This window comes from Spea bombifrons, chromosome 5 (genome assembly GCF_027358695.1).
Source record: "Spea bombifrons isolate aSpeBom1 chromosome 5, aSpeBom1.2.pri, whole genome shotgun sequence".
Taxonomy (NCBI): Eukaryota; Metazoa; Chordata; class Amphibia; order Anura; family Pelobatidae; genus Spea; species Spea bombifrons.
In genome coordinates this window covers 102,446,102-102,734,459 of record NC_071091.1, presented here as the reverse complement: position 1 = coordinate 102,734,459, position 288,358 = coordinate 102,446,102, and the positions used below count along the sequence as shown (strand labels likewise).

At 41.9% G+C, this 288,358-nt stretch overlaps 4 protein-coding genes across 4 annotated transcripts; 1 reads left to right on the top strand and 3 right to left on the bottom strand.

Moving 5' to 3' along the window:
* Positions 1-135,864: 135,864 nt before the first annotated feature.
* Positions 135,865-140,487, bottom strand: TRIB1 (tribbles pseudokinase 1). Its single transcript, XM_053466444.1, has 3 exons — positions 140,034-140,487; positions 138,558-138,850; positions 135,865-136,416 (listed from the first exon to the last, which is right to left on the bottom strand). Exons 1-3 carry the CDS (start codon positions 140,334-140,336, stop codon positions 135,948-135,950), a joined length of 1,065 nt encoding a protein of 354 aa, XP_053322419.1. The 5' UTR covers positions 140,337-140,487; the 3' UTR covers positions 135,865-135,947.
* Positions 140,488-163,548: 23,061 nt separating this feature from the next.
* NSMCE2 (NSE2 (MMS21) homolog, SMC5-SMC6 complex SUMO ligase) lies at positions 163,549-254,788 on the bottom strand. The gene is made up of 7 exons (XM_053466450.1): positions 254,674-254,788; positions 252,868-253,020; positions 233,673-233,779; positions 214,137-214,290; positions 165,075-165,178; positions 164,797-164,903; positions 163,549-163,909 (listed from the first exon to the last, which is right to left on the bottom strand). Exons 2-7 carry the CDS (start codon positions 253,004-253,006, stop codon positions 163,798-163,800), a joined length of 723 nt encoding a protein of 240 aa, XP_053322425.1. The 5' UTR covers positions 253,007-253,020; positions 254,674-254,788; the 3' UTR covers positions 163,549-163,797.
* Positions 254,789-254,805: 17 nt separating this feature from the next.
* WASHC5 (WASH complex subunit 5) lies at positions 254,806-277,629 on the top strand. The gene is made up of 29 exons (XM_053466436.1): positions 254,806-254,950; positions 256,990-257,238; positions 258,711-258,856; positions 259,580-259,664; positions 260,127-260,227; positions 260,659-260,851; positions 261,257-261,409; positions 261,845-261,958; positions 262,100-262,271; positions 262,839-262,966; positions 263,283-263,412; positions 263,740-263,852; positions 264,212-264,378; positions 264,938-265,013; positions 265,418-265,528; positions 265,974-266,114; positions 266,425-266,505; positions 266,732-266,833; positions 267,259-267,438; positions 267,854-267,978; positions 271,337-271,499; positions 272,071-272,173; positions 272,448-272,527; positions 273,072-273,175; positions 274,192-274,321; positions 274,987-275,083; positions 275,320-275,473; positions 276,102-276,189; positions 277,361-277,629. The coding sequence occupies exons 2-29, from the start codon at positions 257,053-257,055 to the stop codon at positions 277,415-277,417; spliced, it is 3,480 nt and encodes a 1,159-aa protein (XP_053322411.1). The 5' UTR covers positions 254,806-254,950; positions 256,990-257,052; the 3' UTR covers positions 277,418-277,629.
* Positions 277,630-279,562: 1,933 nt separating this feature from the next.
* SQLE (squalene epoxidase) lies at positions 279,563-286,753 on the bottom strand. The gene is made up of 11 exons (XM_053466443.1): positions 286,452-286,753; positions 284,894-285,146; positions 284,252-284,432; positions 283,922-284,018; positions 283,158-283,271; positions 282,693-282,864; positions 282,474-282,569; positions 282,239-282,381; positions 281,200-281,296; positions 280,931-281,018; positions 279,563-280,340 (listed from the first exon to the last, which is right to left on the bottom strand). The coding sequence occupies exons 1-11, from the start codon at positions 286,704-286,706 to the stop codon at positions 280,148-280,150; spliced, it is 1,689 nt and encodes a 562-aa protein (XP_053322418.1). The 5' UTR covers positions 286,707-286,753; the 3' UTR covers positions 279,563-280,147.
* Positions 286,754-288,358: the final 1,605 nt, after the last annotated feature.

Below are 288,358 nucleotides of genomic sequence, written 5' to 3'. Positions count from 1 at the left end.
ACACGTGTCCTGAATTGGGCGCCTCAAATGTTGGGGGTCGTGATATAAATTCTTCTGGCATCCATGGAGCGAAACGTCGTTCTCTTCTCCCATTTTTACTGGGGGATTTGGCAGGAGGAGAATGGAGATCCGTCCTTCAAATGATATTATTGGAGAGGCTACCAGAGGTGATGAGCTTAGTACTTAACAATTATAATAAAAGAGAGGTACAATAATGTAATTCATATAAGAACAGTACGGCGGTCATACATGTATCATGCTTATACTCCGCCATTTATCTGAGCGACCCCTGTCATCCCCACCCAACCCGAAGAAGAGAAGGGTGTCTTTGGGATATATGATTCTTTGACGTACAGATCAGATTCTTAAGAGTGTCCAGGTAAAACAACTAAGACCTTATTTTAGAGTAGCCCCCATTAACATAAGCATATAAGAAAACCCCCGACTGAAGCTGAGAACCATCGCGCATGGTGAACCTATCCTAAGCTTCCAATAATGGGGTTAGAGTTTCTTTCTCAACAGCAAAGTGCACAAGGAAAGCCGCTCATTAAACTGATAACCACCGTCTGGGGATGAAGCCGTCAGATACATTTTTTGGACGTTTGCTGTGTGTTTTCTGTAATTTTTCATCGCCATAACTATAGCCAGAAATATATTTCTGCTGCTTCATACCTCGTTAACTTCATTATAAATATTCATCCAGAGCCAGTAAAGTGCGTTATTAAATCTTATATTATTAAATATGAACCAGGCTCATTCTGAAATGGATTGGTTTTGTCTGTCGCTCATTTATAATGAATGTAGCTTAGCATACGGTGGCTTTAATTCCGAACGTTTTTCGTCACCTTGCCTTAGGCTGTTTGGGTTGGCTGCAGCCTCGCTGTGTCTGGCCCGGTACGTACAGCAAAAAGAGAAAAAAAAATAAAAATTATACCGAGTGACCAAGGGGCGGTGAATCTCATGATATAAACATCATATAAATGGCAAGTCGGTATTTAAAACTATGAGCACACTACAGATCACAAGGGCTCATCCCGAGTTGGCTGAGCATGGGGGTTATTAAAAAAGCAGGCTGAGATAATGCAGCTCAGTACAAACTTAAATGCAGGACTCCGCTTCCTTGTCCCAGCCCATGGTCCTCCTGCCACCTTTCCCCACTGCCGCTCCATGATCAAAATGGGGCCAACAGGCCCTAAAACTTGGAAGAGTCTGGACATGGCTATCGGGCTGTGAGGTCCTACTAGCGGGCAATTATTGCAAGATCTGCCTCAAATTTCTTCCCCATAAAGCATAATAATATAATTATATAATAATAATATAATTATATGATAATAATAATGATGATAATTACATTAATAGATATTTAATATTAAAGTATTATTTTATGGCAAATTATTTGTATTTTTTAAAACAAGATTTTTATATGTAACCAAAAAGTGATTTCACATTTTTTGACTGTAGTTTTCATAAAATTGTATAACTTTAATGTATTCATAAAAAAAAAAAAAACGGAACATGCAATAAAAACAAAATTACCGCACAATATGTAATATTAAACGAGTTGGATTTCTCTATTACATGGGACATCCCGTGAAATGTTTGTACGCCTCTACTGTAAACGACCTTTAAATGACCACAAGGATGAGCAGTTGACGCGTTATTCATGCCACCAGGTGAACAGACGTAATAGCCACTAATACTGTGCTATTGATATAACGCTTGTCTCGTCTGAGCTTTGACTTACTCATTAACCTAATTTTGTAGCTTTGTCATCACCTCAGTGTTCACGACTATACGATACGTCTTTAGCTATAATCCTCTTTACCTTTTTGGTTCCATTAGTGTTATGTCTTAAGTCATTAACCTAATTTTCCGGCTTCGCAGTGAATTAGCAGTGTGTGACCGGTAGACTCTTGCTCTCTGCTTAATCCTCGGTATCCTTGCTGTAATACCTTAAATATATTTTCCAATCATCTTGGAGTAAGAAAACTACAGATCAGATTCCTTGATCCATAGGACTTCTTGGTGCGTTGGTCAGGTTTGTATTCCAAAGCACCGAGAAGTCCTATGGATCAAGGAATCTGATCTGTAGTTTTCTTGCTCCAAGATTATTGGGAAAAGGTTTTACTATACGTAGTAGTTAAAAGGGGTAGTCTTAGCATGAAGGCATCTCAGCGTACCTTCAAACTTTCCAAGGTATAAACTGGGAAAGTGGCTTCTAAGGGGTACTTGGCCATATTGGTGAGGCTAGCCACAAACTGGAAGTGTCTTCCAAGCTGGTGGCAATGCTTTAGTAGAGGTAGATCTTCTTATTGGGACCCAAATCCCTATGTTCCTGTTTCCTCTACTAGTATGTGTCCACTCTCCCAACTCTCAACAACTCAGGAGAGAGATAAAATAAGGCAGGGACAATCATGCAGATCCCAAGAAAAGGAACTTAAGAAGGCTTCGCCGAAGGTGTACGTATAAGAACCATTCTACAGAAGGACACTGCATGATAGGCAAGTGATTTAAGCAGAATCAGCCATAATGACCCTCACCAAAAAGTCCTTTAGAATGGTTACTTATCTTCAGAGGGAATGTCATTGTTCAAGGTTTTAGTATTACTTAGTTTACCAAAGGGACACGCCGGCCATCATATGCGCTTCAACACATATGCAGTCCCATTAGACTTTTGTGATGTCCCCAATATTTGGCTCAGCAAACACCATGGGGAGAATTCATACTAAAGTACTGCCAGATAACCTGAATACGCATTCTTCTTTAGTAGGGCTGTCAGGGACAATAACATTTATAATAATTAATTAATGTGTGAATGTTTGTTCTTTAGTCATTGTTTTGGATATTTTTAGTTTAAAATGAAAAGTGCAATTGTTATTACTAATCGCTGTTGCTATTACTATGGAAAATATTATGTTTGCATTGACAAAACCTATTTTTATCTCATTTTGTTTTAACCCTTTCGCTGCTAAGGATGTAGTGGTTACGTCCTCACAAGTGGGGTTCAGGTGCTAAGGATGTAACCACTACGTCCTCAGCAGTGACTTCCACAGACCTCCACCGCCTTCTGCCCCAATGATTGCCTGTATCCTCACAGGCATCGCTGGGGCTTCGTCCTCCAGCGATGCAGTCATCGCGCAATGTCGCCATGACGTCATCTAACAACTTTATTAACAATTGTCAGTTAAAGAGGTATGGGGGCATGCTGCTTGTATCTCAGGCATCTAAGCAGCTACAGACCCCCAACATATACCATTGGAAAGGTAATCGCCTCACCTTTCCAACAGTATAAGGCTTGTAAAAGTTAAAAAATGTAACTAAAAAATAGTTACAAAATGCAAAAAATGATTTGGTTTCTAAAGGCAGATAAATAAAGATCAAAATTAAAAATAACTAGTTTAACTTTTAAAAGTTTAAGTATTCTAGCGAAATGATCACTGTGGTAGCCAATGTTACCACAGTGATAGTATAGCTATGAAAAGTCAGATTCCCTTTTTAAAAATGGCCGATACAAAATTTTAACCCCCATGATCCCTTTGATCATGGGGTTAAATTTAGCCAATGGTAGAGGGAGGCAATTTTTGAAACACAGCTTTTGATATTTGATATTAGAGTTTAGAAAAATAAAATTACAAACTAGTTTTTATTGAATCAGAAGTGAAAAAATACACCTTTTTCCCATTTTTGGCTTTATTTTGCAAACCTAATGCGACATACACATACACATAAAAATGGTATATTTGGAATCTGCTGGGTGTGCTTAAAAAAACTATATATGGTTTGTATAGTTTATTCCCAAGAAATTTACTTCTAAACGTGTTTAAACGTGAGCTGCAGCAAAATGCTCAAAATTGCCTTAGCACCAGGGTGGGAAATGGCTTAGCAGCGAAGGGGTTAATAAAGATGGGGCAGAGGGAGGGGAGGCAGTGAGATGGGGCAGAGGTGGTAGATAGTGAGAAAGAGGAGTTTTGTGTCAAGATTTTTTTCCTTTCCTTTTTTGGGATGGGGGGGCGCCACAGGAGTAGTCCGCACAGGGTGCCGGAACACTTAGGGCCAGCTCTGTATATATACCGGTAAATATTCCCATCCTCTTCAAATAGCTGAAAGGGGCTGAAAAAATGTCAAATCAATGCCTCCTTTCAAATTAAATCAATACTGGACACGATGCACCGTTGCTGTAATAATTGTAAAAGCTATGTTGAGTCAGTTTAGTGATTGAGATTTCTTTCAGTGGAATTGATACTATATTTACCTTTTCATAATGAATGTGAAAATGTGAATGAATGAGTGTGAAATCATCAAACCAAAAGCCCCAATATGTGAGCAGGAGTTTTACAAAGCACCGTGGAACTTGTAATTCTAGCAACAAATACGATTCCAGGCTAAGTAAACCGTGGAATTATCTCCCGCATCTCACACCGTGAATATTAATCTTTGTTTGAGAAGCTCCGTATTACCTAGATTTAGGAACTACAACAAGCATTGTTGATTGTACAATCATTACGGAAAATAATATTATAATTTGAATTTGTCTCCCGTCAGACGGTGAATATCAATTTCTAGTTTAATTCTAGAAAACACAATATTGATGTCATAGATGACCCAGATAACTTAAGTTAAAAGTACTATGGATCCAGAAACACCTGAAAATCCTGAATTAAAAAGTTGTATGTGTACTACTTCTCGAGAACATATCGTAAACTGAATAAACGCATCCAATATATGTGCTAGAAGCCCACCTTATATGGATATTATTTTATTATTATTATTAAAATGTAATTATTGCAAATTGTAAATTTAAATTTAGTGAAAAAAGCTAATTCTTACAGGACACTCAAAAAGGACGCTTTTTGATACATATGATAGGTGAGGGGTCCCTTTTTGTGGTGTCCCCTTTCCCTTCCCAGTGAATGCTGAGGGTTCTAACTGATCCCTGTCTACATGCGTAGAAAGCGATCTCCTTTATGTCGATGGGATCCCTTTCGTACGGGACGCAGAGAAGGTATTCTGCTGCAGCTTTTTTTTTGCCCTAGGTTTTAGGTATAATGCCACTGATTGGCTGCTTCAAGCAGCCAATCAGTGGCATGAAACGGCAGGTACACAAAGAATGCGTGTCTGCTGCAGCTCTGAAGCTACAGCTTCTATTCTTTTCACTAGGGTCGAAGAATGCTTATTAAAAGTAGTGTCAGGAACCAATTTTTCGCTGCCTGAACCATGGCTTTTTTATACCTGTGGCATTTAAATGTGCTACCACTAGTGGCCACCCTCTGCCCTCTGGAGCACTCAGAACTCATTACTAGGATCAGGTGTGCCTTGTTACCTGGGTTGAGCCCTAGTCCATACATCCAGCTGGGCCTTGTTACCTGGATTGCCCTGCCTTTATGAAGCTGCCCTGCCCTTCAGTCAGGGCCTTTGTATTGAAGTCTATGGACCTTCCTGCTGTGGCTCTGCACCTGTACTGTTCCTGGTTCCCTGCTTTTGTGTCCTTCCAAGTGGACTCCCTGCTTTTGTGTCCTTCCAAGTGGACTCCCTGCTTTTGTGTCCTTCCAAGTGGACTCCCTGCTTTTGTGTCCTTTCAAGTGGACTCCCTGCTTTTGTGTCCTTTCAAGTGGACTCCCTGCTATTGTGTCCTTCCAAGTGGACTCCCTGCTTTTGTGTCCTTCCAAGTGGACTCCCTGCTTTTGTGTCCTTTCAAGTGGACTCCCTGCTTTTGTGCCTTTTGTACCTTTCCAAGCGGGCTCTCTGTCTGTCGCGCCCTTCCAAGCGGGCTCCCTGCCAAAAGACTTATTTCTGGTATTTATTTTGCCATACGTCCGGTTACTTGCTTAGACTATATTACCCTTATTTGCTGGTCCTGTTATATACATAAAATACACTGCATTACCTGGATTTCTGTTTGTGGTGTCTTTGTTTGCATAATCATGCACCGTGGGTTACAGACTGAACCCCAAGTATCCCCTGCGCATGGGCTCCTACCCGACCTGATCACCCGAGTCCTGACAAGCAGTTACAAAGTATCATCATATGCATTCTTTGTTGAATATCCTGCCAGGGACACACGAGTCTGAGCATCTTACTTCAGGCATAAAAATTGTCAGACTCCATGAGCCAAACAATTCTTATCTCACCTCAAATGCTATGTTTCCCTCCGCCACGCAGATGACCTGGTGAGACCCCGCTGAAAGTCATCACTGCGGTCTCTGCTGGTACCTATAACTCAATCACAAACAAGAAACTGCTTTGGACAGAGATATGTTTACCCGACACGCTCTGCCATCTCACAGCTGCTTCACCTGCTCAGATACGGCATTCATTAATCACCGGTCACTGAGTTATGCCTTCCCCGCCGACTATTTCAAATCACATTTTTGTGTCATTCCCAGACGGTAACAAAATATCAGATGCGATTAAAATCCCCGCACAGTAAACAATCTATTCGGAATATTACATTTCATAAACAAACTATTGACAGTCAACTAAAAAAAAAAGTGCAAATAATATCGCAAAAAAAAGTAATATTTGCTTTTTTGTTTGTTTGTTTCAAAATAGGAATTGCAGGCATAAAATTGAATTATTATATGCACCAAAGGAAATATGTTTTAAAGAAAATGTAAAACAGTATTTTTTTTTGTTATGCCTAATAAAAATGCTCCACTATGGCCATTTGAGCCAAAAAGAGTCTATTTGTTAAGCTCATTTAATTATTTAAAGTTTTTGTTCAGCAAGTCCCAAAACATTTTACCGTTCCTTTACTGATTTTTCATTCCGCCAAGTAATTTCTGATTACCGAAATCCTCCGTAGCGAAAACTTGGCCCTGTGACATAAGTGCCTGCAAAATATATAAAATATATAAGATAAAATATATAAAATAAATAAATAAAATAAAATATATAAAATAAATATATAAAATGTATAAAATATATAAAATAAATATATAAAATAAATAAAATGTATAAAATAAATATATAAAATGTATAAAATATATAAAATAAATATATAAAATAAATAAAATGTATAAAATAAATATATGAAATATATAAAATATATAAAATAACTATATAAAATATATAAAATCAAAGATATAATATATATATAATAAAATATATAAAATAACGTAATTTTATAATTAATATGTATTATAATTATAATTTTATTTTCATATATAGCATTTGATATACCATTTAACCCTTCCAATTCACAACTCCCTGGCACGCTTTAGGTTAACTTTATTAGATCGTATTATTATTAAGATCGTATAACCAATTTCATCTATTCATGGAGTTCTTTGCTGCCAAGTTGTTGGCAAACGTGCGCTGTCGCTGTTTGGTAATGGGGTATGATTATGACACACAGGACAATGCCAGATGCTAGTGATTCGGAGATTAACCATATCACTGCTGCATTACGATGCATCCCAACATAAAGCACGCCATTTCGTCTTCTCGCAGTAGACTTGGAGTTAAATGCCGTTTGGACGGTGCTTCAAAAACCTCCCATAAGCATTGGATTTTTTATTTGTTTTCATGGGCACGACAGGCATTTCTTTGCTAATTGCTTCTTAGGCGTATCAGAATGTCTTGTTGGCGGCGTTTAGCTTGACTGCCCCTTTCTCGCTGGGCTCATCCAAACCTAAGGACGTCTAGGGGCAAGAAGCAGGTGCAAAACGGAAAATTAAGGGCAAATGGCCCTAGCGATAATTTTTCATTATTTTTACAGGTTTATCAGCCAAGACATCATGGAGTATAGGGAATTGCCATTATTCTTTTACAGTAGCTCTTTTTTGTTTCCTGCCTTGGTATTTCATAAGTTAACATCACTTATTTTTGTAATTTTTAACATTTTGATGAATATTGTAACCTTAATTGTCAATTATGTTATGACGAACAGTTGGTGCCTCAGACTAAAGGGAGTAGGCGTTATAAAGAATCGCACTGATTTTGATAGAATGTGCCATCGGTAAAAAGAAAAGAGAGAGAAAAAAGGAAATCTTGAACGCAAACAGCGAAGAAATAGGGAAGGGAATGGAAAGAAGTCCTCATGTTGGTCAAACTGCGTACCCCTCTGGGCTGCTGGCATCAATAAGCCTCCACTTGCTGCCGCGTGGTTGATACTTGGTTATGTGAGGACATTCAGTTAGTTGTTATACTTTCATGCAGCTTTCTGGGAACAAAAACTTGATTTGCACGATGGCCCTCCTAGGGCCATCTGTGGTCCTCTTCCTTACCCCTAAAGACGAATCCTGGGGATGCAACGGGCTGGAGCGTCCAGGACAGTAGAAAAAAAATTGTAGAGAGGAAATTCTGCTTTTATATACTGGGCATGAAGTGGCAACACTATCTAAATGACTTAAATGCAACTACTGGCTGTATATGTGCCGCCCCACGTCACGTTTTTATGCTCACGCAGCGTATTCAGCCAGCAGACTCACACTGGACGACACATTCTGCCGCTCTTCTCTCTAGCGGCCGCTTGCGTGAGTATGGAGCGGCGTAGGCAGGTTTCCTAATTCGCAGGCAATTTAGTGTGTGTGTGTGTGTATGTATCGGTATGTATATACATATAAGTATGCAACAACTTAAAAACAGGGAAGGGATAGCTTAACGAAAAGTAATTAGCATGTAAGCATGCAGATCCCGAGAACAGTACCTTTCCCCATGCATACAGATTAGGTAAATTTTTATAATAGATATAAATTGCTCATTTTTATCACCATTGCATAGGTTTATTTATATCCGCAATATTCAATTGCATACACGTACTCAAAAATGTATATCATTTACAATAAAAATGGGTAATTTTGTAGCCTGCAAACTAATTGATCCATCAACAGCATGATGACAGCGATCTGATCAGAGTTTTGATTTTCTGGGCATAACAGTTGGGAAATGGGAAATATTTATTAACAAGCATATTTTGAAAAAGAGTACAGAAAGTGTTCTTAGGAAACATGATTAACAACATAAAACGTGAAAGAAAAAAAAGATGTTTTACTGAATTACTGCAAATTACACTGCACTTTTATTCCACTCCGTGATAAATGCAGATCCAAAGTTCACAGGAACATATTTATCATCGTGGTTATTCAGGTATTTTTAAACAATGTAAAAAAAAAATAAAAAAAATCAGAAGCAATCATTCAAATATCATAGTTCTTACGAATAATTTCCTTCCGCCGGATCGAAATGTTAATGTATTTCCTTTTAATACGTACCTGGTTGAGAAATGTTGAAAAGGCGAATTTAACATTCAGAGCGGATACAGCTTGGAGACCCGTAATACACAGGAAAGGAATTTTTTTTTACAACTCTTTTGATGAAGGTTGGAAACTGACGTATTGAGGTCACGTTTTTGAGACTTTGTCCTAAAAGCTGTTGAATGTTTTTAGTTTGTTGGTTAATACATATTCCTATCGGTATTTATGAAAATTCCATAAATGTATAATGAATATGAGTTGGGTACCCTAGTAGTAGGATCCTTGTCTTACATCCTACTCATCACCTCACTTCTGATGAGCATGGATATGTTGACTACGTTCAAGGAATAACTTGAGTTACACTCCACTTTGCCTACCTGATGACGATCAAGCAAATCCAACGCAAGGACCAGACAAGACCAAGGACTGGTTAAGGATTCAATAGATTAGATGGACCGAATGGGTCTTATTTGCCATGAAGTTCTATGTTACAGTAATCAAAAACTGTGTTTTTTGTTAATTTTTGTTTTAAATTAGGAGCCCCTCTAAAAACTACCCTAGGACCCTCTGGAAGCAGGAACTCAACGTATCTTCAAATGTCCCCTTATTATCTTTTTAACTTTATTAGACTGATTATTGATATAAAACATAATAGGTATTTTTTGTTCTGTTTTTTCTTTTATTTTAATAAAGGTTTGCGTTCCGTCTCTGCTATCTGGTTTACGCTATCCTGCAGCTCCTTTTCTTTATATCCTTTTTCTAAAAATCCCTCTTTTAATTTATTAGCCTGTGTAGGTATTACTTGTGTGTAATAAATTTGTTTACTACGTTTACATTGACCTATACCTTATTACCCTTCACATCCCCTGGAGGACCATAATTGGGGTAGATTACCCTATTGGCTTTAAAAAGCGCAATTATCGGCAGTTATATAGTATGTGAGTGCGTTATATAAAATGCACCCAATTTCTGATACAACCGTACATTTTTCCACTATGTATTGTTTTCTTTATTCTTTTCATGTTTACTTCGGCATAATATAATTTTTCTTATTTTTGGGGGAATGAACCACTGTTTTTATTATTAGGGGAAACAAATGAACACTGTGCAGATGGTGAAGGGTTAAACTCCTGGAATTGTTTTATTCACTTACATTACATTTATTTATTTGGTGCCAGCAGATTCCGTAGCGCTGTTCTATGATGATAATACCTTATCTGTTATGTATAGGTTGAGGATCAGACTGGGTGGTGGTGATGTGATTGATGCCCACGGGGGCCAGCATGGCCAGAGTAGCCCCTAACTGGGTTCCCGAGTAGGGCAAGGGTTTGGCGCCAGTTTTGGTAGGTTGGGGTTTAGGGGGTAGTTATTTAAGGGGTTGTGACACAAGGCTTAGGGACATTTTGTAGTCAACTTACCCTGTGTTGTTTGACCTCCCTCCCTGTTTATTGTGTTATGTTGGGGTATTTGTGTTATGTTGGGGTACTTCTGCTGTCACAGCCGGGTGGGTAGGCATCTAGGGGGTGTGAATGCTCTGGGGGGAGAGCATTTGATGGAAGGTTCCCGGTAAGTGGTGCTGGGAACCTCAAGTTTGGGCATCTTGGTATGTCCGTCCCTGTGTGGTGGTTCCCAGTTTGTCTGGTAGGCTTTATGGGTTTGTTAATTATTTATGTTTATGGATGTTAGTTATTATATTTATGTGTTCAGTTTGGTAGTCTTTGCCCCGTTAACGCAACGGGGTGTTGGGCCTAAGGTTGCGTGGCAATGACTTAGTAATAAATAAAATTGGCTGTGGCCTTTTCAACCCAAGTTTCTGGTGTCTGTCATTATTGGTTAAGGTAAATTGTCTGGGGGGCCTGGCCCGGAAATCAAGGGGACTTCAGTCCAAAAAAATTCCAAAAAAGTTCAGTATGGTACTATTTCTTAGACAAAATGGAATAATACAGAAAATACACCGACGTACAGCTGGACAGGAGAAGAATATGAAATAACATATTTACATTATGTAGAATCTCGGTTGACGGAGGATGAAGTAGAGAATTGTAGACATAAACTGCATCATTATTATTAAAGACACTCTCAATCTGTGAGTCAGGGCTGGACTGGCGATGATGAGGTGACCCTGGCACTTTAAGACCAGTGGCCACCTGATGACGCTGCCACATCCTACAATGTTATGCTCCCGTAGCGTGCAGCTGAACGTATCAAGCCATTGGCTGCACACTACAGCGCCAGATCGGTGAGCGTCTGGTGCTGTCGGCCAGTGGCCCATTGGGCATTTGCCTGCTGTCAATCACACTCCTTCAAAATAATGAATTAACAATGTGATGTGTATGTTATGTATGTGTAATGTAATCTGACTGCTTGGTTGGAAGGTTTCTGTAGGATAACAGCCTTTGATCTTTTCTCCTTTATCTTTCTATCCTTGTCTCCTTGCTCCTGAGCCTATGATGTCTTTAGCTAAAGTTCCAATCAGCGAGTGTTTATATAGTTTTTAGAGTTAAATTTGATGATTAGTGGTACTTGTGCCAATTTTCTTTTTGTTTTCTCCCAGCTTTCAATCGTTAACCCAGGAAACTGGAGTTATTCATTAAGTTGTATTGTAAAGCCCAGGCCATCGTTTAAAGTGGATCCATTGAATTGAAGTCAAGAACTCGATTTTACTTTCATGTAAAAGTTTGGTGTTCTTCAATTGCTCAGATGATAAAACATCGGATAATACGGAGCTTGTAACTTATTACTTCGGTTCAGCATTAAGGTTAAGTAGAAAAAACAGGCAACGGGTATTTAATAAATGTCCAAAGCAATTGAACGGAGTTAATGGATACATTAGAAGACAAATTACTAAAAGTGTAGTTGTAGCGGGAGTGTGTATGAGTTTGCCAGGGGTCACATCCTCAACGAGAGGAAGACATATTAAATTAGCATTTAAAGCAAAAATAGATCACACCTATCAAAAGGTTCGGTGCGGAGCGGATAAGGAGCAACGCGTTACAGAAGGCATTTATACAAAAAAACCTATTGCTTCTTCTGCTGGGTTGCAATTTATTTAGAAAACAATCTGTGATAACATAATAGCTTAAAGGTACTGTTCCTCAAATTCTGCTTCATTTAATATTTTTATAATTAAGACATTCCTAGTACCGTTGAACGCCCCGACCCCTTCCCAAAAATATCTCTCTAAAGAAACATACCAGCCATCATATGCGCGTTAAAGTTTTGTGGTCTTCAAATTTTCATGTTAGTTCTACAGGATCCCCCCCCCAAATGCATTTGCCCTTTCCGCGCTCTCCTATTTATTGGGAGCGCTCTCCTATTGCTGATTGATTGGCCGCTTCAGCCCGCCAATCACAGGCAAGCAATGTTGAACCACAGAGAAGGAGAGCCGCTTTAGCAGCCAGACTGTAAAATTTTGGGTCGGGTAAGTGCTGTATTTTTATTTGGTTATTGTTTTTTAACCATTCACAGTAAAGTACTCGCAGTGGGTCACTTACAGAGTATTTTAATAACAAATTTTGTGTAAGGAGAACAGAAGTTAGGCGAATTCCTTTCATCCAGTCTCATTGGATTGTCTCTTGTTGTTTTGCTGCCCTGCAGGTAACCTGTTCATTGTCCCTGTATGTATTTGTGTAATTTCAGGGTTTTTTTTCTCAAGTTTTTAGCCTTTCTTCATAACTAAGGTGTTCCTTTCCCTCCAGGCCGGATTAAGGAGCTTTGGGTCCTGGAGTGGAGGATGCTGTAAGAACCGTCTGTGTGTTTGTGGGCAGAATAGATGTTAGAAAGAGGATTAAAAAATGTCATGTAATATAAGACAGATAAGCAAGATTAACAGGGAAAGAACATGCGAGGAAAAGATGTCAGCAAGTGGGGTGGAAAAAAATAGATATTGCAAAAGAAAGAACAGAAAGAAAGGAGGAAAGGATAGAACAAAAAGGATTGCAAGAGGCAGAAAGCAGAGAAAACACACATACACAGACAGTAACATACTAACATAATCACACACGCATGATATCGTAGTGCTCAGACTCAGCATGCAGGGACTGGCGGAGCGTGGCTCTTCACCCCAACGGTATGCACAGCCCAGGGGCACCTGAAATGCAGGGGCTGTGGGGACCTCTGTTATGCCAGTAAGTATGTTACAGTGTGTTAGTGTGTGTAAATATGTTAATGTGTGTGTAGAAGGAGCTTGGGGGTCCCTGCTGTAACTCCAGGGGGTCCTGGCATTTTTTCTACGCCACTGTCTGGATTTCTTCCCTTTAGCAACCTGTTTTTTTTTCACCTTTTTTCCTTTGCTTTCTTTTTTCCTATTTCATATTCTTTCTTTTGCTCTGTCTCTTTATTTCACCTCACTTGCTGACATATTTTCCTCAGTTTCTTTTATCTTCTCTCCCTTTTTCTTGCTTGTCTGCCTTTTACATTTTTCATGCTCTTTCTAACTTTTCTGCACCCTCACATACATATGACACACATGTATTCATACAAACACACATAAATACACACACACAAATGATAGACTTGTGCAAATGAACCAAAAATTATTTTGACAGATTTTTTGTTTAATTGCTGGTCCATTCCTTCTCAGACAACAAATGTATTTTCTTGTCCTTTTGTATCAGACGAAAAACAGTGGGCATTTTACATTTGGGAAAAAAAATTGTTATCGCTCACACACACAAGCTCATTCACACACACGCTTTCTCTGAATGTCTCCTTGCAGTGCAGCTTCTTCCCTTCGATCTTCTTGTGTTTTGATCTTCTGTCTTCTTTCTTTGCCTGCTGCTCCTTCTGTCTTCTTTCTTTGTCGGCTGCTCCTTGTGTCTTCTTTCTTCGTCCTCTTCTCTGTGGACCTGGCCTCTCGAAAATCTGCAAAAGGGTGGATAACCATAAGTGGTTGGAAAGCAGAAACCTTGACATGTGCAATATACCAGGTCATGTTCCAAAAATGTTGTGTGTTATTATATTCATTACCATCTTTGGCGTATTGTATCTCATAGTTCCATTGAAAATGGATGCTGGTAACATTTATGCAGTTAGCTGCGGGGAGAATGGGAATCATAGTATCACAGAGCATTGGAGGTGGACACATCACCTTTTTAAATGTCTCTTCTCTGAGACATCATCTTAAGCTGCTTTGCAAGATTGCCTCATTTTTCTGAAATAGATATTGAGGACGGAGAAGAATAATCAGGTAGGGCACGCAAGGAAAGGCTTAAAGGCGCCATTCCATTTAGACAAAACATTAATTGTGCTCTCCAGTCTGTTAAACAAAGAAACCTTGTCATTTGATTTTTGGTAAAATCTACATAATTACATAATTATATCTAGGGTTCTAGAGTTTGGCCGTTAACCCACAATTACCAGAACACATTTGGCACAGCAAGTCCAACAATACCTTTATAAAAGAAATTGTGATTCTGGAATTGTCGCCTACTGAAGAATAATATTTTCCTCCATTTATGCGGAAGAATCGCTGCTCCGTTTTTAATAACATTGTTAGAGTTGATCTTTGTGCTGCGTGTCACATTCTCCGACCTGTAGGGATCCAATCATTCTGTTCAAACATGTATTGCATTAAGGTTTTATTTGCTTGGTCCGTTACTTTCAACAAGATAAGCATCCTGGGTTTTAGAAAACATTTTTCTTTCTGTTACTGTCTCTTTCTTGAAAAAACACATGAATCAGTTAACAGATATATATATATATATATATATATATATATATATATATATATATATATTATTCCGTGTTGTTCCGTGTATTCTCAGTAGGTATTAAATGTATGTTTTAAAAGGGACACCCCGACCGTCATCTGTCCTTTAATCCCCTGTGGCCTCGTGTTCTCCTGCCGCGTACTCTCACAGCAGGACAGGACACGGAAGTTTTAAAATAAAGTCTGTTTTATTTTACTCTACAGCCCAATAAACACCGTCTCTTAACTTCAGAGACTCACAGTTTGTTAAAAAACAGCAAATTAATTAAGAAAAAAAAACCCTGATGCCTTGTCGGGGGGGAAGGGTTTATTATACACTCCATCACATCCCCCCAATATGCCCTGCCCCCAGCTATTTAGTTTTATTCACTGCCTGGATCAGTGAGGGTCCCAAGATGTCTAATGATGCCTCCCTTGTGCAGGCGCATGAAGCATTCCCAATGGTTTAAATGGGAGTGCTTTCTTGCCACTCATTGGTTACTTCAAGCAGCCAATCAGAAGTGAGAAAATATAATCATGGATGGGGCATTGCACTCCAGCTTCAGGGTCAATTTCATTTTAATTTTTTTACAGCCTGGAGAATGCATATTAAAACAAGTGTACTTTAACCCCTTAACGACCAGTGACGTGGCTGGCGCTTTCTTCACTTAAACAGTGTTGCTGTAATGCCTCGATGTCGCGATTAACGATCGCAAGATGGCGGCGTCCATTAAAAAAAATAAACAAGTTTCCAAGAGGGTCTCTCCAGACACTCCTGAGAACTCTGGCTCCCCTTGCAGGTGGAATACCGGTACTGCATTCAACCATGCAAGTCAATGGAGCCCAGCTTTGTAGTCACACTGAGGCATAGACAATTGTGTGCCCAATGTGTATTTCCCGCTTCTTCTTTAGCGGCTGCCAAACCACATCCAAAAATTTTTATTAGGAGCTGTTCAGTGCTTTGTATGCTACCAATTATGTGGAGTTTTCAGCAGTGATTCTCCAAATGTTCACAATACTTTGCCATCCCCTACACCCGGTATCCTTGAAAGAGCATCTAGCCAATACTTGTGCTACCTTATAAATTAGAATGATGTCAGAGTCAATGTGTCACATAATAAAAAATTATAGCCTCCATTTCCAACTGGACCGATCTTAAAGGGAACATAAGGATTTCTATACGTGAAAGCGCACAGTATAAGTAATTTGGTCTATAGAAGTTAAACTTGGGGACCCTCAACTCATAATTCAAGTTAATATGGGCAGATTTCTTGAAAGCTGCTAACTTAACTATACATTACACAGGGTTAGCTTAGTCCTTCCTGCAAGTGAAGCTCACTAGGCTTGGCCATTAATAACACACAGCGAAGCCAGCGAGGTTCAATGAATGGCCATCAAAACAACATAATAGATAAAGCTTAAAAAAACCCTTATTTTTTCTGTCCTGATTAATTACTCACTCGAGTACCGCAGTACAAACAAGTACTTCTCTGCGTGTCTTATCTGAAAAGCCCATTAGAAACCTCTTTAATCAAACCGTTGTTCTTCTGATCAGTCAATGGATGTGCGCACATTTAAAATAAATTCTCAGCATGTGTATCAAAAGCATAAAAAGGATGTAGATACTGTCAAATTGTGCAGATAATACAAATTTTATCAATTTCCCCCCCATATTAGAAGATGACCGTATTTAACCCCTTAATGACAAAGCCCGTACATGTACGGGCTCAAAATGCATTATTTTCAATGGGTTTAGGGACCGCCCATTGTCCTTAAGGGGTTAAATTTTTCCTGCGGTTCTCGTTCTGAATGAAGAGTGCATATTATACATGGATTGGCTATTATACACAAGATTTTACGGTGTAAGAAAACGCAGTCAATTTATATTAGCTGATTAAATTAGTTTCAGTGTAATTCCATCAGTCGATGGCACTCATTTGCATTCCAGAAGATGTATGTATTACTTAAATTGATTTTATTTATATGAATGTATGCATACGGAACGTCTCTAATCAATTAAATTTGTAGAAATGTTGATCTGAGCTAAATTATATATATTTTTTTTTATAATGAAGATTTCCGCTGGCTACGGCATTAATGCAGATCTGCGGGGTTTTTAATCACTGTAAGAAGAGCCAGGTTTCAGGTCATGCATCTGTTTAGAATATGAAAATACCAAACCCTTGCTTTCTTTATTAAATGTGATTCTCCATCTAAGAAATTGGTTAAAAATGTCGAAGTTTCATAAAACTATATGGGAAAGGCTTGTTCTTTTTGGAGGAAAACTGATCATTTTAAGCAGGCACTGACCAATTAAGGGCATTTGTTAATTTGTAAGCTAAACTAAATCACTAGGGTCATAGAAACATCTTCACCAGCTCATCATACATTGTCCGTGTAGCGTGTAAAGTAATTCTGCACGCCATATATATTCACAAAAATACATAGGGGCTGTATGGCTGAAGCCTACAATAAATAGAAGTCAAGAGCGCCGCCACCATGAGTCTGGCACACTTGGGCATGGATGGATAGAAATAAACTTAGATGTCATTGTTGATTATGGTTATGTTACTGTGATGATGAAATGTGTCTCTTTATTTGTTATTTTTTAACATCCTTTCTTACATTGTTTCAATAATAAGTAGTTTTCACAAAACCTATAGCTTATGTTATATGTATACGACCCCAGATGATATTCTATATGGATGAAAAAGAGTAGTACATTTCGGAGTTGCCCAATGGATTCTTTTTTTGCGTCTATGCAACATTGTTTTATCTTGGAGTAAACCCAACTAGAGACCAACGAGCCAACTTGACTGACTGATGAGCTGAGACAAGACTGAGCAAGACCCCTTGCCCATGGCATGCCAAGTCCGACTCCCTGGAAATGGAGGGTCCATGTGTGTATCTTTCTGGATGCCAATCGGACCCCAAGAATGGACAGAATGTCCAACATCTAAATAGTTGCTTATCTCGAAAAAATCCCCAGGGAAAAAATATATTTTAGTTTTACTTTTTTTTCCATCCATTTGGGATGGGAAGAGATACAGAAGAAACGACAGGTCACCCGGTGCTCTAAATATCTTGCAGTATACAATATCCATTGTATATACCCAAACATAAGAGACGTGACATTGTAGAGTGCTCCGGGGTATGGAAACGTAGGATTTGATGGCAGATAAAAGCCAATCAGTCCATCTTGGGGGACCTCCCTATTTTTTCTGCCCCCAAAATAACCTTTTTATGTCAAAATTCTACTCTGACATGTAAAACAATATATTTTAATATATATTTTCCATTTTATATAGCAATTCTTTCATGTGTTTGTAAATTGGTTAATTGATTAATTTATTAAAAATGAATTTATCTTTTTATCTAATGTGAAAAAGCAGGAAAACTTACTGTAACAAACAAAACAAGATAAAAGAGTGCCTTACTTTGTGTTTTCTTCCTTGCGGTAAGTTTTCCTGCCTTTTCATGTTAGAAATCACGCTTGTGGGAGGTATGTGCAGGGCTGGAATAATGAGAGAGCACATGGAGCAATTGCTTCGGGGGCCGGGGTGTTATGAGGAGCCCATACCTCATCGGATCACGTGAGGCAGTGATCTGATCGGGTCCCACAAAGAGGGTGTCCTTTAATGCAGCGCTCCTCCGTGATGTCATGAGTAGTGATGTCATCGCAGCACAGCGTGAGAGCTACCTGTCATGAGTAACATGCGACGGATGTGGAAGTAGTAGTGGGGGGTGGAAAGAGGGGCTATCTAAGTGCCATAACCTGGCCTTGAGTATGGTGAATACACTAAAAAAAGATATAAACTGAGCTTCTGAGCGGTTAGAAATGCATGCTGGGGGATATTTTGTTCAAAGTGTTTTATTGACAATTTCTCTGCTGAGGCATTTAACAAACTACTAACATAACACATAATTCACGTGGCAACGGGTAGGCCGCAAAGCCTACCGTGTGCTTAATATGTGTGTTTGAGCAATACACTGTGCAGCGCATGGTGTCTCCGCATAGCCTTCAGACAAAAAAGACTTCATAACAGGAGAGTGTGATGGTCCAATTAATTATTTAGATATATTAGTTAATTGTTGAGCTTCACCATGGGGGATGTAGAATTAATATTGCTGGGGGGATTTAAATATTTAAACTCGGCCTTCTAGTTCAGTGGAACCAGCGCAGAGTGAAACACGTCCTCTCTAGATAAATTCTTTACTTTTTTCTGACATTAAAAGAAAATGTGGGCTTTTAAAAGCTGATGCTTTATGGCGATATTCATGAAGTCCATTCCTCTGCAGACTTTAATTGGTAAAAGTGTCTGGCTAGGTGGTGAAGACCAAGCCATTCTATCATTTACAACAGGTAGTATGATAAGGAGTCAAAGTGTTTGTCTAGTGGATTGTCCTGAGATAACAGAACTCATACAAATGGCTGATCCGAAGCTGCACGAAAACATTATATTCTTCAAAATTAGAACTGTTTAAAAAAAAGCAGCATACTATTTTTGAAAATGTATTTTTAATCAGATGCTAGTAATTAAATGGTGTGAGTTCCCCTTAAATTTTTTCCCCTTTTTATTTTCCTCTTCTACCTCTGATTTCAAATATTTATAAAATCTAACACTCTAATAAAATTTGACCTACAGAAAAAAAAAAGGCATTAAACACAAACTGCGCGGCCATTATAGTTTACGGATCTCTTTTCCCCACATATTTCTCAAAAGCAGCAGCTTTAAATCATATGCACAACACCTCTGTGGCTAACAAAGAAATTAATTGGAAATTCGCCATTTAGGGTATATAAAGAGAGGAAACGTGGATCCTGGTTTATTACTTATTCATTACGCCTGGAAATATCTCCAGAGACCTTCTGTCAAGATGACAGAATTCAATGTTTGATCTTTTTTTTTTTTCCGGAGTCAAGATGGGAATAAGGCTACGCTGGTTAGCACATAATAAGGTGTCTTTTGTTAGCTTGAAGTGAAATTTTAATTCTCATTGAATATCTTGAAAAATGAACACATCTACGTTTTTTTTTTCAATCATTGGTGTTCTTGTGGTAAATGGATAAAATAATTTCCCAGCAATTAGCATAGTATTAGTTTTTATTTTATTTTTGTATTTATTTAGCCAAGATATTGGCACTGGATACAATGACATTACTCGACATTCAGCATTCTACTGGATTTTATATAAATATATAGGATAAGTGCTACAGGATGGATAAATAATGACACCGATATTTTGAACATGGCTGGCAGATGACACAGAAAGAGAGAAGGAGAAACAAACAAGAAGACATAGAAATAGAGATAATAGAAAAAAAGAATTTGACGGCAGATAAGAGAGAACCAACCAGTTGAAGGGGATATTAGGGGAGCCAAGGGTGGCATGGGTGAATCCCCAATCTAAGGTAGATGCAGGGCCCTGCAGGCAACCCAGTTAAAGGCTGCTACATTATGTACGGAACTTGAACAACTTGCATTGTGTCAATAGTAGGTGGCCTTGAGACCCAACCAGGCAAATGCCCATTGGGCCGCTTGCGGACAGAGCCACACACTCACCCAATCTGCCACCTCAGGGTGCTGTAGTGTGCACTTGGATATGGCTGGCCGCACGCCATGTAAGCATAAAAGCATAGCTTGCGGCTATTTATATTGAGTTGTCGGCCACACTTACATCATTGAGCAGCCACTGGCCTTAAAGTGCCAGGGCTGCCCGTCATTGCCAGTCCAGTCCTGGTAAATATTAGGGAACTAAGTTGGGTGAAAATGGGAGAAAACCCAATTTCAGCCTAGACTAACATTATTTTTACGACTTAACATTTTAGGAAGTAAGTAGAGACATTGTGCACAGGCGCAGAAGGTTTCACGAAAAGCCATAAACGTATCCAGGAATGCCTCTGCAGTAGAACAAAAAAAACTTTTTGCCCAGCTCTATTTTACATTATTTTTTTAAATTCTCACAGATTCCCTGTAGGGGCTATTAACAAAAGTGCAAGGAAAAAATGATTGCGACTTGAGTCGAGCCTTGTCTTCACTAATACGGTAGCTCAACCTCTTAGTGAATAAATCCCTGAATTTTTTACATTCTGTGTACGTTTTCCTTACTTTCGTTTCTTAATTTGTATAGATTTGGAAATAAAAAGAATTGACATACATACAGTAAGTTTGGTAATGATTTAGTTGGATGCAGTGGTATATTTGGTGGAAATGCCACCCTTGGCTTTACCGATAAGCATGCGTTCCCCAACACCGCCTTGTCTACTCACATCCTGCCCTCTGACAGACTCTTTTGTACCCACGCATTTTGTAGCCACGCATAATAAACAAAGGAAACATTTTATTAAGTCAATACAAAATAGATATTTTCCATTGTTATTGAAAATTATCTTCCTACACCTTTTGCTTTATTAAGAAGGCCATTGAGAAGGACCTGATGCAGATGGAAGACCTTTATGTCCAACACATCTACATTTCATAAAATGTTTGCAAAATCTAACGGAGACACATTTTATTGAATTTTTGTAGATTCCAGTGCTGGAGGATTAAGCGTCTTTCTTCTTCAAAGTAGTTAATAGGGATGATGGCCAAAGTCAAAGGGAATGCCTCCTCCAACTGTGCAAGATTTCCCATTGAAAATGGTTTCCATTATTAATTAGTAATATTTCATAATAGGTTATTGCTGGGATGCACAAAAGCATATGACCTCAAGCTGAGAATCCTTACAGAATGATCAATAATGGAATATTAAGCATTTTAACAGTGAGAGCTTCCTCACAAGCAGCGTCTTATTGGACTCCAGATGATCTCCATTAGTATTTACTGTGAAGAGTTCATAGCCGGGAGATATTCAATTATTTACAAATGGCATGTTTGATTCCCACTTTATAAGTTAGACTTAAATAGGCATCTGTTACCCATCTCGCCACCTTCTGTACAGTGACGTATAATCAATAACGATCCTAATAAATGTGTGACCTTCCACGGAAGTCAAAGTTAACCCTTCAGGCGTAGAAATACAAAAGCACAGTTATTTAGGGCACAGTGTTGCCCTTGCATGGAAACATAGAACCATAGAACCATTCTAGTGCCATTCTCAGTTCTTGGTCTTGTCTTAGATTCAGGAGCCATATGCATATTCTATATGTGTGTATATTCTTTCACTGTATTAACCTCTACCACTTTTGCTGGGAGGCCACTTATCTACCGCCATCTTGAAAAACTAAAACAACCTTACAGTACATCTAAGCAACTAATATACAGTATATTGTTTCACCAATGGTTTTTTTTAATAGTTTAAAAATAATTGAAACCTAAACAAAACAATACATAAATAGCTAGGGTTGGTGCATGAGAGCAAAATAAAATACCCAATGATACACCACAGTTATGATTCCAGTATACAGTTTGGGATGTGGGAAAGTCAGAGAATTTATTAACATATTATCTGTTTTATCAGCCTGGTATAATATATAACTTTACATTTTTCAACTGGAAGGGACCTCCAAATAATATGGCCCTGGTGAGTTTCATTCCTGCAGCATCCCTAGCGGCTGGTGATGCCTGGGTACTCGCTGGGTTCTGACACCAATCTCTAGGTGAATGGGCAGGTTCTTACTTTCATATTCTGCTTTGATTTAATAATATCTCAGCATTCTGTTTGGTGCATTAATCACAGTTACACAATGGTTGAAATCCCTGCTTGAAAATAGGAGACAATTCAGAACAAGTAAATAGCCACTTGGTTCCCACTATTACTTAGGCTTAGGCTTAGAGGAGGGGTGTAACTAGAAACCACAGGGCCCTTGTGCAAAAATTGCCCCGTGGACCCCCAACTTCACCAAGCAATATGTCCCACAGTGCCACCTTTGCCCCAAACAGCTTGTGAGTACCACCTTTGCCCCCAAGCAGCTTATCAGTGCAATCCTAACCCCCAAATACTTTGCCTGTGCCATTTTTGTCCACTAACAGCTGGTCTGAATCATCATTGCCCTCAAATAGCCTGTCTGTGCCATCATTGCCCTAATGTGTCTGTGCCTTCTTTTCCCCTTGCACCATACACTCTGGCACACTCTAAACACGCTTACACAAATTTACACATGCTAACACACATACACTTACTCATACTCACTAACACACATGTACATACTCATTTTAACACACACGCTCCCTCTCTTACCACTTATATATACACTTTCATGCTAACACACAAACACAACACATAAACACCCATTCATTTGCTATCCCAAACACTTACACGCTCATGCTAACACACACTCCATCTCACACCACTTCCAAATACATTATTATACACAGTTACACATACACATCTATGCTAACACACAAACACACACTTATACATACACATTCATGCTTACGTACACTTATACATTGTAATAATTGCATATTGTATAAATAAGCACTCCTGCATGACTTGGGATGTAGAAAGAATTCTAATCAAATGCTGCCTGGACCTCTTATCCTTCATTTTGGCACAACCGTATAATAAACAAAATAAGAAAAAAAAAGAATTTAATTAAGTCATGATTTATACTAGCTAAACTGCAAGGTTTAAGAATTTTCCAAATTGAAAATCTGGTTAAAGAATTATTGGAGGTGAACAAACATAGAAGTTTTACAGATCACAGCCGGAACATATTTTATTAAAGGTTGTCCTCGGTTTGGTATGTTAAGCCTCCTCCATTGGTTGGTCGGTGAAGGCTCAGCTCTTTCTTGAAGTAAAGCTGATTTTGATAGGATTATGCTAATGCTTGTGTTTATTGTGATGGCCCCGTTTCAGGGGAGCTTTGAAGATTTTTCAGTAGCGTTTTTGTTAAAAGTCTACCATGTGAGGGGTATATTTATTACAGGGCAAGTTTATCAAAAGGATTAATGGAATTGCATTGAGCCAAAAGTGATTCGCCCTAAAGCACAACAGAGTTATATGTGCATTATATTTATCACTTTATTATTAGCGTAAGTATTAGTTTATTAATAATGAAGAAGCCATTCTTTACACAGTCATATAACTTACAAGAATAGTGGTCATTGCAGAAAAGTCATGTTATAATACTAGCGTATGATTTTCCTGGCTGGCCCTCTAGTGTCCTGCTTTAAAATGAAGATTGTATCACATTGTTCAATTTATATACAGTTACATAAAAAATATATGCAAAAGTACATTGTATTCATCAGGTTTTACCCCAGTGGTAACAGGTGGTGTTGGTGACTGGGGCAGTTTCTTAAGCTTTGAGTGATATTCATTCTAGGTTGGCCCTGGAGTCTCCAGGTGATACACTGCTTCCTTGGGTCTAAGGGTCAGCTTCCTCTTTCTCCAAGTTGGGGAATGGCGGAAGAGGGAGTGTTTTTGGGATGGCCTACCCTAGAAAGCACGATGATATTTTATTTAGTTCCACCTCTGACCCTGTTTCACTCCTTTTGCAGCCAGGTATGGCTCCCATGCATTTGACGTCACATGACCTGACAAACCCAGGTCCATGTGGCCTTTCTGTACTTTTAAGAAAACTACGCTCTTCTTGTTCTCTTGTTTATGTGCAACAACATATAATTCTTTAACATTTCACCAGATTTTATGAAGCTCGATATTGGAACTGGAGCTACTTAGCAATTATTTTTTGGTACAAGTGGAGATGAATCTTAATGATTCCAAGAGGACTGAGGCCTTGCAATGTTAGAAAATTCATAATATGGGGGCCACAGGCACTACACCAGGGAGGACCCTACCATATAGACAAACCAGGCTGTAATTAGGGTTGACAAGCTGGTTGGGGGCATCACCATAAAGTTCTCTCTTGCATGCAGGAGGAACGTGCTAGAGATGTATGTTATCTATCGCCCAGAGACACTGATCCAACACTTTATATGGACCTTGTTACATTAACCTAGACATAATCTGTCTTCAAATATAGTCCCTTTCCCAAGACATAAACAGATTTGTATTGGTTAACGTCTAATACCTTCGTATCTCTTAAAACGGTTCAAGATATAACTATGTTTTGATGTCGAAATTGATGGTTGGGCTCTGAAACGATGAACATTAAACATTACGTCCTATTTAATAGTAGGGCAAGTTATTTACCGCTGACAGTCTAATTATCTGTTTCATGGGTTCACTTAATCTTTCCTTCCCGTGTAATTCTGCAAAATATGGATATTGTTGAAAGATGAACAGCTTGACGACTGAACCAAAATCCTATTACAACAGGATACAAATTGCTTGGGATGTCCAGAATTTTAATTGTTTTTAAAATATGTAAATGATGTAACTTACTAAATCTATTCACATCAGTTAATTCACGTAAAAAACGCAAATTATGTTTGTCGTGTATTAATCAGCCGGCTCAATCCTCCTTCTTTGTGTCTCTCGCCTTATGCAGCCTCGTGGTTCCCTTGGGCTTCTTCTGCCCCCCTCCCTGTGCTTTGAATTCTTTCTATTTGATTTTTTTTTTATCATCATCTTGACAATTATATTTTTCAGCTATTGTGTTATACCTGTCTGGGAGAGACATGCTTGGGGAAAACACATTAAGTATGTTACAGATTGAAAAGGGAAAGTAGAATCAGAATGAATTCTATCCATCAAAATAGATCATCTTTAGTTCCCGGCATTCAAATGTAATCATTTCTCGGGTTTCATTTCATAATCCACTTTAAAATATGAAAGTGTTTCTGAAAGGTATGGTTCTTTTGGCAGTACAAACAAAAATTGAACTATTTCTGTACTTTATGTTTAACTATTTCTTTTCCTCTCTTGTTATTTCTAATCTCTTCGTACATTTTGGTATAAGAAGAACAAAGATGGGGTTCGCTTCTGTCATTAATCATTTCAAGATCAGAATGAAATTTTAGATACTTTAGATAATTAATGAATTAGGTTGTGATGTCATATACAACACTCATTCACGTTGACCAGACAGCAATATGAAGGAGGAACTTGGAGAAGAACAGACCACCGCCGGACCATCATTGATGAGGAGCCTCTCGGTGAGGTTGGCAGATGGGAGAAAAGCGTAAGGATCTGCTGCTGGTGGAACCAGGGAACTTTGGTGGTCTTCTTTGACCCCAGGTTGTTAGACTTTGCTAGACGTACAAGATTTTCTTAAAAATGGGCTAGTCTCAACGTCTCTTACAGAGACTTACAGAGATATTATTTAAAGTGGAAATTTAGCTCTTCCACTGCAATAATCCCAAAGACAGGTTGTTTAGTGAGGAGCATGGTCCAGTCCATTAACTCTGTTAGTAACAATACCTGAAACACACCAGCAAAAATGAATCTGATTTGCTCTATTCATTAGTGACATAACTTGTCTGCAAAAGGAATATATAGAATATATAAGATGTGGATCACTCCTCTGACTCTTGGCTTCAAGCAGAAGTCCTTTCTCCTTCCCTTTCACCAGAATTCCATCTGCCGTATACTTTCTTAATTCCCTGGGATCACACCAGCTCCTAGTGCTTGAACTCTCTGCTGATCATCAAGTTGAAAACCTCATTTCGTTTAAAGATAATCAGTGATTTCTCCCCCCCAAATCACTTAGTAATTAAGATGGGTACAGCCATGATTTGCGTCTTATTGCATCTAAAACACAAATGCTATTTGCATCATCACCATACCTTCTTCCAGTAGGAGTGTTCACCACACAACACAAAATCCGATATTTATTGCTGTTTAAGGACCATTCTTTCAACTGGCATTTAAATAAAATCATAATGAACCTGGTGGAAGATGGAAATGAGTTAAATAAATAGCTGTGAGTTTCCAATCTACATAAAATAGAAGAAGATGATGGCAGATCGCATCTTCATAACCTTCCTTGTGATCTTACTTTATGGTGTCTGTTCATGAATGAATAAAATGAGTAAGATATTTGATACAGATTAAGGATAAGATGATGAAGTGTGGGAAGTACATGATTGTAGGAAATTTGTAAAACATTAAAAATAGCTCGATATGGTGCAAAAGAGAAAACATCACCTTTGCCATACGTTCCCTACACATACAATTATATACATACCTGGGAACTCTCCGGTTGAAGCATCGCTTCTCCGGGTCAACACCCGTATCTTCCGGGTCGCGGGAGCGGGGTCTTGACACTCTCAGCCCATTTCGCCTTTAAATGGGGGTGTTTCCCGTGATGTCAGCAGGATCGCCCACTGACTTCAGTGGGATCGCCAACCGGGTCCGGCAAGCGAAGAAAGACTCCGGGTAGCTGGAGCGAAGAAGTTCCCAGGTATGTATATATAGTTATCCAGCTATGGAAGATGCCCAAGAAAAACATGGCGTCAGAGATTAGATGTAATGTAAGAAAGTCCTAGAGGATGGTGGGTAAGTAGGACAGTCACCCAGCAGAAGGGAATTTAAGCATGCACATGCATCCTGAATATGACATGGTGCGCCCCCTAGATCTACTGATTGGCTATTAGTTGGGGTTCATCTGTCTCGTGTTTGCTCTAAGTCTTGCTCTAAGTGTTCTACCTTACAGAATCCACTCATTCACTTTACAATTTTATTTAAAGAAATATTTTGTATATTACCATTACTCTAAATGGTTCAGTAACTACTCTGCACTCAGTGCAGACATCGTTATTACCCTCAGTAAGCAGATAACATAATTTGGCATTCTTTCTCTAGCAGACCGAAGAGTGCAGCTAGCGAGGAAAGATACCGACCAAGATGCAAACATTCTAAAAAGTTAATTTACAAACCTCTGACGTCGGATAAATTCTTTGTATTTATTACAGCATTACTTGTACTAAGACTGAACATTGTTATCCAAGTATCTGTCATTTACCAAAAGGAAACTTACAGTAATATCCATTGATAAGCTGGCCCTAGAGGCAAGGGGGCAATTGACCTGCCCCGGACTGGTCCAAATTCTGACCCGACTTTGACCGCGCCATTGCCTGGATCTAGCCGTGCTTTACCTTCTACACCCAGAACCAATATGTCTATGTTAAACATAATTATTCTTACTTTTGTCTCCTTGTTATAATGATCTTTGCCTTAGGGCCCAAACAGGGAGATATACCGGGACGTTAGAGACAAACAAACAACGTATGACCCATACATGCAAAACAGTGTGTGTGTGTGTGGACTACGTGTTAGCAAGTTTTTGTGACCATAACAAAAAATGCTTGAATCTACCAAGTTACTAGCAGAAAAAAGTCTAAACTTTCCTTGCAATGTCCCAGATAGGACCTGAAATGTGCCGCGTGATAACAATACTGTAACTACTAGCATGGGAATTGGATAGACTATAACAATGACACGTTTGAAGAATACATCTGTAGTCGTCTATTTCTCGGCTTTCCTTTTTAAATTCCTTTTTTAAAAGCTATAAGAAACTTTATTGCTAAATTGGGATCAAACTGACTGCCACCAGAGAAAAAGCATTCTCTGAGACACATAGTAGTTGTGCCAAAATAAATACAGCTACAGAACTCTTTAATCTTCACAAGCTTCACCTCATTAAAAGCAAGTACCGTCTAAAGGGACTTTTTTGTAAAGGGGACATGTCTTAAGGGAATAGAGAACGAGCCAACCTCCTCTCTTACTGCAACTTAACAACCATAAATTAACCCATATACTCTTAAGGTTTTCTCCATGGTAATAAAAAGAATACCGAGTACAGATTTGGAACACGAACGTTGCATGTTAACTCATGATTCTTGACTCGGAGGTTCACAAGGAAGCCACCGCTACAATCTGGGCCACCTCTCCTGCTATAAATGTACACAGGCTGCTCCCTTATAGAGCTCCGTAGTGGCATCTGATGTCATATTCCACCTTTATACCTTAGTAAGCTAGATAGAGAGAGACGTATAGAAGGTTGCCATCTGGCCCAACTTAGTGCATCATTAAGGTGTTTTGCCCCCAGGTAGACCTAAAATGGTGCCAAAGTTGGCCCAACGTGCAATTGTTCAGAGAGCAAAGGGTTGCAGGCTGGGCCTGCTCCAAAGTCGGGAAAATTTGGGACTAAGATAAAGAGGATTAGAGAAATTAGATGGCTACTTAAGTTGGCCCCCTTGGCCACGTCGGTTGTTACTTACTTTTCTGCTTTGTGTCCCACCCATCCCATAGTGAGTGATGCGGGAGCACTGGAGGGCGACCAGAGAAAAACACCAGAGATGTTACACCTTCACACATCTCGACTGCCATGTTGACTGCACTCAACTTTTGCTGAACAGTGCCCTGATGTTTTTAGTATTTAGGTGAAAATGTTGGTTGGACGGATACCAATACCCGATAATGTCAGTCAGAAGCAACAAAGGCTAGAAAGATAACACCCAAAATGATGAATTGGCTCATGTGAACAATATATAATGTACATTTTCAAATTATATTTCTAAATTAAAAAAAAAAATACAAAACAAGGAAGGATAATAATTATCAACCAAATTTCATTTTAACAGAAAAGTAGAGTTTTTTTCCAAATATATCCAAGTTCAGATGACAATACACTGGGAGCATGATAATCACAAGTATTTTACAGAACTTACAAGTTCATCCATTGAGACTTAAGAGAAAAGGGTTTCGCATTCAACCAAATAATTAGAGTTCTCTACAGTAAGCACAGTAAAGCTGGGGAATTCACTACAGATAGGCTAAAAAAAAATAATTAGAATCCTATGAGAAAAGGTGGGATAAAAACAAAGATGAGTTAATATAGTTAGGAAGAGATAAGAAAACAAAGGAGGTTTTTGTAATCTAAAACTAGAAAAAGCTTAAACTTTTTAATCATCATAACATCATGATTTATAACAGTTTTATTTCTTGTATCTTTTTTTATAGTAAAACATTACTACATAGCATAAAAATATTACTAATCCAGCTGTTTGTCACAGAGGCTCTAAAAGAAATTGGCAGAATTAAGATTTCCATGAGCAGAAAGCCACCATGCAACATGGGAAAGTGTTATTCTCCCATCTTCATTTGAAGTGCTGCTAATCTACAGGCTCTGTAACTCGTAGGTATGTATTTCTCATTGTGCCTTAAGAGCCTCTCAACTGAATGACTTCTACTGAGGGGAAGAAGATCTGTACTTTGCCGACTATGTCGAGTGGTTTTCTAATAATACTAGAAACAGTAGTAATCTTCATACCCACAGGCAACCGGTAATATTTCTTATTTCATTAAATGGAGAGAATACGCTTCTAATGCTAGATGTTTTGTAATTGTTGGAGAGTGTGGAATAGTGTAGCGATGGCAACCATGCCCAAAATGTCTTGGAATATCCCCTTCAGCATACCAAGATATTTTGGGCAATGCTCTGCTTCCAACTTTGTGGGAACAGTTTGGGGAAGAGCCTTTTCTATTCCAACATGGCTTTGCTCCAGTGCACAAAGCAAGCTCCATAAAGACACGGCTGGATATGTCTGGTTTGGAAGAACTTGACCGGCCGCACAGAGCCCTGACCTCAACCCCATCGAACACTGTTGGAACTGGAATGGTGATTGTAAGCCAGACCAATGGTCTCCCCAGGCCGAGTTTCGGCACCAGGATTTTAAAAGTCTGGACCAGCGACTCTATTGGTCACCAGCAGGGGGCTCGTCTGCCATCAACCAATGAAGTGCAGGTGCATTTCGTTGGTTGATGGCTGAGGAGGCCCCTGCTGGCGACCAATAGAGTTGCTCGTACGGACCTTTAAAATCCTGGCGCCAGCGCTGATGCGTAGTGCGTACCGTGTTACCCCCGTGTTACCCCCGTATTAACCCCTTCTTTAAAAAAAGAACGGCAAAAAACAAAGAAAAAAAACCAACATGAAGAATGTACATGAATATTCGCCCCAAACCAAACACACGAACGGGCAAATATTCGTGGAATATGAAGATTTCTCCCCCCACAAAGGCAAACACAAAGATGAACACGAAGAGTTGGCCAGCGCCCAAGTCTAATATTAATGTCAATGTAGTTAGAATGTGATGCCATCAAAGTCCCTGTTGGTGTAATGGTCAGGCGTCCCAATACTTTTGTCTATATAAGGTATCTAACACTTGATGATTTACTTAATGATGCTAAAATCTGTCCTTTCAATCCTACCTTAAATGGAGTGAACTCGTTCTAAAAGCCAGTTATCATACAAATATGACCTGAATGTGTTTTCTGCGCCAGAATACATTTTTTTCCCCAAAGTGTCCTGCTTTAGCTAAGGTGTCCCCGAAGCAACAGTTGCACACATTCTGATTTATAGCTCATTTAAATTTTTTTCATTGCTGCTTACTATCAAATTCCAACATTGAATTTTCCTACAAGAAATCAATGTTCTCAAACAGGTTAATTTTTTTTTTGTATATAACATTTTTGTTTGATACAAACTTCAAAACTCAGCATTTTGCCTCAATACAATCGATTGCCCTACTGTGCGTAGGTTTGTAGGTTCTTGTTAAAAAAAGACATGTGACCTCTGGCCTACCAAAACGCCCCATAGCATGTGCGTTACCTGCTTTGTCTCAATGGAGATTTTGATGGAGCACAACTGTTCATTGTCAAGCCTACACTTGTTTGTCTTGTTTATATTCATATTGGTACACCAGAGTTTTCCAAACACATGTCAACAAATAATAAAATGAAGCTGCAAAAATATTTTCATTGTTTCTATGCAAGACTATAAAGAATCATGTTCATTGGTTGGCATCGTAGACTTTTTGTTTTAGTATCAAGAAGAATTTCAGAAAATGCAGGTTATATGCAGATCACATGTAAATGGGGCCGTATTGCATTTAAAACAATGAATTAATGACCCCTGCTGACATTTCGAATAAGTAAAAATGTTAAAAATTCAGCTTCAGCTGCAGAGGCAAAAAAAAATAATTTAGAGGAGCGCCAGGAGAGCTCGACTCATCCAAACTGTTTTTCTTACATAAAGAAGTTAGTAGAACAGCCACATATTGTCAGCTGTGAGAAGAAGAGTATTCTTTTAACGAAGCTTTGTGCTTTTTTAACCAGGGCTAGGACGAGTTCACACAGAAGAAAGACCAAAGAATATGGTAAGCATATAGTAAACAAAATAAATCAGTTCTAAGCAGTCAATAAGACTCTTCCCACGATGAGTAAATGAATGTGATGAAAATAGCAATACTCTTGACAAATATAAGAGAGAATTTTTAAAGACCTCTGAACATTCTGTAAAGCCACTCCCACGAGGAGCAGCTCAGAAACTGCATTTAACAGGAAAATAACATGGGCACACATAAGATGAGATTCTAAATGATCCCTCTTGTTACCAGTAGCACCAATAATGTAATGGAAGTAGTTAGATGGGAGTTCAGAGCATATTAAGGCGATTTTTAGTAATATTTGTTTTATGATAGTATTGAGGTATTAATTGCAATGCCCTGTTCTTCCAATCTAAACTTTAAATACTTATGTTTGCGGGTGTATCCAATCCTGTTCTTGAAGATAGTGATACAAAACAGGACTTCTGTTTAGGAGCGCTTGTAACCGTCGATCTCAATAACTCAGAGAAAAAAAAACAAAATAAAACAAATACCAAATAAGAGTGTAATAAGGTCAAACTCCTTTGTGGACTTCAGGATAAACTTCAAATATTGCACTCACAATGTATATGAGTCATTCAGGCCTCTGAAAGCAAACTCCTTGGTGTATGTGGATTCGTCAACCCCACGGACATAGAAGAAAAGAAATATATCTTCCATAGAGTGATAGCTTTCAAAACTAATACATGCGCACAGGGCCGGACTGGCCCACCAGGATACCGGGAAATTTCCCGGTGGGCCGGCAGGTCCGTGGGCTGGGACCAGGGGCGGGCTGGGACCTGAGCGGTCGCTGGGTGCTGATGCGGCCGGCCGGCCGGCGCTACTGTAATACTTTTTTCTTAATTTAATATGGCAAGCTGGTCCGGTTTGCCATATTAAATTTTAAAAATGTATTACAGTATCGCCGGCAGGCCGGCATCGGCACCCAGCAGCCGTGTGCGATGGCCGCTTAGCGATGGGAGCAGCGTGAGGGGTGAAAGCTCCGCCCCCTCGCACTGACCTTTCACCCCTCACGCTGCTCCCATCACCATGCGGCCGTCAGATTGCTGGGAATGTAATCTGAACGGCCAATGCGTGCTGATGCCGCCGGCCGGCTCTGCTTTAATACTTTGTTTTTTACTTTATATAGCGAGCCGATCCTGCTTACCATATAAATAAAAAAAAAAGTGTTAAAGTAGCTCCGGCCGGCGGCATCAGCACGCACCGCCCGTTTAGATTACATTCCCAGCAGCCTGATGGCTGCATAGTGATGGGAGCAGCGTGAGGTGGAAGCTCCGCCCCTCGCACTTAGACTGCTGCAGCACCGGATGTCAGGTCAGTGACATCCTGTCAGGAGAGAGAGAGAAGAGAACAGTGTGACGGAAGTCAAGAGAAGTAGAAGGTGAGTAAAGTAATGTATTTTTTTTGTACAAAATGTATAATATTTTTTTGAATGAAATCGGCATGTGTGTGTATGTAAGTGTGTCCCCCTAAATGCTACTCTGCCTCCAGAAATGCCTTTTACCCCCCTATATGCCACTCTGTCCCATGACATGCCTTTTAACCCCCTATATGCCAGAGTGGCATATATGGGTATAAGGCATTTCTGGATGCAGAGTGACATATAGGGGATTAAAAGGCATATGATGGGACAGAGTGGCATATAGGGGAACATAAGGCTTTTTTGGAGGCAGAGTGCCCCATGATATGCCTTTTAACCCCCTTTATGCCACTCTGCCTCCAGAAATGCCTTATACCCATATATGCCACTCTGTCCCATGATATGCCTTCTAACCCCCTATATGCCACTCTGCCATATAGGGGGTTAAAAGGCATATCATGGGACAGAGTGGCATATAGGGGTATAAGGCATTTCTGGATACAGAGTGACATATAGGAGGTCAAAAGGCATATCTGGAGGTATAGTGGCAAAAAGGGGGTTAAAGGCATATCACGGGGAAGAGGGGCATATAGGAGGGTTGAGGCATATCAGGGAGGCAGAGTGGCATATGGGGGTTAAAAGGCATATCATGGGACAGAGTGGCATATAGGGGGGCATAAGGCTTTTCTGGAGGCAGAGTGCCCCATGATATGCCTTTTAACCCCCTTTATGCCACTCTGCCTCCAGAAATGCCTTATACCCCCCTATATGCCACTCTGTCCCATGATATGCCTTTTAACCCCCTATATGGCAGAGTGGCATATAGGAGGTTAGAAGGCATATCATGAGACAGAGTGGCATATAGGGGGTATAAGGCATTTCTGGATGCAGAGTGACATAGAGGAGGTCAAAAGGCATATCTGGAGGTATAGTGGCAAAAGGGGGGTTAAAAGGCATATCACGGGGCAGAGTGGCATATAGGAGGGTATAAAGCATATCGGGGAGGCAGAGTGGCATATAGGAGGGCATAAGGCTTTTCTGGAGGCAGAGTGCCCCATGATATGCCTTTTAACCCCCTTTATGCCACTCTGCCTCCAGGAATGCCTTATACCCCCTATATGCCGCTCTGTCCCATGATATGCCTTTTAACCCCCTATATGGCAGAGTGGCATACAGGGGGTTAAAAGGCATATCATGGGACAGAGTGGCATATAGGGGGTATAAGGCATTTCTGGAGGCAGAGTGGCATATAGGGGGTTAGAAGGCATATCAGGGGAGCAGAGTGGCAAGCCTGGGGGCAGATGTGCATAACTCGGGGGTAGGTTGGCAAATAAAAGGAAAAAAAAAACGTCTCAATCATAGCTTATATTAAATATGAAAAAAATATTCTACATGAATTAATAAAGAAACAAAAGTTTCTTACCAGAATATCGTGAAGAATAATGTGATCACTGTTTTGTTCCACTGAACTTTTTCATCTTAAATGTTCGCAGTAGTAAATGTTTTGATCCCATTATGTGTAATGTATTTAATTTATTAGGGCCTTTTAACACTTTTGCTTTCTGGCATTTTAATACAAATAATGAGATAAAAAGAATGGCGAATAGTGTGAGTCGGGTATGTATAAGGGGTGCGTGTGGTTAAAGAGCGCGACCGTGAGATAAACTACCGTATTTGCTCGATTATAAGACGACCCTGATTATAAGACGACCCCCCAAAATCTGAATATTAACTTAGGAAAAAAAGAAAAAGCCTGAATATAAGACGACCCTAAAGGAAAAAAGTTTTACCAGTAAATGTTAATTCATGTAAACTATTTTTTTTAATAAAAGCTATGATTGAGAAAAATATTTTTTTTTTGTTTTTATTTCTTTTATATTTTCTATTGTATTTTCCAACCTGTCCCCCAGTTACGCACATCTGCCCCCAGGCTTGCCACACCAATATGGCACTGTGGCCCATGATATGCCTTTTAACCCTCTATATGCCACTGTGCCCCATGGTATGCCTTTTGACCCCCTATGTGCCACTCTGCCTCCAGAAATGCCTTATACCCCTATATCCCATTCTGGCATTTAGGGGGTTAAAATGCATATTATGGGGCAGAGTGGCATATAGGGAGGTATAAGGCATTCCAGGAGGCAGAGTGGCATTAAGGGAGTTAAAAGGCATTATATAGAGCACTCTGCCTCCAGAAATGCCTTATACCCCTATATGCCACTCTGGCATTTAGGGGGTTAAAAGGCATATTATGGGGCAGAGTGGCATATAGGGAGGTATAAGACATTTCAGGAGGCAGAGTGCACTATTAAATGCCCCCTTAACGCCACTCTGCCTCCTGAAATGCCTTATACCTCCCTATATGCCACTCTGCCCCATAATATGCCTTTTAACCCCCTAAGTGCCAGAGTGGCATATAGGGGTGTAAGGCATTCCAGAAATGCCCTACACACACACACACACACACACACACACACACACACACACACACACACTTACTTACTTACCGGTGCTTCCAATTTCCTGGTGTATTGCCGGGGCAGCGGGTTGACGTCTCATTCCGCGGCAGCCGGAAGGAGGTGGAGTTGGCAGCGGGGGTTTGTATGCGTCCGTCGCAAATACCTTCCCCGGCTCTCAGAGATCAGGAACTCTGGAACAATGATCTCTGACAGTCGGGGAAGGTATTTGCGACGGACGCATACAAACCCCCGCTGCCAACTTCACCTCCGGAAGCACCGGTAAGTGTGTGTATGATGGGGGGGGGTCGGGTGAGACAGGAGGATCCAGGTCCCCTGCAGCGGTGCGGGGGATCTGGATCTTAGTCTCCTAATCAGACCTCTATTTGAGGTCTGATTAGAAGACGACCCCGATTAGAAGATGAGGGGTATTTTTCAGAGCATTTGCTCTGAAAAAAACCTCGTCTTATAATCGAGCAAATACGGTATATGGGGCTGGTCTCCAAATTTTTCCAGGGCTGCTTTTCAGTCCCAGTCCGGCCCTGCATGCGCAGTAATGGGTTGCACTCACATTTAGATGGATATATCAAGCATATCTGATGTTTTTCCTGGAGGTACCTGAGGAAGCCACACAGTGGCGAAACGCGTCGAGGATCCTTCTTTTGGAACTTTATTTTATTCGATCTGCTTTTTAATTTCCAACACGGACATTTTTTAACCACATATTTTATCGGAGCACACTTGTTTATATTTACAAAGTGTTTTTCCGCTCTTTTGTGAGGGCTTAGTCCCGGAATAAATTATTTATATATTTATTACAAACAAATCATGGGACATATATCATTTCTTTTATAAATTATTGCACACACCATTTACCTCATCTTTACATTAACACATACATCACAATCAATTGTTATTTGATTCACATAAGCACTGGCACTTTATTAAAAAATGGATATTTGGAACACAGAAGAACCTTCCATCCAAAGCAAAGAGGCACCCAGGATCCATTGGATTCACATCAGGAAACACATCAGAGACCACTGCAACTCCAGGAAATACATCAGATATGCTTGATATATCCATCTAAATGTGAGTGCAACCCATTACTGCGCATGTATTAGTTTTGAAAGCTATCACTCTATGGAAGATATATTTCTTTTCTTCCATGTCCGTGGGGTTGACGAATCCACATACACCAAGGAGTTTGCTTTCAGAGGCCTGAATGACTCATATACATTGTGAGTGCAATATTTGAAGTTAATCCTGAAGTCCACAAAGGAGTTTGACCTTATTACACTCTTATTTTGTATTTGTTATTTTTTGTTTTTTTCTCTGAGTTATTGAGATCGACGGTTACAAGCGCCTCTAAACAGAAGTCCTGTTTTGTATCATTTTTCAACATTTCGTGGAGAGTGTTTTTAGGGCTGCAGCTGTAAACTTGGTCAAAAAGAAAAGGAAAGTATTCTTTTTAGTTTGCTCACATTTATTTTTTGACACGGGGTTTCATCCTTTCACTTTCTTGAAGATAGTGAAACAGGATGCTTCTTGCTTTATTTAGTTAGATCTAAAAAAACGTTATGGCCCTTGAGGCCAGGGTTGTATCCTTCTGGTTTAGAAAACACTACAGTAAAGGCATATTAATTTTTCTTCTTTTGCTATGATGTCTTGGGGTAGAGAAGAACACAGATGCACAAACTGTATCTGACAAGAGTGCTTTGTGCGTTTCGCTGACAGATCACCCCAATATGTTTCCTTATGCTCTGAATTCCCATTTAGATTAACTACATCTAAGATACATCCCTTACAATCCCATCTTATGTGTGCCCAATTTATTTTCCTTTTAAACATAGTTTCTGTGAGGCTCTTCATCGGAGTGACCTTACAGAATGTATTCTAGGAAGGCTTTCCATAAGATTGTGGAGTGCATCTAGGAATTTGTGTCCAATCAGCCCCACAAAGAGCATGTGTGAGGTAGAAAACTGATGTTGGATGAGAAGGTCCGTCTCACATTCAGTGTTCTAATCAGTAGGTAGCGTTCTCTTGGCATCCGCCAAACACAGATCCGTCCATCAGACTTCCAGATAGCGAAACGCGATTCATCACTCCAGAGAACACGTTTCTACCGCTCCAGACACTGAACTCTTCAGTACGACCCATTATCCTGCCAACGTTTGTCTGTACCTGGTGCCATGTAGATAATAACCGCTCATATTATAGTGAAAGGATGAGTGGCTAATCTACCATGATTGGAAATGTGACATTAGAAGATGAATGGATAACAAGCTACTGATTATTAAAAGTACATCTGCAGTACCTATACGTCTGTCGATTAGATTGAATCATTTCATGCAGAAGAATCTATTTAGGAAACCTGTATGAAGAGTATAGAAGAGTAGTAGTATTATAATAATATTATCCTGATTATGGTGGTGAAAGTGATATACATATTACTTGTAGTGTTATCCCCTACCTCCCATTCTCAATCACTTGGTTTGTAGCTTCCAGAGTATCCAGGAAGTGTAGGTCACCCACTCCAACTACTACTTTTATTCACAAAGGCTTAAGTTGGATCGATTTGTGAGCCTAGTTGAGAAAAATCATCTCAGTTCCTCAGAAAAAAAAAGCAAGTTGACCCAGAACTCAATAGGACAACGGCCAACTGGATCACCAATCCAATCACCGACTTAACATGATGGAAGACTTCCAATGTCCAACTAAACACCACCCAATGTGACTTTTTGGGAATAAACCGGATGACATTCAAGTCAGTAAACCTTAGTAAACAGACTTGCATGTTCCAAACGCAGCATAACTGACTTCTGATGGGTTAAAAGAATGGGGGTAATGTATATTTCTTAAATATGTTTTTATTTACCAAATATCCATAGCTTCAACCCCTCCTTTTGATTGAGCTAAAAGTCTCCAACAATTATAAACGCCAATCTCCTTTCCATCCTTTTTCAGCGCTACTTACTACCAAAGAGCTATCATAGAGACTACAGGTCAGTCCACACTGGAACTTTACATATTAAAGAAAACAGCCATAAAGGCTTGTTGAATTTGTATTCCTTGTGCCATGTTAAGTTCCCGTGTGGGAGTAGAACTGAGTTCTCTAACTACTTTAAATTAACTTCTTTGAAATGAGTGTGGCCCATACTGTGCTTTTTATATTTGATTTTAAAGATTAAATTCCCCAAAATTACTACCATGCTTCCTCATGGGCTCTTGAAACTCTAAAAAATAATAATAACCAGCTGTATGTATCAACAAACAGAGTATCCTGACCACTGCGCATGACCACTTAAAATTGAATAAAATATCAAATTATACATTCAGTTCTTCGCATGTTATACTAAAACTTAAAAAAAGGCTTTGTGTTCTGCAATTATATGAAGCAATTAACTTTTCTCAACAGAAACATTTTTGTGAGTCAGATACTTACGGAATTCACCAAAGTGCAAAGAGGAAGTGTTTTGGTCTGCAGAGATTTTATTTTATCAGATTATGGATGCCACCGCAAAAACCCTCTTCAAGATATCTGACAAGAAGATGTGCGACATGGAAGCGGAGCTTTGAGACACGGAACCAGAAGTGGTTGGCAGGGAAGGTTGACATTCAGATAGAATGAGAGAGAGAGGGTGAATGAATATGTGTGTGTGTGAGAGTGAGAGCCTGGGAGAAAACAGAATTCCTTGTCCAGAAACAATGGGCCAAAACCTAACCGAAATATTTCTTCAAATCATTTTTGGCCCATTTGCACGTGTCTATTCTCCAACATGCTCTACTTTATTCCAGGGGGAATGCACATCCTTTGGACAACAATTTTTCTTTCTACTCACTAAGTCCATCATCGTTATTATAGAATGTATTTAATCCTCTGGATAAGGCAATTTTACGGAAAATAGAGACGGTGGGTATCGGTATTATATCCTGGCCAGACCATGCTCTGTATTACTACAGAGGAATCCTTCCCAATGACACAACAAGGTGATGGCGACTCAACGAAAGCCTTCTTCAAAACATACCCATCTGTACAGATATTGCGGCGTTGATGGCTACATATGTTTGGATAAACAACAGACCTCAACAATGAACTAACTTTAAGTGCACCAATAAAGCCTTCTAGTCCGAAGATACACACAGACAAATGTAATCAGTAAAAATTGAGATCCATAAACATACCTCGCAATTTTTGGGCTCCGGCTACCCGGAGCCTGCCCCTGCGGGACGCAATCAGGACTGCCCACCGATGAGGGTACCGCTGACATCTGGGGCTGACCCACTGGGTCAGTGGGCGTGCCCGCTGACATTGGGGTGGGCCTGCTGATGTCTGCAGCCCTTACCGCTTACATTGCGGGAACCACCCCAACTTAAAGGGGAAATGGGTGGGGAGTGGGTCCTGTCAAGCGGTGCTTCTCCCGGAGTTCTCTGGGTCAAACCTGGAGAGTTCCCAGGTACGTCCATAAATACAGATCTAGCACGCAGAATGTATGTTACGAAATCATCTGAAGAACCTCTGCATTTTATGACTCGCTCGGTGGTTCTGCACGGAGTGGCTGAGGCTTATGTACTCACCATAGAAAGTCTCCATCAGAATGTGCAAATTACCAACCTATCTCACAATTGAATTCCAATATTAAATGATATGCTAAATTATCGGCTGAATATCGTGCTTCCTCTTCTGATCAACAATGACCAGGTGGGCTGTATGTTAGGTTACCCTCTGATAACCCTCTGATAAAACAAGGACAATCATCATCACACATGTGGCAAATGCCTCCCGCTCTCCATGCTTTCTCTTGTCTCTAGACGCCATTTGATCGCCTCCATTGGGGATACTTGCTACAGACACTTATCCATCCTATACAGTAACCCGGGCCAGAGTGTACTCTTTGGATTCTTCTCCAAAAAGTTCAACATATATAATAGCATTAGGGATGTCCTCTCTGTCTGCCGTTTTGCACCATAGCAATGAAACCAATGGCGACATCTACCCGCCAAGACCCAAACACTCAGAGCTTTAAATGCTTGTCTTCTGAATTTAAAATATGTCATTTTATGATATTATAAACCAGTTATGATATACTGTACATATTATATTAACACAATGCTCTACTACTTTATAATATTACGCATTCCTAACATTCGCGTGTCCCAATAATAGAACACAGACACAGTTTATATTCCAGTTGTTTGTCCTGCCACGGTTACGTCTTTAGATATTATTTTTCAGATTGCGTTTTTATATATTGTGTCATCAGTTAAAGAAGGAACTTCTGAACTTTCTTTCTATCCTTTTGTGATTCTGCCCGTAAGTGATCCAAATCCATTTTACCCAAAATTAATGCAGATGCAGGCTGACAACCTTCTTTGGAGTTATTTTTCGGAGCTCTAGGGTAGGTGACTGAAAATCGCAGCCAGTCACAGAGGTTCAAGTGTTTTTAAAACATCAGCAAATTTAGCAGGCAGCTCTGACTCGAGGGAAACAAAGTCAGTATGTGCTCTGTGAGTTCAAACTTTCATTAGCTTTCCAGCCAGATGAGAACTTGATACCACCACATGTGACAACCTTAGATTTGGGGGGGGGGGATTATAAAGAAAGCAATATTAATTACTGTTTTTCATGTTTCGCTCTCTATCTCTACTAGACTTGTGCATTCGGATTTGTACAAATTTAAATGAACACAATTAGCCAATTTTGTCAATCCGTGTGAAAAACAAGAATGGCCACCAACATAACAAAAGGAAATAAAACAGACGGCTCAGAATTATTTTTGCATTTCGTTGTTTTTTTCACTCCCATACTATCCCACACCCTTAACTTGGCTGAATACTCAGCTTCATAATAAATAGACTTCAAGAAGTTGTTTTGGCAAATTCAGTAGCCTTTTAGAACGTTATGCACTAACTGTAAAACAGGCCTGGACTGGCCATTTGGCATGCCACGCAAATGCCCCGTGGACATACCGAGGAACTCTCTGGGTTTTGCCCAGAGACCCCGGGAGAAGCGTCGACACCTGAATTCTCTGGCTGCATATGACAGACTGGATGTTACAATTTTTACGCTGCACCTGTAGAAGCAGATTAGGTCAGTATGGGGTGTTGTTGGCCAATGGTCCACCGGCATACCATTGACGTCAGCGGCCAGGACTACCCGCTGACGTCAATGGGCTTTCCTGGTGACATCACGGGACCCTACTTAAGGGGAAAATGGGCGGGGAGTGGGGCGTCCTCACCACATCCCGCAAGGGTGTGCCGGTGGACCATTGGCCAACAACACCGCATACTCACCAAATCTGCCTCTCCAGGTGCAGGTACAGCGTAAATTTGTAACATCCAGCCATTGGCCGCACTTAAGTCTTCTGACGGCTGACGGCCCTAAATTGCCAGGGGTGTCGCGTTTTCCCCAGTCTCTCCCTGGTGTAAGTGCTATAAAAAATACAGGGTTCATGTTAAATATAACAATATGTAATATGTATGTTATTATTATGTGAATTCAAATTTTTGTATTGTATTCTGCAAGGGAATTGATACTTTAAGAGGATCACTCGGTTTACTTTCTCTCACAGCTGATTGGTGAAGCCATTGTGAAGGATACAGAAAAAACACAGTATTTCTCAGAAGACACTTTTTTTCAAACTTCTTCTGTCATATTAAAAATGCCTGATAGTTGTTTTTATATTTTGTAGAGAAGGAAGGTAATTTTTAAATATTAATTACATTTTAAAAGAGCACAGACCTTTAGGCTAGATTTTAATACTATAAATAAATGTTTTTCTGTTAAAGTAATACTTGTTCTCTTGTATATTGCAGAAGGAAAATTGATAAAAAAAGGTGATAAATGTTATCCCAGGGTATAGATTGGCATCTTTAAATGTTAAATGTTTTGTAACAAATTAGCTTCTGTTTTCTGGGTTAAAAGTTATGACTGCTGTAGTATATTGGGTATGAGTTTGAAAGGTTTTTTAATTAGAGTTCCTGGACATTTTTGGACACAAATACTATTAATTAAGCATCAAAAAATTACTTGTTAGATACAAAAAAAGCATTTGCTTGCAAATTCGCAGTACTATTGAAATATATATACCTTCTAGAGCATGCCCCTAACTCTCCATCTCATAATAATTGGCTAGTCATATCTGATCAAAGGGATTACAGTTGCATAATCCAAAAATATTTCAAAAATAAAAATTGAATTGCTATTTGGTGATTATACCACTAGGTGTCACTATAGTACTACAATTGACATCTTAGTATTTTATGTACTAATTTCTTTTCATGTCTATGGTAATTTAAAGTATTTGCTGGTATAAAAAGTGGATAAAGTGAAGCATACCACCAATGAAATAGTCCACTCGCCAGGAACATGCGAACGACTGCTATGATTGCAAAGCCACTTTTCTAAACTAAACTAATGTGAATCAGTTTCATGTAGAGGTTTAAAAGGAGGCGTCTATTTTCTGTAGTTTTCCTTGTAATAACCATCCTGGTTGCTTCCTGTTCAGTATTCCGGGATCTCTAAGTGTAAGCTAAATACACAAAGTATCAATGTGTACACCTGTGCACAATGAAATCAATGAGTACATTAATTTGTCCTACGACAAAGACAGCCACTCCTTGACTGCACTATACAATATGAAAAGCTGTGCGCTTCTGCTGCAGGAAGAGATTGGCTTTATAATGTATAGTTAACCCCTTTGCGCCCAATGATGTACCAGCTACGCCATGAAAAGATGTCCCTTGAGGACCAATGACGTACCTGGTACGTCATTGGTAAAAGAAAGCTACAACGCTGTAGCTGACCATATCATACATGTAGAAGCATCTGATCCATGCTACTGCCAATGCCATGCACAAATACAGTTAGGCAATGCTGTTCTCTGTCTTGTCCCAAGACCTAAGTTTACAAAATAAATATATATTTTTTTAATTTTCATTTGACCTAAGGGGTTAATTTTTTATTGTGTAATTTTTTAAAGTATAATGTGCAGTTAGGGTGGTGGGGGTTAGTTAGTGGGGAATTAGAAAGGGATATTTAGCTTTAGGGTTAGGTAGGAGTTAAACTTTTTTTTTTTTTTTTTTTAACTGCAAAAATCAGGGCAAGTTGCTGAATACATTCTTGTGTATTTTTGGGGGAGTCTCTTTTGTTTGCCATGATCTATCATTTCAAAGCCAAGATAAATGGTGTTTGGTAAATTGATCAGGGCTGTGTGAGATACTGCTGACAGTGTATTACCGAGTGACTGATCTAAAAGTCATCTCTCATAAAAAATGAGAGCTACACAAACTTTGGCAAATTTCTTATTACATTACAAAGGATGAGATGTGTCAGGGAAAAACCTGTCGCATACTCTCATTTTTTGAACAGACAGTTGATATTAAGAAGAATAAAAAATGGCTCAATGATTCTACTCAAGGAAAGAAATTAATCAGGTTAAAGCGAAACCTTATTACTCTATCAAAACATTCCTCTGGAATAAAGATATTACACTCAGCGCTAAAATATCTCCAGACAGCTGTCAGTACAGATAGTTCCTTTATATAGTTTCTCCTACAGCATTAATTATTTGCATTTTTCAGTTGCTTTTACATCTATACATATTTATACGTCGTTTCCAAAAAGAAATTATAATAATTAAAAAAATAAAATAAAATTTAAAGACCATTTGGATTTCTTCGATGACTTCTTGACAGCCGTGTATGTAATTGAACGAGGCATTTAGATGAAGAATAATTTTATTTACACAATTAAATTCCCAAAACACTTATCTCATGTCTCTAAACACATTATTGGGGCTGTAAAACCATGTGATAGCCTCATACTCAGCAAACATTCTGAGCTCCTAGAAAAGAGGAAAGAGGGACACATAGAGTTTGGGCCCGATCCTTGCGAGAACTAAAAAAAAAAAATGTAATGTATACCGGGGCTAACCCCACCCTTGTCTGCAGCTAACCCCACCCCTCCCATGACTAACCACACCCCTCATGCTGCTAGCCAGCAGCCCTTCATAAGCCCACACCTTCAGAAGACTAGGGGCTCCAACGTATGACCATCACAATGACCATAGTGCAAATGGTGCAAGGCTACTTCGTAGATTAATAATATATAGCATGGCGTTTGCTCTTTGTTACCTGTTCCTAATGTGTCTTTGACATGCAAATGAACATATGAACATACGAACATATGAGCATATTAAAAAGACAGATTATACATAAAATAGGTGACAACTCACCAACATACCCAAGTGCCCCTCATTAGATAGGACAGTGGCACTTTGGAACCCAAATCCCTGTGTCTCTCTTTCCTCCCCTGATCTTCTTCCTTTCAAGGAGCCCAGACGTTAGCTGGGTATGGGGGTATCACGGGGTTCTACAGCCCTAAAAGTCACAATAAAAAGAGTTTATTAATTAAATAAAATATTAATAAAATACATAAATGTAAATTAACCCAATAAATATTTGGCTTAAACCTTGGCCTTATTTTACTTCATTGTAGGTTAAACAGGCGCAGCCTGCATTGGTAAACATATTGCAAATGACGTCCATAGTGATGTGTACCTGGACATGTTCATCAGAAAGGTTTTTCATTACAACTCATTAAGTTACCTAATTTTTCATTTTAGTCGTTCGGTAAATTAGGCAGGTAGCAGCCATGAGTTCTGCCTCCTTAGAGCAGTGGCGCTTAGTAGATGCCGATATCATTAGCGTTTAATAAATTGACCCCATTTGTATTTGTATTGTTAGTTTCCCTTAAATGATACAGGAATTGGCTTAACAAACAACGCACTTTTCGGGTAAGAAATAACAATAAGCTGACCATTCATTTTAGGGAGCTATAGAACTTGGGCTCCCTCTATTGATCATTTAACATATTGCAATTTTAAATTAAAGGCATTCTATTTTCTGGTGTGTGACCATAATCAAAGGGTTACATACAATTGTCCTGATGGGCTGTCTGTTTAAAATGTATTTTGACTGTTTGACTATTTATTAACTATAAAGCTTATTTAATGAAAGAAATGGTTTTTTCAGCAATAAAAATTCATTTCACTTCACTGCACTCACTTCACTAATTTCATTAATCACTTAATACATTTGAGGCCGGCAGAACCAGCACAGCAGCCCCAAAAGATTACGGATCTTCCATCATATGTAACTGTCGGTGCGGTTAAATTGGAAGCTTAACGTAATCGCCTGAAAACATATCCCTGGTCTGTATTGCCAAAGAGCTCTACTTTGGTTTCTTCTGTCCATAGAACATTTTCCTAGAATGGTTTTGGTTTCACTAGGCAGGTTTTGGCGAAGATTAGTTGTGTCTAATTACCTATAAAGTCTTTGTTTAGTATGCGGCTTATGGTATGGGTTGAAACCATCACTCCAGATTGCTCCAGGTCAGCCTTAAGCTGTGTGGAAGTCTTTACATGGTCTTTGTTTCCATTGCTTTTGCCAACCATCGAAGACTTATCTGATACATTTACCTTTTACCACCATGTCCCAGGGGATTCTTGACAGTTCCACGAGCAGCAAACCTATTAACAGTGTGAACTGATGAAACATGGAACCCAAAGCTCCTTGGAAATGGCCTGGTACTCTTTAGAATTCTTATGTTTGGCGATAATAGCATTTCTGATGTTCTGAGATGGCTCTTCGCCATTGTGAAAAGAAGAGGCATTTTTAAGCTTTAAAGCCATCATTGATTGGTTAATTTAAGCCATGTGAGCACTGGCAGTTTATCACAGGTACGTCTTATTTCACTGCAATTACATTCTAGTTCTTCTTTTCAAACTGCTTTGAATTCTTCAAGTGAGTTCTTCGATCATTCCATGTCAGTGTTTCCATTTTGATACATTTTCGTCCTTTTCTTTTACTGCTATTGTTTATTCTGTATGTAGTGTATATAGACCAAAACTCTTTGACTACACACCTTGTTATGTAGATATTGTACAATTGTGCTAATAATGTTGACCATAGCTGTGTATTCTGTTGCACCTATAAAATACTGCATTTTATTCCGTGCTTTCAGTTATTTTTCCCATGAAGTTTACCTTTCAGGCATTATTCTTCTGCGGAAAACATCTTTCAAGAACTGTTACATTCTTATCTAAGAACCAGCAACCTTTTGGCTGGCCATGTAGCCCCCTGGGCAAATTCGCGGTAAGTAGTGGGCTTTAGCCCCAGATCCTTTTTGGAACATAGAAATTTCCCTTACGAAAAATTACTGCAGTTTTTTGGACTTTTTTTTTATATTGCAAACCTACAGTTGTACTTCAAAGTACTGTAGCTTGATTGCATTTGTACTTCCGTACAAAAATAACTGCAGTTCAACTTCAGTACAGTGAAGTACAAATGCAGTAAAACTGCAGTAAATGTGCAGTAATACTGCAGTAAAAATGTCCAAAAAACTGCAGTATTACCTCAGAAAAACTGCAGTATTTTTTTTGTAAGGGTTATAATGTAAATTACATTACATCTTTACAATGGATACTCAGGTGGGGGCACTGCCATGTACATGTACCCCAACTCCCCCCATAGCGGAGGCTCAGGATCTCACTACAGGAGGTCAGGAGGTAGTCAGGGCAGGGACCGGTACGACTGATAACACCTCCGGTCGGATCACGGCAGCGCATGTGCACACATCCCTGCTCAGGGGCGGGCTGGGCCGGGGGGCAGGGGGGCAATTGCCCCACAGGCCTCCCGAAATCTAATCTAAACGGCCGCTGGGTGCTGATGCCGCCGGCCGGCGCTACTTTAATACTTTTTTTTAAAATGTAATATGGCAAGCCGGATCGGCTATTAAATGGAAAAAAACTAGTATTAAAGCAACGCCGGCCGGCGGCATCAGCACCCAGCGGCCGTGTGCGATGGCCGCCAAGTGATGGGAGCAGCGTGAGGGGTGAAAGCTCCGCCCCTCGCACTCACCTTTCACCCCTCACGCTGCTCCCATCACTACGCGGCCATCAGATTGTTGGAAATCGAATCTAAACGGCCGCTGGGTGCTGATGCTGCCGGCCGGCGCTACTTTAATACTTTATTTATTTATTTTTAATATGGCAAGCCGATCCGGCATATTAAATAAATAAAAAAAAGGATTAAAGTAGCTCCGGCCGGTGGCATCAGCACCCAGCGGCCGTTTAGATCAGTTTTCCAGCAGTCTGATGGCCGCATAGTGATGGGAGCAGCGTGAGGGGTGAAAGGTGACTGCGAGGGGGTGGAGCCACTTCACTTGACTTGCCCCCCAGGCCTTAGGCTGCCAGCCCTCCCATGTCCCTGCTACATGCACATTATTTCTTTGTAGGAATCTGAATTCATAATTAAACCCAGATATGACCCTTTTGTCCACATTAACCTGCTAGATGTGATCAGGGTGACAATTACAATAATAATTCAAATGACATCATGTCAGCCACATGATTCTAAAAATGTATTTAATCTTTGGCCCTGCGTCATAATGCTCTATCATCTGTTTGATTAATTGTCGACACCGACCACATTGTGGTCTAACTGAATAAATAAATGAATTCTGCCTTTGATGAGTTACGCTTCACATTGATTCTAATTTACCAGTCATGGGCTTTTGTCCTGGGAACGGACAATTCGCTGATCTAATATATAAAACACTAGCAGTTGTTATGTTCATTCTCATTTGAATTATTTCAGTGCTAGAGGGATATTATTTATGTAACAACGACGCATCTGAAAACATAAAATTAATAAGGCATTATTTTTACCACGATGCTATCTGTGTTGTTTCATTTTTTTTCCCTTTAATTAGATGAAACAGCAGCCCGTCCCGAGCAGCCCCGGGACATAGTGTACTGATCTCTGGAAATTCCCAGGATTAACATTTCTTTTTAGAACGTTGATGGTCTATATTGAAGGGGCTGTGTCTTATAGTGTGAATACAGAGTGTTGAATGTGTGGTTGTGGCATTGTTGAGTGTCTAAGTCCTGTCCAGTTGGAAAATGGTTGAGTTACCACCTAATTTATTCAACGCACAAGAAGCACTGTCAGCTCATTAACCCACAATCTTCAACACAGACCCCATGGAGACAATAGATTTATATATAAGGCATATAATGTTCCCATTATCATGGTGGCCAGTAGCGTTGGTTGGTATGGTGATAAGACCGCTTTCTATCATGGTTTTAACAGATCCAGGTTTTATCAATAGAAATTCGCATATAGGCTCCTGGACACAGAACCAGGACTGGTTAGGCCAATATCTTCCAAGGACCACCCAACCATGGCCATGCGTTCTGGGCAAGCATCGGACTGAAAATTTGAATAAGACCCTGTTTTATAAACTTTTATGAACTTAGCTAACAACCTATAACCTGCCGGTTGCTTCTTAGTAGAAAAACAAAAACAATGGCGCAAGTCAAGCCACAGACACCCTATCAAAAACAATTCGGGCACATTTTTTTAATTTTGTTTTTGTTCTATTTGTGTTGAAGAACAAATTTATTTTTCTGCTTTTTCGGTTCAGATGAAATTTGGAAGATTTTTTTCCCATTTAGAAACTAGATTTGTTGTCACTCACCCTCACACTCTCTCACGTTCCCATTCACTCTCCCCCACTCCCCCACTTATTCTGTTGTCTCTTCTTGTTCTTCTTTCATCTTTCATCGTCAGCTTCTCCCCGGGCTCCGTTAACCAGGCATCCTGGAGCTGGAGCCTCTGTGTGCAGCCTCACTCTTAGTTGCATGATCAAGGAAGAGGTTGTCTCTTTGGGGTGTGCTGTGGCTCCATCCTTTTTCCAGAAGCACTCCGAGAGGCCAGAATAATGCAGAAGGATTCGCGGAGAAAGAGAGATGCAGAAATGCGGAAGAGCTCCGGGAGGCCTGGTCAAACGAGCTGATACCAGGAAGAAGCGGACGAAGACAGAAGAACAAGAAGTGGCAAGACAACAAGCGGTACTGTGAAAGAGGAGACTGGGACACAGAAGCAGTCGGCAGAGAAGGTAGAGAAACGGAGTGAGAAAGAAGGAGTGTGAGCAAGTGAAAAAGCAATGAAATACAAAAGAAAATTCAGAGTTCTCTGCTTAGTTTTCATTTGTTTCATTGTGGCCCCTTCCTTAACATAAAAAACAAATTAATGAAATTGCCAAATGACGTTAATAATTAAATCTATAATTAATATAGATTTACTGACCTGGATAGAAGTATCAAGAATGCTCACTAGCTAGTCCTTCAGGACCTGTATGAGAAAGGCGCAGAACCAAACCATCCGGCGATTGATTTTTGGTTTTCTCTGTCCATTTTTGTAATTATTGTATTGGTTTAAATCACTTTATTCACGCCATTCCTTGTTAACCTGAAACATATTTCAAAAACCAAGCTCCTTCACCCATTACCGTCTCACATCACTGGACATGTTGACCTTCGAATTTAGTTAACCCCTTGGATGCCACCCAGCAAGTATCTTAACGAAAGGGTGAGCACAGCGAAGGGTTGCTCAGCCTTCTGGCACTCAAATGGTTAATGAGCGTAGTAAGCCGAGATACTACAGTCTCTATGTCGTGCAAGCTGTCACTGGCAAATACACTTCCCTACCAGCTGGAACGTATTTACAGTTTGTCTTTAATAACACAAAGAATATCGTTACAATTACTAGAAAGAACTGATTGAGTCAGAACGCCCTCCTGTTCCTCTGTGCGGTTGTTTGATGGTTCTGTCATCACTTATTTTTCAATGGTTGCAAGCTCTTTAACAAACGCATGGTGGGATTTAACCCCTGCAGTTTGCCTACAGAAGGTATTACTAATCACTTACATGTCCACTCGATAGTCGATGACTTCATGAAAGAAGAATAACTGATCCCAAGTGGCTGTGATTACACTTTGGGCATCTGGCAAACATTTCATATGGACAATTACGCTAACAAGCTTTGATATAATTTCTTTTTATTTTAGTATCGAAAGCTTTCAGATATAGGATGAAAAACGGAATATATTATTCATTCGGGAAACCATGTAAGCCAACTTTCTTTTTTGTGTCTTCAGTTAAAACTAGCAATAAAAGGGTATCTGTCCGTTCGGCATTATATCAAAGTTGGTGTTATTTATAAAGAGAAATTTTGATTAAGAGGGTTGAAAGGGATGGAAGAAATCGGAAGAATATTTCATTAGTTGTCAAGATAATTGCTCTACTTTTACTATCATCGTCACAGTTAACCTACCTGACATGTCCCAATGGTATGTCACAAACTTGTGCATCTGGCATGTACACACACCATTCCTGAGTGTAAGTAGTTTTGGCTCACTTAACAAAGAGTGAGCAGGGGGTTACCTAGAGTATTTGGCACCTGGTATGGCACCCCCCCCACATACACACACAGCACACTTAAAAACAGCATAACACAGTGGGACAGCATAACTACTATCACTATACACTGAGGCAGATATTGACAGTAGTGCAGCATAACTACGATCACTATACACTGAGCCAGATATTGACAGTGGTACAGCATAACTACTATCACTATACACTGAGCCAGACATAGATGGTGGTACAGCATAACTACTATCACTATACAATGAGCCACACATAGACGGTGGTACAGCATAACTACTATCACTATACACTGTGCCAGACATTGACGGTGGTACAGCATAACTACTATCACTATACACTGTGCCAGACATTGACGGTGGTACAGCATAACTACTATCACTATACACTGAGCCAGACATTGACGGTGGTACAGCATAACTGCTATCATTATATATTGAGAGCAGGGTGACCACATCAGCCATATTTTCCAGGACACATATAATTTTTACATATTGCTGAGCAGACTAGATAAAGTGCTGCCCTGTAGTATGGATAATGTATAACCGACTACTTGGTTCTCTTCCATAAGTCTATACATCCCACATCCCAGCATTTTATCTGGGCTGGTCACTCTAGAGAGATTATGCTGAGCCGGTATACATAGCCTACATAGTGTAAAAGGTTGGAGAGATCAGAGGTCTACCCTGTACCAGACCTGTTGAGCATCAGCACACCGATGGGCCTGATCGCACAAGGGGAGCAGTAAATAGTGTAAAATGCACCAGACTCCATCCCAAATGGTCTTAAGCGAGCAATAACATACAGTGTATCTACATATTTAGGAACTGGAATGTGCCTTTAATTTAAAAAGTGACTGGTGTGTGAAGATTGCATCTCAGAGTAGTATTTTTACTACAAAAAATCCTTCTTTCAGCATGCTGTGACATTATCGTTATAATGTAAAACATGTTAAATATTTTATCTTTTTCTTTTCTGTTGTAAAATGATTTTAAATCCAGGGAATGCAATGCCTGAGATGAAGTACTCTGTTTTGAATATAAAAATTCTAATCATGAGATTAGAAAAAGGGTGAATGAGTCATTATATTTTTTGACGGTGCCAAAGGCTTAGTTAGTCTATCTACAATAACATAATGGAAGCATTAATTCTGTCATACACCGGTCATAGTACAGTACATTTCTGTTTGTGTACCAAGTTCCAATTGACAAATGGACTGAATGTTCCATTACTAATGGCTGGGGAAACTTCAGAGACGCATGCATGCTTGGAAAATTAGTCGTTTTTTTTTTTTTGTTTTTTTTAGTCTTCTGTGCTCATATATTTGTGTTTTTTTTTCTGAAAAAGACATCTAACACGATTAGGATACACGTTTGTCCCTCGTCATTTTTGTTACAAGAATTGCATATGAATTTCCTTTTTATTTATTGTTTTAGTAACATAGTACTTTAGGTTGGAAAAAGACAATTAAAAGTCTGCCAAGTTCCACCTTGCTCTTGATGCAGAAGAAGGCAAAAAAAAACACATTGCAATGATTTTCATTTGTGCCTCAAAAAAGAGGAACGTTCCTTCTTGACTACAAATGGCATCTGATTTCTCACTGGCTCAACGAGCTGTAACTAAACCTGTGCTTATGACCCGTTATATTCTTCTTTGTTAAAAAGTCATATAGCCCATATTTAAAGGCATCTATCGAATTTGATAGCACAACCTGCGGGTAGTGAATTCCACATCTTTACTGCTCTTACTGTTTTTGCTGATTTAAGTGAAGATTCCTTTCTTCAGGTCTGAATGGAGGACCTCTTCTTTGCACAGTCCTATTAATGAACATGTCGTCAGAGAGCGGCTTCTCCTTGGATTTATTTGTATAACGCTATCATATCTCCTCTCTTTCCAAAGTGAGCAAATTCAACTTCTCCAGCGTTTCTTCACAACTAAGATGTTCCATTCATCCAATTCACTTTGTAGCCACCTCTCCACTTGTTCAAGCTCCATAATGTCCTATTCAAGAACAGTTGCCTTAACTTCCAAACATATTCAAGGTGGGGGTCTTACCATTGATTTATACATTAATCATATACGTGCATCGATACCTCTTTTTATATATTCCAATACCTCACTAGCCCCTACAGTAAAGCAGCTGTCTGACATTGAATAATGTTGCTAGGTTTATTGTCTACAATTATTTCCAAGTCATCTTCTTGCAATGATTTCCCTAACACAACCCCATTTCATGGATAACTGTTTTTGGATAATTATTTATTTTCCCAAAATGCATAACTTTGCTTTTGTCAACATTAAAACTTGCCAGCCACCTGATCGCACCAGTTTTCCAATCTGAACAAGTCTCCTTGCAGGGAAATGATGTCTAGTTCAGGCAGCTTGATTGCCCAAGAGGGTGATCTGCCCTCTACGGTTTTGTGGCAGAGGGAAAGCCACCTTAGGGCCACGCCGAGTCCGTCTAGACCAGAATACGTTACTGTCACACAAAGAGGTGAGGGATTGATCTCCCCAAAAAATGTACTCTTGTTATCGCCCAAGTCATCTCCCCACAGTATTTAGAAACTGTATTGAGAAAAGATATTCTGGCACAAAAAGGGCCACAAGCATCCACGTCATGCTGTTAAACACACACATGTTACCCTTTAATTGTTCAACACATTTGTTACACATAACACTTTCAGTCAAAAATTGTCAACTGATTTTATTGACATTTGAGTCATTATATCCCAGAATGGCAAACATGTTAAAAAGGGTACATGCAGTAGGACTATGTGCCAGACGGTAGTGCATTAGCCACTGTTTTCTTAACGTAGTAACGTAGTAAACTACCCCTAACATCTATTTTTATGGGTTTTCATTAGCGCCAGAGATATGTTAAAAACCAACCACCTGCCGACAATATAATTCTCTTACACTTTTTTTTATTGTGTCAGACATCTCATTGTGTTGAAAATTGTGGTTTTAAATAAACAAGTACATATTTTTTTTTTTATAATTTCTAAGTACCTTCCCAAAATTCCACATCTCATTCAGCAAGCTTTGAGTCGGAATCATCAGTTCCTCCTTGTGCCTGGTGAATCATTTTGATAGCTAACGCTTTATTATGACAAATTTGATAATATGAGCTACCCACCCACTGCAGACATGAGGTTGGTGATGTGCCTGGCTATGTGATGAAAGAATACGTTTATGAGTTTCCTATATTCTTTCACAGAGAAAGACTTAACCATATGAAACCAAACAAAACAACATTTTTTTGCCAAGCCACAATAAAAAAAATTATATACGTTTATAAACTGAAAATCTAATGAGTTACAGGAAAATGCAAAGTAAAAATCACTTATATAAAATTATATCTATTTTCCATTGAATTATTCAAGGGGATTTATTTTTAAATTCGGTGTGGTCAATAGGGGCAGAAAGCTTCACTCGATTGTCTTTATTTTCGCAGCTAACGTAACCCATTATTCTAATTTCCAAAGCGAATTTGGTCGTAAAAAATAATTACGTTTTACTGCATTCTTTTAGAATTATTGCGCAACATCTACAAACTTGCAAAAGTACAATGCTGGTCATGTTGTCGCACATCTGGGCATGCACACTTCTGGTGCGCGGTGGGTCTTGCTACGTATGGACACGCAGCAATGTTCCGTACACGAGAATAGAAAAAAGTAACACTGATAGAACTCTTCGTCCAGGTGTACACAGACTTTATTCTAAATGTGCGGTACTGATGGGTGAAGCATTTTAAGGCACGTGTTGGAACATTTTATTTATTTTATTGATCATATGGGTTTGCGCAGTTGTTGGGACCTATTGGTGACCGTGTCTACTAAATAGCGCGTGGAGCTTAAGGAGATACAAAAGAGTAGTCTATACTAATCAATAGCTTAAGGCACACCGTTGAGGTTCATGAGCCTGACAATACACGGCTTCATTTGATAACACATCTAAAACCCAAGCTTTTTCTGGAAATGAATGTCGCAAGCTGAAATCATTCTAACAAGCAGGCAATTCAACTCTCAGGGTGCAAATCTAACAAACGTACATATTTAGTGAGCCGGTCTCATAGTCCTGCATGCCCTCATTTCATTCTAAACCACTGTGAATGCTAAGTTAGCATACGGATAGCACTGTGACAGTTTTATGTTATGCAGGGCCGGCCCTATAATGGGGCAGACTGGGGCAATTGCCCCAGGCGGCACTTTAGAAGGGGCGGCACTTTGCCGCCCCAAGCGTTTTTTGTTTTTTTTTGAAGCGGAGGAGAGGGGCACCGAGTGGTTTTCGCTTACCCGCTCGGCGCCCCCCTCTCTCTCTCCTCTGCGGCGAGTCTCCCTGTTCGGTCCCGGTGCCGGCTTGTAATGCAGAGCGCCGGAAGTGACGTCAATTTCCGGCGCTCAGCATTACAAGCCGGCACCGTGGCAGAGCAGGGAGACTCGCCGCAGGACTGTTTAAAGGTAAGTACCGGGGGGCGGGGGGGGCGTCGGCGGGGGGGGCGGCGTTTTAAACTTCACCCCAGGCGGAGTTAAGTCTTCGGCCGGCCCTGATGTTATGGTATATGTGTTAAAAAGGTTCGGTTGTCACCGATCCCTGTCTTCTCATATTCAGAATGTCTAGTATTTATATACTATATTAACCCCTTGACTGCTAACGACGGCATGGTGCCGTCGCTAGCAGTCCCAGTCAGGTGCTAACGACGGCACCATGCCGTCGCTAGCACTCTCCTACCTTGATGGGGGTCTGTGGACCCCCATCACCACCTACCCCGGCGATCTGCCCCTCATTTTGAAGGGCATCACTGGGACCACCCGATCCGGCCGGTGACGTCGCGCGTAATGACGCGATGACGTCACCGCGCAACTTTATTGAAAACTGACAATTGTCAGTTTTCACGGTATGGGGGCATGCTGCTTAGATGCCTGTATCTCAGGCATCTGAGCAGCTACAGACCCCCAACATATACCGTTGGAAAGGTAATCGCCTCACCTTTCCAACGGTATGATGCTTGTAAAAAAAGAATAAAAAATATTATGTTAAAAAAATAAAAATGTACACAAAAAGTAAAAAAAAATATTTGGGGGTCTATAAAGGCAGATAAATAAAGATCAAAATTGCCTAGAGACCCCCAAATTAAATTATCTAAACATAAACTGGTTTAACTTTTTTTTAAAAAAAAAGTTTAAGTATTCTAGCTAAATGATCACTGTGGTAGCCAATGTTACCACAGTGATCATACAGCTATAAAAAGTCACATTGCCTTTTTAAAAATGGCCGATACTAAATTTTAACCCCATGATCCCTTTGATCATGGGGTTAAATTTAGCCAATGGTAGAGGAAGGCAATTTTTGAAATCCAGATGAACTGCAAAAATCAGCCGTATAGCCTGTAGTACGTAAGTTAACCATGTCATCCCTGGAGCCCCTTGCATTTTTACTGCAAAACTTATTTTTTGCTGTAAAAGTGATTTTTTTCTCCCTTTACGATCATCTCTTTGGGATTGTAAGGGGAAAGAATGGTGTGTGTGCTTCTGCGAGTGAATGTATGGAAAGTATGGTGTGTGCTTCTGCGAGTGAATGGAGATATGAAAAGCGTGTGAATGGTCAGTAATTAGGGTTGAAGCCTTGACGTGGCATTACTGCTCACGTAAGAAGTTAAATTATGGCACAAAAAGTACATATTTTCAAAAACTACACCCCTCGGCGCATCAAATGAGGGGCTGCATGTGTTTCTAGGACAAACCTGGAGTGCGCAAGACACAAATGAACATGTCGCTATGGTTAGAAAAAACATATTTTCTAGCCAAAGCGACATATTCCATCATTATCTGTGAACTTAACTTTTGTCATAGAAATACATGTAACCCCTCATTTGAAGCTCCAAGGGGTGTAGTTTCTTGAAATGTGTACTTTATGTACCCTAATTTAACTTCCCAGATGTCTAGACCACCTTAACTTCAGATATGGAAGATTGGAGAATCTTGTTAAAAAATTGTCTTAAAACATTTAGGGGTGATGCCTGCATTTAGACAGCTCTAGACAGCTGGGAAGTTAAATTATGGTACATAAAGTATATATTTTCAGAAACTAAACCCCTTGGCGCATCAAATGAGGGGCTGCATGTGTTTCTAGGACAAACCTGGAGTGCGGAAGACATAAATGAACTTGTCGCTTTTAATTTTATTTATTTTTTATTTTTATTTGTGTGATATTCACTTATTTGTTGTGCAAGTCAGATTTGTGATACAAATACAAATAAGACCTCATTTGCTGCGGCTGGGGGTGTAGTTTCTAAAAATATATAGTTTTGTTGGCATATTTTAACATCCCGGGCAGCTAGAGCTGTTTAATTGACGCAGCCATGCATTAAATTTAAAGATGAATTTTGTGATAGTCTAATAAATTTAACTTTTAGCAATAAAATATTAGAAAAACACAGTCTACTGTTCTCAATGTCTGTTTATTTTAGACCGGTTACCTACTACAAATATTTAGCAACACAGGTTTTGATATTAGAGTTTAGAAAAATAACATTACAAACTAGTTTTTATTGAGTTGGAAGTGAAAAATTACACTTTTTTCCCATTTTTGGTTGTATTTTGCAAACCTAATGAGACATACACATATAAAAATGGTATATTTGGAATCTGCTGGGTGTGCTGAAAAAAAACAATATATGGTTTGTATAGTTTATTCCCAAGAAATTTACTTGAAACACGTTTAAACGTGAGATGCACCAAAATGCCGAAAACTAGCTTAGCACCAGGGTGTGAAATGGCTTAGCAGCCAAGGGGTTAAATATAATATATATTTAATATTAAATATAATATATATAATATTAAATATAATATATATTTAATATTAAATATAATATATTTAATATTAAATATAATATATATATTTAATGTTAAATAAAAAAAATATGCATTTAAGTTGCACAAATACTATATACTAATATATCACCCTCTACGATCAGGACTGTCCAATGCAAAACGGGATACTTGGGAAGTAAGGTATTATTTAGACAGATATTACTGTGAGACCGCAGGTATCTGATCTTTGAACTCTTTGTTTAAAGTAATCCTGTGCTAAATCACCTGGCTGTCATAAGTCATATACAACAGAGATCTGATGACGAAAGCGGGAATTATATATAATATTCCTGCGGATGCCCCTTCTCCCCAGATTGGAAAATGACAAGATAAATATTTTGCATTGGACATTTTGCCTTCCGCTTGATCGGTAATCACAACATCCTGTTTTAACCTTTTTTTAACTGACTCATTGTATTCATAGGAAAGAACTGCCAGACGGTGCCAGACAAATGGTTCTAAGTGTTTACATAAACAAGTATTCCTGTATTTTTGGCCAAAGAAAGCACGTATAGTAATGAATGGTATTAGATCTGTTTGGAATTTTAAATGACTTTGTTCTCTTCTTAAAACCTCTTCAATGTTCTGTGGTAAACACAAACATCTGAAGAATTACCCTTTTTTCTCTATGTGTGCATTTTTGAAATTTAAAAACATTTGCACAACAAAAAAGTCAGAAATGCTCAAATTAAGCATATGCATTTGACCTTTCAACACCAGATAGGAAAAAATATGGATTGCCCTAACCAAAAACCAGCTCTCCCTGTGACTCTTCCAAACAGTGGCATGGGAGGAGGGATGGATTGGTGGCGGCCCAGCCCAGGTGCCACTCATCAGACAGATTCATGGAGAGGGAGAACTTCATTTTTCGGGCCTTTTAGAGTTCTTCTGCAAAAGGGTGGAGCCATGGGGACAGCCCCTGCCCTGTTCCTCCAATCAGGGTAGGGTTTTTTTACAGAGGCTCCGACATCCTGCAGAAGTACTCTCGGGGGTCTTGTTTACAGAGAAACAGAGGAAAAAAGAAGACACGGGGAGAAGCAGAAGAAAGAAGACAAAAGAAGTACTGTAAGAGAAGTGGGGCTGCAGGAAAGGAGATAGAGGCACAGAAGTGGCTGACAGAGAACGTGAGGGTGAATATGAGTGTTGGTGTTTTTACATTTTAATGTTTGGTGAGCAGTGGGTGCCAAATATAGGATCCCCCCTTGTGTGAATGCAAGGCCAAGCCAGGTTGTCTATGTGTAAGGGCAAATGTAAATGTGCATGTGTACATATGTGTATATGGACGGGCATGTGTGTTTATGTGTAGGCGTTTGTAAGACATATGTATGTATTCTGACATTCTATCATGAGTAAAGGGTGCGTGGGAGCCAGACCGAGAGGAGCCTTGACCGAGAGGAGACCTGAGACTGATAGGCGCAATCTCAGAGCCCTGTGGATGCAATCTGGGCAAATCCTGTGTGTGCAGTTTTGGTACTGGGGCAAGTCCTGTGTGGGTGCAATCTGGGTGCTGGGGCGAGTCCTTATGTACGTATTATATAGTTAAAATGGCATGTATAAGTCAAAAAGACAGGCATATTAAACAGAGGTTAATTTATTCTGAAAATATTTGTGTGTGACCGAAGAACGGTTTCAGACATCCGTACGGAGAGCGGTCGCAATCGTCACACCGAGAGACTTAAAAAAAAAAGATTTTTTACATCGTCAAATACGATGTTTCTTTGTAAGGAGAACTGAATAAATAAATAAAACTGCCTGGTCTGATTTGGGATTTTTTTTTTTAGAATAAGGAGAGTACCCTCCATGCCGGACACTTCATGGTACTCCATTATCTTGACAAAAAATGTCTGCTCTGCCTCTTGGTAACTTTAGATCCCGGAGCACCGCAGCAGGCAGAAGCAAAAACGACTCATGTATGTTCAAAGGACGTGGCCGGTTCAAACCAAAATGAACGTGATGAAATAGTGTGAAGTGGTAAATATAACCCTGCCTGAATCATTCGTGTAATCTGGGTTTAGTAACATGCTATTTAGCCTGCTCACACCTACGCCCTAGACGGTGATGTCACGTACCCCACTATAGAACATGAATCTACTAATTGCAAGTCACCGTGTTTTCATGGTGCCAGCACATGGGAAATGGTTGTAATTATAAACTGGGTTATATAAACAGAAATTAGGGCCAGGTTGGACCCAGATGAACTGTCATCACCCAGGACTAAACGCTCATCAGACTCAGTTGGGCGACGGATTCTACGGCAACCTTGCAAATTTTCAATTGCCAAAGAGGGACCTAGGAGGGGGTTGGGTTAGCGACACGGCAATGTACACGGCGTGCAAAGAGTTTTTTATGTGCTTATGAGACAAAAGTTTATTTTATTCACACAATGTAGTTAAGAAACGTGTTATCTGCTCTTAACATGCAAATTATTGTGACTGCGACGAACAACAAGCAAACGTTCTCAGATCCCCAAAAAAGAGACGGAAAGAAGGACTTGTGACTCATAGAGGGACTTGGGAAGTATGCATTAGCTACAAAGCAAGAGTTGTAGATTAATTGAACTGTATCATGCTCATAAAGTACAAAAATAAGCGGTTTTATTGCCACAGTAACTATTTAAATGGTCCATTCTGCAGAAATCTTCTATTGGTTATGGTGATAACATCACTTTTTTGACCCATTTTTACACAGTATATCTCTTTATTGTGTTTGCATACTGCTAAGTTTGCACCAATAATATCTGGGCAGAAAATATGTGGTTAATGGATTTGTTTTTTGGTATTTGCTATAGTCCGTCCCGGGTACCTGAAGCTCTCCCTCTTCTGAACGAGCTAGCCACGCACAAAGGTGGGGCGTGATTAGCCATGCAAAGGGCAGGGCTAACCCTGGATAAGGATGGGGCTAGCCCAAAACAGCATTCAATGGGAGTGGGAGTGGCTAAATACCATTCCCTGTCTTGGAAAAAGATGAGGGTGACCCAAAGACCATGGGAAGCAGGTCTTCACCCAGAGACTCCAGATCAAACCTGGAGAGTTCAGTTAAAACTGATAACATACACTAGAGAGAGTCAGATTTAGAAAGGGTCCTCGAAATTAGAAAGGATTCCAAAACCGGGTTATACAGAGCCCTCCACAAACATTGGCACCCTTGGTAAATATGAGCAAAGAAGGCTGCGAAAAATTGTCTATTTTATTCTTTAAAAAATACACAAAAAAATAATCCACTCTCATGGATATCAAACAATTGCGAACACAACACAGGTTTATAAAAAAAAAATTGTGGAATATATGTTATTGGCACCCTTTTAGTCAGGTTGGAGGTTTAGTAGAGGTTGGAGAATACATGCCAAGGGATCTGGGACCATTCCTCCATAGGTCAACGCTGGTGGACTATCACAACTGCCATACCTAGGAACTTTCCAGGGTCCCCCTCTCCGATTCCTTTGAGAAAACAGAAAGGGGGTGTGACCAGCAGGGTGGGGCTAACCATGCATATGGGCTGGGCCAGAACCAGTTTAATTGTGAATGGTTCTGGCCCAAATGGTTCATGCTTTTTCACTTAACACATGTAGAGTGCTGCCCCCTGCAGCATGTGGGATGTATAACCGGGTGACTTATTCCGTTCTATATGTGAAATGTATGAGTGTCCGGGAAAAAATGGCTGATGGTCAATCTACTCGTTACAATTAAAGACAGTGCTTAAGTTGATAGCAGTACGTAAAAACAAAACAACTCATATGGGTATATATAGGGTGTGTTTTTAATAAGTGTATCTTATATTCAAATGTATTAAGGGCTCCGTTTAATAAAGCTGGAGCTGTCAGGTGAGTTTGTGGTTTGATGCATGATGTATAGCCTACCTTGACAAATTTCTCATGTAACAAGCACTCAGCTGGTCCTGGATAATGTATAGTTCAATCACTAAGAAATCTCATTGATTTTACAATACATGGTACAGGGACAGCCAAGTTGAAGTGTCAATACAGAGCATAGGAACAATATTATTTACTATAAAATAATAAATGTGATTAAAAACTTAAGTTGTTGTTCCTTTAAAATGAATAAAATCCCTATTTGATATTTCTTTATTGGTTTATTGAATTCATCCTATAGGAGAAAAAATGTCTATAAATTAATACCATAAAACCTTCAATTGAAATTAAACATCCCGCAGATGTATACCATAATACTTGGGATGTTTGAACGTATTTACAGGATAACCAGCTTGTTATCAATTAATCTTATAACTAAATGGCATTAGTGTGAGGAACTCATCTCATCAGATAATCAATGGGGATTTAATAATATCTAATATAGGTTATTAAGCAGCCAAAGGTCATAAACTTTCTGGAATGTGGTTTCTGTGTCAGTGTCTCCAAGAAATATATTATAATTCAATTAGGCGAACACATCAGCTTCTGTATATTCATCTAGAGCAAGTAATCAAAGACTATGTATAATTCTTTGGATGAGAAATAAGCCACAGCACAGAAGTCTTAAGAATATAATTTAGCAATAAGCACCAGCCACGGTTTCATAATCAGTTTAGCGTGACATGGACATTAACAAGACTAGAACTTTGGAACATGAAGAATTTCATTCTGGTCAAAGACCTCAAATCTAATCCAAAAACTGGAATCAGAAGATCTCAAAAAAAGCACCCAAATTATTATTAAATGTGTTGTTATAATGACTTTGGTCCAATATAAGGCTATCGAATACAAAATATTGTCCTAAAAATCAGCCTACGGATAGACACGCAGATGACCTCTCATTGAGTCACTAGAAGTTTACTGATGTCCAGAAGAGTGGAACCCAACTGATCAAACGCTTGATTGTCATCAGGATTCCAGTATGATACGTGACAAGGTCTTCTATGATGACCACGCCAGTACAGAAACATTAAAATGTGTGGCCTGCAAGACTGTGTATTGTAAATGTGTGTGATCCCTGGAACTGGATTCTGCGGGACCCTGCACTTTACACTTCCAATTCTTACCCTGTATTTAGAAAGTGATTTTATTCTACTTTGCAACTGGAGAAATAAAGCCTGAGTAGCCATAGAGTGTTCAAGACATTACAACATGGCTCGGAACGCAGACCGTTATCCCCCTACACCATTAAAAACACCTAATATTTGGAAACACACCATACTGCGTCTTACCAATGTCACCAGTAAAACCAATGAGCTGATTGTCTATTCAGTCATCCACCAATGAACAAGTGACGAAAAAGATGGCATCTCGGACAGCTTATATACTTCCGGTAAGCATCGGTGCACTACCCCCCTCGATGAAGCCGGTACCTGTACTGGAGATATGTGCGTCGGGCGCTCTTCGGTTTTAGATTCATTGCTGAACAAATGTTATAATCATTATTATTGTTTTATATAGTGCCATCAAATTCCGCAGCGCTGTACAATGGGTAGACAGGACATAACAAGTAGTAAATAACATAACAAATTGACAGAGACAACAGGTGAGGAGGGACCTGCTCTAAGGAGCTTACAATCTAGAGGGATGTAATTTATCTTTCATATTTTTCATCTCTTTTCTCCTACATATAGCTAGCATTACAAGGATATATTATTCCGGGGATGGGAATTTGTCATTTATTTGTCCAAATATTATTTATTTGTCTACATTTCAATAATATTAATGAAAAGTTACGTTTTAAGAGATCACACACCTCAGTTTTCCCACTATTCACTCTTTAGGGTTAACCCCTGATGTATCTCTTGAACAACAGTTGGCGTTACGAATTATTGGCCCCCGCGTTCTCTCGTGTACTTCTGTGGGCTAGCGCTTGTGGCAAGGTGGTGGCTTTCAGAGATGTTGAGGCGTTACAAGAAAGCTAGAAGGAAAAAGAGAAAGATGGATCAGAGAGAGGGTATTTTAAAGTAAAAAGGGGGAGGAATTATGGTGCCAGAAGGGGTGGGGAGGGGATCAGGTGGGAAAGGATGCACATTTGAAAAGGTGAACACTTGGTCAAAAAGAAAGTCCCCCAAAAAATGCACATTTGGTATATATAAATATACTCAGATGTCGGCCGCACTTACGTCGTCAGATGGCCTCTTGCCTTAAAGTGCCAGGGCTCCCTCTTTATCGCCAGTCTGGCCCTGGACAACAATGCTGTAGAATAATGTTCAACTAATAGCTTTTTTTTATAGAAATTCATCATAAGAATATCATCCTTATTGAAAATGGGATAGGGACTGGCTCCAGTAGATTTTGTACATACCGCAACTTATAAAACACCCCTGTGTAGTACACTGAGAAATAATCATTCATCCAATACACGGATCCATTAGTCGAGACCTCATGAATCTCACGCGTCTTCTGTCCCTCTTGGAACATTGTATCGGAACAGGTGTCCAGACTGACTCACGGACAGCCATGTGAGTCACCCTACCAGATTCTTGTTTGTTAATTTGTTGGAAGAATCTTTCATCTTTAATATTATACAGATGTCCCTCAGGCCTAAAAGTGAAAAACATGTTTGTCTACGTTTTAGGTACACTTTGTCCATATTATTTTATTTACTATTTAAAATAAATAGATATATGATATATATATATATATATATATATATATATATATATATATGTGTGTGTGTTTTAGCTTCATGTTAACCCACACACCCCATACTGCCTATAGAGGCAATAGAAATTCTCAGTCTAAATCACACTGACTAATGCATGTCTGTGGGGGAAAGGACTTCATTACAATAAAGGTGGTGAGCGAGCCGATGTGCTTTATTTGCTAAGTTGGACTTATCTGCAATGGGAAAGTCCTCACAGAGTCTTATGAAGAACAAGTGCCTGAATAAAAGGGGGTGCTGGAGCCAGGGTGGTAGATTAGTGGAACAGCCTCCCATCAGAAGTGATAGAGGTTAACACAGTGAGAGAATTTAAACACGCATGGCATGGGCAAAAGGCTCCTGAACCTAAGGCGAGATCTAGGACTGGTTAGGACCTGTGTCTTACCTCAGGTAAAATCTGCAGACTAGGTACGCCAAATGGTTCTTATCTGCCTTCTATGTTTTAATGAACTTCTTTTTTTATCAACGTAACCGGATATCTGTGTGTTACTTTGGATGGTGCATCTGGGAATCTTCAAAATGATTTTAAAATATTCATATCAGGAAGTATGTTTCTCTGTAATAAACACGGTTAAAGTAAGCACACCATCCTGTTCGTGTCATATTTATGTAAAACATAAATAACCACATCATTTTCAGCTCTTGCGCTTCATATTCTTCAGCATAAAGTAGTTCTGATAAATGTTTTTATATGTTTTATTTTCATTTCACATTCTTTATACTTCATCTATAAATTTATTTTTTATATTTTTCAGTTTAATGAGATTCCGAGTCATAAAGTGTAAGCTGACGGTCAGTAAACATGTTCAGGTTTCAAGATAACTTAATACCAAAACACGCTCCAAAGACAATAAAAGAGAATACAGTTAGCTTTGGGTTACTTCAGCAATGTGGGGGAAGCCAAAGCTCAAGATCGAGAGAACTCGACACAACAGCCAGGCTCGACGATGTAGTCCTACGTTCCATCAGAGCTTCAAATTAATAACTTTTGCATTTGTTTCTACCCTCGGTCTTCTGATGGGGATCCTTTCGATGAGCGTGACACCATGGAGGGCTGGCAACCTTCAGCCTAGTGGACGAGTTCCACCGATGGGTTGCATTACCTCAACTGTTTAACCCCCATTCCCCAAGAAGAACTCATAAAATGAACCAGCAAAGATCCATTCCATGTGCAAATTCTATCTAAAGTCAATTGTTACATTAGACACCTGGGCCTATACGGAGTGCCGGCCCAAGACATAGTGCCGCCTGGGGCGAAGTTTGAAGTGCTGCCTGGGGCGAAGTTTGAAATGCCACCCCCCCACTGCCGACGCCACTGCTCATTATCTACCCTTCCTCTTCCTACCTTCTCATTATCTACCTTTCCTCTCCCTACCTTCTCATTATCTATCCTCCTCCCTCCCTGTTATCTACCCTATCTCCCCCCTTTGTACTTCACTTACCTTCCAGCAGTCCTGCGGCGAGTCTCCCTGCTCTGCCGCGGTGCGCGCTGCTTCACTGCTGAGCGCCGGAAATGACATCATATTCCGGCACTCAGCATTACAAGCCGGCACCGAGACTGACAACTTTATAAGCGAAAACCACTCTGCTCCCTCTCTCTCCTCCGCTTAAAAAAAGGCACTTGGGGCGGCAAAGTGGCGCCTCTTCAAAAGTGCTGCCTGGGGCAATTGCCCCACTCTGCTCCCTGGCTATACGTGGAATTGCAAATAAAACACAAAAAGAGGCTTAGCCCGTTTACAAGGTAGGGCCACACACTCCATACTTACCCCCCCCCCCCCCAGTATTGCTATCCATTTATGGACATAACACAAATTAGAATCGGACATTTTCGAAAAACATCAAGTTGCCACCGACATCGTTTTTGTTCAGCAGTTGGGAAACAAATCACTGAACTTAGAGGTCTGGAGCCAAAGGGGTTAATTTGACGGACATTTTCCTTCCGGTCTTATTAAAAAACCTCAGCTGATTAACCAGAAGGCCGTGAGAAATTTCTCGGTTGTGTACACTTTGGCTTCTGTGCTTCTAGAGCAAAAGGTCCAGAATAGGGCACTTGCTTTAAAAAAAAAAAGGGAAGGGTTTTCCTATGGGAAAAAATATTTTTACAACGTGCAATAAGCGTCACAAAGCAATTCAATGCATTTTGCATTTATTTAACGAGTAAATGGAATGCGTACAATAGGTTGGATTCTGTTCCTGGATATAATGGACGCATTCAGTGAATTTTACGATTGATGGAAATTTTTTTATGTATTTAAATTTCTTCTACTTCTCTTTCCTTCTTCTTTCGCATTTTTTTTGTTCAGTAAGTTTTAAGTCAGGCAACAAACACGAGTTATTGTGTGAAATTCTGAAACCTAAAAACCTACAAAGCATGTATTTTCCGAGATGAAAAATAAACTTCTAAATGAAAAAGGATGTTTTAAACGTGGAAGTCTTCACATTGATTTCAATGGGAGCACTTTCTTCTTCCATGATCTGAAATTTCTTGCCACTGATTGGCTGCTTAAGCTGTCAATCAGTGGCAGTAGAGTACTCCCATTGAAATGAATAGAGGTATTCCTGTCACTGTTTGACATCTTAAGCAGCCAATCAGTGGCAAGTAATGTCGGATCGTGTAGGAATAAAGAAAAATTTGAGCATTGGCTGCAAATTCTGTGTCGTATTTTATTTTTGTGTTTTTCAATTTGGTTTTAAATATGCTTTCTTCTATTGTAGGCCCTCCTCACCTGTTGTCTCTGTGAGTCAAATTGTTATGTTACATACTACTTGTTATGTCCTGTCTACCCATTGTACAGCGCTACGGAATTTGATGGCGCTATATAAAACAATAAATAATAATAATAATTGTAGGGGTATCAGGGGCATTAAACTGTCCCTTTAATCTATAAGCACCATAACAATGAGGGAAGAGGTGCAGCAGTTTGTTATAAACTTATTTGTTTAACGATCAGCAGTTACACGTTGTATTAAAGTTGGTATTTGATAAGGTCACGTTGTTGAAACACTTCAGAAGGGATAGTTCCTCTTTGGGGACTTAAATCTCTCTTCACAGGGAACCACCAAGGCAGAGTTCCCTTCCCAGAAACGGCACAATAAATCAATACAAGAGCCGTCACTGGAGTTTAAAGGCCAAAGGGTTTATGGAACACAATGACATAAGAATGTTAAGGATAAGGTTAGCCCAACACAACCATAAACACATCCAGACCAAAATTAACTTCCCAAAACCTTGGCGCTCTGCTTAGGCCTATTGTTTATAATATATTTGGTGTCCTTCAAGCATAGTAGTGCGCGTGACCAAGGCAGTTCTAGGGAAGCCACCAGTATCGAGACCCCCTTGCACCATGCCCCTTGACCAGGCTGCCCCCCCCGCACAAAAGCAGCCACCCTGGGGACACTGCTTAATCTCCTCAACTGGCCCACGATGCCCACGGCCCACAAAAGTCGGATGGTGGTGCAGCTACCTCGGACAACAGGACAGTGACCGTCCTGCAAAAAACGGGCCTGTTGGGAGGTATGATATGGCCTACACATAAAGTGAGTTTTTAAAACATAATTAGTTTTTTTTAATTTGTAAAATGTATTTTCACAGGTGCATCGAACTTTCGATTTTTGAAAGAGAAATGTGTTTTTGAAAAAGCTCATTAGATTAAATCCACGAAGAGAATGCTTGTTGTGGATGTTATTTGCCTGTCATATTGTGTCTCGCACATTCCCGCTTCAGCCCACACGTTCAGCTATTCTGCTTGGCTTTGTGGCGAGTGTAAGTGCTACCCACACAGGAATCCATTACATCTGACTAGGCCTGTCAAGCAAACCCGCTCCGTATTCTGCCACTTACTTTAGAATAAATAATCACTTTCGCTGCAAAGCGGCCCGGAAAAAGCGGCAGGCGATCTTACGGTATAAATGGACATATAATGAACCCGTTTTTGAATGTACTTGCGATTTAAAGATACCGGTTTGCCCATGTCTGCTGATGTGGCCACCTAGATTAATGTCGAGGTGCGGTGCCACTATGAAGCCATATCCTCAGGTATCAACTGAAAGATACCATATTTTTGGAGTATCCGCTGGCTACGGCATGGTTTCTCCTACTCTCAGACAGGGAGAAGATCCAACTCATGATCTAATTATGTGGCTGGAGAAGACAGTGGATCCTCCAAATCCTAAAGTTGATGGGGGGGGGGCATTCAACAAATTTCCTATTGGTATTCTGTCTGTATAAGAAGTGTTAAGAAGTAAGATCAAAAACTGCTTACCACGGTAGCTTGGTTTTAGTACACCACCTTCTAGATTGTAAGCTCTTTTGAACAGAGCCCTCATTAACTCCTGTAAGTCAAATTGTGATGTCCCATCTACATATTGTACCACATTGGGTTCTATATAAAACAATTACCATAATAATAATAACTTGGGGCAACATTTTGAAGGAAAGTGTCTACGTTGAGTATCAAAAATATGGATTTTTTTAAACAGCACAAAACGCATCCCTTGAATGCTGGGGAAATCTTATTTAACCTTTTAGTGCCACGGTAACTCTCAATACACGGCATACAGGTTTGCCGCACCGCGTCCTGGTTGCGCAAGTTTCCAGCAGAACTTTGATAAGGATAAAACCTTAATTGCAAAAGATTTTCTATTATAAAATCTATTCTCTAAGTCTGAACGTCGTCTGCACACGGATTAGTGTATGATTAAACGGAGTCATTCTGTTTCATGATAAGACGACGGCAACAAAAAAAAGCCTTAAAACTCTTGCTGCGTTGATGAAACAGTTTTAACAAGCGGGTTGGCAAGCACCCTGTAATCTGATAAATACCTGCGTTTGGCAATGCGCTGTTTGTGTGTTAATATTTGATACATTGTGTAACTCGGTACAGGTCTTGCGATACAATGCACCACACAACACATGGACTAAGGACACTTGCAACGATGGCGGCGTTCAGGTCACATGGCTCGGTCTTCAGCTTATCGAAGCACAGATTAATTAATTAGATTTTTAGTGTTATAAAAAAAGGGGGGGGAAAAAAGATAAAAGACAGCTTGAGGCATATCACCAAAGAAAGTAAATGGAACTCCTCCTCTTACAGTGTTCTCTGTTTTCTTGGCATTTAGTAGGCCGCCGGCTTCCTGTATTACTCATGATTTACAGTGTCCTCATATTCCCCGGCGTTACACGTGTACTTCGTTATTGCGAAAGAAAAAGCCTAAGGAAATTTCATCCGCATCTTGAAAACAGTAACGTTCTAATGGGAATTTTTTTCAGGCTTCCAAACATTCTATCGGATTCGTCTTAGCCAAAAGCATTTTAGATGGAGGTTTTTTTTGTTGTTTTTTTTTTTGTGCCTGGCTTTACATTTTTGTTCGGGCCTAATAATTACAAGACGGTTAAACGTTTTACCTCGGTTGTAGATGATTATAGGTCTGGGGCGCTTTTTTACCCGACAGTGATTGCTTGCTCTTGGGTTATACGAAGAGCAGACGTGTTAAGACCCTAAATTATTGTTTTAGAAGCATTGTTTGTGCATGGAACGCTAACGGAATTGTTCCAAGTAATAACGAGTTTGACTTCTTAAAGGAAAACAGCGTCTAAAGGATACAATTGTCAAATACTGGCCATCCCTGTCTCCACCGCCTTCTAAGTAATGGAAATCCATTCTACTTGTACGGAACTCCATCCTACTTGAATTTCAGACTCTTGTGTTAATGATAAATCCTTCCCATTTTTAAAGCTGTGAACCTGCAGAAAAGTTAGGGAATTCATATTATGGAAGTTGTCCATGGACACAAAGTTCTGTGATTCTTATGAGTTGGCTCCTTGTGAAATTACCGTACATCTATTTCTGGGCAGGTCTGGGCATTCTGGATTAAGTAGGCAGCTCCCCGGTATAGTAATTGCCGAGTGCCAGGAAAATCATCAAAAGGAACAGGCAATTTGTTATTTCTGATAAATTCAACATAATATTAAAGACACGCATGAAATATTCATTCTGAACGTTCTGCCAGGTCAGTGAAACAATGACGCTTGTAATGCTGAATTTAGCTACAAAAGCGTCACCAGAGTATGCGGAACAGCATCTTTAAATCACATGTAAGAAAAAAATGAACAAGTTTTAGGATCAAAGAATAATCCCAACAAGGAAGAGATTGTGTGAGAATCCAGAGTTGTGCTCATGATCCTGAAAGGACTTCAAAGTTGTGGGCTACAGCGGATATACGAAATCGTCAAATCTGACCTCAATAAAGTTTGAGGTTAAAACAAAACATTTTACTGCAGTTTCTTAAAAGCAAATGATGGACGAGTCAAGGGGGACAACAAAAATGAAAAAGAGAATCTGACAATAAATTAGATAAAGGTATAAAACGAGTTACAAGACAATGTCTAGGGAGTCAACAGGCGTGATCATGTGACCATGCCCACTTCTGCCTACCCCACGACCGGTTTTCCTTGCCCTCCATCCAGTTTCCTTCCACTAAATGGCATCAGGGGTCGGCCCTGCCTAGGAGAGTTCCGGGTAGCCTACCCTGGAATGTTCCTAGATATGTCTATCATGTTTTGTCCGTATAAGCTACCAACCTAACCTGTTTCATGCTTAATGACCCAGTTCCTCGGGAGGCTATAGAAGTGTCTTCATAATATAAACATTACATAATAGATAAATGAAAATAATAATAAAAAAAAAAACAGGAGAAAACTTAAAACTAAAACAAAAACAAAAACAGTTTATGCTGATATACATTGTATATCCAGCAGAGCCATTCGTTGTGAAAAGAAGGTGATCATTGTCAATCAATAGTAAATAATCATTTATCAACAAATAAAAAGTAGTGCAGAATCACAAAATCCAACGAGTTCATTAATTCATAAATCGATTAACCCCCAGCTATTCATTCACAATAAAAAACATATGTATATTATATATGGACTAATTATAATATTATTAAATAGTTATACAATATTTAAATAAATTGAATAAACAGAATAAATATAGAAATTCGGTAAGTGATTGTGTTAATAGCTATTCATGAAGTAAATAGGATCAGTGAAAAATGTAAATCTATGAATTCATTGAGTTGATTAGAAATGAAGCACAACTGATTGAATAAAAACCTAACGTGAATGAATGTAAATTATATATGACAATTTTAGAGATAAGCCTGAGAGGTCTGCTAGTGTTGAGTTGAAAATCCATTTGATTTCCAAATAGCTGAATATAGAAGAGATATTGAAGCCGGCTCAATATCCTCTACTCTACAAAACCTCAAGTTGCCTTGTGATCAATCCTTTAAGTGTCTGCAGATAGGAGATGATTTCTCTAAGTAATACTTTACAATTATATGCATATGTTCCCTGAGTCTAACTTTTATCATACATGAGTGTCTGGAACCAAAGGATTCAAACCAGCAAGTCGCACGGTAGACCATTCCTCAGCCTGCGTCACCATCAGGAGCTCTGGTCTCATGAGCCATTACCACCAATACAACAAAATTTGGCAGTGGCAGCACTACCCAAAATCGGACAAAATGAGCCACTGCTCAGACTCCGTTAGGGTGAATTAGGGTGAAGGGCCATGTCTTCATTGTTCCTCCAAGGCCTTCACCAATTGTTAACCAGAAGTGTAACATTCAGCGTTCTATTTAGAATGCTTTTCATTATCCTTTCACTGGATCTTTGGCTTGGCACCGAGATAAAGATGCTTCTGGCTATGTTATGGGGCTGCCATAAGTAATTTGCTCCTGAACAAATTCTGGGTATTTTTCCAATCTCTGTTCAAGTTACACATCATAACAGCGTTGTAGATTTTGTAGAGTACTGGCTGATTAGAAGACTTTTGCTTGTAATAAAACAATTATCTGCTATAAGCTTTTCATTAACTGTAAGCCTCGAGGATTGTCCAGGCAGAGGCTATAAAACTAAGCCAACATATTATATTATCTCTGCCATAGTTAATGGTATGAAACTATAGCGCAATCTCCGAATCCGTATTCCTCATTTCCATTAAATTGCATGCACAATTATGCATTGTTTTTTAAACCTATATTATATTAAACCTTATAAGGACACTTTGAAGATGACAAAGCAATTCTGAGAAAGCAGCTTGCATTGTTGAAGTTACACGCTGCTTTCACTATCAGTGATCTGTTTGAAGAGCCAATCATTGGGTTAATAATGAAATTCTTGCTTTATAACAAAAAAGATAAGTGGCAATTTTAACTAGATCCCTTCTGTCAAGGAAACATGGGCAGACTAGGTGGGCCAAATGGTTCTCATGTGCCATCAAAATCTGTGTTTCTATGATGGGATAGACATCAATGATGTCACTATCGGCCAGCTAAAAAGCAGAAGCCACAAAAAAGACGATATCTTCTGTGTGCTTTATAAAAATCCTCGCTGGATTTGAAACATAACCTTGCCCCATTCCAAAGAGGTAAACATTATGTAATGACTCTAAATAAATCTTCCGCAATAATCCGACCAAAGACGTACTATACACCAAATACACTTAATGACATCACTGTTTTTCTAAAATACATCCCCGTGTAACGCAAGAATTTAAAATACTGCCTGCTGTCAAAAAAAGGTAAGTTTTGGTTGCCTGTTTGCTGTCCAAATATTCCTCTAGATATGTGTGAATAAATAACTACCTCTTATGAAATGTTTTAAAGGGCTGACTGATGAAAAAGGGTTTGGGTGTGCCTTCTTTTTCCACGTTGTCTGGTAATCCTTAACTTGATGCTCCAATGAATCATAGAAAATACTTTACGTGGACAGAAAATGCTAAGCGTACTAAACTGGAAAGGGGAAAATGCAGCAGGCTTAACCCTGTGTGTGCCAACCAGCAAAACTGAACCTAAAAAATAAATTAAAAAAAAGCTGTAATTGTGGCAATCGATGATCAATATATAAAAGCGAATCGATAAACCAGAATTTTAGGATTTAAAAAAAAAGCTACAATTTATCAAGAGAACAAAAGGGGAAAACAAGGGATTAATAATAACATGTCGGTTTTATTGATCATCATGGCTTGTGCTCGTGTTTTGTTTTATCGTGAGCAACTTTCCTCCAATAAAAAGATCTTTAATAAATAAATCAATAAATAAAAAAAGCTACAATTAAAGAGTAATATCAATATGTTCAATGTTGATGAGTCAGTCCCAGTATTCGACTTATGTCCTTGCTCTTGGTGCTCCCTATGTTTTTGTGACTTGTTTTTTTGGGCCAAAATATGCCCACTCCCATTGTTTTAGAAACCCCCCATGACCCTCAAGGGTTTAAGAAGGGTGTACACAGGCCGGACTGTGCCACGCACTCATATGATCTTCCGCTGGTTGGATATATCCAGCCACATACTACGAGTCCATACAAACGGAGCATGCAGCCGAGCTTATCCGGCCATCACCCGCACCTATGTCATCAGGCTACCGCTGGCCATGGTTGCCTCATCATCGCTAGTCTGGCCCTAGGTGTTCTCAGGTATGTTGTGGGCCGATGTGTAAAATGACTTTGACCCTATGGAGTTTATTAGAGACACACTCTCCGCTAGCACAATGCAAATTCTTTTTAAATTGCCAATAATTCATAAAAAAAAAACTTTGGCTACTTTTTGAAGATTCCAAAGTAATGTTTCACAGAAGTTTTCTGTGGGTGGTCGGCATTGTCTATTTATAAATCAGATTTCTGTTAAAAGGGAATAAACTAAGCCAATAATTTTTAGAATACCTATTTTGCTTCAATTTCTCTCCCCTTCCCTTTGTTTGACGGCATTAATTCTCACCCAGACTCCTTGTATATGTCAGAAGTTGCATATACTGAAGGCATATAATTTAATAAGAATAATAATAATGACTCCATTGTTGAATTAACAGCAAACAAAAACGTTAATTCTTTCATTGTCTGCGTTGCCTCCGGAATATCAGTAACAAATTTTGACAACGTGCCAGATGCATGGGAACTATACATCCTGTGTGGGTTATTTTATTACGGCGTGTTTCATTACATAATGTGTCACTCATTCCAAATGTAGCGTACATACATGTTTCATTTTTATTCTGAATTATTAACAGGGCTCTGATAATATTCTTTATATTTATTTATTTATATATATATTTATATCCAAGGAAAGTGTGGTTTTAAGAATTTCTGAAAAATAGTCACAAAAACAAATGTTAGCTCTTAAACTATTTTTAAAGTGTTTTAATATTTTTTTCCCCCTCAATTTACCAGCTCCGTAAATTGTGTGTGTGCGTGTTTTTAAATTACACAATGCTTCAAAGGGACTGTTGGCCATAAATGAGAGCCAAGCATGGACTAGAGCACGGAATTCGATCTCATTACTTGCATTTATATAGCGCCAGCATGTTCCGTAGCGCTGTTATAATACAAGGCGAGTGAAAATTAACAATAACGTTAAAAATTGACGAGATGTAATTAACACACATTATGACGTAATGATACAGAAGAAGAAGCGGGTCTTGTTCTCCCAAGCGTACAGTCGAGTAGTTCTGTTACCCAAATGCTTATTCACATACCTGAGAATGCCACTAAGTCTCAGGTTTTTAACCCAATCTCAGGTTCTCATTCAGTTATCAGAGCCCCAATCTACCAGACAAACACCCCGACTCCTTATCATACTGACCGTGGAGAATTATAGAATGTCTCAGTATTAGTCAATCGGCTGGACACTCTGACTAATGAAAGCCTACGGAGGAACGGATTTCCTTACCATTGCCATTAAGAATCAGCTCAATGTGGAGAAAGCCACCCAAAATATCACATGACTGACAACAATGGCCGCCTCCAGGTCTGCGGATAAAGAGAGTTTATTGGAACAGAAAAGAGATAAAAGTAGATTTTTATCAAAGCCAACGGGCATTACTGTGTACAGCTGGGGGGTTCTATTACTGTATACAGCGCTGGGGGTTATTATTGTATACAGTACGGGGGGGTTATTACTGTATACAGCACCGGAGGATATTTCTGTAAACAACACTGGGGGATATTACTGTATACAGCGCTGGGTGATATTATTGTATACAGCACTGGGGGATATTACTGTATACAGCACTGGGGGATATTACTGTATACAGCGCTGGGTGATATTATTGTATACAGCACTGGAGGATATTACTGTATACAGCACTGGGGGATATTACTGTATACAGCACTGGGGCGTTATTACTGTATACAGTGCTAGGGGGATATTGCTGTATACAGCACTGGGGGATATTACTGTATACAGTGCTGGGGGTTATATTACTGTATACAGCACTGGGGAATATTACCGTATACAGCGCTGGGTGATTTAACTGTATACAGCGCTGGGGGATATTACTGTATACAGCACTGGGGGATATTACCGTATACAGCGCTGGGTGATATTACTGTATATAGCACTGGGGGTTACATTACTGTATACAGTGCTGGTGTGTATTACTGTATACAGCGCTGGGGGTTATATTACTGTATACAGCGCTGGGGGATATTACTGTATATGGCGCTGGGGGTTATATTACTATATACAGCGCTGCGGGTTATATTACTGTATACAGCGCTGGGGGATATTACTGTATACAGCGCTGCGGGTTATATTACTGTATACAGCACTGGGGGTTATATTACTGTATACAGCACTGGGTGATATTACTGTATACAGCGCGGCGGGTTATATTACTGTATACAGCACTGGGGGTTATATTACTGTATACAGCGCTGGGGGTTATATTACTGTATACAGCACTGGGTGATATTACTGTATACAGCGCGGCGGGTTATATTACTGTATACAGCGCTGGGGGATATTACTGTATACAGCACTGGGGGATATTACCGTATACAGCGCTGGGTGATATTACTGTATACAGCACTGGGGGTTATATTACTGTATACAGTGCTGGTGTGTATTACTGTATACAGCGCTGGGGGGTTATATTACTGTATACAGCGCTGCGGGTTATATTACTGTATACAGCGCTGGGGGATATTACTGTATACAGCATTGTGGGTTTTGCTCAAAGAGAAAACATATTTTATGTTACTTAAACCATTTTATTGGAGCATGGAAACATATTACTTCTTATTAATAAAGTAAAGACTTATGTTAAAGAGTCAAGTAAAGGGCGACTGGGTGTTTTTGTAGGTCCTCCTTATTTGCAGATGCCTGAATCATGCTCTTCTTGTAACTGCTCCATTTAACTGATTCACATTTTCCCACCGAGAAGCTACATAATTTTGTCTTTGTATGAAGCTTTAAACCGTGTTTTGTTTTTGATTCACATGGGGGAAAATTGTGCCATTTATAGAACATGACGAGTCTTCTCCGTGTGTCTGGCGTGATAATAGGCAAATGGCAAGGATTTTCCATGTAACTTTTTAGGTCTTGTCATGTGTTGCTGAGAACTCCGGAGAGACAAGATTCTTTGAATGCCTTTGGTTAATAACCTCTTCAGACCTAAATGTTCAGACAAAGCTCATTCCCAGAACTTTTGTTTTCAGGCCTCGAGATCAGGGGAAGGCAAAAACCCAAGCGTCCTACTCCATGGGAAAAAAAAATTCTTACGTCTTAGAGATCAGTTGAGTTTTCTTAATTAGTTAAATATTTTTTTTTTCAATGTACCATGTATTTGATATTTTTTTAGGAAAATTGAGACATTCAGAATATAGTAAATAAAAAAGATTTATATGCAAAACATTGCATAATTTATTAAAAGATTTTTAAAACTATATATACTACAAAATAGTAGAATCTCTAAGCTTTCATGTAATTTTAAATTAAGCATCTGTATTATACCAATAGAATTTGATGGCAGATAAGAACCATTTGGCCCAACTGGTCCCCATTTTTTCCGCTGAGGTCATAGTCAGCCCTTATCTAGGATTCAGGATAGCTTTATCCCTAGTATACTGATCATTTTTCAAAATTAAGCCTATGTTTCGGTCTAGAAGGTGGTAGCTCCTTTTAGAATTTTCTTAGGAGAACCGTAATAAGAACATAACCCATATGACCCATTTGCAGGGTTCCATTTTAGCTCCAGACCTGCCCGGGCAGAAGTTGTGTCCCATCACAAACCCAGAAAACAAAGAGTGGGTAGTAATGTTACTGTTGTAATAATTAAAGTTCGGGGTCTGGCTAGAGCTTGTTATTTGGGGACCACTCAACTGACCACCAATCAGAAAGGTCCTAGGTGTCCCTGACCCCCAGGGATTTCCAGTGGACAGGTTGCTTCAGTAGATGCAATATTTCCTTTAGGTTTAACTATCATGTTTTAAAGATTCAAGCTATTGGAACATTAGACGTAACCCCCCCCCCCCTAAAATGCAGATTTGTCGTTACTATGATTGAATCATTTCAATAAGCTCAAGGAATACTTATCTTCACTTCATTTTTCTTACAGTAGAATGTTCACGACGTAAATAGCATCCGTGTGTGAACTGCATTATTCTTTCCGCTTCTCGAATAAGGAAACCTTTCTCCCTTTCCCACAGAATGGCATGGCCCGCGCGACACAGATCTGAAAGATACTTTATACATTTTCCCACCATATATGTCTATTGAATGAGTTCTGTTTCGGTGCTAACAGCTGTGTCATAAGGGTAGGTATACCAAGCAATATTTCTCTTGGCTTTCAACATTATCCCATAAGTGCATTGTATGTAAATAATGGTGACGAATCCACATTCCATTTCTTTAGTTTGTGTGAGCGGCCCTGAATTATCTAACCCAGGAGAAAATAGAGTCTTTGGTTGAGCATGATACCATTTATTGGACCAATTTAGGCTTTCTGGAGCTCAGGGGTCTCTTCTGAGGTCTTCTGAGAAGAAGAGACCTTTGTGGTCCTGAAAGCCTATGTCATTTTAGATACAATATGGCTACTGCGCCATCAGGTATGTGTGCCATGTATTCTAATGTGAAGATAGCCATAGTTAGCTATGTAAAAAACGCTGATTTTTATATCACTGTCTTATATATCACCGTTACCCTGAAAATCTGGTGAACTGGCAACATATATAATAGCTGCCAACTCCAGAAGGCCAAAGAGGGACACTCTTGAATTAGTGTGGCTTGAAGAATGACATGGAGACTGGGCTGGTTATGTGACATTGTGACCTTCTGATGTAACTGAATACAACATTCGCGGTGAGATACACTCTTACCGAGAAAACATTTTGAGCATCTAGATAGGAGGAACATCTCGGGAGGAAATAGGGAGAGAGAGGGAATTGGGTCCAAAAGAGGGACTGCCCCTCCTAAAACAGGGAAACTTGGGAGCTATGGTAGAGTTCTGTCATTTGCAAGTTATTTGCAGCCTTTCTTAGGATCGACGGCAGCTTTCTCTGGAGCGAAATAACGTCCTCCATTCCTTGTATCTAAATGGATACAAGACTAATGAAAGCTGAAGCCTTCCTAAAAAGACTTTTGGGTTCCGTTATCTCTTTATTATCATTTGTTCTTTTTAACTTTCATAAGAAACGACTTTTGAAACACGTATACTCTTTACACACAAAGGGATTCTGTTTGCTTGAAGCGGAAATGTTGGCGTAATCCATATTCCGATGACCGGGGTATCTTTTCCCACACCTTTCATGCAAGAGAATGGCTTGTTTCTTACTAAATCAGACATATAAACCACATAAATCCCACCATGGAAGGGGACGGCATCCTTTTTCAGTGTATTAGATGGCGCAGATGGCGTGTTTTATAAACCGTATTGAATTACATGGCTGTCACTGCTGCAGACACTATTTTGATAATGTCTCAAAGCTGACCTTTTTATAATTTCAAATGTTCGGTATTTTTAGCCTTTTTTGCAAATGTGTGCATGGATTATTTCAAAGCCGCGTGCAGCTGTGAGCAGAATGAGTAATGTTCGAATCCTTAAACTGTTCTACGCAACTAGATGAGAGACAGCAATGAATATTAGATTTCACGTACATCTCGCGTATTGTAATATGTGCTTATATCATGCCGAGCTATGTTCTGGACTTGTTTAAGGTCCTGTTTCATTAGTAACTTTCCATACAGGTTCAAATCCAATGTAGCTGGAACCATCATTGCACATGATGCATAACCCCAACATTTCATGGTGTCCAAATCGAGACACCTACGTCGGGGCATGTGGACAGTGGGGGAGAGGGGCAGAGAAGGTCCGCCTGCCCACCTCACATGGCTCAACATCACAAGGTGGGTAAGTCTGAGGTCTGTGGTGGGACCTATGATCAGGGGGGCAGCTACATAGGACAGCAGGAAAAATCGAGACACCTGCGTTGGGGCATGTGGACAGTGGTGGAGAGGGGCAGAGAAGGGCCGGTTGCCCACCTTACACCTCACATGGCTCAACGTCACAAGGTGTGAGGTCCGTGGTGGGACCTATGATCAGCTACATAGGACAGGAGAAAAAATCGAGACCGTCGTATAAGAACCAGGACATTTGGGAGGAATGCACAATGACATTAATTCATAACAAACTTTAGCTTTGAAGAAAAATCATTGACCGGTTTCAAGGCTCTTATGGAGTGGAAACCAAAAGTGGTTTCAAGGCCAAAAGTGAAAATAAAAACGCTTAAAAAATAAATAACCAAATATAGTGTTTGAAAGCTGACGTATTATCACATGACCTCCATACAACCTTCACACAGAATGAATGAAGAAAGGGCGATAAGTGACTTTATACAACGGGACTGGAAATAACCGTTACTCAGGGTCCTCGCTGGGGCTTTTACGCGGCTATAACCGCTGACACACAGAAAAGACATTTGCACATTGTATGCACATGGAAGCGGCTTCCTTTCATCTGTTGTGGCATATTGCACGGCCCTTTCGATCCCACGAGTAATCTCAGTGCCATGTGGTAGCTGCTAAAATTCTCAGAAATGGTGACTGCCATTCACTTTCAAGAACATTTCCTTTTTTTTTTTTGTTTTGCTGCTCTTGTCACGAATCTGGAAGAATTATTTCCTACTGATTTTAATTGCCGTCACGATTTTCTGTTTCGTAAAGACACGTCCTCACCAAATGGGCTACGATGCTCTTTAAAACTAAAAAAAATAAATCACAGTTCTAACATTTAAGAGGATAATCCTAGATTTCTTGTCAATGGGCTAAGAAAATTGCTCTTTAAAATTAGATTTTTTTTCGTTAATTTCATGATTGAAACGAGGCACCTGTAATGTTGATAGTTTGAATGAACTGCGGAGCGGTCTGTTCTTCACTGTCATTACCTTTAGGATGATTGCTCATCAGTTCTAAAGAATAAAGGGCCATCGCTACTGTCCCTTTTAATATAATATTTAGCAACCCTTACGAAAAATTACTGCAGTTTTTTCTGAAGTAATACTGCAGTTTTTTGGACATGAAAAAACTGCAATACTGCACTTTTACTGCACTTTTTTTTTATATTGCAAACCCACAGTTGTTCTTCAAAGTACTGTAGCTTTATTGCTTTTGTACTTCCATACAAAAATAACTGCAGTAAAACTGCAGTACAGTGAAGTACAAATGCAGTAAAACTGCAGTAAATGTGCAGTAATACTGCAGTAAAAGTGCAGTATTACAGTTTTTTTATGTCCAAAAAACTGCAGTATTACTTCAGAAAAACTGCAGTAATTTTTTCGTAAGGGAATAAACCTTAAAATTATTGTTATCAGTGTTATTTTTTTTTATGTAGAGATCTGTTAAAGGCTCACTTTATTACAAAATATTACAAGGAACATTAAATGAAAAAGTAAGAAATGCCCTGCTGCTGTACCCTTTTTTTTTTTTTTAGTTTTTTTCATACGGTGTAATTGTATTAGAGATATACAGCGATATTTTTCAGATAAATATTTCTGATTGGCCAAACATAAATTTTATGCAGCACTTAAATTAGGATGAAGAGCTGCCAACAGTCATGAATTGTCCAGGACAGTCCCTCAAGTCCAGTCTATAAGCTGTCCTGTATATATATATATATATAACCGAAATGTTCTACTCTGGGAAAAAGGAATGAACCGATGAGTCCAAGTAGTTCTCTGTACCATCAAGTTCTCTGAATCGGTATTAAAAATTAGCAAACATGCGCTGCCTCCCAGATTAATGTATTAATTAAGCCAGTTGGCATGAACACAATAAGCAGTTGTGTAAGGCGGTGATGCCGTAGCAGCTGGTGGGAAAAATAATATCAGCGCTGTACGGATCATTTTTTTGTATGTACAAAAACAGTTCAAAGAAAGCAACTGTGCTTGTGCAACGTCTCCTGATTACATATGATTACGAAACCTCGGTAAACAAATAAAGCACAAAAGAACAAGGCTGTGATATAAATAAATGGTATTTTTTTTTCATAGGTAGATTGGTTTTGGAGCGCGTCCACCGGTACGATGTGTCATGCTTCCAAGAGAGAGAGGAGTGGTTTGTGATATGTTGAGTTATGTTGCGACACCGCACCCCGTGTTTATCTGCCTCTGACTCATTCCCTGGTTTGGCAAAGGTGTCCGCGGTGGAAAAAAAATAATGAGATCCTGTGTGACCTAAACTGCCCTTTTTTTTGTATATGCATTTTCATTAAAACTACATTACTGGTGGAATGCAGTGCGTTATGGCAAGACATTCAAGTCGTGGGATGGTTGCGTCTTGTTCTTGAGCAGTTCCTGGAAAACACTGTTCGGTACTTTGTTGTATCAAGTTTTCGGTTACTCAGTAACAAGGGTGGCCAACAGTTCGCTCGCTACCTGTGGTTGAAAGACAATCCTGACGATTGCCGTCTCGACGTAGAAGCCATAACTGTACATTTCTATTGCAGGCATCATTAACAGAAGTCAGTGGTGGCATGAAAGGGCACTTACCTCCCCGTTTTTTTTGCCCCTTGGTTCTTGCAGATAAGAGCAAAGAAACCTGCAGGGGCTTCGTGAAGAAGAATTAAAGCAATCTCGGTCAAATGTAAAAAAGACAAGTGTAACAAGAAAGTGTTTTGAAATTAAATTAGGCTTGAAGGTTGGTAAAAATAACTATATATGTTAGATGCTTTGTCAGAATAAACAAAGGCACATGAATGGAGGATATTTAAGAAGAACAAGCAAACAAACTTTTATGCAGTGATTTACTTGGTCTTGCCAGGCAGGGTGAAGTTGAAAGTTGACTTGATTACCTGGCCGTGGATTTGAAAAAAAAAATCCACTTTGTTGCAAGAATATTTACTGTAATATTGAAAGTGTACCATACAGTATGCGTCAATGAGGATAAAAGGATGACAGTTTTTTCCTTGGCTGATCTGATGACTTTTTTCTTTACCTGCAATATCTCAAACAGCCACAAGGGGCATGTAGACCACGATACGGCTGGACACCCTTTTCTAATATACAGTATATCACCAGTGACACAATGCACTTGTGCAGCGGGTTTTCGGAATTGTTTTTTATCGGGTCGTGAGCGTGCCAGAGAACATTCTAAATGAGCTGAACCTGTTTAAATGTTAACTCTTTAATAGTCCATCAACAAGATTCTATTGCAGTGGCTCGCAAATGGTTCTTACAAAAAAACATGACCACTCAGGATGTAATGATATTCTGAATTAAGTAAATTGCATTCCGGTAGGAATTTCAGCTGTAATATATATATATATATATATATATATATATATATTTAAAAAAGCAGCAGTGTTGATGCTCAATCATCAACTAATCAGAGTAGAATAAGAATGAATCAACTCCAGCCTGTGTGACCTAAGAATTCTCTCTTAGATAGAGATACAAAAAATAAAATGCTAAGGCTCCTGGGGCTGAAAATTTGCCCTTCTGCCACTGACCATCACTTGGCAGTGTTCTTTTCTGTAAAACTACTCAAGGTGATCATGCCGTTTCCCACCACGGAAATGTTTTGACCCCTTTCTCCCGGTCTCCATGGTCAGATGCTCTCTTTCCATCGCCGACCGTGAAGTCATAAATGGAAAATGACCTAAAAGACTGTAACTGTCCCAAGCTACAAGATTTTAATTTGTAACAAATTTAAAAACGGAAATTATATTTATCTGCAAAATTTACTGAGGAAAATAAAGCACACAATTTATACTCCAGGAGACTGACCTATTGTTACTCTGAAAAAGGAAAGGAAACATTTGACCTTTCCAGTGATTCATATAAACATGAGAAAGATTTACTTTTCTATTTAAAAAAAAAAACGAACAAACTATTTTTTTTTTACATTTACAAAAGAAAAACAAATTTCCCTTGCAGCCGTCAGGATTAAATTAGCAATGAAAGACAGGATAGAAATGATTTATTTAATCCAAACCCCATGTGTGTTCGTTTATGTAAACAATGTTAAAAATGTTGAACAATGTGAAAAATACAATTATGGCAGTTTCTAAAACTGTCTGTGTCAAACTTTTTTAACCTTACTTTTTTTAAACTTTTTTTTTTATATATGAAAAGAAAAAAAGAGAATTTTACCTATATTCCCCAAAACTTAGTTGGTACTTTTGGCAACATGCGCACTTTGAGCTCACTCCCAAGAGGAGGAAAAATGTATTTTGGTCCCTAATAACGCCAGGTCAGCGGTGCACAACCCCAGGTCTCAATGACTACAAACAGCCCCACAGTGAAAGGCCCAAGGGGGCTGCTGCTCCGCTGGCAGATAAATGGGGGCCGATCATCCTATTGGGCACTCTGTGGTCCACCACTTACTTAATGGGCCGACTGGGGAGATCTCCTTTGTAACCAGCCCCTTTACACTATGGAGAACTGTGACTATGGCGCTACCCTGGGCTGGCCTTAATATACATTAATATTGCGCATGTTTCCACTCACAATATAGAATGTTCCTTCTCTCCCCATTTTCTAACATCCAAATGCAGATTTAACAACTTCTGTTATGCACCAGGATGCCAAAATGTGCATCATTATACGAAATCCAATTTCTTTGTTTCCTTTGAGCCTACAGGACCCAAGTTGCATCATTCTGTTACTATCATCTGTCATCAGTTGGTGCTGTAGGTATGTATAAGAAATACATCTTCAAGACATAGAAGCTGTGGGTTTGTCTTATTTTTGGTCACAGAGACATTCCGATATACCTAGAAAATGAATATCTAACAGTGATGTCCTCTGTGGTTCCATCCACAATATGAAGGAGACATCATGATGTCATTTCATACTCTGCCGACATTCTGTTCATTGATTTATGATGTCACATGGCTTTCTGTCATGGGAGGCCCTTTTCTGTATGAAAGGTGCCAGTTTGGGCAAGATGTGTGTAAATGCCGTTGGCAATCCCAAAAAACAGGACATTTGCTGGAACAGCCAGGACATATAGCGGGTTGTCAGGACTGTCAAAGACTGAGACTGTTGGCAGCTATATATATATTGACAACATGACCCATTTGAGTAGATGACGGTAATGCTACATCACTGCATAGGCTTAGAAAGGCTAAACATATATTTACTAAGGTTTCTAAGGATACTTTGCAAACACAAAGTACAGTATATTGGTCACGCTCACCATATGGTGCACCAGCAAAGCTACCAACGCCTCTTCAGAATATTAAACAAGACGAATAACATATGCAAACAAACAACAAGGGAGTATGGCTCTGTAGGAGGCAGAAGACTGACTTCTTTAAATGAATAGCTTAGCAAAATTTCTGTATTATTTTTTTTTTTATATTGAAAGCCCTGCCCGGGGGATGAGTAATGATAAAAGCAAAAAGCCTGCATTTAAAACACCGTGATTAACAAGTATTTATTTAAGCGAGAGGGCTAAACATTTCTAGCCAGAATTACTAATGGATGCAAATCTGGATGAGACAGCTGTGACTTTGAGATATGGTCTGATTAAATTTACCACTTGACACAGTCTGGATACATTATCATTTACACAACTCTATAGGTCTCAATATAATAATAATAATAATAATTATTATTATTATTATTATTATTATTATTAATATTATCTTTTATTTATATAGCACCAACAGTTTATGCAGCGCTTAATACAATACACATATTCAAGGGGTCTGAGAAGACGAGAATTGACAGACTAAGACAAAGCGATACATTAAGTGGAGAGGCTCGGCTCACAAGCTTACAATCTAGAGGGAATGGGGTGACAAACATAAGGCACAGAGAAAGGGCGAGAGGTAATCTCGCTGTTCACCAAGTTTTATTGATCTAAAAAGAACATGCAGTCTAAAATTGGGCGTTCATGAAACGTATCGTCAGGTCTCATGTTTCTTAAATGTATCCAAATTGAAGAGTACAGTTTATAATCGGATGAAGCCTGTGTTTGGGTTGATATGGTATATGAAACTATCTGGTTATTGTACTGGAGCTAGATATCGTACCGGATATCTCACAAACACTAGAGCTTTGGTGAAAGGTTTTTATGCCTACATGAAAAATGTAGTTCCACTCCATGAAATAACTTCGAGAGGGGGAAAAAATGTGCTTCTGGTGTTGATTTTCCACTACCATTTGGGTCATAAGCACTGTGGCATTTGCATCACATTACTGCTTGTGACATCATAACAAATACATCATTTGAGGAAAAACCATGCAAGGTCATGACATCAGCTGGTGGAAACAAATATTTGTTCTCGCAAGAGTCACTACCATAGTGTGCAAGAATCATGAGGATTCCATAATATCTCCAGCAGCAACATATTGCAGCTTTTGCTCCACCAAAAATTTCCCCCTATGTGTACAGTTCTTCTGTAAACTGTCTTTGGCAATTGTCTCATTCTTCAAGCACTAAGATTGACTCTGAAGGACTTCGCCATACTAAGGGTCTGAGGGTCTCCAGCTGCCCCAGTAAGGACACCTTCCGTTTTTTGGGGTTTAAGATTAGTGCAAGTGCCTTCAAAGAGATCATATTGGGCCAAAGGAAATCTTATTTAGCCAGGAGACACAAAATGTTATCAAGCAGAAAAACAGTCAACCGACACATTAGTCGTTGTTGCAAGGAAGATGAATTTCAGAATGTTTTGTTTATATTTCAGCAAAAGCAGAATTTCTTCATTAAAGGTTTCTTCACTCTTTTTCTGACAAACTGTTAATAAATCATTATGGGACTTTCCCTAACTCCATCTTTTTATATTGAAAATACACATGAGTCTAGAGTAAGCAACCTGCGTTCTCCAAAAGTTGGTGAATGAAATCTCTTATAATCCGCTACCAGCTGGAGCTGCGGTCCATCAGGATGGGAGAGGTAGAAAGGTACTGTGAGAACATAATACGTACAAATATTGCTTCATAATAATATGTATAAAGAGGTAAAATCCCAATAAATATTGATACATGTGATGCCCTACTTTTTATGATTCTTTACCTTTTTCATTAACAGATTTAATTCTGGGCTAATGATTCGGGGAAGTACTGTAGCAGATCCATTTATACATGGGTGCGATATGTTTTATGTGTTTTTCCCCTACAACATCTTTATAAATGACTTCCAGTTCCTTTAAGCTCTTTAATAAATATCACAGAGCTACAGGGTTTGTTTGGCATGCCCCAGAGCCTAGAAAGGAAAAGCGGTGAAGCATTTCTCCTATAAAACACTTTACATTTTACAAATTAAATAAGGCAAAAAAAAAAAACTCCTATTCCCAAAAAAGCTACTTTTTAAGGTAACTAAAGTCTGGTAATCTGATAAGGCTTTTGTCTTCTTGGATATATTAGCTAAACTCATAATCTAAACAGCCCGATTATTACCCAGATTTTGCATCATAAAGGTGATGCTGGTACAAAGTTAGAAATGGGGTCTTATCACTATAGCAACCAATGGAATACTCCCTCTGATTGGACCAGCCCATTGGTTTCTATGGTAATAAAATCACTTATCAAACCTGGGAGAGAATGTTTTTTTATTCATGAAATACATGGTATTAGCTAACAGAGTAGAGGGCCAGTAAGGCAAGTAATGGGCAATGCTTGGATTGTGCTTGCAATTCCCTATACAGCCACCAGGGTCTCTAGAGGAGCCAGCATTGGGACCTCGGACTGGATACATTCAGTGAAGCACCTTTTGGACCAATGACTTATTACGGTCTTAGTCTCTCTGATTTGTTGGTATTAATGCTGGACCCTTTTGCTGGGCTTATAATGAAGCGGTAGCTTATTGACGATTATCTCATCAGCATCACCTGTTGTCTCTGTAAGTCATATTGTTATGTTACATACTGCTTGTTATGTCCTGTCTACCCATTGTACAGCTCTACGGAATTTTATGGCGCTATATAAAACAATAAATAATAATAATAATAAAATAAATCCGTTTTAATTTCCGGCAGATACACATCGCATTTTCGGTTGGAAATCTGTCTCAGAAAACGTCCTGTCTGAAGCGGTTTTGTAATCCTGTAACACACATGAAATGCAGCTTCTGTCTCACATGTAATCATTTTCTTTAGAATTTTGCACAAACTGATTACAAACATTTATAAAACGTGTAAAAAAAGAAAAAAAAAACTACATCAAATGACAAATGCCTTACTTTATGCATGTTATATAGATTATGTTAAATCTATTATAATAAACGATGTCTGTTGGGGGCTATGCATTAAAACATCCTAGTACATGAGGACAAGAAGGGCTTCGTATTGTGGACTTACAACCTGTGCTATTACAAAGCTACGCCCCAGCTGCCTCTCAGAAAGCAAAGAGTTAAAACCAATGCACTATAATTATCTTTAATAATAATAATGCTTTTTTTTTTTCTTTTTTACCATCATAGTAAAAATACCCTCCTGCCAGTGCCGTAGATGAGGTGTTGGTTGTCACCATGTTAAAGAAGCACTGTTCAAGGGATCCCTTCGAACAGTTTACTAATTATTCATGTCTGGAATGGAACACTGTGGTTTATTTACCTCACAGCCTGTAATTAGGAATGAGATCCTGCTACGGTATCATTATCTGTCACCTAAATGTAATCTGTCTTGATGACAACATTCAGTGGTGATTTTGAGAAGGTTCATGTCAGGTTGACAACCTGGTTTCTTCTTGGCACAGCCTGGCAAGGGCTGCAGCTGATGGGCATCCGCACATTTTCTAACAGGGATAGAGAGTTATATTGTGCAAACATGGGACCTAAGCCTAAGCAGCCCCAAGTGGCATCCCAAAACTGGGTGACCTAGTATTTTCTTTTCAAAAACCAAACTGAACAACATCGTTAGATGTTCCCTAACACGGTTGCTAATATGGAAATTGATGGAGCAGTAATAGGCAAAGGAATTATATTTTTGTTAATACTGTATCTCCATCTACAGTTTGAGTATCCCTTTTATATGAAAATTCTTTATCCGGAATGATCTAAAATCTGAATTTTGTTTTTTTCTGATTCATATAAATTCATATAAAAGATAATCATGACTGAGGTGGGGACAAGAGAGACGTGTCTGACCTCTACTTCAGTTCCCACCGCCTTTATCGGCTACTCCCTACCGTCCCCTCCGCTGCTCAGGCTTCTTCCCACGGTCCCAGAGTGTTCCTGGTCCATAGTCCAGGCTTCTCCAGAGCACTTCCACTCCCTTTACTGGACCAGAAGTGCTCTGGAAAAGACAGGTCCGTTATCCGAAATCATCCCTTATCTGAAATACTTCTGGTCCCAAGCATTCCGAAAAAGGGATACTCAACCTGTACCTAGAAATCGTATAGATGTTTACCCAGAGATTTTTCCAATTCTTTGGGGGTATTTACCCTACTGCTTCAACTCTTAGCATTTCCTAAACCTTGTGCTTTTATATTATACATCCAGCCAACCCATCTCTTGCCGTTTATCTTGTGTTCTGCACCAGTTATGTTCCAGGTCATTGTATATGAGCTATCAAGGTATGCCATTTGGAACCATATGGATGCTAGTGAATCCTTGAGCTGAGAAATCGTGGGGCATGATGGCATTTGGGGCAAATGTTTGAGCCGGGCCCTCCTCACCTGTTGTTTCTGTAAGTCAAATTGTTATGTCATATACTAATTGTTATGTCCTGTCTACACATTGTACAGCGTTGCAGAATTTGATGGCGCTATATAAAACAATAAATAATAATAATAATAATATTTCCATGAGTCATAAAATGTCACAAGATATAAAATGATCAACCAGTCAAGAAACAGATCCTTAAAATACATACAGTAGAAACGGATAAAAACAAAGCATTTTTATCGTATGTTAACAAGTTTCTTTTCTCACACGGCAAATCATCTTTAATTATATATTGCGAGATGGTATGTACTGCCCTGCACTTTCCATTCTAAGAATTCAGGGATATAATTACTGATCTAGGACGCAATCCCAAAAAAGGTACACAAACAGGTCGGGGTGTAGGTATTACCCCACTGTATTCCAATAGGACGCCCGCACACAACGATTATGTGGACACTATACCCTTTAGCAATCCGCTGTGAACACACATGCCTGTAATCAAACATCGCAAGATAGCGAAACAAGCAGCGTGAGGTAACTCACAGTGGAGAAATTGCTAGGGTTTATGAAATGCAAAGTCAACATTAGTCAAAGCGAGATAATGAGCAAAGTTTTCCACGAAAAATGACAACATCAGAAGTGTAGACACTCTTAGTCATCTATTGTTGGACCACAACTGTGACTCTCCTATAGTTCAAATACAAGAAGTGAAGAGGTCACCCCGTTTCTTAAATAAATAAAAAAGAGCTGCCATCAGCTTGTGCTTGTTGTCAGTTTAAGATGCTACTTTCAAAGTTTAAGGGAGTATTTTTTTTACTTCTGGGACATTATAATCCGTAGCAAGATGTGGCAGGACTAGCAGGAATCAGTCCTTCTCACAAAAACATCGCTGAGGCTGTCTGCACCAATCAACAACAATCAGCAACTTAGCAGTAGTGGAGTGATAACCTAATGGGGAGGCATAACCAAGCAGGGCCACTTAATGTGGAGCTTACTCCATACCCAGGAACTCTCCCCACCACCAGCTACATGTTGGAGGGTTGGGGTAAGCCTTAGTGCCTAGATCCTATTTGGTCGCAACGATTTGGGTTGGGCAAAACATTGTCTAAAGAGACAATACAGAGCTTTCCAGGAAGCCACTGATATCAGGATTATCTGGGGCAAATCCAAGGAGTTCCCACGTATGTCTTTCTCTGTAGTAACCATTAATCTGTCGCTGGTGATTGCTCCATACTTTGGACTTTGCTAGTTCTTAATGAATGCGGCTCAACAGGGTGTAACAGTGGGAGCGACTGTGAATCCGGGCAAAATATAGATGGTCTTATCTTTGGCAAAATAGAACAAAATAGAACAAGAGATAAAAAAAAGTATATCAAACTATTATGAGCAAAGTTATATAGAGTGAATTATTTTCTCAAAGTGAGTCGGGGATAAATCTTGATGAAACTGATCCTTTTTTCAACCTACATTATGATGTCACTTAATTCTGTGAAACGTGACCATGACTATAAATCCATAAATAATAATAATGCTATGTTCCTCCTACCCTGTTTTACAATAATTATTTGAAATTCACTCGGAGGCCCTTAATGCCTTGGCTTTTAGGACTGATGAAATACAAAGCCAGTCGTGGAGAGAGAAATATGAATTGTCACAAGGTGGTGCTTAAATTATGTGATTTGGAATGAAAACCAGAATAAATGAAACCATCAGAATAAAAGGGGAAAATTCCAACACAGAGCTTTGAAACCGAAAAAAAAGTCTACGGAGGCGTTTTCCAGCTTTCACACAGAAACCGAGACGAAAGAGGAAATGCTGTGATTATGGAGCATTTTTTTCATTGATGACGGTTTCCAGCTCCTGACCTTGTGTCTCTTGGCTGCGTGATGTCACTTAAGGGCAATCGTTCTTACCACTTCTGTTAAAAAGAAAGTCTTTTCATGTTTAATCTGAGGCTACCAACTCATCCGGTCTTGTGATTTCTTCATAAAGATCCTGTTTCATTTTCATTATTGTAAGTGCTGGTAAGGGTTCACCTACTATTTCATGCCACTGTATACAGCGATCGGCCATAACATTATGAGCACTGACAGGTGAAGTGAATAACACTGTTAATCTGGGGGGAAATATTAGGCAGGAAGTGAACATTTCAGCCTCAAAGTTGATGTTAGAAGCAGGAGAAATGGGCAGCGTAAGGATCTGAGCGACTCTGACAAGGGCTTAATTGTGATGGCGAGTCAGAGCATCTCCAAAACTGCAGCTCTTGTGGGGTGTTCCTGGTCTGCAGTGGTCAGAACCTATTAAAACTGGTCTAAGGAAGGAAAAGCGGTGATGCACGTGGGGGACGAAGGCTGGCCCGTGTGGTCATATCCAACAGATGGCCTACTATAGCTCAAATAGCTGAAAAAATGAATGCTGGTTCTGATGTCAGGACACATAGAGCATGACAGTTTGTTGGGGCCGCGTAGCCGCAGAGCAGTCAGGGAGCCCATGCTGACCCCTGTCCACTGGCGAAAACACCTACAATGGGCACGTGAGCATAAGAACTGGACCACGGAGCGATGGAAGAAGGTGGCCGGTCTGATCATGTTTTCTTTTACATCACAGGATGGCCGGATGCGTCGCTTACCTGGAGAACACGCGGCACCAGGATGCATCCATGGAGGCCGCACCTCACAACTTACAGGACTTAAAGAATCTGTTACCACAGCACACCTTCAGAGGTCTAGAGTCCATGCCTCAACAGGTCAGGGCTGTTTTGGTGGCAAAAGGGGGACCTACACAATATTAGACCGTGGTCATAATGGCTGATATGTGTAGGATGTAGGGTGCTCTGCTTTCTTAGGTTGCAATATGTTTGGAAATGCAATGGTCCACCCCTAGTCTGTCTTTGAAGAAACTGCAAGAACTGTGCCTTACAATCTGGACTGTACAACCTAAAGCAGGATACTTGGGAGGATTGAAAGTCTCCCGGCCTATTTAATTAATAATTACGCATGTCCAGCCTATCCCTTCTTGCTATAAAAACCTGCCAGTGTTGACCTCTCATAATAAAGTGACACTCCTGCCAACTCTCCCTTTGGAGAATAAACCTAAAATCTTCTGGCACAGAATTTTTTTTGTGTGTGTGTGTACAGTATGTTAGGGTTCAAAATAAGTGTATTTTAATTTCCTATAAAGGAAATGTTTAGCCATATAATTTGCTTAACGTTCTGTGATGAAAGTTTCAGTTCTTCAAGGACCTGGCCACCGGAGTCTGGAGTCTGAAGACACCACGTCTCGCAACATAGGGCTGAAATAAGTGATGGAGATGAAAACCCCAAATTCTCTTTTTTTTAAAAAAAAAAAATGAATGTGAATGTTGTACAAACTGTGTGGAAGAAAAGGCTGATGCCTGCAAATCACCCTTTAACCAGGTCTTCAAAAGATATCCCCACCTGATTCACATATCTATAAATGGGTGAAAAGTCAGAAATTGCTCCAGTAGGAGTTACCTTGGTAAACATCACGGTTTCACATGCTTCCAGGATTTATTTTTTTTTAAAGCCGAGAAGAGAGAGAGGGGCGCCGAGTGGTTTTATCTTACCAAGTTCTCAGTACCTGCTCGGTGCCCCTCTCTATCTCCTCTGCGAGCCCTCTAGCTCGGTCTTGGTGCCGGCTTGTAATGTTGAGCTCCGGAAGATGACGTCATTTCCGGCGCTCAGCATTACAAGCCGGCACCGAGACCGAGCAGGAAGACTCGCCGCAGGACTGCTGAAAGATAAGTACGAGGGGGGAAGAGGAAGGGTAGATATTGGGGGGGCAGCAGGGAGAGGAAGGGTAGATAATGGGGGGCGGCAGGGAGAGGAAGGGTAGATAATGGGGGGGGGGCGGCATTTTAAACTTTGCCCCAGGCGGCATTTTATCTTGGGCCGGCCCTGCAAATGTCCATCAGAAATATGATTTTTTTTTCCTGTGGTTATTTCTGTGGGTTGGTGATTCACCTTTCCACCTCTTGCTACTGCTTTAGTAGAATTCTATCGCATGGTTCTGATGTTAACATGTGCTTTACAGAACATAAACAAATCCTCACATTGGATTCAATTTAATAGAGGAACTAGTCCACTGCCTGTTTTTTTTTTAGGGCTCCAAAATGAGATGTTTTACTTCTACTTGTCTCCGAAATGTTTCTCTTTAGGAGGGACAGTCCCTGTTTGGGAGCGAAACTCTCTGTCTCTCTTTCCTCCCTGATGTCCCTCTTTTCTAGTAGCTCAGAATGTTTGCTGGGCATGAGTGTTCTCTGATCCTAAAACTTACAATAATGTTTCTAGAAACCGCAAAAAGTGAGTTTATAAATTGAAGTATGAAAGTCAAATACTTTCTTCTTCTTAAAATTACTTTGTTAAAGCCCTGCACCCTACCACCCCCCAAATACCAAGCTGACCCTCTTGAAATGTTGGGAGTTATGCTGCTTTGAAGAATAGCATTTGGGAATCTAAGGACTTCCCCCTGTTCTATATAACAATAAGCAGAATAGCTAAAATGGTAAATGAACCAACAAACCATTTCTCTAGGTTTTAAATTATTGTTTTTTTTTAAAATAACATTCTATAAGAAAATGGGTTTATAAGGAGAACTTGCAAATGAACACGGTTGTTCAAACAGAAGACCAAATAAAGGAATATGGCGGCGGATAAACGAAGACGAACACGAAGAAACCGGTGCACTAATACTATCCTTAACCTTACATTAACCCTATAACGCTAAGTCTAAGTTTATTTTGAATTTGTGACCCACTTTCTTCCATCTCCATACCTGCCAACAATCCCGACTTTCCCGTAAGTATGTCATTGTAGGTAAGTTGCAAATGTTAGGCAAGTATGTAAAATTGGTCTCAGATTCCCTATTCAAATTCGTATTATTCCGTTAATTTATTGATTTCATTATTGGTTTTACGGCAGTTCCATGGCAGCCGGCAGAAAACTAAGGAAAAACGAGTACGAACGTATACAAATATCCACCTGAAATGAACACGGGAACAGACGAATATTCATAGAATCCGAAGATTTTTTTCCCCTCTAAGACAAGGAGGAAGACAGGTCAGACAGACGTGAAGACATCACCGGTGCCAAGTGGATATCAAGTCAGTGAAAAGTTATGCCACAGTGGCTGTTGCTATCTACCCCAGATACCCACCTACCCTGCTTCCAATCAGGTGTTTGGCAGAAATTGACTGCTGATGACAGGGTCCTGGGTTTCAGATTAATGCCTCTCTTCTTGTACACATACCCTGATCTCCCTTCAGGTGTGTTCTATTCACAGATGCGTTCAGGTGGTACCGACGGACGGTGTAGGCCCGTTTTATGTTCTGCTGTATGATAAACCAGATCCACCGGATCACTGTGATTTTAATCAGACTCCTTGAACTGGGTCCAACACAGGGCAGACTTGGTGAGACAGGGACCTGGCACCTTCCCATACCCTGACCTCACTAAGAACAACTGCATTTACCCCACTTCGATGGTTATCCAATCCCATAAAATGAATTCTACCCCTCGGGTGTTTGCTTGGGATGGGGGTGTCAGAAGTGGGGGTATTAAAGTATTAGACAGCAGTGAATCTATTAGATCTAGTATTTAGAGGCTAAGGGGTATGTCTGCCGGTGGCTCAACGCACCTAAACTCCCTTATTCCTTTATATCTGTGTTCTCACAGATTTTAAAAATAAAATGTAAGTTTTCACTAATTTTGAAAGAAATAAAATTGTCTCAAAGAGCGAAAATCTGCACAAAATGCAGGGATTTGGAGTTGTTATTAATGTACATTTCTGACAATTAGTGACACAGAAACCTGTAACTTTGTAACTGAGAACCCGTTGCAGATTCGGGTTTAATAAGCGGGAAAATATTGGAAATACTAGACGGGGGAATCTTATTCAATGACGACTCTGAATTGTGTTTTTAATAACGTTTTATTTGCACTATAGGGAAGTTCTTAACAGGGAAGCAGAGGGTTTTGGGGCAGAGGGTGAAGTCTGTTATCCGGGTGACCGCGATCCGATGGAGAGACGGGTCACGTCCGGATCCATCCCAGACAGTTCCTACTCTTTGGGAAAGTGACAGCACAGAAAGAGATCAATAATTGTTTTAAAAGCTGCTCTCAGCCGGGAAGCGAGACGCCGGAGGTTCTTCCCTCCGTCTTTGCGAGGAACTGGTTTAGAATGGACAGTCTCGTGGGTGGGGGTGGTGGGGGTGCGTGGCTTGGCTCTGACCGGCTCCTTAGTGCACTCTCCAGATGGTGCAGAGAGGGGGTCACTAAGGCGAGGTGTAAGAGGGTGACAGATCTCTTGGCCCTGTTCGGTGTCATCGAGGGCGCGGCTGGTTTGGAAGTCGCCGGCACCAGATGCCACGTTGTTATAGGGCAGGGGCTGAGAACATTCTTGGTTTCCCAATGAGATCTGCGGTGGTTCGGAGTTGGTTTTCTCGCTCCCCTTTCTCTCGTGGGTCGAAGCCTTTGATGACTCTTTCACCTTCCGGTATGCTTCCAGAAGGGTCTCCTCAATTCGCTGCAGGTCCAGGTTTTGGGTCAGCTGGCAGCTCTGCGATGGAAAAATCAGAGTAACCAAAGAACATCTGAAAGATGTGCTGCCGTCTGGACCAACTAAACCTTCCTGCTGCGGTCCTGGTGGAGAAGTCACGGGGGCTGCATCTCGCTCTCCAGTTCTTACAGAAAGAGTCTTTCCTGCTGCAACAGCACAGATTACCACAATCACCTGTGGGATCAGAATTACGAGAGCAGCTGCTTGATGGCAGAAGCAGTCATTCTCCATCCCGGGATCTTCCTAAACAGAGGGAGACATAAGGTGGTCAGTATTGTCCGCAAGACTAGTGTAGGGTGGTGAAAAAAGCTATTTGGTCATCACAGAGGCAATGGTCATATATTAAGATCCAAAATCCAAACCTAACCCAAATTTTACCCAAAGCCATCAGTTTCTTCCATCTTACCTCATCATTACACTCGTAGGTGGTTTCTGGTGGGACGCGGCTATCATCTGGAAGATGATCAATCCAGATTACAACATCCTGTAAGAGAAAAGAGGATTTCAGATACAGCGATTTGACCCGGTGCCGTTAACCAAGACGGGGTGAAAACTGCAAAATAACCCCAGAGTTACCCTACAGAACCCGGGGATCCATAGGAGAAAATCACAGCTCACCAAAGGCCAAGCCCTCCCGACCTCCTATATCTCCGAGAATAAAGTCTTTATGTAACAACATCTAATAATATGGGAGATACAATAAGGCACGTGATTTGCCGGGTTCCACAGGCTGTGCCACGATTGGTTACAAAGCCCCCAGTTTAGGTCATTTAACCCCCGGGGGGTGATGCCCAATCTGCAGATGACCCCAATCCCATGTTGTTGTTGTGATGAAGCTTGGCGCGGTAACATTACTCACCTGCAGAACATCTACTCCACAAACAGTGAACAAACTCGCAAGGAAAAGAAGTGAAACGATCCTCATTCTCATCTCTATCGCTGAGAAATGGCTTTTGGTGACGCCGACTCATCAATCTACAGCCTGCCACCAGTGACATCACAATGGCATCAAGATGTCATACGAGACAAAACCGCACTTGGCCGAATTAAAGTGACGGCGTATCGGTATCTGATGTTTGAAATCAGAACTGGGGGTTAAATCTGTGAAACCTGTAAGCGCTGCGGGTCTTTACCTTTTATTAGGCAAACATAGAAAAAGATGCAACCTTACACAAGCTTTGAAGGCCTCAGCGGTCTCTTTTTTCAGATTTGTCTTATTGGAATCGCCTATTATTTAAATTATCATTATTGATTTACCGTATTGGCTCGAATATAGGCCGCACTTTTTTCCCCCACTTTAAGTTTTTAAAGTGGGGGTGCGGCCTATATTCGGGCTCTAGCGCCCGACGCCCGGGACATGCAGTCCCGGGCGCCGGGCAGGCAGCGGGGTTAAGATACAGATCCCCCGCAGCGGTGCAGGGGACCTGCATCCTTCTCCCCGATACGCTCAGACAGCCTCCCCTGCCAGCACTTCCCACGGGGGGGGGGGGTGCCGGCACGGGAGGTTATCTAAGCGTTTTACCTCTGCCCACCCCCGACTTACCGGAGCAGACTCCCGGGTGTCTTGCGGGGCCGGCGGGAGACATTTACGCAATACGCGCATGCAACTTCCGGTACCGGAAGTTGCATACGCGTATTGCGTAGATGTCCCTCGCCGGCCCCGCAAGATACCCGGGAGTCTACTCCGGTAAGTCGAGGAGGGGGGGGCAGAGGAGGACAGCGGCAGCGTATCGCGGGGAGGGAGGACAGCGGCAGCGTATCGCGGGGAGGGAGGACAGCGGCAGCGTATCGCGGGGAGGGAGGACAGCGGCAGCGGATCTCGGGGAGGGAGGACAGCGGCAGCGGATCTCGGGGAGGGAGGACAGCGGCAGCGTATCGCGGGGAGGGAGGACAGCGGCAGCGTATCGCAGGGAGGGAGGACAGTGGCAGCGTATCTCGGGGAGGGAGGACAGCGGCAGCGTATCGCGGGGAGGGAGGACAGCGGCAGCATATCGGGGGGGGGGACAGAGTGGCAGCATGTTTTTTTTTTGGTGCTTTTTTAAAGAAAAAAAACTTTTTCTTTAAAAAAGCACCAAACTTTTAGGGTGCGGCCTATATACGGGGGCGGCCTATATCCGAGCCAATACGGTATATATCGCCATCATATTCTGCAGCGCTGTACAATGTGTGTTATTATTGATTTATATAGCGCCACCATACTCTGCAGCGCTGTATAATGTGTGTTATTATTTTTTATTTATACAGCGCAATCATACTCCGCAGAGCTGTACAGTGTGTGTTATTATTGATTTATATAGCGCCACCATACTCTGCAGCGCTGTACAGTGTGTGTTATTATTATTTTTATAGCACCATCATATTCCGGCAGCGCTGTACAGTTGATGACTTTACTGAGATTTAGGAAAACCCTCTAGGGGGTTTTGTTTATTTTTCTCCTTAAAGTAAGACTTTTGAGGTTTGTCATGGAGCAGAATTAGGCACAGATATGATAATAAGTGCAGCGGCGCCCGTGTGTAGATGTGACACCGTGCATTCTGGCCTCTTGTGATTGGCTGAGCTGTTTATACCTTTAGAACTCTTGGTCACATGACCCATAACTGTTAACTTAAACGAACGATGACACATACATGCATATTATTATATATACTGTGTGCGTTGGAGACGCGGCCGGAGGGTAAATCATTACTGGACCGGGGATCAGGTTGCCTGTTTCTCCTGCTGTAAAGACTCAAACCTTAATCAGTCGTTGGTCTCGTCTTAGATTCAGGAGCCATATGCCTATCCCATGCATGTTTAATCCCCTCACTGTATTACCCTCTACCACTCCTGCTGGGAGGCTGTTCCACTTATCCACTGCCCTCTCTGTAAAGTAAATTTGGAAATGTGCTTAATCTCAAAATGCATTAAATCTTTCTATGTCTGTAAAAATTTCTATTATCCTTTTCCACCCAACTGGCATGATCTGGGGGTGAGCTTCAAGTTAGTGGCCCCTGGGCCCAGTAATTCGTGACATAAAACCCGCATGCAGAGGTTACCTACAGCAAAATAATTTAGCGGCGATTTTATTTGTTAGTGGATGTCGATAAATTGACCTTCGCAGGCCTACGTGCTCAGGCCATGCTTTGTTGTTGCCTAAAGCCCAGGGCCCTATGGAGTTACATTACGTATTATAAAATAGCCTGTAAATTTAATTCAAAATTTAATATTTTGTTCTTTTTTTCCAGTTATTTGCCTTGGAATTCCCAGACTGCACAGATCAAGCTTATCATATATATATATATATATATATATATATATATATATATATATATATATATCTGTAATATTACTTACATTTGCAAAGTGTTGATGGAGACTCTAGGGGTGAATCACACAACATACTTAAAAATAAATCTTGTGTAAGATGGAGAACTAATAGATTTTGTTATTAATGGACCTTCCCCTTAGTCACAACTATTCCATGAATAGGCTAACACGCCTGATAGGAAATATAACACAGAAGCAGAACCCAAGAGGTTATGAAATTCCGCTCGTTATAACACCGTCATGGAGATGAGAAAAGATTGCAGATGTTTTTCGTAATATAGAAGTGAAACGTGCTCCGTAAACAAGGCTGATACAGTTGTGGTCGAAGGGACCCCATGCACGTGGTGGGCTGGAGAACACCGTCGAGAAGGTCATTTCTGGTAGAGAATGATTCTGTAATCGCTGCGTGGGTTAACGACACGACTGATTCGGCAAGACAGAGGCTCTTTTGGGGAAGCATTGGAAAAATCTGACCTAAGCAATATTTTAGAGAAAGACTATTTACCATAAAGTGCAGAGTATTTCCTAAAAGTCCCAAATCTTTGTAGACTCTAAAAACACAAAGAATTTTTTTTTAAAAAAATCTACAACAAGCATTTAGGGGCAATTTTAACATATTATGGGGTCCATGTACTTACAGCATCTGGGTTATTTCTTACAAGTTTACTTTTTTTTACGTTTAAAGTCCACAAATTCACAAAATCTGTCTAGCGCTATTGGCGTTCATGCCCATGGACAGGCCCAGGCAACGTGCGGACTCTCATAACCAGTTTTCGGCCCCACTTAAGTCATCATTATACCGAAAAACTCTGGGTCACGGGAGCGGCGTTGTGACGTGTATCCCCCCCCCCCATTTCTCCCTTAAATGTCAACGGGACCCCCACTGACTTTCTGCCCACATTCCGCAAGGGAGGGCTCCTGGTAGCCGGAGGCATAAAGTTCCCAGGTATAGCCCTTACAAAAAAATTACTGCAGTTTTTCTGAAGTAATACTGCTATTTTTTGGACATGAAAAAACTGCAATACTGCACTTTTACTGCAGTATTACTGCACATTTACTGCAGTTTTACTGCATTTGTACTTCACTGTACAGCAGTTTTACTGCAGTTATTTTTGTACGGAAGTACAAATGCAATAAAGCTACAGTACATTGAAGCACAACTGTAGGTTTGCAATATAAAAAAAAAAGTGCAGTAAATGTGCAGTAAAACTGCAGTACAGTGAAGTACAAATGCAGTAAAAGTGCAGTATTGCAGTTTTTTCATGTCCAAAAAATAGCAGTATTACTTCAGAAAAACTGCAGTAATTTTTCGTAAGGGTCATCAGGTGGCCAATGGCCTTAATGTACCAGGGCCGTCTGTAAACCCCAGTAAGGCCCTGTGCATGGAGAACACGGTAAATACCATGGACTGGGTGGACCCCCAAAAATATAATTATCTGGCAAGTGTCTAGTGCACTGTATGAGGAATAATGGCTTGTTGGACCACTGGAAAAAAAAAAAAACTATTTTAAAACTTTTCCTTTTTTTCCCCCCAGAACATGTGCTGTATTTAGAAATAATTTTCTCATATTTCATGAAATTTAGCATTTTGGCCAGTTATAGTGACAATTCAATGTATGCTTTTTTTCTGATTTAAAGAATTGCATTTCTTGTTACCACTAACAATAGTAAAATCTCACACATGTTTTGGTAATGAAATCACGGCCTTGAGCGGAGCGTGGTGGATTTATAGGAAGAGACAGGATGTTGCAAACAATGCGGGGTTTTAGCTCTCATTTAAGTGAATTACAAGAAGTGCTGTTTTTGGCATTCTGCATGTGTGATTATTGAGCAATTGGTTCTTCATTCCACAGCTCTGTACTACATTAGTCTGTAAATAACCTAGCAGGCTTTATTCTGTGCTATTCCAATCTCTGTAAACTTTAAACCGATTTATATTTTAAATTCACTATTTTTTTTGCAAGTGTCATTTCTTGAAGGATTTTTATTTAAGGTTTTTAGGAAAATTTGGTGGGATAGTGGTGTATTTCGGTTAGGAGTAGTATGACCTAAAGGTGCACCCCAGCCGCCTCTCAGATTTACCTCCGCTGCCGCTACTCTTTCTCTCTAAGCACTGATATGATGTCATATGCCGGCTTTTAGAAGAATCAGGTATTTAGTTCCCATTACTAGTCCCCTATTCATATTAACGAACTTAAACAGTATGCATTCTGTGTTGGTGGGCTGCATAGGGGCAAATGTGTTTTGGGTGGATTTAAGGCCCTTCTTGGAACTGGAGGGCCCTGCAGCAAGGAGTCCGTAGTCACAAAGCAGCTACATTTTTAAGGCTCTTAGTTTTAATGGCCATCTTTACCAGTCCAGTCACTCTAACATATGGCAGAACTTCAATCCCCGATTACCGGTCTAAGGGTCAAGGGGTAGTACCGTTCCACCAGCCTGGATGGCTGGTTAATTAGAAAATGAGGAAAGGGAGAGCTGAAGCTTCAATAGAAGCTAAGATCTTAAAACCTAAATATGTTACAAAAACTTAAGTAACATTTACATCATAATACACCTAAATATATCCTCTTGATACCCTGGTAGTTAGGTACAAAAGTGATTATTTTGCCAAATTTGAAAATGGATGCTATCACCATAGCAACCAATTGGCTAGGGAGCCATTCTTACTGTTTACAACAAGCTGCACCAGACTCACTTTTTATAAATAACCCCCAGTGCTATAAATGGGGTATTACAGTATTATTACGCAATAGCCTCTGGGTCTTGCTTTGAGCCAAAGGGTAATAAGGGCACAGAGCTTTATGATAAGTATAGATTGAACTAAATGCACCCGCAATACTTACTAAAATCAATTGATAAAAACAATTGCTGGCTGGGAGCAAAACACTTTTTGATTGATAAAAAGGGTTTTTTAGCAACATCTTCCGTCTTAATTAGTGAAAAGCAAGTGGAAGCGACAGCTACCGATATGGGAACGTATAAAAGGCATATAAAAGTCACGCCGACCGGCAGAGCAATAAGACTTTCTGAGAAGTTCAACTCAACTAACACAGCCGACTCTCTCGTAGCCCGATCAATATGTCCACGTGTATATTATTTTTTAATTAAAGGATACTTTTTAAAATGTGCAAAAATCTTTTTATTGCTAGACAAAAGTTGTTTTTTTTATTGCACTTTCCCTGCAAGTTTCATCATTCAACACACCTGGTATTTTACCCTAAAAGTAAAATGAAGCATAGTTAAAATAATAGTAATAATAATACAATTGACAAAGAGGGACTCTTTTGTTCAACGAGGTCTAGTGAAAGGTATGGTTTGGGGGCATAGATTCACGCAGACATTTAATATTCTATTTTTACCTATTGATTACGATGAGCATATAAGGCATTTCAAAAATGAATAATAATAATTATCTTTTATTTATATAGCGTCATCAATTTCCACAACTCTTCTTACAGTCCCTACATTCAAAGGGTCTGACAGAACTGGAACTGACAGACTAAGACGAACCGATACATTAGGGAAAGCGAGCCCTGCTCGCAAGAGCTTACACTCTAGAGGGAATGGGGTACAGAGAAGCGTAAGGGGAGAGACAGTGCTATAGATGGCCATAAAATAATGTAATATTTTTTTATTTAATTTTTTATTTTACAGACACATTATTGTGTCTAGACCTCATAAAGAAATATATATATTTTTTCAAGGTCAGCATATACTCCCAGATGTGAATACGGAGCCCACGTCATGCTGGTATAGGATGGATCACAATTTTTTTTAGAAACATTGCTGTATGGAATTTACTCTGCCTTCCTTCCATTATCTGCCACTTCCTATAGCGAATGTTACCCGGTGCTCCAAGAAGAAACAGAACAGCGCGTGCCAGTTTCGTGTTCACAATACAGAATTTAATCTCATTCAAATGATTCACCCGGGCATGTTCCTAAGCGTGCGCGATAACTGCCAGTTCAGTTCAGCCACACCATACCAAGTTCTTCCTAACCTTACGTGAATCAGAGAGTCCTCTCTCAATGAGTCACTGGTGAGAAAGCCTCAAAAATTTCAGACACTTGCTGTGATCTTTATTTTCCCAGTTCTTTTCCTTGAAAAAGACACGAGCGCAGGACCTCACATTTAGAATGTTTGAGGTTCCCTAACCTCTTTACTCATTAGACATGCACACAGCTGGATGTCTGAAGAAATAATGACATGACTAGCTGATATTATAGCGATATTTTTGTGATTTTATTATGAAAGAAACATTGCCATATATGGTAAAATAGGAGAGAGGCTATCGGAACCCTTCACTTGTGGACACTTGGGGATTGGTATAGATATAAATAGTTATAAGTGCCTTAGGGTTGTCTGGGAACTGTCTAGATTTGCCCTGGAGGCATGGGCATTTTGCCCCATGCTTCTGGCCAAAGCCACCCACAAGTGACCTCATGGTAACCGGCTTTTTCCACCTGCTGCGTATAGGTTGGCAACCAAGGGAGCGATGCAGTAAGTGAGTAAGTAATTCTACCTCTGTGGTAAGGAGATAAAGGCCCATGGAAGCCCATGGAAGGGCTATAAAAAGCATTTGCCCTCTGTTTGATTTTTTTATGGACTAAGGTCACCTTCCACAAAACCTAATATTAGATAAAAGAGAACCTGAGAAAAGAAACAATGCAGTATTGTATAATTATGTAATTTTTACTTTTATTAAGGAGTTTATGTAACACATAATTCCCTGTGTGAAGAGGTAATCTCCCTCTAACACTCAAATCCTGATTACTCCACTTTTAGCAACAGTAACCACAATGAAAGACATTCTGCGGTTATTGATCAGTCTCCCAGAGAGCGGTGGCAGAACGTTGGATCAAGGGGCTTTTGGTCCAAATTTTGAATTAGCCATGTTTTTGTTGTTATTCAATCATTCTAATTTAGATTTGCTAATATGTTTCACATCATTGTCTTCATACATGATATTGGTGTGTTGAGCGGGAAGATGAATTCCCTGACATTCTCTTGTAGAATTCTATAATACAAAGATGAATTTGTGGTTCCTTCGATGATGGCAAGTTTTCCAGGCCCTAATGAAGCAAAATATTGCCTAGCTATGTCACTGCCACCACCATACTTGATGGTTGGTATGAGGTTTGTAATGCAAAAAGTGGGGTAACAGGACCCATAAAACAGAACTTTGTTCCAGAACTCTTGATCGTCATTCATGTGCCTTTTGACAAACTCTAAAGAGCCTTTATGTTCTTACTAGAGAGTAATAATCTGCCATGAATCTCATGTTTCTGATGGTGGAGTCATGAATACAGACCCTGGAAATCTCTAGATGTTGTTTTAGAAGTCGTAGTGCTTTCCTGGATGACTTTCTGCCAGGGAATGATTCAGTAGAACCCTAGAGTATTAGAAATTGCAGTGTTCAGGGGCTGGCTGGCCCAGAGGCAATTGTTTTGAGACCTGACCTGGAGAACCAAAGAAGAGTTGCTTCACCTGGAGTCTCAGGGCAAAATGCATAGAGTTCCAAAACAGTCATTAATGTGTATAGAAACTTGACATGCACAAATGGGCCAAAAGCGATTCAGACTAACTTTTCAGTTAGTTTTTGACCCATTCGTTTTCTGGCAACAAACTACGTTCCCTGCTCATTCGGTTCGGACGTAAAGGGGGGGGGGGCATTTTTTATTTGCGACAAAATTTGGTGCCTGGTGCCCACATTCACTCTTATTCACTCTCACACTCTCATTCACTCTCCCTCACACTCTCTACATTTTTCCCTACCTCGTCTGCCAACTGCTTCCACTTCTGCTTCCGCTTCCGCTTCCACTTCTGCTTACACATCTTCATGTTCTTCATCTTCTATTTTGGTTCGCATCTTCGCAGACAAAAATCTGACAGGAACTTCCACCAAAAAGACGGTGCTTTGGGTGAAGTCCTTCGGGTGGGAGGACATCCATAGGGCAAAATGATGGCGTTTTTGGTGACTTCCCCCCCCCCCCGATTCAGTAAATCTGCAATTTGGACGAATCTTAATGTACAAGTGTAATAGAAACCACTGAAAATAGGTTTCTAAATTATATTGTGTAAATAAATAGGTGAATAGCATAAATTCCTCATATCCAAATTCATCTAAAGTCCTGTCCCCTAGCCACACCTCTAACCACAGCTACAGAAAAAAGTGTCATTCTTTGGCCAAACACAAAATGCTGCGAGGTATGCCAAACACAAAACTTGTTTAATTGTGGGAAGCAACTGTAGCTACCACTCCCTACAACCAACCTACCCGCCTTATCCACTTCCGATCCTATTAAATTAACCCTTTGTTACTTGTTTCAAACTTCAGACAGGCAGCTCCTACACCGTTTGCTCATTGTTCCCCTTTAAAATGCATCATAAAGGTACCTTTGTATCACTGGGGCTTTAAATCATATCATAGGTGAACAGAATGTAATAAGAACATCTAAATCACATGGAATGAGCTGTTTTCTAGAATCAATCCTTCATTATTCTGCAACGTGAATCTTATAAACATTTTTGTAAATTAGGGATTGAAGGGAACAATAGTGTTTGTGTTACCAAATGATAGAATGATGAAATGATTTCCTAAGGTGAAACGGGGTGACTGCTGCTTAGCATGCCAACCAAATTAAATGTTGCTTCCTACATGAATCAATACAGCTGGGAGGATAAATGTTTGTTTGCCCAACAAATTAAATGTATTCATTTGCACAGCTCGCTTACGTTCCGGTCACACGTTCTCTGAGCTGTTGAATCAACATTTGTTATTTCAAAGCCGACGTGTACTACCAATTGCTTTGTTTTAAAGGCACAGGGGCCTAAAATGTATTTCGGAACATAGTTAAGAGAACTAAGACAATCATAGAACCTAAGACAAAATGACTTGTTAATTTTTTTCTTATTTTCTTTTTTTTGTTTTGTTTTTGTGCAATTACAATGGCACGTGAAGAAGGTGAAAAATGGGACATTCAAGTGTCTAGCGCAGCCTCGACAACAAATAATGCAGATTAAAGTACTTTAATGCACATTTTTTAAACCTGTTAATAAAAAGCTTACCTTAAGGAGAAGCTGCAGCTCCAGAGCTGCAACGCACTACCTTCCTCGGGGGTCTCACTTTCACACCAATGATTTGCTGCCTAAATTAGCAAATCAGGCTCACGAAAGTGAAATGAATTATTTAAAGGGACCACTCAGCTATCACATACATTACATTGCATATGATGGCTTTAAATGTGTGGTTTCAAGGACTGACCAGGAGGCAGGGCATTACTTTGAATTTTTAATTTGATATTGACCTTACCTATGTAACTAAAACTCTTTAGAAGAATAATACATTTTATTTATAAACTGATTTTTTTGCTGATTTCCTACACATTATCATGAATTTAAGGCTGTATAACCGGGCAGAAATGACCATAGATTGGCTGTGATATTTTTTTATGCTTCATTTCATGTAAACAGTGGGAAATTAGTCACTATGGATGTTATGTCTTATTACATTAGTTATATCAATAAGGAAGGGGCACAGTTCGATTGCTTCTTCCGTTCCCATTTGTTAATCCCTTAATGAGCTATCTCCACCCAACCACGTGGGATTAAATGAATGCTTCGGCGACCTCTCTGCACGTGATTGTGCTGTAGGTCAGTGCAAAACAAATATTTAACAGAGTATTTAATGGTTTCATTACAAGTAATGGGAATTTGCGTCCAGTTTACATGTGCCAATGAAAATGTATTTCTTAAACATGAAGTCGACCAAAAAGAAGAGATACGTGTTTTTAAATCACTCAGACTTCCCACTTAAGAATTTCTGGCTTGTGATAGAGGGCTGCTCTTTTGACTTCAACACATCATAGCTGCCATCTTTTCAGACCAAAGAGGGGTACTTTAATATTCGTGGGTGTGGGTTGAGGTGTGACCAGAGGCAGGGTTTTACCAAGTTTTTTGTAAGGTGTTGACTCAAGAAACATATTTATATTTTTTAGCACGTCCATTTTTTCTCATGCTCTATCAATGTCTCCCTACCTCGTTCCACCGACCACTTCCATGTCTGGGAGTGCACAGAGAGGCCCAAATAAAGCAGATAGACCCTCGGAGAAAAATAGGGGCAAAAACGCTTCTCTTTCTACTTTAATCAGTCTTCATTATTCTGGCCCTCTGCTGCACTTCTGCGAAAGGGGGTGGAGCCACAAGGTCAGAATCTACCAATTCCTCCAATCAGACAAGAGGATGTGCCTAGAGGCTCTGCCCTTTTGTGGAAGTTGACTGGGAGAATGAAGACACGGTGAGAAGCAGACGACGAATAAAGACTCGGTGAGAAGCAAAAAAAAAGAAGCCAAAAAAAGAAGACAGAAGAACAAGAAGATTTAAGAGAAGAAGCGAAGCTGTGGGAAAGGAGACATTGGAAAAGCATGAGAGAGTGTGAGAGAGATCATGAGAGTATGAGAAAGCAGGAAAGAGTGTGAGAGAGAGCATGAGAGAGTATGGGAAAGCAGGAAAGAGTATGAGAGAGAGAGTATGTGTGAAAATAACAACTAAATTCAAACAAGAATTCAGAGCTCTTTGCTTCACTTCGTTTATTGGGGGTCCCTCCTTTTTGTTGGACATTCCTACGAATTTAAATTCGGACGTATCTGAATGCACAAGTATAATATACTGTACTGTGACAAAAAAATAGGCAGGTGTGAAAAAGTGCCATATTGTAAGAATGCTGTAAAAATGGACATGTTAACAAAAAAGTGTGTGCACAAAAGGAAAAACTAAATCAAATACAATATTTGGTGTGACCACCATTTGCCTTCAAAACAGCATCAATTCTTCTAGGTAAACTTGCACAAGGTCACGGATTTTGTAGGCGTATAGTTAGGTGTATGATTAAACAATTATCCCAGACAGGTGCTAATGATCATCAATTTAATATGTAGGTTAATGTAAAATAATGCACTTGGGATGTAATAATCCCAAGGCAGCATATGGCATTGGGGACAATCCTCTGCCAGTGACAATGGAAGAGAGGGACTTGGGAGTAATTATTTCTGATGACATAAGTATAAGCAGGCAATGCAATAAAGCATTGTGAAAAGTAAGCAGGGTGCTGGGTGTATAGAAAGAGACACTGGTAGTAGTTTTGACACTTTACTGATCTCTGGTCAGACCTCACCTAGAGTATTGTGTACAGTTCTGCAGACCCCGTCTCCAGAAGGCTATAGACACATTGGAGAGAATCCAGAAGACAAAAATGAGAAGTGGTTTGCAAGATGGAATTTATCAAGAAAGACTAAGAGATCTTAATATGTAGGGCTTGGATAAAATAAGAGGGAAGTGTAATGCAAAGAACGTATAGGAGGCCAGCTTATTTGAAAGGAGGACCAACATTAAAAAAGGGGTCATAGTCTAAAACTAGAGGGTCAGAGGCTTAGAGGCTAGAGGGTAATAAATTAATTGAACAGTCTCCCAGCAGAAGTGATGGAGGCTAATACAGTGAGTAAATTAAAACAGGCATGGAATAGACATAAAGCTTTCCACACTATAGGACCAGACCAAGGGTTTGAATACGTCGGAAAAAATTGGCAGACTAGATACGCCCAGTGGTTCTTATCTGCCATCAACTTCTATGTTTCTATGTTTGAACTCAATCATTAAGTGAAACAGAAGCAGCTGTGTAGGAGGAATAAACTGGGTGAGGAACAGCCAAACCCGTTAACAAGTGAGGTTGCTGGAGACAGTTTAATGTCAAAAGTCATACACCATGGCAAGACCCAAGGTAGTGATACTTCATCAGCAAGGCCTCTCCCAGGCAGAAATTGCAAGGTAGACAGGAGTTTCCAGATGTTCTGTCCAAGCTCTTTTGAACTAGCACAAAGAAACAGGCAATGCTAGGGATTTTAGATGGAGTGGTCGGCCAAAGAAACTTAGTGCAGCAGATGATAGACATTTGGTGTTTACTTCACATCAGAAAATGTCCAGCAGTGCCATCTGCTCAGCATTGGGAGAAAACAGTGGGACCCTGATACACCCATCTACTGTCCAGAGAAGTCTGGTCAGAAGTGGGTTGCCAAGGACTACTTGCGGCCAATAAGCCATATCTCCGATGTGGAAGGCCAAGTGACTCAACTATTCACGAAAACACAGGAACTGGGGTGCAAAAAAAATGGCAGCAGCTGCTCTAGACTGATGATTCGAAAAAATTGGGTGTAGCAGAAGGCAGTTTGTTTGCCGAAGGGCTAGAGAGTGGTACAAGAATGAGTGTTTGCAGGCAACAGTGAAGTATGGTGGAGGTGCCTTGCAAGTTTGGGGCTGCCTTTCTGCAAATGGAGTTGTGGATTTGGTCAGAATTAATGGTCTCCTCAATGGAGAGAAGTGCAGGCAGATGCTTATCCATCATGCATTATGATCAGAGAAGGATCTGATTGGCCCCAAGTTTATTCTGCAGCATGATAATGACCCCAAACATACAGCCAACGTCATTAAGAACGATGTTCATCGTAAAGAAGAACATGGACTCCTGGAAGTGATGGTATGGCCCTCACAGAGCCCTGATCTCAGCATCATCAAGTCTATCTGGGATTACATGAAGAGAGAGAGAAGCAACTAAGTTTAAATCCACAGGAGAACTGCGGTTAGTTCTCCAAGATGGAACAACCTACCTGCCAAGTTCTTTAAAAAGGTGCGAGTGTACCTAAAGAATTGAAGGCAAAGGGTGGTCACATCAAACATTGATTTGATTTAGATTTTTCTTCTGTTCACTCACTTTGTATTTTGTTAATAATAATAATAACTATTATGTATGTCTATTTTTAAAAGCATTCTTATTATACAGCACTTTTTTCACACCTGCCTATAACTTTGGCACAGTGCTGTGTATAGAACAAGTAATATACTGGACGGGGATTTATAGATGTTTGGGGCTAGTTATTGGTTTTAATGACATTTTTTTAAATCACCTTTTTATCCTATTCCATGTGGAAAGCCAGCCATCATCCCATGCTTCAATGTCCTAATATACCGTCATCAGGATGGGCAGGAAAGGTGAGGCTTCCCATCAGGAAAGTACGAGAATCTTCCGTTTCTGCTTCCTTTAGATTAGGTTAGAAATTCCTGCGTATATTTCAGTGGAAACTCATATTAACTAAATTGCACAAGTTTAAATGAAATCAAAATTACTTCACTTTGGGTGATTTACATGTCAGTTGTAAAAGGGCATAAAATAAGCCAACAGATTTCCTGTTTTATTTTAAAGAGAAGCTGGTCGGACGTTCATTTTGTAACCACTTCCACTGTGTACCTGAAGATCAGTTTTTCATGTTTATATAATATTGGAACCAGAACTGTTCTTTAAATGGACTATTACCCCTAGCTGTTGATTTTGGTTCATTGTAGTAGACCATAAAGCTAGAACTCTGGGGACTATTTTATAGCATAATGGTTCTTATCTCACGTAGCATTATACTCCGCTTTTTGTTTCTGTTATATTGGTCTAACTGACGACATCCCCAGCTGTATCTTTGGCTTATGTTTAAGATTCAATAAAAACTTTTTTGAAGTTAAAATGAAATGGTGCATTTCTAAATAAAACGAACAGAAATAATCAAAATCTCTCACCAGAGCTCTAACAAAGGTCATCCAAGACTGTTACCGGATGACTGGATCCATTGTTGGCACAACAAAATAGACTTATGGAAGGGAACCAATTAGTCAGTTATACATCCCCCATACTGCAGGGCAGCACCTTTTTTGGGGGGGGCTGGTTAGCAATATGTAAAAATGATGTCCTGGAAAACATGGCCGATGTGGTCACCCTAAATTCCATAGAGCCAGACCTTCAGAATGCAGGTTTCCCTCTGCCCTACCAGGACCGGTATGAAGGCCCTGAGTCTTTGTTTATCTGACATATTTATTTCTACTTACATGCTGGGAAATGTAGTTATCTGGGATAAACCTTCCGGGGTGTATAAACTTTGTAAGATTTAGGGTCCAAAGTACGTTCCTTTTACTACGTTCCTCTGAACAGCTACAATGAAAAAAGAGATGAAGTCCTCTTTGATCCTCTCCTAGATAAAGGTGTTATGGGTCATTACTAGTCATGAGTTTTACCCCTGGTTCTGGCAGAACTAACCAAGTAAAAAGCTTTGATTAGCCTCCAACGTTAACTGTTCTATACATTCTGGGGCGTAAATCAAACATAAAAATGCATATCCAGGAGGAAAGGCTGCAGACCAGACAGTTTACGTTTGAGAAGGGCCTCCTGTCGGGAGATATGATTCCTACTTGGAAATATGCAAGGAAACCTTTTAAAGGCCTGTCAGGAATATATTTTACATCTGGAATCTAAGAGATCATCAGGAATCCAGCCCGTGCACTCCTTCGCTATCATACAAATCATTTCATGTTAATGAAAGCTTAAAAGTACAAAGGGTTCTGAACATGCATGCAACTGTAAGCATTTGCACAGGTTACAGGAATTCTGGAATTGGAATGAACGGACATCATGGAAATGATTTGAAGATATTTTTTTTACAGAAATATACATTATTATAAGAGGGGTATATTGTGAAATCATTGCAAATCACCAAATTGCACTGCCAAGTGAACATGGAGGATGGAGACTTCTAGGCAATTACTATTTAAAATGTTCATTAGACTAAGTGAAGAACAAGCCCGTAAGAGACAGCGGGTCAGAATATGGGTCATAAGAACCAAGGATCCATTTTCCTTCAAATCTGCAACCTTGGCAAAAATATGAGGAAGGTTTTTTCAAATGCCTGAACAGTGACATTACTATCCTGGCACTTTGGACGAGGAAACATTTTCACTGACTCAAACGTTTGCTTTGGTCAAACTTCTCTTGAACAGAGTGAACTATTTATTGAGAGGCCATCTGCCATGTTCCAAGAACCAGGGAAGACCAAGAAACAAACCACAGGACCACTTTTACTGCAGCCATCCACATTGACAGTGCCCAGGCATTTAATTATTTAGTTGACCGACATTCCATGACTTTATGTTCCAGACCTGCACCAGTGTGCACCTCTCTAGTGCTTTGGGTGGTTATGTTCACAGCTGGTCTCGCTGGGTTCCAGGTCCAGTGTCTAAGGCTGGTGAAGGTGATTAACAAATTAACTGAGGATGGAAAGCTGAAGCTTCATGTTCTTCATGGTAGGAGGACTCCTAAAAACTTAGTCTCTTAAAACACTCCATCAATATAAAAACACAATAAATATCCTTTTGTTATATGTTAAAGCTTTCATTCAGTAACCATATTTTTATGGAGATATTTGCAATCCCGCAACTATAATCAGTTATGGACAGTTTAAGGGAACATAGTATTATTGTCTGCCTTGGAGAATATGTAATAATAAATGCGTTATAACATCTTTGCCAGTAACAGACAGGTAAGCAGCCTATCCAGGAATAGCAAAAGTTTTCATAGGAGGGGCAGAACCCCTCGATATCATCCCAAATTGTCTTCCACAAAAAAAATTACAAATCTCCCTATGAATACAAAGGGGCACACCATCAACCTTTTCAGTGCCTTGGTGAACAGGTGGACCCTTTGTTGTTGTTACTAAGGACACTAATTCCACAGCCTCCCCCCGATTGGAGGCTTCGGCCTTATGCAGAAGAACAAAGACAGAAAGAAGACAGAAGATGAAGAGTCAAGAGAAGAAGCAAAGCTGCGGGAAAGGAGACAGGGAATCGGTCAGTGGAGAAGGTAGGGAGACTCATTCCGGGACACCACATTGTCCAAGAATGAAGGTGCCCAGGACCAGGGACAGTGCCCATACCTGGGAACTTTTACGCTCCGGCTACCCAGAGCAAACCCTTGCTGGACGTGCCCAGGACTGATCCCTGAGTTTTCCAAGCCAAACCCGTAGAGTTCCCAGGTATGACAGTGCCTTAAAATGCGGTCAACCTACTCATGACGTATTCTAAGACATAACCTCAACATGGCTTGTAGGGTGGGCCGAAGCAATTGGAGATAGCCTGTCATAAATTGAATTTACACCACCAGTGTTTATGTGTGCCTATATTATTTATCTAAATACTTTACATTGCCAACGGTATGAAGATGTTATGCGTTATGTCATCCAAAGCCCAGCGTGCTAACGTTACAAACCCCTTTGAAACCATATTACAAAACTCTCTGTCAAGAAAAAAAAAAGCAGCGCTGCTTCGTTGCATGTGGTGGCAAAGTTACGGCCGGTATTGATGTTCTTTTTGCACGATCCACATAGTTTCGTGTTATGTAACTGGTCATGGCAAAGCCGGTGAGACTTTTCCAGGAATATGCTACTTAATGGTTTCCTGGAAATGCCTCAAAAATGTGCGTGAAGCTTTTCACTAAACGATACCCTCCGATTGCAAAATTTCTAGAGTAGCTGAAAAAAAATTCAGCCTTTAGAGCTGTTTACTACAGCCGCTTTACGGGCAAAAATATACATTAAGGGGTAAAGTCATCTCTGGAGAGGTATAGAACCGTTGGCCAAAATAAAGTGTTTTTGATTGTAAGCTCCATGGGGCAGGGTTCTCTGACATTCCAATTACTGTATTTCTTCTTACGACGTCTGCGTGTCTGATGTGCTTACTATCATTTCTTATATTGTAAAGTAATCGTAACCCAATGTACCCCCTGTTGGGGTAGATACAGTAACAATACAATAACAAAACAGATTATATTCCATCTCATGTGCTTAATATGAAAAGTCAATTTCATATATATATATATATATATATTATAGGGTAAAATAATTCTGTGTTCCCCTCTGGCCTTTACAGAACCCAGGGGATATATATGTACCGGTATATATATATATATATATATATATATATTTTATATATATATGCCCGCAGTTTGAAGCCAGCTATAGTCCTAGTAGCTGAAGTAGAGCTTACCTCTCAGACAAATTGCTATGGTGATAAGACCACTATTTGTAATCCATTTTAACATCCATTTACAAGATTTTTGTCTCTCTTTTCAGTGGAGAGTCTAATATTATTATTTCCACACATTTCTCTGACAGCAAAGAGCTGAACAAGTGTCACAGGCTATTATGGTCTGGCTCATCTTTTGACATAGTGGTTATTATAATAAATACAACTCGAGAATATCCATGATGTACGTTCCTTTTTCAGAAAATGTTTACCCATTTTTTTTTACAATGACCTTAATGTCGATGAATTAGACAAACACGGATCCTGGTTTTACGGGCCTTTTTCTTGTATGTGAAATACAGAGCAGCAACACTTTTGTTCTGCTAAAGTTTAAGTGGTTGCGTCAATTGGGACAGGTCCATTGCACGGGTTGTTTTGGAAATTTTGCAAACCTAATTAAGCAACGAGTCTGTTTTCTAATGAGAGAATGTCGGGTAGATAACCTCCAGCATTCACTTTCTCAAGAGGCCAAATGTTGCATTAGTTATTGGCTCACACGGTGTTTTGAAAAAAAGGCCTTCACAAATCTGCTGCAATTGATCCCATAAACCAGATAGGATGGACTAACACGTTCTGTTTCACTACACCGACCATTCTTTGAAGAATGATGATTCCTTAATCGGTGGGCTTTTTGAGCCATAATGAAGTCCTTTAGCATACAATAAGCTACCAAATGTATCTCTTTAGAAGGGACAGTCCCTCTTTTGGACCCAAATCTCACTGTTCTTCTTTCCATCCCTGATGTTGCTCTTTTCTAGGAGCGCAGAATGTTGGGTGAGTATAAGTTTATCACAGTGTTCTACAGACCCAAAGGGAAAAGAGATTGGGGTCCATAACTGAGGGCAGGTACACCTACCTTCATCTTATTCAAGACCTGGGATGCAGTAGGGCCTGGGGGGGGGGTCTTGTTTGGCACTTGGGGGCCGCATCTGGGAAGGAGGGTCAGAGCTCTTCAGAAAGGGTTTTAAATAAGGGGCTCAAGGTGAGCAAGGCCTCTTTTATCTGACAGCATTCAACTGACCACATAGTTAAGAGTATCTATTATCATATTTGGGAACTCTCCGGGTTACTTAATAAAGAGAATTAATTGCATTCCCTGTGTCTGTGGATTATTCATAAAGGGGGTACAATCTTGGTGCTACCTCGGTCATGTAAGGAAGGGGAATATGACCCTGAAGATGTTCAGTTAAGGGGGGTATTGGTCTGAGATGGTGGACAGAAGGCTCTAGGCCTAAGTGGTCATGTGCATTTGTGGGGACCCAATATTGGACTAAAATAAGCCTTTCAGGTTTATTCACTAAAGGGGGTTTACAGGGGGATTTGCAGCTGAGTTTACAGAAGACTTGCCATGCAGCTCCCTGATATCACTATGCATCATCAATGGTCAACCCCAGCTTTTCCTGTGAGAAGGGCCTAACTGGCCCTGGATAATATGTAGCTCAATCAATGAGATATCTTAAAACTCTCTTAACTAAATGTGCAACATTCACGGTTGAATCAGCCTTTCTTGTAGAAGAACCCCTTGATACCATACCTGGGAACTCTCTGGGTTTGACCCAGAGTCTCCGAGTGAAGCCTTCCTTCCCTAGATTTATGGGTCAGTTTTTTTTATCATTCTCCAGACAGGAGGCAGCAAATGACCATGTCCACTCTCTGGCCATGTTTCCTCCAACAGGGTACTTTGGAGTTATCCCCGCTATACGTGTAGTCCTGCTCCCACACGATGCCATAACCTCAAAAGAAGGAGAACTCCTTGTAGCCTGGCCTGAGAAGTTCTCAGGCGTGCCCAGGAGTAGTTCACCAGTGTGTTGATCCTCCATAATCCACAGTGAAACGGAGCTGAAATATTCTGTAAACCCTCAGTTTACTGGGTGGCCACATCGGCCATGTTTTCCAGCAAACATATACATACCCTGCGCCACTGACTGGCACATGTAAAGTGCTGCCCTCTACAGGACATGGGATGTATAAACCCACAGAATGGAGTCAATGACTCAGTTGTGAACGTTTCTGCTGATCTTACCGTTCCATTGGATGCTATGTGGACAAGACTTTTTATTATTCACTTTTAATACATAACCTCCTAGCGTTCTGTGCTTCCCTGACGGATACATTTTCCTATTCCAATAAATACCATGCCCTAATTGGGTTAACACGTATCTTAGATTCCTTTGTTTATTATATCTAACGCAAGTCAACATCGATGGAATCCACAAGGATCTCTCATTCAGGAAACACGTCCATTTGTCCTATGAACATGAATATCACTAGAAAAATTGGTGCATTGTGTATGGTGATTACTAACACTTCTATTGAAGGTCAGGTAGTGAGTCAAACCTTTTAATTGTTCCTCTCTAAAAATAGAATCCAAAGAAAGTAATGAAAAGTTGTCATCTGATTGTGTCATCGACAGGTGATTGTGACACTTGCAGGATGGTCTATAATTATATGTTGAAATACACAGGCTGAGTGGCAATTAAATGCGCAATAAGTGTTTCTGAGGCATCTGTTATATTCCTGTAATATTTACATTGGCAATCGGTTAATATTTTATAAAGATGGATTTACATATATTTCTAAATTATTTTTGAGATTACAAACCAAATGTTTGGAAATCGTGTTGATGTATTGCATTTCATTTTTTGGGTATAATACACAGTTGGTGTTATATATTTTCTTTATTTGGAACTAAAGTTGCTGGAAATCTTTATATGCTACATGTTTTGTCCCTGTCTATTATTTACCCGGCAACTTCTGGGCTCTGGGTACCCGGAGCCTACCAATGCGGGACGCGGCCAGGACTGCTGACGTCAGGGGCGTTCCCGTCGATGTCAGTGGGCGTTCCCGCTGACATCGCGGGAAACACCCCCATTTAAAGGGGAGAAGGGCGGGGGTGGGGCGTGTCAGGGCCCCGCCCTCGCGACCTGGATGATCCAGGTTTTGACCCGGAGAAGCAGCACTTATCCTAGACGAACAGATACATTAGGTAATGAGGGCTCGGCTCATAGGCTTACACTCTAGACGGTTAAGAGCATATCTGGGAAGCCAAGCTGGGTGAAAATTTCTCCGAAATTTGCGCCGAGATCTGAATACCTACTTAGGACGAAGGAAAGTTGGTGTGAAACCGGGTAAAGGTATAACTTATCTTACTATTATTTATCACATTGTTTCTTTTAGAGGAAATTGACAGTTTTGAGTAATCCATAGAAAATATACATTGCATCATTTCAAATGGACAAATAGGGATTACTTATGGTTTAGGGGGTGTGGTTTAGGGCAGGGCTTTCCCAAGACTCTATCGTGTGACTCAGTGATACTATTTATGTAAGTGAGTAATATATTTGTATAAGGCGTAAAAAATGTGATATATTGGAAAATAAATGCATTAAAGGTGCTGTTCCACTTAGACAAAACATGATCAGAAATCACTACTATGATAAGCAAATAAACCTTTATTCATTATTATGATGGTTTAATGACTAAAAAAAACACAGAAAGTTTTAAGACGCTCATTCAGTTTCTATGGCAGCAACTTCTCAGTGTCGGCCTTTGTGTCACATGACTGATATGCGAATACATGGCAACTCTCCGGGTTTTTCCAGAGGCTCTGGGTCTCCGAGTCACCGTCTGAAGTCTCCGTGTCGGGTTGGGGCTAGCCCCGCCCACAACTGTCGGTCCCGCCAACCAACATCAGCCCCACTCACCGACGAAGTCGGCCTCACCCACTGACGTAATCGGGCTACCTGGGGAGAGAGAGCCTGGTATGGATATGCGCTCCGGGCAAAAAAATAAGAATGAGACAAAAATGTGAATGAATAATAAATTATTTATGGGAATGACTTCAGCAATATTAGAAACACTGTTTCTGTATAAAGATGTTAATCAAGCAGAGTAAGTGGAATGGCACCTTTAAGCCCTGCATGATGTATATATGCTAAGCATCATTTATTACAGGAACATATTCCCCAGACAACACCATCTCCTCTCTACGGGTGTTAGAACCCAGGTCGCCAGTGGCAGGACCAGCCATATGGGCATATTTAGCCGTAGATGGTTGACCAAAGGGGCATGAACTGGGCAGAACTGGGCATGAAGTGGCTGAGCTTACCCCACCTGGAAATCAAAAGGGCTTCATCCATTCAGCGCTCACCACCCTACTTTTTGGCACCCACTGAAAGGCCATCGCATTAAAGTCCTCTTTCACCACTCATTCTCATTCTTTACGGGCAGTAAAACGTTAAGGTTTTTGGCTTATCGTGTATTTATAGCAATGAGTCATAATAATAACATCTGACAAAGCGTAATGTATAGGAAGGGTGTATATATATGTCATGATAACAGTGAACAGGCAGCCATTCAGACTTTATCTGCTAGATGCTGGTTCAGCAGGCGATGACCTCATCGAGCATATATGTAAGGATATCGTATTGTTCTTTCATGAGCACATGGCAGTAGAAAGTAATCATCCTGAACAAGCAGGAATAACCATGAGTGAATCAGAAGGGCATGTTGAAGAGGTTATTGTGTAGCCGGACAAACCCCGAAAAAGGAAAGAAGAGAGAATGCCCACACCCAGATTAGAGCCAGCGGTGTATTACGCATCGTCTTTCTATGAGCTCGGTCCCATGGCGTGCGCAATGAAGAGGCTTTGTACGTCAGGCCTTTTAAAAAGATCATAAGTTCTTTTGTAGTTAAAAGAAAAAATAGTTTTTTTAACCCGCTTTCACACTGTAGTTGTTGTGCTAGATTTTTTCACAGCGCATTCGCAGGCTGCATTCCCAAACACCGGAGAATGAAATCCGGATTGCGGTCCTGAATCCCGCTGAGCTCTGCCTTTGTCCCTCTTTTCGGTTGGACAGCGGTATAGAGCGGCAATATCGGGACTGTCCCGTGCAAATCAGGACAGTTGGGAGGCATGTATGTATCCCTTGCTCACTTTGTTAGTAGGGGAGAGTGGGAGGACAGACAGATCACATATAAAGAGCCACATGAAAAAGAATGTTCCTTTAATCCTTTGAAGCATAACGCACATTACTACTCCATTACTACTCCAACCTGTGCAAAAGTAGAACCAAAATACGGCACTGAGTGATTTAAAAAGCATGCAGTAAAAGCATACCTGCCAAGTGCCCCCCATATCACAGAAGAAGTCCTAATTTGTCCCGTGTACGTCCTCTTTTTTGTTGATTTCCTAGGGATCCTTGCATTGAGTGTAAGGGCAAAAAGGGCATTCCCTCACTGTATAAGCCCTCTACCACTTCTGCTTGGAAGCTGTTCCTTTTATCTACTACCCCCTTAGTAACCCTTATAACTAAATGTTCCTTTTTTAAGACATACCAAATATCTACAGGTACAAAGTCTGAGCTTTATAATGTTATTTTCCCGTCAGTCCAACTATTATCCGAATACATTATCCTTGTTACTTTTTAAAGAAGGCACGCAACATTTAGAATGTTTCAGATGAACAGAAATACTGTTAATAAATTATTGCTAGGATAGCAGTTGATGTTACTTCACTTGGAATATTTTTTTTATTGGGGGAACTTTAACAAATAGGTGGTTTATTGCAAATATGTTGCATGAACGTGTAATAGGAAATGTGATTAAAATATCTTTAAACTGCAGTTTCAGGTTAATGTGGTGTAAAGGGGATATTGGCTAAGTGTTATTTAATGCCACGTATTAAAATGGCCTATTGCGTGGAGTCTCTGCAGTTTAATCATTGATATAGAATGTTGATGATCATGTATGATTTAGACGTGACCAAGTCCGCTGTACAAATTTGAAGCTAGCTGATGCAGGTCCGGAATGGCCATCTGGGATATGGGGCAAATGCCTGGTGGGCTGCTGCCGGACAGCACCCAATTGTGGGTGAGTGTGTGGTGCTGTCTGGCAGTGTGTGTGGTCAGTGGCTTGGTGTCAGAGCCCTGTGAGGGACTGTTTTCTTAATGCCGCTCCTGCTGAATTTGTGACCATTACTGCCTACCGCCTAATATTATTATTATTATTATTGATATATGAATCCAAGCTATTTTGTGGCATAATGTTTGAATATTCTACTGATCTACTGTGTTTTTAGAGAAAAGAGATCAATAAATGAGCAATTCTCGTGGCGGGTCTCCAGCGCAATATTTCGTTGGATGGAGATGGAAAACAGGATAATTAATTGAAGCGTTCATATGAAAGCGACATCTGTGCCAGGTCCTCAAATGAACAAAGGCTTGTGCATGGAGTATATTTTTGTAATATGTTTCTAGAATATTTCTAGAATATTGTATCGTGGCACTAAATGGATTACTTACATATCTGGGAACTTCCCAGGATGAGCTACCTGGAGCTGTCCATCTTCTGGGGGGGAGTGGTTTTGTGTGGAGGTGGGGCTAGCTGTGAGTAGGGTGGGGCTAGTGCCAGGTTGCCTTAAGTGCAATAAGAGTAGGGGGGAAGTGGGCTGAAAGTGGGTGTGGCCAATTGCTGCTCCCCCTGCCTGGTATAAGTTACATAGTAGTGTAATGTAACAATAAGGGGAATTTACTCAGAAAAATTTCATTTTTTTCTTGAGGCATTAAATAAGAATTTTTCAGATAATTTTACTTTTTACTTTTTTTTCCCAAAAGTATAGGTGTAGCTGCTGAAAAATGTCACTTTATAATATTTTTTTTATGTTTTAGAGACCAAAATGTCTCCTTTACTATTATTAATAAAATATTTTATATGTTTATTGAGAGCTATTAAGGTCTTCCGATACTTTACATTTTTACATTTCAAATTTGTTTCTATTTTTTTTTTTTTACTTTCTTCAACTTTTTGTCATTGCTTTTAAGAGAGCAGTGCAACATGGCTTCATGATGATGTCATAATGACTTCAAAGAAGTCTCTTTAAATATGTATGTCTAAATTATTGTTTTTTTATTCCTTCAGTTAGTTTTTTAATAATTATGTTTAGTTTGTTTTTTAATGTATTAAAGAGGGATGAACTATGAGATCTGAAGAGACAAAAAAAAAGTATTTAAAGGAACTTCTGTAAAGTTATTATGACATCATGGAGTTTCCCGGGGTTACCAATACAGATACCTGCCCGAATGCTAATTTTTCCTTATTTATTATCTTTATAGGTCCCCTGTTAATGCTTTTGATCCTTCCAAGAAATAAACACCCATTAATTCTATAGGTTCCTACAATGCACAAGAGAGGGACATTCAGGTTTTATACTGAGATAAGATTATCTCAGAAACAAATAAAGAAATAAAAACCCAAGGAAAGGGGAAACTACAAAATATGCAACATTAATGCAGGATGTTTATAAATATAGCATTTAATTAAATTCATATGCGACTTCCCCTTTCAGATGTTATAAATGGAAGTCCTTTCTCTCTGGTTAAAGGAACCTAAGCAGATACTCTCTTCTTCCATAGGACCCAAGCGCTGAGCGGTTAAATGCTATAATACAAGCATATACAAGCAATTAAATATAAAATACATATTCAAACATTTATGTACGTATGTGTTCAACAAGGTTACATCATTAATTGTGACGCTATTAAACTGTATGATTTATTTTTCTTACTCAATACAAAAATAAACGCAGGAACACGCGGTACACTAGAAACAGCACGTCCATTCTTGTGTAACACGCGTACATATGGTTCACATGTCAAACCCTACGCCAGCCAATCAGGAAGAGGACGTCGGGGGCATGCCGGTATATGATTCATGTTCAAAGAATAAAAGTCAATTACTATAAGCTGAAATGTGATATTAAAGCATTTTACATGCTTAGAAGGTGGGACTTGATGGATTTAGGTCTTTTTTCAACCTAAATTACTAAATTACATTAAACTTGCATTACATTAAACTTGACCCACAGGTTTGGGTTCAATTGTTTGATCTGTTAGGTCTCTTTTGTGCGACCAAGTCAGTTACAAGAGTCATTGTTGGAAAAACGCGAGCATCTGACACACACTACGTTATTTCTTGTGTAATGGTCCATACGAGAATACTAGCCGGAATCCCATGGACTTCATTAATCTGGACCATTCCGACAGAGGAGTTTATATGGATTTTTCCTTTTAAAAATCAAGTTTTCCATTTATTAAATATGGCTTTTATGAACTTTTTATTCTCTTGCAGCCAGCTACCATGACCGAGCTTTGGGAATCCTCTCTACTTCTTTGTACTTTGTAATCATATTCACCAAGCCACAAATCATATCATGTACACCCTCTAAAAAATTCAGGTGTCCTATTCGGTACACACATGCTGAGAGGGAGACAAGAGATGGGGAGGAGTGGGGTCAGCAACAGAAGAAGGCATGGTCACCTGCCTAACTTACCTGAGGGGTCTTCTTGGGATGCAACAATGTCAAATGAGGGCTACAGAAGTTGGAGAGTGGGCTGCTATCCAGAACCAAGAGCCGGGACAATTTTGTTTTGTATGAAGAAGTCACCCACCGGCCAATCAGATCTCAATATGAAGTATGTACAACAATTGTATCCAAATAGCTCCAGAGATTCCGAGATCCTAAGCAATGCAGCAATGAAGGATCTCCCTTGCTTGTGAAAGAGCTCGAGTATGATGAAAGTTCTTTAAGTCAAACTGGTTTAGCACTTTTGAAAGGATTACAACTTTGTCCTAAAGGAACCAGGACACGCTGTTCCAAGAACTAGAAGATCTGGTGGATATACATCACTTTAGAGTGGAATACGTAAGCCTACATGTTTCTATAAACACTTAAAAATCTATATATATGGTTAGCATCAATTTTCCTGGTATGAGAATGTTTTAGGTGGCATTATGTGGCCTTTACAAAGAAACTAGAGGTGTTACTATCGTGTCCAGTCTCCCTATATGGGCCTGATACTCCTAGAAACGTTGAGCTTTACCTTGGCTTTCCTAGGTCTAACTCCAGCTGCTCCCCTCCTCGCTGCTCCTTCATTGTGTTTATGGGCCGGGTGATCAGAGATCTCTTTTGTAACCAGCTGATTGAGCAGAGGCACATCTGCCCCCATTTTCCATTAGAAAGTCTACCACTTTCCTGGATCCGTTGCTCTAGGCTAGAATTTGTTGTTGGTCACACCAAATTTTTCTTATTATTATTTTTAGCTTTTATCTTTATCTTATATAGCACCAACAATTTACGCAGCACTTCTCACAATACATACATATATTAAAGGGGTATGACAAGACTAGAATTTACAAACCGATACATTAGGTGGAGAGGCTCGGCTGGCAAGCTTACAATCTTGAGGGAATGGGGTGAGGACACACATAAGAACCAGAGAAAGGTGAGAGTATCGGCTTCTCTGAACAAGTGGGCTTTGAGATGTTTCTTGAAGGTTGGGAGGGTTAAGTGAAAGCTGGAGGTTCGGTGGAAGTCGGTTCCAGAGAGTAGGGGAGTATTTGTTTACGAGGACAGAAATGTATGGAGGAGCAGTGTTATGGAGGATCAGCATTATGGAGGAGCAGTGTTATGGAGGGCCGTATATGTTAGTACCAGGATTATAAATGTAATTCTAAAAGTAATAGGGGACCAGTGGAGGATTTCACAGAGCGGGGAAGCAGAAGAGGAGCCGCGTGCAAGGAAGATGAGCCTAGCAGCGGCATTTAGGACATACTGCAGAGGAGAGCGTCAAATCAGAAGAGTGTTGTAGTAGTTAAGATGGGAAAAGTGAATGAACCAGAGTTTTTGTGAATTCTTGGGTGAAGAATGGGCGGATGCGAGAGATGTTTTTAGGTGCAAGCAGCAGGATCTGGCGAGGGACTGAATGTGAGGGCTGAAGGAGGGGTTTGAGTCAAGGATGACCCCAAGGCATTGGGCCTGGTTAGTAGGAGAGATAGTCGTGTTGTTAATGGTGATAGAGAATTCAGGTAGTGGAGTGGAGATGGAAGGAGGGAAGATATTGAGTTCAGTTTTAGAAAGATTAAGTTTCAGATACCGTTGTGACTTCCATGAAGAAATAGCCGACAAGCAGTTGGCAATACGGGACATGAGAGATGGAGAGAGATCAGAAGAAGACAGGTAGATGTGGGTGTCATCTGCATAAAAATGATACTGGAGGCCAAATGAGCTGTATCCCGAATGTCTGTAGAAGAAAGTGATTCAAGAAGAAGGTGGTGATCAACAGTATCAAAAGCAGCAGCGAGATCAAAGAGTATTAGTATGGAGAAGTGACCTTTTGCTTTGGCAGAGAGCAAGTCATCAGAGACTTTCGTTAGGGTTGTTTCAGTAGAGTGAAGGGGTTTGAAACCAGACTGTAGAGGGTCAAGGAGGGAATTAGTGGAGAGGAAGTTAGTGAGGCGATTGTACACAATCCGTTCAAGTGACTTAGAGGTAAAAGGAAGCAGAGAGATAGGGCGGTAGTTAGTCAGACAAATGGCATCTAAGGAAGGATTTTTTTAGGATAGGTGTGATTAGCGCATGGTTGACGGTTGTTGGTACAGTTCAAGATGATAGAGAAAGATTAAATAGGTGGGTACGAGATGGACAAAAGGATGGGGGATATAGACTTTGAGAGATGTGATGGGGTCAAGGGGACAGGTTGTTGGGTGAGAGGAAGAAAGAAGGGTGGTGAGCTGTAGGAGAAAGGCAGTGAATATGGGATGAGGAGGAGGAATGGTGGTGGGTGATGTAGGAGGGAGTTGCGAATAAGAGAGGTCTTGTCTAATAGTTTTGATCTTGTCTTTGAAGAGGGTAGCAAGTAGAGTTGTTTGGCAAGAGAGAGCCGGCTGAGTTGTAGGTATGAAGCATGAATTTGTAGTGAGTAGAACTTTAACTTAATAACTTGCCTTGATGAAATGGCAGTGATATTTTTACATTTCATGAGACTTTCCCCAACATTCTATCTAAGTATCTTGTTGAAGAAAGCGATACACCGGACACGTAAGGTATTGACAGATGTTTTTTATTTATATGAACATCTGGAAGATTCCGCCATAATGGATCTGAATCACATGCCTCTTGCAGCTGTATTTAGAAAAACCGTGGCTTATTCAACCTTGTGCGCTGATTGACAACAGGATGCCTGCGTAATTTAATTCAACCACATCTGAGATTTCAAGCTGCCCCTTTCCTCAGTCATGCATTTTACATTAGATTATTACTTGAAGAAAAAATAGCAACGGCTCCACAAGGACTTTCATTTCTGAAACTGTCAACACATGGCCATTAAACCCAAAACCTTTGTCATCTCACAAAGAAGAAAGATGAATAATGTGAGTCAATATTCTTCACTATTCGACTATTAATGACTCTTTATTATTAAATGTGATATATACAATTGTATGTGTTGCCACCGCTTTAAAATATATGTTTTTTTTTTATTATTTATAAAAAAAAATATATTATTTTTTGAAAGAACTTGGTTTTTCGAAAAAATTCCCATATGTTGTAGCCAGGTGGGTTCCATCCTTATGCCTCAGAACGTTCACTAGCAAATGTTACCAGCAGTGTCCCCTCTAAGCTGTGCGCTTGTGTGCGAGCACATAGCTTTTTTAGAGAGCGCACACGTCCCAAAATTGTGCGCACAACAGTTTTTCCCAAAAAAAGAAAAAAAAATAATTTTTTGGAAACTTTATGCGGTTGCGGATATTGTGCGCACAAAATTTCTGCTCTGTGAAAATTTTTGCACAAGAGAAATTTTCTGCGCACGCCAACTAAGAAATCTAAAACTATAAAATCTAAAACATACACAAAATACGACACATTCCATGTTTTTAAATCACGGATCAAAAGAAAACTGGACCAGTCTTCAAAGAGGGAGTCATGGTATTATTTTTTTTATTATTATTATTATTTTTTCGTCATGTCCCATTCTCTCAGTGGAAAGGCACTTCCTCTTAAGAAAGCCACCTAGCAAACATCAGTACATGACTTCATCTGCCGTCTTCCTCCGAAACCTGCTTCCGTCCTGGCGTTTGATGAATCTTGCATTGTTAGCTTTGAAGTGTGCAAAAAATAATCACAAAAAATAATTTTAAAAAATTCCATTGGTGCCTTTGTTCGTTTTCAATTGCTCATGTTCCGTTCATAAATTTGAAATAAAAAACAATAAAAGTGGGGTTTTTTTTATTATTTATTTATTACCTAAATAAGCCAGAAAAAGTATACTTATCAGACATATGTAGAGATATATATGATTTAGCCCTGCTTGGCCAGGAGCATAAAAACACGTACATTCTAATGTAATAAAGGTATAATATTTTTCTGGTTGAATAGGCTAAAAGTTAATTATTATTATTTATTATTACTATTTATTTATACCGCACCAACAATTTCCGCAGCGCTTCTTACAGTCCTTACATTGAAAAGGTCTGACGGAACTTGAACCGTCAGACTAAAGCGGCCCCTGTTCGCAAGAGCTTACACTCTAGAGGTTATTTTTATCCATAGCATCTGTAATCATCACTCAGACGGAATTTCTATCACCAGCATTGCATGATGTCACACCGGCAATCTAATATTCTCGCCTGGCAACTGAGCCCCCATAATATATTTATTTCCAGGCTCTGGCTCTGTGGATAAAACACTTTTGGAAAGTGCGTAAGATATCGTGTGTCACCCGCTTCCACCGGCGAGTGCCGTCAGCCCCAGTCCAGGTGTCTGTGTGCGGGCGAGATGTTTAGCCAACACACTTGGCGGTTCCCGCTCGCTGATAGAGATGTCATGGAAAAGGTTAGTTTTTTTTCTGTTTTGTTATTATATGACACGTACTGAAACCACTGACACAGGAATGAAAACTCCATTTAACCCCTTCACGACAAAGCCCGTACATGCACGGGCTCACAGTGCATTGTCCTTAATGGGTTAAATGATCGCTATTTAATATTATAGAATTATCAATAAGAATCATCGTCTCTTAAAGGCATAGCAATGTCTAAAGAAATCAGAGGACTTCGTGTAACTTCTTAGCTATAAGCGTTCAAGACAGTTCACTGTCCCTTTATGACCCACAAAGAAACCACAAAATTCATTCATTGAATATAAAATTGTTTTATTAACATTATTTGTAAATTACATTTGAGATGTCTGCAAAAAGAAGAATGAGACTACATATACTTATACTTTGGGACTACCCTAGGCCCGACCTTAGGTAGCCTTCCAGTTGCCCCCCTACGCGGTCTCCATTAAAAGGTGCACAGCGCCTCTAAGACACGGAGCGCCGGTATATGACGGCATTTTAATCTCCCTTGTAACCAGCCCAATGCCCGACTGGTCCCCTGGTTCTGTTGCAGGGGGACTCCTAGGGTAGTCGTCCTAGGCCACGATACCCGCTGGTTCCTAGCAATTAATTAAAATAACAGGCAGGTCATTTTAACCACTTAACTCCATTCCATACCATTAGTAAAAGTAAACAGGAACTTTCTCCTTTTAAATGAGTAAAACAAAGCGTCTCCCATTTCTTGGTCAATTTATCTCAGGAACGGCCTCGGCGGGAAAAATCTTTGGAGATTAAATCTCAGATTATTTATCACTTTGGACTCGTGGGGCAACTTGGTGAGAAAACCTGCAATAAGCGGTCGCTCCCTAAATTCTTCAATCTGTGGGAGGCTTACAACAACTCAGTGCCGAGTTTTCTCCGACTAATGCTGCAGTTCCACTAATTCTGCAACGTCATTCCTATGGATGCACAAACCATTCCTAGAACTAATTCATAATTTTTAGGGGAATGCTTATTTATTATAAGACAAACAGGCAGGCACTGAAAACTGGAAAGCCTTAGTAAAAAATATTATTAGTATCATTATCATCAAGGTATCCCCGCAGCGCTTCTTACAGTCCCTACGTTCAAAGGGACTGACAGACTGAGGCATTAGGGAACAGCTCACGGGTTAGCAATCTGTGTTTTATGGGATTATATTTTCGGAGGACATTATAAAACGACAGATCTGATTACATAACATTTATATAACATGCGGAAGAGCTCCATTCATGTTTTTACAAAACACCTTTAAGTTCCTTGATTCATTTGTTGAGACTCCGTGAAGGAGCGTTTCAGGCTCGTTGAATACTGAATTCACAAACCGCTTCGTATCGTAGGCTGCGTCCGTCAGAAGAGCTACAATAAAAAGAAACTATAGGAACTATAGTATTAATATGTGATATATCTTAATTGGTACTGAGCAGCGTGGGATTGAAGAGCTGCGCTTTGGTAACAAAAAGATAATCAGAACATAGTAAATGACTGTATTTATTTGTAACTCTTTTCTCAAATGATGTCAAATATTCTCAAATGATGTCACCGTTCAGTATCAAAATTAAATATATTTTTCTTACGTTTCAAAACTTACACCTTTCAGAATCTAATTTACCCAAACAGTCAAAACACAGGAATCTATTTTTACTTTTCTGAGAGGGTGGTACATGAGTGGAACAGCATCCCAGCAGAAGTGGTAAAAGTTAGCAGCGCTAGTGTTATCTAATCAATTTCCTTTAGCAACCTAATAGGGCAGAGATAAGTTAATGGGGAGGGATAAGCGAGTGCTTCCTCAGTATACCTGCAATGTGGGTGTTTTTAATCCATGCGCCTATTTAAATAGCTTTTTCAGAGTCCCATCCCGTCGCTAAGTTTGGTCTGTAAATAAATAATTCTATAATGTGGGAATGGTTAGGTGTGAAGGTGCTAATTTGACACGGCTGAGGATGAGATGCTAATGACCTTACTTACACCCGGCGACCTTCCTGGCCAATTCGTCACACATGCCACCGCAGACAACAAACATGTCACCTGACACTCGCTACCGAAAGCACCATTAGCCTTCCCAAAAACAATGGAGTTCACATAAAAGGGTTATCTGGAACCCTAACTGATTCTTACACCTACCCGACATCCATTGTCAACAACAGGCATTTACTTCCCTCGACAAACTCCCATATCCTCCACCTAATCTAATCATCTCTGGTAACCTGAGGGACCTCCGATGGTGGGAGCTTCTGGCCGTCACGTCCAGTGAAGTATTTACCAGCCAATAACAGTCGGTAAACTGGAACAGGAAGGTCCTCAATTACCAGTAACTTTCGCCAGTTGAACCCCCAGAACCTTTCAATGGCTCATCCTCACGCTTAAGACATTTATGGAATCAAGAGCAGGTCTTAATCGAGAGCGCCTCCTGAGAATGGGTCAACTTTTTTTAAATGAATAATTTTATTTAAAAATATTTAAAATATTTTTTAAATAAAATAAAAAGTTCTTGGAAGAACCTTCATATGCATTCATTGTTTAGGGGACTCCATGGGACATGTGATTGTACAGTATGCCTTAGTAAACATCCAAAAAGTCACTAAAAATAGACTCAAATACTCATCCATTCAATAGAATGGTGAAATATAGTATAATTGGGTGGGGCATTGCATTGTACAGCGCTGCGGAATATGATGGCGCTATACAAAACAACAAACAATAATAATAATTTAACCCCATCCCATTCAATCTGCGGCCCCAGAGATTTCACTTCTGCTGGTTGGCATCAGCGTTCCATATAGAACGTCGTCCAGACTTAACACCCGCCTTTTGCGTGTTACATGCCTTGGTCCAGTGCCCACGTTACATGCGATATTCCGGAGGCACAGATAGCGGCTCCGGCTTTTACGTAATTGGGGTAAAATGTTTCGTTAAATACGCAAAATGTTTTCAGGAATAGCTCCTGAAGCCTCCATCTTGCCCTTGGCTGTAGGACACGCCGGGGAAGCACTGACATGTACGGTAACTGGAGCGTCTCCCGGCTCTGTCATTGATGGCGACGCTTCCTTGGCTGTTTGGGATTCCTCGGGATGCGTGCTCGTATAAAGCGTTGCACATGTGCTGACATGACTCGTCCTCCCATTAGGTCATAGACCAGGACTTTATTCACAGCACGGAAGTTTTCTGATGCAATAACGTCCTTCACTGGTAGTGTACTCCAGGGCCGCTGTGAACCGATCACAAGAGACGTCATTATGGATTTCAGAAACACGTAAATGGTGGTTTTCGTCATTGCCGTACCGGTGGAAAAAAACAGAACAGTTTAATATACTCCATAACAGGAGGCCTACAAGAAAAGTTACCGTTACCTGCTCTAAGAGTTCTAAGAGCTTAAACCTTGCTTGTAACTATTTAATGCATTCCCTCGCTGTTATACCCACCTCTACCGCTTCTGTTGGTAGGCTATTCCACTTATCCACCACCAAGTAAAGAAATATATATAATATTATTATTATTTTATCTTTTATTTATATAGCCTCAACAATTTACGCAGCGCTTAATATGGCTACTCCCCTCCTGTTTAACCCCTTAATGCATCACATTAATGCCCTTTTCCTTCTCAAATTAGGCACGTTGGAAAAGAAATCAATAAAAAGGAATAAACCAAGGGCGCCCGGCCCGCAGCGAAGATGAAGTGGCTTTTGTGTGAGTTTCGCAGACAAGTGGTTAACACAGAGGAAACGGGGCAGAGAGGTCACCTCAGTAGGATAAAATATTTCCTGAGGGACGATTCCCATGTAATCAGAGTCCCATTTGTTACACAGAGGTCACGCACACGGATAAAGCGTGTTACCACAGCAGGAAGCTGCTTCCTCTATCCTTCTCTGTGATATCTGATGAATGTAGAAGTTCAACGACACCGGCCCTCAAGCCCACATTCCCATTTCTCAACAAGGAACCCTGTATGCTTCAAAGGACTTCATTTTAAACACACAAAAACTGGACTTTTTTTTTTCCTGTTAATGTTTCCTCTGGCAGAACTCGCTACTTGTTTATCGACGGAAAATAAGGGCAATTACTGATCTTCTTTAATTATCAGCATTCTATGAGCTCCGAACACAGCCTTCAAATCGGTGAAAGCGGTCAGATGTCATCACGCGTCCCTTAATATTATCGTAACCTCGGGCTGAACCGGTCAACAGACAAACAAACACAGCCTTTGTTATTTTACCTTTTGACGTGATAATGAAGTTTATTCGCCATTAGTTTGTCGGGGGGGGGGGTTTTGCTGTCACACACAGGGGGTGGATCATACCATTCCTAATATTGTTCAATTACTAAGTCTTCCTAGATATAATTCTGTAATCATCTCAAATGTTGCCCCGTTCGTGATTTTTTTGTTGGAAACACTAAGATGTCACTGATAGACATCCTCGAGTAAAGCCGAGTCCCGATGTGGACCTCTTGCTCATTGTGCTCTAGAACCGCACCTTGCTGACAAGACCCATGATGGCTGAAACGTACGTCTGGGGGGGTTGGTTGCTTTGTTTAGGAGACATTTTCCTCTGATTTTGGGTTTTAGGCTGGGGTGGGATTAGTTTAATAAGGAGGCAGCTATGAATATGCAACAACGCCTGACCAACAACTCTATGCAACTCTAAATACAAATGCATGCAAAGAGGTAACGGACGCATAAAAATATATCATATAAGGGCCCATTAAGATCTTGTTCTGTGATCCTCCAACACTAAGATTTTATGCTGTCTCCCAAAGTCGGTGGCAAAACCTGTATTTACTATATCTGTCCAGAATTCCTATTGAAGGTAAGACCCGTTCTTCTCATCAGGTGTACCCATTTTCCTGATGTAAAGACTCAACCCTTAATCAGTCCCTAGTCATATGCCTACACAATGCAGGTTTAAATTCCCTTAAACTGCACTCACCCTCAAGCTCTACTACGTCTGCTGAGTGGCTATTCCACCTACCCACCACCATCTCAGTAACCTAAAACTTACCTCTGAAATATTCCTTCTCTACACTCAACCCTTCTGAGTCTCCCAGACCCAATCAGAAAGAAAACACTCAGTGAGAAGGAATAATCATACGGATCCTGAAAGCAAGGCGTTCAGATGGCGGTTCCCCTGATTTTCTACCTCTCATTTCAATGAATAAACACCGTCACGTAGAATTATTTGGTAAAGCGAACCGAAAATTGTAGGATTTGGGAAAGTGACGGATCCGCTTTAATGTTAAGAAGTAGTAGTGAGTTTTGTGGCATAGCGCTTCGTTGAGGGTTGTGTACAATTACCCGGAGCAGCCTGCCACAAACGGTGTCCTGGATTAGCCCCGAGCGGCAGCAGATATAAAAGTCCTCCCCGAGTATCGCGGATCTTCTGTGCTGCGTTCACTCGCGGCTGTTATTAGTTCATTACTCAGTGCGGATTTATTAACACTTGCAACATTGTAACCGATACCTGCCCTACTGTACCTCGAAGCCAGATATGGAAGTAAGAACAAGCCGTACTCAGCATCAGTTGTGTCCGTCCTTTTATAGATTTGGAATAAACGCCTGCCCGAAGAGGTCTATAACAAGATAATGGCAGATAGGGTGGTAGATGAGTGGAAGAGCCACCCAGCAGAAGTGGTAGAGGCTATGTCTACATTAGGAAAGATTTACAGACTAGACGGGCCAAAGGGCAAATAGTACCAGAGGCAGTGATAGGAGAAGCTAGGAAGTCGTTCACTAACAAAGCTACTCGCTCGCAAAAACATAAAGGAAATGAATTAATATTGAAATCTGTGGATTCTCCATGGTTATGATGTCACTGAGACACAGTGCTTTGTCGTAAACGGTTCAGAAACTTGTGATTAACCAGGAAGTACATGCCTCGTTTACTAATCATCAAATCCCAATTTGACGCATTTCACTAAACCCCAGAAAAATGCGATTGGCTTAATTGCTTATTACAAAAGTGTTATAACTCTGATTTCATTTTTACGAAAAAGTTGACTTTGATTATGTTTGTGAGAAATCAACACCGAAATAAACATCAACTCCAGGACAGCGTATTATTTATAACCTTTTTGGAATCCAGCTAAAGGTTGCCAAACCTAGCCTCCGATACGGCTTTGTTTGTATATGACGCATTAACATACATGACGTGGGTTAAAAGTGTGACGTGTCGTGCTTTACACACATCAGTGAAGATGTTGACTGAGCCTCTAGAGCTTCAGAGGAACAACAGGTCCCAAATGTTCTTCTGGGGCCTGAGTGGATATGTAGCCCCTTCCTTTGCTCCATAGTATAACCAAGGGAAGGCCAGGTTTTCTTGCCCCCCCCCTCCTCCTACAAAGAAGAGAACCCCTGAAATCTTCAAGGGAGCCAAAAAGCTGAGCACCTTCTGGGACCCAGCTCCACTGCGGCATTTTTAAAGCAGGTTTGGTGAATAAACAAATAAAATGGTAACATGCGTGCACATAAACAAAAAAGTCCTGGTGGGGGGGGGCAGATAAAAGTGGCATTAAGGCTCCAGTCGATGGCTTGTATTAACAAATGTAACCACCGACCAGCCCAATGGGCAGAGTTAGAGTCTGTGTGTCTATGGAGCTCTTGTTGGCCCAAATAGAGCATTCTAGAGAATATCCCTCACATGAAATATAGGGCTCCGCAACGATACCTCGGCCTTCCCTTCATCCTCGGCCTAAAGACCAGAGGATCGAGCTTTCCCCGTCCCGCAGGCACTCACTTGGTCTTAACCAAAAGGCCGAGAAGCAATAAACATACGCTTTGGAGTAGGCGCCATAATTACTTGGTCTTCTCTTATAAAACACATTAAATAATGTTAATCTAATAAACGTTTCCATAGAGCAACTTTCTAAAGAAAATTAAAAAAAAAATCACAAGTGTAGATATTTTTGTGTAAATATTTTGCCCATACATTATACTATACACCATTTCACACTATGGTTCAGTGACCAGTTCTAGTTCTTTTTGGATCAAGCATCCCAAAGCAGAGGAAAAAGTAAATTTTCAAGTGACTTAATAGAGGTTCCATTTAAGATGAACGGCAAATATATATATCTTTGTTAACTCTAGGTTAGTTCTGTAGGTTTGTATTAAATGCAGTAGAAGCTTCCTATGCCAATACTTATATGGCGGGCCATGGATTCTTAAGAAGTCTCCCCAACCAGGAGGTGGCTGACAGTTAGATGAGCCGTATATGAAAAAGGAAAGATTGTAGATGAAACCCAGACCTTCACATCCAAAACACTATTAAGGTGATAGACCCATCATAACCCCCGCCTTCCAGCTTAAGGTGGCTGATGGCCTCCTGAAAGGATTGGTGGCAAATGCATTTAAAATGAAGACTCATCCATCTACTCCAACTCCTTGGGTTTATGCAACATTTACTACAAACGCAACTAAACATTGTGAAAGAAGAACAGGGTTATGTAGCTAGATCTTGGCGGGTTTCTTCTTCTGTGAGTGCGCAAGAAACACAGAAATAACGGCTTCTACTCGGAATCGGCGCATTTTATCCAGGAGTCGTCTTATTGGCCATGCTCATCAAGACAAACCCGGAATTCTCAAAGGAATGACGTTCTAGATTTGCAGCAATCACCCAGAACGTTCCTGCGGATTTCTCCCCGTTCAGTAATCTTGGAAAATACGTCCAAAAATGGATAAGTTAAATTATTTTATAAGCTCTCCTCTATATATATTATTATTAAATAAAATACACAACTTTTTAAAAAAACCAAAACATTTATTACAACGTACTGTACAAATTGAACCATAATTATTTTTCCACATATTTACATTAGTGTTGTCTGCAATTCGTTTTCAGCAAATGCTTACTGTCATTATTTACATTGTATCACGGATACAAAAACCAAAAATCAACCAACCGCAAGACTGTTAGTGCAAAAGAGGCGCCGGGTCCTCCGCTTGCCTCGCGATTTTCTTTGACAGTTTTGCCAACAGTTATTCACATTACAATCGCTGCTTTACTTCTGATTTTACAGAAGAATAAAAAACATAAAATAAAAAAAGCAGAAAATAAAATATAAAAAAAATCCCCTTCTTAACATGTAGAATGTGTTGAGAAGATTATTTTTTTTGGGGGGGGGATTATATTAATATTTTAGATCTGTTTAACTTAATAGAGAATGTTTGTAGAACACTCCAGACTACAGATAATAGGGGGAGGGGAATGCATACATTTACATGAGGTATACATGCGTCACTTTCACAGGCGAGAGCCGGGGTGACGGCTAGAGTGGCCATGATTAACCCCTTCTGTATTGCGTATATATACCCGTGTTCACCAGCCACCACCACTCTTCTTCATTTAGGTTGGGAAGAAGTGAAACTGTCCTGGCATAGAGATCCTGTTTTAATAATTAAACATGACTTTTTCCTCCCATTGTAAGAATTTATGGCATGCGTAGAACGGCTGTGCTTTCAAAGCAACGCGTGTAATTAATAAAATAGCTGGGGGGGGACATGTGTAACACATATGGAACACCCACTGTATGATCCCTAATGCACACGGATGCAGCTGCACAGAACTCGGTGCCAAGAATAATACGAAACACAGACTGGGATGTTGCATTCTAGTTTTGCTCAACGTTCAGCCCTGAAAACCCCCCCAAAGAAATTTAAGGAGCCCCGGTATATGCATAGCGCATCATAAACTCTGTTTAACCCCCACAGGCCACTGCCATGCTACCCAGGATAAACAAGCAAGTGTAATCTATGATTACATAGAAATCAAGCGGTTTGAGCCGTTCTCCAAGAACATTACACACAGTAGGACTCGTGGCTTCACCCAGGACTCCATCCCACCCCGACTGAGCATTTATCATAATGGGGGGGGGATTGAATACTCAGAGCTAAAGCTCTTGCAACAGGATAATTGTTGGCAAAGTCAGAAGGGTATAATCTATATGACGGGCAAAATACAGCAAGGCCTGAGTATCAGAACGTCACTGCTTGTAGCCTTCTTTCTCACGGAAGGAGCCTCTGCAGAGTGGCGGTCGCCCATAGGCATATGAAGCTCCTGGAAATGCGGTTTCTAGGGAGGCTAACAGAAGAAGGAGTCTATGTTGTCGTAGTTTTGGGGTATATCAGGTACCAGCTGGTCCGTGCTACTCGTGTCCTGATCCGCGTACCCAGGTTGAGAGGCAGCGTCGAACCAGGGGTGCAGTAAGATGTCCTCGGCCGAGAGTCTCTCCGATGGCTCCTTCCTCAGCAAACTGCGTATAAGGCACCTGGCTTTGGGGGACACGTGATCGGGAATACAGTACTGTCCACGGCGAATTTTGGAAAAGAGGGTACTAGGGTCCGAGTCGTGGAAGGGGTAACGTCCTACTAAGAGCGTGAAGAGCATCACTCCCAGGCTCCAAACATCCGCCGACCTCCCAGAGTAAGATCCCGTGGTGTTCAAGATTTCAGGGCTGACGTAAGCCGGACAGCCGTGTTTGTCGGACAAAGCGTCGTCGCTGCCCTTCATGATGTGGGCATCGTCTAAGCTTTCTAACCTCAGCTTAGTCCTGGAAGATAAAACAAACGTTTCACTTAACACACTGCGTTCTTTTTAATTTCCATTATTTATATTGCTCACACAATTACACCATTACAGAGAATGCCCAATACCAGTACAACCAGCACGGACCAACGAATCAGTATATATCTGGGGGTTGGGCGCCAGAAGATCCGGCAGTATTTTTTGATTATTGCCCCCGGTGGCTGCAGTTGGAACTGCAGGTATAAAAATTGCTTGCAGTACAGATTCTTGGAATTTGTGCTGCCTTAGGAGCCGGTGCCCTGCCAAAAACGCACAATGACTTCATTAAACGAGGTCAGGAGGGGGGTGCAAAGCAAAGCAGCTTTAACGCCAAGATAAATGGCTTTTCGTCTCGCGTTAAATATACCCCATTTATTCATTCCGTCCCGTGAGATACCCCCCCCCCTCTTATTTTACATCCCCAACCCTAACTCTTCTTGTCCTGCAAAGCACCCCATAGCCCGGCAAATGGGAAAATCGGAGTGCCGCCGGGACGCTTGCCGCGCACCTGTGCCTGTAACACACAGCGTCCGCCACGCGTTGCTCAACAGCCGATTAGCAAATCTGACGCATGCAGCATTATTATTATTAGCTCCGCAATGTCAGGTTTCAAAATGAGCGAGCTGTTTGCAACGTGATATTTCGACAACGACTGACTCCGCGTTTAGTCAGGTCACACGTAAGGATTTCCACACCATTTCTCCACTGGGGAGGAAAAAAAAAATAAAAAAATGTTTTCACAAGAAGAGACACTTAGGAAAAATGTCCTTAAGTGTTCCAATTTATTGCCATTTCTATAGCGCCATCATAGTCTGCAGCGCTGTACAAAGAAGTACACGAGACGCATCATCTGCTGGATGTATGTTATAAAAACAGTTCTAAAAAGGACGACTAGGCATGATGGGAATTATAGTCCGCAGAAGACAGACTAATAAGTACGTTGCAGCCATGAGGATGCTCCGTTTCTCTGTTGTGTACGACGCCGGGGTTAAACAAGACTTTTTTCCCATGGTTTCTGCACAGCTGCCAAATTCAGACGCCAAAAACAGCAGCATGACCGGCCACAAGCCCGATTCAGATAAACCCCCCCGCGCGCCCCCCCCCCCCCCCCATTGGCTTCTTACTTATCTCCGTCAGCGCACATACCAAGGACATGACATAAGCAAATATCTCACAGGAAAACAGAAATCATTTCTGGCAGCACCAAACCCGCAGGATTCCGTACAGAAACCCAAACGCTGTCACCGCCGCCGCCAGACCCACAAATAAAACGTCCTTATACTTTACTGAGAGGGTGGTAGATAAGTGGAAGAGCCTCCCAGCAGAAGTGGTAGAGGGTAATACAATAAGGGTATTTAAACATGCATGGGATAGGCATACAGCTCCTGAATCTAAGACGAGACCCACAACTGATTAAGCAGGAAAAACCAAATGTATCAATATTGAAAAAACTACAGCAGCAAAAGAAATAATAATAATAAAAAAACATTGGGGCAAATAATCACCAGCATGTGTTATATGTAGTATGTGGCCCATTTCCTTCAAGACTATAATTTTTTTCCTGCATATATACAGTATTTGGCATCTTTCACGTTGCATAAGAAACGCAGCAGAGAAGCCTCCATTCGGTGGCCTGGTTTATCCTCCTGACCTCAATGAACCGAGGAGGGGACCCGCAGGCCACGGAATCCGTCGCCCTCCTCGCCCGTGAGCGATACTGTAAATAGCCGGCGTAAACACGGCTTACTGGAAATATCAATATTTGGAACCAAAAAACGGGAGGAGGGACGTAATCGGCGAGATGTCGCCAGAGGCAAAATGCCTGCAAGGAGGAGGAACGAGTTTATGGTCCGGTCTCTTAACCCCTTCGCTGGATGGGAATTCCATTATAGAATTCCACCTTTGCATTGAAACGTATTGTAACCCCCCCCCCCCAATTTCTACCCGAAGCAGAGAAGTTTAAGGCTCCTGTGACCCTTCCACCCATCGCCACCAGAAAAGGGGAAATGAGGACAACCCAACACAGCGTATGAAGTCAGTCTTAATGATTGCCGCTTGTGGGTCGTTGGTTGAGCCGGAAACCATTGTATCTAAAATAAAACATGCAGATTTGTATTAAACGCTCACCTTTCTTTGTCCGAAAACACGAACTTCCTCAGCTTGAGGTCTCCCAGGACGATGGAATACCGGTGGCAGTGGGACACGGCGCAGATGATCTGCCTAAAGAGTTTGGCAGCTTCTTCTTCACACAGTCGTTTGCAGCTCCTTACGTAGGAGTGCATGTCGCCAAAATCCTTTTCCAAGAAGACGTACACCTTGCTCTCCCCTTGAATGACTTCTACGATCCCGGTGATGTTCGGGTGGCAGGGCAGGTGCACGTAAGGTTCTATCTTCTTCTGGTAGTGCTTCAAGGAGAAGACCTTACGGAACGACAAAAGCAGAGGTTTGTTTTAGGGAATGCGCTTTTTATGGTTATGAGACCTTGATAGAGGTTTAAAAGTTTGACCTAAAAAATCCAGACTTTGGTTCCTGGAAGAACTGGGTTTTGACCCAACGTCCCAATAACCCCTTCAGCACTGAACCCAGGCTAAAACATGCAAGAGAAGGTCTGGGGTGAATGTTCCAGCAAAGCCAAGCTTGTTACTGCCCCCTTATAACAAACTGGTTACCCCAGGGGGCTCGAAAGCTTTCAGGAGCTCAGGAGGGCTACAAAAATGATCAGGAAAGCCTAAGGCTTGGAGGAAAGAAGGGGGGGCGCAATACAAAAATTTAGATATACGGTATAAATGGATTATTATTATGTGAAAAGGAGGAGAAACATTAAAGTATAACCCGTGGGGTGTGAAATGTTTAGTCTGCACCGGTATCCACGTAATACTTGGGGGTATCAGGCCTTCCAAGAAGACCAAGGGGAGGAGGTATGCCCGGGGGGGGGGGGCACATACCACAACAATGTACATCACTTGGCAGTCACTCCAGTAGGAAAAAGTGGCAGGGAATTGGCAGTCCCAGCTGACTGGCGGATTTAAAGGCCATTTTGTGTCCTAAGAAGGCAATGGGGTCCGGCTGGTGTGTGGTGGAGGGTGGTGGTGGGGGGGGGGGACATGCAGTATTGTGTAATGTGGGAAGGATGCAGGTAGGAATCGGTGTTACTTTGTTACAGGAAGGCTGAGTGATCACAGCTGGAAGAATAAAGGGGTGAGGAGGGGGGGCATCTCGGGGCACTGGGGGGCAGAATAAGCCCTTGGGGAGACTCCGGGGCTGTCTGCAGGTGACAGCTGGCCGTCTCTAAAATTAGAGTCACTAAAAGGAGTTCAGGAAACAATTAGTAACGCTCCGTGTGTGGGCAGAGGTGGCAGACATCACAGGAAGGCAGTGCGGGTGCAGGAGACACCCCCGGGGGGGGGCAGGGGGACCCCTATAGAGAATGAGGTACCCCCCATACAGGTTACAGGGCTGGAGGTGCACCGATCACACAGCACATGCCCCAGGGTGTGGGGGCAGGAGACCCCCATAGAGAACATCTTGGAGGAGCGTTACCCCGATCACAGTGAATAGCGAGGGCATTACACCCAGTACATTCCCCAGGTGCCCCCGGCTCACCTTGCACAGAAGCTCCTCTCCGGTGTGCAGGTTCAGGGCTCTGGACACGTGCTCCCGGTCCCCGGCTGGCAGCAGTAGGTAGTTCCCGAGACAGGTAGGTCCTTGGTGCTGGGGGGAAGCGCTATGGGGCGCTGGGAGATGGGGGGATCCAGGGGAGGGCAACAAGCCACTGTCCGGCGGGGACTCAGCAAGCCTGGGGCATTTCGCAGGAGGCTCGTCGCTCTCCAGCCTCTTGGAGCGGGGTCTGCACGGAGCCAGCCGGGGGGTCCCCAGCCGGCTCTCCCTCTGCACGTTGGCAATCATTGAAATCAAATAAAAACCCTCACAAGCAGGCAGGCATCCAGGGGTCCCGGGTCGGGGAGTGCGGGGGCTCCAAGGTCAGTGCAGGCAGCATGCAAGATCACCCAGTCGGGGAGCGCGATTTAAATCCCCCCCTGCACGTGGGGCTCCTGCGATCCGGTGCGAGAGCAGCGATCCTAGTGCGAGCGGCCGCTCCGATCTCCAGCCTGCATTTGGCTCCGAGCGCCCTGCGATCACACACACTATCACCGAGCGCTCCCTCCCCCCGTGACTCACACTGTATGTGTATTGTACGGAGCCGGTCCTGCCCCCGGGGGTTGTGCAATCCGCGATCACATCAGCCCCGCCGAAAGACTGAGCCGCATTTATTCACCAAAAGGTCATGGAAAGAGGAGGGGCCCCAGGAAGTCGCCGGGGAGGGAGAGGGGCCCGGAGTGCGTCTCTTGCATCATTCCTTTCATAGCGCTACATGCCGGGAGGCGTTACTGTTATTTACATCATCACAATGAGCTCAAAATCGCTTTTACAAAAACCCTTTGCGTGCCAGAACTTTGTGGAATGACCCCCCGCCCCCCATCCCCAATCAAATATATGATGAAATAGCGACGTATAGAATTCCTTGGGGGGTTAGATATAAAGAGTCATTTTAGAGCAGAGTCATAGTGATCATTGTTATGATCCATTCTGCTGGTTGCTATGGTGATAAGGCCACTTTTCAAACTTTGCACCAAAAGCACTCTTTCTCCCTAAGGCTCTTGTCTTAGACTCAGGAGCCGTATGCCTATCCCATGCATGTTTAAATTCTCTCACTGTATTACCATCTACCACTTCTGCCGGGCAGCTGTTCAATGTATCAACCACCCTCAAAACTTCCTTACCTTACAACGTACACTCTGACCCTTCTAGTTTTCCCAAGACTGACGTTATAGAATGAGAACAGTAAAGTTATTTGTAAAGAGTTTAAAATATATATATTTCATTAAATGTAGTATTTTTACTCCAGGCTGTAGTTACCGATGTTGTCCAGTAGGGGGAGATCACAGGACTGAAGCACAACTCATCATCAACTCAAAATCTTATGGATTCATCATTTGTTTGTTGCAAAAAAATTAGTGACATTATTTTCTATCGCTTGCTTTTTTCTGGCTGCTTATAATTATTATTATTATTATTATCATATTTTATTTATATAGCACCAACAATTCCCACAGCGCTTGTTACAGTCCCTACATATTAAAGGGTCTCGCAGAGCCAGAAGCGACAGACTAAGACCACCCAAAACATTTGGTAACGAGGACCCTCAGTTTGTTAAGGATGTCTTGGCTTCAAGGTAAATGCATAACTTATTTAAGGTGCCGGGGCAGCATTATGTCTCAAGCTGTTCAGAACACGTTTTAACCTTGGGATGGACGAGCTTCGGGTTTAATCGTTCAAACCGCTTGTTTCAATCACTGGAAAGAGGCCAGATGATAATGCAACACAGACAGCACTCTACTGCGATGAGCGGACGCACAGGTGGTGGAGGGACAATCACCTCACTGGCTGTCTTAATATGAAAAAGTATGGGTCTCTGGCAGAAATATTCTAATTGTAATTTCATAAATGGCCACCAGTAAAACATGACTAGATCCTTATTGAGCTTGATCTATGGACTTTGTAGATAGAAACCCCAACTCTTTTCCATTTGTCCAGTAAATGGGGTATATCCGCAGTGATAGTTGCCCAACAGACTTCAGATGCAAACTGATGGTGTCTGCCAGGCCTGGACTGGCCATCGGGCACAGGGGCCACTTGATCCGCTGCCTGACGTTCCTCCAAACACACCGGATCTGCCCCTTCTGCTGTAGTCCGAGGCCGCCGGCTGGAGATGCCCGGTTGCACGCCACATGTAATTAGTGGCTGTCATATCCAGCCATCAGTCACGCTTACGTCATTAGGCGGCCACTGGCTTCAAATCAAAGCGTCCCATTTTAATCAATCTAAGTCAACCCCCCCTGTAGAAGCAGCGATGGAGATGGAGTGTCTGCAGGTGACACACAGGCACCGCGGGGGTCCCAGAGAAAGAAGCTTGCAAAGCCCCGAAACGTTGGGGTGAAGTAAAACGACTATTGCTTTCTCAAGAGAAACCACAGTTATGTAAAAAAAAATAAAAAATAAAGCAAAGTGGAATTTTAAAAGGGAAATACCACCACGGGTTTAATTTCTTAACACTAGTATCACTTAAAAACCACAGTTTTAAAAACTAGAGTCATTTTCCATTTCAGCAATAAGTTTTTTTAACATAACGCGACGTTGGTTTACAGCCGTAAAGCTTTCTGGGTGATTTTCCACCTGTTGGGCCCATCTACTAGACAAACACACGAAGCTCGGATTTGTGGTAAACAATAGAATGTCTCAATCACCCAGAACCTCTGACTAATAAAAAAAAAGACTTCATTAGCATAATCAGGACTTCATTAGCATAATCAGGACGTCATTAGCATAAACAGGACTTCATTAGCATATAGAATCCACTTAATGTAGTGTTAATGACCTCCAGATAATAATAATAAAAAAGTTTATTGGAAAACTATGGAATAAAACACAGTTCTGTTCGGGGCTCAGCTATATTACCGTTCACAGCACTGAATTTAAAGAGAAACTCTGATCATTTTTATTATTATTATCAGATTAAAAATATGTTTTCTAAAATATTTCGCTGTTTTCTTTGTTTTGAAACAGTCCTCGTTTTCCCATAAAATAATATTTACAGACAGCTGTGTATTAGCCATTTGTATATGTTCTAGCTCTGTTATTTTAGCCCAATCTACTTGACAAACACATTTGCCTGTGGAATACCTCAATCTTAATCACCAAGTCTAATGAAAATCTATGGAGGAGCGGACTTCATTAGCATTGCCGTAAAGCATCAGCACAATGTGGTATTAGAGCAGGGAAAGTCGCCCAAAATATCACATGATGCAAAATCAGGTTTTTCTTAATGCCGACCAACATTATTGTATAGAGCGCTGGGGTTTATGCAAAAGGAGAAAAATATTTTCCCATGGGACCTGCCCAAAAAAATTAGAAAGAATAAAATTATTGTTTTTACAAATTTTTTTTATAGAGTTACTTATAGAATATAAGTAATAACATTAAAATTAATAATATAAATCATGGGCATTAACATGAATGCGCTGATTGTTTTATTTTATCTCAGACTCGTTATTTAGTTAATATCCCCATTGAGGAAAAAACTATTTTCTTAGCATTTTCCTATGGAAATCGTTACAATGCAACTCGAAGAAAGGCGACCAAGCTGGTGTAAAAATAGTTATTTTTTATTTTTTTATTTTTTATGTTTGCTTCCCTTACATCTTACATTAGATTGTAGTGAATTTATTTAAAAGCAAATCTTTCTTGAGACAGAGGGGGGAAAAAGAGAAAAAAGGATGTTTTTTTAAATAAACAGTCGCTTCCTAGTTAAAGGGGCGATAATTGAATTTGCATTTTTAATGAAGGAAGTTCTATGGAGAAAAAAAACTTTTGGGTTTTCCTGCTGCAAAGTGACTGATTAAAGTTTACACCAATCAATTTCCTTACAACAATAGATTTGCTACAATTCACAAAACGGGGCTGAAATACACACCCCATTGTTTACAACTGCAAATAATCAGCAGGAGGGACAGGGAACACCTTGTCGGAATCTGTACGAGTGACACACAGTTACATTTTGTGGTGTATATATATATATGCAAAATTTTAGTTTAAAGTTTCTTTTTCGAGAGATGCTTCCGTATTATATATACCAGTATATATATATATATATATATATACACACACACACACATTGCTATATATATATATATATATTGATATACCATAATAGTAGGAAAAAAAATATTGTAAATTTAAGTAATAATTTTTTAACATTTTTGTTTAAAGTTTATTTTTCGAGATGCTTCTGTATTATATATACCAGTATATATATATATATATATATATATATACACACACACACACATTGCTATATATATATATATATATATATTGATATATTGATATATATATGTTGATATACCATAATATACTGAGTTGGAAAAAAAATATTGTAAATTTAAATAATCATTTTTTAACATTTTTGATTAAAGTTTCTATTTTGGAGTGATGTTTCCGTATTACTATAAAACAGAGGAATTACCAAAAAAAAATATGTTCCTCTAGCTATGAGTATGTATAGAAACAGGAAGTATTGCTACAATTTATTTCGCATTTATCAAACTTGCAAATGTTTCTTTTGCAGTTCTAATGAACTTTACACATTTTTGGATTCCAAATTTCATCTGAAGTTGAGTTTTAGGAAACATTTGCGAAACGCTATGAGAACTATTGCCTACGAATTTAACACCGTGAATTAATGCGAAATATCGAGGGTGAGCCCCGGGGCCTCTTAGTGCGGTCAGCAATATGCTTTTTTTATCTTACATTTTTTACGGATGACTTTATGCTTTTTTTGGTTAGCTGCTGCCTCCCAGCAATGGCTCCTCATACCTTTGCATAAGTCATATATATATATAAAGTATACTGTCAGTGTGGGGGGATATATTTGGCAGGAAGTTAACATTTCGTCCTCAAAGTTGATGTTAGAAGCAGGAGAAACGGGCAGCGTAAGGATCTGAGCGACTCTGACAAGAGACAAACTGTGATGGCGAGACCACTGGGTCAGAATATCTCCCAAACAGCAGCTCTTGTGGGATTCCCGGTCTGCAAAGTCTAATAAAACTTAGGTGCCTTTTCTTATATAAATAAGCCTATGATATGATAACCAAACCTGGGAACCTGGGTTTTTGGCCCAAGTCTCAGGGTTTTTGCCCCAATCTCAGGGTGAAGGGGCAGATTCTCAGGGTCACACAGTCTGGAGCCGACTCCTTCATGCTCTGCATTGATCCGATGATATCTAAGACTGCCAGTTGGTGCTTTTGCTACCATTATGTTGTGGTTGATGATCCTGCTTGACAGAATTAAGTGTTTCTTAACCCTCGTGAATTGAAGGGTTAATATTTATAGAGCCTCAGGGTCAGCTCATTTAGAAAAGTTCCCAGGTATGATGATGACACCTCGCACATGTCTGCTAATAAATAATTAGAAAATCCTTAGCAGAAGATGTCATTGGTGCCAGAATCAAAGGACCCAGTCGTGTACCAAGAAACCTTTGGGAGCCGTTAGTACCTTGGGGACCCCAACACCGCAGGGGTCCGTAACGCCGGATAGACTCATGGTGCCCCCTTTGAGCTTCCTTTCCCTCAGACCTGCTTCCTACCACCTTCTCTACGTAGACTCATCCCCAGAGCGATCCTCATTAGGCACCATAGGCCTACGTCTTCTAAAAAAGAAGTCACTTTGCTTTCGGGTCACGTGTATTGCGTAATCACGCGCTTCCAGGATAACTTTCTAAATTATGGAGCATTTAAAATCCACGTGGATGGGAAGCAATTGCTCATCACAATCTTCACTTCCTACTTTAGAAATAATAATTAATAATCTCGGAGAAGCTCTCCGTTTAGTGCCTTTTATGCACAATGGAAAAAAATTCTACTTCCTACAAAAAAAAGCCCACAATTTATCCTAACACCAAAGCAGAGCACATAACAGCGAAACAACCATAATATCCGTGGTCTCCCATAGGTGTTTCAGACCATGGTGTCCCCACCACAGTCCGTTAATATGGGTTTGTCGATAGAAGTAGAGGCCGTGGCTCGATCACAAAGCTTTTTCAAAGGGTGACTCAGCTTGGAACCATAAAAACAATATAGATTGTATTTTCAACATCACCCGGGAAAACATGTACGTTCCCTGGGGAAACCAAGATGGGGAGTCATAATCAGACATATTTATGTCTAACTCCCTGTTTTATTACAACCTCTTCAAGGTCTGTTACAGAGAAACAGATAAAGTATCTTGCGTTGTTATCTCAATCTGCGAGATACATGTTTGGGATCACCCGCTCCAAAACCAAGCCGGGCTCTTATCCAGCGAGATGTTGGATGAGCCACCTAGAAACCTTTTGCCTGTTGGGAAGACGATCCTCCGCACCACAAAACTTTCACCGATAATAAGCAGGTGCTACGGGGAGAAACCACATGCCACGTGGCTCATCATTTCCTCCAACACCGGAGGTTTTACCTTCCCAAACCATCACTTGACCTGATTCGCGTGGCTATTGATCCTTTCGATTTATTTCTGCCCCATTAACAGAAGGAAATAAAGATTGTTCTCTATAGAAGGAGGAACATTAAGATTTTATATCCCGATGAATTATAAGAAGCATCATTTAAGTTCTAAACAGATTTCATAGCTTTTCTATTTGAAATCTTTTGACTTTGGGGCTGTAGAACACTCAGGTACAATCACAAACATTCTGAGCTCCCAGAAAAGAGGGACTTCAGGGGAGGAAAGAGGGACAGAGCAATGTAGTCTCAAATACACACTTGGAAGGTATGTAGATATTATTATATGTCCACATTTATTATGCAACATAAGCAGTTTGTAAAATCTACTTCACCGGAATGGAAAACCCAAACGTTGTGAGTAGCTGGAATACTAAAGTTGCGTCGTCTGGAGCCAAGATGAACAGAGGCACTCAAGCATGTAGGATTATCAAGTCCTCGTGGCTCATATAAGCAATAATGATAATATAAATATCTCATATCCATAAATCCAAAGAGGAGAAATGGGTAGCAGAAATCAGTTACAAAGTCCTGAGGGACCGATCTAGAGTCCTCAGAGCAACACAGCGCCAACCATTGTATGGCTACCATGTGCCAGTGTACATGCCCCGTGCCAAATCACGCTACATTTACACAAAGGAGAAACGCTAGTGATACTAAAGTCCCTGCAAGGGCTTCCAAGCTCAATACACACTTTACTATCTTTGAGAGAGAATTACGGTATATGCTGCAGGCTTCTCACTGCTTTTTCAGACTATGGTTCAAATACTGCTAGCACCTCCTACGTGATTTCGTCTTCTGTAGAGTTCATAAAGAATTGAACAGGGTCTACATGCCCAAGAGACTTTGCAAAGTTCAATTTTAAAATTGTTCCTGTTTATGGAAACGGACAGTAGAATTCAGAATTCTCGTGGTGTCAGCAGCCCACACTGACGTCTTACTCTAGGCCAGCGGGTCTAACTCAACACGACTTGGGTAGCTGCTGCCTCTAAACAATGACTCTTCAAAACTCTAGAATACAGTACATGCGCAGGCAGGAACACATTTCCGAAGGGTTCAGTCTCTCATTTGTGGGAAGTATCGGGACTAAGTCCATTCTATACCTCTTGGGGAGAATGCCGACCTCTGCACCCAGCTTCAGTAACAATGTTCCTACGACCCTATCAAAAAATATGGTCGGTAGCCAAGTAGCTAAAAGGGACGGAAGGCTTTTCACCCCATGACCGTTTATTGGACTGTTACTGTTATTTCTGTAGGAGCACATTGTGCGACCCCAAAATAATTGTCCTTCTAGATCAGACACAACACGTCGGATGTCTGAGGTCAATCCCTTTAATTAATTAAGTGGCCGTCCAAAGTGACCCTGCTAAGGGAAAGTGTGAAAAAGGATGAACAGGAAGATTGAAATCCACCCCCAGGGAACAAACAGCCCCTGCCAGGGCACTGCCATTATAATAACTGTTTAACCCCCCAGGGCATTTTAACCTTCAGTTGAAGACGGAGATAAGGGGAAGCTCTACAATTTAAAGTCATTATTTCAAATTAACTTAAGATAAGTGTCTCCAACTAAGACAAACACCGGCTTATTACGCAATGCGCTGTCTGCACGGAGTGACTGTAAACACTTTGACTCGCTTCTAAGGAGTAAGGATAATTACGCAGGAACGCGGCGCAGAGAGATGCATTCACTGCTTAGCGATGTGCCAGCCGTTTCTCCGACACTCAGAAAGGGTCCGTGCCACACTCACAGCTTTTAGAGTCATTAACATCGTTTATCGAGTCTTCCTATAGCTTGGGGTTTCCAATCAGTGAGATTATTTTGGTGACGGTGCTGCCAATAAAGAAGAAGAACTAACCCCCCCCCCTTGGTCCAAGGGGTGCCCTCGGAATTTGATGGGGGAGGGGAAACACAGATTTTTCATAAATAGAATGTATCACCTTTTTCACAAATCTTGTGATCGTGACGAGACCGAACGGTTCTTATGCCATGGAGCATGAACTTGATAAAGACCTCATCGTGAGGTCGAAACGTTGTTGTTCATCTCTTCCAATAAATCTGCCTGATGGAACCCTTGAGTGCCTGGAGCCTTTTTCTATTTTGATTTACTGGGGAGCTGGCCCTTCCTGGCACAGCTAAGCACCTGAGTTCCTGTGGGGAGTGTGTGCAGATTCCTGATTCTGGTGACTTATGCCATGGCGCGGCAGATCGGGTAAGTGTGCGGCACTGGCGGCCAGCGGGTATTTGCCTGCGCCCGGCTTTTGGGTCATTCGCCAGGATTAAATTATTCCCTTGTATTTGAAGAGGCCTGAGGGTTTCATCCGCTAAAGCAGGAGTTTTTAAAACATACACAAGTTTATTAACGAGACAGTCATATTTTTTTCCTGGGGCGAGTTAATCAGCTCTATGCTATTGTAATAAATAAAAAAAAATACCCATTTGTTCTCATTTAAGAACATGTTGGATTTTGGGGAAAATGCTCACTTTAAGCACGGAATCCAATCCGCCAACGTGCAAGCGCTTTGGCATGCCCCACGGCTTTCAAGGAGTTAACGCTTGTGCTTATGTTACAGAATCACGCTTCACGTATATCACACGTATGACTCAATAAACAGGAAGCTCGTATTTACTCAGCGCACAACCAAGCAAAGGAAGTCGGTAACGCTACACGATTGGCTTGCAAATAACATGAAAATCATTGAGGTTTCACCTAAAAAAAAGGTTCTCCGCAAAACAAACAACAGAGACACAGCGGCCGACAATAACAGAGAAACACTAACACGCTTTCACGCGGTAACTTAGTGACGCGCTTAGCCGTGCGCACATACAGTGGTCAGCGCAGCACACGGGGGACTTATTATGGGGTCGCGCACAAACCGATGTTCTAACAATACGATCTGACAGAACGTGTGCTATAAGAAAATGTCAACGATGACTGGGGTCCAAACGTGAAGTAATGACCCAAAAGCTCATCGCGATTCCAAAACTACAGGGTCAAAGGCTTAAATGAATGGAAAGGAAGGTTTACTTTACTAAGATGGTGGTAGATAAGTGGAACAGCCTCCCAGCAGAAGTGGTAGAGGGTAATACAGTGAGGGAATGTAAACATGCATGGGATAGACATATGGCTCCTGAATCTAAAACGAGACCAACGACTGATTAAGGAAAAATGGGCAGACTGGACGGGGTGAACGGCTCTTATCTGCCGGCAAGTTCTACGTAACGGGGAAAACCAAAGTCAGCTATTATATGTTAATGCAGCCGCATGCATTTTAAACGAGAGCATAAACATCCTTCCGGAAATCAAAAAGGTAACGAGACCAGAACAATCCCGGGAACCCGAAGCACATCACACAAAGCAGCTCTAGCGAAGAATGTGTCGAGATGTCAATGTGGCTAAAAGGCATGGTGCCCACCGGAGAAAGTGTGTAAGACCCCCGCGCCGCCTGAGACCACTAAACAAAGCAGCAGCCGTTACAGACGGAGGATCCATATCAGCTGTTTGCTAAACTCGTCGTCCCTCTAGTGAAGGATGAATTGTAGACACCTACCTGGGTGGCAGATCCCCCAGGTGAGTCCGATTCACATCCAATGAGCCGGGCACAGTGTTAATCAGCCCCGCGGCAGTCAGATGGTGGAAAGATAATAATATAATAAATCATTTATACAGAATTCTTCTGTGATTTTTTTAAATAGAATCTCTGAATTTGGATAGTTTGTCTGTTTCAGGTATTTGATGATCAGAATGAATGTATCTGGAAAGTGATTTGGTCTGGATACATATGAATTGCTTATTATTATTTATTGCTTTATATAGCGCCATCATATTCCGCAGCGCAGTACAATGGGTAAACAGGTCATAACATAACGATCAGACTTACAGAAACAGCAGGTGAGGAGGTATGAGAGTTACCTGCGCTGGAAGATACCCTCAGAGAAAGCGAATAACGAAACATAAAGGGGAAAAAAACAATACGGAGGAAATCACGGTTCATTTAGTGAATTCAAATCATGGTCGCTAACCGGATTATGCAGAGATGAGATTGCAGCGACGGTCTGATGAGAACACATCCGCGGAATTCTGCTCTTTATATATATATATATATATATATATATATATATATATATATATACCGTATATATATATCATATAATGTATATTGTCATAAATCTACCCACACTGCGCATGGTGAGTCAGTGCGGCCGGTACCTATCGCTGTGCTTATGTGTATATCAAACCTCTGCGTTCTGGTTTCCCTTTAGATGAATCATAACCTTTAGAAAAAGCTATATTTAAATCACCGCACAACTCACTTCTTACAGCTCGGCTGAAACAAAGTGAAGTAAAGCCTCCTCAACGTACTTTCAGGTCCTTACGTCATCCAGCAAGCCCTTAAGCCATAGATTGCGTGTCCCTAAACAAAACGATTTCTCTGTCTGACGTTCGGGATCGCTGGGACCTCCAAGATGGCCCATGGACCTCAAGATATCCATCTTGGCTAAAAAAAGGATTATAAATCAGCTCGACACAACTCCTCGCCGTGCTAGCACCCCAAGACGAAACCCAATGGTCTTGCTTTTATTTAACTTATAGAGGCCATGGTATATGTATGTAAGGGAAGGGGATCCATGGCTCTTCTGTCCTAGATCCCTGTGGTTGATCCCTCGTGACCCTCATGCAGAATAAATGTGAAAAGTGCCCGGATATGACATCATATGATATCATCGCAGAGCCTCCCCAACTAGATACATGCAATGGAGGTTCAGACAGAGTGAAATCCATTGAGTTTAGATCAGCAAACCTCGTCCAATCTGAGGCCACAAGTAGCGTTCACCCAGAATAAACTGGGCAGATTGCGCATGCGCTCCTCAGACTCTTCAATCTTACTTCTCCATGACCCCCCAAGCACAGACCTAATAGATTTTTCACCAGGCCGGGGCAGGCTATTTGGCACACCGGGCAAATCGCTAGTGGGCTGCTGGCCATCGGCACCAATCTGCCCCTCTATCTCCAGCATGCAGGCCGCATACTACGTGAGCATAAACCCTCCAGGTGCTGCCGTGCATTTCCTGTCCTATGCCACGCCCACGTCATCGGGCCTTAAAGTGCCAGGGTAGCTTGCAATCGCCGGTGCGGCCCTGTTGGCTCCAGTTCCAAAGTGACAGATTCTATAGCATTAAACGCATGCATTAACGAGTAAACATGCCTTTAAATGTATTTCCAAGCTGTTAATGATGGGTTGAGGTTAAATCCACAGGCCGCATGAACACCTTGGATCAACAAAAGGAAATAACAAATCGCGCCCACACTCGATGGGCGATGTCAAACTTTTTTTTTTTTCCATTAAGGATAAATTATATTTAAATGTCAACGAGGCTGAAATGGTTTTGAAGCAGAGCTTTTTCCTCCTCTTAACGGATAATTACTCCGCTGTTTCATACATGCCTATAGCTATGCAGCCGTGTATTTTAGGAGCCACATGAACAGCTTCTGCCGCGTGACTCACCCCCCTGCAGCTCCGGCTAACGCATCTCAACTTAAAAAAAAAAAGAAGAAAGATTTATCCCCGAGGCTGGATTTGCTTACTTATGAAAATAGGATTTTTCGTAGAAGTCTGCAGGACTTTCATTTGGCTCTCAGAACAAAAACAAATTTGTGTTCACGGTTTCGTCAGCATGAATCTACGCACCGAGATCAGAAGGCAAGGAATGTCATAGGAGGCTGGGCACTCGTTCAACACACACACACACACAAACACACACACATACACACACACATACACACACACATACACACACACACACACACACACACACACATACACACACACACACATACATACACACACAAACACACACACATACACACACGCATACACACACATACACACACACCATTGTGAGACGTACCCGGCGTTACAAGGATCTTAGAGAAGATTACAGAATTGACTCGGGCTCTCCAGAGAACACATTTGTGGGAAAAGAAAATCGGAAGAGCATGCGGAAAAAGGGGCTCTGTTTGAAAGTGGGTGTGGTTTGTAAAAATGGGTGTGGCATATTCATGGCTTAGTCTCCGAGCGAAGAGCTGATCTCCGGGTCAGTTTTCTCTATCTCTGGCCAGGGTTGTGTTTGATTACGCTTACTCACCCCCTGCTTACCCTCCTACTCCCTGACACTTATGGCTGCCTGGGGGCTCACCCCCTATTTACAGCTAGCCCTACCCCACACATGGCTAGCCCCACCTTTACATAGGGCTAGCAATGCCCCCTCATGAAGCCATTCATCTAGAAAAAGGAAGAGCTTCAGGTAGCCTGCCCTGGGAAGTTCCCAGGTATATGAACTACCATTCAAAAGTTTGGGTCACTTAGAAATATCCTTGTTTTTGAAAGAAAAGCAGATTTTGTCCATTAAAATAACATGAAATGGATCAAAAATCCAGCGCAGATGGAAAACGGTTGATTTTTAATGGAATCTCTTCGTAGGCGTACAGAGGCCCTTTATCACTCCCATCACTCCTTTGTCACTATCACTCCTGTGTTCCAATGGCCCTTTATCACTCCCATCACTCCTGTGTTCCAATGGCCCTTTATCACTCCCATCACTCCTGTGTTCCAATGGCCCTTTATCACTCCCATCACTCCTGTGTTCCAATGGCCCTTTATCACTCCCATCACTCCTGTGTTCCAATGGCCCTTTATCACTCCCATCACTCCTGTGTTCCAATGGCACGTTGTGTTCGCAGATCCAAGTTTAAGGTTAAAAGGCTAATTGATGGTTAGAAAACCCTTTTGGGATTATGCTACAGCCAGAAATGTCCTCGTTTCCCATGAAAACAGCTGAGTGACCCCAAACTTTTGTAACAGCAGTGTATATATTATTGGGGGGATTCCGGAGTACCCTATTCATTTTCTTAAAGCTGTACACAAGATATTAATAGCGTTGTTATGTTCTTTCATTTAGGTCTGAACACAAACATGATCTCAATTTTCTCTTATATTGTATGTAGAAGCTGCAGTCCAGTCCACCGCCCCACGTAGATCCGCACCCTAGGCCAGTGTCTACCTTGCCTATAGGCAGCGCCGGCCCTGGCATTATTTCTCCCCATTCAGTTATTTTCCCCACTTTGTTAAGTTACTGTCATGCATTCATGGCAGCCGATTTGCTTTGGCAGCCATTGTTGTGAAAGAGAAGAGAAAGTAACATCCATAAAGGAAATTAATAGTTATTTTAGTTCTGCCACCTTGTGCCACAAATCTTCACTTTTTTCGAAAGATATCTCCAAAACATTTGAGCCGATTGGAACCCAAATAGCGCAAAGATAAAAGTAGTGAAGGTGGCATTCCCCCTTTAACGAAGTGGCAGCTCATCTATAACTCCCAGCCACACACAAACAGATATTCTGCGGAGTGGGAATGGAAGAGCAGATTCTGACACATCTTTTATAGTTATCTTCATTCACATTTTCCGTTGCTCTGCGTTCTCTCTGACTCATATTTCCTTAAAATCCAGCCGTCACACCTGAAACTGACACAAGCAGCTCGTCACGCCACCCCCCCCCCCCGTCCTGTTCAATAACATACCTGCCAACATCTCCGGCGGCCGCTGGGTTGGGGAGTGGCTGGTGACGCGGCTGAGGTTGGGGGCCATTTTCAGGTCACCAAATAACCTACTAATAGCCATCTATGTAAACCAGGAAGTCATCTTTTGTGTTATTTCATGTAAAAAAAAAAGCTATTCTGACGTGCAGGTAAATACCTGGATAGCATAACCCCAACATTTCAGGTGTCCAGTGGAACCGTGACCAAAGATTGGGACTGCACCAGGAATATCAGGACACTTGACAGGTATGGGGTAGGTAGGACAAAGGGATGGAGTGATTTATGGCCCCCAAATGACGGCCACTTGAGCGATGATGTAAGATGAACAGAATTTCACGAATCTATCTTGGCCGCCTCAAGGAAAAGTGATGTAAGTTGAAATGATGTAAGTTGAGTTTTGAATAGACAGAAATTCTATAAATAGGGTTGCGTTTCTGGTTTGTTACCTGGCTGTGGCCATTTAGGGGTTAACCCCTTTCCTGCCGCTGCCAAGTGTTATTGCAGATACCCGCAGTGCCGAGGTTCACTAATCACAAGCTCGCAGCCACCAGCCAACATCCCCCATTTCAAGTGAACCATGGCGGCTCCATGGAGGTTAGATCCGGGGAAAGGTAGCCATAAGCCAGAGGCACGTAAGTCACAGAATGAGCCAGGGACAAAACAGTAGCCCAGCGGCACACAGCATGCGCCAGGAAGACGCCGGAGACGTGGCTGGCCACTAAAGGCAGAATGCAGTGCCACAGGACTGGTCCACGGACCCAGGGTAGTTGGCAATGCAAGCAGTGAGAAGAAACGATAGAAGGGGAGAAAAGCTGATTCTAAGAGAAGCCAAAATAGCTGGAGGACGATATATACATACATATACATACATACATATACATACATATACATACATATATATACAAGTGGCATAAAGATGAGGGAAATCTACCCGGGGGAATTATATAAAGTGCACATTAGAATATCCCCCAGGTATCGGGCAGTGGGGATCAGGGATGAGTTCTCTGGTGGGCGCTAAATGAAGCGTGCCGCCACCACCGCACACTGCAGTATCTGGACCATCGGCCACTTGGCGTTTGCCCGACGCGCTAGAGGGCCAGTCTGGGCCTGGAGGGGAACATGGGGCGGTGTGAAAAAAATAATAACAATGAAAAGGTGATATGACGTAACTCGAGATAAGGTGGGTCTTCAGAGAGCAGACAGATAACACACGGGATGGTGATTTGTGGGCATGGGGTGCCTTCACCCGAGAGCGGTTAGTGGTGGGGAGGGTTTGAGGAAAGGAGAGAATGGCATGTGAGCTAAAGAAGGGAGGGAGAGAGGTGGACGGTGGAGGGGGGTTCAGCCATATTGGTCCTATATGGACTGAGCACTCATTTGTATACCCCAATCTAATAAATAATATATAAGTGGAGTTAAGTTCACACAATGGGGACACTCGGGGGGGGGGGTATATACCGCAGTGGATGGTGTCTCGGAGTTCTGAGCGGTAATTGCCGGCACGCGTCTCCGGAAGCCTGAAGGTACGCTGGCTTTATTTCACATTCCCTTAAAATGCTGCATCAGCGTTACCGCCTGTGATGGGGACGATCAAAGAGTCTGAAATGGATTTCAATCACTTATTAACCCCTTAGCTTCTCGAGCACAGCGCATTGCTTCGTACCTTCTGGCTGGAGAAAGATTAAGAGGTGACGGCGCGGATGACAGCTGTCTGCTCACAAAGTGTTTTTTGCCGCAGGCGACTGAAGGTTTTCTTGGAACTGTGCTGTGTCTTTGCACGCAACACTTTATGTAATGTAAGGAGCCGCGTACACTCGTGACACCGTAATAACACAGCTTACCTTTTTTTTAAGTTCATCTCAAGATAAATAATCACAAGATTCTTTAACACTTTGAGAACCAGATTCTGTGAGAGGACAAACCCAACGTAATCTCCTGTGTTTAGTGAATATAGTTATGCTAATGCACTATATGATCACCAGTATGTGGACACCCGGCCATCACACCTATATGAGCTTTTTGGACATCCCTCGGACGAGAAGGCCTGGTTTGCAATCGGCGTTCCAACTCATCTCGAAGGTGTTCGGTGGGGTTGAGGTCAGGGCTCTGTGCGGCCACTCGAGCTCCTCCACACTAAACTCGTCAAAGCATGTCTTCATGGACCTTGCTTTGTGCTTCCAAAATTATTATTATTCCTCCTCCACCTAACTTTACAGCAGGCTCAATGCATTCCGGGAGGCAGCGATCTCCTGGCATCCACCAAACCCAGATTCATCCATCAGACTTCCAGACAGTGAAGTGCGATTCATCACTCCAGAGAACACGGTTCCACCGCTCCAGATTCCAGTGGTGGTGGTATTGCAGCCGACGCTTGGTATTGTGAGCTTTGGCTTGTGTGCAGCTGCTCGGCCATGGAAACCCATTTTTTTGTTAGCATGAGTGTATGTGTTAACATGTAAGAGTATGTATGTGTAGATGTGTTATATTGTGTTTGTTTTAGCTGTTCGCATGAGTGAGTGTTTATGAGTAAGTGCGTGTGACATGAGTATATGTATGTGTGTACATTTGTGTTAGTATAAGTTAGTGTGACTGTGAGTGTGTAAATATACGCGCCATTGTGTAGTCTCTATCCTTTTGGCGAGCAAATGTGACAAAAGCCTTCCACTGTACATGTGCACAGCACAAAGTACACACAAGTACACAAATCAGTTCATATCCCGCATAACTGCAGACAGAGGCTGAGGCGCACAGTCATTCTGTTCTTCTTTAAATATGTTTCCATTTTTATTTTTCAGACACTCGTCCTCTCTGAAATCACACATCAGTCCACCTACATGTCTGTTTTCATTCATTTCTTTCTTGTTCAAAGCGAAAGGTCAGGGGTTTATTCGCTAAACAAGGCGTTGTGGGTGTGCTGCGGCGAGCCGAGACATCGCGTGGATTAAACATGACACGAAACATCACTTTTAAAGAGGCCATTGTTATTCTAATAGGGGCTGAGGTTTTTCAGGAAGCAGCTTGTACTTCTTTATTTACATACTGCTTTGCGCTGATGATCAGCAGTGTTTGCTTTCGGACAGAACAGCCCTTGAATGAAGCTTTCATGTTAAGATCTGCATGATGGTGCGAGGAAAAGACATGAGATATATATGTAGTACGTGTAGTGTGTATAACAGCCCAGGTATCACTACAGGGTCAGGTGTCCTGGGTAGGGATGTTTGGGGCTCTAGCGTTTACAAAGCAACCCATAGGAGGCTTTAAAAATGATTTACCAAAATTAAATTAATTATCACCGTCTGATCTTTATACTTCATGAAAGATTTCACAATGTCCCTTTCTAGAATGTACGTGCAGTCTCGGTATTACGCAATCCCAAAACCATTGAAATGTTTATTTCAGCAATTTAATTTAGCTCTCTTTAGGGGTTTTTCTTTTATTTTTTATTTTTTTCCCCCAAACTGGAACATTCTAACCCGAAATGCAGACATCTGAAGGAAGTTGAGCGCTCGCAGTCATATGATGCAAAAGGTAGAGCGGTTGGGGGATTTTCTGGAGGAGGTTACCTGGCTTGTCCTGAACTCTGGGGAAATACCTCTACCTGTAACTCATTCCTCTTTCTCTCGCGGCTCCTACCTGTGAGGGAACTGCCGTGACATAATTGTGAGAAACATGTGTGGTTCCATCGATATGTGCTGAGCTGGCAGGGCCAACCCCTTACTCACGCGAGTGTTACTGACTCAGGAATTCAGTATCCGCCGACGCATTTTCTAGGGCAAAGTATGGACCCACTGTCAGGTACATTGGACTCTCTAATATTTGTAGAAGACAGAACTAAGTAACCGTTTGTGATCCCCAGTAAACCCTGGAGAACGTCTAGATCCCTCATGGCGCTGTGTAGACCACAGAAGTAATATCTATTCTAGGTGTGATTATTTGTGAATGCGCCACTTAATCGGTTCTTTCTGAAGAGCGGGGAACGTCTTCGCCTTTCTTCTCCTCTCCTGCCATCGGTACTGAAGGCACACACAGTACCCATGGCCCACGGATGTCCTTTGACCCTGGTTAGCTGGTCCTTTTGGCCAGCAGATAGATGATCTGGATCGCACCAACATACAAAAAACACGAAAACCCATAAAACATATAGCTGACACATCTCTTTTTCTGGTTTGTTTCTCCCAGAACACGCTGTCAGCTGCATCAAAACATTTGTTTTCCTTTATTTTTTTTTTTACATGACCCATTTGGTTTAATGATCGGTGTCGGAGAGTTCCTTTTGGACATTGACAGACTTTACATTGAGATCCAGGAAAGTGGGAGACAGAAGTGGGGGCCCCACAAGCAACCTCACGAAAAGCCGGTATGTTTTCTGCATGAATTTGGGGGGAAAAAGTAGGGTTGAGACACCAGCTGTCAATAAAATGCGTTCTCAGTACCAGGTTGGTGAGCATAGGAGAGCGTTTACATTTTGAATCTCATGTGTGTGCAAAAGAGTGAGAAGAGTGGCAATCCATGGGAGGAGCATGCTGTGACATCATAGCGACACACATATCTAGTGACATCACATGCTGCTAGGTGCCCCAGAGACAGCACCCCAGCTGTATCAACACATAACGTATCACATGGTCACCTACAGATTTTATTCTGGGAAGGGAGGGCAAAATACTAGCCCTGGCCAAAGGGCTGGTACGGAAGCAGAACGCGGAGCATCAGGATGATATGGAGGGTTGGCACTGCCAATGTTGTTGGTGATCGCGGTTGATGCTGTAGTAGCCTCAACCCATACAGTACACAGACATACGCACGTAACAGTTTCGCGGGTCCCGTCAGGAACAGGGTGATTTCCGTGGTTTACATTGGGTCTCCGCCACACGTAAATAAACACTTTCCAACAATCCGTCTAAGAAATGTCGATTTTGCTTTAGGCCGGGGTGGGACCCGCGGTTGATGCTTTTTTGTGACCTGTCACAGCTCTATATAACTAAAAAGAAAATGCACTCCTATCACACACATCCAGAGCTCAAGACTTTTTTTATGGACCGAACGGTTCCTCTCTGCCATCCAGTTCTATGATTCTACGGCAAGAACGCTTGATTTGGAAGTCAGGGCTGGCATTACAGGTGTTGCGTGTTTAATCCACAACGTCATACGTGACGGGGCTATAACACGGATTAGGAGGAAATCGTTCTCTAAAGGGACGTTTAGAAACTTCTCTAATAAAGGGAAGCATTTTTAGCAGCGGATCGGCTCTGGGATGCCCTCCAAAAAAAATATGGAAGTGATGCAATAAAAAGACCGGCTCACAGCAGCGAAGGATTCGGCGATCAAAATTCTTTCCTACTGAAACAGCGAATATCGGAGATAAACGTTGCCAGACGTTTCCAAAAGTTTCACAGCACCTGCTGTCTGCGCCGTCCTGCCAGTCTCTAAAGGACGTCGAAAAAGTATCCCCCCCAAAAAACATTTATCCTGTTTAACCCTGTACGGGCCAACCTGAAACGGTCACTTTCATATCATATTCTGACTTTTAGGGCCTGATACACAGCCAACACCGGAGGCGTCAAAGGCATGAAGAGAGGCAGAGGAAATAGGGACTGTCCCTCCTGAATAGGGACACTTGGTGGTTTTGCTCTGCTGTAAACCGGCACGTTATCAGGATTATCTCTTTGTGTTATTGAAATACTTTACCGCACAGCATTTTAAAAGCACAGAGGTTTTTCCTCCCCATATTTATATGCCGGGGGGGGGGGCGGTGAATACTGTGTTCTGAAATGGCCGTGACGAGCTCTGCAGACCCCCACAAACACACGTCTCATCGGGGCGAGTCGTCTCGGGTTCTCACTTCGATATTCTGCACTTGTTGCAAAAAAAGTGCAAATAAATAAAACAAAAAGTTCATCGATGACATATTAACCCTTTCGTGTTCATTTAGCTACTGACTGGATTGGAAGTCAGGGTGGGCTCAGGAGCAGACGTGGCCGGGGGGGCATGCTGGAGGTAACCCGTGGGTCCCCAGGGCAGGCTGCCTAGAGCTCCCACTCCTTTTGGGGGTCCGACTGCAATGGAGGCGTAGGGCTCAGTCATGCTTTAAAGGGGCAGGAGGTGGGAGGGAGCAGAACGAATTGCGGGTGATTGCCCCTTTAATAATCGGTTTTATTGCTTTTGGCAACGGGTTGGATACCTGCTGTCCTATCAGAGGCAGCTTTTATCATTAAATCTTCGGTGACAGCGTCTTCTATCCGCAGCCCGTCTCGCGCTTCTCACCAATAACTAGCTTGGGCTCGCTTTCAATGTCACAAAAGCCATTTCATACTCTGCAGCCGCCAATAACCGGTACGTTAGTGAAGCTGAGAGCGATTTGTCATGGAAGGCAAGAGAAAAACCTCATTCTGCGAAGAAGAAGAGTATGAGTATGAGTATGAGTATGCGTCAGAAGGCTGTAGTGACTTATCGTTACGATTGTGCCGGTTACTCTATGAGCCCAACATCAGATATTATGGATAGTAATGAAATATTTGCCTCTCGTAATTCTATATTATCCATATTTTTTTTGGTGGAATAGGACTTCATTTTATTTATATAGCGAATAGCGCCATCAGATTCCATGGAGCTGATTGTTTCAGGATTATTACCTACATTTATTAGCCCTTCACAAAGACTACGGAGATGACTCAGGTCTGACTCTCTAAAAGTAACCTGAATGTTTGAACCTCACAGGCACAAGAAATGATCTGCCCTTTTTGTTCGACATGTAAGGGACAATCTAATGTCGGACCTGGGGTGGAACGCAGCGGTCAAATATCTATCATTCTAACTGGAATGTTGGGCTTGATTTGAAGACCTGGATCTCATCACAGTTCGTGTGTTTGTGGGATGGTAGCAGGAGGTGCCCTCCAAAGATCTTGACTTTCCACCAGGAAGGCCAGCATAGGGTGGCAAATGGGTGGTAAGAGGGCAAAACCAAGAGAAGAGTGGGCAGCCAGAACAGTCCCTATCCTATGTACGATAATGTGATAAGTTTGCTGATTTATGGCAGCTTATGGCAACATTTATAAAATATTATCAATGATAACCATATAAAGGTCAGTTGGCCATTAAAGACACCGAGCATCCTACATTCAGTCCCACATCACTTTTCGCTGGAAGCCTTTCGTATGTCATGTGCGGCCATGAATGGAGCCACGGGAAGTCCCAAGATATCCAGTGCTTTTAATACGAAATAAGCACTTTCCTCTTTAAAAACCACATCGTTTTACAGGCCAGATCTGTTGAGTCGCTTTCTCGGTGGAGGCATTACTGTCTCAAATACTTCAGATTCATGCGCGATCATGACAAGCCTCGGGTGCTATTGCTGGCATCAGGAAATACTTTTGGAAAGCTAAAATTCTGCATTGCAAACATTAAGCGGCTGCATTCAAGCCTTTTAGAAGATGAACAGTGCAAATAACTTGCCTTTTTTCAAAGCTAATCAATACTGCAACTTCACTGCAGCCAATCTGCCATCTGTATGACGCAATAGATTTATATTTTGTTATTTATTATGCAAGTGTGTTATAACTTTTGCGTGCCGAGTTACCTTTTGTGATAAGATCTGGAATGCTGTACAAAGCAAACATTAAAGTGCTTTATATTCTACTGTCACGTTTCTCAGATTCTATATTTTATACTTTTTCATTTATTAAACCAATTTGGTTTTCTTTACAGCTTAAAAGAAGCAACATGTATGTATTTTAAAAACACCCCATGTGTATATATCATAGGAGCAGTCATCTTAGCCTCCTGTTCTATGTGCCTGCATGACTGCTCCTCTCATTGAGCTATCTGTTCCCTTTTGTAAAGTCGTTGCTTGTTTGTGACGCCAGCAGCCTGATTAAATCAGATTAAACTCCACGAGGGCCGAGCCTCCTGGAATTTAATATTGAATGTGATCATGGTTAGCTGTGCTTTGGAACGCAGGCTTTATCGAGGTGGCCAGCGGGGAGAATCTACCTCTAGGTTCTTGGTAAAGCTGGAAACAGGCAGCAGTCGTGTTAAAAACCCAAAAACTGAAGAGTAAGACTGATCGATAAAACAACTTTTATTAATAATGATCATAAAAAAATCATATTTCCCCAGTTTTTGCATAGGGAAGAAGGTATAATATGCCAATTTACAGTAGACCCCAGTAGACTAGGCTCTTCATGTGACCTCCTGAGGTCAAAATACCATAGTTTCTATAAAATACTTTTACATAAACGCGTGCCTGGCCATCGAAGGGAGCCTTTGCTTTTTCCCGACTTCTACCCAAATTCAGAGACTGGCTCGGACTTTCTATTCATTGATATTCCTGCCTAAAAACTCACACTGAATAATTCTGTACACATTGTTAGCCTTAGTAGGCCCCAGGGAGATCCTAGTGTCAGGGGGTCTACTGTGAATCGCATTATACCTTCTCCGCTATGCCAAAATCCAAAGACAGAAGGTAGGCGGGGGGGTATTTTTAGTTGCCCCGGGAGCTTTTCACTTATCATGTGTGTTATGTAGCCGCACCGAGCCGCAGAATGATACGACCCGCAATTGAAATAATATTTAAAAAAAATAATTTTGTGGATAGAATGCAAAGGAAATGAAGGGTCTGATATATGGGGGGTGGGGGGGGGGGGGTTCTTGGATGTATGGTAGTTGAGAATCCATGTTTGGCCCGGCTGTGATGGTTAGAAGCTCATGCAGTCAATTTCATTCATTTAATATTTCACATAATGTTAACAGGTTTACATTCCTATCTGACAAGCACTCACTCATTGAGCCATCACGAGTGTCATAAATCAGCTTGTATATACACACAGCCTGGCTCCAGATCAATAACACCCAGGTTTCAGCAGCTAAACAAATCCGGTGAGGGAGTCTTATCTCGCCGAGGAAACAGCCATGTCTTCATTTCTAAATGGACCTGTCATTCACAGACGAGTGGCTGATAAAGTGCTTTATGTGGGGAAAATGAACTGCGAGTGAATGAAAAGCCGAGTATCTATTTCTGTCTACGTATTTTCGATCTTATAACATGTATCTGGTGATCTGATCTCACACGGCGTGTTCCGGGGCACGTGCAACTCCACATCTTTGGGCTAATGGGGTGTATTAACTAAGCATGGAGTTTGCTGGAGGATCCAGCATTTCAGCTGCTTGAGTTCACTATGCTTTATGAACAACCAAACCAAGTGAAATGTTCAACTGTACAATTAACGCCACAATGGTAATAAAATAAATGTTAAAAATGTCCTAATCATTTCCCCTTTTGGCTACTGAAACCATATCTTAGTTGGTCTATCGTTTGTATTGATGACTATTTGGCTAGCACAATGTATAGGTCAAATATTTTGCTTGTTAGAATGCACACACACATTCCCAGGGATATGATGAAGGGAATCACTAATAAATTTAAAGAACCCTTTTTTATTAAGTAACATAAATAGATTTGCTTACAGCGAGAGAAACGCAAGAATATCCAGCAACGGTTGCGCAACGCAGAATTAAACAGAAGTTATGTTTCCTCATCTGCATTATTTTTCATAAATCAAGGCGATTTTTCACTGAAACCGAGCATAACATGGATGCTATAATCAACATATCGTACAAATAACAGCATTTTCCCTTTTTGGAAAGAAGGGAGACGGCCGATCCGCCGCTCAGCGATGGCTTTTCTGTTTGTGGTGAGTTTCGATAGTTCTTTTAAGAGCAACGTCTGGAACAAGATCCGTTATCTTTATGTCGGAATGATCACATCCGATCTTAGGGCACCTATACAGGAATGCAAACATAACATATATTCTGAAAATTGCATATAAAGTCAATAAGTAAGAAATGGGCCGTTTCCTGAAACTTGGAGCAATCAATATTAATGCTTCAGTTTATTCTAAACGTTGATAGAAGCAAATGTTTGCCCTAAAGATTCTCCAGACTTGTTGGTTTAATAAGGTGAATTATAGTTTTTTATTCTATTGCTTGTTGTTATTTAGTAACATTGACTTTCAGTTTTTCCAATGAGAATACCGGAGGACCTGGTGGAGTCGCTGATGGAACGCAGTATGACCGCGGAAGCAGGGCTGCGGATCCCAGCTTCCTGATAAAATTACAATCAAAAGTATCCTTAAATGGAAGCACCTGGGCCACTTGGCTACGTGCCGATCACCTAATCGGGCAACTGGCTTCTGTAATAGTTCTCACTGAATTAGACACAAGACCAAGGACTAGTTAAGGTCCATTAAAACTGGGCAGACTAGACGGGCCGAATGGGTCGTATTTGCCGTAACATTCTATGTAGCTAATGGGCCGGTTGGGGAGGTCAGGGATCTTTCTTGAAAGCAGCGCATGTATACCCCACACATCCCAGAAGACCATTAGAGGAGCAGGACACCCTTTGGCAAGGTAGGGCTGAGACAGGCCAAGGGCTCCCAAATCACATAAAATCATTATCAGCCAGTATCTTTTGAATTCTACTATGTTTTTAAACTACCTATCAGGTTCCATGAGAAATGGTGCGATAGGCAGCGGTACCACACGGTGAGAGACAAAACGGACTAAACAGAAGAGAAACACATAAGACAAAATTCTATGCGGAAGCAAAAGGTTTGCAGTTTTATTTAAAAACCATTAATAGAACAAACAAAGGAATTTTAGGAAGTCACCTGGTGTTCTTCTTCTTTTGCTGCCTGTCTTGAATCATCCTTTCGATAGCTTCCCTCTGGTAGGTATGGCCACATACCTTATTTTTCACCGGGTTTGTCATCTCCACCTGAGATTAAACCCAAAAATCCCCCGTAGAGTCACACCATCACTAACAAGACATCACAGAAAACAAAGCGGCGCTGGAAACAACGCATGAGCGCCACACAGTATCTAAATGTCAGAACTACAAGGCTAACTTTATTTTAGTTTGTTTAAATACCAGCGGTAGGTACATTACCAGCGTAATGGGGCAAACAAAGTTTGCCTGGCTCTGGGTAACGGTCACATCGTCATCCATGGACTCAAACATTTCCTCTTCTGTCCCATCTTGGGAAACGCCATCTGTAAACCAAAAACAGAGGTTACTTCTTCAGCGTCGAGTGAAATCATAGGTATAACTGGTCAACCACATTGAGTTCCTTCAGCAAGAAGGGCTGGGCTCGCCCTGCACAATGCATAGTTAATGCGAAGTCATCTCGCTGATTTAACAATGTATCATACAGGGCCAGCTCAGCCCTTAATAGAAGAGAAGCTCGCTGGGGTTGACTCTTCATAATGCATAGTGAAGCCAGAGAGATGAAGCCACAACTCAACCCCCCCCCTTTAGAATCAACGTATTTTCAGCATTCTGAGCTCAGTGTAGCCAAAGCTCGCTACAACGCTAGTTTCAGTAAGGCTTATAAAGTGTAGCCAGTGTGCCAGAACATTTATAACGCCTAACTACATAAACAAAATACACAAGTGAATAGAAAAAGGTTAAATAAACCTATCATTGGATTAGCGTTCAGCACAGAGGTTTGTTTCTCCCCATGTTCTAGACTTTGTATTTTCTGGTGCGCATGGTAAATGTGTATTACTATGTTTAAAAGGCGGTATATTTATACCAGGAATTACTAAAGCCCAACGTGGAATCTACTCGCACAGGTTCTTCTACATGCGCCAAGTTGGGAGTCATGATGCTCCAGCTGAAATTTGGCAGCACCTCTACTCGCCACACTGAACTCTACTTAACGCGGTCATGGTTCACGATGAAAATGGGCTCCAACGTAACAAAATCAACTCGACGCCTTAGAACAACACAAACGCCATTAAACCCAACGACCAACTTGACTTACAAGATGGCAAAACCACCCAACAGACTCAACTGCACAAGCCCTACGGTCAACGTAACCGCATCTCAGCAGGAGAACCGCCATATATGACCAGCTGAATGAGTTTATATCAACTCCAGCAACCATACCGGGCTCAGAGACCACGTGTTTAATGTATGTAAAGTCAAGCGTGAAACCTGCACACCACAGACTTGAGAACTATTGGCGCTGCAGCCTGGTACTGTTAACGTATTGTGCGCTGCTCCATACACATAGAACAATATGGAGACCCTGGGACAGGTTAGAAGGCTTGGGTTTCATCTATTACGCTGAACAAGATTTTTTAGAGAGTTTTGAGAAAAAAAAGTTCCATTATTTCCCGTATTTTAGAGCCCACAATGACTATTTTCACCGTTTTAATTGCAAATCGCAGAAGGGGCTCCGCTGGCGTTATTTTTGCTCTTTGCTTCATAACAAAATATATTTAAAATATAAGTAACCTAAAACACCCTTAATTAGGTTTCACATGAATTTCGGTTCCTGCTGGGAAATGATTTTTACTGGATTGTGAAATGATTGATAATACAAATACAGTATCGGGGCCATGCAAACAGTGGCCAGCGGCACACGTTGCCCAGGGTACAGCGAGCGCCAGGGAGTCATAATAGGTCCATTTAATTAATTTCGCTGTGTCTACAGCTCTGATAAAAAAAAAAGTACAAATACATAAAAGCGGTGACATTTTAAAGAGGAACTGTCAGGGCCGCAGCTTTCATTGTAAGTTTCAAGTAAATTCATATAAAAACCACCACCATTTACGCTTTTTGGTTTGTCAATCACCGTAAATACTTTAAATATCCAAATATTTTCATGCTTTTCCTCAGCATCATTATTTTTCAAAGTACAGGATTATGGGGTGAAAAGAAACTAAAGACCCATGTTTGATTTAATGGATCTCTTGTTAGGGTGATGTGTAATTTTCATGCTGTGGGATGGGCGACAAACTATCATCGAAGGCGGGCTGGGGTCACCTGAAAAGAAGCACCAGACAAGGTGGTCCCTTGGAAGATGAAGGTCTTACTGAGACGGTGGTACTTACAGCTGATTGCGCAACGTTCAACGAGAAAGTGCCATTCTCAGTGATCTTAGAGGGATTTAAATTAACATTTAAAGTTTAGAATACCCCTATGTAATATAAAAATCTGTTTATCAGTGTACCAATATAAGCATCTATCTAGATTGCTTGTGATGGGAATCCAGTTATTTGCTGGATGAAGATATGCTACAGAATATGCTAGTTCTCCTAAAAAAATCATAGTTAAATGCAATGTGAAAGCTCCGAGAGACATCAGAAGGTAAATAATCATTATCCATAAAGGGGCCAAGGCAGAGGTTCCACTGAGGTTAGTGAAGATTGTTTTAATGATTCTCAACATAAATTACATCCATCGCTGTCCCTTTAAGGGGCGGTAACCATGACTTCAACTGGCCACACCCCTTACACATCAAAGACAGATTATTGGATACAAAGCCGGTATATATCACTGGCTGATTTTAAACAACGTGCTATAACACTTAAAAACAAATTATTATTACGTATATATATTATTCTGCAAATTTTAGACTTATGGCTTTAGACGCAATTAAAATAAGAATCTAAAAAGTCATGATTGAAATAATCCAAGCAGGCGCAGATTTACTGCAGGATGATCACGCCAACGAATTATTATTTTTTTTTTAAGTCGGCGTATTAGACACACACGTAACGAACCGACATACACAAAGCAGTAAGGGGCAGGGAATAGGATCACAGCTAACGGAGGGCATACAGTAGAAGGAACGATCGCTCCGGAAGTGCCCCGGGGGCAGGCAGGGCCTGATCTTGTTATATTAGAAATACTATAAAGATATTACTGGTGATATCTAAGGAAAGTATTACTAGAGACAATGCTAACATTTTCTAAGCTCAACTGACAGGCCTAAACTTCACATCGTAAATAGCCTGGAACCTAAGAGTCCGTAAATTCCATCGGATGCAAAGGAATGAGACTCCTGACTTTGTGATGAAAGGATATTGTGTGAAAAGCCAATAAGGCATACCTGATACCTGGCACGGGGGTTGCTGGTAATGGGGAGAATGGGCCAGCAGACGCCTTTCTATATCTAGTGAGACCTGATATACAATACTTAAGAATCAATAAAGTTTCACTATTTAAATGTTCTGGAATGGAACCCTTGCGCATCATTCTGACGTTTAAGCTGTATTTACCCAGGTGTACGTGGAAAACTTATTAAAGTTGTGGCATGGGGACAGATAATTGCCATGGACCTCATTAAAAAGGACACCCAGTGCTTGTGGTCGCAGGCCAGGAATGCCTTCATGGGCACCCAGGCAGTAATCGCCTCAAAGAGCTCCCCAGGGGTGTAGGCGCTACAATGTAGGTCAGCAGCGTTCACCTCATGCTGAGGGCATTCATTATACCGGCCCCCGGAAACTAGGTAGGACGGCAAAGAGAACGACCTTATGCTTTCCAGCATTTCTAAAACTAGATTTATTTAGCTTTGCCGCTCCAGTGAATACTAATATATAGTTCAGTTAGGACATTTCCATTCACCATGACAAAAAAAAAATCTAATGAGGAGAGCATTATGGAACCTTTTTTCCAATATTTTGTCTTAATACTACCTGGGAACGTTTTAGACGAGCTGAAGAAATATTGACCCTGTAATAACTCTTCATAAAGATTCTATATAGTGACTTGCTTAATGTGTTAGCCAATTGGGTCCAATCCCGCTCCTCATGGTAACCTTTACTTGTAGTAACACCAGCAATAAAGCAGGGATATCCACCATAACATACCACAGCCGTGTAGAATCCTAAGGAGTCCAGACTGTGTGACCCTAAGACTATAGCCCCTTCACCTTGAGACCCCCCCAGGGATTGGGGCTAAAACCCTGAGAGTTCTTATGTATGGTCTTCGCCTACACATTTCTAAACTTCCTTTACTTGTTGTGTCATTACACGGGAATTATTTGAAGACTATCAATTTTAAACTACTTTATACAAAAAAGGAAGACAAATGTATCCTCTAGAGGATAAAGTCTTGTTTTGGCTATATGGTAACTGGTTGTGAGAATAACTTGAGTTCATCGTATAAACGTCTTTAACCTGTTATAAAATGAATGACTCTTCGGAGCTTTTTCCGAGCCATATTGTGAAATGCTTAATTGCCATACTGGGGCAGCCCTTAAAACCGGCACTGAGTCATTTTTTTTTGCTCAAAACTGATGAGTTATCTTAGTTTTCAAGCATTTTTCATGGCAGGCATTAGCAAATATTTCACACTCTTTCACATCTAGGGCTTCGTCTGCCTTTGAGATCCACACCCACCGGTATTGCTCACGGGGAGAGGGACTGAACAATGCCAAGAATCTTACGCGTGTTGTCAGGGTTATGCGTACTGTCCTTGTTTTGTCTACGTCTCTTCGGTGTGTTGATATGGTACCCAGACAGAACACATCCGCACGCATAGGGCTCATTACAAACTGTCAGACATAGAGGGGGGGGTATTAAGCCGGCTTGCGGAAGAACTGGTTTAGAACCAAGAATCCTTGGCCTTATTATAACAGCTTTTATCCTGAAGACAATGGAAACCGTTCTGAGTAACTTGCTTACTGGATAAAGGGCAGATAGTGTGGTGGCACTGGACCTCCATCTGTGGTTGAAGAATCAGAAGCTCGAGTCTTCATGTTCAACAACTCTCTTCAGGACTTTTATTTCAGTAGTACGTGAAGATCGCTCATTAATTACAAGTGACTCAATGATATATTCGGTCCTGACAAGTTATTTCCTCAACAAGGATAATAAACATATGTTTGCGTTTCCACGGCACGTAACCGGCTTTGCCTGCGCTTGTGCATGAGAATGGGCTTAAAGGTCACGTAAGCACATAGCATCCCGTATGCGGCTCATGAACCGCATGAACTACGTCGCAATTCCTCTTTCTTTTAATATTCTTCAAATGCATCCCGGCTGCTCCCAACTAAAATGACCAAGTTCACCTCGCACCCAATCCCATGATTCTTGTGTGGGCTTTACCCGTAGAACTTTTATTGGCCAACATGACTGTATAACGGAGATTTTATTTTGGTAATTCCCAGTCTGTTTCCCTTACGAGTATTCATCAACCCTTCCCAAAAGTGAGGAAATTAATGTCATACCTCCTATCTAGTCAAAACTCAACCAGTGAGCAGCAAAGACCCCCCCCGGCCTTCCATGCACCCCATAGGCAGTACAGGATTGGAAGGGGTATAAATGGACATGGCTATATCAACGTCTTACCAAAATCCTGGAAAACCATGCCCATAGCCTGTTCTCTCTGACCGATACGTGGGGTGGGACAAAGTAAATAAGAGAAAGGGAACACCCTTCACCCGATTACAACACAGAGGTTTATAGGTTATGTTTGTGACCGGTGACATACTCGGCTCCAACACAAACTGGTCAACATCAAAGTAAGATACACAGCCACCAATGTGTTCGTCCACTCCGAGAAATAGTAAGGGGTTCCCACTCACAAGCCATTATGATGGAAGCTATTGATAATACGTTCATAGCTTAGACCGTAGTCTTCCTCGAGACCTCCATTGCTGCCTTTTTAAAGATAGTTAGGAGGTGATCCAGAAATATTGGGCATCTCATTTATTTTTAGCAAAACTTTAAGAAGCCTTGTCAGTTTCTATGGCAACAACCTACCCACTACCTGCTTTTGTGCCACATGACAATTAAGCGCACCCAGCAAAAAATACCAATAAGATAACACCGCTAAAGGATTATTTCTGACAGGGTTTGGACACGTAAAGGTACTCTGAGACGTAGGCGGGAGAGAAGTATGAATAATAAATCCATACGCAGCGTCATTATTACGTGGGGTGCGATATGTATTTGTAGCCGCGCACACTTGATCGCTCTCAGAGAATAAGCACATACTTCAGATAAATGTAATTAGCTGCCAAAACAAACGAGCGCTAATGTTCCTTCTTGTTTTTGTGAGCACAAAAGGCAGAAGTCTTTACAAATAGGGATGCAGATCAGGTTAAAATAGGTTATCAATTGGAGAAAATTAAGTATGGAGGTTGCATGTTTAGGTAACTCCACAACAGCCTCCCAGCAAATGCGGTAGGGGTTAATACACTGAGGGAATTTAAACATCAAGGGAAAAGGGGGAGAACCTGTCTGATCTGCCATCAAATTCTACGCTTTTAATAAGCGTCTGAACTGTCCAGCCTGCCCTGTGTATAGAAGCAATGAGCGGGAAGGTGAAGAGCTTTTAGCTATACATGTTCCTGGTAGAACCTCTGCAGAAGACTTGCTTGTTAATTTGCTTGCAGCTTCAATGATTGATTACGGGCTAGTTTCCTTTTGTTTGATGATTTCAGGTTGTATTTGGCACGCCGTACACAGCTAGCTATGCCCTGAAAAACATCCATGACTACTGCGTGAAGCATTCTGCCGGAAGAGGTGCGTAACGAGACGTATTCCGTACATGCCTGCTTAGACTAATCCGCATAACGTAACTCATGAATCAAGGATGCTCTCTATACCTGCGCTAGCTCCTATCACCTTCAGCCATCCATGGACAATCATTTAACCCAGCAAGATTATGAAACCACGACCTGCCATTATGTTTTATTATATTGAATGTTCATCTGCCATTCTTCTCCCTCAACATTCCCAAGTATTCTGGGGTTCTACGTCGCTAAATTCAGCCCCGAGCCGATGCTAGCTCCGTGTCTCTATTTTATTACTCCGGGTCCATTTTATTATTTAGAATGGACACACAATCCATTCTGTTCCACTCTCATTAAATACAGTTCAACAAAAGTAACGGATACATTCTATGTAAAAAGAGAAGAAAAGCAGCTGGTCGGACTCGTGTTCTATGTTTCTTCAGCATGACGGGAAGTCTCTGGGAGTTGGTATTTCTCCACAACGTCCGGGATGGACATTGACGGAAAGACCCAAGGAGGTTGTACAATAAAAAAGCCTCTGGACGGTGCTGCGTGTTTCTCTAATTATTTAGAGGCTGATATGCATATTTCATGCTACTGAGTGGAATGTGGGAATGAACGACTATATGCAGAAAGCATAGAACCATTCAGCCCATCTAGTCGCTTATTTCTGATGTTAGAGTCAGGCCATAATCAGTCCTTTATCTTTTCTTAGATTCAGGATAGCTTTATGCCCATCCCATGAGTGTTTAAAATTCCCCCCATTGTATTAGCGTGAGGAAGGCTAGGCAGCAGCCAGAGCGGTTAGTGGGGTGCCAGGAGCAGGTTCAGGGGTCCCGCTCGTGATGATGTCACATCTCCTTTTGGATGCTGTCGGGTGGCTCAAGCCCCTCATCTTCCGGAGCCTTGAACAGCTGTCCTTCTTGCCCCATGGAAGTTACAGTCCTGGAAGCAGCAGCCTTTAAGGCAGACACTTCAGTAAATGCCCCATAGTCACCAACGCCGTCCACGAGCCTCGGACAGATACTTTGTCTACCACTGGATGCCAGCCATAGATGTCACAACGACTGGCTGTTTGGCAGGTAGGCTGAAAGGGATTATTAAAAACTATTACAACACATGGCCAGATTTCCATACGCTGCTAATGAATGTAAATGTTCTTTAAGGTTACTGGCCTAATTCTTTATCCCAGACAGATCCGTATCTGAGTCTCGGGATACAATAGAACTCTGTTTCGCTCACATGTTTTAGGTTTTGTGGAAAAAGGGGACAGATTCTCGGAACGGCCACTCAAAGGAAGCGATGGTCGAAATGATTAAAATATTTCAAATGCCTCGGACGTGTATAAGAGTGTCCCGATGAAGAATTATTCATGATGGGTTTCCAGGTAGGCCGGAGAACAGACGGACGGACCAGATGAGTCAATAAGTTATCGGCCCTGCAATCTATCCTTTATTCAAAATAGGAAACATGAAAGGGAGATTAGTTAAAACAAAAGCACCCGCAGCGTGTACAGTATAACATATCGCGCCATGTGACCGGACGTAGAACGCTAGATTACCTTCAAGAATATGGTCTTCTATTTGAGAGTAGCTCCGTTTTCCCCAAATTACAAACACATTACCCCCGATAAAACTAATTGGAGCTTATGCATACAAGTGATCCTAATTCTTGATCCGGAGTTCTTTTTACATTTTTCTTTAAGTGATTAACTGTGAGATGAGTCTCTAAGCCCTGGTGCCGGACATTGCTGCCATCTTTAGGTGTCCTCACCAAACAATGATGGACACTACGAGAAACTCTCCAGGTTGGAATTATTCAGCAATCTCAAGGGAAGACTAGCGACTCTTTCTCCAGAAGGGCAAATAAATCACCATTGGGTGTATTCACTAAACCAGGACATCGTAAGAGGGTTGAATGTTTCAGCTAATAGACTTCTGTATACAAAGGGTGACTACCAACGTAGGAATAGCCGAGCCAGCCCTGCATAATTACTATTTTATGTCGGAGAGATCCAAAATATCCTCAATGATTTACCTATGCATTGTGCAGGCCAGCTAAGCCCTACGTGATGTGTGGGAAAGTCAGGTGGTTTAAACATTTCATTCTCGTGCATTGTATTTTCTTTCCTGAGCATTAAATGGGTTTAGCACAGCTTGGTGCCCCGAGACACTAACGTTGGGGTTGAGAGTTTAGTAATAATTTTACGAGCCAGCGTCCCACCGCGAGTTATTAGACTTCCTCAAATTATACGTGGCCACATCTGGGGGGGATTCGTTGAGGAAGTGAACAGACGACTGTGGCCGTAACGCGACGAAAATGGATCAGAGTTGGCATTCTTTATAGGAACTTTCATTTCACCGAATGTTTTTTTTTTTTTTTAATGTTACCATTTTGCTGACAGCGCTGGGGGGATTATTTGGGGGCTTACAGTCTGCCGCACAAAATATAAGAATATTTCGTCGCCAGCTCTTACGCTGACATGTTTCACTACCCAATACACACAACGTCCCGTGACTCCAGCGGAACAGGACTTCACTTTAGGCACTAATGGGGAAGGAAGAGAGATAGGAAGGAAGCATATTATTAAATTAATATTATGATACGAGCACTGTCCTTGTATACCATTTGACACAATCTAGCCAAGTGCATTTACTTTATTATTATTTTACATAGCGCCATCATATTCCGCAGCGCTGTACAATGGGTTTCTAATTGTTGATTTACTTTTAGAAGAAATGGAGGAGAGATCTGGATCCTCTGCTTTTGTCCCATGAAATATACGTTTAATAATTGCCTCAACCGATTATCCCAGCGCTTATTTTATTCTATTGAAAAGCAAAAAAGCCAGGAGAGAAGGGATAATGGATAATATCATTGATACAGAACGAAAAGGCATCATGGGATAAAAAGGAGAGAGCGGAAAGGGAGAAGGGTAGGACACAAGGAGAGAAGGGTAGGACATAGGGAGAGAAGGGTAGGACACAGGGAGAGAAGGGTAGGACACAGGGAGAGAAGGGTAGGACACAGGGAGCGAAGGGTAGGACACAGGGAGCGAAGGGTAGGACACAGGGAGAGAAGGGTAGGACACAGGGAGAGAAGGGTAGGACACAGGGAGAGAAGGGTGGGATACAGGGAGAGAAGGGTGGGATACAGGGAGAGAAGGGTAGGATACAGGGAGAGAAGGGTAGGATACAGGGAGAGAAGGGTAGGACACAGGGAGCGAAGGGTAGGATACAGGGAGCGAAGGGTGGGATACAGGGAGAGAAGGGTGGGATACAGGGAGAGAAGGGTGGGATACAGGGAGAGAAGGGTGGGATACGGGGAGAGAAGGGTAGGATACGGGGAGAGAAGGGTAGGATACGGGGAGAGAAGGGTAGGATACAGGGAGAGAAGGGTAGGATACAGGGAGAGAAGGGTAGGATACGGGGAGAGAAGGGTAGGATACGGGGAGAGAAGGGTAGGATACAGGGAGAGAAGGGTAGGATACAGGGAGAGAAGGGTAGGATACAGGGAGAGAAAGGCAGGATTAGGTGGGGAGTATATATTGGACTGGCAGGGGCAGATGGGGACATTTCTGGGAGAGAAAGGTAGGGTTAAAGAGAATGTCAGGGAAAGAATGGCAGGCGTGCAGAGTAGGATAGGGAGAAATGACAAGTTCAGAGCAGGTGAATGGAAAATACAGAGTAAGATAAAGGATTATACTGGATTTAGAAGGAAAAGATGAGAACCAAAAAAGATGGAAGAGAGATGACGGTCACTCAGGTACAACTAATACCTTTTGGCTAAAAATTTCACAAAGTAAGCAGACAAAAAAGCAACAAACTCCCTATTACACTGCGGTTTTAGTTAATATACATTAATAATGTACATTTGTTACACTGGATAGGCTATTGTGATTGCAGTACGTGTCGGCTACTACCGACTTCTCTCATCGGCCCGACACAGAGCGAGTTCTTCACACACCTCTACGGAGAGACGCCAACGCGTTTCACCCTTAAGGTATTTGAGTTCAGCCAAGCAGAGCGAGCTTTGGTTGCAGAATTTGCTCTGCGCTTTGAGAGATGAACACAGAGTTAAGAGCCACAATCCAAAATGTGTTTCTCAAGTAGGAGACGCATCATGCGCTGTGATGCAATGTTTGCTTTTTGAGTTCTGTAAATGAAACCATGTGATTTAGTCGAATGCAGATTTGAGAATTTTGCTTCTACAATATAGCGATTGAATTTCTCCACTCAGCGATTTTTTTCGCAACAAAACTGAGCCTTTTTGTATTTTCTTAAAATAAAAAAATTAAAAAATAAAAGACCTGAAAGAATGCAAAGAAAAGATAACGCTGACTTATCAGATCTGCCACTTGTGCCACATGGTGTTCATCATGTTAAATGCTTAGGTCGGTTAAAATGAGTAATACCCCTGCCTTTAGACTGTGAGCCAAGTCCCCTTTAAGTTATATAATGGTTTATCTCGGATATTCTTGGTGCAATAGAACACAATGGCGGTAATACGTGAGCGGTCCCATAGGACAAATTCTTTCTATGAAGAATTGTTTCCTCTTGTGTCCTCTCTGTCATTGTAAATATTGTAACGTATCTGAAGGCCACGGAGAAGATACACAAGCCAAGTCTGCCAAGAACAGCCCATTGCGACAGCTACTGAAAAAGGCCGATCGTTTCGTTATACTGCAGTTTGGACCGAAATAGCAACAAATCGTAAACAAGAGAGAGACTGCTTCCAAACCGTCCTCAACATTATCATCAGCAGACAGCGACCTGTATACGGAAAAACAAGTGCGTAACAGGCACACAGGTCACCGAGTCATCTTCAGAAGGGACCAATGTGATTTGCAAGGACACTAATTAAATAAGAAACGCAGGATGTTCTGTGGGAGCTGGAATGAGACCAGCACAAAATGCTGATGAGAAAACCAACTATTGTGAAACAGTAATGGTGCCAGCGAGCGGCAAACCATGAGTGCACACTGAAGAGAAGGGACCTACTAAAGGCACAGTCTAGTGTCCCGTGTAGCCCCGCCGACAACGAATGTATATTAAACCTACACCGTTACGTTAATATGCATTTTTTACCTATAAGAAAAAAATAGTTCACTTACCTTTAGGAAACCCTGAAGCCCCAGCACTGCAGAGGAACATCACCTCCGCACCCTGCCATTAGCACTACTTTTGGCTGCCTACAGCCAAATCACAGAACAGAAAGAGCCAACGCTGAAATCTATGGCACGCGTTCTGCGCATGTGCTGGGGGTCTTCATAGAACCCCTGGAACCCTCACACAAACCAGCATCTCCAAACACATCTCCAGCAAGTCGGGGGGCTTCTAATGAATCCCTCCATGCATCTGTACCGGGTGGCGAGAGGTGGGAAGTCAGCTCTTAATGGCCTATGATGGCTGGAATGTCTCTAACGCCATTGCACCTGAAGACTGTGTTGGATCGCTGGTCTTGCGCATGTTCGTTAAGGCAGAAACTAAACTTTAACGAATACATTTGCAAGTAACTTTGTGCAATTTTTCATGAGGAAGTAGAATTGAGTGTATTGAATTCTGGCCGTAATAAGGGTGAAGTGTCCTGGAGTCCTATGGAGTCCTTAAACTCCCTACCCCGCTGTCCCGCATCAATCAAACATGGACATTATCCTAATGGTCCCAACGGCGACAGCGCTCCCTAACTAGAGTTCATAATATAACGGATGTTGCAGACAGGCTTTCTGAATGAGAAGCAATGTACTCGTCACGTTGAAATGCGCTGGTTGCAAATGACATGAATAACGTTTGGACCAGGAACCCAAAGGTCATAACAGACTAATTCCTCCAAGCTTGTGAGCCGGACCCTCATTACCTAATTGTATCGCTTTGTCTTAATCTGTCAGGTCTGGCCTTTGTCACTTTTAACTCCAGTGCGTGACTAAATTTAATAATCAGAGACGGCTTCGCTGGGGTTAAGAGCTCCAAGAGGCACAAACTATTTTAGAGGTTTTAACTCAAAATTGTCGTAGTGGCGCTACGAGATCAGACACGCTTCTCCTTATCACCAGCCCATAACGCTTTCTTGTCTTCAAGAGAGAATAGATAACATGAACACACAAAATTGTGAGTCCCCTACGAATGAATAATTAAACTGACAAGGAAAGACATGCCTGTCTGGCTAGAGGAACCCACAACGTAACGAGAAACCTCTGTGGTCGGTAAAATGTATGCAGATTTGCAGTTTCAATACGCGCATTAGTAAAACCGAGTCTATGTATAGCTGCCCACAACGTCTTCAATGTTGCATCATAAGTAGATACTCTTGCGCTGCCACCTACTCTGACTTAGACCTCGGTTGCAGGTCCGAGGAGGTCCTCCTCCCACAGAACCGGACAGAGGGCTGTCTCGGAGCCCCCCAGCGTGCCGCTGCTCCATGGGCCTGTTACGTGATGGAGGACTGTGCCGAGCCGTCGGAGCCTCCATAGGATCCCGTAAAGAGGCACTGGCCATTCAGGACAGCGCTTGCGGGGAAGGTGGCAGGGAACACTCCCCTGGGTCAGGCCCCGACTCCTTTTTATAAAAGAATAGTTGGCGGTTAGTTAATTATAGCCCAGGATTCCAGAAACAAACACACTGTTGGTATTGTAAATATGTCAGGATTTACAGACCATAACAAGGAATAACCGAGACTGTCCTAAAGTGAGATATTTAACAGTTATTGCCAGGAAACATCCTGGCGCCTGAGAACGCTAATTGTCAAAGGTTTTGCTACACGTTTGTTTAAATATTGTTTATGGAAAATAAATGTTAAATGGCCTGCGCCTTGTGAGCGCAAAGGATTTTTAAACAGAACGTAAGGCGAAAGCTTTCCATTGTCATACATTCTGGAACTCAGAGCGGATTGCCAGACCTCCGAGTGAGCGTTGTCAGGCATGGCTTGGCATTTGCCCCCCAAAACCCTCCATCCAGACCCCGCCAACTTCCCATCCTTTGAAGATTACGGAGAACTAAACTTACCTCCTCAACTTAGCAGCATCCCCTACCGGCCCCCCATAAGGAGCAAGCGAGGGAGAGCTTCGAGACATGGCAGCAGTAGGTCACAGAACATGTTTCCTAGGAGTCCACATTGGGTGTTAAACAGATTTATTTGGGAAAAAAAATCATGTCCCCACATGGCCAAAAGCAGGAGGAGGAGGAGGTTTTATGTACAAAGCATGTAAGTACCGTAATTTAATTACCTAGAAAGGGCACATAGTAGGCCAAAGGCCAGTATGGCTTAAGACACTTACTTTAAAATGGTCCCCAGAACCAAAAGAGTGGAAGGCCAGTTGATTGTGTAATAATTAGCCTTTTTAAAAATGTGACTTCCGTTATTAGCTAAAATGGTTAAAAATAAAATATATCTAAAATATTTTTATCATTCTTTTGTGAACACACTAAGGAACAGACTGACCATCAGCGAGAGGTGCGAGAGATTCCTTAAAATAATTCTTGAAAGTTAAAAATGAATATATATTCAAACATAAACATAAAAGCAAAAGTAATGACTCCGAGGACCATCCTCGAATGTAATGAACCGTTCCTACCAGTCACTCAGTTTGTGTGAAATCCATCATGGGAAATGCACACTTCTCACCCCTACCCAGCAAGGGCATTCCAGCCCCCTGTCGTAAACAGGTTTAAAAAAAAGAAAGCGAAGATATCTTTTTTGAACAAAGACCACTGGAAGTGAACACTGCTAGTTTAAGAGAAAGTTACACAAACGAGTGCCACCCACACAGCCGAGAGAGAAGAAAAAACACATACATTTTTTTTTGTACATGAATGTTGAAATAACGCGGCAAGATCTACAGAAGGTGTCAAGGGCTAGGCACCGCGTCTTCTAGTGAAATCAAATCTCCCCAAGTATCGCATCAACCGGACAAGCGCTTGTTGGCACATCTTTTCTACCTTAAACATCAACCATTTGATCTTTGGAATTTTTTACCGTTAAGAGATGTCTTGGCTGCATCAGGTATTTCAACTTTAGAACACCGGATAAAAGTGTTGCTTAATTCACCCTTCACACCGAGAGCTGCAACCTCCCTTATAGCTGAGCTTCACTCATCCCAGCATTGAGTTTTTTAGTACTGTATCTAGGCCAGAGCATGAAGCCACATCAAGGCCCCCCAAGGGAGGTGAGATAATGCAGTGTTGGCCAACATAAAACGGACTTTTACAGTGGAATCATAAAAGGGTTCTCCGGGTTTGACCCAAAGTGTCCGGGTTGATGTCCTCCTTCTCCAGGCAGAGAAGTGGTTTTAGCCACGCCCACTCCCTATATAACTCCATGCCCACTTATGGTTGTGTGGGCTTAGCCCCTCCCCCTTGAGAACTGAAGCCACTCCCTAACTCTTCAGGTATCCTACCTGGACATCACCCCCCAGCATCTGGGTGCATAGGACAACTAAGCCGATCTACTCCCACTCTTATCACCTTCAGCTAGACCCTGGCTGTGGGATTGTGGCATTATGTGTTGTCATAGTATCAGGATGCTGACAGGTGGTCCCACCCGGCTCTCGGGCGTAAGTTCCTTCATCGCATTGAAGCTGTCTGTAATTGTTATGATGTCATGTATGCATTTCACCACAATCAAGGTTTACCTGATGTAAAAGCTGAAACTTGCGTTAGGGAGCGGGGGGATTTTTCTTTTCCTTTTCAGTCGTGTCACTGAGTAAGCTTTGCGTGACATCACTGTTCAAACAGAGCTACCTCTGAGCAATGGAGCGATTGCACAGCTATTGCAAAAGAATTGTGCAACCGAATCCTTAGCTAATTATTGCAAGATCAAATAACTGTTGCCATGGTTACTGCTGAATGTTTGCAACAACAATATTTATCTCTTCCATAAATCTTGTTGTGACATAAAGGAATAAAAAGTTTACCACGTAGTGCTGAAAATCAGTTTTGATGGCTTCTTGCTTCTCAATCTCAAGTTCATATGTTTTATCTCGGAGCGATTAGCCCTCTCCCAGCCCTGCGATTAAACAGTCTCAATGTATTAAAAAGGTCACGTCGAAAGGAGAGATATAAGTGCTGTGTTATCGCTGCGGGGCAAACAGCACAGCTAAATGATTTATTTTGAGTCTATAAATAAGTACAATCTACATAGTCTTCTATGGTATGGAGGATACCTCTAAATAGCCTCCAGGAGGAAGCCGACACGGGAGTCCATGATGGCGGTGGGTTAGCCCGGACTGCCTCTCTGCATTACAACAAGGGATCTCAAAACAAAGGAATAATTTGGGCATTGCGCATGCACAGTTGGCAGGTTTTCCAGATATTGTGACACAGATTGAGACATCCAGCTTTTGGGACATAAGTCCTGCTATTGGAGCTGTCCCTACACAATTGGGACTATTGGCAATTACAAATTGCCTATGTGATAAAAAATAAAATAAAAAATTATATATATATATATATATATACATACATACACATACACACATACATATACACACACACACACACACACACACACACATACACACACACATACATACACACTACTATTTGGGGTCACTTACAAATACCCTTGTTTCTGAAAGAGAAGCAAATTGCGTCCATTACAACAACACGGAACAGGTCAGAAATACAGCCCAGATGGTGTCCCTTAAGTAAATTAATTATTGATTCAGATCCGTGTTCACCCGCGTTGCCCTTTCCTCTTTATGCTGTAAAAAACCCCGAAAGTGCAGTTCTGTTGCGCAATTTTAACAGAATTCTGGCTCCCCCAGCTGTTTTCTCGATCAGTTCTCACCGCCATGTGGCCCATTAGCGATATCGCTGGCCTCTATTGTTTATAGAAGGCGAGATAAGACATAAAGGGCCTTTATTGACATAATAACAGCAACGTCAATAAAACGGGGAAGCCAACTCACAGAATGAAGCAGACACGTGGGAAAGAAATATCGCTAGGAGGGAAAAATATTCAAACAGGGAACCTTTTGGCCTCATCGTTCTGCTACCACTACATGTTAAGAATCTAACTTCACTAATTGAAGAGCGGGTTCACATAAAAGCCATACATTCCCTCAAAAAGTAGGAGGCAAACCCAAGCGTGTAAGATAAAGATAAGCCCTATCTCCAAGCGTTTCCCAATACCAAACTACGAGTGGTCACTACAAGGCTAGATATATGGTACAGGCTGGCAAATACATGTTACAAAGAGCGTGTCGCTTGTGCACATTATACTCCTAGGACTCTTGCGAAAGCAGGCGCTGTATGAAGGTTAGATAGGAATTTAAGGAATTGACATTTTTTCCCTACGTTGCTTCATCAGACCAACGTTTGCCCTTGGATAGCCAACTGTTCCTTTGAGCGGTGAACTTCCAGATACTGGCGTAGAGTTTAATGGTCACCATGTGGGTTTTATATATCTTGTTGAACTTCTAATGTGTGCTTGAAGGGTATGTAGCCATCTGTCCAAGCTGGCAGCCATCAGTACATATATTCACAACAGGTAGGGGTGAAACACGAGTGCCAGGAACATGTGGTTTTCATCATGTGACAGAACTGCTATGGGGTCTTTCTGGAACGCTACTATGTTAAGTAAATGTTCCAATCAGAGTAGGAATAGTCAAATCTTGCCAATATATGGTAAAAGCTAACTAATATTGTATAGGGTACAAAACCTCATGTTTAGAAGAGCGAGGTCTCTTTCTCCTCCACCTTTTCAGGAACCTAGAGAACCCAAAAAGTTCCACCCACCTGTTACTAAATGTTAGCAATTGGCGATGTACGTATTCTACGTTGCGAAACATAAATAAATCTAACAAACTGAGAAATTTAGACATTTACACAAAACGAATATGTGTGGACTAAACCTGTCCTGTGTGATGGGCACCGCTTTGGTTTCTTGTAGTCACACTTGTTAATAGTTGTATTTGCGTTGGATTCCCGCTTGACTGCTGCCCATCTTTATCCTTTTGCTGGACTTCTTTAGGTCCCATGATTTAATAACAGCTAGTCGTTGACTATAGTCGTAAGGTACGGCCAGTTACCCCAGTCCCCTGCCTCAGTAGTATGGAAACCCTCTGTATAAAGACTAGCTGTGTACCTTTATAAAAGAAGAAGGTAGTAATGAAACCGACTTGTAAAGGAGAAGGGCATGGAGTCTGCCCTACAGCTACAAATGCATCACTCATCAAGACTCAAGTATGTGAGACAGCCAGGCAGGATTATCCTCTGCGAGGGCCTGAAATGGCCTCCATACTGCAAAATGTCAAGAGGAAATCTTTTTTCAGTTAAACTCAACCCAAAGGACTTTATTCCGGTAAAGTTTTAACCTTAGTTGACGCTGTTACAAACGCCTAAAGACATACAATGTGTGTATATTTGCCACAATCATTTGAAATAGACTAAAACCTAAAAACACAGAAGAATTCCGGTAACAATACTTTACATCACGCTGCAAAAATGCTGAAAATTGCTGAACCCAGACTTTTGAAAGAAAAAAAAATTAGAGCTATTCTGAGGTTGATGCGATTGTTTTCACAACTGCACGATGACAAAAGTAATCTCGCGTGCGTACAAACAGCCCTTCCAACGCACACTTGCCTTTTATATTTACTGAATACTTTTTGTGCGCCTTCAACTTTTCACACTTTGGTTTGCAGAGGAGTCTCCGTGTTCACTCAATTGGATGAGACTGTAGGAGCCATGATTATCTGACGGATCGCTCTATAGCTACGGCCTCATAGAGCAACAGGAAACATAAGGATACAAAGTAAAGTTTAACCATATTTTATATGGAAAGATAGAAACAGTTTTATTCACCAAAGGGAGGACTGGCTGTAACTTGCAACTTGAAGGTCCAACCTCAGCTCGCTTCTCCTGCGAGAGACGGGCTGGTCCTTCATAATCACAAGGGTAATGAGAGTTCTTGGACGTCAACTTTCTGATGGATTTAAGCAATATGAAGGGAAAGCTCACGCTTTCTTGCTGGAATACCCTGTCTGTTTTAGCACAGGGCGCAAAGATGGGTTCAAAACTCTCCCCAAACGTTCCTGCCTTAATGAATAAACCCGGATGATATAATTTAATACTTATTACATGCATTTGCTAAGCTGGACTGGTGCCCCCCAAGCTTTCTCAAGTCTGTTCTTTCAGCAGCAGTTTCTTTTTTACAACCATTTAGCTCCCTTACTAGAAATTAAAAGCCACAAAAAAATCTATTTGAGTTTATAATGTTCCAATAAGCATTTAAAATTAAATACCGGTATATATAAATATATATCTACACACACATCAGATATGGTATATTTTGGGTTAAAAAACTTTAGAACAAAAGTTTTGTTAATTTTAAGAATATATATGAGTCATGGAACAAAAACATGAAGCGGAGGAATATAGACAGGCTGGAACCAGAAGGTCAACATTACCTAATTACAAGAAAGAGAGAACAACCTTATTTTTCGTGGAAGGAGAGTTGCGCAACCCATTTATATTAATGCTGCAAAAAGGCAATTATATCATGGCATTGCTATGGAAATTATAGTCAGCAAGATCAGGCAAACACCAATCCCCCTTCCTCTAGACATGATTCTATTTGCACCTCTCAAGCTCACCGATTCTGGGCAGCAAGCCTTGTGCGTGCGCATGCACCATCTCTGATGTAGTCAGGCTAGATAAACACACATTAACCTCATCTAACACCCTGTTGTTTCCTGGAGATCTATAAAGTGTAATAAAAAAGGCGGGTTTTACAACTTATTTTTTTTTTTTTAGCCAATTGCAAACAGTACCAGATCCTTTCAACGAGAAACTTGGGAAAGAGTAAATCTCCTTGATGGAACGACTCTCTGTGGTCTGGTAACCATGGTTGGGACTTCCCAGGGTAAGCCATCCGCATCTGTTCCTCTTATAAAGGGGTTGGGCTATCAGCGCATTGGGTTGGGAAAGCCCTAGACAGCCTTTAGTGGGTGGGACACAGATTATTAATGGGCGGGGCCAAACACCTATCCCCTCCCCGGGAAAAATGAGAAACTGACCCAGAGATCTGGAGATGTAGAGCTTCTCCAGGAGAACCCAGAGAGTTCCCAGGAGCGTCGGTCACTGTTGTACAGTAGAGTTCACTCGATGGCTCAATTGCTCAATCTGCTATTTGGTCTGTAAATAAAATATACCAAGATACCAGGCTAGGGATAGAATTGAAAAACCTTTGTTTAATACATAAATGTATTCATTTTAGTTTAATTCATATAGTGGTTATTTTCTAGAAGAAAATTTAACAGGTCACCTGAGTCTAGGTCACGGTTTCCTATTAGAAGTATGATGTCATCCACGTTCTACGCACTGGGCATACACAGTGATGTCCTCTAACCGGCACATAAAAGGAACTGGGTCATCGTTTGGGGTGACCCTATTGAAAATCAGCACCAATTCAGCACAGACTTTCATAACTATCTTCAATAAAAAGAATCTAACCCCCTGGGACTGAATGGCTGGAGTTAGGATACAGTCTGGAGGACTGAAATGTGGGCCACTTTAGGTAAGAGAAAGGCATCACACTAAGGGAGCCGACTCGACTTTTCTTTCATTATATAAAAAGGCCGTTTTGACCTGGAAAGAATGACCTCATTTTGATGAAAGTTTTTCTAAGGCTTTATCGCTGATAACCGGAACAGTCTCCTAGGAGATGTTATAAGAGCAGACGGAAAGGACAACGGAGCCGCTCCAGTGCTTTTTCGAGGACTTTAAATAAGGTTATGGTACTCAGCACTGCCTGTTACCAATACCTTAAAAAAAAACTTTAGGTTTAATTACCGGCGTTTCTCATATTTCTGCCACACTACGACGAGCCGACCCCACAACCGAGCCAACACATTACGCAACGAAGATGTGCCCAAAGTTCTTTTAGAACGGAAATTGAAAAGCACGTCATTAACACTTTAATTTGCTCTCAATCCATCATAGTAAAGCAAAGTACAGGCAAATTAAAAATGCAAGAGGGTAAAGATCTGATACAGGAACGAGTGAATGAGAAGTGGACGCAAAGAGCGGAAGAAGAGAATCCCTGGAAGGCTGCAGGCTCGACGTGAGTGCTCTTCTGGCGCTCGTACAGGGTCGATAAACGCATTACACTAGAGCCTCGCTGAGTACATTATAGAGGAGCAGAGCAGTCACAAGTTCCGGGATACTAAAAACCAGCCTGAAAAATAAGTAATAACAAAAATCCCGGCCTGGCTACCATACTAATCACACGTTATCAAACGCGTTTAAAGGGACAGAGACCAAGAACTGTACTCTCGTCATTTAATTCCTACCCATATAACGACATTTCACATAAATTCCTATTGGAAATTGTTCTGTGGAAACACATTTTGTCAACAATGCAGCCCATCAATTACTATCTGCGAGCGGCTCTTATTACGGAGAAATGTTTTCTTTACGTAAGAGTTTTACAAGAATAACAATTACTAGAAGAATAACAAAAACGCAGGATAAACCTGATCTGGGACTCTAAGGGTTAAACTTCGCATAAGCCCTTCTGGACATTTAAGTAATGTGCCCCCCCCCCCCAGTTTCATTCTTATTGCCACATTGGTCGTTATCTCGAGAGTGTGGAGGGCGAGAGCTGCACATCAGAGATATCGTGCAGACGCTGGAGGAATCCAAAATAACCAGCACGACGGCTCATTTCCACACACTATGAGGAGAGACGTGAAACGAAAGTTACGTATTTTTGTATAACGCCTGAGGTTTACAAACTGAGCCACACATGAGGCCATGAGAAGGACTCCATGACCTTTGCAAATGGTTGATGACACCTGCAGGCTCTGGAAGTCTGGAGACCTCTCTGGGGAAGCGGCCCAGGACACTGCATACTGGACAGTGGGCTTACTTACATTTAAAAAGGAGGCCTCACATCATTTTCAGGGCTTGCTTTATAAAATACATTATTTTGCTTTGCGCATGGAAGCCACACTTGGCCCTGTTCAGCAGGCTCCCCCGACAGATGGGTCCTGGCAAGGTTCGATTCTGAACTCAGTCGCCAGGAAAGAATTTATCGTGACTGCCGGGAATGTAATCCAGCAGTGTTTCTAGCAAAACATGCTTACAGAAGAGCATCAATACTTATATTCATTATATTCTAACACTTACCACTATTCACTTAAATAGAGGGTTGTCAGGAGAGCCGTGGTTTCAGCTCCTTGACTTCACTATACATCATGGTGGTCCAACATCAGTAGCCTTCTACAGCAGGAAGAGCTCGGCTGGCCCTGTATGATGTATTATTAAGTTGGCAAGATTTTGCTCCCCAAAGTTTCTGCATCCATCGACCATTTTTAATGCAGGACCAGCTCAGCCTGCCGCCTTTGGTGAATAAACCCAACTGCGTCCTTCACTTGCGCCTAAGAAATCAGGAGTTTAAGGATAACTGAAGTAGTGTTAAACAGAGAAATGTTGCCGACACTTGGCTCTCGGCGGCGCTGAATCCTGGTTACGCGGATACCAGGGATGCTTTGGGAAAGAATGGTGCTCCCAAAGGAACATTCGGAATGGCACAGGGCGTTTGGAAAGATCTCAAATGGTTTCTTTATTAAAATGTAATTGAAGAATTGGTCAACTCGTAAGAGGACATGGTGCTGTATGTGCAAACCTGGGAACGCTAAGTTTACCCAGCTTCTTTGGGTGACTTTCTCCGGGCTGGGAGTAGCACTTGGGCATGTCCACTCCCCGCCTGCCCTCTTAAGCAGCCTGAGGCTATCCTTGCCCATATGTGAAGTTGGCTTGCCTCACGCATGGCTAGCCTCATCTCCACCTGAAGCCATTGTTCCAGAAGATGGAGGGCCACCCTGAAAAGTAGCCAGGTATGTATTCTAGATTTGTGCATTTCGATTCATACAAATTACAATTTTAACAAAATTTGCCAATTTGTAAGAATGTCCAAAAACCAGAATTGACCCCCAACGAGATAAACAAAAACAAAGCAAAGTCGATGTCTTCTTGGGAGACATTGAGAGGGAGAGTTAGTGGAAGTGTGTGAGAGGGAATAAGGGTTTGCACATTTAATTTCCAAATAGAAAAAGCACTCCACATTTCGACCGAACCGAAAGATCAGGAAAAAAAAAAAAAAATGTTGTCCAAAAATGAAAGGACCAAAAGGAAATTGAATATTTGGCCGAACCGTTTTTGGTCCATTTATACAAGTCTGATGTATACATGATGTAAACGAGTTTGATGCAACTCCAAAAAAACAAGTGTTTTTATCATAACAGCATATTGCTGATTTACAATGTTTGATTAAGAAGTTAATTGGACAAATCTTTACAGAATATCCAGATATGACCATCGAGAACCCCCGACGGCCTGGTTCTTACCATTTCCTGTTCGCCAATTAACACAACATTGATATACGAGATCCCACAGTGAAATAATAAGTGCAAGTCCTATATTTAGATATCGTAATTATTCTTACTGCTCCTTCATCAAGGGAAAATGCTAAAGAAGCAGAGTTTAATAAATGTAATTGCCTGAATTAATAAAGCAAAGAAAAATGAATGCCTGGGAACACTGTATTTGCCCAGATATTCGCTTGTCCTGTGGGGTAGTTCCAGTTACCCCCCCCATGCCACAGGCTTTTATTTTCGGGGTGTGATGTGTATTATATAAACGGGGCAGGGCTTTAGGCTACCGTTACCATGATGTCTCCACTTTCATAAGACAGTCACCCTTATTGTCTGCTTATTATAAAAGCATTACTTATATAATATTGTTATATTATCTTTCTTTCAACAAAAAATTAACCTCAACCTACACTAAGCCTGAAGGAGAAGTGATTACAATGTATTGATTATATTCCTTAAATAATGTACTAGTAATATATATCTAATTTGGATGGATTTGTCTTTCAGAAATCTGGTCAACTTACTATGGCAGGACTTTTTAGGTGACTGTGAGCTATCGATAGCTTCTTATATGACATAGTGAGGCATTTGGAAGAACATTACTGATTCTAATTAGAATGTAACGTTTCTATACACATTATTGGGGCTTTTGGGGCTGTAGAACCCTGCAATACCCTCATACCCAGTAAACATTCTGAGCTCCTAGAGAAGAGGGACATCAGCGGAGGAAAGAAGGTCGGGGGATTAGAGAGAATAGGACGACTTTGCCTGCTGGTGATTGGCTGCTTTAAGCAATTGGTTCGCTGCAGCTGTGGAACTGCAGCTTCTTCTAAAGGTAAGTATTCTCTCTTTCGAGTAAAGAATGCATTTAGTTACAAAGTACTTTAATACATTCTCTGTTGGTGGGGGCTCTTAATTCCAATGTATTTCATAAATGCCTGCATTTATAAAACATGCTGGTATTATAAGCGAGTCTCCATAACATACGTGTATGCCGTGAGATTAGTATGATTTATGCGTGTGCGGTGCTCGTTTGACCCAGCTGTGCTGTAACAGATTAAATAACTCCTGCAATGACGCAGCTTGCAGATAAACTTCACACCGCATGGCATGGCGCTCTTTGAGATAAAGGCTATAAATTTCTGCGAGTGATATAACCTTCAGATAACGAGGATTACAGAGCATATTTCATCCGGGCTGAAAAACTTTACCTAAAGATGATTCTGTCTGATACCGGCTCCCTCTCTCAATCGCTGTTACTCTGCAGGCTCCTGGATACAAATTCACTTTCGTCGAGGAACTTGGGTCCTCAAACAGAAACGGTCACCTTCACAGCTTTCAGGACGAACAGATTTAAGAGAACCACCTATAGCTCGTGCTTTTTGTTGGTCAAATCGGTAGAATTGTTTCGGAGAAACTCGGTTTAAGACGTTACCTCCGAGAAGCAGAGATTTGGCAACAACTAGCATATTAAATAGTATTCTGTACTTAAGGATAAGGGGACCCTCCAGCCATCATGTCCCCTTTATGCATCCGACAGCTGAGGGGTCCCTTTACATTTACATTTTGCGCTGCTTGCAAAAGAATAGGTCCCCCCCCCGGCAACCTGCCATGCATGAGATGCGTTCGGTCCTCTGTGAATGTCGCAGAGGCGGGTGTCTAATGAGACCCCCGTGTACATGCATGGAAAGCATGAGGCGGGGAGCTGCAGCTTCTCTCTAAGGTAAATACTTAATTTTACTCTGTATGAGAATGCATATCAATGTACTGACAAAGCAGCTTCATATGCATTATTTGGTGAGCAAACATAGAGTTTGGCTGTAGGCAGGAACCATTCGGCCATCTAGTCTTCCTTTTTCCTGCTGTAATACATTTGGCCCTCGTGCTGCCAGTGCCTTCCCTTCCTGAGATCCTCATGCCATACGTGTAAAAGGTGAGACGATCGCTATGATGACAGCCAGTCAGTGCCTGCAAGAACAACATTAAGTCTGTCTCTATGCCTTAACGTCAATCAATACAGGACACAAGGTAACACCGACCCGGAGCGCCATTCAGTTATGCAGATGACACAGGGTGGCTCCTTTGATATCCTATAATATCTTTATAGCGCCTGTCAGGCACATCTTCTGATGATGCTCTTTAAAGGTCATTAGCGCTGGAAACGCGCTTGGTAATGTAACAGGAGCCTTCGCTTGCATAAAACATCCATCTCAGATATTATGGAAAGATTTGTTTCTGAATCCAGAGCCAAAGTTGGCGGTTTAGACACATTTAATGTATGGCTTCCCCGTACGACACTTTTTCCATTAAACATAGAAAGTGCATTCATTATTGTTATCATCTGCAGACACATTTTGTGCTAATAGATTGTAAGCTCCAAAGATCAGGGCTCTTTTCTCATTCAGTACTGGCTTGTCTCAATGTGCATGAATCTTATTGTCAAATTTTCAGGTTTAATGTTATTAAATTTCACTGCCCCCCCCCCCCATATTGTAACAGCGATACGGAATCTACTGGCGCTCTATTAGTATAAGTAGGTCTGCAACTAATGATTATTTTCATAATCGATTAGTTGGCTGATATGACACTGTGCTCCCCCATACGCCACTGTGCCCTCCAGATATGTCCTATACCCCCCAGATATGCCTTATAACCTTATAACGTTCACCGCCTGCCAGGGAGGAGGATCCGGGTCTCTTGAAGCGCTGCAGGGGATCTGGATGTTAGTAGTCAGATCTCTATTTGAAGTCTGATTAGAAGATGACCTTAAATATAATACAATGGTTATTTTTCAGAGCAGTTGCTCAACGATTGAACTAATCAATAACGAAAATCGTTGACGATTTTCATTATCGATTATTATCGATTCGTTGTTGCAGCCCTAAGTATAAGTAATATAGTCTGTGTCTGTGGAAACACGCTATGTCGCAGTAAACATCGCAGTGAAAATAAAGGTGACACAGGTTTAAGTCACTATAGTTTAGATAAATACGAGGCTTTCGCAGACCTTGAACAAGCTGCTGCCGTGCAAGTCTTAATCTAAGAACCTACACATTTCTGCCCGTCATTACTGGAAGTGACTCAAAGGTTACCCTGAATGTTGCACTTGCATGCAGGGGCATTTCAACCAATCACCCCATGCCACCGCATCACTCTTTATGGACCGACTCTTGACCTTCTGAATCTAAAGTCTTCTGTCATTGACCCGAAGGTGCAATCTCTTATTTTATCATTTCCGGTGTAATATCCACGTAACGCGGAACAGCCACCAAAGGGATAGCAAAGAAAGCTCTTCTGTTTTCAAACAGGAGATGCTTTGCAAAAGGTGTAGCTGAGGCTGGAGGGCAGCGTTCTTGCCAACGGTCCCAACGAGCCAGCTCAGGTCCTGGGCTAATGTCCTGTTTATTGTGACTGCAGCTTAGCATATGTGAAGCCTAAAGATGCAGGCTGAAAAACAGTGACGTAACACAAAAGATGCCCCGTGACGCCGTAAAAAATAAAAACCGACAGTTTTAGGAAAATAACTATAGCAAGGGACCCTTCTCCTTCACTAGCAGCTGCGGCGTTGCTTCTAAGGTAATCATCTGACCGCAGCCAATGGCCAGTTCATCTCTCCATCCAGGTGGAAGAACAGGAGAAGAGGGCTCAAATATTATGGAGTCTGCCCAGGGCTTACAGCTGGCAATGGGGGCAATTGTCCACTGGGGCACTCGAATTTAAACGTTTTAGGCCACAAGATACTCTTGTGCTCTGCTTGCAATTCCAGGTGCATCTACTGGGGTGCCAAGGGGAACAAAGACTTAAGGCAACATTTACATCCTGACTGGATCCTTTGTTTACTGCTATTATAGTTTTGTTTTCCTTTTTCTCCTTTCTATAAATCTAAATTTGCTTTGGAAAAAAACTTGATAGCACACATTAAATTTGTTATCCGACAGATATCTCTCGGGCTGCCTTATTACTGGGGCACTGAATGTTGTCAGTCCTCCCCTGTCTGGATCAGCTGTGCCAAGTGCCCCAGTGCAAGAGCTCAACGGACTGCTGAGGGGAGAGCTCTGGGGGGGGGGGGATAAAAAGAAAGGATTTTATAATTAGGTCCCTTTTTTGACTGGCAGCACACGATTGCTAATCTTGTAAAGTCAACATTATAGACAAACACTTGGAATTCGCACAGGGCTGGACTGAAGGATCCAGGGGTCTCCATGACGGGACGTGCGAGGGAAGGGCGCATCGCTCTCGCCCAGGAGTTTTGCGAGGACAAGACGTGTCGAGAGCGTTTTTCCTAGAACAAAACGCAGCGAGACAGCCTGCCAAATGGTCGGATGTCAGGCTTTAAGCTGTATTCCAGAGCTCGCTGTGAATGAGTCACGGTGAGTCACACACCAGCTATTTTTTCATTTTGCTTTTCATGTACTGCCAGTCGCTACGTTAATATTCAACTCGAGAGTAAATTTAGCAAACCAGGAAAACAACTGTTTCCATGGCAGCTGCTGCACAATATTTATCAAGAGAAGGAATGCAGGGCAGTAAATGGTGGGAAAAATAGCACGCGTGCGTTTATTGCTCAAGAACGCTATGGTTTAGTTTCAGTTCGTGACGACGGCTCGGCACCAGGAATGTGTCCTGCTTCACATGGAAAGCCCGAGCTGCCAATGCCTCCGCTGGAGCGGCCAAAGTGGTAGCGGCAGAAACAAAGACCATAGATATGGTTGTTGTTTCCCAAATCATAGTAACAGCCGTTGTGTCTCCCAAAAAAAGGGTAAGCGTCCCACTGGTCTTGTGCTCCAGAAGAGATCACAAAAGTTAGTGGTGAGGCCGGTGAGGGGAATCGGAGAAGAAGAGATCATTGATGGAAGCCCATGGGACAACGTAAAGACTAAAGTGTAGCCGAGTTCCAATAACCACGCAGGGAACACCAACTTTAGAAACACGTAACCCGTCCTGCCGAGCCTAACAATTCGATTAAAAGTCAACTTGCAAACGCAAATCACGTTGCATCAGATGAATAATTAACCGGGGTTCAATCACGTCCACAAGTACAAATCATACTGATTATGTATCGAGAATTCCCAGGACAGAGGAAAACACGTCACTGGCGCTCGTTTACATTATACCCACGATGTACAGCTGGTATTTATTAATTCTCCTTACGATGTCATCTGCCACGAGCACGCCGGCAACATGTTTTATTTGTTGGTTCACTGTGAAAAATGTAGCAATAGTCATCACAGCAACAGCTGGAATCCATCTCTACTGTACATAAATATGCATTAAGCAGCATGGCGGAGTCCTGGGAGAGCGGTAAGCATTACAAAACCCTACCCAGTCCACTTCTAGATTGTAAGCTCTTGTGAGCAGGGCCTCTTACCTTTTGTTTTGTTGTGAATTACTTGTTATGTCCTGTTTATCCATTGTACAGCGTTATACATAGGGGGCTACAGCATTATACAACGACAAATGCCACACAGCAAAACCCGCAGGGGGTCACCGGCACGGGCCAAGGCCACATCCGGCTGGTACCGCGAAGCTTTGCTTTTCCAATCATCAAACACAAGTCATTTACCGACGTGAGTAACTCTGAATCGCAGCCATACACCTTTCTTATCACTGAGCTATAAACCGCCATACGTTTGGGTTTGAGATAATATGGTGCCCGCGCTGTCACAGCCCCTAGAAGAAAAGTGTTAAAATAAGACACAATTAATACTTTTGCTGGGCTAAGCGGTGAAAAGGGTTAAACCCACATACTATGGCAATTATATAAATGAAACTGGAAAGGGAATGCTCCGAGCTGCATTAATCATACAAGACTGCGTGCGTATCCTGCTGCCATACATTCTACTTATAGAAACCCAATATCCGGCCGCAGCTTAAATAATGTGCATTCCTCAAGCACAAAGGGCAACGGCCCTCGGGACCGGGCATATCGCATAACCTCAGCTACAATCATCATCATCAAGCAGGCAGCCGTAAGGGCAGGTGGGGAGATGAGAAACCATCCTGCCCCAGGGGTCGGGGGCCACACATCTTCAAGTCCCCCATAAAATCAAATATTAAAAGGCAGGAGCCACTGATCACGAGTGCATGTCTCCTGTAAGTTATTTGGGTACTCCTTTAAGTCGGCAGCGAGCAGATCGTTACCTGTGAGTTCTCATTTATTTACCAGTCTCTACCATGTGTAAATATTTCATGTAAACTAGACGTGTTTTCCTCTAAACCAGCTGCTCGTTCACTTTTCTCATGGTTTCTGCGAACGTGGAAGTCTGCATCTTCCAAATTATTATAATTATTCATTATTTTTTAATAGCACCATCATATTCCACAGCGCTGTACAATGGGCAGCCTCCTATAGAGGCAGGGGCCAAGGCTAAACACAGCCGACATCTCCCTCCATGGGTTATTTCTCCTTCCTTAACATGAAGATTTAATTCCTGTTTAAATTTCTTTTATTTTTTATTTTTATATTAAATAAAATGAAAAACACCCGAATTCAGATGTGATTTAAAATGCGTCTCGGACGACCAGGTGATTCACGTTATTTGGTTTCTCACTGAGCCGGGCCGTGTGTTTTCTGGGGGCCCCAAGACCAAAGAAGAGCTTTATGGTTACTCCTCCCCCTTTAAACCGCTATGGGAGGAGTCAGACTCTTTCATTATAACGCCATAATTACTTATTTGTTTTATATAGCGCCATCACATTCCGCAGCGCTGTACAACAGGTAAAAAGGACATCGACTGAGCTAAAAGCCAATAACTTTCCAGCGCAGGCGGGCTGAACTGTCTCGAGTAATTACCTAAAAGCTGTGCCGACATTTAATCCTGAAACGCAGAAAACCACAAAAGGCAAATAAAGCCATGTTATGTAACATTATAATTCTGGTCGCATGGGAGCTACGGAAACAATCTGAACGCTTCCTAAGCGAACGGAACATTTTAAGCTTGAATACAAGGAAAGGCCAAAAAAATCATTAGTTGCGCTGCTAATCTCAAAAGCCAAGAAGCTGGCATCGGGCCCAGATCTTACATCTGCAGCTTACCAGCCACTGCAGGCCTACAACTCCCATCACTCACAGATTCATTAACAGCCACGTCGCTTTCAATGATTCCAGAACTCTGTATAACGGCCTCACACGCTCCTCACCCAGGGGTAGGGTGGCATGTACTACATGTAACGGCCTCACACGCTCCTCACCCAGGGGTAGGGTGGCATGTACTACATGTAACGGCCTCACACGCTCCTCACCCAGGGGTAGGGTGGCATGTATTACATGTAACGGCCTCACACTCTCCTCACCCAGGGGTAGGGTGGCATGTACTACATGTAACGGCCTCACACGCTCCTCACCCAGGGGTAGGGTGGCATGTATTACATGTAACGGCCTCACACGCTCCTCACCCAGGGGTAGGGTGGCATGTACTACATGTAACGGCCTCACACGCTCCTCACCCAGGGGTAGGGTGGCATGTATTACATGTAACGGCCTCACACTCTCCTCACCCAGGGGTAGGGTGGCATGTACTACATGTAACGGCCTCACACGCTCCTCACCCAGGGGTAGGGTGGCATGTACTACATGTAACGGCCTCACACGCTCCTACAAGAGTACTACAAGAGAAGTAAACTTAGTGTACAAATATGTTATCTTATTAGATTTTACATTTAATAAATCAGTTACTCCCAGTTATCTGCTGTATTATATGCTGTATACTGAATATTTATGTCCAGATGTTTTTTCCCTAATTATCCTCATGTATATAAATAAAAACATGGCCAGTCAATGCATTATCAGGCTCAGCTCCACAACCCAACAGATTCTAAGCACTGAGAAAAGCAAGGCCTGGAGTGGGGGTGCATTATGGGCATCCCAGGGAACTCCTTGGGTTTTGCCAGGAAATTCAGAGTGAAGTGCTGCTTTTTCGCCCGGCGACAGCCGCAAGGGGAGGGCTCCTGGTAGGCGGAGCCACACAGATACCGGTGATGGGCATGGGCCGGCATGAAGTGAGTGACCAGGAGACCCCTCCGGTGTCTCACTGCCAAAAGTGCATAAGATGGGAAGCATCCACGTGGTCGTAGTCACAATATTTATAGCTGGCTGCCATTAGAAGCAGCGAGTTCGGGAGGGAGGGAGGGAGGCAGCCATAAAGCTCTTCCATTGTGTTTATTACCTAAATGCTAAGTAAATAATCAAATAACCGACAGTGGCGCAAGTGAAGACGTAAACAGTAACTACGACTCGAGTTCTGATACTGCACACGCTGGGCTTCCATTTATCCAAAACTACCACCACTGGTAACACCTCCATTTACTCCTTCCTTCTCAGGAGACCCCCCCAACACACACGTGTTTCATAAATAAAATAAACAAAAGTCTTCGAATTCTGACCGTGATCAAAAATCCCTCAAATCTTTCATCATACGGCAAACAGAGTTATCAGAGTGAAACGCAAGGACACCGATCGGGAATTTCACGTTCTGGATAAATACTTGGAATACCTGCACTTCTAGATAACTCCTGATAACTACAAAATTACCATTCCATTAAAACCCCAGGATCGCAATACACCCCGTTCTTTGCTTTGTGCGTATTTTGTAAGCAGTAAAATTCTAACGTTGGGCTACTCCAAGAAACCTATGAATGATTATCACGTGTACTCCTGACGCCGAGATGACCAAGCACAATGGACTCTCACACACACTCGCCGCGCATGCAATCCCTTGCAAGAGTCATGAGTCAAGCTGTGAGTGACATTACTGTAATGCGGCATTAAAAGCAGGACGCGTCCCGACTACTCCTGACACACGCAGACATTCTACAGGGATGAAATCTCTCAATATAACCCCCCACGCCGGCCCATCAGCTCATAATAGGAACATTTAAAAGCTGATCCTTATCCCCCCCCCCTCATGTCTAGCTCTACACATTATATAAACCCGGGTAACGATGTTCACAGGTATCTCCTGACACGCATGACACGCGAGCGGCGACCTTTACTCCCTGATCTCCGGCAACTCGGAATAAAAGCTGGAAAGGCGACAGGTCCTCTTTCATGTTTTAAGTGAAAATATATTCAGGATATATTCTGTTTTACCCAATTTATCCCTACTCCATGCTCAGTTAGGTATACAAAAAAATTAAAATATGGAAAGAAATGTTCCATAAACATGATCCTTTACATTCAAAAGAAAGGTTTGGGGTCACGATGGGAATGTCCTTGTTTTTATAAGAAAAGCAGATTTTGTCCATAAAAATAACATGAAACGGATCAGAAATCCAGCACAGACGGGGTTAATGTTGTAAATGAAACAGTTGATTTTTAATGGAATCTCTTCATAGGAGTACAGAGGCCTTTATCACTCCCATCACTCCTGTGTTCCAATGGCCCTTTATCACTCCCATCACTCCTGTGTTCCAATGGCCCTTTATCACTCCCATCACTCCTGTGTTCCAATGGCCCTTTATCACTCCCATCACTCCTGTGTTCCAATGGCCCTTTATCACTCCCATCACTCCTGTGTTCCAATGGCCCTTTATCACTCCCATCACTCCTGTGTTCCAATGGCCCTTTATCACTCCCATCACTCCTGGAAAGAGAGACGTATACTTCCTGCAGCACATAACACGTCGTAAGTTTTTAAATATATCCGTTCTGACCCTTTCAATGTCAGCCGTGTTTCCTTACACGTTAACTCGGGAGTCTCGAGTATAGAATTCAAGGTCTACAACTCGACCGTTGACATAACCGAGAAATGCGTTATCGCTGTTGGCTTTAAAAACAAAACGCAGGGGATAAGATAGACTTGGCTAAGGCATTTGATACGCCTGCCACACAAAAGGTTATTGTACAGATCGGCTTAGGAGCAAATGTATGAACTTGGATTGGGAATTGGCTAAACAGTTATTGTAAATGGAAAATTCTGTCCCGGGCCGTCTTCCTTTCAACTTGTCTAATAATGATCTCCCGTATTATTATTATTATTTATTGTTTTATATAGCGCCAAATTCCGTAGCGCTGTACAATGCGTTCAGAGCCATAAAAATGTGCATTTACGTACGCTAGAAAAACAGCACCTTAGAGGGGATGTAAAAACATTGCATAAATATGCGCGGACACAAAAAGGGCAATAAATGATTGAAAAACATTTAGCGTCCATTGATGAAAGGAGAAATAGGATTGCCTTTTTGTGCCACAAGGGAATTTTCCCCTAAGTAGCAAAATCCAAAAATAGCTTAATTTGGGGTTTTCTTTGCTGTCTTTTGGATCACAAGCAGGAATGCTAAGTAGAGGGGTTGAACTTAATGGACGTAGGTGTTTTATCAGCCTTAATTGCTATGTTACTACGTATATAGTTTTTCAGAATTGATGTGTTACATTGAAAAAGCCTGTGGGCCTCTAATCAAAACCACAAGTTTCTTGCTGTAGTTAACGCGGCACAAAATGCCCCTGTGTGGCCTGGGCAATCTCCAGCCCGCTGCCTGCACACTCCACTCCATCTAATATCTTTAACCTCGTTTTCTCCACAGGCCCCGTTCATGGTCACAGGAGGCTCGCTCAGAGTGTCATGGCCAGAATTATTGTGCTTTATATCTATACAGAGTTGCTGTCCCTTTGTGTACGTTTGACACATCGATAAGCTATTTATCTGCAGGTGCAATCATCTTACCACACATCCGCGTGTTTACTAAACACCATTAAACATTGCCAGTACCTTACACACGGACAGTATTTATTTCCTAAACAAGTTCATAGGATCTCAGGAAAGTGTCACAAATTAACGCAAAAAGCGCAAATAAAAAATCATAACCCTCTTTCATTGTGTAATGTTAGGTTTTTTCGAGTATCACAGAATTAGGGAGACCACACGGGCCACTTCTGCAATGACACGAATACGTTGCGTGAGACAGATAACGTGTTTATTCGCAGCCTATACTTTGGTCTACGGGACTCCATTCGTGTCAAATGCTAGCGTATCCTCTGCTGCTATATGACCCGTGTTTGCATTCCTGATGTCACGGCCAAAGACAACGTAAAGCCCTTGACATAACGATTTTGTTTCTAGTGCGATAACAGAAAGCCTATGGTGTTTATTAAAACAATCAATCAGTCGGGTATCTCGCTCTAGCGACAGCTCACACCATACACTGACCACACAATGATTTACAGGAGGTGCTTTGTCATATGGCGCAGTATAGATAAACTAGGCCAGTTCATTTAGTTGTGTGTGTGTACGCTATACAATCGAAAGTATGAGGACACCTGACCATCACACCTATATGAGACTGTTGGACATCCCATTTCAAAACCATGGGCGTTAATATTATTGAGTAACAACTTCCAAACCTCTGGGAAGGCTTTCCAAATTCAGCCAAGAGACCATTTGTGAGGTCGAGAAGACCTCAGACGAGAAGGCCTGGTTTGCAATCTGTGTTCCTACTCATCTCAAAGGCGCTCAGTGGGGTTGAGGTCAGGGCTCTGTGCGGCTGCTCGAGTCTCTCCACGCCAAACTTATCCAGCCATGTCTTTATGAACCTTGCTTTGTGCGCTGTGGCACAGTCATGGTGAAACAGCAAAGGTACTTTAACAAACTGGTTGGAAGCTTAAAATTGTCTAAAACGTCTTTGTATGCTGTAGCAGTAACATTACCCATTACTGGAACTAAAGTCTAACTAATTTAACTATACAGCACAGAATCAAAGAAAACCTATCATAGGGAGCACCTTAAAAAAATCTTAATAGGATGCAGCTAAGAAAAAATACATATATATCAGACAAAAACACTTGTCTGGACACTAATATTCAAATTTACTTAAGGAACCTGGAATCAGTATGCCCCCAAACGTATTTTCCACCTTCCCCCACCACCCGGGTAAATGAAAGTTGCATGCAAGGGTCAGTTTAAACCCCAGCGCAAAGTCTACACAATGAGTTCAATGCTGCTTAAGCCGTCAATCAGACAGGACAAACACCCATTGATTTCATTAGGAGTACTTTCCTGCTAATGATTGACAGCTTCCTTCTCCTATCTTTAATCCCCCGGCTGGATCAGTCATTGAACGCTGGCTCCACCATCATCACAGCCAACTCTAAACTCAGCTGGTCATTTGGGGTCCCCAGAAGCGCTATAAATGTGAGTCCTGCAGCAATATGTAGAACGCATTCTGTAACATAGAACTTGATCATTGGTTATTAATTTATTGAACACCTTTCCTCAGACAACCTCTTGACACAATTATGCTATGACTCAACCATTAAAATACCTCCACCCCGTCAAACATGGGTGGAGGATGCTCTATATGGCAATACAGTACATCGTACCCAAATGTTGGCAAAGCAATATTTAGTGCCGGAAATACACTTGGTATATGGCATTTAATTAAGAAGATTATAATAAGAATGAAAACCAGTACAGCAAGGCTAATGCAAGCCAAAGCTTGCTTATTGTTAATAAACACACTGTTAAACTTTGCCACCAAGTATAGAGAATGTTGCCCGAGAGCAACACAAATGTTTCATCATCTGTGTTTTGTCACAGAAAGGACTGTTTACTGTAATTAGATTCCTGGAAAAAGTTAGAACTTTGGTGCATGAAAGAGCTGTAAAAAAATGGCAAAGCAGCACAAAACCTGTTTTGTTGATGTTGTGTTGACAGTGTATGTACTGACAGTTAGTGGAATGTTGTTATGCCGGGTCGGTAACAGAGGTTCATAGACAGCCTTTCCCACACTTCTTTGATAACGTTAATCAGACTGATGTCAAGGACAAAAATTTTTAAAAATTCACACATTTTACACATTGAAGCAATTTAGAAAGTGGCTCATAAAAAGCCAGGCAGCATAAAAGCTGACCAGTTTGGGGGAAGCAATTCACCGCTGCGCACACACCGCTGAGCACTTCCTGGGTTTTCTCCGAGTTCCTGCAAGGCGTATCTGAAAATAACGCTAATGTGTTATTAGAAGCATGGCTAATAATCAAAAAGGGATCGTCCTTTTCCAGACATATAATTCACCACTCACGATCCCTCAGTGAAGATTGCATTGGAGTGCAAGCAGGTTGCGACACTTCCGGCGTTATTTTAGCAGACTGCGCATGATCTTCTAGCGCTAGAGATTGCTTACATCCGCGCAGTTCCTCTGTAAAGGTATTGGGCCAAAAATCACTGGGCGAGGTGGCAATTTAAAATATGACGCGGCAGCAAGATGGCATTTCTCAAAACAGAAAATAACAGGTCATTTGTATATAACCAACGAGGGAATAGCGCAGGTCATATGCTGCAATATCAAGTAAGTGTTAAGATCGGGGCTGTGTGAAATCTCCTCCTTTACATATCCTATGATAATTATTAGGGATCCAGGGAGCGCCCACATCATTTTGCACTTAAGGGAGAAGACCAACGGTAAAAATATTTTTTTACTGTATATAATAATAACCCCCCAGCGCTGTATACAGTAATATACCCCCAGCGCTGTATACAGTAATATAACCCCCAGCGCTGTATACAGTAATATAACCCCCAGCACTGTATACAGTAATATTGATCGGCGACTTAAACCTTCATCTGCAGACCCGGAGGCGGCCATTGTTTTCGGTCATGTAATATTTTGCGTGACTCTCCAAGCAAAAACACCACACTGAGCTGATGTTTTATGGCAATGCTAATGAAATCCGTTCCTCTATACACTGGATGAGTAATTAAGACTGAGCCACTCTATGGTTAACCACAGGCAGCATGATAAGTCAGATGAGTCAGTGTGTTGAGTAGTATGGGCTAAGACAACATATAAAATGACTAATATAGAGCGGCCTAAAAACACATTTCGCAAAAACTAGAACACCAGAATATATATATAAAAAGTATTAGTATTAGTAATAAAACATAGTAGGGTTTTCCCTTTCAATAGACCTGGAAAGAAGTCTATGTCAGTTAGCTGAGCTTGGATTTATATCTCAACCAGCAAAGTCCCAACTCTTAATATAATGCCTTAAAAGCTCAAGTCTGGATGACCAAAGTACAGAACACATAATGGATGCCATGGAGTAGGAAAGGAAAGACCCTTTAAGACTATTAACAGACATTTGGACAGGGATGAGGTAGAACATCAGCTTTCCGCCATGTTTTGCTAGCGTGTTAAACGTCCATACGGGGGCTGGAGGAATCTGTATTTATATAAACGCGCACACGTGTAGACCCACAGCATCGTAACGTGTTTGCTCTCAATGTTTAGCGGCACTTGGATTATTCCGTACTGAACTTTGGAAAACTACGATTGCAACAGATTGAGGCGCATGACCTCTGATTTGGTAGAATTATGTAACCAGCATGGAGTTTCAAAACTCAGGGATTTGTGTTTAATGGAGCAGAAAAACACCGTCACAAGCAGATATATATCCGGCATGAGAAGCAAAACCTAACACGTGAGAGGGGGCCGGGGGCCGACACAGAAATGAAGTTGCTTAGGACATTGGAATACTAATTCTAATATATATATATATATATGAAAGAATACAACTGCGACATTCCTGAGCGTTAGTAAACTTTCCACTGACATTTAAACTGTAAGCTCTTTGGAGCGAGGATTTATATGTAAATGCTATGGAGTAGCCATTGGATTTCTGTAGCTCTCACCCTATTCCACCGGCTCTCCTATTTTTGTAAATAACCAAAAGGGACTCTTGTGTTGGGGGTGTGGTTATAGGTGTCCCTAGGGGTGTGGTTAGGGCTGGGGGCAGGGTTTGCTTTGTATGTCATATTGTGACTAATGGATTGCTATTTATATAACCGAGTAAGGCATTCAGTAGGATAATGTCTTTTAGGAGGCAATGAGGTCTGGGATCAGGAGAAAGCGGGCAGAGTATGGGGAGTAGATACGACCAACCACACCGCTTCCCCACCCGGAGGACGAAGAAACTCAAGTGGGGGAAGGAGGGCTTCAACCGGAGACTCCGGGTCAAACCCAGAGAGGTCCAGCTAGGCTCACTGGAGCTGGCCCTTTGTAACGAGAAGTGGTTTGGAGCTGGTGTACAATTTGAGCCAAAACTGGTGGATCCACGGCTCATCTACAGATCCTCTTTGGTTTGATAGGGGTGTTTAAGAGGGGCTGGCCACTAAATTCTGTAACCATGGCTGTAGAATCTATTTATTTGTATCGGTGTTTGCACAGTCACAGCTGTCACTTACAGTCAGTGTTAGGAATGGCCTTTGTGACAACACAGAAAGATCTCGGAAAGATGGCAAACTTGCACAGTGCTGTTAAACAAGCCCTAATGATTTACGTCCGCTTGTTTGGCTTTGGGCCACAATACACCCTTATGTGTCACGGTTCAGCTGATAAGGCAGGCATGCATGTGCACCTTTCCTGAAAGCATTCAGCGATCAGTCACTGTCCGTCATCGCTTTGTGTCCTACCCCTGCCTTCAACAGCTATTTTAAGATTGTGAGACAGGCTTCCTGGATGTTAGAGCAGGCGGCTGGTTTGTTTGGGGATAATTACAGAGCAAAAAAAGAGAAAGAGAAAAAGGGGTCAAATTTATTTTTCCAATTATAAAAGTATTTGTTTACCCAGGACTGTACAGGTGATGTTTCTTTGATTCATCTTAATACAATTCTGGGATACAATTTGCCTTAAACTAGGTACAGAGACACGCACACACAGTATATATATATATATATATATATATATATATATATATATATATATATATATATATATATACTGTATATATACACACAGGTGAAGTGTAAGCTGTTTAGAAGGCTGACCTCATTTCCAAGGGGGAGAATGCGATTATCACATTAGTTGGGCCTGATTTGGTATACGGAGTATAGGTTTAGTTCTTCAGAGAAGCATACCATATTAGAACGGCCTTCAAGATTGTAAGCTTGTGAGCCGAGCCTCTCCACCTAATGTATCGGTTCGTCTTAGTCTGTCACGTCTCGTCTTGGCATACCTCCCTAATATATGTATTGTATTAAGCGTTGCGTAAATTGTTGGCGCTATATAAATAAAAGATAATAAAACATCCATATAATTAAGAAATGGGATGGACAATTTAATTTAGTATTCATCTAGTTTAGAGGAGAGGCACCATAAGTGGGCCGCATCACAATGTACATTTGAGGTCTGTATGAGGGCCTTGCAAGGGCTACTTAAACTCGTCACAATAGTAACCATACCCAGGATCTTCTCTGGGCAGACTACCGGCTTTGGCCACACATGGGGTGCATTGTCAGCCTTGTGAGGGTTGGGGCTAGCCTCAGACAATGGTAGAGGTAGCCCTAGAGCTAGCCAGCCCTGCCCCGGGCAAAAGAAGAGAGTGACTGCAGGAAAACGGTGCTGTACCCGGAGACTCAAGGCGAAAATCGGAGAGTCGGAGTCCTGGGATTACTTTCACCCTTATAGGAGTGTTAGCGTGTATGCCTGGTTTTTATGAAGTGCCTGCTATTACGTGCAGTTTAGGTTCAGCAGCATGCGTCTATCCCACGTATGTTTAACTTCTATCACTTCTGCTATGGATACTAAAAATCTGGTCTCATAATATTAAGGCTGTATTTATAAGGGGGGGGTAGTGATGTAATAGTCTACGGGAAGCATGCGACAGGCTTGTCACGAACACAGATCAGTCTATTATTCTCAGGGTGTTTAAATACGTTGCAACAACTGAAACTTCTGATACAAACGCTTCCGTCAATCACAGTTTGTAAGGAATTAACATCCGCTAAAACTGTTGAGTTCATCTTGCCCTCCATTAAAGTCTGTGCTTTTATTTGGGGCATTATGTTGGGGGTTGCTCGGCAGGGCTTCTTATATACATACATTTACATACATTTATCTGTATACACAGAGCACTGCTTTAGTTCAGAGTATTTTTAAACCTCCGCTATTACCCAAACACTACTAACTTCTTCAAACACTTTGCTTCCTTAGCCACGGCGAGGGACACCATAAAAATGAGTTTTATATATCAACCAATTTATTCTCTTAAATGGACTGTTTAATGCGTCTGACAACCCTACTACAGAACAATGCATATTAAAGTACTCCGAGTAACCCTACACGCAGTGTTTGCCGGAGCCAAATGACTGGAGGAGAGTACATGACATGCTGGAATATGCATTCGGACGAATGCATTCCCTGCGGGGCATTTAAGCCTTTCAGTCCCCTCATGGCAAGCAAGGCCTGAATGTTCCGCACAGCAGACCAGACTGTCTATTGCCGGCTTCCTGCTGACTGTTTACGTGTAACTGCGCTCACCGCAAGCAGAATTCCCTTCCGTTAGGTGTCACTTGAGCACTGGAAATCTTTGTAGACCCTGCCCATGAAGCCCTGCTTGCTGATCACAGTGTGATCAGCACCAACAAATCAGGAAAAGGACATGAAGAAGCCAGTTTCTCCTCAAAAAAAAAGAAGTTACCATTTTTTTATGAAATTAACAAAAAAACGTATTGATTGGGAGCCCAGTGATGTCACAGCGTCATTACTGGCATTTTACAAACATATAGTAAAAACGATAAAAAATATTTTGGTGCTTTGGTTATGAAGGAGAGCTGTATTTCATGGTGAATTATTAGTAATACTTTTATTTATATTGGAGCCTGTTCTCCTTTAATGAGAAGTTAAAACACTCCATCCATCGCATGCACTCATACGAGAGCCGCACGGCCCCTTTAAATGTATGCGATGACCCCCTTATAAATTCATGGGGTATTCTGCAGAACCCACTATAAGCCGCTTTCTCTGCCCATTACAAAGTATTTTAGTTTCGTTGAGGAGGCTGCATGGGACACTGAATTATCCCTTTAAATATATTCACTATTTAATATTATCTCCTGAAATCCAACAAGCCTGGGGAAACACTTCTTTACATCTTTGTCATGAAATCCTGGGAGACTAATTACATCCCCACATATCGCACAGAAGTAATAAAAGTAATAAATCATAGGCAGTATTTTCCTCTGGAAGATTGGATTGTGATTTTTACGGATTCATTCTCGCTTGGTCATATGTTTACGGAAACATTCTGCGACTTCCAAGAGCATGCACTCAGAAATCAAAAGCTGGCAGGAGATCATTTCCAAGTAACGTTAAAGGAAAATTGTATTTTTTAGCTAGAACGGAGTTATTACATATAATGTGCTGTCGTCGAGGTCACTTCTGTCCTGCTAGCAGCGGCCTGTTATATTACATTTTATTTATACAGCGTCAACATATTCCTTGGCTGTATCGGAATAGGAGAGAATACAAAATCACCAATAATTTTCAATCCGACAACGTACAAAATGAACGATAACACGACAGGAGGAGGACAGGGGAAGGACAGGGGTCGGCTCTTGTGATATTGTAGTCTATTTGGATGCATTTTGGTTTGGGAAGGTCCCAGGTCTGACGCAGCATCCCTCATTAGCTACCTCTGCGGCTTCTGTCCTCTCTGTTGCACGCTGGGATATGACATCATACTCTGTCGCTCTACCTCATAAGGAGGCACAGTGCTGGGTAAGGATACTATGGAGGGCTTGTCTTGAGACCCCGGGCAGCCTTATAGCCCAACAGGGGGATCTGCCTTGGGTTTCACTGAAGACAGGCTGTCCACCAGTCAACCTGCTTCCAGTACATGCCACGGCTTGCAAAGGCTGGTCCTTTATGATAAAGTGCAGTCAATGAGTAGAAACTACAACTCGCTGTGTGTATCCTTTACTACAGATAAATATATGGAAAGGTTTAGGTCGGAAGAAGGGCATATTAAACATAATCAGAACTTCAAACACTCCATCTACGTGGTGCAATGATTTCGAAACATTATACACCATGAAGCCATTATGGCTTGATGAGCGCCGTTGTGGCATTAAACCCGGCTGTGGTCACCGAGTACACCGACAGCATGATGAATGAGACTTTTCTGTGACCGCGGAGTCCTTTAGCTGTGTTAATGCACACAGGATCTCCCGCCTCTGAATGACTATCCAGCGATGTGCGTGAGAGCCTTCCTCCCGGGACAGGGCTGTATACACGGATTTATCGGAGCTTAAACAACGTCAGGAAGGAACTTGCAGCTTATTTAAACAGCGAAGACTTAAAACGGAGGAGAAAGAAAGTCAAGGTTTTTATATGTTTTTTTATGCTCTTGGCTCCATGCAGGCTGAAATACCTTCGTGTCGCGCAGGTTACACGCAAGACGTGATTTCTTTGTCTTCTTAGTAGAAAGAAGAATATCCAGAAAAGGCTGGACTGGTAGAAGCTTACGGTCAATTTTAACTTTGCTACATAATTATGCAATGAGAAAATACATTTGTATCCTTCCATTTGAGTCAGCCATGGGGTATTAGCTGGCTGCGGGCAGTTATATAGGCTTATTATGGCCTAGGCTTTGAGTGGCAGGTCAGTGGTGGTGGGGGGCTGGTTGGGTTGGTAAGTCCATCCTCCAGAATACCAGTGGTCAGAAAGCACCCTTTAGCGACTAGGTCTCTCTGTCATGATCTATTTACCGTATTTGCTCGATTATAAGACAAGGTCTGACTATGAGACTAAGATCCAGATCCCCAGCAGCGCTGCAGGGGACCTGGATCCTCCTGCCCCCCCCAACTTACCGGTGCTTACCGGGGCAGCATGGAGACGTCTACGCAATTTGCGTAGACAACGTCCGCTGCAGCCGGAGGGAGGTGCGGTTAGCAGCGGGGGTTGTCTGCGTCCATCGCACAGACCTTCCCCGGCTGTCTGTGAGGAGAGTTCCGGAGCTTGGATCAGCGAACACAATGTGCCATTGGAACACAGGAGTGAAGGGAGTGCTGAAGGGCCATCGGAATACAGGAGTGATGGGAGTGATAAAGGGCCACTGGAACACAGGAGTGATGGGAGTGATAAAAGGCCATTGGAACACAGGAGTGATGGGATTGATAAAAGGCCATTGGGACACAGGAGTGATGGGAGTGATAAAAGGCCATTGGAACACAGGAGTGATGGGAGTGATAGAGGGCCATTGGAACACAGGAGTGATGGGAGTGATAGAGGGCCATTGGAACACAGGAGTGATGGGAGTGATAAAGGGCCTCTGTACGCCTATGAAGACATTCCATTAAAATTCAGCCGCTTCCAGCTACAATAGTCGTTTAGAGGATTAACCCCGTCTGCGCTGGATTTCTGATCCATTTTGTTTTATTTCAATGGACAAAATTTGCGTTCTCATCCTTTGGACGACTTGTAGCGTTAGTTGCTCTGGTCTTGAACAAATACCCACCCACTCAAGCTTTTTACAGAGCCCGTTCTTTGTTGGCGTCGTGGCGTGATGATCGCAGGTACTTTGCAGTCACGACAGCTCACATACAAAAAGGTATCGTCTGAAAAGCAATCTGCGTGGCTTCTATTTTTACATTGTTTTTGTTGGTTTCCTTTCCATGCTGAACATCACAAGCTCTCTCTTTTGTGTTATTTGTGCCTTTAACATTTCCGTGCGTTACAAGACGTAAACAACAAAGCAAGCAGACAGTATTTGCTTTATCCCAACTGAAAACCAGCTCTTTAGACGGTCTTCTCGATGAAATATAAGCGTTTAAAGCTGCCAGCCTCGCACAGAAGCTGTAGGACTTGAGCATCTTTTTTGTGCTAGTTCTTTTCTGATCCGAAATTCTTCCGAAGATCTTTTTTCTACAATGAAAAGTACTGAGAAGCGTTTATTTTTTTTATTTTTTTTTTTGAAGAGCACTTCAGGTACCTCATGTTCCCAAGTCACAAATATATATATATATATATATATATATATATATATATATATATATAAAAACAGAGATAACAAAACGACTGGCTTGGTCCAGTTGAGGTCTGACCTGTGATCTGCTGTAAAAGCCTCTTGCCATAAAAAGATATAAAAGTAGCATCTCGCTTGTATTGCCGGTTACAGTGCTTGTATTGCCGGTTACAGTGCCCGAGTCTCAAGTCGCTTTCCTGTGTGCCGCTATGACATCATCAATGCTATACTCTGAAGCAGGATTTCTATGCATTATCTTATATCGCACACATTGTAATACCCCATTCTTCTAACCTACCTAAAAAATATGACTATATGACTATTGGCTTGTCGCCCCATGTCTGTTCACCACGTTGCAGATCTGCGTCCTCAAAGAGACATTTTGTATCATCACCAATAGAATTCATAAAAAAACTGGGTTCCATGTGTAGATTCCTGGGGTACGGTACCAGTAACCTGACAATGATCTGAATATCCTCCAATAACTATGCTCTGTCCCCTTTTACACGGCATCTGCCATACTGGCTAATATTCTGGCATCCAGACCGTGCAGCTTCTTTATGTGTGTAACAGCCTATATATACCGTATTTGCTCGATTATAAGACGAGGTTTTTTTCAGAGCAAATGCTCTGAAAAATACCCCTCGTCTTATAATCGGGGTCGTCTTCTAATCAGACCTCAAATAGAGGTCTGATTAGGAGACTAAGATCCAGATCCCCCGCACCGCTGCAGGGGACCTGGATCCTCCTGTCGTCGCCCCCCCGCCCACTTACCGGTGCTTCCGGAGGTGAAGTTGGCAGCGGGGGTTTGTATGCGTCCGTCGCAAATACCTTCCCCGACTGTCAGAGACCAGAGTTCCAGAGTTCCTGATCTCTGACAGCCGGGGAAGGTATTTGCGACGGACGCATACAAACCCCCGCTGCCAACTCCACCTCCTTCCGGCTGCCGCGGAATGAGATGTCAACCCGCTGCCCCGGCAATACAGCAGGAAATTGGAAGCACCGGTAAGTAAGTGTGTGTGTGTGTGTGTGTGTGTAGGGCATTTCTGGAATGCCTTACACCCCTATATGCCACTCTGGCACTTAGGGGGTTAAAAGGCATATTATGGGGCAGAGTGGCATATAGGGAGGTATAAGGCATTTCAGGAGGCAGAGTGGCGTTAAGGGGGCATTTAATAGTGCACTCTGCCTCCTGAAATGCCTTATACCTCCCTATATGCCACTCTGCCCCATAATATACCTTTTAACCCCCTAAATGCCAGAGTGGCATATAGGGGTATAAGGCATTTCTGGAGGCAGAGTGCTCTATATAATGCCTTTTAACTCCCTTAATGCCACTCTGCCCCCTGGAATGCCTTATACCTCCCTATATGCCACTCTGCCCCATAATATGCATTTTAACCCCCTAAATGCCAGAATGGGATATAGGGGTATAAGGCATTTCTGGAGGCAGAGTGGCACATAGGGGGTCAAAAGGCATACCATGGGGCACAGTGGCATATAGAGGGTTAAAAGGCATATCATGGCCCACAGTGCCATATTGGTGTGGCAAGCCTGGGGGCAGATGTGCGTAACTGGGGGACAGGTTGGAAAATACAAGAAATAAAAACAAAAAAAAAATACAATCATAGCTTTTATTAAAAAAATAGTTTACATGAATTAACATTTACTGGTAAAACTTTTTTCCTTTAGGGTCGTCTTATATTCAGGCTTTTTCTTTTTTTCCTAAGTTAATATTCAGATTTTGGGGGGTCGTCTTATAATCAGGGTCGTCTTATAATCGAGCAAATACGGTATATATATATATGTGTGTGTGTGTGTGTGTGTGTGTGTGTGTGTGTGTGTATAATATATATATATATTATATATATGAGAGTACAAAGCGCTGTTAATATAACTAATCCAAGGGGATGTCTGCTTTCCCAGGGATACCGCTAAATATTAACCATGCTAAATCAAAAGACATTCTGAAGGAGTAGAAAAGGTCATGAAGTTCACGCTTTCATAGTTTAATGTTTTGCACAGATTCACAAAACAAAACACCGATTTTCCCCTTAAAAAATGGAGACTATTCACTGCCACCAAGTCTTTGATTTGAAATTTATAGCTACTATAAAGAGAGGTGTTCTGCGAGTTCATCATTTATAAATTCTCTTTTTTGGTCTCATGTCACCTGGTGAGTTCAATTGAAGAATACTGTTCAACCTGTGAGAAACTGGTCTCAGTGTATGGTGGCTAAACACGTGCGGTAGAACAAGTCAACCCGGAAGGCATGTATCCATATCGCGCTCCCAATGAAATCAAATGCAGCTCCAGAGCGGACACCGCAAGGTGAACGATATTCTTCAATTGAACTCACCAGGTAACATGAGGCCGAGACAGGATTCAACAACGAGTTGGCTCTCTACCTGAAATTGAAATGATCTTTTCTCCTTCACTACTAAAATTTTAGGGAGTATCTGGGAATACCTGGACAGCAATGGGTTCTTAAAAGTACCAAATATTACAGAAACACTAATATCGGAACACCTCTGAACAGTTAGACTAGTCTGTCCGTGTTTCTGGGCCCTGTTTCTGGGCCCTGCTTCACATCTCGAGAGGTGTAGGAACCCTGTAAAGATCTGGGGGCGATAAGCACCGTCATGGTATCATCCTGCTATTTCTGATACCATAATGGTACTGGCTGAAGAAATTCAGGAGGGTTTGTATTAATATAAATTGGTTTCAAAAATATATATAATACGAAGCCAAAGAATTCTATTCGGTGAAACATCTGAGACTGCTGGGATTCTGCCTCCATGAGTGGGCCGGTACAACTTGCCATGTTTGAAGAATCTTGGGCTTGTGCCCCCCTACCCTGTTTCCAGCTCACACCTAAAAACCCATGGCCCCTTCGCAAAGACTACATTGGAAATGTACATTTTCTTCAGTTATAGAAGTTACGAGGAACCTCCTGGTCTCCGTGCTCATTGGTTTAGCAGACTGCGCATGAGCCGCTCTCATTGGATACTTTTCCATTGTAGAGCCACGTAGACCCTCTGTAACCCCATTATCACAAGTATCTTATGGTGAGAATCTAGAATGTGACAGATCAATTCAACATGGCAGAAAGGAATAGGTTTCCGTCCCGCGTTACATTTGCAGACCTAGCTAGTAAATGTGAAAGGAGTGAACTGTTGCGCAAGCTGTTGGATCCTCTGCTGATTAATGATTCCTAATGCATCAAGAGGGTAAAGGGAACAAGCCTCAATCCTTAAGCCTCTTAAGTAGAAAAACAAGAAACAAAGCAGAGTTTGCACTTTTATCTCTCCCATGTGAACCTGTGATGTCCGTCAGTCTCACACAGGGGCCGGTAATGCACCCGCAGCACAGACGTTCAGAGCAAACGCCATCTGGCAGGCAGATCTAGAAGTGTTGGCTTAGGTCATGACGTTGTGTTACTTACATACCTGTTATCAGACACGATCTCTACAAATACCTAAACAAGCAGATTTACTGCCAGATAAGCCCTATGCGTGACACGATGCAGTAATCATGTGCAGATGAGTATGTGTTCTTCACAAGGGTATTTCAACTGCATAAATGGTTGAAGGGCCGTTTTCAGCACCGATGAGACCCAACAAGATTTAAACAGCTGTATGCAGGAGAAACGCTCGGGCTCCTGCAATTCCAAGCCGGTGCTCGAAGCTATGTATAGAGCAAACGAGGAAGACCGTGTAACCGTAACTGCCTGCCGACAGCTTGAGATATGGTAATAACATTTTAAACCAGCCAGTAGTAGTACATGCATGTCTACTGCACGGGAAAGCCCATGTAAGTGACAAGTACATAATATACAGTATTGCAGGTTAACGCCGTCAGCAGTGGGCATCTGACGGTGTATTAGTACGCTGCTGGAACCAGTACTGTCTGAGAAAGAAAGCAAAAGGCAGCAGGCGGTGATCGGCTGAATGGCAATACTGTTTTTTTTTATTATTATTATTGAAACGCTTCAGATTAAAGACGGTCCTGCAGTCACTTTACTGACAGAGGACCCAAGAGTGCCCCTATGTATCAGATGGTTGGCTGGCATCCTAGCTTTATTCTGCCAATCATAGCTCGCATGTGTGTTTTAAACTGAAAGGGTTAAACTGTAATCTCAATACACGGGTTTATTGTAAAACATGGAAAAAAATGCTTTAAGCTTTCCTGGTTCTCTTTACTCCTATTAATGAGACTTTTCCCAAGCATTTTGTTAGCGATAACATGGATTTTAAGAAGCATTAACGCAACGTTAAAATATAAATAAGCAGTATGTGGACAGTAACTACTAGGAAGTAGAGAAATATGTCTGTTATTCACAGCGTATCATAAACCCATCACCTAGAGGTTCATTGCCCTCTGTGCTGATCGGATTCCTCTAGAAGGCGACATGGTAAAGTATAATCACCCAAAGTCCATTTGTCAAATTAACCCATCTGTCCAACCTTTCTGTGTAACGCAGCCCAAGATTGTCTGTTAGCGTATCGTAACGTCAGTATGTTGGGCTGGAAAGACATCCCTCAGATCTACTTGTAATGGCAAGATAATGACTCAATAGCCCTCTCCTCAGTTAATTACAATTCAAACTACTACCAGCACATGCACTAAAAATCACCATCTTTTACCCTCAGCTTTGATCACTATCCCAACAAACGGACGCACAAACCCACAGACCACTCTCAGCCAAACCGTTTCTAAGTTGATTAATGACATTTGTTTAAGTTGAGTTTATAAGTTCATAATCATTACTTTTTATCATCATTATTACCCTGCCAACCTCTTTACATACTGCTAATGTATCCCTCCCCCACACATCACCATTATTAATGTATAAAAGAAAAGGGTTCTGTATTAACAAGGGATTTCCGTATTTATGAATCCTGATAGATGGGAGGGGTTTTTATGTCAATGGCTCTAAAAACGCAACAGTTCCCAAGAAGTAACAATTTAGTTATAAAGTATCAAAACCTAGGAGATTGTGACTGCTGCAACTTGAGCTTTGTCAATGACAAGATGTAACTCTGGCTCAGGAAAGCTCCTACTTTATGGACTGCTAAAAAGGAGCTCAAAATAGACCTCGTGTGACATGTCCTCCTCGTCCACGCTATTTTTGGGCTGGATGAGTGGATTTTTCCAGCTCTGAATATGAAGGAGGTAAATGCATAGAAAGCTTTCCTTAGAAGCTGGACGTACCTGCTAACAGAGGCTTTCAAGAATGCGCTTATCACTATCGGCCAATGACTGGACCATACCATTAGATGCTACGATATAGGAACACTCTTCAAACTCTGATCAGGGACCACCGTATACAGTACATCACCCCTAAAATATTTGTTAAAAGTTACAGGTTCACAGGGCTAAGGGGAACCCACCAGGCCAGCTTTCTCTTTAACAAACGCCTACCCAGGGGCTGACCAGATGGAACAGACTGGTGTCATTCAGGAGCACAAAAGGTATCCTCTAGATTTACAGCCATATTGACACATCACAGACATTTCTGGGGAGTGCCTTTTGTTGTTTTGCAACAGAGGACCCTCCAACAAAGCCAGAGGGGAAAGGGGTGTCACTTACATTGCTTTCTCATCTCTCGAACCTGATCCTTAAACTGCAGGAATCTTCCGCATTTTTTAAGGTCATCCACCGCATTCTTGCTCTGAATGGCTGCATACTTCTCTCTGACAAGGGCTGTTAGATCGGGGATGGTTTCTGGTGGATCACGCTTTAGCTGTGAAGACACACACAGACACAAAGCCAACAGGTGAAATTATTTGGCATATTTCCCTGCCTCTACACATCACCGTTTCTTAATTGGTACCTAACACGTTGGATAGAAATTGATTCTCATGGGTCTTTCTTACAGAGAAAATCCCGCCAAATGTTTTTATTACCGTAAAATATACATTTTCAGAAATATCGTCCTATTTTCTACTAGACATAGACCCTGACTCCTTATACTGCCTGTAGTTAATAATTGAATGGCTCAGTCTAAGTCATCCAACCTGACACTCTGACTAATAACAGTCTATGGAAGAACAGACTTCATTAGCATCGTTATAAAGCATCAGCTCAATGTGGTGTTTGAGCAGAGAAAGTTATGCAACATATCACGCAACTGGTCAATTCTCGTCTTTTCAGACCCCTTGAATATATGTATTGTATTAAGCGCTGTGGAAATTGATGGCGCCGAATGACATTACTGTAATACAGCCCTGGGGGCTTGGTAGTTTGTTAGTCCTCTATACAGAGCTGTGTGTGTGTGTGGGGGGGTGTTATTCTTGTATACAGTATACAGCATGGGGGGGGTGAAAATATTACTGTATATATTGCCGGGGGGAATGTTTTACCTGTATATAGCGCTGGGGGGAATGTTATACCTGTATATATTGCTGGGGGAATGTTTTACCTGTATATATTGCTGGGGGAATGTTATACCTGTATATATTGCTGGGGGAATGTTATACCTGTATATATTGCCGGGGGGAATGTTTTATCTGTACATATTGCCAGGGGGAATGTTTTACCTGTATATATTGCCGGGGGGAATGTTTTACCTGTATATATTGCCGGGGGGAATGTTATACCTGTATATATTGCCGGGGGGAATGTTATACCTGTATATATTGCCGGGGGGAATGTTATACCTGTATATATTGCTGGGGGGAATGTTATACCTGTATATATTGCTGGGGGGAATGTTATACCTGTATATATTGCTGGGGGGAATGTTATACCTGTATATATTGCTGGGGGGAATGTTATACCTGTATATAGCGCTGGGGGGAATGTTTTACCTGTATATAGTGCTGGGGGGGAATGTTATACCTGTATATAGCGCTGGGGGGAATGTTATACCTGTATATAGCGCTGGGGGGAATGTTATACCTGTATATATTGCTGGGGGGAATGTTATACTTGTATATAGCGCTGGGGGGAGGGGTGTTATTCCTGTATATAGCGCTGGGTGGAGGGGGTGTTATACCTGTATACAGCGCTGGGGGAGCTGTTATACCTGTATACAGCGCTGGGGGAGGGGGGTGTTATTACTGTATACAGTGCTGGGGGCGGGGGGAGTGTTATTACTGTATACAGCGCGGGGGGAGGTGTTATACCTGTATTCCACGCTGGGGGAGGGGAGTGTTATAACTGTATACAGCTCTGGGGGCAGGGGGAGTGTTATTACTGTATACAGCACTGGGAGGGTTTAAACCCAGGAATAGCAGGTTAGTAAAAGCATGTTTAGGTCGCCCATGCAATACTGAGAAGCCAACTCATAGCAATCCTCTGCCATGGGCATTAGCCAGAAGGATGTTCTTTTTAAGTGGAATAGCAAATAAGTGAGATACACGAGCTGTGTTTTCTGACAACAGGACGATGTTTTAGTAGCCCATACTTGGCATGAGATTTCAAGGAGGGAGATAATAGCAGGAGAGACCCAGGAGTCACAAGCATGGTTTCTTTCAATCTAGCAGACTTGAGTAGACTCTCCTCACCTGGGCCCTCACTCAGTCTTTAACGGTATTCCTTTTAAAGTCCACTCACTGCTCAACAGTCTAGAACAATGTTTACCTATATGCTTTGTGAACATTTTCACTATATATCCATTAGTCTTAATTATTTATGGGAAACTAAAAGCCGTGGATGTAAATACGGCATGCATTCAACTTCCTGTCCCTGCAGGGAGATATCCGTGAAACGGACCAACGACCTGGGGGCCCGGGCTAGGAGTGTTACACAAAACCACTCCGAAGAGCCCAAGGAGTCTGGAAACAGTAATAGATTTACCCCCTCAACGGCCGCTGGGTTTATGCTGTTCGCTGGGATACGACCTACTATTAACCCCTTAAGGACAATGGGCAGTCCCTAAACCCATTGAAAACAATGCATTTTTAGCCCGTACATGTACGGGCTTTGTCATTAAGGGGTTAAGGACTTGTGGTGCCAGGGAAGAGCATGCTAAGGAGGCTGTGCCGGCTCTGCACAGCCCTCCATAGTGTAAATGGACCAGTTGGGGAGTTCACAGATCTCTCGTAACTGTCCCATTAACCAGTAACGCACCGGTAAGTCTGATGGCCGCAAGCTTCAGGAATATGGAGTCACTGAGGACCGCAGTAGATGAAATCCGGCGACAGATGAATATCTACCCTGCGGACAGGGCTGTTGTCATACACCAACAACCATGTAATGAGTTTAATTGTCACATCGATGTTACATTATAAATAAGTTTTTAGTAAAATATAAAAACAACATGACCGTTCTCTGAAACATACCCCTGTAATTTACACTCCTCTGTGGCTTTATTCTAGTATATTATAATAAACGCAGTCCTTTTCAGTTCTATTTTCTCCCATCAGACATGATTTACAAAATGCGTAACGCGTCCCCCCAAGCCTCGTCAGATGGATACTTTGAAGGTAAAGCGAACAAAGAATCACTAAGACGACAGGGGTTGTTCTGCACACGAACGCATTAATGTGATAGACCGCAATAGCATGTGGGCCGTGATTCAAAATTCACTTTTACCCCGCTGTACACAATGGAATAAGTAAAATATTTTATGCCGCTGCTCCGCTTCCCCAATTACTAATAATCATACCGTGACTCACTATGGTGAAATACCTCTGACAGCTCACATGAGCTGAAGCCTGAGAACAGAACATGCATATTTTAATCAAAGTAATTGTCTCTTTTGGGAATATATTGTTCCTTTTTTTATTATTATTATTTTTTTTCTTTTTAAGTGCAGCTGTCACCGGGGGGGGGGTTGTACATTGAATTACCAAACCGATAGCCCCCAGGATGTTACGGTCTACCTGCTGTGTTTTGTGTGTTGGGAATGCCGTGGCTTTTCTGAAGCCGCGTCTCGCTGAGGCTAGTGGGATTTGAAGATTTTAGACCACTACTAGAAGTGTGCTTACCTGCAATTCCCCATTTGGCCACTAGTGTATGACAGTTCCAGCATCGCTAACACCCTTACTGAATTCTTTCTGTGCTCTCTTTATGGGTTATCTATACAGTCACTTTAGATGAACCTGTCTTACATACGACAGTACAGAGTACACAGTGTTTTAGTTTAACTCACACAACTCATGACAGCGAGGGGGGTATTTGCAGAAGTGGTCTCACCACCCACCGAACGTGCAGTACACAGCCCCTGCCGCCTGATCAGGCATGTCTTATACGGCACCCGGTGGGTTTCAGGGATAGATGAGCTTCTGTGATGGTATGTTGGCATGTGTGCACATGCGCGGTGTACTCACCCGTGATGCCTGCCAAGAGATGGGGGCAGCAGTGTAGAAAAGGAGTAGTATTTCTAAGTGAAATGTGGGGCAGGCATTGGTGAAGCCAACGCTGATCCTTGAGAAGAAAAAGACGGGCTTGGCCCTGTAAGTGGATCAAGCAATATATTGGTCGGTGGTGCTGGATTCAGATCTCTGATAAACCTGATTGGTGCTGACTTTAATGATCAGTGAACACGGCTAAATATTACTGGTAGCCAATATGCATGACATCATTTTGTACTTTAATTCTTAAGGTTCACGGTAAGATCATGTAACCATGGTTCCAAGTTATTTATGTTTTGTTTTATATAGCTCCATCATATTCCACAGCGCTGTACAATGGGTTAAGTGATGCGCCTTGTGTCCGTTTCTTTGACATGTCCACATAAGTATATTCCGTTCTGGATTTAGTAAACTGCCGCCTCCTGCCCTCTTTCTTCTGAATGTCAAGGTTAAGCCCCACTTAAGAGCAACTGTTTCGACATACGCCTTCATTCGTAGGATACGGAAACTGTTGCCTGTTCAGCATTTTGTTTGCGTTGTAGAAATATGCACGTGAGGATAAGAGGAAAGTGCGAGTGAAGAAGGCTGTAGCCGCATGTGCGATGTGTTGTGTTTGGTTTTTTTTGCAATAAAATCTGAACACAGTAAGAATGGAAATTACCGTCGATTCATCCACTGAGCAAAAGATTAAGAAATAAACTGGAAATATTGCCGGAGCGCACAAGTGGCTGATTAACGAGCGAGTGTCCTATTAGGAACAGAAATAACGCGCTGTGACCGAGACGGGCCGTGAGAAATCCGAGCTCCGACAACTTGAGATACAAGCAAAAAGCCGTCAGCAAAGCACGGAACAAAAAAAATATATATATATCAGGGCATAAACACCAGTAAGGGCAGATGGCGCACAGGTATAGAAAGGACGAGTGATTATGAGATAATGTTATAAGACAGGGATGTCCAACATGCGGCCCGCGGGCCAAATGAGATTTCCTGGTGGGCCAGAACACAGATGATATTGCGGCTGCCTCCGCCGGCCACTTAATGCCCTTTGAAGATGAGACGTGACATCCAAGGGGGCGGAGTCACACGGAAGAGTTCCTCGCGGACGGGGAGAAGAGCATGTCGGAGGAGAGCGGGGGCAGGCGTCCCGTGTATGATGATTTTTTTGTGTGTACCGATTACTCCCAATCCCATCACATAAGATTCTATCCTATACTATCTGCCGAGCACTGATGTCCTCTTTATCCAGTACGCATGGATGCCGAGGAGTTAGGATTTTATCTATTTCCATAAAATGACCACCAAATTGCTCAGCGCCAGGCCCGTGATGCTCTTAATCCGGCCCTGATCAACTTAAATCCAGCTTGTACCCACAGTGTGCTCCAGCCTTGTGCAGTTTTATTTGGCTTAACTTGTTTTAAATGGTTTGTTTTACTGTTTAAGTAATTTAGTATCGATAGAATGACATAAAAGTAGACCAAATTAACCCTGTGTTAATATGCATTTTAAAGCTGAAAGGCCATATTTTCTCTCAGTGAAAAATGAGTATGGCCCACGCACACATACATTTCTGATGAGGTGGCCCCCTGCAGAAAGAACTTGGACACCCCTGTTATAAGAGATAAGGGATACAGCATGTTACCAGTTAACGAGTATAATCTACAGCTACATGCCTCACACCACTTTTTAGGGGTTATTTTACAAGAATCAAGCAAATCAAATATCTGTTTCTTCAAGCTAAAGTAAATTATAGAAATCAGCTGTCGCTGGCCCTGTATTAAAGGTTGCATGTAAGCAATGCTAATCAGTCAGTAATGGCTCTCGGATTAATTCACACCGGTGCGTGTAGTTTAAGGTCCCTTCACCTGTTTCATTCATTCGCTGCGGCGAAAGAGCTCATTAAAGAGCTGTCACGGGTGCAAGCGATTCGTGCCTTATTAGCATTGGAATAAAAACAATCTCGCAAATTGTCCGTGACCGCGCAAGCACTTGTGACCACTTATTTAAAGTAAACTTATCACCTACAGAGGGTTGAATAGCTCATATATCCCACGTGCGGTAATCAGAACATGAAATACAAGCCTCTCTCTGCTCTGTGGGGTCGCCGACGATAAGAAGGTGAACTTTTGGAAGGCTGCATGGTGGAAGAGGTAAAGTATGGTGCGTATGTTAACGCGTCTTAACATAGTGTAATCAAGATAGTATCCCTTGATATAATTAAAGGTGCTGTTCCACTTAAGATGAGTCACACAATATAACAACTAGTGCTGCTTCCGAAGGGGGCAACCGAAACAGTTGTTTCTCCTCATCTTCTTCATCTTTCTCCTCCCTACTACCTAAAAGCTGCATATAAATGGGAACATCCAATACTCTGCTCAAAGTTACTTAAGAAACCATAAAGTATGAAGTTAATTAATATTTAATGCTTTATTTTAAGTAATTTAAAATCTGGAGCTTGGAACACCGCAGCAATGATGTTGCAAAGCATGTTAATGTGACATCATTGCATAAGTACGAGGCCCCAAATTGCACCCAACATCTCATACGGGAGCCTTATTTCTACAAGGAAGGGTTTTGTTGACCAGAGGTTGTCTCTGTTTGGGCCATGATCCGGCTGGGAGAGAACGCCAGAGAGCTGTGAGAACAGAAGGAATGGCACATGGAGAGAACCTGCGGGAGCCTCCCCTTTACAGTTTTAAATAAGATAATAGTGCTGCTTAGCAACAGAACCCTGTTATTCAATTCTAACCCATTCCTGTTTGTTACATGAATGCAAGCACACCTCCAACAATCGCTCCCACCTCTGTCATGCATATGGCTCCATACACAAGTGGAATAATTGGGTGGGAATTCATATAAACAAATACTTGTGGCGAACCCCACTAGGGTTTAGAAGATTTCCTAAAGCCCCGCATGCTATTGGATGGCGACATAACATTGCTGCATGAGGTCTATTCACTAAAAGGAGAGATGTGGTTTCAGCGACCTCACTATGCATTATGAAGAACCAAGACTAGCAGTCTTCTCCAAAGGGCTGAGCTGGCCCTGTAGAATGTATAGTTCAGTGGGTGAAATGTCACGGATTTAACTATACATTACACAGGGCCAGCCACGTTCTCTCTGGAGCAGAGGCACACTGGGGTTGGACCTGCTTTTAAGTGAACCGACCCCCATGCTTGGATGGTGTTAGTGAGTGAATGAAACAGCAGCTGTGAATACCGTGGGAGAATAAAGGTTTACCCATAGGTAATGGTACGGGGCAAAAGGTAAATAAGGGTAGAAAGAGGAAATAGAAAAGTCACAAACAAAAAAAAAGCCACACACAGGGAAAAACTCAACAAACAAAGCAAACCAGCAGTCATAGTCAGAAGTTATCCCCCCACCAATACTTTACATCGACTTTAAGAAGTATCACAACCTTTGAAAGACTCTGGAGTACAAAGAAAGACTAAAGGGGCTTAATGTGTACGGCTTGGATGAAAGAAGAAAAAGGAGATGTGATACAAACACTTAAATACTAGTTTATTTTAAAGGAGGAGAAATGTTAGGACAAGAGATCATAGTCAAACTAGAGGATCAGAGGCTTAGATGGAAAGTTTTTTTTTTTTTTTTTATTTACTGAAAGGATGGTACACAAGTGGAACAGCCTCCCATCAGAAGTGGTAGAGGGTAACACAGCGACGGAATTAAAACATGAATGAGACGGGCATACGGCTCCTGAATCTAAGATGAGACAGAGGACCGATTAAGCTTTAAGTGTTTACAGAAAAAAACGTGCATACAAGACGGGCCTTCTTTGCAGTCAAATTCTAGGCTTCTATAAATACAAGATTAAAAAAAAGCACTGACCATATTACTATGACTGGATTGCATGGCTGATAATTGCCCTGATAAAAGCGGGGAAGCAGTAATTGACTGCCCGCTCGTCACTCCATGCCACGCACCCTCCTGGCCATGGAGGGAGAGGAGCAGAGCTCCAGACATGATGGGAATTAAGCCCATCTCTGTAGCTGTGATGCCCCCCTGTGGAGCCGGAGAACCCAACACGCTCAAAAAAAAAAACGTCAGGAATACCAATATATTCATAACAACACTTTTCTGTGTAATTGTCCACATTATTTCACTTTGAGTGAAACCTAAAAGACTTAAACAATCGGGTGTTGAGCAACTCGCAGTCTTTCCAAACTGTGAGAACACGACGTGAGTCACAGTCACAGCTCGATCCCCAAATAATAGCCCGACGCAGCCAAATCTCAGTCGTGCATAATGCTTATTTGTTTAGATTTGGTTCTCCAATGGCTATTGCATCACTTGTTATACAACTTCTTTTTTTTTCAGATGCTTATAAAGATAATTCAAACTCGTAGACAATTGTTAGGCGAAGGAGGTCAGCCTTCCCATCAGACAAAAAGCGCCTGGAACACATAATGCTCGCTAAACACACTGAAGATGGCAAATAATGCCAAAAGTCAATAGGTAGATTGCAGCAGCAACCTAATAATTCATTTATGAGACTATTCTGTTGGTTACGCGAGTCCAGACATCATGCTTTCCAACCCAGTTAATGGCGTCGCTGCTCTGTAATGCGTATCGAAGTACTTTATGGGTACGTTAATATGAATTATTGAAAAAGATAAAACAAAAAATGTACAGAGAGAAGCTGCGGATCCAGCCTCCTCCGTGGTGGGACAATCTCCCCTTATTGGCTGCTTCAAGCAGCCAATCAGTGACTGGAAAGTGCTCCCATTGAAGTCAATGGAACGCTTTCCAGACAAACGCACAGGGAGGGGGTCTCGTTAGACCCCTGTGACATTTGCCAAGCCGTCCGAATGTAAGTATATCACATAAAAGAAGATGTAATCCGCCAAACTCATCTCCGGCTCGGAAAATAGCTGGGGGTGAGAAAAGGGGCGCACATGGGAGGATTGCGGGGGGGTTAGGGCTGGGCACAATGTAAATTTCAGGTGCATATGATGGCTAGATCATCTCTAATTATTATTCATTAACATAATGTCTCTGCCTCCCGGTGGGACAAACATTGCTAAAGACTAAAGTACAGGGGGAAGGCGATAGGACTGCCCAGCCGGGGTGAGATGGAGCATCTTCAACACAACCCTATTTAATTCTATCACAGAGCAGCCAAGGATGAAGCCAACAGTGGCCCCTAGACGACATGGTAATGCCCGGTCCTTTCATCTGACCCTCTGTAAATAACGCACAGTGGATTCAACGTGACCGGACACAGTCAGAGGCTTCACACCCATGTCCCTGGCCAGACAAGGTGCAACACAATGCAGTGGCTACAATCACGGTAACCCAAGAAGCCTAGCCAAGCCAATTAAATAGCGCAGACATTATTAATGTGTTTGCTGAAAAGGTTACTAAAGATTCTGTTTCAGTATCAAACACGTTACTGGAACAATGGAGAGGTTACCGGTATCTCAGGCTTTGATTCTCTTATACGAGACGGAACGCCTTAGAAGAGGGGACCAGATAATACAATATTCAGTCCAAGTTTTTTTCATATGGAATCAGATTTCAATGTGTCCTACATTAGATTTGTTGATTCTAGCACTTGGAGGGTTGGTTAAATGTGAAAAAATACATACGGACTAGGCAAAGGGTGCCAGGGGGGCAGCAGCATTTCTGTCGCATCGCAGGGAGCCGATCGTCCTACTAGGCAATCCGGCATCATGTAGGTCAAGAGGGAGATCACTGATCAACACTATGGAGGACTGTGCCCACGGCATAAAATCTCACTCACATCCTCACCGGAAACCTGACTATATAGATTTATATCATCATTTAACATGGTAAAAATGTAGAATACACTATTATCTATACTGAAGAAACCATTTTTTATTCTGGTCAGGATCTAATCTGTAGAACCTTCTGAGCTGTAAATGAAACAAACGCATCCTTTCATCTTCATCCTGTGCATAAAACATGACTCTGCATGGCGTGGTTGTTATTTCCGATCCCGGGTATTAGTTTGGGATGGTTTGGGATGGTTTGCACACAGATTTAAATCGCCTGCGTTGTAGATAGTGTTTTTTCAGACACAAAGCTCTTAAATATCGAAGTGAATCCTAAATTTACAGGTCCCGTTATTTTTGATTTCTCACAACGGTTTCGTCGTTGTATCATCCTCTTCTTGCCATTTGTCCGCATTTCTCATGGATCACGAGGTTTATGACATCGGGCCGTCTACTCACACGCCTACGACAGAACGCTCACTTCCTCTAAAAACTGGCTTCAAGGTGCTGTTCCACCGACTACGTTAAATTTAACAATTTTTTTTCTTAAACAAAAACATAGTATCAGGCAAAGCGTTCCCATTACTGCTAAAGGTCGTTTACTTTACTTTATTTTGTCTAATTCATGATTTTTGCTGGGAATGCTTAAATGTCACGTGACACAAAAAGCAGGCACCGACTGGCTGTGGCCATAGAAACCGATAAAACGTCTTAAAAAGGTTTTTCCTGTGGGGTTTAAAGCTCCAGAGAAAAGGGTTATTTTGACCAGGTTCCAAATAGTGTTTCTAAAAAAAAAAAAAAAAAAAACAAGTGTCAAAAATTTCTCCAGCCACAAATTCTTCCTTATTTGCCTTGGAAACATCACTTATCCTTCTGGTCTCATTACATCGAGCTGTTACCAGTTCAATTAATAAGCCAGCTCAGTTTCAATCCCAATGTACAATGGAAAAAATGGTATTTACTCAGATTTAAGGAATAAGCACAAATCTAAGGAAATATGGGAACCTTCGCTTGTGGAAATAAATCTTAAAAATGAACCAGTCCCAGTTATTTCCTTTAACGGAGAATATTCTATTAAATCATAGGAATCATTTTGCAACAAGGTGCCGAGTAACTGACAAGATAAAACTAACTGATCTAAACTTACTTCCATCAATGTAGAAATAGCAGGACATCCAGGTGATGTTGAGAGATGTATCCAGCGCATGGGGAAGGTTATTACTGGTGTCTGCGCATAAATGTCAGAGATAATGCTAAGCGTCTAAATGAACCCTAATCAAATCGCACATTTGTTTGAAAATAAAGATAAAGAAAAAGCAATAGCCAAGGTGCCTTTCATTATCAACTTACCCCAATGTTTACTTGGCTCATGTGGGTATATGCAGGAGGAAAAATATATATATACACACACACACACACATTATATAATATATATATATATATATATATATATATATATATATATACATACATACACACGGTATATATATATATATACATATATATATATATATAAAATCACACACGCAATAGAGCGTTTTGGATACACAGGACACTCATGCAAAGTGTAAAACTATGTAACATGAAGCGTTGCAGCATTTACGGGAAGGCACTTTTGTTAATGTAACACAGTCTTAAAGAAGGGATTACACAGAAGAACCTGTACTTTGCCAAAAATGACAGTTCGTCTTCCCAAGGAAGGATGTGGGGGAGAGACGTACAGATATCCCCCCCCCCCAGGTGAATCATACATCCTCAGCCCGTGCAGTCTGATGCCCTCTTCCTGCAAACCGCTTTCAATATCACGTAAATGTTAGTATAATGTATATATAATGTTTATATTGTTATCTGCTATACAATCAGGTTTACAATCAATGATATATCCCTGATGGTGTAAAAACCATTCAACTAATTCCCGATGCATGCATTGTGCTCGCCGGAATATCGTTTGTTGCAGGGAGGATCTCGGAGAACTTGGTCTGTTGGCTGTAGTTTTGTGAGACCCTTTGAATGAATGGACTGTAAGAAGTGGACATTTTTGCATATTATTATATATATATATATATATAAAATCAGAAATGCACGATTTCACCAGTTAATCTACACTGATGCTCAATTTACAAACTGAGTCCAGCTTATTTTTATATAAATATTTCTCTATTTACTAAATGGATGACTGATGAAAATCATGATCCCATCACACAACATTTGAAATGGTCAGAGAGGGAGACTTGTGCTTTAAGGGGTGTGGCTAGAGGGACTATGGGCGGGGCTTTACTGGGACTTTTAATGCAACCGTGTGACCTATTGATAGAACTAACACATTAAGAAGGGCCCCGGCGAGCTTCATTACCAAGAATAGCTGGGCTGGACCTGTATAACGTATGATTATGTTAAAGATGTTTCTTTAAAGAGTCACCTCCCTGTCTGAAGCCTGCATTAAGCAGCTCGGCCTTCTTGCACAGAAACTGATGGAACAAGCGGTCATAATCTAAAACTAGACGTAAAACTAAGATCAGAAGCAGAGATGGAATGTACATCTTACAGTCCTGCATACTATTCTATACGTATCTTAGAGTTTTTGGTCATCAAGTAAAACGCTATGTCTGGTGCAAACCTCACGCCTCATCACCCCAAGACCACCGTCCCCACAGTGAAGCACGGTGGTGGCAGCTGTGGGGGTGTCTTTCATCGGCAGGGACTGGGAAACGGGTCAGGATTGAAGGAATGATGAAAGGCAATGAATACAGGGAAATCCTCGAGGGAAACCCATTTCAGTCTTCCCGAGTTGAGATTGGAACAGAGGTTCACCTTCCAGCAGCACGATGCGCTGAAGCTTACTTCTAAAGCATCACTCGAGTGGTTTAAGGGGAAACGTTTAAAAGTCAAAGCCCAGACCTCAATCCATCCGAGAAGCCGCGGTATGACACCAGCAGAACCCGTCCAACATGAAGGAGCGGGAGCACTTTGCCTTGAAGAATGGGCAGAAATCCCAGCGTATCGATGTACCGAGCTTAGAGACGTACCCACGTTACACACTCGCAGCTGTAATTGCTGAAAAAGGGCGACTCTACAAAGCATTGTGGGGGTGATAACCTGAGCATGCAAAACTATTCTTATTTCTCATTTTCACCAAAAAAAAATTAGCATCTTCAAAATGGTCGGCATGTTGTGTAACTCAAACGATACAAACCCCCCAACAAATCCATTTTAATTCCAGGTTGTAATGCCAAGGGAGGGGGGAAACTTTTGCAAGGCACTGTATCCGGTTGAGAAACCCTCTTGGCATGCACTCAAGCATTCTAAATCTATATACAGTATATATCTGTTTGTCAGATAATTCCTACGCTTCCTGATATTCATGCCACCTTATTACGCTACAAATAATTCTTACGGAAAGGAAGCTTCCTCGGAAAGCTAAGAATGCAAGTTCTGCAGTTCTTGGGAATGTAAATGGGGAGGTTTAGGAGACATCGCCAATCTTCCCATGCAGCCAGAAATAAACGTTGGCTCGGCATCCCGATGTCCTCGGTGACCCGATCGTCCACCCGCTGGGTCGTGACGATAACACAATGAAGGCTTCTTTAGATGATTGCGCTGAAGAGGAAACAAATGTTTCCTGCATCCCGGCCAGCGGCCCGCTGAGAAAGGACCACCATTCAGGCTTTTAACTCGGGACAATTGTCCCAATACACGGAGTAGATGTTCCTACTTTGTGATTTATAAACATGGCCATCCGTGGAGTAAAAGAGACCCACAAATGTGCGGCAGGCCCCCCAACATACATACACGGATACATAGACGTGGGTTGGATAATCACATGGGTTGCATGAAAAAACTGCACGTAAAAAGTAAATAGTTGAGGAAACTGATGTTTCAGGTTACTATGAAAAGGATGGGGTTTCCAGGGGAATTTACTCAAAAGTCAATACTGGTGAAAATAAAAAGAAAACGAGTGGAATGCAATATAATTCTGTACTTCCCCCAAATCATACGGCCAGGAGGTCACCTTTCTGCACATTCCTAGTGTGTGTGTGAAGTATATTATATATATACACACATATATATATATACACACACACACACAGCTATATAGTGCCAGAGGTGTGTGCTGGAGAGGCCATTCTGCATATTCATTGCATTTATTAATATAGCACCAGCAGACTCCGTAGCGCTGTTGGTCATATTATTTGAAACCACACACACCATAACAAACTGGTACAAAAGGAGAAGAGGGCCCTGCTCTGGTGAGCTTACAATCTAGTTGTCGATAGTTTAGCACTGGACGCTTTTATAGAAGTCAGGCTTTCCCATTTAGGACGGCAAATTCATGTCCTTCTTTCCTCCCCTGATGCCCCTCTTTTCTAGGAGCTTACAACGTTTACCGAGGGGTAGAAGACACACGGGGACTCGTTCCTTTGCTAAATGCCCTAAATGCATACGCAGCTCGTTCCTGCCCGGGGCGATGGGATGGAAGGCGGGGGCCGTGTTTTTGGAAAGCCCTGACACCAGGGATACAGCTGATTAAACATACGCTGGAATGTGAGATGCGCATAATAAACAATAGACGGGGTTACATAAACAACAGGTCCTACGTCACGCAGAACATGCAACGTCGGCTTCCCTAATGACAGGCCGGGTGCCGACTGCACACCTCGGCCCAGAGGAACACAACCGACTTAACCGACTCCTAACGTAAACAGGGCAGATCTGGAGAAGTGGCCGTCCTATCGGCCCTTGCATTGTGCTACAGAGACATACCCAGGGCTCTCTCTTTCACAGTCTCACGTGCACATGACCCAGGGGTCATGTCAGCAGGTTTGCCTGTATATAAGAGGATAATTAACTTTTGACACGTGTAGATGAGATTTTTTTAACCTGCGAAGTGCCACATACTGCGTTAGACGATGGGCATATGCAGTGAATTGAGCCTTGCGGATCCTAACCGCTGTCCAGCACAAAATAAAAGTCACCATTAAAGCCGTTCTGCCTGTCAAACAACGATTCTACTTTCCAGCGCAGGAATGCATATAGCTGACGGGGTTCACAACAACAACCCTGATCATGGATGGTCTCGAGAGTTTACCCCCCTGTGTTTTTGTTTAATTAAACGCTCCAGCGCATGCACCTCACCTCCTCCCAGAGAGGATGTATTTTAATGAGGTCTAACTTATTACTCTGGATGTCCTCGATGGGCATTGCGTGTCTCCAGCAGTTGACCGCTTCGCGATTTGCTCCGGCTGTACCTTTACTTCTTGGTGTAAAAGGGGAAAATACGGGGAAAACAGAGATTCTTAAAGTCATCCAGAGAATTCCGACGAGGGAAAGACTTCAACGAGGATGCAAAGTTTTATACGATATGATCTGGGTGGTCCATGATAACAACTTAGCCAAGAAATCAGTAACGGGCCTGTTGGACCCATAAACATTTATATAGTGACCATCGTCACAGAGGGTGTAGACAGTTTTACAAGCGATTAAAGACACTTAAACCTCCCTATTTGACCAAATAACTAAACAAGTCCAAAAAATTATAAAATGTAAAAAAAAAAACAGTATATCTATATCTAGGTAAATATATATAGAGCGATATATTTTGTATTACAGAAGCGCATACATTCGCTGCGCGTATCAGTATGCTGATGTGTCCTGTATGCAGCTTATTACGTATTGATTTATATAGCGCCTTTTATTCCGCAGCGCTGTACAATAGGTAAGTATTAAATGGCAAGAAGTGCATCACATATTCATTTAGACCTACAGAAACAAAAGGTTATATGCCTGTATACATTATACGTCACGACATCTCACAGATACAATAGTCTTTCAGATTTGTGTGTTTGCGAGTAATAGGTGGCGCCCCGACTTTACCGGTACCCCGCTCTGCTTACGGGAAAGAGTACACTGAAGGTACAATTTTTATAAAACCTTTGTAAGCCATTTCCGTTGTGAGGCAAAGGATTCTGAGAGTTATAGTTATACCAACTACATGGGAAATAAAACCATCCATGTACCGTATAGCGTTAAAGCTTTCTATGCCATGAGGGAGATCCGGTTGAAACGCTTCTCCCGAGTTAGAACACAAGTTAGAGTGACCTAAGAATACCGGACAGTCAAAGCCGACATGATGCTATTTCATTCTTCTGCTACTCAAGTAACTCCGGTACATCTAAATGGGTTGAGGTTCCTGCTTGCATTACACGCGGACGTTTACATCCAAGGTTTGATCTTTACAAAGCCTTTGATGCACTTTGCTTGGATGATGCTGCCCTCAGGCGAGGTTATCGACAGACGTTCCCACATCCGGTCATCGTGTTGCCAGAAACCAATTGCGTACATTAAAGAGACAGCGTTTCCACTGACAGACAGACATCACTAAACATTCGCCTCCGGTGTATATTCACAATCTTAATTACTCATTTTATATAGTAAATATTGCATAGAAAAGACAAGAAGAAAAAGAGATAAAGAAGCCGGCTCATAGGAACTAATGGTAAGTAAAAAAACGTTATTCCGGAATAACATTCTAAACGTGCCATTACATTACATTACATTAGTTATCCATATTGGTAGCCAAAGGCCCTTTATCACTCCCATCACTCCTGTGTTCCAATGGCCCTTTATCACTCCCATCACTCCTGTGTTCCAATGGCCCTTTATCACTCCCATCACTCCTGTGTTCCAATGGCCCTTTATCACTCCCATCACTCCTGTGTTCCAATGGCCCTTTATCACTCCCATCACTCCTGTGTTCCAATGGCCCTTTATCACTCCCATCACTCCTGTGTTCCAATGGCCCTTTATCACTCCCATCACTCGTGTGTTCCAATGGCCCTTTATCACTCCCATCACTCCTGTGTTCCAATGGCATGTTGTGTTCGCTGATCCAGGTTTATGTTTAAAAGGCTAACTGATGGTTAGAAAACCCTTTTGTAATTATGGAACAGCCAGAAATTCCCTTGTTTTCCATGAAAACAGCTCAGTGACCCCAAACTTTTGAATGTTATGATGCATAATTTATACCAACGTTATGTCGTTAAGCCACCCTTGATTGGTTCGGGAAGGCTTGTAGTAGTGGGATAAGGAGGACGCCTTCTACTTCTGCCACATGTAGGCATATATCTCACTTTCTCCAATGCAGTAAAAACTATATATCTCAAAAAGGTTACAAAATGCTGAACTTAACCATATCACATATTTGTCAGACAGCCGTTGTAACAGATATTATAAAGTATTGTTTTATATAGCGCCATCATATTCTGTAGCGCTGTACAACTGGATATTAACACCACCTGAAAACCTTTTACAGTCACTGACTGAAGACATGACCTTGCTGTATACGAGCGATACGCTAACCAAACAAGCCAGTCACCAAACTGGTACGGGTGACTTGGGATCACTGGGATAAGGTGTGTCCGCCTGCCGCGGAGAAAAGGCTTTCCCAGAAGTCGCTTTGTAACCCGCATTCCTCTTACACAACCGGCTTGTACGGCAGCCAGGAGAATGTGCTAAGGTTTGACCCGCTTGTTTTAAGGACAACCGAGATTAACGAGCTGCAATAGCATCAGATTTGGCCTCCGAGCGGCATCTGCATTTCCCAACGTTAACGACAGGTCTTAGCAGTCCGCGGGCTGGAACGGGGCTTCTTACGTACGTCTCGGTTCTGTAGCCGTCCCGGCTGTTGGGTGACCTTCTGGCGCGCTTATCTTCCAAATCCACAGACGGCATCTAGTAGGAACCCCAAATATCAACGCAGACATTGCCGGTCCGACACAAAACGAGCACAATCTGCATTCACAACATTATCCATTAACTGTATCCGGATCACCGGAAGCCGCACGGATGTCAAAACATAGAGGTCCAGCTGGCTAACAGCACGGCGAATGCTTATCGGCAGATAAGAACCTTAATCAGCCGTTGGTCTCGTCTTAGATTCAGGAGCCGTATCTCTATCTGGTGCATGATTAAATTCCCTCGCTGTATTAGCCTCTGCTGGGAGGCTGTTCCATGTATCTACCACTCTCTCTGTAAAGTAGAACTTCCCTACACTCCATGTAAGCCGCTAACACTCTAGCTTTAGTTTCTACAGATCCACAGCTACATGGTTCATTCTAATAGCAACATCAAACTAAGCTATGCCCTCACAGTCCAACCATACAATACAAATAATCCTTTAAAATTGAGTTTATTATTGAAATGAAAGCAGAAAGCAGAAAGGCGGGCGGCACACAGAAGCACTGTATGAACCGGCTAAAGAGCCACTTATTAAAAGTACTTCTGCAATGTCCCAGCTGAGAGAAAACTGAGAAATGTGTCTATTCAGCAAGTGATGAAACTTATAGGAATTCATGTTTGCAGGAAACACCTAAAACCAAACAAAAGCAGAATTCAAGCTAACGTTCAACACACGAGAGGAATCTCTAGAGCGTAAGCTCTTGCGAGCAGGGCCCACTTTACTGAATGTATCGGGTCGCCTTAGTCTGGCGGTTCTATCAGACCCTTTGAATGTACGGACTGTAAGAGGATATAAAAGAAAGAGCGACAAAAGCTCAAAGCGATGCCCGTAACATGCAAATCACCAACATCAATAATCTGTTTATCACAGGATGGATGAGATTTATGGAAATCCAATAACGTACGTATGAGTTTGAGAGAGAAGATAGATCTCCGCTCAGAGCGTTGGCCATGCAGTCTCTAGAACCCACCTGGCTTTCATGCTGGAGACGCTCTGCCCTCCATAATGCATCTTTCACACATTTAGTGATTAAAGCCCCAATGAGAATATTAGCACAGGGGGTGATAACAGCTGCAAAAAAAAAATAAATAAAAAAAGAGTAAACTAAACACTGAGAATTGGCCGTATCTCCCCAGTAGCCAAAGGAATAGCCCAAGATAACACTACTTGTCACCAGAGCGATTAGTTATTTTCACAATATTTTAGCAAAAGACACTCGTCAACTACAGCAAGTATCTGCAGCCTGATATTATTATTGAGTTCTGCACCACAAATCTAACTGAAACTGAAACTATATACTAGTTTCTAATAAAAACAATTTCATTGTACGTTAAAAAACATAGATTTTTCTCTGAGCTTCTGCCAATGACGTAGGCCCCCATGAAGAGGTCAACAATGCAATTAAATCCGTTAGTCCTAAGAGCTTCGTTGTTTGTCTACATGTAATTTATGTCATTTGTGATTTGCAATTATTGCAAGATGCATTTGTAAATCATCTCAACTTTTTTCTTACTTATGTTTATACCTATTTGTTACTTTGTTGATTAATAAAGAATAATTTAAAAAAAAAAAAAAAAACAGAAAGAAAAGGCTTGTTAGAACGAGGAAAAAAATTATTTATATACACACACACACACATATACACATTCTGAAATATTTATTTTTAAACTACACAAAATATCTCAATTACAATTTTCAGCAGCAATTCATATCCCAGGTAGATCAGATACATAAAGGGTAACAAAATCTACTTGGCTACTATATCCCATTAAATGTAAGTGTGTATGTGTGTGTGTTTCAGAAATAAATTATATATAAATATATACTGATTATACATAATTTTACACACGAGAAGGAGAGAAACAGATCTGGAAATTGATTGCAAACAGTAGCTTGCAATCCTTTTGCCACATAGTGCAGCTTCCAGAACAGTCACACTGCCTAGCCAGTTTAACAATAGTTTACTTAATTTATCGGTAATATATTGTTTTATATATAGCAGACAGGACATAAACAGCGCATAACATCATTCTGACTCACAGAAACAAGAGGTAATGAGGGCCCTGCTCAGATGAGCTTACAATCTAGAGGAGTTGGGGGGCATTTCACGAGAGGTAGAAAGGACACTTCTTGCATGGGAGCGGCCACAGCAAGTTAAACGCTGTGAAGGCGGCAGTTTTCCTTTCATTCCCTTCTGCGTAATAAAAATATATTTTCTTTAAATGTTCCCATGTAATACACATCAACAAGCGCATTCACAATAGCCAAAAAGTCACCGGTTAGCATATGGCCCACGTTACATGCAGGAATGAACACAGGTGTAGCAGCGCCCTACCTGACGTGTGATCTCTTCTACCGCGGTAATGTACTGGTTTACGTCTCTGTCCATAGCAGCGTATTCCAGCATCACGGACTCCATGCTGTTCACATCAGTTGAGTTACCTAGAACACAGAACAAAAAAAAATAAACCTTTTGTGACAATTTAACATTTCTGCGGTGTTTGTGTTTAGCTGTAATTTTCTTCTCTCTCATTTACCGTATTTTTCGCTCCATAAGACGCAGTTTTTTTCCTCCCAAAGTAGGATGAAAAATCAGCCGCGTCTTATGGAGCGAAGATGCAGGCAGCGGGGGGGGCAACGATATACTCACCAAAAGTGTCCCGGACAGTCTCGCTTCGCCGTCCAGGGGAGGTCTTCATCTGGAGACCGCCGCCCAGTAGCGTACCTAGCGGGGGGCGGGGGGGGGGGCGGTCCGCACCGGGTGCCGCTCATCAGGGGGTGCCAACTTGCCGGCACCCCTCCAGAGACGGACAGTAATGTCCGCCGCTGGAGGAGCAGGCTTGCAAGAGAGCGGTATCGGAGGTCTTTAACAGACCTCCGGCTCCCTTGAGTGATTTTAAGCCGGTTCCCTTGAACCGGCTTAATATCACTCAAGGGAGCCGGAGGTCTGTTAAAGACCTCCGATACTGCTCCCTTGCGATCCGCGCGGCAACTGCTGCTGTGGGCGCGGCTTCAGTGCCGCCGGGATCTGACAACAAACCCCGGCGGCACTGAAGCCGCGCCCACAGTGCCCTCTGACCCGGAAGAAGACAGAAGAAGAGGAGCGAAGAGGAGGATTGCTGTAAGAAGAAGACTGCTGTAAGAAGAAAAGAGGTAGAAAAGAAGGTAGGAAATCATTCAGTAAGACTGAGTGACAGTGAGAGTGGATTGGTATGTGTGGAATCTGTGGATTGGTATATGTGTGGATTGGTATGTGTGGAATCTGTGGATTGGTAATGATGGTTCTTAATGCTGCTGTTGGCTATTGTTCATGTTAAGTTATTCAGTTATTGTAATAAATATTTTAGCCCATTTTTTAGCTCAAAATATTTTTTCTTTTTTTTTCTCCTCTAAAATCTAGGTGCGTCTTATCAGCAGGTGCGTCTTATAGAGCGAAAAATACGGTAATGCACACACACATTATATATATGTATTTTTTTTCTTTTCAGGACAAGAAAGAAGATACTATTATTTTAATCATATCATCTAATTTACTATAAAAAATGTTGGGTAAAAAAATTTACAAAAAAAATTTATTCTTTAAACAAAACTGCTAGAGATTCAAAGATTTGGCCTGAGTTTTTTTTTTTGCAAGATACAGAGCAGTAAGTACAAGTAGCGTTTTGCCATTTCAAAACCAAATGTAGCGAGAGCGACATCGTAACACGGAATCATCCCCCATGTACATATTTTTCAAAAGACGACAACAACGCGGGGTAATCATCTTGGGGTATTTTGACACTTGCAGCCGTCGTACAATCCGTGCCAAAGTTTGCAGAGTTAAATGTTTTCGCAATTCAGGTATAAATTTAAAAGGGCTACTAAGAAACACCCCAATTTGTGTTCAGAGATCCAGTACAGTGATGACATCTGCTCATCCTGCGCCCATCTCCTACTTAGGACATCTTTGTAGCGATCAACCTGTTTATTTACTTTTTTATTTTTTAAACTAGCCTCCCCAGAGTATTTCTGTTGGGAGACTCTTTACTTCTCGTTTTGGTAAGTAGAATTGTTATGTTATTTACTACTTGTTATAGTAACTAATGTTTACCTATTGCACACAGGTGCGGAATATGATGGCGCTATACAAAACTATTATAGAACAGCGTCAATATTATAACATTAAGCATAGAAAATAAAAAAATGGGCTACTGTGTGGTACAGCCTGAAACCAGCAATGATGCAGAGGGCAATCTGGACAATAGAATGTGGTGTCCATTTTTGGCCCCTGTTAAAAATTTAAATGAGTAGCCCCAATTCTGCTTCCCCCACCCATCAGAGCCCAGGGACATCCTTGTACAAGATCCCCATTCCATACCTTTGCATAGCCATAGACTGGGCGTAAATGGGGGTAACTACAGTTGGGGCTGGTGCTCCAAGAAGAGAATGGGGGAAAATCTTTTAATTATGTCGTCATTAGCATTGTGAGTCCCCAGAATGTAAGTTCTGGCACATCAATGCAGGTCCACATGACTAGACTCTGAGACCAAGAAGAAATAAGCCTCCTCAGCACTGCATGACGCTGCATCCTACTAATCTTCTTAGAGCAGTGTTCAAGTCACGCAGCGTTAGCCAAGATGAAGATGACCTCAAAGTCCCTTCCGGATCCTTCCGATGTCTGGATAAATCAAAGATTACCGATTCCAAAAGCCTTACTAAGCGCAGACGAGACAGGTAGGTTACACCGCGTTCTTATGCAGATGAGAGAAGGAATGTGATTGTTAATCTCATTAAGACAGCTCAATTAACATCTATATTTAAACATCCACATTAAAGCCATGCGGCGTACGGCCCAAAAAGCGAACATGTCATTTTAAAGAGCGTAAGCGCTGTAACGTGTGCCCTACGCGGGGACGGGAGGGAACACCAGTTTGCCAGGTCTGTCACCGTCTGAGAAAACCGGATACACTGCCTTCCAAGCACCCAACATGTCTCCTCCTGTATACAGAATACACGGACATGCACCACCAACCCAATCACCTCATTTACAGACATCTACCCCCAAAAGTAAAATGTAAAGGATGAAAACAATAACCCTTTACATGCCAGATGGAAGCAGTCATATGGTCTCAGATTGTATATTTTGGTTTCTGTCCCTTTAAAGCGACAGTTAAATGTCCCTGGCACCCCAATCCCCCAACCCTCCGAGTACTTTAATATTCAGATTGTGAAATTTCATCCCTGCTAGATATTCCACAATTCATGGAGTGAGAATTACCAGATGTACAAGCTGGGTTTAGAAAAGACCACGAAACCACGATTGTTTAGGATTGGGAAAGGAGTACGGCTGATGGCTTAAAGTAAGGGGGAGCTGAGGAACTTTACTACTAAGGTGAAAGAAGAAAATGCTAGAGCTGGGTTGTGGTGCAATCTCAAAAAAAAAAAAAAAAAGATTACGGATTGATAACTTGCAAAAAGAGGGAGAAAACGTAGAAGCAGTGACAGACTTTCTAGAAAGAAACTGCAGCCAGGAAGTCAGAAGACGTTTACTTCTTGGGAGGACAGCAAGGACGACTCTCGATAAAATAGTTAACAGAAGAGACATCACATCATCATAGTTAAAGCAATGGTATTCCCTGTAGTAACCTACGGTTGCAGGAGCTGGACCATAAGGAAGGTTGAGCGAAGGAAGATGCTCTTGAGCTGTGGTGTTGGAGAAAAGTCTGAGAGTGCCTTCCATGGCAAGAAGATCAAACCAGTCCATACTCCAGGAAGCCAGACTGCTCACTTGAGGGAATGATATTAAAAGGCAAAACTTTGGCCACATAATGAGAAGACAGGATACCCTGGAGAAGATGCTAGCGAACGCGTAAGGCAAAAGGAAAAAGGGCCGACCAAGGGCCGGATGGATGATATTCCGGAGGCGATGGACTCTGGGGTGGGATGGCCTATGAAGTCACGAAGAGTCGGAATAAACAGATTTTCCACGGTCAACTGTATGCGCAGCTACTCTGCCACGAAGCGGAAGAACCCGTAGATAGGCAAATGCTTTGTGCAGAATCCCCCAACTGCATAAAGAGGGACCATGCAGCCAAGACATGCATTAAAGTGCATATGATGGCTGGACTGGCCCCTTAATGCAATCCTAACCCTCATTTCATATTATTTCTAAATGAAATCAGACTTTGCTCTCCTAACATCTGAATTATAGGTGTTTTCCCAATTTCTCTTTACAGCTACACATTTTGCAACGTAAGCGATACATTTTTTTTTATTATTATTAAGCAACATTGAGCAGCTTTGCTCAGTCAAGCTTCCTTGATTTTTTTTTTGTATTTTAAGTTTCAGTTACCAACATCTACTAATTAACCCCTTAATGACAAAGCCCGTAGATGAACGGGCTCAAAATGCATTGTTTTCAATGGGTTTAGGGACCACCCATTGTCCTTAAGGGGTTAAGAAATCCGTGTTTACTGGATGGCTAAGTGCAAGTTTTATATTTAATTAGAATAAAAGAAAAAAAGGAAAACTTTATCATGAACCCAAGTGATTGCGCCATGGTTAGAAATGTATTATAAAAAGAGTTTGCAATACAAAGTGTAATACTCGGTACTGACAGGTGAGCCAAGGACGTGGGAGTTAGCCTAATAGATGTGATTTCTTGCCATGTTCACAAGGTGCTTCTAGACTGCGTATTTATTAAAAAAAACACAAAAGTAGTAATAAAACCAGGATTTTCTAAACACTTATATGAGAACTGTCACATCCACAGCTTTTAACATAATTAGTGTATAACGTGAGCTTTTGTTCATCGATTGCTGTCATTTTGAAGACATTTCACATAAAAGCAAGGAACTATTTGCGAGGCCAGGCACTTATTTTGGACGAGACGCCCGGCTCGCAATCTCCGTTCCAGTTCATCCCAAAGGTGATCGATGGGGTTGAGGTCAGGGCTTTGTGCAGTCGGTCAAGTTCTTCCACACCAAACTCATCCAACCCATGTCTAATCCAACCAACCATGGCCATTGCTGGAATAAAAAAGGGCCTTCCCCAAATGTTTCCACAAACTTGGAAGCAAAGCATTGTCCAAAGTGTCTTGGTATGCTGAAGTATTAAGATTTTCCATCCTTGGAAGGGGCCCAAACTGAGATTTCAATAATTAAGAGGAGTGTCCCAATATCTTTGTCCATATAGTGCTGCACAAAGCAAGGTCCATAAAGACATGGGTTGGATGAGTTTGGTGTGGAAGAACTTGACCGGCCGCACAGAGCCCTGACATCAACCCCATAGAACACCTTTGGGATGAACCGGACTGGAGATTGCAAGCCAGACCTTCTCATCCAACGTCAGCGCCTGACCTCTACTGGATGAATGGGCAAAACTTCCCACAGAAACTCTCCAAGAAGAGCGGAAGCTGTCATAGCTGCAAAGGGGAGACACACTTCATATTATTGTCTATGTATTTAGAATGTCCTCAAAGTCCTTGTTGGTGCAATGGCTTGGCGTCCCAATACTTTTACCCATATAGTGTATAATATATATATATTTTAATATTAGTTATATAGGTTTGATCAGAATTAATGGTCTCCCCAGTGCTGAGAAGTATAGACAGATCTTTATCAGTCATGCAATATCAGGGAGGTAACCGATTGGCCCCAAATGTAACCTGTAGCATGAGAATGACCCCAAACGTACAGCCAAAGCCATTAAGATCAAGGATTCTTGGACACGATGGTTTGGCCACCACAGAGCCCTGATCTCAGCATTACCCAGTCTGTCTGTAAGAGAAGCAACTGAGGCGCCTAAATCCACAGAACGGTGGTTATTTCTCCAAGATGTTTGGAACAACCTACCTGCCAAGTTTCTTAAAACAAAAATGAAAGTAACAAGCAGCCAATCAGTGACATGAAATCAAGGCCAAGGAGGAGGACATGGACTGATGTAGTTTCAACATCATGTGTTATTTTCTTTTTTTGTTTCTGAAGAATGCATATTAAATTCCTGAAAGAGTACTTTGATGCACTTTTTTTTTGGTAGAGTCAAACTGCCCCTTCAAGGATTTCTTTCCGGTGAGGCTGAGTTTCTAATGCTGCATTCTGTTGGATTCAGGAGAGGAGGTGGAACGGCACTCTTAGATGTGGAAGCCATATAACTGAATTGTTATACAATAAAGACCAGTACTTGTTTTAGGCTGTTATAAACTGTATTAGTCATTATACAAGATGCCAAAGAACCTCCACAATGTGGATAATGCTCATTAACTACAGTCTAAACACACATGTATGTCTTATCGAGCTGGGTCTCTGATATAGTCCGCAGGGTGGGTTGAAGGGTTTCTGGGTCTCAAAAAAGCAGACTCTTCAAAGTAACTGGCATTTGGCACAGTATAAGCACTCGTTCTGCTCTAATGCCGATCACGAGAGGCAGACTCAGTGAACAGACGTTTATTAAGACATAACCTGAAGTGCCACACGCACCACATTCTTCACGCATGAGTCCCGCTCAGAAGCGTGCGGAAACCTAGAAAGAGACATCGCTCTACTCACGCAAACCCACATGTCTTAAGACATTTACATCTTTTTTGCTTCAGTCATAGAACGTGTTATTTAAATAAACATATTTATAGACATAAAATGCAGTATGAACAAAACAAACAAAAACTCAAAAGGCCCCGTCTTTGGTTTCATTGCTCAGGGGTGGCTTGTTCACCTTGGATTCTGAGAGAAACTGGTTGAGCAACACACAAAGAACCCGTGGAATATGATGCGGGTTGCGTATGAAAAGTAATACAAGACATGGAAGACCCTTTACTACTTTTACAAAGACTGGTCTTCATGTAAGACCCCAATGGTAGACTTAAGGGTCTGCAAGGCCTTCCCTCTGAGCAGCAGGACATGACATCATATGACATCATATTCCATCTCCCCGTACCAGGATAGACAGTAGAGGTAACATGGCTTAAAATACACATAGGGGTAAAAAGGTGGTAAATGCATCATGGGTTTGGGAAATAGTGCTAGAAAATGTTTTTTTTGTTTTTGTTTTTAACGCAATGTAAAATGCGTTGGTATTCATGCATTCTTAGCGATGGGCTCACTAATGAATGAACTCATTCTATGTTTATTTATCCCCAAAGATAAAACACTGGCCATGATATGAGATAACGGTGATGCTGTATTTGTAGTACTCATTCGCATACTTCACACAGAGAAAGTGTGGCGTTTGTGTGCTTGAATTCTTTCCACGTGACTCCAAGGTTCCCAGATTCTCAAGATGCAGTAAATCCACGCATTTCTTCCGAGAATGTCAAGGTGTCTGCGGCATAGTGACTTTATAATAATAAAAAAATTGTTTTAACAAAATAAAATGTTTTTAGGCAGCTGCGTTTGAGCAGTTTGTATGTGTTTGCGCTCTGTAACCCGATCTACTAAACAAACACCCGACTCCTTATCATACTGCCTAGAAGTGAACAATAGAATGTCTTGGCCTTAATCACTCACTCTGACTAATGAGTCTATGAAGGTACAGACTTCATTAGCATTGCCATAAAGCATGAGCTCAGTGTCATGTTTAAGCAGGGAAAGTCACACAAAATATCACATGACTGACAGCAATGGCGGCCTCCAGGTCTGCAGCTAAAGGAGTTTATTGGAATAAAACACGTAATATTCCTACAAATTTTCTATAGAGAAACAATAACGGCAGAACAAAGACAGCTTGGTTGTGTTTAGTATTCAGTGACTGATCAGTTTAGGAGAGTTAGGAAAGGGAACAAAGCCATCATCTACAGCCAACCTATCGCCTAAAGTTCTGCATTTATAAAGGGTGATGGTACAAACCAGTAAAATAAGTATATATATATATATATATTTATATATAAAAAAAAGGCACATACTGGTATAAAGCGGCTGAGGGTTTGGGCCGGTGTGTACCCACCTCCAACAATGGGGAGGAATAATCATGCTTACATTGGCCCTGTCATGGAGGTCTCGCCAAGTGCTTTGTCTGAACTGTATGAATATTGGGGGTCGCTGCTCGAAGTGCTACCCTGTTTATCCGGCACAACTTATTGGTCTCCCATAGAAAACATATCAGACAGTCCGCCCGCCAGGCCGCGAAAGAGCTAACCGGAGACGTACACTGCGGCCTTCTCTAGACCCCATCTAGAAGGGGCAGCTGCTGACTCTAGGCACTTGTGTGATCTTTAGAATGCATGATCGTGGCCCCGGGGCCCTGCAGGCACCTTGTAGTTAATAGGAGGCTGAACTCGACAACTTAGACAGATAAAGAACTGGGAAACTTTGTATTTTAGGAACTCTTACTCACCAAGTTTAGCACAGAATTGCTCTGGGGGGGGGATTCTGCCAACTTATATGCATTAGTATTCCTTTGTCCCAATAACTACCTTACAGTTTATATTTTGTTAGCTTATGTTTCTTGATGTATTATAACTAGTCCCTGATGAAGTCAACATACGACGAAACGCGTTGGACTTAGTTTCTTAAAACATTAAGCATTTTTAATGGGCTATTTTAAATAAAGAGCTTTTGGAAGATACCCTGCCTGCCTATCATCTGTTTGTATCCAGCAGATGACCGGTTTTTAAAACTTTGAGGTGGTTTAAAAAAGTTCCAGTAAATCTTCAGGATTCCTAAGATGCAGGCTATCTTTAAGGCGCAGTTCCTACTACAATCTTGTGAGTGTGGCACAACTAGCAGGGGCCGTTTTAAACCTTTTAAACATTATTGCACCATTTGTGGTTTTTATTCTTTTTACAGAGTATTTTTAAAGCTGTATCCCCAGAATTTGTTCTGTTTTATCCATATACCTTACAGACGAAAGCCTGCATGACGTGTGAGTGCGCCAATATACTGAGCACACGTTCAGGAGACATGGTGTAAAAAAAGGATATTTAATATTAAAACAAAATAAAAAATCATTAGCACTGCCGCTCTTTTAATATGGAAACGCAGGATTTAGCCGCTTTTAAGGAGTAGTCCAAGAGCGTCAAAGCGGGGAGCAGCGGGACTGCAGCTTTACAAATCCACTCTCCCGGCCCCCGCGCTCGGCTAATTACAAATATCCGTTTACGTTTGGCAGCTGAAATCGCTTTCCTGGGAGGAATATTTCTGCCAAGTCTGAAGGGAAAAAAAAAAAAGTCGATTTATAAACAGTTGTTAATTTCCACAGAGCTTCTCGTCGGGTCGGACGCCGAAAACTGTTTTGTTTTCAAGGAAAATAAATCCTCCTCCTAGCAGCAGCAGAGTAAAAGGCGTCTCTCTGCGTGGTCGGCTCTGGCAAAACAATCAGGAGGAGTGCGAAAAATGCTTAGAAAGAATTAAAGGATGAAGGAAAGGAGGAATAACTGAACGTGACGTCATCAGAGTCCGATACGTGAAGTGATGTCATCAGAGTCCGATCCAAGCAGAAGGAAACATACCGGACCTTCACCCTCAACAAAATACCACGTCAGTAGAAACGCTTCTAGACTGTAAGCTCTTGAGCTGCGACCTCCTTACCCCTTTCTATATGTCAAATGAGTACGTTATAAACTACTTGATATGTGCTGCGTACCCATTGTACAGCTCTACGGAATATGATGGCGCTATATAAAACAAAGCAAGAAAAAAAAAGAAATGCTTTAGACAAACAATACATAGCCCGAGGCATCATAGCGTGCTGACCAAACATTCCTCCGTGTAATAAAGAAAAGTATGGCCGCTTTTATTATTTATTTATATAGCACCATCATACGCCACAGCGCAGTACAACCGGTATACACGACGTAGGAAAGGCATTACATAATGTTCACTTATAGAAACAAAGAGTAAGGAGGGCTCTGCTGAAAGGAGCTTACAGTCTAGAAGAATATTACATTTCGTTACGGAGCGGCGGCGGTGAAACGCAAGAGCCGCATTAAAGCTGCCGAGACAGAAAATAGACGGGATTTACACAGATTGGGAGGAGACGGCAGCCCTGGTCCAGGGAGCTTACAATCTACCAGGAGGCTCGGAGGGGGCGAGACAGAAGGGCTGCTGGGATGAGGATGATATGCTTGTAGTGAGGATGATAGAGTGATGGTGCGGAGGAGTGAGGTTCTCCTCGGGATGCAGGTTAAAGGGAGAGGGGGAGGTTTTGGTGAGAAGTCTGATGAATGAACATACAAACCATGATTACGAGCTTATAGAATCAACTTTACTTTCTGCAAGTCAAATTGTTATGTGATGCGCTGTTATGTCACCATTGTACAACGCTGCGGAATATGAAGGCGCCATTTACTGATTTATACAACACTTATGAAGACTGAACAACGGCCATCAAACTAATTCTCATTTCGCTTCATGATGTCTGACTTCGAAGTTGAATACCCCAGAGATTCTGTCTCCTCTCCTCTCCCTTTTAAAAAGGTAAGATTCTTGCTTCTTGTTCCAGACTTTTAACAACGTGATCCTTCAACCACTTGGCCAGATGTTCAGGCTGACAGTCAGGAAGGCTGTCGCTCTTCAGCATACTTTACCGGGATTTTTTTTTTCCTCCCCATCTGTACAGGTCTTGGAAGCTACAGATTCTCTGAATACCAATTATGAATGAAGACAGAGGCAGCGTTAGTGTGATGAGTAGTGCATGAATCACGGCGTTACCGCAAAGATTTAATCACAAGCGCCGGCTTAATGTAACGGGGCCACAACAATCCCTCTTCACATAACCAGAACGGGGAGCCTGCGATGCTTGTGAGGGAAGAAAGGAACTTCCACGGAAACAAAAAGAAAAAAAGGAAACGTCTGCGTGTCTTCTGGGAACGATGATCCCGTTTACACGAATTATCCATACAGGGTAGGCGTGCAAACGGCAAGTTTTCCGGAAGACGACCGTGAACCGGTCAGAAAGAATTTAGCCATTTCAAAGTGGCTTTTATCATAAAATATGATGGAAATCTTACATATTTAACTGTTTGGAAGTGGCGACTGAGCGGTTAGAGAAGCGGCCATCGACCACAGGCTGGCCCCCGGGATAGAACACACATGGGTTATGTAGAATGGGCAACTGTGGTGCAAAGCAGCAAATGAAGTTGCCATAGAAACCAACGGAAAGTTAATTCCAATTGCAGCACATTTACTTATTTATGAGCAACCTGCATAGGGCCACATTCATCACGAGCAACAGTAGTTTCGATGGTTACAAGCCGGGAAGGTTCAGAGGAGCTCCTATCATCTTCCCTGTAAATCATTACCCAAATTCTTTCAAGATTCGGGGTTTATTAGGCGAGCTAAACAGTGTGCAAGTAATTGTGAACTTTAAAAAAAACAAACCAAACAAAAAAAAAAAGTTTCTGAATACAAATAAAGAGACAATATGAGACATGAATGTTAGGGCATTTGGCCTGTTTTATGCTATTTTTATATCACATTGCAGATCAGTGGCTGAAGTATTGAACCTTTACAGACGATTATTGTTTTCCACCAATTTGCATGCAGTAGAATTCACTGGAACCCATGAGCTCCATTCTGCTTTTAACATGAATGTAGAGCTCTAGTGCTCCTTTAAAGGGTTAATCGGGGGGGGGTTAAAATAATAAGAAAAAAACAAACCTAATCTCAGCAGAAGGAGACATGTTACTGCTTTCCTGAGTAATTTGGGGTTCATGTAAAAGAAAACAAGCTGTCATGACTAATATAATACGCAACAGGAAATCTGGTTGCTATAGCGATAAGACCACTATCGACACTTTGCACCAGGGTCGCTTTTTAAATACCTCCTGTAGAAGCGTAAATCATCTGCCACCTCCCTGGATCTTAAATATGTAAGTCTTGCTAATAAATCAGATTCGTTAAGCTTCCGGGTTCTGTATCACTGCGCTTCTCGATGACATCCGGCCCATTAGAAGAAAATAAAATACCGCGCTGCAGGAAAATCGCAGGCAGAAGCCACGATAAAGCAACCCGGTCATAGAACTGACTGTAAGGAAACGAACGCGGGCGTTACAGTCGCAGCCTGTACTTGGGGTAATTGATCAAAGTATTCTGTAACAGACTCTGGAACACCGGGACCCGATGGCGAGAGGTGTGAGTCACGAAAACATAGCTTAAGCATCTCTAAAAATACAGACTCTTTTGTACCGAAAGGTTATCAGCAATATTTGTCATTTTTAAACAGTGGTGAGTAACCAAATCATTAAACCGTCACCTTGGCAGCTTTCAGCTTTTAACAGACGAGTCGCCACAAACGGACTCCGTAATGCATTAAGAAGAGTTTCACCGCACGCAAATTACGTTAATAAATGTAACGGCACGCGTTCCCATTCAAGTCCGTAAAGCAGGGACCTACCCTATGCATACTAGTTGGCACAATAGGCGTTCTACTGAGCATGTGCGAGAAGCGTACCAAGGTATACTTCCTGTTTCTTCTATGTATGAAGAAATGCAGGTAGATCTCTGTATTCACCTTGATTACCCCTTTACATGGCGGTCAAACCACCTCGCAGACACCCGAATTCTACATCAGATAAAGCAACGAATGCAAACCATCTCGTCGCTAATAATTTTCAAAGCCCTCTTACCGCAACGATGGTCTACGAACTCAGTAACTACAAGTTATTTAGTTTGGATAAACTTGGCAGAGCTCCACGGAGACCTCATGGAGAAATATTTTTCCCGTAGCATTTGATCCGTGCAGTAAAGTAGCCGAGTATAGTACGGCAATCACCAAAAAGGACATCTTTACTCTTACAATCGGCACAAGTGCTTCAGAGATATAAAGTGTAAAGGACTCTGTTGTGTCAGGAAATCCGGATCTAGTGAGGTGCTAGGGGTCTTGGAAACACCTGGAGCCCCCAGAGGCAGTAGTCCCCCCCCCATGTTTAAACTTCTCACTGCTTTAGCCTCTACCACTTCTGATGGGAGGCTGTTACATTTATCTACCACTAAAGTAGAAATTCCTCGCATTAGATCTGACCCTCTAGGTTTAGATTATGACCTCTCATTCTCCTCTTTTGAAATAAACTCCCATCCAGTGCTTTAATGTATAGATTAAACTGGGTACGTCTCAAAGCGGGGGCGTAACATTTAATAACTGTGTTTTTGCGAGCGCAGCCAACTTTGCAACGTGTTTGTCAATCCAAGCGCTGCGCATGCACTCGATACCCGGCTTTGGCAAATGACTGAAGTGGAATCTCTAGATAATGAAGAGCAGCATTTAGAAGCGAGTGTCTGTTTCTCTTGTTGAAATGGATTTTGCGAAGCTACACGCCACCGACCCTGACATTTCATCAAAGTACAGAACATTTTCCCCGTCGCTAAACACCTTCAGAATGCCATCATTAACAAGCACTCAGCAGAACGGCCCGGGAACCCCCCCGGCAAAAACGACATCCTTTTATACCAAGCGCCGTGGAAGGTTTCCCACAACCAAGTCTGAAAAAAATGAGGGCAAAGCAAGGGAATAATAATAGTAATAATAATAATAAAATACTCAAGTCTCTGGCAACAATCACAACGCAGACCTTCTCTAGGAGTAACTAGAAAGGTGGCAGTTCGTTCATCAGTTTTGCGAGGAGCCTTCCGTCGGTTTTTTTGTTACACCCTCTAGGGTTTGCAGGAATTTTAGTTCGCTTCTGATTTATTCTTGACCCGCACCTTGGAACGTTCTCACAGCTGAACCTTTACAACCAGATTGAATTACCGTATTTGCTCGATTATAAGACTAGTTTTTTTACCCCGAGCAAATGCTTTGAAAAATATCCCTCATCTTATATTCTAGGTCGTCTTATAATCGGACCTCAAATAGAGGTCTGACCACAAGACTAAGATCCAGATCCTCCGCTGCTGCCCGGCACTTCTATGACAGAGCGCCAGCATTACATGGCCTTCCAGTGGTCAGCGATAGAAGCGCCGGCAGCAGCAGAGGTTGTCTACGCGCATCGCACAGACGTCCGCCGGCTGCCCCCCTACACACCAGGGAGTCTAGAGCATGGGCGGGGCAGATTGGCAAATAAAAGGAAATAAAAACAAAAAATGCATTTTTCTCAATCAGTTTTTATTAAATATGAACAAGTTTACATGTGAATTAATATCAAATTTTGGGGGGGTCATCTTATTATCGAGCAAATATGGTACAACCTCCGGTCTTACAAAAAAAAACAAAAAAAACTTTGCAACTTTTAGCTACCGTTGAAAATAAATATCTGTAGAGAGATCAAATATGTGGATTAAATAAAATAAAAATGTACAAGTGCAACGAGCTTCAAACGCGACGACAGCTACTAACTATCCGAGAAGATATTTTTAGATGTATGACACTGGCGCAGAGGTGTTACCTCCCACTGACTGAGTAATAAGCGGACACTCAATGCCACAGAGCCTCATGCGCGACGCATCGTGGGTGTACACCCGAAAGTACGAGGATCAGAGCGTGTTTGCAAGTGTATCTCTGGCAGAAATTGCATTGGCGGGAGGTATAGATTCTTTTTAGCTTTTTTGAAGCAGTCATTCGCAAGCACCCGGACAGCGAGTCTATTTAAAGGTGCCGTCCCACCTACTACGCTTAACACTTTGTACTGCTGACTGTCCAGGCATTGTTCAGAAAACATTTCCCACATTCATAATTTTTGACTGGAAGAAAGAAATGGGACGGGATAGATGGTTGGCCAGGTGGACTAATGCTGCCGGCAACATATCCCATAAAGCCTTATGTGTTCAAATATATATGCGAGACAAAAAAAAAAATCCAAATGTCAACATCCCCCTCAAGAAAGATCTAATGTCTAATGGACAGTCTAATGTCCCCCACGGCCCTTCTATAGAAGACTGCATATTAAAGCACTCTGTAAGTAACACTAACCCTCTGTGAGTATGTCCTGCCTGATCGAACACTTAAGCACTCAAATCTGCCGGAAGACTTCACACTCACACCGGGGGTTTAAAGAGACCCTCCATGCAGCAGAGACAGCACCGGGGGCAAGTGCATCACATGCGGGGCATTCAGCTGGGGGAGGGGAATCTGCAGAATACCCCCGCACATTTACAAAGCGGACCACGCTGCGATCATGCGCATTAAAATGAATGGTGGCTGGAGTGTCGCCTTTAATAAGAAATTAAGGTGAGCTCTTGTGGACTGCGGCTCTCATTACGGCTATTACCGTCAAAATAGCGGTGATAGAGGACATCGGCGTTATAGAACACGGAGGCACGGCAGGGACCCACAAAGTTTTGAAAAAAACTTATCTGATGGCTAGATTTTATTTGCTTTATATATTGCATTTAAGCCCATGTTATGTGTGCCTACCCTGACATACTGTACAGTATGTATACTGTATATACTTGTATACTGTCAGTTCCATGCAGATTTCACACCAAGCCCGTGTCCAGTCACCTATAATCCGTTCCAGTTTACTAAAGGGGGGGGGGTTAAGGAAATCTTTCAGTTTTGCTGCTTTTATTATTGTTGGCAGGGGTAATATATATAATAATATTATTATGTTGCTTATACGGGATTACACGTTTGGAGGAAAGATAAATAGCTGTTTATTAAGTCAGCAGAGCGCAGCAGTCAAGTATAACACATATATATATACATCTGTTGGCGATTTTACTCAATACATAAAGATATAGATACCTGACCTTTTCCACCCACAACACCATCACACCGACTCCTGTCTACCCAGACAATGTTTCTATATGTAGCCATCGTATCTGGCCTTTTTTGTAGCTCAATGTACACAGATCATGTAGACACACCATATACCGACATACACACAGACCATGTGGACACACACCATATACCGACATACACACAGACCATGTGGACACACACCATATACCGACATACACACAGACCATGTGGACACACACCATATACCGGCGCACACGCAGACCGTGTGGACACACACCATATACCAACGCACACACAGACCATGTGGGCACACACCATATACCGGCACACACGCAGACCATGTGGACACACACCATATACCGGCGCACACGCAGACCATGTGGGCACACACCATATACCGGCACACACGCAGACCATGTGGGCACACACCATATACCGGCACACGCAGACCATGTGGGCACACACCATATACCGGCACACACGCAGACCATGTGGGCACACACCATATACCGGCGCACACGCAGACCATGTGGGCACACACCATATACCGGCACACACAGACCATGTGGGCACACACCATATACCGGCACACACAGACCATGTGGGCATACACCATATACCGGAACACACAGACCATGTGGGCACACACCATATACCGGCACACACAGACCATGTGGGCATACACCACATACCGGCGCACACGCAGACCATGTGGGCACACACCATATACCGGCACACACAGACCATGTGGGCATACACCATATACCGGCACACACACAGACCATGTGGGCACACACCATATACCGGCACACACAGACCATGTGGGCACACACCATATACCGGCACACACATGTAGCCCATCAAGCAGCCATATTCCCAGTTTGCATCTCAAAGGCTTTTGGCTGGGTCGCATAGAGTTATTTGCATTCAGGATAACACTCTATAATTTTGCACTGGGCAAAAAATAGAGACCTAAAAATCTGGAAAAGTATTTAATCCAAATCAAAATATCTACATCTTTTACATGTAGTTACTGTCCCTTTAATAAATTCACATAAAAAAGCGAGACGCTTGCTGTTCTTTGTGAACCATCCGCATCGCTGTCTTATGAATAAGGGTAGTGATTGCAGCGTTTTCTGCCGCTCTCCGCCGGGTCCCGCATGCTTGGCAGCGTTACATCGAGTTATCTCCGCAGGCTGCCAGACACGGCATCAGACCGCAGCGGAGCCGGCAGCGGGTGACCACCCGTACTTTCCCGTCTGTTAAAGGGCTCGGAAACATATTTCACTGTAGGACGAGAGCCCACCAAAGAAAAATCACTATGCAGCGAGAGGTCACTTGACGTTACCAACGCTCATGAAAGCCAAGTCAATATACACCGTCGTATGTCCTGCCAGAGGTTTTTACACAGTTCCGCCTAAAAGATAACAATTTGCTATCATTAGTATTTGGAGTTACTAGTCATCAAATTCCTCTTAAAGTAAATAGCAAAATATCCCATCCAACCTTCCAAGAAGGCGACAAGCAACACAGGGGCCTACAGCTAATCCCGAGGGCCGGGATGCTAAACCCGGCGATATATCACAAAATCCCTGCTGGTTAAATAAACTTCACTGAAAAACTCAAAAATCTGTCTTTTGGCAAATGAAAAAAACTCATTAAAATACTTGTTTTCAGACAAGATTCACAAAATTCCTGGCCTGAGTGTGGCCCTCGAGGGCCAGAGCTGTGTAGCGGGAGGTATTTTCAGCCTCTTGTGCAGTGAATTTTTTCACTATAGTCGCTCGTCTCTGGGGCTCTGGCTCCCCCTGCTGGAGCTTCGCGTTTTAAAAGAGTCAAACGTTCCGGATCCGAGCGCATTTTATACGTTACAGCGACACGCCAGCGGTTGCTATGGCAGTCATGTCACAAAACCCCTGTTGTATTTAACATTAAAAATTATACAAATCGCCATAGTTTACACATTAAACAAATAATAATCAACCCCAATGTCTCAAGTGATTCACAGACTTAAGGTAACTTTTAGTAACTTTAAAATCAGTTTCCCACATAGAGCCCAATCTACTGTTTTGATTTAACCTTACACTTCACATCATACATTATTTTCTTTCTGAAACATCCACACTACAGTTCAAATGTTTGGGGTCACTTAATGGTTTCCATGGAAAAGAAGGACTTTTCTGGCTGTAACATAATTGCAAACGGGTTTTCTAACCATCAATTCGCCTTTTAAACTTAAACTTGGATCAGCGAACACAACGTCCCATTGGAACACAGGAGTGATGGGAGTGATAAAGGGCCATTGGAAGACAGGAGTGATGGGAGTGATAAAGGGCCATTGGAAGACAGGAGTGATGGGAGTGATAAAGGGCCGTTGGAACACAGGAGTGATGGGAGTGATAAAGGGCCATTGGAACACAGGAGTGATGGGAGTGATAAAGGCCTCTGTACGCCTATGAAGAGATTGCATTAAAAATCAGCCGTTTCCAGCTACATTAGCCATTTACAACAGTAACCCCGTCTGCGCTGGATTTCTGATCCATTTCTTGTTATTTGCTTTTGTTAATATAAAAAAAAAATCTAAATGACCCTAAAACCTTGGAGCAGTAGGGTACCTCTGACAGTAACCTTAAATCAGAGATGGAATACATGAGGCATTGAACATGCTTATGAACAATAAAAATCCTACAACCGAATGAACCAACAACTTAGACATTTCCAGCTTGCACGCTATAGGGGAAGGGGTAACATTTATCTCCCCAAGATATTAATTGGTTCCTTCATTATGGATATGGACACTAACAGATACTCATACAGGCACTGTCCATCGCTGAAACATACGGTCACGTGTACCACGGATGGACAAACCTCAAATAATTCTGAAGCCAAAGGGAAAAATTCAGGAGCCACGCAAGGGTAAGATACAACTATCCTGTCCAATATTCATAAGTTAGTGATGGAACAATGCATGAATTTGGGAAGCAGAACATATTCAAGACAGATAGACTAGAATTTTCTCCAGTAATGATGGATGCTGGCAAATACCAGATACTACAAGCCAAAGTACCGCTTCTGTAAAAAATACTCTTGATGGGCAGGAAGGACTATATCGCTGGACTGGGAATGAACTTTCCTTACTCCTAAAGGCACTTGTTTATATCTAGATATCTAGAGCCCAAACGGTATCTTGTTCTGAAGACATGATCCGACTGACCTTAAGTTACACCCAACTTTCTCTCCTTGACCTTCAAGGATGCTTGTGTGAAGATGCTAGAAACTCACCCAAACTGTCTATAATACAGCTTGGATATCAGTGGTGGGAGCAGAGAACTGCCTGGTATCAATGGAAATGGTTAAAAAAAAAAAAAAAAAAAAAAAAAAAAACATTTCCATATGAGCGAGTTGAGCAGTCTAAATATCAGCACAGACTTATCCGCTGCCTTATTACAGTGAGCCCACATCACATGATTGCGTCACTTCAACAGCTCTAAATAACTAAAATCGCATGTTTTCCGATTCATACTCGCAGGGCCCTCCCCACCTGTTGTCTCTGTTAGTCAAATTGTTATGTTATATACTACTTATGTCCTGTCTACCTGTTGTACAGCGCTACGGAATTTGATGGGACTATATAAAACAATAATAATTTCTACCACCTCTGCTTGGAAGGGACTCCACCTTCACCTTCAACTCCATGCTCTCTCTCTCTCTCTCTCTCTCTCTTATATGCATACAGTTTCAGAATGTGCTCTTGATTCTTTAATGTTTGCGATACAATGAAGAGGGCATATAACGTTACAAACATAATAAAGCGGTATAGAAAGTCCATATGCACCAGCTTAAGCGGTCCCTATCTAAGTGCAAACCTATAGACTCACGATACAGACTGATACAGCACGTGTACAACACGGCGACCGAGGAACACATTAAAGGGGATTACTCACAGCCAGTCTCCAGCAGGTCGAGGGCCACGTTGGTAGTGATTTCCATCCCTGTGTTTATGTACGCTTGGCAGTTCTTCAAGGACGAAATGGAGTTATCCACAGACGTGAAGGAGATAAATGGAGCCGAGCGTCCCTGCATTTCGAAACTCTAACCTGCAACAAAGTATATATATATATCTGTAATAAGTATTTAAATAAAACCCTCAGCGCTGAGTGAAAAAGATACATAGTATTGTTTAACGTTACACAGATGGCTTTAATAAAAGACAACAAGCTGGCGATTTAAAAAACTTAAAATATTTTCTGGGATTTTTGTTTCTCCCAAACTCCACAAGAGGTTTTATATAATCTAAATATATATAAAAAATAAATAAAAAAAAAAAAAGGAGTTTGCAAAAATAAGACAGTCCCCAGTGTGCTTGACATCAGCCAATCGGTGCTTCTACCCGGAACATGTATGGGTTATAAAGAAACCTCTCTCTTTTCCCCCGCCCACATTAATGCATTTCAAGTATTCTCCATCCGCTCTGCACTGGATCGTATGTTGAATTTGTCTATAGGGCTATCTTTCAGTAGTTGTTGAATTCGTAGAATGCAGTACTTCTGCCCAGGTTTGGTTTTCGTCTCAGTTTAGCACTATTAGCCTCAGACCGGTAGACAAGTCCAGCTGCGCATGCCAATGTATTGTAAGACCCCAAAATGTTCGCAAGAATCCAGAAGAATTTCTGTTTCAATGAACCGGGCATTAACAGGGATTGCTGCGTACGGATGGCTTACATTAGAATTACCAAATAATGTAATTAAGAGGGTGTATGCCCAACCACGTATACAGATACAGCAGGAGTCGGAGACCCGGTACATGAGCCCAATCTAGCCTTTTGGGTGTTCGGCTAATACGGGCCCCGCTCACGAGGTTACCTTCTGTATAACACATACACAGTAGTGCCGCACGCATTGGGATAAGAGGCGTCTTCCCTATAGAGCTTACAATCTAAGCTGCTGTAATCATCACCTTTAAGATCTGGACACATAAGGCATTTTTAATAACCACGCCAGCAGCCACGTACAACCTATACGGAGCATGGCGACAGCAAGACAGAGTACTCGCAGTCGGGGGGCCAGGTCCAGTGGGTACAGCCACAGCTTTCTACAGTAAAACATCTGTTTTAGGAGTTGTCATATTTTTCATTTCTTCATCAAATACACAACACATTTACAGCAAGTCCAGGCAGTCTTCAGTCTCCTTGTAGAAGAGAGTTGGGCGGCCGAATAAGAGCTATGGCTGTTGAATCCAGGCTTAAACTATTGGGTCAATATTGATACTGATTTTGATGAAGACGTCATATCCCGCAGTCCCCATACGCAGCCGCCCGTCACCCACCCAGGAGCCAAACATATCCCGGTAGATAATATACTTACTGCAAGGCGCGTCCAGCAGTTACCACGGGGGTCTAACGAGATCCACCATGCACACGCAATGCAAGGGAACCGATTGGTTTCAATGGGAGGGCTTTCCTGAAACCGATTGGCTGGTTTTGAGACATTAGCACATGGAAGGAGGCATCTTTGCATAACGGGGTCCCATTTAGGGCACAATACCGGGGGCGGGGTGTATATATGGTGTATGATCAAACACATGTATAACACAACATGCTAAACGATGAAAGTACCGCCACATTAAAAAAAACTGGCTGAGCATAATGAGAGCTGTAGTGGGCATAAAAGCTACCAAATAAAATAAAAATCCAATGTCATAAAAATTACAGAGCGCCGAGTACTAGCGGAACATCACCACAAACTACGCACCTGATATACCTTCGCAAACTTAGGCTGCCGCGCTTCCTTCTAAATAAACCACACCCCCCAGTCAGCTGGTTACCATGACAGCGGGCGCTCTGCTGAACGTCATCTGCAAGCGCCGTAGCGTCACATGATGTGAGGGCTGGCGGGTCATGTGACTGGGATGTCAGGCACTGTGAATGCGCCAGTGTCTCCCGCAGCTTCCTCCAGTGCACCGAGGCCGTGTTGTGGAGGGTATGCGCCGTGATCACGGAAACACCGGGTGAAGCCAGCTCTTTGTTCTGTAAATACACTACTTATATATATTTATGCATTAAACCAACCCCCACCCCCTACACCATTCTTCATGCAGTCTCATCCGGGCTTGGGGATCACTTTATTTCAGTTATAGTTACCCTTTGATACCTCATCTGTTTGGGGCGCGATTTCTGTCGTGTTTAGCCCTCCAGATAACTGTCTGCATCATGAGGACTGTAACCCCATCCTCTGGAGTACCGAGAGGCAGCCATCATTGCTTAAGAGACCATTCATTGCTACACCTCCCTATTATAATCAAGCCTAGAGCCTGTATACCCCTTACCTTTTTAATAATAGCTGCATATTAGAAATGCATGGTACAGGGTTGCAGTGAATGCACCAGACTGTAAGCTTGTGAGCCGGGCCCCTTTATCTAATGTATTGGATCGTCTCCGCCGGTCTGTTCTAATTCTGTCAGGGATGAATGTAGGGACTGTAAGAAGCGCTGCGGGAACTGATAGCACTATATAAAAAATAATGCACGGTGCGGTTTAAGAAACAATACATTGTCGCTGGTTTGGAGAGACTTTTTATGAAGGTTGGTTTGGTAACTGATACATTATTGAATATCTTACAGGCCCTTTATGTATTAGCGCAGCCTGCAGGCTCTGAGAGGCCATTCCATGTAGCATTGATTTGATTTTACAGATTATTATCTTTTATTTATATAGCGCCAACAGTTTACACAGTGCTTAACCCAATACATATATTCGAGGGATATGACAAGACTAGAATTGACAGACTAAGACAAAGCGATACATTAGGTGGAGAGGCTTGGCTCGCAAGCTTACAATCTAGAGGGAATGGGCTGACAAACATAAGGCACAGAGACGGGTGAGAGGTAGCTTGGTGGTCGTATCAGTGACAGGGAAGTTATGGTGCGGCTTCTCTGAAGAAGTGGGTTTTGAGTGAAATCTTGTAGACGGGATAAGTGAGGAGAGCCTTAGCCCACGGGAAGAATGTAAGGATTGAGTAGGAGAGTATTTTCTTATGAGGGCAGAAATGCATGGAGGATCGGTGTTATGGAGGGGCTTACGTTTTATTAACGTTGTAACAAGTCAAATAACATATATCGCCTTTTCATGTATACTCCGTTAAACGGTATATGGCATCTTCTGGTGTAAATATCGCTTGCAAACTTTTATATATTTGAATATTTCATAGATGTACAGTTATTGTACCCAAAGACGCCAAATTACCCAGATTTTAAACACTAAAATGTTTTTATTATTGTCGTTTAGAGGGAAACCCAATAGATCAAGGATTTGAATTTTAAGGAATGCCCTGCAACATTATTCATAAGAAAGATTTTATCCTGTACATACTTAACATTTTTTTTTGTTGAAAAATGTCCCCATGCACATGAAAACTGGATGTTTTTTTTATCTACAGTGGCATAAAAAAAAACAAAAAAAACCTCCGGAATGTCCTTGTTTTCTGATGATCTGATTTACATCTAAGTCACAAGTATAGACAAATACAGTGTGCCCTTGGAGCCATCTTAGCTGGGCGCCCCCTTTTATGGAGAGTAGCCACAGTACTAAATCATCTCCATTTATAAACAATTTAACTGTGGCCTGATGAATATCTCTCTTTGAGATTACTTTGTAACCCTTTCCAGGTTTATGCAAATAATCATTATTTTGGTGAGGCATGGTTCACATCAGCAGATGCTACTTGAGAATAGGGAACGCGAAATGTTTGAGTCAAACTAGCTCTAAAATAAGTCTCCGGTCCCGTTTCATTGAGGTTTGCTAACTCCTGACTCCAATTAGCTTTTGTTGAAGTGATTAGCCTAGAGCCACGCTTTGATTGACGTATTCAGTATGGGCAAGAACAATAAAATAATTTGTGTGTTATTAGTTAGAACAGGTTGCTTGTTCATTATTGCAACTTAGATGAAGATCATATTTTAAATTTATACAGAAAAGCTGGACGTTCCACAGGGCTCGCTTACTTTTTCTTGGCACTGTATATGACATCTCTTACTATAATGATTGTCTATATTCTGTCTCGTTCATTCAGGCTCGGAAGAAGGGATACCCTCTCCAGTATTCATCACCGTCATAGTTACGGAGCTAAACTAAAATGGTCGATTTCCTAGCGGAGAATAATCACTGCGGCCAGGCGGTTCTGCGGATTGTTTCCCGGGGCAATGCCATCATTGCAGAACTGTTGAGGCTTTCAGAATTTGTACCTGGTGTCTTCAGACTAAAAGACAAAGCAGATCAGCAGAAATATGGAGAAATTATATTTGATTTCAGTTACTTCAAGGTGAGGTTCTTTTCGTGTTATGCTCTTGTTTTAATTAAAGTTGACATCATAAGATTTGAGCATTAGATGACCTGTGTGCGTTTCCTAGTTTTTCAGTTTGCGGCTGTATTTTCTGACTATACGATGCGTCAGATGGTACGTGGTAGACTTGGCCGTTCAAATTTGTACGAAATTTGCCAATTTAATTACTTTGTACAAATGTCCAAAAACAAGGAGGGACTCCAACAAAATAAATAAAAAGATTTGCATGGAGGTGCATGAATACTTCTTTCTCTGTGAATCCATCTGCATCATTCCGTCCTGTTGTAAAAAATAAATAATAGATTAAAAAAAAATGATGCTTTGACATCCCAAACTGCCAATTTCTTGATCAGGAGAAGTAACATTTTTTTTTTTTTGCACACACAAAAGATCCCCCAAAAGGCAATAACCTTTTCTTTCTCGTGAGAATAACGATCCAAAATGTTTGTACTATCCACGCATTTTGTTATTTATGCAGTTAGTTTTTATATTGACTGACTTTGCTAAAAAAAACAAAACAAAAAAAAAACTCAGTTTAGCTGCAAATACCACACTTTCTTTTTCTAAATAATCCCCATTATCATCATGTGGAAAATTTCTCACCAAATTGCGCTCTTTCGTCTACTTTGCCCAATCTAACGCTTTTGTAACTAAATGCCAACTTAAGAAGGGAAAAGGGAGCGCTACTCGCAGGTGCCGGCAATAATCGGCATTTCTTTGGGTGCAGCGTATGGCAGGCATAGCCTTTCATACACTTTTTTTTTGTGAGAAATTAAAGAAAAGGCCAATACGTACTCAAACATACGGAGCTTGGGAGGTAGAGAGTCACTCAAACTGGCAGCTTTACTGTGCATGCGCAGTATGAGTTCTCTGACGTCCCTGACACCGGAGACTAAAATTGTCCTGTCGAGCTCTACCTCTGTCCTTAAAAAGGAGGACATAGATACAGCTCATCAAGATAGAGCGGCAAAAAAGGACTGTCCCATGCAAAGTGGGACAGTTAGGAGGCATGACTAGCATGACTAGTTAGGAGGCAAACTAGTATTCGTAATGCTGAGTTCAGGATAACACACAAACACAGGGAACATTGCCCCCGTCTCATTGTGTAGCCCTTGCAGCATCAGGAAAATAATTTCTAATACCAATAAAAGCACAAAACCTTCAGAGAAATGATTCTTTATTCAAGTAAAATTTTACCCAACTTGTCACGTGACGCAAAAGCATGAAGACCCTTCTGTGTTAATGATGGATCTGCTAAGGTTTATTGGAGCAGCACCGATGAATGTTATCTGTAGTGACACGGGTTTTACCTGCTGTCTGTGACTGGTTCCAGAGAATACGGATTTGGTTTTGGGAAACCTGTCTTCATACCGTAATTCTGTTTTCTTTCTATCCTTGTAGCTTTAAAACCTCAGTAACTGCCTTTTACTTTCATTTACTTTGCTAATCAGGGGCCGGAGAACTGCGAGGGGCGCTTGGAGGCCAAACCTGAACTCCAGGATCTGGATGAGGAATTCCGAGAAAACAACGTTGAGATATTAACAAGATTTTATCTGGCTTTCGAAAGCGTCCATAAATATATTGTAGATCTAAACAGGTACACGAGTGTCATGACATCAGTCCTTGGGTGGGGTGAGTTTGGGGTATGTTTTGTTAATTACAATAACATGAAATGGATCAGAAATCCAGCGCAGACTTGGTTAATGCTGTAAATGACTATTGTAGCTGGAAACTATGGAATCTCTTCATAGGCGTACAGAGGCCCTTTATCACTCCCATCACTCCTGTGTTCCAACGGCCCTTTATCATTCCCATCACTCCTATGTTCCAACGGCCCTCTATCGCCCCCATCCCTCCTCTATCGCCCCCATCCCTCCTCTATCGCCCCCATCCCTCCTCTATCGCCCCCAGAGTGAAGTTTTCTGCCACCTTTCCGTCCTATTTTGTTTGTTAGTCGTATAAAGATGGGTTTAATGAATACAGGAATTTTTAAGATGTGGCCTGAACAGAAATGTCAAATTGTAGCCTCGTTCAGTAACACTGCAGCAGTCACACCGCCTGTTAGTCTATCCTCATAAAGTATCTTGGAATCCATTGCAAAGTGGATTAGTAAATCAATGTATTTTTTATTCTCGGTTAACACAAGATGTCCAAGGATTATTTTGTTCTGTAACATCTGCTACGGCTTCCTGGGAAGGGGTAACAACGGACCGGCTCATGGTCTTTAAAATGCAAAGTCTTAGTTTAGGGGGGCATCAAACATATCTTTTTTGGGGGTATTCCCCCTTCTTACACGAATGTTCTTGTGTGCATTTTCTAGGTATCTTGAAGACCTTAATGAAGGAATTTATATCCAGCAAACCCTGGAAACTGTTCTCCTTAATGAGGACGGGAAGCAGCTTTTGGTGAGTATTACCATGACCGGGAATAATTCTGCATCGAACTGTCCTGCCCTGTGTATCCTGAGTACAATTATGTATTGTTTTATTAAATAACACAGCAGTGATTGCCAACATTATATAAATGCCACATAAATAAAGTCTAGAGCGAAATTCATTGTGTGCACACGCCGTATAAATGCTTCGGTCTTAAGAAATAACTTGGTTTTCTGATTTAAAGAGTTATATTTAAGACATTACCGTTCAAAAGTTTGGCATCACTTTGTCTTTCAAAAAAACATATCTTAAGGGCTATGAGAAATTTCAGATCAAGTACAAATATCACTTTTATTACTTTGAAAGTATTCGTGTTGGGAGAATGGGGCACAAAGTGGCAGCCTTGTTTGAACCATACTGAATCATACTTTGTGTTTTCTTTCCCGCTAATCTATATATAAATATTTGAGCTCTTTACGTCTCTTTAACCAGTGCGAAGCCTTGTATCTGTACGGCGTGATGCTCTTGGTGATTGATCAGAAGATCGAAGGAGAGGTGCGAGAGAGAATGCTGGTCTCATACTACCGATACAGGTAAGAAGCTCCTGTATATCGGTGGGTCACGTTATCCCCCCCACGGAGGAGACGTAATCCAGGGACCATCCAAAGCTCAGAGTCGGGTCTACAAATGAATCGGGGAAGGAACTCAGGATAGCGGTGGCATGTAAAGCTTCCACTGGGGCATCGGTATAACCAACCACTGATTGATGTGCTTGTTGAGTTCGTATAGCGTCATCCATTAGCGTTAAAGCTTGGCGTGTGTCCCATTCATTCGGGCATGCGGACCTGTAGCTGGGGGGGCCCCCCACACGTGTGGTTCGTGAGGACGCTGTTGGAAGCCAGGTAGCCCCCCAGTAATGACCGCAACAAGACCCTGAAGTCTTTAGAGCTTAAATGCCATCATCTTGCTGTGTGAATGTTTTTCCTCTAAAAGATATTTAAATGTTTTTGTTTCTTGTTTTCAGTGGGGCGAGATCCTCTGCAGACTCCAATATGGATGACATCTGCAAGCTGTTGCGCAGCACAGGTTATTCAAGCCAACCTGGGTCTAAAAGGCCTCCCAACTACCCCGAGAGCTACTTCAGCCGGGTACCCATCAGCGAAACCTTCATCAGCATGGTGATTGGCAGGCTGAGGTCAGATGACATCTACAATCAGGTGATATTACCGTTACAAACCTACCAATATCCGCCAAATCCACTTTTGCTCGCTTCTTTCTATGGACAGACTAGCAAATGCAACGAGTTCTAGCTACTGGGTCGGGAGACGCGGATACAGAAGCGCCTGGCTGTGTTTAGCTGATGAGTCCCTACTGATTGGAGCTGGGCTCTTATTACTCGTTATTTTACTTGCATTTTAAGGGGAATTCTGACTATCCTGACCATAATTATTTCTTACCTGTCAACACAGCGTCACAATTTCTACAATAAAAACAGTCCGTCCTCATTTCAGTGATTGGTGGATCTTGTGATAGTCTAATCGCAGATGACACCGGTATTTGGTCCTTATCACGGTGTTCCCGTAACACATGGTCTTTTTTTTAATTTATTTTTTTATGTATAGGTGTCTGCCTATCCCTTGCCAGAGCACCGAAGCACCGCTCTCGCCACGCAAGCAGCCATCCTATACGTGATCCTTTACTTCCAGCCGGCAACACTCCACACACATCAAGCCAAGATGAGGGAGATCGTGGATAAATATTTCCCAGATAACTGGGTGAGTCCATAGGCATCATCCTTGTGTAGTCTCCATACCCTTCTTAAAACATTTCGTAGGCTTTTAGGAGGTGCATTTTGAGTGTTAAAATAAATTAGTATTAACCTCACATCATACAAGACAAACTATACCATTCCATGAAAGCCGAGGTCCTCCATTATTACACGATTCCAGAGGGAGGGCTATTGAGTCACGCGGCTCCAGTGCTGGGGGCATCTCATGCATTCTGTGGGTGAAGAGCACTAAACTTTAATTTCTAGAACTTTTACTTCGGTCAGTAAAACCATTTCACTCCCTATATTCACCCAGAGCCTTTATCTTCGCTACACAAGAACAAAATGGCTCATCTGATCCGCTTGATTTTCTACAAGCACTTGTTTTTGTGTTCATAATACTTTGAGTTCTCCCAAGTAATGTAATTATTCTGTCTTCTAGGTTATTAGTATTTACATGGGCATCACAGTCAATCTGATGGAGGCTTGGGAACCATACAAAGCTGCAAAAACTGCCCTAAATTATACACTGGATCTACCTAACATCAAGGAACAGGTACAGCCGCTGGCACTCTCCTCTTTTCCAGATATCTTAAGGAACCGAACAAGAAATCAGATCTTTGCTTGTTGATGAGTCCGTCAGAAGGCAGGATAGTCTCTTGTGTTTGCCGTACTTCTGTGTGTTATTTCTTCGCAGGCAGGCAGATATGCGCAAATCATTGAACGCCTGCATCCCCAAGTCCAGCAGTTCCTTAAGGAGGGCTTTCTGCGGGAGGAATTTGTTCTGGACAACATTCCCAAACTGTTAAACTGCCTCCGCGACTGCAACGTCGCCATCCGGTGGCTCATGCTGCACACTGCGGATTCAGGTAGGCTCAGTTACCAAAGAAAATCAAACGGACAGTAGATGCTTCCAGGTTTTTTTTTCTTCTTCAGTGATCTGGGATAATCTGCATTTTTTTTAATAATTTTCCAATTTATGGCCATATAGTTTGTTGGAATCCCCAATATTGATGCCTTAGATAGGCGTTTCCTGGCCAAGTGTGTTTAAAATGTTTCTCTTTCCTGGCTACTTAATGTCAGTCCTTTTAATGTAAAGGAACTTTAATGCATATTAAAGCAGAGAAGTCCCTTTAAGTTTACATGTCCCCCTTACAAATGCATAGGGGGGGTCCGCAGAGACCCCTGTGTCCTTCCACCGATTGGCTTCAAGCAGCCAATCAGTGGCGTGAAATGTTGGGGCGCACTGCAGCTTCTCCTTAAGGTCAATATATATATTATTTTACATTTTGTCACATGCATTGTTTGTTTAGGAGGACCGTGGGACACAGTAGTGTCACTTTAACATATATTAAATTACTATACTTTGTTTTTCCTTTTGCAAGTAAATCCGACAACTAAAGCCTTTGATAACGAGTTACTTCTGTTTCTCTTAGTCTATGATCTTAATAATAAACGCCTTCGACAAGTGAAAGACCAGGTCCTGACCGATTCCAAGTATAACGTCAAAATCCTGTTCCAATTGCTGCTGGACACGGCCCAGTTTGAGTTCATTCTGAAGGAGGTAGGAATATTTTTATTATCTGGGTTTCATAATTCAAGATATTAATTGAATTTGCCAGAACAGCAAAAAAATTAAAAAAAAAAAAACCACGGTGTTCAAAAAATGTTCGTTTTGATGGCCGGAAGTACAGTGTGGTAGTTAGAATATTGTTCAGCCGAATAGAAATGGATATTACAGATTTTTATGTTTTATGTTGTGGAGCATTATGGTTTTTGTGCTGTTTGTGTATAAAGCTCTGCATTTTGGTATATAGTGCAATGTGGGATCTAAGGGGGATCTCTCCACCTAATGTATCGGTTTTACTTCTTCTTTTCAGATGTTTAAACAAATGCTGTCGGAAAAGCAAAGCAAGTGGGAGAGCTACAAGAAAGAAGGGTCTGAGCGAATGACCGAACTTGCGGATGTCTTCTCTGGAGTGAAACCTCTCACCAGGGTGGAAAAGAATGGTACGATGTTCCTCTTCTGGAAACTAGAACACGTTATGTTATGGAGTCTGTCTGTAGTGCAGTGTGAGGAGCGGACACTACATCTGCAACCAAAACTCCTACTGAAGAAATCTCAAAAGCTAGCAAATAATATTGTACATAATATATAATAAAAATGGTAGTCTATATTCCTGTCTGCTATAAGGAGTGACACTGTAGAAGAACCATGAAGAGTCTTATCGTTCTCAGTCTCTTCTATGTGCAACTCTCCAATATATCCAGATCGCTACTCTTTATATATACGAATGTGATGTTCCGCCGGTGAATCTTTCTCTTTTTCATCCTTAGAAAATTTGCAAGCCTGGTTCAGGGAGATTTCCAAACAAATACTTTCCTTAAACTATGACGACTCAACCGCTGCAGGAAGAAAAACAGTCCAGCTCATTCAGGCTCTTGAAGAGGTAGTATTACTAAACCGAGGATTTTATACCCTAAATTACTCTTTTGTTTGTATTTTTTTTTTTTATATACTATTTTTGTAGTCAGTTAGCTGGAAACAGATTTCTCTCTCCAAGCAACACGTTGGTTATTCTTCTTATTATGTTTGATAATCACATATGTGTGCACTTCATGGGCAAGAGGTGGGAGTCAAAGTGAAGTGTCTTCTTCAGGCTGCAAAAACAGAACACAAGCCGTAGTAAATTTCCATATAATGCGGTATACATGCATGTAAATGTTTGCTTTAAGATAAACTTGTATATATAAGAAAGTTCCAGATCAGTGTAACATGCTTTGTTTTCTTTTTTATTGTATTCTCCAGGTCCAGGAGTTCCACCAGCTGGAGTCTAATCTTCAGGTGTGTCAATTCCTGGCGGACACTCGCAGGTTCCTTCATCAGATGATCCGGACGATCAACATCAAAGAGGAGGTCCTGATCACCATGCAGATCGTGGGTGACCTCTCTTACGCCTGGCAGCTGATTGACAGGTTAGAACAGGCACCTTTTAGGATACGTCATCATGCATTCTTCACCCTGCCCACCTTGCCCACTTCGATGTGGTTTGTAAACTCTTAAATGACCTTCAGGTTTGCAGTAGAACTAACATTAGTCCGTTAGCGCGCTGTATACTTATCCGTCAGACTTCAGGTTCAGTAGGTTAACTTCTCGTTTTCCGGGAGCAGTGTAATACATTATTTATATATATATATATATATATATATATAATATATATATATATATATATATATATATATATATATATATATATATATATATATATATATATATATATATATATATATATATATAATTAGTTTAACCAGGGTAAAGAGGGAGCTTAAAAACAGGAAACTTTGAGAACAACATTTCCCTATAAATTTTTCAATAACAATTCAGCAAGTGATCTTTTCTTTTTTTAACGCTTCTCACCTCCATTCATCAAAAGGTACAGAACAGGAAAGGGCCCATTATATAGACAAGTGAATGGAAAGGCTGTCTGGTGTTTTACTTGAACAAATGTTGGATATTTGTTTTAACTTTATTCAGCTTCACATCCATAATGCAGGAGAGCATTCGGGCCAACCCGTCCATGGTCACCAAGCTGAGAGCTACATTCCTGAAGGTGAGCGAGTGAACTATGAGCGCAACAGTGGAAGAATGTGAAAAGAACCAGAATGTAATTAAAATTAATTGGAGTGCGGCAAAGTACACATTGTGCTTTTAAGGAAGCAATTTGAAAACCCACAAATCTTCCAAAGTATGTAATTAACAATATCGAGCAAATGCGGTTTTAATTCCCCTGCGTTCTCTTACGGTGTATTATATGCCGTTGTATTTGGATCTGATTCTTTGGGTAGCTTCCTATGCACTGCTAAAAACACTGTTTATATATTTTTGAATAGTTAAATTTCTGTGTATTGCAGAAGAAATGTATTTGCTATTTTTGATCATTTTTACTCAGAAAAGACCGTGATGTTAAGGGTTTTAAAGCTCAGTTTATGGATTTGTATGTTTTTTGTGTTTAAGTTGGCATCTGCCCTCGACTTGCCTTTACTCCGGATAAACCAGGCAAACAGTCCGGACCTACTCAGCGTATCCCAGTATTACTCCGGAGAACTGGTTTCCTATGTCAGAAAGGTAAGAAACACGTTCCAAGGCCCCGCTTTTTGGAGTTTCCATCGATGTAAGCGGGATGCTTCCTGCGGGGATTGTGTGCATCTGCACTGTTCGCAGCGGGAGAGTTCCTCTGCAGCTGCACAGTTTTCCGAAGGTGAGAGGTTTTTATGTAAAATGTATATGAAAGTGCTCATGAATAAGTACTAAGCACTCATAATATTCATATATACTCAACAAGGCCGGTTGGAGCAGTAGACTGTCCCTTTGAATAATTATTTTTGGGGAGGTTTTAAGGCATTCAAGAGTACACGGAATATGATGTATTTAGTTAAATTAAGCATTGTAGGTGAAATGACAGCTTTTATACCATTTTATCTGGTATATTCTATACCCGCGGCTGAGATTTAGTTCATAGAGGACTTAGTTTTCTGAAGGTCTGGTAATCCATAGCTTTTCTGTCTCATAGGTTTTGCAGATCATCCCAGAAAGCATGTTCACCTCTCTAGCCAAGATCATTAAGCTGCAAACTCATGACATTATCGAAGTGCCAACACGTCTGGACAAAGATAAACTGAGAGAGTACGCCCAGCTCGGGGCGCGATACGAGGTGAGATGGGCACACACCGCATGGATAATATGCATGGCTGCGGGGAGACAAGGTGCGGGGAGACACTATATGGCCTCCTAGTACTGGTGGTTTCTAGCAGCCGAGGACCGGGTGAGGAGGGCTCTCTGGTACGTGCGCCAGAAGAAGAGACCTCCAAGGTCCCAAAACCTTATGCATTTTTACATCATTTTTCTATGGTTGCCAAATAAAAGGAATCCATTCAATTAAAGATACCAATGAATGGAAAGTCAGCTCTGGACTGTTTGTGTTTCCCCATCAGCATCATATGGCACTGCACTTATTCTTTCAGGTTGCCAGACTGACCAACGCCATCTCCATTTTTACCGAAGGTATTTTGATGATGAAAACCACCCTGGTTGGTATAATCAAGGTAAGCCTGATGAAAAAAAGAAAAGGTTCACACCGGTAAATAGAGCTGTATACAGGACTGGTTGACCCTTCACAGAGAATTTTCACGTATTAGTCATTAAATTTGTTATTATATAGGAATATTAGATATGAACTCTTGGCTGGTGTTCCCTTGGGAGAATCTTGTTACACAAGTCCTCTTACGTTGGCATCTGTGGGTCATCGTTTGCTTCTCTTTTTCTTCTCAGGTGGACCCAAAACAGCTTCTAGAAGACGGTATAAGGAAGGAGCTTGTTAAAAGGGTTGCCTTAGCACTACACAGGGGCCTGATATTTAACCCCAAAGCCAAGGTACGGATATAACCAGTTTCTTCCTATAGTTACCAGTTCTATTCATCCCATAAAGGTTTGTCTTGGATAATTTATTTGGTTGGTCCTTCTTCGTGGGATCTGTTTCAGGAACGTATAGTAAATGGAGTGTGATTCATCATACAGCTTTATGTTTGTGTTGGCAGTGATCACGGGACGTTCCAGTAAGGATCTATTTAATCTGTTCGCCGAGTGTAGTAATAACCAGGTCATATACTACTGCTGTTGTAAAGCAGGTTTGTGAAATAGGTTGGCTATAAGGTCATATTCATAGAGAGAGAGAATTAAATCCCTAGAGCTAATTAAAGCATGCAGCATCGGGGTACTTAATAATAATAATAATAATATAATAATACATTCTGGACCTGCCTGCTTAGTAACTTTTTCCTCGCTTGCATCCCTTGTAGCCGAGCGAACTGCTCCCGAAGCTGAAGGAAATGGCGGCCACCATGGACGGCTTCCATCGTTCGTTCGAGTACATCCAGGACTACGTCAGCATTTACGGCTTGAAGATCTGGCAGGAGGAGGTTTCTCGCATCATCAACTACAATGTGGAGCAGGAATGCAACAACTTCCTGAGGACAAAGGTCTGTGGCTCCAAGTGGGGAGGAAATACGCACGTCACATGCTGCAAGATAGAGCCGGGGCAGTTCTCTGGGTCGGGTTCCAGAAATAAACATATAAAATTTCTGTTATTTCTTCATGCCATAGTTTTTACGTTTCTGTGTTGGGTCCTGGGGTCCATTAACGTAATGGCACCTATGATGTAAGCACATGATGTAAGCCTATGTAGGCGTTGGTTGTTTCAATATATAAGAAGGAGATGGGTTAGGATTCTGGAAAAGATTATTTAAACCTACAAATAAGATATAAATAGGTCCTGAGGTCTTATACCCAGTTTCCTCCTAGGCATGACCTTCAATGCATTATCCAGGTTTGAGAAACTCAAACTAGAGAGACTGTTGGCTTTTATTCTAACAACGTTTCTTTTACCTCCATTAGATCCAAGATTGGCAAAGCATGTATCAGACAACTCACATCCCCATCCCCAAATTCCCTCCCGTGGATGAATCCGTGACGTTTATCGGACGGCTGTGTCGAGAAATACTAAGAATTACTGATCCCAAGTGAGTAGAGAAGAGCAGCAGCAGCAGAGCCCGATGATAGCTTAATGATGCCGTTCCACCTACACTGAGGATTTACACACGGATGTATCTAAATGCAGCATCGGGCAGGGGCGTACCTAGAGTATTTGGCACCCGGGGCGGATCCTGTATGTGGCACCCCCCCCACACACTTTAAAACTACCTGGCCGAAACTGAATATGACCCCCCCACACACACCATAAAAAAATATAACACTTTTATTTAAAGTAAGTAACACACCAAAATAGGACAAAACAATTAAATAACAATATATATAGATATATATATATATATATATATATATATATATATATATAATTGTTAACAGCAATCACATTCCTATCATGCCCAGGCATACCCAGATTCCAGGAGGCACTCGCAGACTTGGCATGATAGGAGTATGATTGCCCTATCTACCCCTTCTCGCTCCCGTCTGCCCTATCTACCCCTTCTCACTCCCTTCTGCCCTATCTACCCCTTCTCACTCCCTTCTCCCTATCTACCCCTCCTAACTATCTACCCTCTCCCTCTTTGAAGTTCACTTACCTTTCAGGAGTCCTGCGGTGGGGGTGCAAGGCCTCTGTCTCCCAGCTCTGCCACTGTATGGAACAGTATAGAGTGATGGGAGTTATGATGTACTTTAGAGCATAATTATATAATGAAAAATACATTGGAAATGGTACAGCATAACACCCATCACTCTCACACACTTACCAATCCACACATACCAATCCACACACACACATACCAATCCACACACACATACCAATCCACACACACATACCAATCCACACACACATACCAATCCACACACACATACCAATCCACACACACATACCAATCCACACACACATACCAATCCACACACACATACCAATCCACACACACATACCAATCCACACACACATACCAATCCACACACACATACCAATCCACAAACACATACCAATCCACACACACATACCAATCCACACACACATACCAATCCACACACACATACCAATCCACACACACATACCAATCCACACACACATACCAATCCACAAACACATACCAATCCACAAACACATACCAATCCACAAACACATACCAATCCACAAACACATACCAATCCACACACATATACCAATCCACACACATATACCAATCCACACACATACCAATCCACACACATACCAATCCACACACATACCAATCCACACACATAAACTAATCCACACACATATACTAATCCACACACATACACCAATCCACACACATACACCAATCCACACACACATACCAATCCACACATACCAATCCACACACATACACCAATCCACACACATACCAATCCACACATATACTAATCCACACACATACACCAATCCACACACATACACCAATCCACACACATACACCAATCCACACACATACACCAATCCACACACACATACCAATCCACACACACATACCAATCCACACACACATACCAATCCACACATACCAATCCACACACATACACCAATCCACACACATACCAATCCACACATACCAATCCACACACATACCAATCCACACACATACCAATCCACACATATACTAATCCACACACATACCAATCCACACACACCAATCCACACACATACACCAATCCACACACATACCAATCCACACATATACTAATCCACACACATACCAATCCACACACACCAATCCACACACACCAATCCACACACATACCAATGCACACACATACACCAATCCACACACATACACCAATCCACACACATACACCAATCCACACACATACACCAATCCACACACATACACCAATCCACACACATACACCAATCCACACACATACACCAATCCACACACATACACCAATCCACACACATACACCAATCCACACACATACACCAATCCACACACATACACCAATCCACACACATATACCAATCCACACACACATACCAATCCACACACACATACCAATCCACACACACATACCAATCCACACACACATACATCAATCCACACACATACACCAATCCACTCTCACTGTATGCTTTCCTACCTTTCCTCTTTTCTCCTTACAGCTCCTTTTCCTGCTCTTCGCTCCTCTTCTTCTTCAGTTCTTCTGTCTTCTTCCGGGTCAGAGGGCACGGGCAGCGGTGGGCGCGGCTTCAGTGTTGTGCGCCGGGATCTGACAACAAACCCCGGCGCACAACAGCTGTTGCCGCGCAGATCGCAAGGGAGCGGTATCGGAGGTCTTTAACAGACCTCCGGCTCCCTTGAGTGATTTTAAGCCGGGTTCAAGGGAAATCCTTGAACCGTCTTAAAATCACTCAAGGGAGCCGGTGGTCTGTTAAAGACCTCCGATACCGCTCCCTTGCGAGCCTGCTCCTCCAGCGGCGGACATTACTGTCCGTCTCTGGAGGGGTGCCAGCAAGTTGGCACCCCCCTGATGAGCGGCACCCGGTGCGCACCGCCCCCCGCTAGGTACGCTACTGGCATCGGGGACACCGATCCTAGCGCTGTCAGATGCCAAAACATGTCCCATAAATAATCATGTAAAATTAACCCTGATTATTTATTTTGTACTGGGGACACTTAATTGTCGTACGACACAATAGCAGGCGCTGATAGGTTGTTGCCATAGAACCTGCTTCAAAAAAGGCTTCTTAAATGTTTCTCTGCTGTGTTTGTGTGATTAAGAGGAATTAATAAAAATATATAAATATATAATGTAAGGTGCATTGTCGGGAGTAGCTATAAAATTCTTACTCCGTCCCCATTAAGTTATCTCTCGGTTGCTGCTTGTTTTTGATTGGCAGGCTTTGTAAGAGTGGGGTGGGGGGAATTAAGTTTAATTAAGTAAATTTAATTAGAGAATACTGGTTCTGCCGCAATCTCTGCTCCAAAACAATTAAAAGTAAAATCTATGGGTAGTTTTGAATTAAATTAAAACTTTTTTTTTGTCTTCTTCTCTAGAAGTGACGGCGCATTTAAAGCCGGACTCCTAGGTGAAGACATTGAGTAAAAACGTCATAACCTTATCAGGGGTTTCCTTCAAATGTTTCTGGACATTTGTAAAGATTTCCTATTATCAAAGCGCTACGGAATCTGCTGGCGCTATATAAACAAACGTCATTTAACCAGCTGAATACGGCGCAGCAGATCGGGAATTTATTTGATTCTAAATGTGAATTATAGCAAATATTATCTGATAAATGGGGCAAATTCTGGAAAGATCAATAAAACGATCAGAGAGCTTTAAGGTCGGTAAAGCCCCGCTATAGCTCGCTGTGTTAGCCGTTCAGTCTTACGGTGCTGAGCCGCTGTTTGTGTTCTCCAGGGTGACCTGTTACATAGACCAGATGAACACCTGGTACGACATGAAGACTCACCAAGAAGTCACCAACAACCACCTCTTCTCCGAGATCCAGGACTCGCTGGGGACTTTTGGGCTGAACGGCTTGGACAGACTGCTCTGCTTTATGATTGTCAAAGAATTACAGGTAAAATCCGCCAGGAGGAGCTCAGCCTTTTCACTGCACGAAATGTCCCCCAGGGGGAGCCCCATCCTCTCTGTGCACAGCGTGCCCCCCCAGAGGGACCCCCATCCTCTCTGTGCACAGTGTGCCCCCCCCAGGGGGAGCCCCATGCTCTCTGTGCACAGTGTGCCCCCCCAGGGGGAGCCCCATCCTCTCTGTGCACAGTGTGCCCCCCCCCAGGGGGAGCCCCATCCTCTCTGTGCACAGCGTGCCCCCCCAGAGGGACCCCCATCCTCTCTGTGCACAGTGTGCCCCCCCCAGGGGGAGCCCCATCCTCTCTGTGCACAGTGTGCCCCCCCCAGGGGGAGCCCCATCCTCTCTGTGCACAGCGTGCCCCCCCAGAGGGACCCCCATCCTCTCTGTGCACAGTGTGCCCCCCCCCAGGGGGAGCCCCATCCTCTTTGTGCACAGCGTGCCCCCCCAGGGGGAGCCCCATCTTACCTCTGCCCAGCATGTCCCCCATACGTTTGCTAAATATGTCTTTTTAGAAAGTTTTTCATACTTTAACCCGATTAGATATTCTTTGTCTGCTCAGAGCTTTCTCAGACTGTATCAGAGGCTGATCCTGAAGGACAAAACAGCCCAGGAATCACTAAGAGCCTTACAGAAAGTGGCCACCCCGCTGAAAGGCATCGTGGGTAAGTTTCCATGATGGGGAAGTCTTCTTTTTACCAAAAAATTATGATTATATTATTATTATTATTATTATTTCAGGACTCAGGCTGCTTATGGAAATTATTTTAAGCTCTCTCTATAACTTTTGGGTGGCGTCGGTCACGTCTCCATTGATATCGGATCTGTCTCGCTGCCCTTTTGTAATAGGTGTTTGGGGAGCAGATAGGGTTTTTTTTATATTCTGAAAGTGTTTTTATGATTTTTTTAAAGTTACTTTTTTTTTTTTGTTTCTTGCAGCAAATTCTGCCAAAATTTACTCATCTGCAGTTGCAAAAACCCAGAAAATCTGGCCTGTGTATCTCGAGACCATTATGAAGGTAGGTAAGGCTGAAATAAAACCTTATAAATGGTAAAACCTTTAATATTTTTACCCTTCCCTGTTGTAACAGCGCTACGGCGTCTGCTGGCGTCCTCGGTTTAAACCTTCATGATGCGTAGTGATGTCAGGGAGTACGCGGGCCGGGTCCTGTCAGTGGTGGGTTTAGCCCTATGTTGGTGGGTCCATTGGGGCAGCAGCTGCTCTCCTGCCTATTAGGCTCCTTGTAGCACCGCTGCTCAGCGGGTCGGTTAAAAGGGAGATCACCGATTCCCCAACCGACCAATTAACGCTATGGAGGACGGTGGAGTCGTCACTGCTTCCATAGTGTACTACTGCTCTTTTAAAAGGCGGAGCGAAGGGATATGATGTCATATCCCTAATCGGTGATGACAGCACTGCAGAGGGGGGGTTGGCTGGGGGAGATACAGCACCTATGCCCTTGTGTCCCATAATCTGTATAGTATTTATTCCTGTTGGATTTGTATGGTTTCCGTGGCGATGTATACTGACCAGACACGCCTGCCTCTTTCCTCTCTCGGCAGGTGGGTCAGATGCAGATATTGAGGCGTCAGATTGCCAACGAGTTAAACTACTCCTGTAAATTCGACTCCAAACACCTGGCGGCCGCGCTGGAGAACTTCAATGAGTAAGAGAGCCCGTTCTTTATTGAGATGGGACGTGTGCTGAAACATACATGCCCGGTACCCTTAATAACACGCAGGACAAGAGCGGCCGTCCTTTCAGGTCCCTGATTATGAAGCAGACGTGTTCCATGTTCATCGGAAAGGCTTCCTTAGCTTGATTTTATTTATTTATAATATTTGTTGACAGTATAATGTCTGCTAGTTTAACAGAAATTCACCATCATGGATAGGGAAAGGAATTCATTCACTAAATAGACAGGAGAGTTGCAGTTTCACCTGGCTGGCGTCATTTGACATTATGAAGGGCCGACCTTGGCGAGTTCAGCTCCATGAATAGCTTGGATGGCGCTGTATAAAGCATATTTAAAGCAGAGATTACGTGATTACGTCTCCTCGCTGATTGAACAATGCACTGTGCAGGGCCACCTCAACCGTCTGGCAGAAAAAATTATTCAGGGTGTTGAAACTACAACTTTCCCCCAACTCTTGTGTTTGGGGTCCATGTGACTGTTGAACAGCACTGCACATGCGCACGATACCACCACCAGCTTGTGCAAGAGTTCCAGTGGGGCAAAGCAGACCCCCACGCTCACAGAAAGCATGAGTATTTTGGCTACTTTTAGCTGCCAAAATTAGTGCAATTCGGGGTTGTTTTTTTTTTTTTTAAGCAGTCAGTGCATATTCAGTGACCACCAGGGGGAGCTGTGCAGGACAGTCATTATGTTGCCTATCTGTCACGCCCAGCTCTACTTCTTTTCAGGCGTTCCGATAAGTATTGGAATACGCAGTCATGTTTGGATGTATATAAATGGGAGGAGTAAAGATGCAAACAGGAAGTTAAGGTACCATGTGATATATACATTAGGAGAGTTTTCATATATATAATATATAATTTTGATCAGTTATGACCGTTACAGATCCCACCTATTATATCACATAGTATTCATGATTTTTTTAAAGTTTTTTTTAACTTGCTGGTATTTTATTAAAAATGTTTTTTTCCCTTTTCCATTCTTAGAGCCATTTTGGCTGATATTCAAGCCCATTACCAGGACCCGTCTCTGCCCTGTCCGAAAGAAGACAACACCCTCCTGTATGAAATCACGGCGTACCTGGAAGCTGCCGGCACCCACAACCCTCTGAACAAAGTAAGATCCCCTGACTGCTGACTGCGTGGAAAGGGTTTCTCCTTAGTATTGTGTAACACGTAGTGGCATTATATATGTATATATATATATCTATATATTTCACTTTTTCTTGAAACCGTATATAAAGAGGAAACTTTCATACAGAAAATGTGTGGATTTCTCAATTGGCGTAGTTTTCGTTTATGTATCTTGATTAGATAAATATTGTAATTAGAAACATTAAAGCAAATCCAGCATCCCGATGAAAGTACTTCTGTATGCTTGAAAATATATTGTTAAAGACATTTTTTTTAATCTGCTGAGCGGGATGCACATGCATACAGAATTATGGGGAACATAAACACGCATGTTAATGTAATTAGCCCCCCCCCCGTTTCTTTGCCCTGCTGATGTTTCCTGTGAAAGCGCTTTAACCTGTCTAGCTGGTGCATCTGTGCTCCATCCAGAACCCTTTCACTTGTAAACACACATGGAGGGCACACTTCTTGTGGTTGTAGAGTACATTGCACTTTGAAATACTCTATTAGTCTAATGTACCGTCTTGTACACAGCTGCATGGTGAGTTCCGACCTGTTAAGTTAAATCACTGTTGACTTTTAACAGTCATTAAACGGATTTCTTCTTACCTGATCAGTGCTGATCACTTTGTTGCTTCCTCTTTTCAGATCTACATCACCACCAAGCAATTGGCCTTTTTCCCAATCACCAATTTCCTGTTTCTAATCGCTCAGCTGCAGAAGCTGCAGTACAACAAGAAGCTAGGTACGGTACTCTAATCTGGTTGTACGAGTGATAAGAACATTCAATCGTTGAACTGCATGTAGGTGGAGGGATGGCTGCTCTGTTATGTTAAATTATGCCTTTTGAGTGGCAACCACATACGAGTACGTGGCTGGCCAAATGACCAACACCCCTCTCATTAAGGCTTTCCTTATACGAGGCTGGTTAATGCTTCAGAGGGTTGGAGATCTTGTTGTAATGTATTGTTTGGTTACTAGGGATGACGTGCAGGAAACCGGCAGATGCCGTCGATTGGCCTCCGTTAGTCTTGGGCATCCTCACCCTACTCAAGCAGTTCCATTCCCGTTACACAGAGCAGTTTCTGGCCCTCATCGGGCAGTTCATCCGCTCTACCATGGAGCAAAGTACAAGGTAAACGGCAAGAGACTTCCATGATGGCACTCGCTAAATCACAGAGGATGACACGGAACGTCATGGGTCCTGAAACACACGTGGCTTCCTCTTTCTAGTTTAACCACAGCAGCCGCTAAGAAGGTTAAAGCAGATCTGTCACACATACCAAATCCAAATAAAAAACACATACTGTGTATACTACGGGAAAAACTTATTTTCCTGATTAATTATTCCCATTAGGCTCTCTCTCTAGTGTTAAGTTGCTGATTGTTGTTGATTGGCTCAGGCAGCCTCTGTGAGGGCGGAGTCAGGAGAAGAGAGAGAATTTCAGAACAGGAAGTTGATTAAATAATGCTGGCCCAGCTACGACGAGCGTTAAAATATCTTGAAAAACATTAAATTGACAGCATAAAACACAAACTATAGGAATCGTAATAAAAATTTAACATAAATGAATTTAGTTATGCTAACAGAGACAGTTCCCTTTAATGCTAAACTCTAAATTTACAGCATTCCATGCAAGTTAGGTGACTTTTTTTTTTATGCTATTTACCTTTTTTACACAGAACGAGGTGGCGAATCTGATCGTTCTGAAATATATATTAATGATTCCACATGGTAAAGCGTAATTTGTATGTCCTTCCAGCCAGAAGATCCCTGAAATGCCAGCCGATGTCGTAGGAGCTCTTATGTTCCTCGAGGATTATATACATTTTGCGAAGTTGCCCCGAAGGGTAAGTAGCTGGATTCTAAGCTCGGTGTAATGGAATAAAGTATAATCAAACATTCTTTATTATTAAGCAGCTCTAAGTCTAAAGCCCGCTGCTGGAAATGATTGGCTTTCCCATCATGTCCATCAGAAAGCATGTATTCCAGACAGAAGAATCAGACGTTTTTCCTTGAATGGAAAATCTTGTTTGCGCCAAACCGGCACACGGCAAATCTGATTGTACGAAATAAATCCGAACAAGTTTGGACCTCATGGCTACCCTTTAAATCAACTCTTTAGCAAAATCGCTCCCCGAAAGCATGGGATGGAGATCGCACCCATGTAAGACTCTCTTTAAAGGCTGTGTTTGGCTGGAAGGCATTACCGGTGAGGGGTGTTAGGGAGCCAAACCGGTCTCCTAAAGCAACAGCCATGCCAAGGAAGACTCTGTCTGACGTGGAATCTGGTGGCTGGTGTGGCCCCCTACACGCAGTGGCACTTTTTTTTTTTTTTTTTTTTAATACAGCGAATACAGGGGAAAAAAGTATGCGCCGGTAGAGCACATGTTCAAATTGGCAGTGCACGCATGCGCCGCTACATGAGACCCAGCAGTCCTGCTGTAGAAGTAGATGCAGGCGAAATATAAAAAATCCTATCCTAGGGGCTTAAACTTAGTGCAAAAAGCCTATAGATTTCCTCTCTCAGAAATGCAAATACCTCGGGATGGAGGGGCTTTATTCAGTAAAGGGAGGAGTAGGCTGGAGAGCTGGGGTTTAGACCCCCCTGCACTCTCTATGCATTATAAAGGACCATCCCTGGCATATTTATCACCTAGAAGGGCTGAGCTGGCCCTGGATAATGTGTGCTTCAATCACGTGACTTCAAGCGTAAATATGCTTTATACAGGGCCAGCCAAGCTATTCGTAGACCAGAAGCTCGCTGGGGTCGGACCTTCATAATGTAAAGTGAAGTTGGTGAGATGACACCTGCGACTCTCACCTTAGTGAATATGCCCCAACAGGTGTACATTGATTCACAGTTTTTGTCCTCTGTATTATTGGAAGCGTAGCAGGTTCTCATCGCTTATCACTTTATTTTCATGTTACTGTAAACCCATACATAGGAATATATTAACGCTTCGTATGTATTGTGCCGGTCTGGATTTCCCCCGCTGATGTATTTCTGTTCCTTTCTAGGTTGTGGAAGCTCACGTGCCCAGTTTCATTTTTGATGAATTCAGGACAGTGCTGTGATTTATCGCTGGATGGCTGCAGCGCCCCCAGTGGCTGTGTCTGGTATTGGTGTATAATAATGCTGATGCCCTTCCCTGATCTCGGGAAGCATACTTTAGAATGCACTTCGTGTTTTGTAGTTTAAATAAAACAATGAAGGACTTTATGAATCCATTTTCAGGTTTCGCGTAACTATATGATGCACTTTTCTATAATAAATGTATACAAATTGAGTTTTTGAGCTTCGTTGTTCGCTGACATCATTATTATAAAGCGCCTGTTCTGACATACGGTGAAATGTCACATGTAATGATCATGCTTCACCATCGGTCGTGTATCATGGAGCAGGCAGTGTCTTCGCTCCAGTTAGAAGAAGAGGCCATAATCTAAAACTAGAGGATCAGAGGCTTAGATGTAACGTAAGGACATTTTTACTTTACTGAGAGGGTGGTAGATAAGTGGAACAGCGCCCTGGCAGAAGTGGTAGAGGCTAATGCAGTGAGTGATAGGCATATGGCTTCTGAGTTTAAGACGAGACCGACGACTGATTAAGGTCTGAGTCTTTACATTGGGAAAACGAGGCAGACCTGATGGGCCGGAAGGGGCCGTCACACTCTGCGCTTCTAACCGAATTAAGCTGTTGATGGTAAAGATTGTTCCTAAATCTTTGTAATTAAAGTTTCAAAACAACGTATTTTACTCATTCTCAACCCCCGACTAGGGCCAGATACACCAGGAAGCGATTGTTACATAAATCCATTTTAATATTTAAAATTAACATTTTTTTCGGATAAATCATATACATCTGTCTGTAATATATAAAAAATAAAAACGATGCACTCATACAATACTCGCCTCACTGTACAAAAATATTTGCATTTAGACCTTAAAAGCCTTATTACTGTCATTGTGATCTATTATAATTATTATACCTGTAAAATACACAAAAAAAAACAAATTTAATGAAATGACAGGCAGAATAATTACTATAAATTGTTACGTTTCAGCCATATTTGCACGTGAGGTTTTCAGAGAGGTAGAATAAATCTACGAATCCCTGGAAAACGCAGAGAGATGAATAACTTCTGGCACCTAGAGGGTTAAACAGCCCAGCCTGGTTGTTCGAACTCTGATCTGAGGATGATGGTATTTGTACTCCTGGGGTAAGTCACTAGGCTGTCATTGTTTAGAAGTTGCAAAGTGCACTGGATATACACGCTGGAGCTTGGCTGTTGCTTGCTCATTTTACAGAGGGGGTGGTAGATGAGTGGGACAGTTTCCCAGCAGAAGTGGTAGAGGGTAAGACAGTGATGGGGATTTAAACATGCATGGGATAAACATATGGCTCCTGCATCTAAGGTGAGACCGACGACTGATTCAGGTCTGGAACAACAGGCAGATTAGATACTGAATGGGTTAATAAGGAAAACATGGTACCCGGGTGCGTATAAAACATTACGTTTCAGGGGCTTGTTTCACGTACAGCGACTCGTGTTGTTATGGTTACGTATTCTGCCAATTAAGGAATAATAAATGGATCGGAGCCTGCCGCCGTTCCGTGGGTCACTGGAACGTTTCTCCTGTTTTTAATGAATGTTGGGGCGTCTGGGTACATGAATGTAACGGCATTTACAGTTAGGGACTGAAAGGGAAACGTTAGGACAGTATCGCTGTGTCCCCTGATGACGAGGAGTAATCAACTATTAGCTATAGGGGAACAACTCCCATCATCATCAACAGCGGACAAACTCCGCCACAGACCGCTCATATAGACGGTATGGATGAACATTGCTTCTGGATTCCGAGTGCCAGGAACAACTGGTTCGTTTATTTCACCCCAGAGACCCCTCCGAGAGAGGATTTCACATCTCATAGAATGCCATCTAGAAACACACTTTTTTTTTTTTTAACCATACAGAAAAAAAAGCAGCAACCTTGGAAGGGCAAGGATTCCATTCCCATCATCCCAACGGATCATGTAAGCAACCGTAAGTCATCATGAAAGTTCTATGGACTGGGGGGGGGTTAAACGGGGAGACTAAACGTGCCTCTTATCTGCCGTTGGATTCCATGTTTCTAAGTAAAACGGCCGGACAGTGTGTGTCTACGAATACAGCAATGGAAAAAAGAGACCTCTGAGGTTTTGAAAATGTCTGCTGGCCGGCATCTGGCTTTATAAACGTGATGTCCATAAGGAGGAATCGGAGCCTGCGAGACCAATACTGTAATAATCATGTTGAACGCTATTCCCGGTCTCGTTCCCCAATGTCGCCGAGAAATGTAGGCAGTACAGTTTACGCTGTTCCTGTCTCCGTATCCCGCAGACGGACCGACCCCGCAGAGCATCTCGCCGGAGAGCGGACCGCGCTCTTCTCCGCACGCAGACGGGGCAGACTAGGTCGTTACTCTCTGAAGGCATTTATAATCAAGAGCTTAACCGATTACTTTGGCAGAATACAGGTTACGAGGACATAGAATGTTTGTTTGCGTCGCTGCTTGTTCTTGGTACACAAATGTTCTACCAAAAAAAAATGCCGGAGGATCGATTCCGCGTCGCAGGCTGAAGCGCAATGCTGATTCTTGGTGCTCCTGGCCTATTTTTAACCAATCATGCCCTATTTTGCATTCATTCTTCTTGTAAATAGTATAATCCATTAGTCTACAAGAACATGGAGCCCGTGGGATGGACGTGTTTGCGCTCCGGAAGGTTTCTTGAAGTAGCAGCCACGGCAGAGATAACCGGATCCAGATTCAGTAAACTAAATATTTCATCTCCGAGTATATGAGAGGAAATATGACGGAACAGGCCCGGAACAGGACAGCGGTGCTTCTGACCACAGCGCGCGGCTTCGTCAACCACGGCTCCATCTTGAAGCAGAAATAGACGGCGTAGAACGCGACGGCGAAGAAGTGGCCGATAAGTTTCATGGGTCTAGGAGACAACCTGCAGGCAAACAAAACAGATGGCTCATTCTTTGCAAATAATGCAGTCCTAGAAGCTGCGCATGAATGAACGTCAAAACAAGAATTCTGTGATTTCAGGTCACCATTTTGGGTCTTTTTGCACTATAAAGTTTAGCACACAGGCTATCAGACTCCAGACCTTAAGTACAAGAACCAGATTTTCTGGAGATCCCAACATGAGCACTCACAGCTCAATCAAGAAGGTTTGATTTCTGTTTGTGGCCCTTGAGTTTAATAACCTGGGAGATTTTTTGCAAGTGAACTACTATCCACTTTATATACTGAGTGAGCATTCACTCACACATTATCTGAAGGGTCTGTTCACATTAGAGCAGCTATCAGCCAGGGTAACCTCATCTCTAGTGACCTCGCAGGGCTACTGATCCGGCCAAACATGAGCTCCCCTCGGCCTAAATGTCAGTCTGAACACCCCTGTTCCTGAGGGACCCAGAGGGGAGGACTGGCATCTTCTGGCCCAGAGGGCATGAAAAGCCAAAATTAACCTCAAGGATTTGTTAAAATAAAGAAGTCCCTTATTTAGGGTTTACAGTATTCAGTGTTCCTACTTACACAGATAATAAGCCTATGGGACCAGCAACGCATTCTCCTCCGAGCTTGAAATAGTTAAAGCAGGCTCTTCTCAGCTGGTATAAGGAATCTGTAAATATACATTAGCAGACGCTTAGCATCTTCCAGATTATTCTCTCCATCCTCTGCTTCCAATGGATTCGAGTTAACAAGTTATCAATAGATATTAGAACACACCTCCCGCGTCTCCGAGACAAGGTGATTCTCAAAGGATCCAAGCGGTCAAAACCGTGCTAAAAAGATTTACTTACCATCGGTAGCGGCAAACAGTTCGTACAGAGCCTGAGCCAGGACGTTGACCACAAAGGAGTGGGACTTCTTTCTGGACCAGTAAAATTTATTCTTGGCCTGTAAAAGATTTCAATAAGACGTGAGACAGTGTTCTCATTACTATACATCCAGCTCACTGTATAAAACCTGGCAAGTATATATACTCCATGCAATATGGAAACCAGGATGCATTTAACATTTAAACGGGACCGGTGGACCTTTAACTTTTTAACGCTTAATATATTGTCCATGTTTCCAGTACTTAAGGGGTTAGGAAAAGTTCTTGATTTGTGACGCAGGTTGGGTTAGGCCATTGCAGTGATACGATATGGTTTGCATGGATCACTTGTCAAGTACAGACATATTCTGTTAATTGCCTTTAAATAATTAATATTGCCTTTAGAAGGCACAATGAGCACGAGGGACCAGAGACCGTTTGAAGGAATATCTAAATCAATTCAATCAAGATGGTTTTGATGCAAAACACAAACACCCAGATGTTCCTCATCGCAACAGGTCATGAGAAGACCAGCAGGGTGTAGGTTTTCAAGAGCCCTATAGAATAACATATAGAGTCCATAAAAAAAAGAAGTTACGAGACCGTTCACTACAACTGCATTCTTATTGCTATGAGATCCATAACTTCTCCCATATCATGTGCGGCTCATGTAGCCTGTTTTCAAAAAATACTTAACAGGGTGGAACAAAAGCCCCGACTCTCAACTCACTTTTCACTGTTGCCATCAAGTCATTTCTGATAGATGATTGAGAAATTAATCTAGGTTTAGTTTTGCCAGGTGAGTTACAGGGGCTTCTCGGCACACAGGATGCTGCCAAGTAAAGCTCCAAGATTTTATATACTCTCCAAACGAGATCCAAGCGAGTTGCGATGACCCCAAGCAGCTTCTAGATTAATGAGTTTGCTTTAGTGCACCTGGGTTACAGTAACCTAAAAGTCTGACATTACCCCCGGGACTTCCCTACATCAACTCTATGGTAAATCTCCTGCCTATGTCTCACCTCGAGAACCTCCGAGTGCTCATACAGGTCCGGTATGTCCTGAAGAAGATCTCTCCATATCTTCACATCATTCAGCACCACACTCATGCCTCCTCCCGTTAGAGGGTGTCTCATGTTGTAAGCGTCTCCCAAAAGTAAAACTCCTGCTCCGCGACAGAAAGGGAGAGAAAAGGTTTGACGTGTACATAACAGATTTTGTCTCAATGTCTGGTGAGTTATGAGGGATGACCATTACCTTTTTTGTTTACTGGTGAGGGTGGGAGGAAGCTGGCTGGCATTGTCCTTAGTCGGTCGTTTTCGACGGCAAAGATGAATGGATCTTTTAAATGGTCTGGAGAAAAAGTGAAAGTGGAGCTAATTACTGACGGTACATCTCTATGGTTTTTCATCGAGACCTCCAAGCTCCGGTTTCTCACGTCCGACCCTATATTCCCCATTAATGTTCTCCTCTCACCTGGAAGTTGTGGACAAATCTTTTCCAGCATGTACTCTTTGAGGTTCTTGGGCATTTCCCCTCGGATGTCTACAAGGACTCGGGTCTCGGTGGAGGAAATCTGGTATATGAGTACGGGGCTGGGATTGGCCAGAACCAGCTCGGCGTGATTGGCCTTGAACTGTGGCGAGTTCTAAAGAGTGATAACAAGACAGAAGGCATATTAATTCAGCAGCATGATTCTCCGATCTATCTTCTATCTCTCTCTCTCTCTATATATATATATATATATATATATAGTTAGGTGAAAAATTATCCCAAACAGGGGCTAATGATCATCAATTTAATATGTAGGCCATTAACAATCATTAACAGAAATTGTTACTGAAGACAGTTTAATGGCAAAAGTCATGCACGGCGCCAGTACGAAGGAATAAGCGATGGTAGGGAAAGCGCCTCATTGTTTTAAAATACACAAACACATACCTTTAAAATGCATCCCACGAAATGAGAGGACACCGTGACGTGGCCGGAAATTAGGTCTTTCCTAAACTTCGAGAAAAGCCCATCAGCGACAACTGTCAGAGGTGCCCGGATCTCCTGTGACGCAAGAGTCATCAGCGTTAGCCAGGGAATGTATTGCATCAAAAATGTAATCGATTGTATTTCTCCGCGCTCCTGACCAATCAGTCGCGGAAAGAGTTAAGGACTTCAATATGTTTGGAATTGTGAGATTGCGTGAATGTAGATCCCCGTGGCGCGTTTATTTTTTTTCAGGGTTCTCTGATATGAAATTCTTCCCCAAATCTTTTTGGTTCGGTTATTAAACAGTCAATTACGAAAAGACAGGCAATTCCATCTGTGTTAAAGGTGCTGTTCCACTTACTCGGCTGGATTTAACACTTGTGTAACTGAATGCAGCATTGAAAACACGTAGCTCTATAGCAGTGAATGCCCAAGCTTTTCCTAGAAATAATTCTTTAATCATGTCATTTAGCTGCCCTTCTCTTCCCCGGATCTTTTCACCTGCTGCTTTTCTCTGTCTGCTTTTCTCCTCCTGCTGTCCTTCTCCCCTCTTGCCCGGAATAACATTGTCACGTGACTACCGCACTAGCTTTCTATGTAAAGTGCTTAGGAGCTGTACTGTATTTCTTGCTAATAGGATATTGCATTTAGTATACTGTCGGCATGCGCGTATGAATTAAATTGTCAGCATTCCCTCGCTGGAAGCATACAAAGTGTCTCTTTACCTTAACATCTCCCGTTTCTTTGTCTCTGTATTGTACACCTTGTACAGTGTTTTCTTCTTCAATTAGCTGTGTCACTGTCCCCTCGATGTACCTTGTGCTGAAATCAAGAAGGAATAAATTATTGTCGCTTGTTTATTGTGCCTGAAACATCTTCTAGAAGACACTGTACAGCTGGGGAGATACTTTGTGTACGCGGCGAGATATTATCTTCTGTAGATTGTGGAATCTTTTTAGGTTCCCGGTGGGATTTTCCTCATTATGATGACAAACAATAAGACGACAACGTAGGAATAATGTAAGAACCCAAAACATCGTTATTTCTGGACCTACTTGCTCTCTGCCATGGCTATCTTCCGGAGACCCATAATAAAGCGGCCGTGATGAAAGGCTCTTCCGCACTGGGGCTGGTTGTCTTCGTTGGAAGGGTATGGGATCTCCACCTCTGCTTTGCTTTCAATGTCATGGACAACGTACCCATGCACCACATGAGCATCCAGACCTTCCACGGCATCTGGAAATAAATTCATTGGTAATGTATCTTTTCTCCCAAACATAATTCACCATAATCATCTTTAACACTACAAACACCGGTGGCTGTAATACTGATGAAAGAGGAGAGCCAGGGCCAACCTGTGGCCAAAATGCTACAAAGCGTTTAGAACCTATTTTGTGATGGTTCCTAGAGGTTGACATCTCATCTTCTGTTGGTATTTCCCATCATGGTTATCCAGGTAATAATTGGCAAAGCATGATGGGATGCAGAGTTTAGTGTTAGCTGGATGGCTTTTCTTGACCAGGATATTGGTTTAGTGAAGAATTAATAATCATGGCTTGGTCTTAGATGGGGTAGTTGATAAAGGTGAAGGTATCGTGGAGATGTTTAATCATGCAATTATATGGGTCTTCTAAAGGTAGAGTTCCTCGGTATCCACATCCCCGGGGCATACAACACACACAGCATTTATTACTTACCACCAAGCCCAAGGTCTCTCAAAGCTTGGTATCCACCTGGCTGAAGTAGCTCTCCCACTATGCGATCTGGTTCCTTCAGGTCCCTTTCGATCACCGCAACTTTCCTTCCATCCCTCGATAACACTGCTGCTAGAGCGGAGCCGAGAACCCCCGACCCCACGATAATAACTTCGGGGTCACTGCAAGGCCACACAGCTCCGGTGGCTCCATCGGTTTCGGTTGCAGACCCAAGCTGATGGTTGTCCCCTTTAGACTAAAACAGGACAGAACGGTCATTATTCCTATATTTCTTCAAAATGCGCGTAATATGCATTATTTGGGAAAATACTATATGAAAAGTATAAATATAATGACAACCCCACAGTAATAAAAAACTAACAATATGATATATGAAAGCCAACGCATTTTGTATGCCATCAACAAATACTTTTAACCCCTGGTTACCCACAACCAGGTACACGGTACAGGTGGTCCTCGCACTGACGATACATTCACAATTTATGTAAGCCAAGGCTAGTGGCCCAGTGATATACTGTCCCAAAACGGGGAACAACATGCTCAATGCACATTAAATGCCCCTGGTCAACATATACCTGCCAAAAGGGACACCAAAGAAAGACCACAAGAAAGCACAGAAAGGATCCAGGGTGTGTAGAAATGCTGCCTAAAGCCCTTATTGCCCTAGCCAAGGGGCGACGTTACAATAAATGTTTAAAAAAAACATTATAATTAGAAGGCGGTGTGATGTATGTCGGAATCTGCCATTATGCAATGTGAGCTCGGATCTAAAATGGAGGAGTAATGTGTGGGAACGGCTACGAACCGAGACATCAGAACGCCGAAAACAAACTGGAGATCCTTTATAATGTGCTTAGTACAAAAAAAAAGTCATAAAAATAATTAAAAAATCTTTACAAATCTACGCAGGATCTGGGAGGAAATGATAAATATCTCAGATAATTAGATATATAAATATATATATATATATATATATATATCATAATCAATACATATGATAAAAGCTGATAGGAATAAAGAACACAGAAGGGGTAATCTTTATACAGTAGAAATATTTACATATTCAAATAGATCTATTTATTAATGAAAGGCATAGGAGTCTACCTTTCCTTAATAATAATAATTATATATATATATATATATATATATATTTGTGAGCAAACAGCACCTATAGAAATATAAATAGTATGTAATACAAATATATATATATATATATTCTGTATATATCATACAAGAGGAAATGAGAATACATGAATGAATGCAGTTTGTATATGTATGTATGTATGTATGTATGTAAGTGTATGTAAGTATTTATGTTATATATATGCACGCATTAAGTTAAAGTGATATAGAATTTAATAATTTAGGAAATGTAGGTTAAATGAATGATGCCATAAATTCGAATTGAGGAGTTTCCCTGCATATGTTCTTAATTTGGGCTAATAAAGGATAATTCATTAAGGAAAATAAATATAATATTTTTATCAATAAGCAGAATAAGCGCCTGAAGCGCACGCTCGGGACTGACAGCTGCACATACCTTTCTGGCCCTCAGTGGCCCCCGTCCCCCTTGGTGTTTAGGTCCATTCTTGTTCAGGAGCCGGGACATGACACCCTTACTGTCTCCTTTTTTCTGGGAGCCCAGGTGACCCCGGTACCGGAGCAAGGACAGGACCAGACCCAGGGTGCAGCAAAACAGGCCGGCCGCGATCAGCTCTATCCGGGGGGCGCTCAGCAACTCATCACACTTCTTATACACGTAGGTGAAGGTGGCGACCCCCAGGAAGGTCCACATGGTGAAGGTGTGATGGCACGCTGGGGGTCTGCTGGCAGACAGGCGACTGGGGGTCAACTAACCGACAGGCGGCTATGGGGTCTGCTGGTTGGCAGGAGGCTGGGGGTCTGATAGAAATCCCTCCTTTACATCCAAGAACCCCACAGGATGCACAAGAAGCCCAAATAGGAATTCACTCAGACGCCTGTTGACAGCACACAATCCAGCAGCCCCCTGTGCACCGGGAGGACACCTGTACGGTGCAAATGAAAGAAAGCAATAAAGTCCAGCGCCGAGCACAGTGCAGGCTGGTTGAGTCCCGGTGGTGAGATGTGCGGCTCCGGTAAGGGCTGTTATTATCGCAGTGCCGCAGGTGTGTGAGATGCTTGTGAACAGGGTGCAGCCGGGTCTGCGGATGGGAACCCCCAGTGCTTGCACTTGATGGTGTTTCAGGCAGTGGGTGTGTGTTACCGGCGGGGGGTGTGTGCGGTGACAGTCAGACGGGATCACCAGCTGGAATGGGCCGTACCCCCTCACACGCACCTCTGGGAGACACCTATTCCCGAGCTGTTAGGGGATCGGGCAGAGAATGCTGCACATGCCCCCTGCTGTCTGCTTGCTGTGCCCGCCCGTGCCCCTTGACTGCCCCCGGGCCGTACCCTGCCTCAAGAGTCAATTCAACTTAATACTGTAGCGTCCAACTGAACGGGATGCAGCGATACTGGGGAGGAGCCAGAACTCAGCTTCAGCATCAGGCGGCGAAGGTTACCAAGCAACCGGGGAAAAAGTGTGACGCACCCGTGGGCGGATCTATGGTCTTACTAGGCAAAGGAAAGGTGGAGTCCGAGGCACGCGTGTCTGAAACGCCACCCAGCCGTATGTTAACCAATGAGGACGCGCTGTTTTGTGTGAGCCCAGCTCACGCTATGGCGGGGACAGCCAATGGGAGTGAATCGGGCGTCCGGCTGCCGACTGGTGCGCTCGCGCTAGTAGCGGTAGTTCGATGTGACGTCGGTGCGAGGCGGGCTGTGCCGGTATGGGCGCGTGGGGCAGAGCTGAGGGGCTGACAGGGAAAATGCTTCCTCCCCGCCGCATGTGTCACGTAGAGCTCCCGGTCACACGCACTGTGACAGGAATACTAATTCATTGGAATTAATAATAATATATAAACTATATATATATAATAATAACTAAATACTTGGAATGAATCATGTTTATTACAAGTTAAATAGTAATTGTTGCTTAAAAATCGAAATTATTTTCTTTTAGTTCTATAGTGCCAACAATTCCTGCAGCACTTTTTACAGTCCCAACATTAAAAGGGTGTGACAGAACTTGAACCGATAGACTAAGACGAACCGATACATTAGGGAAATAGTCTGATGATATTAAAAGTCATTATATAATAAATGTAGCAAAAGTATACGGAACAAACAAAATTTGGACAAATATGTTTTCAGACAACTGTGTTGCTCTGTGGCTCTCTCATTCGCTCTCTCATTCACTCACACTCTCATTCACCTTTTCTCATGCTTTCATGATAGAAGCGGAAGCAGCAGTAGGAAACATCGAGCCATATGGTATAACACTGAACTTCTCTTAATATTAAACAATTGGTCATATGAATTGATCCCTCAGCGTAAGGAAGGTGATAGAGACACAGCAGCAGCAGG

What these genes read in the sequence shown, in the direction of transcription:
- TRIB1 (XM_053466444.1), bottom strand. Translation starts at nt 140,336, where the DNA reads ATGATTGCCAACGTGCAGAGGGAGAGCCGGCTGGGGACCCCCCGGCTG. An exon ending in GAGAGGAGCTTCTGTGCAAG is followed by an intron (nt 138,851 to 140,033) that starts GTGAGCCGGGGG and finishes TCGTTCCGTAAG; the next exon opens with GTCTTCTCCTTGAAGCACTA. An exon ending in GTGTTTTCGGACAAAGAAAG is followed by an intron (nt 136,417 to 138,557) that starts GTGAGCGTTTAA and finishes TTTATCTTCCAG; the next exon opens with GACTAAGCTGAGGTTAGAAA.
- WASHC5 (XM_053466436.1), top strand. Translation starts at nt 257,053, where the DNA reads ATGGTCGATTTCCTAGCGGAGAATAATCACTGCGGCCAGGCGGTTCTG. An exon ending in TGAGAGCTACATTCCTGAAG is followed by an intron (nt 265,014 to 265,417) that starts GTGAGCGAGTGA and finishes TTTGTGTTTAAG; the next exon opens with TTGGCATCTGCCCTCGACTT. An exon ending in TGGTTTCCTATGTCAGAAAG is followed by an intron (nt 265,529 to 265,973) that starts GTAAGAAACACG and finishes TCTGTCTCATAG; the next exon opens with GTTTTGCAGATCATCCCAGA.
- NSMCE2 (XM_053466450.1), bottom strand. Translation starts at nt 253,006, where the DNA reads ATGCAGGGACGCTCGGCTCCATTTATCTCCTTCACGTCTGTGGATAAC. An exon ending in CGACCTGCTGGAGACTGGCT is followed by an intron (nt 233,780 to 252,867) that starts GTGAGTAATCCC and finishes TCTGTGTTCTAG; the next exon opens with GTAACTCAACTGATGTGAAC. An exon ending in CAAAAGAAGAAGAACACCAG is followed by an intron (nt 163,910 to 164,796) that starts GTGACTTCCTAA and finishes ATTCCTGTATAG; the next exon opens with GTGCCCTAAGATCGGATGTG.
- SQLE (XM_053466443.1), bottom strand. Translation starts at nt 286,706, where the DNA reads ATGTGGACCTTCCTGGGGGTCGCCACCTTCACCTACGTGTATAAGAAG. An exon ending in GGCCACTGAGGGCCAGAAAG is followed by an intron (nt 285,147 to 286,451) that starts GTATGTGCAGCT and finishes GTCCTGTTTTAG; the next exon opens with TCTAAAGGGGACAACCATCA. An exon ending in GATTTGTCCACAACTTCCAG is followed by an intron (nt 282,570 to 282,692) that starts GTGAGAGGAGAA and finishes CTTTTTCTCCAG; the next exon opens with ACCATTTAAAAGATCCATTC.